This window comes from Tyto alba, unplaced genomic scaffold (assembly GCF_018691265.1).
Source record: "Tyto alba isolate M040663 unplaced genomic scaffold, T.alba_DEE_v4.0 Super-Scaffold_9, whole genome shotgun sequence".
NCBI lineage: Eukaryota > Metazoa > Chordata > Aves > Strigiformes > Tytonidae > Tyto > Tyto alba.
In genome coordinates, this window is record NW_024881330.1 from 9,784,221 (window position 1) to 10,063,970 (window position 279,750).

Here is a 279,750-nt window from a genome sequence, read left to right on the forward strand (position 1 = left end):
CAAAATGATCCTGTTTTCCTTGGAGGATAATGGAGAAACTTTAATCTTTCTGCCCCAAATCCAGAATATCTTGGTGATTAGAGCATCCTCCCAAGTAGTAGAAATTCAGGGCTCAACAAAGGGATCATGCTTGTCACTCCCGAAGTGAGAACATTGACCTGTTACTGCTGGAACCTGTTATGAAAAATTCATAATGCCTCACCACCAATAGCCATTTTTTTTGAGCTGACAACATCATCAGTATGTCTGAAATAGACCTCAGATGCCTCCTGGAAGGTCCTACATGGCAGATAGGCAGTTAGCGCAGGCAAAGCCTGGAGGTTTGGGATTTGCCTCTACATTTAAGCAGACTAAGTAGAATGTTATTTAAATTGTTCTCTTGAATGGATAAATCCCATTTAAATTTACTTTTAAGCACGTTGGTGCTATTTTGGATATCATCTTTGAAATATACTTCTGCAGAGTATTCCAATGGCTTCTTAAGTCCACTCCCATCCAGCAGAAACATTTTGAACTTTAAAATATTTTAAACATTGTTACATACAAGCACTATCCAAAATATGACTACATATAAAAGTGATTTTTTGACTTAGCATAGATGATAGAATATGTGTTTTCCATCATAAATTTATTCTATTTTGTTGTCTAGATTTTACAGCTTTACTTGTTGATATTATTGGAAACTCCACCAGTTATCTCACAGAAATATTCAAATCTTCTTCTATTCTTTCAGGTTTGCATTTCCTTTTAACATTTATTATTGTCTTATTTATCTGATTTACTCCTGGTATGGAATCAAGTATAAAAATATGTATAAAAGCCTATTACTCTCACTCAGCAGCATTTTTCTTGCAAAGCATGGACTGCAGGTGTAAACAGTCTCCTTAGAGAAACAAGAAACAGATAATATGTATATATATAATATAGAGACATATACGTTTCTATGAGCAGTTATGTTTTGTTTGAAAGTTTGGTGAATTATTATTAAATACTGGTATCTTGGGGAATAATGATTCCCAAAGAATAATTATGGGCTATAATATCTGAAGAATTTTTTTGCATGTAAAAATACTTGTAATTTAGAATTTTAATTAGATAGAAACATTTTCCCTGGAAATATTAGTATTTGGATTTGATGCTGGTTCAAGTTCTTTGTCAATAATCAGATCAGGAAAATATTTGGCCAGCTGCAGTAGCTACATGACATTCTGTGTTTGTGTTTTCAACTGTTTAAGATAATATCATATAATGAAAACTGGTAACAATGAGCTGGTTTACATTTTTTTGCCTTTCAGTTCGTCAGAGCAATGATTCAGATTGTATCTACATCTGTGTGATGACAGGGCAGACAGGTAAAAGTTAAAACTATTCCACCTCAAAATATTGCCCTATTTATTCTCAGTGATGACTTATACTAGAAACAAGCCTTTCTTGATATTTGTAAGCATTTCTATGTGCAGGGAGAAATGTCTCTGACTTTTGGGAAACGCTAGAGAAGTCTCCTGTTATTAATTACACATTTTCCAGTAACACATCTTCTGACCAGGGTAAGTACATCCTGAAGAATAAAAGGAAACAGCAACAACAACGAAACCACATCCAGGTAGCACTTGCAATGAATATTTAATCTTCATAGTGTAAAAATATTTTAAAGTATTATTTGATATTTCTATTAATATATATGTACATATTATATAATTTATTCTTATTAATCTGGAATAATATTTGATAGTATTTTGTGTATTATAATTTTTATATTATAAATATTAGTAAAATTTACAAACTTAAAGTTAACTTCCAGTGGAGGAATGAACAAAACTTCTTAGGATGAGAGCTTTTACAGAGTTCAGCAATGGACTGGGGAGACTCCCTGATGCTCTTAATCCAAATGGGTACCTTCCTTAGCTCTCAGCACAAATTATCTCCTACTTTTATGTGAGTTGCCCTCAGAAAGGAGCTGAATATGTTCATTCAGTGTGCTACATGGCTCCTCCACCCAAAACTGTTTTGCCAGGTTGAGCTGCACTTCACGTGCTCACCTCTCACTGCTGCCCATGACTATTTCTCATTTTCAATGCTTGATTAAACAGGGAGATAGTGAAATCAGTGGCAAGTTTACCTGTGCTGAAAGCTGTAGGATGCTTTGCTCCTGTTCAAAAATAAAAGAACCGAACCCAAAAAACAAAGACACTTTGCCAAAGTTTAGTTTAATTAAAAAAAGGCAACATGCTTTCTGTTACACCAGAGCCTGATTTCTTCCCTTTTTATCACACAATACACGATGCATGGTGAGCATTCTAACCCTATCTTCTCATACCTCAAAGACCTAGATTTGATTTTTTCAAGTTTCATGAATTTACAAGAAGACCCAAACAAAACAGTGGATCCATCAGCAGAACAAGTGTGGACATTTAAAAGTGAGCAAATATTGTCAGACCTAAATTTATATTATCCTTTATTAACGTCTTGATGAGTGATCATGTATGTTTGTTGCACAGAGCTATGACGTTGAACTGCAATTACAGAGTAAGATAAAAGTTTGTCCAAAACAACAGAAGATCAGAACAGTAATGCACTGAATAGCTGGGGGATAGAAAAAGGATAGAAAAAGATAGAAAAGCCGCTTTATTAGAAAAAATAGTTTTCTAAAAAGGCAGAGAAGTAAAGAAAAAATAGTTGTTGGTTTAAACTAAAAAAAACCCCAAAAGATTGTTTAAACGGTTTCCTCTCCTTTTTTATTGCATTTTTTTTTTCTGTATTTTTCTCTGTCTTTGACTTTGCATGACGATAGTTGCAAATAACTGAGCATTTCATAAACTTCATTGCATTTAGCTTCACCACAGGGCTACAAGATAGAAAAATGTTAGTCTGCTTCATTTTGAAAGTCAAAGCAAGACTTCACACTTGCTTGCATGTAGTAGAAGCCAAGAGAAATTCAGACCTTGACTTCATACCTCTTCGTCACTGCTGCTGCATCTCTCTACAATATTATAGTTTCTTTTTTTATTTATGAAAACTTGCACATTAAAATTTCCTCATTAAAAGTTCCAAACATTATTGACACTCCTCATGTTTCCATATTTAAAATGAAATGGAGATGTGGCCGCTCACCTGCCAGGGGATCACTCAAAGAGTAGATGGGATTTTCTGGGTGTGTTTTAGATATTATTGTGCCCCAGTGTGTTACATTCGTTGCCGCCATGGGGCACCAGCATCCACAGCACGCTGCTGGTGCCCTCCATCTGTCTCCATCTCTCCTGCTTCTCCAGATACCAGGAGCCCTCTTGCCCTGAAAGGGGAGGAAACCCCCACCACGAGGTTCCCACCATGGCTAAAGACGGTTGGAGTGAAAGGATCAGAGTTTCCACCACCGCACGTGGACACTGCCAGACCACGAGGCACAGCCAGACCCCCTCTGACTTCTGAGGGGAGCTTGGCCCCATCACCAGCCCTGCAGCCCAGCCCTGGTGAGTATGGAGAGGAGGACTGACACCCATTTTACCCCACTAGCAGTGGGGTTTGGCCAAAAGATGAAACCACATGTCTGAGGTTGAGGTTGGGACACCCTTTGGGGAGACACACTCTAGGTCACTAATGAGTAGACCTTTTTGCTGTAGAAGTGCTCAATTCAGTTATAGAGTCCATCTGTAGTTTTGTACCCTTTGGGGAAAAACTAAGCCTTGCTCCTCACAGACACCGCATCCACCCAGGTCTTCACTCACATTTTGCTCCAAATATAATGAGCAGACTTGTGAGAAAGCAATATAGAGACACTTCTCTTGGTCTTCACTAAACAGACCTTCTTTAAATCCTACCTTTCCTTAACACATGGACTGTACAAGATCTAGCAAAGAATAGCTTTTGTCCTTCCTTTTTCATCCTGACATTTTTATATGCCACTGGAAGTACTGAGTGAGGGACTCTGGCTGTTGAGCTGTCTCATGGATAGCAGTCCTCAGTAGGTAGATAACAAATATCCAGAACGACACAAAGCATGTGTCTTTCTCTTCCAATAGCTGACATGCATACGTTTTGGATGCAGATGGCATCTCCTCATGTAACCAGCAAACTGATGTGAACAGAGCCAGGTGAGATTGATCTGGGATAATAAGAAAGTGTGTCAGATGGCACATTTATGAAATATAAAATAATACATGTAGAAACAGGTAACTGTGAATGTATTTATACATCAATGTCTATGTAAGTATGCATACGTTTTGGATGCAGATGGCATCTCCTCATGTAACCAGCAAACTGATGTGAACAGAGCCAGGTGAGATTGATCTGGGATAATAAGAAAGTGTGTCAGATGGCACATTTATGAAATATAAAATAATACATGTAGAAACAGGTAACTGTGAATGTATTTATACATCAATGTCTATGTAAGTGTTTATTAGTGGTCTGTGACTTCAGGGGTTTTTTTCTTTTCTGTTATTCTTTCAACCAACCTTCCTTTTTTTTTTTTTTTTTCAAGATGTCAAGGCAAGTTATATTCTTTTCCCTCCAGATTTGCCTTCTTCACTACTGTCTACGCCGCCCTACAGGCCTGGTGTGGCATTGAAAATTTACTCTGCTACCAGTAAGTAGCTGCACCTCATGCAGCAAAACCAGTACTATGTTTGAAAGTATATATATATGCAAATTTTCGCATGCAGAAATAACATACATGTTTACTTTACATGATATCCTATGTATATAAAACATCCAAAATGTCTAAAGGACTGATTCCATATTGGTTTGTGAATCATACACAATCACACATTCAAAATATAAATTTTACTGTGGTGATAAAATTAGCATATGTACCCCATGTGTCAATTTTAACACGGAATGGTTGTTGGAGAATCTTAAAATTCATTCATTCCAAAAGAAAGTGTCATGCTTTAAATCTCTCTATTGGTACAAATAAAATCATTAAGTCAATCCATGTCACATGATATCTCCAGAATTGCCCTGAATTTACAATACTGAAAACTTCTTCTACAGCTAAAGAAGGATCATTATTGACTAGATTTTCAAGAAACCTCAGTTCTTTCTTTTAAGCACCAAAATAAAGAAGCAGAAATTAAGAGTTAATGGAAGATAGTATGCTACTCCACTTATAAGTATCGTATACTCATGTTGGCAATAAAATTTTATTTACAGACAAGTATTTAGTAAGGGATTACATGATTTGAAATACTGGACCTGATTCAATGCCAGGAGGGGAGTCTGAACTCTGGGAGAGTCCAGCATCTTCTCTGGATACTGAGCACGTGTGTGTGTGCCTGAGTCCAGGCCATGTGCACTTAAATTTGCAAAATAGGAGCAGAGCTCAGGAGTACAACAGGAATACATCTCAGCCACAAACCCCAGTCTTGGAGACTGAAGACGACTAGTTCAGTTCTAGGTACCAGCATCATGGACACATAAAACTAGGTAAAACACACCCCATCCTGTAGACATCTTTAGTACCCCTGAGGTCCTTCCAGTCCCCATCTGGTGTCCTTGCTTCCAGTGGTCACACTGGAAAAGAAGGCACCTGTCCAGTTGAGCAGCAGACAAGGTACAGCTGAAGTTGCATGTATGTCACAGTTCTTGATGATACGCTGGTCATTAACCTGGTAGTTAAGGAAGTAAATTTGAGGGATATGTTGGTGTGTATGTTCCAGAATTGATACTAATAAGGAAAGCATGTCAGTAATACTATAATTTCATATTGCTGTTGTATTTGAAGGGAAGATCCAGACTGCCTGTTCAGGCATCCAGACAAAATTTATGTGCCTACAGTCCGGACTCTGATTATGATTATCTCCTGTTCAGTGAGGCATAATCTTTTTAGGGAGAGAAGATAAATTTGGTAGCTACCACTGAGGTCAGTGTGAAAACTCCTGAAGTGCCTGAAGCTGGGGCAATGCTTCAGTCAGTGGGGCAACTCTGATCCAGTGCTCAGCTCAAGACTAGAAAGGAAAAATATGGTCCGCACTTTTCCAGAATAAGCAGATGGTTCAATTCCAGGGTTTCCCAGCACTAGGGCTGGGTCCTGACAGTTTGACTGCTTCAAGCTGTGATGGAGCTTTTGGCTCATGGGACGCTCTGGGAAGAGGTTGTCCTTGGTCCCCCCATTGAAGTTGACTCTGCTGCTACCACAAATGAGTGGGAACATGAATCCTGATGGATGGTGAGGACTGCTAGAGGGAATTTTAGAAATCTGTACCTCAACTGCTTGTGTTTCTGTGTAGCAACTGTCTAAGAGAAGCATAGACACTGGATAGTGGACTAAATTGCAGGGGTCTTCAGTATCATTTGGACTTGATATTATAGATAAAACCAGAAGAGTTCAAAGAACTAAAATTCCAGTCAAATAATATTTTTTCAAAGGTCTGTTTGGACATGTAGGAAATAGAACAACAACAACAACAAAAAGATAATATGAGCAAATAAAGGCCTGCAAATTCTGAAGGATGGTAGGTGAAGAGAGCAAAGAGAAATGCTGGTTATATGGCTTGTAATTGATTAGTAGGAAACTGAATCATTCTGGTATTTTCAAAGGAAATCATAGGTCTCTGGTATGGATTCTTAGTAAATCTTACTGAGAAAAAGATGCTGCTGATAGTCAGCCTGTTAAAACAGGAGAGGCAAAATGAAAAACTAAGAATCAACAACCGGTTTTTGGACAAAGGGAAACTGCAGCCTTGTGGTCCTTTGCACAGAGCAGCTTCCTAGCTTCATACAGGCAACCCTCAGGTCTCCATTTTGGGATTATTTTGAGACTTAAAATCCAAGTTCTAGTCTGGACTCCTTGCTAATCTCACCATTTCTAATGGCATTTGAAATACTGACTTCTCTCGGCTCACTGCTGAATTCCAACACAAAGTTACTTGTCTATAAAGGGTTTTTTGGCATGGATAAACATATTTGAGTAAGATATAAAGGTTTTTTTCACAGATCTTCAAGTTTTCTGTCACTAGGAATAATCACATAGTAGATGTCATTTACATTTTGCTTTGGTTTTGTTATTGCTGACTATTGCAACAATCCAATACCAGGATCCAGTGCTGTTACATTTTGTAACTTTTGCTGATCCTGATCAGGGTTTTCATAGTTCTCAGTCCTGTTCTTGTTGGCAGAGTTTATCAGCATATGTTGTGTTGCTTGCCTTCTTTCTTTCCTTCCTTTTTATTTTTTTTTCCCTACTCATATTATTAGAAAATAAAGTATTTGATAGTATACAACTCAGTAGGGCATATGTTTTCAGAAGTAAATAGTTATCAGAGTTAAAAATACTGACCATGAAAAACAAAGCCTGACAGTATCATCAAGTGATCATACTAACACAAGTCCTATAGAAAGGCTGTGTCAGGGAAGAGGGGGAGGAAGATACTGCCTGGGAGACCTGAGAAAACTGCAGTAGAACACTATCTGCTGAGACATATTTCCAAGGAGAAGACTCATTGGTCCTGAGTCAAGGAGCAGTTCATGATGCTAGAGGCTTTTAAACCATGGGGATAGGAAGCCAAATATATATATTTTTTGATCTTTCTCTTATTTTACTTCTGTTTAAAGATCTCAAAATACCAGAGTCCTCATCTTACCCTGCCATGATGTACATTGTTACGTTGTCTGCATGAAGAAAATGAGTCCTATCATATCACATGAATATAGTTTTCTAGAATTTATGATGAACAAGGTCTTGGATCTTGTCTTGACTGGGAGCAGAGGAATATGCTAATGTAATTCTAAACCATCAAAAAATCTGCACAAAAACAAAGTTCTCTGCATGTCTTGTTTGCTTTGGGTGAATTTGACTTTAGGATTAAATAGCAGCCAGTCAACTGGAAGTTGCTGGAGTGTGTGACTGGACTTCTGGTGTGCACAGTCCTGAGTTTGTTCATGTGCCAATTGTTGTCTGGTGGGCAGTGCTATAGACCCTGGAGAACATAGGACTGGGAATGAGCCCATTTTGAAGAAACATGGATTTCAATGAGATCGAGAGAATCACTAAATACCTCTCTATCAGAAACCACGATGACAGAAGCTACCTGTATATATCAATCATGCATTTGGGGAAATAAATTGAACAGTGGGATCACAAAGCAATGAAGGACATCCACAATGTTCTGAAGACTGAGATATTATTCCAAGAACTCATTTCTTAAATCACAAATGTGGATGACAACTAGCAAAATATGCAAGTGTGCATATTAGAATATGCAGGGAGGGATGTGGTAAATCTGAATTATTCACAGTAGCCATAACATTGCTTTTCACTGGCAGCAAAATTTAATCTCAGAGTCAGAGAGATGTGATACTGAGTTAATATTGGAAAGGTCTGTTTACTACAGCAAGAATTGGTCAATTATCTGCTTGTGACAGTAACATGATAATTTCAAATAGACAAGAACAAAGCTCTGCACAGGGAACTGTGGTTCCTTCATTTTCTGACTTCTTTTGACTGACTTAATTTCTTAGGAAAGAAAATTATTAGAAAAGAAAGTTCTGAAATAAATTCCTATCTTTTTTTTTTTTTTTAAATTTCAATCCAAATCAGTAAGAATTTATGAATTTAATGCAAAACCCACATTTCACAGTAGAAATTTATTACAGAAGAGATATAAAACATTACTACTAAGCTCTGAAAACTTTAAGTACAATATGTTGTGAGTATACTGTCCAATCTAAGTCAATTTAAATACAACATTAATTGAAAGAGAATTTCAGCATTACATAAATATAGTATTATATAAATTCAGCATTAATTTAAAATTAAGTGATTGTCAAAAATAAAAACAAAAGCAATTTAACTTTCAGCTTTTTTATTTGACTTCTCCTTCCCACATAAATGTATCCAAATTGAAATTGCAGTCATTTAATTTACATTTAATTAAAGCTGAATTTCTGCTCTCAAAACACATAGTTTGAGTAAGGCATTTAACACCTGTTAGAGGGATAGCAAGTAGCCACTTCTGTGGAGATGGAGATTTGTTGGAAGGTGGCTTGTAGCAAGTTTTAATTATTCACAGCAACTCTAACATTACTTTTCATGGACACTTTATATTAAAACTTCATTGCCTCATGATCTGATATTTTATCACTAACACGAAGAGTATTTATTAAAGCAATAAATATTTAATTTTTAATTGACATTGAATGGAAAAAAAATAAAGGTATTTCAAATGCTCTTAAGTGGACAAAGCCCTCTTGCTCATCCCTAACTAATTATACCTGTTATTTGTGTAGTGCCTTTGACACACAACTGTTTTTCAGAGAGGCCCATGAGTTTGGGAGCTGCAGGTGTCTGGCCATTACTCCTACATGACTCCTGCTACCTTGGGCAAGCCCTGGCAGAAGAGAAATAGTTTCATAACGATCTCTTTCAGGTTGGCAAAGCCTTTATTTCCCTTCTGCCCATGAATGCCATTTTATATTAAACTTCTTGTCAGCACTAGACGACTCAAGATTATTTCAACAGAACTTCATTAGTCCAATTTTAACCTCTGTAATCTCTCCTATCACATAACATAAGATGGCCCAAAGCTATAAAGCATATGAGACGTGAACCTGGAAATGCAATTACACTGTCTAAGGGGATTATACTCTGCAGGTAAGGCAGTTTATCTACACACGACCAAAGCCTGATGCTAGTTACACAAATGGAAAAAAACAGTTGACAACCACACTGCAGCTGCCTTCACTCTGCACATTCGGGCTCTTCCACCCCAATGGGTCCATGTGAGGGGGACACCCACATCATGAAAAATGTACCCTCTCACTGCTTGGTCCCTGGTTATCTTTTCAGAGCCCCAGCATGGCATTTTCAGGGATGTCTCTTTAATTTTCAGAGTGTTAGTGTAGGGGACACATCTCTTTGGAAGGCTGGCTGTGTGCAGGGGACAACACGATGTGTGTGCAGGCAGATCCCCACGGTCAGACGTGAGGGCTTGCAGGGCAGGCAGACTCATTGCAGCAACCCAAAGTGTGTCCTCACACACAGCATCTCCTCTTCAGAGTATGGTTATTAAGGAAAGGTGGTTACACACCTATTTTAGCCATGCTCTAGTAGACTTTTAGTATATTGTAAATGCTGTGGCTTTTTTTCCTAGCTTTTTCTTTGATTCTGACGCATCGTAATATAACTGTTACCTAAGGTGCAAGATGATATGTGACAGTTAATGGCTTGAAGAAGACAAGTCTATGATAAATGTTAGGTTCTTCTCTTAATAGGATGAAGAAAAGCCCTGAAAAACTGAAAATGGCTTCAATTTTGCCTTACAGTTTCTCATTTTCCCCCATTTTCACCTTGCCTTCTTTTCTCTTTTCTATAACAGAAAGTCTAAAGAGAGATTGTATTTGACACTGAAAAACCACATAGCAATTCAGGATTTTGTTATAATCTGCCATCACCTATTCAATAGTATTGCTTTCTCTGCAGTCTGGCACAGCTGCAATTGCTGGCAGGATTAAATGTTTGGTGTGCAAATGTTTATCTCTTGTTGCTGACTGCAGAAGATTCAATGAATAGAGTAAACTAGATATTTTCCCTTTTAGTTGGCCAAGAGAGTGGAAGAGGGAGTCCCTCCCCAGGCACACCATTTCCCTGCATTTTTCTTAAGTTAAAATAATATAATGGTGTTCACTTGCAGGAAAAAACACTGATTAACCAGCTGCCTCCTGGCAAACAAATAGTAAAATGGAGAAATTATTCCTACATTCCTCTCAGTGCAGGGAAAAATTGACCTTTTCTCCTCCAGTTACTTTTCAGTTTTGATGAAACCTGTATTTTTGCAGAGGATCTGTACCAGTAACAAAAAAAATGGGCTGAAATTAGCTGATTATTCAAGTCACTAAGAGCAAGAAGAGGAAAACCAATGGTGGACAGAGAGATGGACAGAGAGAAAGCCATGACCTCTGCATAAATCATATTTTTTTTGTTAACGAGGCTAAAAAAAATGTTGGCGAAAGCAATGACAGTCTGTTTGTTTGTTATATCAGTCATATTTAATCTTGGATTCAGATTTCAAGGGTGAGTGTAGGGAAGCATATAGAACTAGAAGTGAATTTTTCATTAAAGTAGCATATGCATATAAAAAATATTAAATATAGTAACTGTACAGTGCTGTTCTTTGTCTTGCTGTTTTGCAATGTGGAAAACTGATGCTTCAGTGGCAACTGAGCCTCCACCTAAGCAGGTAACAATAAATAAATTCCATCTTTACAGTTATTCCTTATATTTGTGATAAATAAAAGCAACATGGTTTTAAGTAACTAACCAATTATTACAAATAATAAAAAAAATAACAGATTATTTGTGCTTTCACTCAAGTAACTGTCAGGCTATGGGTTATTTTCTTTTCAATTATCTGCCTCACTCAGATTTCATTTTAAGATACCTGCCTGATCTTATTAATCTACATGTTTCTCATAGCCCAGATAAAACACTGGAAGAAATGTAATGGGACAAGTCTTTGAATTAGTTCAGAGTTGTATTTTTTCCTAGGGTGTCCACAGGCAATCCTCAAAGAGTCTCGTGCGACCTCATATCCTGTCACTCTTATAGTACAAAAGATCAATCCCTGTGTGATGGAGCTGTGTAGGTTTTTTCAGCTGTGCCTCTGTGTCGGTCAGAGAAGATATTCAAGAACAGAAGCCATGAGGTAAAACCTGGCACTAGTTTCTCCCTCTCTGCTTAAAATACCCCACTGGGATTATTTCAAATGACAACTTTCAATCACCATTGTTTATTTTTGAGAGTCTGTGGCTACTGTATGAGACCCAAACGGGTCCTCAGTGCACCGATCAATACCTGATCTGGTTTTCAGTATTCAAACTATGTGAATAAAGCTCAACCGAATTTTTCCAAATGTCTAATGACATCACTGAGCTCAGAATCTAACTTTTATTTCCATACTCAATATTAGCAGTATGATATGCATAGAGCTGTGCTTATGAAAGATAACAAGCCACTACTCTCCTAACTTTTAACTACATTTTTAGGTACTGTGTTGAGTACTATTCCTGGTTCTTGAAAAGTGCAAGTTATGTCTGTGAAAAAGTCAAAAGAGTTTCTTACTCACACAGTAAGTATATTTTCTCTTTATATCTCTACATACCTTATTATGAAGGTATAAAAAAAAGTTTTAGATATCCAAAGTATTTTCTGTCTGTCATCAGATAGCTATTTTTTCTGATAATTATTTTTTTAAGAGACTAAAAAAAATATTATTTGACCTTCATGTATGTTTTTAATATTTTCCTCATAAAACCTCTTTTGATGACAGTTTTCTTGTGTTCTTCCAGCATTAAAACAAAAATGCCTTAAAAACATCTGTACATCAGTCTAAAGCACTGAGGAATTTTACTGCAGACTGGAAGACTGGTGGCAGCTTTAGTTGTCTCTTTCATTTCTCAGTGTAAAAATCAGGATGCAACATGTTATTTGCAAATATTTGTAACAAGGCAAGATATTAACCAGATGTAAACCTAGAAATGTGTCTTCCTCTAAGGCATTGCAAAAATAATGTGTAAAACCAGATGTATTTTATACAAGTTATGTAACTGCAATAAAAACATTGAAAGGCTTTTTAAAATTGTATTTTATAAAGGATATTTATATGGTTGGCTAATGAATGCAAATAGTTTATTCTAGTTTTATTTACAATTAAGATAAAGCAATAAAAATGAACAAATACAAAATAATTTAAAAGCAACCTGAAATACTGAAGACAAGAAGGATTTTTCCTGATGTTAAAGACATGCAGATTATTCATTATTCCAAAAAAAAGTCTCTCCTTCCTTCTGCAACTCCTCTAGTGCAGAGCTTGACCAAGGAAATATTCACACCTCTTCTATTCTTGTTCTGTAATATATTTGTGTGAGCTCACCAGGATTCATCTCCTTCCTTATATACACCGCTGGTGAACTAAAAGCCATTTCTAAAAAAGGAAAGACAAATTACACAATCTTGTATTCTGTTACACTGCAGTAATACGATGCTACAATTAACCCAAAATATATCATCAAGACATTAATATTTCAAAAAAAGATTATTTGCACCACAGCTGTTTGCACATTGATGTTTCACTGAAGAGATATGTGTTCAAAGTAGTATAAAGCCAAAGAGAAAGGTGGTACTGTAAGGAATGTTGCCTCCAGGGAGCAGTGGGACTGAGCAGCCCCCTTCCAAAATACATTTCACTGTTGTGCCTAATAGCATGATGGAGACAGAAGCATTTCTGTCATATCAAAGATCAGGATAGATTAGAACAGTATCAATTACAGTTGATATTGAAAGTTAGGCCAGTGGAAGAAATAGGAATGTCAATACAATGAATGTTTAAATTGGAAATATTAACATGGCCATGGTACCGCAATGCTGTGAAGAGACCTCACTCTGTAGCACTTCTCCTCACCCAAGACAGGACCAGTTCTGCTGTGAAGAGCTGGGTAAATTACACCTTTGTGCAATTGTTGCTTTTAAATCTCAGGAAAACGTCCTAAAGCCTAAATATGTGATCTACAAAAAAAAAAAAAAATCTATATTTTTTCTTACATTTTTATCATTAAGTTGTCTGCAGCTCAGGAAGAAGGGCATGAGAACAAGAACATAAGGGGAGAAAACAATGGTTAAAGTCAGTTTGGCTTTCTGAGGTTGTTTAGTTTTGAATAAAAAGACAATATCAAAATAAAAATATTTTTGGAAAAGTATTCCCTTTTAAAATATTGTTTTATTATTATTTTAATGAATTTAATCAGCTCTGAGTTGTAGCCCTGATCTCCATGCTAAAGGACACTTTTATGTTTATAAGAAATCATTCTGTGTTTTTCCTTAAGGAATACAAGTCCTTCGGCAGAGTGATAACCTCTCTATAGTGCAATGAGAGGTGCCTGAGCCCTGTCTGGCACTGGAGGGGTCACAGCCATCTCTGCTCTAAGACCATGGAAAGGGATGAGAGCTACTGCTCGAGTATTTTCATGGGAAGAGAATTAGAAGATATCACATAGTTATGGGTAACTTCTGAAAGGTGCTGAGAAAGGACTAATGGTACCTGTCCTGAATGACAAACTTCTGGTTACAGTTGTTAAAGACTTACTGTTTAGATTTCCCAGGAAAATAATGAAAATTAATGAGAAAAACTACAAAATAAGAGGAATGAAAAAGCAAAGCCCCATGAAAAAAAGTGAACACATTGGCTGCCCTCAAAAAAAACCACAACTTTTTCCATATTCCAGTTTTTTCAGTCCTGCAAAGACTCTGTGCGTGTTTGGCAGAAGTACAGAAATGATGGTGGCATATGGGCAAATCAGTATCTCAGAGGACTCATGTTTATTACTATGCCTGGCCAAGGCTACTCTGATTTTCCAGGCTGAAAATGTTTGTCAAAGCACTAAAAATGCACTTAGGGCAATTCCTCGAGACTCCAACTAGAAGCACCAAAACTCACATGAAAATGAACTTTCATATCATTAAGGCATAACTTCTGCTATGTTTCACTCTTCTGTAATGTTCCTTGATAAGGCTGGTCAAAGAAATGATATGACTGAACCCTGTCCTTTTTCTGGCAACCTGTCAGTACCAAATTGATCTAGAATCACAAAATCACAAAATGGTTGAGGTTAGAAGGGATCTCTAGAGGTCATCTGGCCCATCCCACTGCTGAAGCAGGGTCACCTAGAGCCAAGTGCCCAGGACCATGTCCAGATGGCTTTGGAATATCTCTAAAAGAAGGAACGGGAGGGACACTCCGTAATCTCTCTGAGAATCCTATGCCAGTGCTCGGTCATCCTCACAGTAAAAAAGTATTTCCTGAAGTTCAGAGGGAACCTCCTGTGTTTCAGAATGTGCCTACTGCCTCTTGTCATGTCACTGGACAACACTGAAAAGAGTCTGACTCTGTCCTCTTTGCACCCTCCCTTCAGGTATTAATAAGCACTGACGAGATCCCCCGAGCCTTCTCTAGGTTGAAGAGTCCCAGCTCTCTCAGCCCCTCTTCATATGAGAGTTGCTCTGGATCCTTAATTATCTTTGTGGCCCCTCCTTGGACTGTCTCAAGTTTGTCCATGTCAACAACCCAAAACTGAACACAATACTCCATGTGTGGCCTTATCAATGCTGAGTAGAGGGGAAGAATCCACTCCCTCAATCTGCTGTCAATCCTTTGCTTAATGCAGCTGAGGATGCCCTTAGCCTTCTTTGCTGCAAGGGCACACTTCTTATTCAATTTCAACTTGGCATTCACCAGGACCCCAGGTCCTTTTCTGCCAAGCTGCTTTCCAGCTGGGTCGCTCCCAGGATATATTGGTGCACAGAGTTGTACTCCAGGTGCATAAGACTTTGCACTTCTTGTTGAACTTCATGAAGCTCCTGGTGGCCCATTTCTCCAATCTATCAAAGTCCTTCTGGATGGCAGCATGACCCTCTGGTGTATCAGTCACTCCTCCCAGCTTAGTGTCATCTGCAAACTTGTTGACGGTACGCTCTGCCCCAGAATCCAGATCATTGATGAAGGTGTTAAGCAAGATCGAACCCAGTATTGACTGCTGGTGTACACTGCTAGTCACTGACCCCCAACTAGACTTTGTGCCTCTGACCACCACCCTCTGGGCCCCACCATTCAGTCAGTTTTCAACACACCTCACTGGGGTCATTCAGCCCATATATCAACAGTTTCTCTATGAGGATCTTATGGGAGAGAGTGTAAAAGGCCTACGTGAAGACAATGTAGTTCACAGGACCTTGGAGGAGCCAAGCCTTTTGTTCAAGTATGTATTTTTACAATTATCAATTTGTTAGACTTCTCACTTCTCCACGTTAAAACTCAGTGGACAATTTGCCTTTGTTGATGGCATCTTTGAAGGGTAGCTGTGTCTGACCCTGGCAGTAAACACACCTTCCCAATGAGGAGAAGCCTACCCAAAGCTCATTGACTCAACCTTCTCCTGGATTTCACTCAGCTTTGGATCAGAGCCACCGTGGATAGACATGAGCAGACTTCTGAACGCTGAGGAATGCCAGTGTTTAAAGCTGTATAAATTTTCACTCATCTTTCATCACTGAACACTATCTCTTGCTAAGCTATTAAAGCCATATTCACATGCTCCAGAGATTTTGTGAGTGATTAGTAACAATGAGATGATTGTTGTTTAATTACAGCCAAGAGTATTAGGGAAAGTTACTATACAGTGAATGCACCTGCAGAACAGACTTCTCAGTATAGATCCTTTACATGGATGGAGCTATATTACTAAGATAGACTGTGGGCATAATGACTCTAAGGAATCTCATGGAAGAATTAATTAATAAATGTTGAAGTGGGTTTGATAAAGGCAGTGATCACATGGGTGGGGTATATATCCAGGTGGGTATAAATAACTTAGTACTGACTTTGTTGAAATCCATTTGTCCTCCATCCAACAGCTTTTGAATAATATCCCTCAAGGTAAGACTTTCTAGACGTACTCTCTAATACGGGAATCAGAAAGAAAACAATGTAGAATAAGCCATCTGGGACTGTGGTGTTGTAGACTAAAGTATAGGTAAGAGATCTGGAACAGTAAACTATAAATATTTAGACCTGTTAGATTTACAACCTTACTTCCTGATGAAATATTACAAGATTTTTTAATAGAAATGAATGCAATATTTGACCTTAGGGGAGCAGGTAAACAACAGTAGATACATATTTGAAAACTGATAAATAAATGCTTATTTATTTGGCTGAAAAAACTCTGACTTAGAAAATCATTCTAAATTCATGGTTAACTCTGATTGAAGTTCAAAATCTATCTATTATCTGTCATTTAATGAACACTAGTGTAAGGCTTTTAGCTTCAGAAGAATTCTTTACAAACATTTCTCTAAGGACATGCACATTCAGAACTTGAAGCTCTCCAAACAACATAGAGTTTATCATTAGGAAAATTTATGATACATTAGATCAGTCTCAACACAGATTAGAGTAAATATTTGACTAGAAGTGGGAGAGATTTTTGTGATGTGAAGCAAACTAAGATAATGGATTGAATTTTAACTGGGTTCAACAGAAGTTATCCCAGAACAACTCTTCATTTACACAGTGTTTCACAATATCTGCATTTAAACATAATGTGAAGAACCATTTAAACATTCTGTTGGATCAAGTAAGATGTGAAAACTGTTTGCAAAACAAAAGAAACGTAAAATACACTATTTTATTGCTAAATCGACTTTCCCTGTCTATGGCACTTTGACAGAGTCTGTTGACTCACCTAAAGCAATACCAAAATAAATATTTTTAGTCAGGTTTATAGAGAACATTGGTGAAATTTGGAGGATACATAAGGCTCATCATTGCTGTAGTATGTGCATTTACCATGATAAAGGCGAAAATTGAATTGTGTCAAACAGAAATACAACCAGGCTACAAAAGAATGATTTTCTAAGCTGGCGTCTTCCTACTCCCAGACTCAAGAGATAACATTCTGCTTAATATTTTACTTAACTCACCAGGCACACCAGTCCACTGTGTGACTTTTTCTTGTCTTTGGATTAAGCAAAAAATGATTGTAACTCTGCTGGTGTCTATGTCAATGGTGTTGTACAGTGGTAAGTAGCAATTTATTTTTATGAATTTTTGCCATTTATGCCTAAATGATATTTTAAGTACATGCATTTGGAAGCAATCCTCTGGAAGCATACTTTTTGTCCCCTCAAACCTAGTTGTCTGACACCCAAATGCACTAAGTTTATCCATGGAATTCTTATAAAATATAGTTTTCTCAGGACTTGTAGTGAAGCAAAAAACATTTTGTGGACTTAAAAATATGACCCAAAAATTACAACTTCTCTTCTGCCAACATTTCATCATTATTTAAGTCCTTTAGACTCCAAAAATGTTACAAGTTACATATAAAAAGCTTCTATTCATTAAATACATGTATATTGTCTAGAACCTCCAAACCATTCAGTGCATCCTGAAATATAACTCATGTTCAGCTAGAGCTCCTCCTTTAAATTTTACTATGAATAAGTTTTTTTCCTTCATGTAACTGTTTTGGTTTTATTGCCATGGGTGAATGAGCTTCCCAGTGATAGGAATGGGCAAACATTCAACTTTCTGCAGTCCCTACACTGCGTAGGAATGTCATTAAGAGTAGCAGTGTGCAGGAGAAGAGAAGGACTCTTAGAAGGCCTAATACCATTCCTGGTCACTCCATGGAGTTATTTCTAGAGGGAAAAGAAAGCTCAGCACCTTGGCATAGACAAATATCTGCACTGACCTACTTCAACTTCACCAGCTGCCTCTCTTTTAAGGGGCTGCATTCATTAGAAGTCAGTAAAGAAACAGATCTAACACAAAATGGGCTAAAATAAGTTGACGTAGCTGAATCTTAAGACTCCTACTATACAAATAGCTATTAGTAAGAATATTAGCATTTCCCACTTCAGTGATAGAGAATGGCAAAACACCTACACTGTTTATTCATAAAAAAATAAAGGGGTATTTAATCTCCATGTAAAGGGGACTATATATATTGATAATATCTAGTGCAGTTAGGAATATCTGGACACTCCGAAGTTTTTCTGACATAACATTTGAAAAAGATTTCACCCCAAACCTCAAAAGGCTGTGCCACAGTTTTTAGATTTTTTTTTCCCCAGTTAAGCACAATCTGAACACAAAGATTTAAAATGCTAACATTTTTATCTTTGGAGAGGATTACCAATTTATATTTATGTGGCATCTATTCTGTTGATCTCTGCTTTGAGACTGAAGCAAATGTCTGTGCATGAACTAGCATCTTTGTGAGGAGCTAATGTGATGTAACTTGAATAAATCAAATAGGTTGGGTTTGCAGCACCCTGACTTTTCCTGGCACAATCAAGGTTTCTGCTCCCCGAGGATTATAATGACTGTGTCCATGCCTTATATTATGACATTTTAATTAGCCATGATTGCAAAAAAAACCAACTGGAGGTGCACTGATGGGGTTTTTTGTAAGTTTTTTTTCAGATAACACCTCAGGAAAGCATTGTCAGAGTAAAAACATCACAGACACGGTCCAAAAACATTTTTACATGTATCTGAATGTTGAAAGAAAATCTGTAGATAAAGTATACAACTGGAAAGCCCAAGACCTGATATATCATACAGGTCTCCTCAGGACATGTGCCAAGTCATTTAGCAGGTTTTGAGAAAGGCGAGAGAAATTGACCTCTCTGGGGTCTTCTAAGGTTTGAAGGATTGACTTCTGTAGTGCAATCTTTCACTGGCTATACAGGACATTATGTGGGACCAACAGCCCCAAAAGACATGACTGCAAAAGAAGAAAATAGAATAATTCATCCATAAAGTATTTTCTTGTTGTCCCTCCCTCCACAATTTAAACAAATTTAAGAAATCTTGTTAGTAAACATTGGTTCACTGATCTTCACTTAGTGACAATTAGAAATATCATTCTTCATAACAAAAGGATTAGAATAACTAAAGGTTTACCAAGCTTCTGTCCCTGTGGTAGAGATTTTTCTTCAGGGGAACCTCAAACATTTATATGTTAATTAGGTGTGTGCAAAATAAATTTTCTAAGAAAAACTAAGTGCAAGTGAAGGATGATGGAACAATCATAACTTCCAGCAGTTCTGTAACATGGCTTTATCAATTCTCTCCTCTGTCTCATTTCAACTCAATAGGATTTGCATATTTTCCAAAATTTTGCTGAAAGGACTAAATGATCAATGGCTATTTATCCACAGACACTGAGTTTGAGCCATGGTGTTACGCAGTGTGTCAAAACCTAGCTTTAGATGCACTTGTTAGAACACGGCTTGGGGGAAGGTTGTTTGTAGAGGAAATACATGTTTTAAACCAGGTAATAAGGCGGAGTATTTCTTCAGTGAGCATGTGTACAAATGTTATTTATTTTGCAAGACACACCATTATTTCACTTGAAACCGAATTCCTCATTGCTCTCAAGCTTTCAACAGACTTCTTCCAGTCCTGTGAAAAGGTCAGCCTTTATCGAGAGACCTTTTCTGGTTTGTGAAAAGCTGTCAATTCCCCTCGGACCTGTTGCCGAGGGGCAATTGACAGCTTTTCAATTCAATGAAGGACAATGAAAGATGGATTGCTGTTCACCTATAAGCTTTTTGATATGACCAAGACTTTTAGGAAAAGAATAAGTGGAAGCAGAAAGGAAAAAGAGGAAACACCTCTTCCTACCTGCCTCAATCTCATATCCATATTCTGCCACCTAACTTGAGAAATTAATTGCTGAGGGCATATGACTGTTACCACGAACATGTTGTTCAAAAGAGTTGAAGACATCTTGAGAGGGCCTTTATATACAATAAAAAAAAAGTCCCATTTTTCCCTAATCCTTTGATGAACATAGAGTTAAGCCTTATATCTAACCTGCCCATTATTCCACTTTATTCTCTTTCACGTATATTTATTGCAGGACAGTGCAACAGATTAGCAAAACAATAGACAGTTCTTTCCCAGAATCTTTCGTAGAGAAAATGGACAGTTTTACTAATGCCAGTTATTCTGAGATATAAGCTATGCTATGAAATTAACCTTAGGTTCTTTCTTCAGTTTTTAGATCACTGAGCCAATAAATATCCTTGATTTTTTACCTCTTAAAAAAAATCAAGTTTAAATAAATCCAAAGTAACATATTCTCTTCTAAAATCATGCAGAAGATAAGAACAAGGGAAAAAAATGGGAAGGAAGAGAACAAATATTAGATTTCACCCTAATACAGGACATGGAAAACAGAAAAAAAAAATAAAAGTGTGGAAAATATACCACAGCACCTTCAAAACAAAAAAGAGATAATTAAGTTAAGAATGAAATAGTGAATAGAAGAGAGGCACTAATGCAACTGTCAATAAGAACTCAGAAAAAAACCAATCTCTTGACTTCAGATAACCCTGCTTCAAATAAGAGCACAGGGTTACAGAGTAGAAACATTGGGGACAATGAAAGTAGTTGGGCAACTAAAACAATTTTATACAGTTCTACTTATTTATTCCAGTAAATGCTACTGTTCAGAAGAGTACAGGAATACAAGGGTTAGCACATCTTCACTAGCAATACCTCAGTTTAACAGAGGACTGATTTTTAAGTTCAAGTCAATGTGACTTACAAGTATGCTTCTGGGCTTTCCTGGGTGCAGATGGAGCTAATCAAGTCTTTCATGGCTTTGATAAAACAGCTTGCTGGTGTAGGAAGGTATTCAAAAATGCCTGCAGAGTATGTGTCATAATGAACTATATGTTGTTGGTTTGGCTTTTTTGTTTCTTGTTTTTAAATCTTTTTCTTCTCAAATTTGTTTGCTGAGGTAGGTGGCCAAGAATTGGAGCCACCAGCATTCCTGCCAGAGCTTCTTAACACACCTGAAAGAATCTTGAGTAAGAATGGTTTAAGTTTTACTTTCTACAATGTTGCATGACAGTAGGGAATCACTCGTACTCCAGAAGCATTGCAGACAAGTGTGCTGTTAGCTAAGAACTCATCTCAAAATAGTTTAACAACTGAAGAAAGACCAGGGGCAGTCTGGGGACAGTACTTGACATTTATTTTTTAAAAAAGAAGTGTGATTTGTTTGTTTTTTCATTTAGGCAATGCCACATTCTTCAATGGAGTCTTTCAAAATGTGGAAAGTGTTGCAATATTTTTTGGTAAGTATGTGTTCCAGTTGTACTCAAGCACTGAATAGAAATCCCATGGAGTTTGATTTTGTTTATATTGAAAAGGAACAGGGATTGTTGAGGCTGTATTTTTCCCCAAAGACTAATATAATACTAAATACTGCTGAGTGCCAAGCATTGTTCAATGTCCCTGCGTTAGTGACTTGTTTAGGCTCTGCGTTCATCACCCATGTGTGACCTACACCTAGCTCACCTCCACTTACCATGCATTTTGTGTCTGCTCTCTTTCCAGACTGCCTGGGTTCTCACTTCACCTGGTTACAGTCCATCTTCACTAACTTCCCTGCCCTGCTCAAGTTTGTGAACAAAATGAAGTGTGCTACTGGTTTTTGTCCCAGGGATTTTGAAGATTATGGTTGTTCTTGCCGGTTTGAGATGGAAGGACTGCCGGTGGATGAAGCTGATGAGTAAGTCTTATCCATGATATCTCCTCTTCTGCCCCGACTGTCTGTCAGTGCCTTTGTGCTGTTGACCCAAAGCATAACACTTAACTAAATGATTTAAGGACAGTTATAAAAAAATAGAAGAACTACCCAGAGGTTAAGTCAGTCCCACACCATCCAGCTCTGTTTTATCTAGTCATCACTCACTTACAACCTAAATATCTGATATGACCTACAAAAGATAACTTTCACTCTGGTTTATCAGTACTTTCCTGTGTTATTCCTTCCTGCTAGTGAGCACTATCTTTTTGATAGGACAGTTTGCTGTATCAGTTGCCTTACAGCGTGGCTTGGAAACAGATGAAGTCAAGGCAGTCATAATCTACAGTATGTGATGATCCACTTGCTTCTTTTTTCTCATAGCTTGAAGTCTTCATTTCCCCAAACTGTGATGTGCAGAAATACTCCCATCCTACAGATAAAAACAGAGCGCCCTACACCTGCATATAATTCCACCAGTGCAACTCTGGTGGCACAGCTGGTTTAAACTGGTTGCAAACAGTGGTTATTAATGCCATAGACCAACTAGACACTATACCCAGCTCGTTGACATATCCTACCCAGAGGTCTCTCAATTCTGAATTGGCCTTCATGAACAAAACCATATTCATTTCTTTGTACTGGCGAATTCTGTCTTACACTTAAGTCAGTGCCAAACTGGAGGGCCTGTTAATAAGGTGAGTGGGAGAGCATTAATTTGAGCAGTTTAGTGGGTTTCCAATCTTACCAAACTGTCAGTATTGTGAGCTGTGTAATGCACCAGCAATATAAGCTTATCATGGACTATAATGAAAATGTTGGTATCTGAGGGGGGATTTAAGCATTGACAGAATCAGTTTACAGCTGAGTATGACTTTAAGTGGCAGTTAGGAGGTTAGGTAGATCTTGCCCTGAATACCTGTGTATATCCTGAGGTTGTAAGACACTGGAGCATCCAGGCACAGAGAAGAACAATGTAGCTCAATGGCTCTTCCCAGTACCATGCACTAGGAACAAAACCATCCAAACTCCACCTTGTGCTTTGGAAGGAAATTGCCCCAGACACTGACTGGGATAGTGAGAAAAAAACGTAATCCTGGGCCAGAACAATCAAATGATTGTTCACTTATACCAGCAGGAGGTGTGAAAATAAAATAAAATAGACTCAAGATCCATCCATGTCTAAATAGAAAAAAGTTTTCCCAACAATATAATGTAATGTAGTCATTCCCTGAGTGAAGGCAGCAATGGCTCAGAAAGGGCTAGTGCCCGTAGCTAGATGGAAATTAATTTATTCATTTTCCAGCATTTTTTTTTTTTTCTTGCTACTGGAAAAAAGCCATGGGACTTCTTAGGAAAATTTTTATGAACAATCACGATGATATGCTGAAACGAGAGCTCAATTCAGTTCAATGGATTGATATCCAAAAAGCTGAGCACCTGGGATTTCACTTCACTCAGCTTCATTTTAATGCAGAACAGCATAAATACAGAAACAGCAGAATGATCTCTCAGATGTCTCATCCTGAGAAAGGTCCAGAGAGTCACTTTGTGTTTACAAATTGGTTAGCAGTCCTGCAGTGAGCTTTCCTTAGCAGCATGGCAACCCCACTGCAGTTTGCAGCAAATGGAGACTGATTATTGTTTCACCACTGACACAGGTATGCCGTTGGCTCAAGAGAGCCTCCAAACAGGTGGCTGCTATGTGTCTTTCTCAGACACAGTTCCCACAGTATTGCATTTTTTTTTCATTATCTTTATTTCATAGAAACTAGTTTTGCAAACCTTAGGTTTCATCACTGCAATTTCTGTTCCATAAAAAAGGGATTAACATTTCACTGTAGGTTTCTGAGGCACTGGAAAATGCTTGTGCTCATAAGGCCAACCTTTTCCCATTTCCAGAGTAGCTAATTGTCATATCTGAATTAGGAGCCTAGCCTACCTTCAAAGTCCATAGGGAAAGAGAAACATGTCCAGAGGACAATCCATATCATACAATCCCCTGCTCCCAAAGAGAAGGTAAGTAAATTTTCTGACTGTTGCCGTAAGTGTTGATGTAACTATGATGCACTAAACAAAAACTGCAGGGAGTTTGTATCAGACTAATTATGCAGTTAGAGGAGCATTCAGGTGCTGACTCCTCACTAGACCTCAGGCAGAGACAGAAGTGAGTCTTGAGACATTTTATCAGCTGGATGTTTAAAGCCCTGTTCCTGATGGAGCTGATAAACTTCAGCCTCGTTTCTGAAACTGCACAGTAGCATTTGTGATGCTGAGGAACCATCAGGGCCTCTCTGCTGAATGTTCTATGCCCTCACCTTTATTCAATACATTCCTGCAGTCTCCTAGACCAGGTTAAAGCAGAGAGCAAAAACATTAACAGGCAGCACAGACACTGGAGTACAAGAAACTGGGCTTTGAAATTTCATCCGCTGGGATAATGTTATTCATGAGCTCTGATCTGCTGCTGGCAATCTGAGCAAACCTCATCACTGATGTCTTTCACCAAGCCAAAAGTCTGATCACAGTTAGGACTTGGACTGCTTCCCTGGTTGTGAGGACATATGAAACATTGTAATTTTTTTTTTTTTATTAATATAGTAAATGATTAAATATTAAATGCTTCCTAAATATAGGAAGTGAGAAAGTGAACGTGTAGCCTGGAACAACTTGCAAGGGGCAGGTGTTTGTTCCCTGCTTTGATCAGTGCAGGAGTGTTTCTGTCCACCAGTGAGTTCAGTACATATGCAGGGCTGCAGGTGATGTGTAATAACATAGTCACTACATCTTTAACAAAAATCCCACATGAGCTTAAATAAAGTTAACTCCTTACATTATGATCACAAGTTTACCCTTCCTGGCAGCAGATGCTGATTTTGAGTGTTAATGTCTTTGGATTTGGCATGGTCTAGACCAATGGCAATTCAGTAACAGACCCCTGGTCTGAGTTCATTTATCTGAAATGAGGATTTTTGAATCTAAATCTAACACTAATCCCTGCTTAAGCTATGTAACAATTTTATATAGGTTAAATGATGACTGAATGTTTTACTAGTGTTTCATTTATAGCTGATGTCAGTGCACACAGATGTTGCTATAATATAGAAGTAAATGACATGCCTGTTCAAAAACAGCTGAAGAGAAAAGAGGATTGATGAAGAGCTTGTTTTAGTTGACTTTTCGTCTCTATTCAGAGCTGAAGTGGTCATGCAGGCATTTGAGGTTTGCTTGACAGCAGGGTTGTAGGAGAATGCAAGGTTTCTAACTGCTTTTGTTGTGTGCTGGTAGGAGAAAGCTGTTTTAATTCAGTGTGAGAAAAATATTTCATGGTCCCATCCCATGGCTAAATGGTGCATTTTAATTCTGATTTTTGCATAGAAGAGAAAGTACAAGAAACAGGATAAGACTGCATGTATTTATATAGTCTCAATGAGACACAGGGATTCACAAGGCATTGCAGAGACATTATCACTCCATGAGTGACAGGTTCTGTGTAGTTCTACAAATCTGCAGTGAGAAAGGTTGTGGCAGGTCTGGAGCCAAGATCTCTGGAGTCGAGCTGTGGGGCACTCTTCAGCAGTGAGCTGACAGTGTTGTGGATCGATATTTGGGCACTGATAGTGGATTTCTCATTTAAACTAACTGCAGAGTCCTTGTAAGAACTCAGGTACTACAGCAGGACAGATATATAAGTGTGGTCTCCCACAGCATGCAGACCTGCTCCCACCACTGAGTTTTGCATCCAGCTGTACTTATCCCACTAGACTGTTCAGGGAAAAGCAGTACTCATCCTTTCTTGTGTTTAGGAACCACACAGAGGATCCCTTTTTCTCCTTTGGCAACTTTTGCATTCTTGTGTAAGAGCAACATGAAAACATTGCAGTCTGATGTTGAACTGAAACCAAATTGTGTGAACATTGTGTTATTTCATTCTTTAAGATGTTGTTTCCAGCACCGCAAATGCTACGAAGAAGCAATGGAGATGGAGTGCACGTGGGACCCATCAAAGATTTCTACAGATGTCAGCTGCTCTATTGAAAACCTGAACTGTGGTAAGTTTAACCTATCACAATAGGTTAATACTGGAGTCTCACCATGACTAAGCCATTCATACTGGTCTATCTACAAAAAGTCATATATAAATAAAGTAGAAACTCCTCCATGTGTGGATTTTTATGGGATTAAGTGTTCTGCTCAAGGGTGAATGGAAATAGGAATGCACAGAGGCAGCAAACCCCAACTAGACAGGAAAATTTAAGTCCAATAACTAGAAACTTGCCAGGGCTTATCTAACAGGCAGCCTCTTGCTGAGGATTCCCTGACTTTGCAGGACCCTTAAGCATTGCTTGAGATATCTCCACACATCAGAAATGCAGTGGATACTGGGAAAAGATCTGAAAAACAGTTACCTTCTGAAGCTTCAAGGCCTGATTTTTATATACTTTGAGAGAAATTCTCTGTTTACAAGGTCATATGTACTTCTCAGTTACAACAGCATCATCAACAAGTGTAGAGACCATGCCGCTATAACAGGAGCTACTCCATGCGGTACTGGTACAGTCCTGACAAATGTGGAGTGGGGATCTTTAATGCTTAATCATTTTTAATATAATTTTTCAGTAAGTATTGGCTCTCAGAAAACACTGTATGCTAGGACATGATTTGTTGATACCAACAAAGAGGAGCAGAATCCCTAAATCAATACCCTTACGGCTTGTTTAAGCCACATTCTGATCCAATTTCCTTTTCTTGTTTTAAATTAAGACAATTTTTGCTATCTAGACCAATCTATAAAGGTCCGAGTAGATTTAAACCTGCATAGTGATTTTGTAGTTCTTTCCATACTTAATGATCAGAAAACTTTCTGTTCAAATAAAAGAAATAAAAGGAAGAAAAAAAAGAATAGTCCCAATGGAAAATGGGAAATATAAGTGTGACAGCTCTAAAATGTCAATGTTTTTTTTGAAACCCTGAAAGGTATAAAGTTTTGAAGTGGGAAAACAGTATTTCCTGGGAAACTGTTTCATATCCTTTATAAGGAGCAAAACACACCTTGCATGGAAGGATTGACTTGTAGACTATGATTTCTTGAGGTCTGGAGGATATTTTAATGAAGTATGTGAAATGTCAAACTCGGTATCACCTGGGTTAAGTTTTCCATGTAAAAACTAGAAGCAGAAAAGTACTGGTCTTTAGTCCTGACTACTCTGCAGAAAAAAACATCACAGGCAAGAAGTCTATTCCCAGCTGTGCCAGGCTACATTGGATGGCATTTCAGAAAAACAAAACAAAACAAAACAAAACTGTGTTGGACTGTGAAACTTTACTGTGTTTAATGTGAAGAAGCACAGTATAAGTAGGTTTGCACTAATGAATATAGACACAAAACTTAGAGTGGAAAAAACAGGAGACGGAAAAGATATTTCAATAGTACCTTGTTTGGATTTTTATTTTATTCCCAGAGTCTGGGGATCCCTGTGAACAGTTCCTCTGCAACTGTGACAAAGATGCCATTGAATGCTTTGTGAACACGCATATTAACTCTTCCTTGAACGGGCTGGATATCTCCTCCTGTCCATCTCTGGTTACAGGTAATAAAAAGGATCTGATCAACTGCCTCCTCCTGCTATTTTTTTCACTGGCATCAAATTTGACCCAGCAAGAATGAATCAGTAGCTGGGTGCTTTCCTGTACTAAATCTGGCAGTCTGTCATATTCTCCATTTCACGTGTCCTTTCCATTTACTGCTACTCAAATGAATACCAAGAGAGAAGAAGGTGTACTAATTGCCACCGTGGAGCAAGTCCAGGAGAGGTTACCGAACTGGTGAGGGGCCTGGAGCACATGAGAAAGAGAAGGAGGCTCAGGGGAGATTTTTTTTCTGTCCTCAATACCTAGTGGGGTGTGTAGAGAAGCTGGAGCCAGACTCTTTCTGGGGGTGCACAGGGACAGGACAAGAAGCAAGAAACACAGCCGTAACAGGAAAATTCCAGTTAGACATAAAGAATTTTTTTTTTTTTTTCAGGAGGCTCCTGCCAACCCTGTGAGACTCTTGCCAACATGAATGAATGGGTGATACTTGGCTTGATTAGTGACCCACTGAGGTCACTAGCAGGAATGCCAAACTGAAAATATTGCTAGTTCAAATTTCCCCTTAAATTGTGCAAAAATTACCTGGAAAGACAAAAATAGACCCACTCTGCTCTGTTACTTCGTTTCCTTCTTGGAAGGAAAAATCCTCTCTAAAAATGAAGGGGATATTTATCTCCATTGTCATACACGGATCTGTGCCCTGTAGCTGAAATTACAGCCTTGTAAAACTGAATACCTGTCCTGTGGGAACAGGGCTGGATTAAAAACTTAATTCATATGGATTGCAATCAGAGCGTGGCATGGAGAAGACCTTTGAACTCCCAAGCTGAGACAGACGTGAAAAAGCAGTGCTTGTTTCTCTAATTCTTTGGCTCATATTTACACACACCAGTGCTAAGGACAGATATACATGTCTATATCATGCTCTGGATGCATGCACCCCCTCATGAATATGTCAAGGGAGAAGAAAATGCCACATGAAATTTTGCATCAAAGCTAGAAAACTTTCGTGTAAGCCAGTAAACTTTTACTGGGATCAGATGGCTCTAATATAAAGAATGGCAGTTCTAACACATTACAGATAAAGGGAAAATTGTTAGGTGCTAACAGAAAATTCATGCTGGTTATGCCACTGCTGACAAAGATAGATTCAATTTTATCTCACCAAATACCTCCACTAATTGTAGGATCCTGATTAAATTTATTAATGGAAAAAAAAACATCCGTTTAATTAAGTATTTTTATTTAGTGTTCACTAATGTTATTATCTTTCCGTGTAGCTGTTCTGTCCAGTTCATGTTTTGAAAAAAACATAATAATCTTATCCAACACATTTATTGGAAAAGGATTTTCATAGATTCTTTACTACAGAGAAAAAAAATAATGAAATGGGGATCTATTTGCCTAAATCTTTGCTTTAATAGGAATAAATTTAATGAACTCCTAATTTGTACTATTCAGACTAAAGAGTGACAAACCCCCTTCTCACACTTTAGTCTAAGAGAAAGCTTTCTTTTTTTCAGAAACAACCAGCAAGAGAGAGCTAACAACACTTCACACAGAGGGTATGCCATTATCTCTAATTCTTTGACTGAAGTACATAAAATTGACACAAATTTATACTCAGAAAAATAACCTGAGTATTTTAGAAGCTATGAATTCCTTTCTGAGAAAAGACAAGCTTTAGCAAGAGGTCAAAATATGAAAGGAAAAGAAAAAGACTAATAAACAAAAAAAACATATTTGTGCCAAGCTTTTACAAAGGTGCACAGGAAGATTTCAGCCAAATGACTCCTTCTTCTCTGAAGGAATTCAGAAGAGAACCCTGAATCTCATTTAGAAATAATGTAAGAAGAAACACACTAAAAGCAACTTCAAAATATTTTCAGATGGATCCCTTTCTATTTGCATGCACATCTAAGGCCCTGCTTCAATAAGGTTCCTAGCCAAGGTCCTGGGTTTAAACATTTAAATATTGCGTTTAAATGTGCAATTCTTACCTTCATACCTTCACTACAGGCCACATATTTAAGTACCTGCTGAAATGGGAATTTAAAGAATGCTGGTTACTAGCCAATTCCTCTTGTTTAAGTTGAAACTATGATAGAGTCTGAGGGATTTTTTTCTTTTTTATTATACTGTATGTTGTTGAGTAGAATTTAGTATTAGCAGCGAATAAATATTAAGGCAGGATTTTAATACTGTTACCGTAATTATCAATAACTAGGTTTGTATTTGTTATATTTATATCATATAATAACTGAATAAAAACACAACAGTAGTAATATTTAGAAATAAGTTTCATTCTGATGACTCTGATCCTGTTATGTCAAGATCCTGTCTAAGAAGTATCCTAAGTCATGACTCTCTGGAGTAAGAATGCTTTTATTTTTGCAGAATTCCTTCATCATGGGAGTGACAGAACACAGGCTGCAACTGCATCCATGGAAGAAGGTTTGCAACTTACAGTTCAGAAAGCAGTGTTTTCAGCTCCCCAAAGCTGAAATAATAAAATACAAGAATAAGCAACTTGTTTTCTGTCTGCCCTTCTAAAAGGACTGATATAAAATTAGATGTAAAGTTTTGGTGATCAAATGAGAAGGTGCAATTTTTAAATTTGTGCGTGTGATGTGCTTAATAAGTGTTTACAGTAAGTTTCCCAGGGGCTGAGAATGAGTGCTCTACCACAAAACCTATTTTCATCCAAACAGACCTTTTTTTCCCTGGGAACATGGGTTGCAGCAGGTGAGCTGTTTGGCAGAGATGTGCTGTGTGGGTGCCAACCACTGGACCCACTTCCAGGGGCATATTTGTTGTCTTTAAAGAGACATTTAATTATACAAGATCAAGAAGTAACATGAGAAAAAGTTGAGCATGGTTAGTTGCAAATAAGCCAGCGGTTTAGTGGTTTATTTATTGCAATGTAGAGATCCGGGCTGAAGTGCCTCTCACTCTGGTGCCTCTTGAGTGAGTTCCTAAACCAAGAGACCAAGTGGTTCTTCTGACAATCTTCATTTTTTTTTTTTTGCTACAATTAATAGCTATTTTATTCAGGGATGAATGCTTGTAATAATCCATGACTGTGGTATGAGAAAACTATTCTCTTCCTACCTGCATGGAGTGCACTACAATACAAGAGGCCGTGGACAGAAAACATCCAAAGTCCTGGGTGGCTCTGGGAAGACACAACTAGTGAGGGCCAAGTCATATGGTAGTGAAATAGAGAAGGAGACCAGTCTTGGACCATCCATTATCCAATTTAGAGAGGTAGAAATTTGCACTTTTTGAGAACTTGAAAACCTGGTTACAAGTTGTAATGTGCTTTTCTGTGTCTCCCATAGTAAGCCATTGCTCTAAGTGTGAATCTGGAATAATGAAAAACAATATGGAATTATGTTATTCTTGTTTGTGTTTTTTTTTTTTTTCCTCTTCTTTTTTATTGGTTCATGTTTTTCTACCTGCTTCTGAGAGGTTTGGTAATAGAAAACTGAGAACTCCTTAAAGAGTGCACCTGTATTTGCACATTTGTAGCAATCTCTTACTTCCTGAAAAAATGGTTACTTGTGCTCTCTAAAGAGTCATAGTCCATCATAAGGCTCAAAATACTGCCAAGGGATGAAAACCTCTATTAGGAATTTTAGAAAGCTGAAAACAAACCACTTAAAACATACCACAGAAAACATATCTAGTCATACTTTGAAGGAAACATCTGGAGAACCACTAGTTTTGCCCCCATTTAAGCCCAAAGGAGTTTCACCATGGACAGCTGTGGGAACTGCATTAAACTAAATCTAAGTACTACACAGATACCCATTCAAAGGCAAAGACATTCTTCACATAACAACATCCTAACAACACATCAAAAAATGCAGAGATTATTTTTTTGATCATTTGGTAGATATGTTTATAATTTATCAAAATGTAGCTGAGAAACAAAAATCATTTTATCAGGTAAAGAAATAAATTGGAGATTAGGGAAGTATTTGGCCTTGTAGTTGCCCATCCATATTTGACTTTCAATGCAGGCAAACACAAGGTATTCTCGAAAACTGTGGCACACTTCTGTGTGCAACTGTGAGATTTTAGAACTAATCCTCTTCAGTATATTTGTTTGTCAAATGGATTTAATATTGAATTTTCTACTTCAGTCATATTTATGCTGCTTCTTTGTTAGTATAAAGCACATTATTTGAATACAACAATGAGATTATTTTATCAGTATCACTTTGTCTACAACAATCAATGCACCACTGAGAAAAACAGGCAAATCTTTATACATGGAACACCAGGGTCTTCCTGTTTTGCTGAAAAAGCTCTTGTCAGCAGGTTAACTTTTCATAAGTGTCTGTGCTGGCAACTTTTTTTCTGAGTTCACATTTTCTGTCTTCAGCAGTGATTTCTTTTGAGCCCAATGAGATGGTCCTGGGGACTTCCAAAGCCAGAGGTAAGAGTCTGATTATACTTTTGTTGATGAATCAGGCACTCTTACTCCAGGTGAAAAAGGATTTTGGCTTATGAAGTTCCGTGGTGTCACAGTCAAAGATCTGCAGCACAGGATATTTGGATAATACCTCTAGTTCTTCTGCTGATTTACAGAAGTCAGTAAATCACTTCATTTCTCCTAATTACTCTCTTTATAAAACAAGGCTAACAGTGATGTTTTGTTGAGCTTTATGATGTTTTCAGTAAAAGTCACTTCAGAAATGCACTGCAGAAGTACATCAGGTAGTTCGCTACCACGATGCCTCTGTTTTTTTGTACAGCTATCACAAGGGACCACAGGGGTACAACTCCCGCTTCCCCAGTCCTTTCGATAAAAGGTCAGTGATTCTCAGCTTTGCTTTTTTGACTGACATAGCAATACTTCATCTGAAAGCATCACAGTTAAAAATCCATGCATGGTAATGAAAGGGCTGCCAGAGAATCAAATTTAGATCAAGGTCAGATAGCAGATGCACAAACAATAAAACCAGACAGAGAAGTATTAGCTGTTCGTTGCCTCCAGCCACTCATTTGCACTCCTCATCCAAGCATTTCTGAAAACCTCTTCACATAAGGTTTTATGATATAATGGTTGGTCCTTTAAATTATATTCATAACATCTGCTGCCAGAAGGGTTCATTTTGATTTTCCCTCCTCCTATTTCAGCTTTTGCAGTTGTTACTGATTTGAGAACAGCCACACCATTAGCTACAGATAGAAGTGGAGCACCTTGGTAGACTTGGAAGATTTCAGTGGCCCCTTTTTCATAGAAAGGATCATTCAGGAAGACTGAAATGCACCAGAAAAAATGTCAAGGAACACTGAATATGGAGAGTAGAACTTAGTAATTTTTTAACTCTGTTTAATTGTCTGAACAGTACCCATGTCTCCCAGCCCAGTACAGAAATTTAGTATTGCTGTACTAAGCATTGGTCGAAATCACTAAATATTCTTCTCTGTTAACTTGAATGTATCAGAAAATCTGTGTGTTGTGTTGAAGATCTGCATGGCTCCCTGAAGATAATTTCTAATATCTATTCTTAGCTAAGTGCAGAATTTTCCAAATTAATTTTATTTTCTACATCTAGCAAGAGTCACTTTCATTTGAACACAACACTGTCAAATAAACTGGCATAAAATGTGCACCTTGCTGAGGTATTAAGACCAGCGTGTTGCTATTGATCCCTTTTTGCAACCTTTCATGGGCTTTCTTGTGTTCTTAGCACTACTTTCATTTTTTAAATCTATACACTTATCCCATGACAGGTTATTTTCAATACATGCTAAAACAAAAACATCAGAAGAAAAAATTTAATGAATCTGAGTTTAATCCAATTAATAAATTCAGTCAAGGACTGCAAAAGGAAAGGCTTTACAAATGTGGAAACACATGTTCACTAGTATTTTCAAAGTATTTTTTTTTTGTGAAATGCCACATTCTTCATATTCACATTTTTAAAAATCCATTTGTTTTCCATTTAAGTGTTTTCATTTACATGTTAGCTTATATAAAAATGGTTAAAAAAGAAAGAAAAAAGATTTTAAGTAATCTCCAAATTAGACAAAACATTCCTCCTCAGCAATAAAGCTTCAGGTAATCTGAAAATAAATATCAATTTAATTTTTAGGATAAAGAATCTCTGTAAAATTATATTTCTATTCAACTTCATCTTATTTTCCCCTTGATATTTCTTTGTGGTTACAACATAGTAAATCTCTCAGTTGCCCAGCTCTGCATCAAATAATTTTCTGCCCTCCGTAATGTTACTCTTAGTTTTGGTACCCTCATGTGAACTGACACTTCTTTTAAGCAAGTTACTCAGAAAATGACATTTCACGACATCTCACCTGCACTTCATCTCTCAGTATGGCTGACTAACCACCAACCTATATTATTTTCAGCAACTGCCACACCTCTTTACCTCAGTAGGCAACATATAAAATTAAAAAAAATAATCAGCAGTTATACTGATCATATTTAACCAGTGTCTTTTCTTCTGAAAGGCAAGATCTGTAAAGAAATGACCAGTGTGGATACTCTTTGCTTTTACAATTTTCATGTTGCATGTTTTTCCTGTATCACCATTAACTCACACCAGTTCTGCCCGAGGATGTTACTCTGACCGGCTATCTAAAATTAAAAACTTACTGTTTATTTTCCACGTCTTCTGCTTTCCTCTTTATGCTTATTCAGAAGAGGATGGATTTGTGGAAGCTGTGGTCCCAATGGAAGAGATAATCACCTCCCCAGCCTCATTCCCAGGAGATATTAACTCAATCCAAGTCAAAGTTGTCCCCACTGAGAAGGATCCTGCTGGCATATCTGCAAGCACAAAAGAAAAAGGCAAGTAAAGACTGAATTACATCTATTCTAATTTAAAGCACTCCCCCTGTGCTATAAATTCAAGATTCAGTATTTCTCCTAGATATGTGGAATAACACTATTTTGTCCCTAAATCTAGTTAAGTTACATAGAATATGGGGTGACTGGAAAGGGCAGTTTTCTGTCAAGAACTGATTAGGAAAGCTTAACTAACCGTTAATGAACAGTCATCCAGCTATGAATTAAACAAAACTTAGAAGACTGACAATTTATTATGGTTCAGAATATTCAGTTTTGGACACATTACTGAGAATTTACTCTACCTTTGCAAGTCTAACATGTGCACATGTCATCTCCAGAGACAAGCCGTGCAAGGGGTGGCCTGAGCACAGCTTCCTCTGGCATAGCTCTGGAACTGGTACTGTCTGACAGGGGACCCAATGAACCTGCAGGAAAAGGTAAATTAAGTTTGGGGTATTTTTTTTGGTTTTTTTTTTTTTTGTTTTTTTTTTTCCCCAGTTATATCTAATGATATACTCAGCTACCTCTATCTTAAAAAAATAGGCATATATTACATATAAAGATTATAGTTATTCTAAACCAGTTATACAAGCACATATATATTGCTATTTACAAGAACAGGAGATGCAGTCATCTGTAAAATCTTCCAACAGTTTAACCTCTTCTCCCAATGTTCTATCATTAATACCTGCAAACTTATTTATTATTAGATTATAAGTGCATTTTTTCATACAGTACAAGGTCTAAAATGAGATCAGTGAATGTTTCCCCTTGGTTTTAGTCAGTAATTTAATCACATCTTTGAGTTACTTTATTTTAGAAGCAGCAGAAGTAATAAAAGGAACTTGCCCTGCTCCTCACCCTGACCTCTTGCAAGATTCAGCCTTTTTCTCACCATTTCTGATTTTGCTCCAACTCCTACTCAGTTAGCATAGATCCCAAGACATTTCAGACCTGTCACTGCTGTAAATCCACACTCATTGACTGTCCCATCCATCTTGTTAGGTTTCCCAATGGGGAAAAGCAGTCCCAGAACTGGAAAAGAGCAGACATGAAGAATCAACCCAGCCTTCTATCAAATTGGAAAATTTGATTGTAAAATACCAGATTTTAAGAGTGTGCATGTTAGTGCATGAACCTGGGGTTCGTTCTTGAATTAACATGAGTGAGCAAAGACCCAAGCAGGAACATGGGCAGAATTTCCTACTGGGGGAAGTAAGCCAGGTTTGTCCCTGAAAGAAGCAGAGAGAGTCAGTCTAGAGCTGCAGAAGGAAAGATGAGATTACTCATGGGAGAAAGGAGGATGCACAGGGAACAGAAGCCCTCTCTCTCTCTCCTCCAATCCAACCATTAGCCCCTTCAAATCCTTCCTCTGGCAAAGTCCCAAAAGAGGCCCCCTTGGCATCTTTTTTCCTGGTATGGAACACAGTCTGCTCTCAAATCCTAGGGATAATTCACACCATATCAATTTTTCCTGAGTGGGGGAAGCCACAGAGGCATTAGAGTCGGGACATGGAGATGCCAAAACATTGGCAGCACAGTAACTGTCATGATGTTCTTGCATTTGGGCTATGGCATCATTGATTAAATTGAACTATATTTCAAATGAAAAAAAAAGGAGTTATTGTTTCCTCCACCACAACATAGTCATCGCTCAGCTATCACTGTGCAATCACAAGAGATTAGGACTCTATTTTCTGAATTAGGCAAGACAGAAGCTACTGAATACTCAACTAGGTTTGAATATTCTCAAAGAAAAATTAAACTATGAAGGATTACAAAGGATTGCAAAGTACTCTCATTGCAATCCAATTTGATTTATAATTTATATCTTCATAGGAATCTCTCTCTCCTTTAAATATTCCCCCCCTACTTCTGCCGTCTTTCTCAGTAGTGTTCTAAGACCCTTAATTCATGGACTGGAGCAATAATATAGAAATAGTAATATGTTGTCTTCAAAAGTTTCTGATAGCTCTGAAAATACTTCTATCGTCACAAGAGATGCCCCAACCAGTGAAAACATCATGTGTCAAATAACATTTTTTGCTTTACAGTATGTGAGCGATTAACTTTTCTGCAAGACAGAGGAAATGGAAGAGTGAAGAAGGAGCTGCCCCAACTAGGAGAAATGCTGTTCTGTTTAACTGAGCGATGCCCAGAGGAATTTGAGTCTTACGGTTGCTACTGTGGACAAGAAGGAAGAGGTTATCCTACTGATGCACTGGACAGGTGTGGGCTCTTCTACAATGTGCCATTAACTGTGGGTATTATTGGCGTGGTTATGGACCAACAAAGATCAATCACTAAACCTTTTGTTGGGCCTTGTTTACCTACATATCAGTAGTCAAGCCACATTAAAAAAAAAAAAAAATAAAATAAATACACTTAAATACATAAACCATGCAATACTCTAACATCACTAGAGTAATGTCACTAGAATGTCCAAGGCACATTCTATTATTGCATCCATGTTTTAGACAGTAGTTACTAAGTCAATTAATATAAGACAGAATGATGGGAGGAAGTAGAACAGAAGAAGAGTATATCAAAAGAGATGAGGAAAAGGGTTGCCATGAAGTTTTCCTAAGGGTTGGTCTGGAAAGTGATTTATGAAGAGAAGAGTTAACATAGACCCGTGTCACAGTGTCCTTCAGGAAAGAGTAGAGCTCAAGTGAAGTATTGCCTGAGCTGCAGTGAGGAGAGCTGCCATGGCGGACTGCGTGCTGTCACAGCATAGCTGACAAAGAGGAGAAATTCTAGAGTAAGGAAGAGAATTCAACCAAAGTAAAGAAATATCCTCTGAGAGCGTTGCATATACAACTAAAAATCTCTCCCTGTGTGGAAGTTCATAACAGTTGGGGCCACATCAGGTCTAAGTATCACACTTAGTATCCAGTACGCACAATTTTTCTATACCTGCACAAAAATAAGATTGCCTGTGCATGGCAAAGTAGATTCAATGAAGTCTGGTCAAGGCTCTGGCTATCATGATGCAGTTTTCAGATTTTCAGCCAACAATATTTGAACTCTTGAAGACACTTCTCACAGTGGATTAGGTCACAGTTATAATTGCAATTATATATCTTAAAATTAAAACAACCCCTCCTAAAAAAACTACAGGAGTGTTAAACATATTATATCAAAGGATTTAGGAAGTAAGTAGTAAAAGTACAAAGAGGTATAGGACGAGAGTAGGAACAGTTTAGGTTGTTTTCACTCTTCTTTATGGAGAAGATTTTTTTCATGATATGAAAACTAAAATGTCTTAGTTTTAATGGGCATTGAAAATAGAGATAAAACAACTGTGAGTACTCTGTGATGCAGAAAGAGTAAGCATATTACATTTACATCTACTGTTCTTTTCAGATGCTGCTTCTCTCATCACTGTTGTATTGAACAAGTTAAGAAACTTGGATGTCATGTGGAAAAAAATTCAAGATCTGAAGTTGTATGTCTTGATCATAAGCCAAAATGTAAGTTTGGGTGAGAGGAAATTTCTCATGTCCTGATAACAGTGTATCAAAACATTACAGACTGGATGCTACCATGCCTTTGAGCTGTTAGAGCTGAGTATGGAGACAGAAAAATTTGGCTTACGAAATGTTAGCAATGTTTACTATAAACCTGAGCTTTTTACCTAGTTGAGATAGAGGTTATTACACCACTGTGTATGATGTGATCAGGTCAAGCTGAGAAAATTACATTCAGGCATTTTATGATTGGAGACAGAAGTCAGCTGTTGGTGTCTTTACATTCATACATTCACCTAAAGCCAGTTGGACCTTCAGCTGCCCCACACCTTGGTGTCAGGCTTATATTTAGATGATTAAAGGTGAATTTAGACTGAAATTTGAGGCAGATTTAAAAATTGTATTTTCAAAAGTTCATCTACCCATAGCAAATCACACATTGACTAATTGTAACTGCTTTCAAACATTAATTCTGAAACGTCTTTTTAAGGTATTGGTTGGAGCATGTGTGAGAAACTACTATGTGCATGTGATAAGACAGCAGCCGAGTGCATGGCTTCTGCCTTCTTCAATGAAAGCCTTAAATTTCCACATGGGCAAGAGTGCCAGGAGGAGAAAATCTTATGCCAAGGAGACCCTTATGAAAGGCCTTCAATCGGCACAGAAGCAGGCACCAGGATTTCTAGCTCTGAGGAGAGCAGTGAGGAGGAAGGTCCACTGTGGAGTGTATTAAGGAGAGCAAAGAGAGAGGCACACCATCTCGTTGGAAACTCCAGAACTGTGCAACATGAAGGCAGATAACCAACCACCACCACACGCTTGAGAAACAGCATGGGGGCTTTCACAGTCAGCCATTGCATACCTTACTCTTTCTTATCACTCTACATTCTACCTTATACTTTCCAGCACACAAATGACATAATAATAGACTAGGTATTAAATGTTAGGCTGTAAAACTCCTTACCGTAGTGAAATCAGCACTATGGACCATCTATCTAGGTCAGATATTACCTTAAATAATTGTTTGACAGTATTCTGTATAATTTCATTCTATTTCTACGTAAAAACGGTTCTGATCAAAGACTGATTTTTATTAGTTGTGTAGCTGGTTCAGACTGGATCTTGCTGATGATGGCTAAGTATTTCAGGTTTTTAATTAAACCAATCTGCAACTACTCCAACTCTTTTTGCAGACATTGTTCCTTTACTGAGTTTAGCACAAAACATCCAAAAGAAAAGCTAAGGTAATTACATGAAAATGAGTTCTTTCTTCCCTTCCTATCTAATAACAATTTTCAGCCTGCAGTTTCTGCTGGTCAGTCAGATAATGACAGTAAAAGGCACATTCCTTGCCCCAAATCTGTGATTATCTCCAGTTTTGTTTTATGCATGGTAATCTCCAGTTTTGAGAAACTTTGGGATGCTAAAGGGAATAAATGTAAAGGTTCTTCTTCCTGGAATCAACAAAAGCTAATGTACTCAGAAGTATGCAATGTAAAGCTGGGATAACACTTTCTGATTTTTACTGAACCCAAGTTTTTTTGCTTTCATCTTTTTTCCAAATTTACCACTCATAATGTTCACCATTTGTCAGACAACAGCAGAATAAAGGATATGTACATCCTTTTATTTGATATGATGCTAATTTAGATTATGCTTTGGTCATAAAATATTACCACAGAAATAAAATTGATGAAACATGACTACTAATAACAAAGCTAAACAGCAAAAAAAAAAAAAAAAAAAACAAAAACAAAAACAAAAAAACGAACAAAACCAAAAAAAACAGCTATGGTCAAAATCACCAGCAAATCATTATTTTGATATGAAAGATGCACACGAAGGTATAACCTTAATGTCTTTCCCATTAGATTTCAGTTGCATAGCAAACAACAGTGCAAATACACAGCTTAAACCCAGAAGGTGACCTGCCTGAAATGGCATATAACATTTTATTCAATGGGATTACTGATATTTCCATACTTCCGCTAAGCATGTATTTGCAAAATCAAACCCATACTAATAAGAGACTTCCCCTGTAAGCACATCTAATTGTAAAAATGAAGGTTTGACTTCTTGATCAAAAGCAATCATATCATTTTAACTTGATTGACTACTCCTCTGTTGACCTGCCATAACTGACTTTGTGCTGTGTTTGCATCACTCATGAGATCTTTTAAAGGTTAGATTGGTGATTCCCGCTCTTACTCAGTCAAATCATATTGGTGTTCATCTTATTCTCTTCAACTGCATCCTTGATCCCTAGTGCATATTTCAGTCCCTTGGACACTGTAAGAGCACCTCACTCGCACAAGCAGCATCCCCAGTGCTGAGTACCAGGAGAAACAAAGACCAACAACCCCTCCCACCACCACCCTTGAGGTCAGAGTTTGGGTTCAGTTCTGAACTATGTCTCAGCACAACTTCCCAGGCATCTCAGAAACTAGAACCAGAAATCAAAACAAGGTAGTTTTACCTCCCACTTTAAGTGTCTTCAGATGTTAACCATGACAGACTGCAAAAGCTCAGGCACCACATTACCTGAGATGCTTGGATTCTGAGTTCTACAATTCTAAGCCTGCAAACTTATACTAGGATGAAAAAACCCCAACACTGGTGTCAAAGTTTACCTACTTTGCATACTGTTCTTCATAAGTTCAGCTTCAAGTGATGTGCCAATGATTCAGGTTTGCTTGTATGATCCTGAACATCCAGAAAAAAATTAATAATTGATTTGAGGATCAAGTCATACCTGTCTCACTTTGTCTGGGAACTAGAAAGGTCTCTAAGAATCCTCATACATAATGCTTCAGTTTGCTTAACAAAGGCATACTTTTATTTGTTACTATTAACACACAAAAAAAATATGAAAAAGCAATATAATAATTTTACAGAATATTTTTGTAAAAATTACTCAAAATTTCCCTCACTTTTTAACTCTCTCTTGGAAAGAAATATTTAAATGCTGTGTAGCTGAAGGTAGCAGTCAGTCTCTGAGGTGAGTTGCTCTGGAGCTGGCCTGGCCTGCAGTAGAGTGGTGGATCTCGCCGCACAGTGAGGTCCATGAGTCAAGGAAATGCCAGGGCCACAGAGAGACCCACCAGGAGCCGCCAGCTCTGGTGAGAGATGACCTGGGTGCCTGAAGTCCCCCAGCAGGACAAGAGCCTGTGAGGATGATGCCTCCTGTAGCTGGAGTAAAAAAGCTTTGTCAATAAGCTCCCCTTGATCTTGCATTGGTGACCATCACGTCCAGTATCGCATCCCCTCCTGTAGGGCTGTCTACTACCTGTCTTAAGAAGTTATCCTCAATGCATCCCAGGACTCTACTGGGTTGGCTACAGCTCACTGTGCTACTTTTCCAGCAGATGTTGGGGTGGCTGAAGTCCCCCAGCAGGATGAGAGCCTGTGAACATGATGCTTCATGCCTGTGTGCACGATCCCCTTGATCGGGCGGCCTGTAGTAGACACCAACCACAAGGTTCCCTTTGTTGCCTTGGTGTCTGGTTCCTACCCATAAGCTTTCAAACTGTTCTTCAGAGACGGCTCTTCATGGCTGCAGGTTTTCGTGTGAGTTTTGTCTGGGCTGCCACATCAGCTCTGGTGAGTGCAGAGGACGTGGCTTTCTGCCAGGTGGATAACACAGCTAAGCTCCTTCTGGGAGGGTGATGACCACTGACTGAACTGACCTTCTGAGCTGGTAGGTTGATGATGCCCTTCCTGCACACCCTTCTATGCAAACTGCTGCACTGGTTGATGGGCCATGCACTGCGTGCCCGCTCTGTTGGCAGCGCTCCTAGCTGCTTGAGCTACCCAGAATGCTTTTTATAGGTGTGGGAGTGGCTGGGGCTGCCCTGGCAATATCAGGGCCTCATCAGCATCTCTTGCAACAGCTGCCAGCTCCTGGTGGGTGTATCTGCTGCCCTAGCATTTCACCACCTCAGGAAACCCCCGTCTGCCAAGATCTGCTGCTCTGCTGCAGACCAGGCTAGCTCTCTAAATTGGAGATAAACTGATTTAGCGGGTGGACTGTTCAGTGGATGAGGAATTAGTTGGATGGTGGCATCTAGAGGGTAGTGGTCAACGGCTTAATGTCCAGATGGAGATCAGTGAAGAGTGATTTCCCTCAGGGCTCTGTACTGGGACCAGTACTGTCTAATGCATGCATCAGTGACACAGACAGTGGAATTGATTGCACCCTCAGCAAATTTTGATGACACCAACCTGAGTGGTGTGGTTGACACACCTGGGGGACAGAGGATGCCATCCAGAGGGACCTGAACAAGAAGCAGGTGCATGTGAGCCTCATGAGGTTCAACAAGGCCAAGTGTAGGGTCTCGCACATGGCTCGGGGCAACCCCCGGTATCAATACAGACTGGGAGATGAAGGGATTGAGATCAGCCCTGCAGAGAGGGACTTGGGGGATAGTGGTGGGTGAAAAGCTGGACATGAGCCAGCAATGTACACTTGCAGCACAGAAAGCCAACTGTCTCCTGGGCTGCATCAAGAGAAGTGTGGCCAGCAGGTTGAGGGAGGGGATTCTCCTGCTCTGCTCTGGTGAGACCCTACCTGGAGTCCTGTGTCCAGCTCTGGGGTCCTCAGCACAGGAAAGATATGGACCTGTTGGAGCAGGTCCAGAGGAGGCCACAAAAACTATCAGAGGAATGGAACACCTCCCCTATGAGGACAGGCTGAGAGAGTTGGGGCTGCTGAGCCTGGAAAGGGGTCAGGGGAGACGTCATATGGCTTTCCAGTACCTAAAGAGGACTTATAAGAAAGTTGGGGATAGACTTTTTAATAGGACCTGTAGTGATAGGACAAGGAGTAATGGTTTTAAACTAAAAGATGGTAGATATAAGGAAGAAATTTTTTACTGTGAAGGTGGTGAGGCACTGGAACGGGTTGCCCAAAGAGGCTGTAGATGCCCCCTCCCTGTAAATGTTCAAGGCCAGGCTGGATGGGGCTTTGAGCAACCTGACGTAGTTGAAGATGTCCCTGCTCATTGCAGGGGGGTTGGACTAGATGAGCGTTAAAGGTCCCTTCCAGCCCAAACAGTGCTGATTCACTAACATGTCTTAGAACAAAATGCGTTGCCACAAACTTCCTAGTGGTGCACCTGCTGAAGTGAAAGGTCTCTACAGGGTTGAATTTTGTCACCAAAGTATACCTTACAAATCAATGACTGTATCCTAATGCTAGATACAGAAATGTTACTTGTGTTCTTCCAGATCATGGAGCAGTTAACTAAAACATATCATTATCTCCTTGTGCAAAGTGAACGTCGTGAGAACAACAGGTAGAAATGCCAGTGAACATTCTTGGATGAGTGGTTAATATTCTATAAACCTCTGGCTGGTGCTACTCCACCTTCAGTATTTTTCCTGCATTAAAACTTAAAGGGATTAAAACAGTGCAGAAAAAAAAAAAAAAAAAAAAAACCAACAAAACAAAAAACCCCAAAAAACACACCACCAAAAGACATCAAATCAAAAACAAACCCAGAAGGTATTTCAGTCCCATGAATCCCACTGCCTACAGTGGTTACACCACTAGCACTAGAAAAAAAAAAAATACAGGCGATCATGAAGACTCTCTTTAAGGGAAGGTTGAGAGGAGAGCTAAGTGATGTGAGACATTCTATCTGCAGACAAGATTTTAATTAACTTTGATTCCACCCCCTTCCCCCCTCTCCATTATTCTGTATAGAAAGAGGGCATTTCAGTACTCAAGCAAAATGCTACAAATCTGCAAAATGCCCGTTTTTGTCCAGTGCTGAGGATGAGATCTGCAGTACTCTGATATGTTTACTTGTTTCAGAACTGAAACTTTTATCAGACTTCCACCATAGTGATGAAAAACTGTTCTATATTTCACTGCATTTATAAACAAAAATGGCAAGGTCAGATAGCTAATAAGCTGAAATGGGAAAAACGGGCCTTTAAACTAGTGAATTAAGTGCATCACTGCTTAATAACAACAAAAGCTCATTCCTCTGATTGATGACAGCAGTGCTGCTGCTCGCAAGCCTGCATTTAAAATACATGCTTAAGACAAAAACCCATCCCTTTCTGCTAATTATTAGAAACTAGTATTACATTCATGGTTATGCAAATAACACACGCATATATTCACTCAGAGATGTGCTGAACTTCCTGATTGCAGAGATAGAGATGGATTGTTTGAATCGACCAAGTAACAGAGAAATTACAATATAAATAAGCCGTTATTCAGGCAATGCTGTCATTAATTCCTTCAGGCTTTTTCCAGTATCTCTTATTTCAGGATGAATCTAACAACGTTGTTCTGTACAGTAATTACTACCACATGAATTCTGTTGATAGAGAAGTCTTAAATAATCTATCTATGATATAGCTATATTTATTACGTCTCAGAGATTAGAGCTAAAATAATAAAAAATTATAAACAGAAAAAGATGAGACATTTAGCACAGCTTTATTCTTTCTTCTTTCATTCTCACAGTAGCTTTACACTATCTTTTTCAAAGATTTGGGGCATAGGTGTCCAAACCCTAGATATTTCCCCAAAGTGAACAACTGATCTATTAATTACTAATCTAAAAAGATCTCCTACTTCATTAGATACTGATTTACTTATTTTAACTTTCTAAGCACTTATTCTTTGCCTGCAAACTGATGAAGTATTAAAGATCTGAGAATGTGATTTGAAAAACAACTTGATAAAATTTAGGAAGACAAACTCTGAAAACCAGCACTACTTACGGGTACTGGTCGTCTCGATCACAGTGTTGACAAAACTAGGAGCAACGAACGAGTTAAGCCTTTCAAATAAAGGCAACACAGAAAGCAAAAACTTTCAGACAGAAACTCCCCCAGTACCCATGAAGCTCTTAACATGTCACCTTCGTTTTGTCTTACAACTGCAGTGGCTGCCACTTTTGTTCCTTTTTCTCTGGCCTCATGTGGTGGGGTGACTGAATCTCTTATTCACTTCTACACCTTCTCTTTTGATATGATTTAAAAGAATTCCTGAAGTGTGGCTACTATTTTCTCCTCAGACAGTTTTGAGGTATCCATCATCAAATCCTGCTCAGACCAGTGTGAGCAACAAAAAATGCTGATGACCACATATCTTAATAGCAGGTTCTGAGATGCAGGATAAGACACAGATTATAGAAAGACACTGCCTATCCTCTAAAACTTCTTAAACATACACAAAATTTTAGTTAACATCTACAGAAATTAGGAACAGAGGACCAAGGGAAAAAACAGACAACATTATCCTCTCTATATTAGGATATTTCTCACATGAGCTAGAGGAGGTCCCAACTTCCTCAAAATACAAAAAAATAATTGTTCTTCCCGCTTCTCCCATGGTCCACTATTAAAACGAATGCTAATAAAAAAGAGTAACAAACAATAGCATAATACTCAGTCCCATTAGATGGCATCACTGTTTGAAAAATGCTAGCTGTGGGTGAGCTGTATACAGATCTTCACAGGCACTGACAGCTTTATTCCTTGAAATTGATACTACAAACCCCATACGTATTTTAACCACCGAGGCAGGCCTGAAAAGCATAGCTTGTTTATCTTCTTGAAGCTTATTAGCTATTAGGAAATTAATTTTGTACTGCTGCATTCACAAATTTTGGTGGTCTTAGTCATAGTAATGGTTTAATCATAAATAAAAGTAGCAGTTTAATAATGTTGCAATGCTATAACATAAAGAAAAGGTTTACAAAATGAGGTCTATTTTAGATGCTAAAAAAATTATGTCATTGACATTGTAATTGTGAGCAATAAAAATTAACTGACACCTTAGAAAAGATTAATTTTAAATTTTGGTTTATTTTATTGCTTAAATATAGATTGCACAGTGTGTTCGTACATTTATTGAAACTGGTTCTTTACGTACAGTACAGAATACATGACCATCAGAACAAGAGACAAATTAGCCCTATGCTGATTTTGGACAACAGGCTATTTCTATCTTCTGAAATTAACAAGGATTTAATTTACTTTAAAGTGACCCACTACCAAAAGCTTTAATTTTTCAAAATGACATAATGGGAAAGAGAACCCAAAGCAAAAGCTGGAATACATTTAAACAGCTGGATGCCAATTTATAAACATTGTGACAGCACTCAATGTGTTGCAGATAACACAGGGCCAGTATGCATATGGTGCTTTTAAGTTCTGCAATGTGTCTTGAGAACATAAAGAGATAAGCGAAACACAGCAGCTTTATACTGTACAACAGCATTCTTAATTCATTTGGTTTCATTTATTAGCTACATGTAACAATACCTACCAAAACAATACATTTTACAGTCACTCCCATCGCCCTGCTGGCTAGAAAGGCCAGAGCGAACCAATCATCGACTTACAAAACTCCCTGAATTTCCAGAAAGTGAACATACAGAGTGTTACAAGCTCTTCATTCCCTGCACAGTACCTGCACAACACCTGCATTTCCCAAACAAAGCTCATTGGAACATTGAAAACATGGTAACCTTCCATTAGCATAAATGAAAAATACTTTATAAACAGAACAGAAAATGAAATGCTGAATCTAGTTATTTTCACATGCAGCATTCATGCAACAGAACTGAGTCACAGAAACAATCCTGCATTTACAGCACAGTCTCCATACTGCAAGAGTGCAAACAGAAGTACATTCTTTATTTCTTACTCCTCATTTTCTTTTTGTACAAAAGTGCACAGTGTTATTCTTAAAAAATGACAGAGTGGATAAGTGTTTTACATTGTACCCCTACGTTAGATTTACTATTTAAAAAATTACACTCTTTATATAGGCCAAAAAACTATTATGTCTTACCTTAAAAAAAAAAAACCAAAAGTGAAAACTAAAAGCTAGAGTCTTATTTATGTGTAGACTGTGGTCTGATCAGGCCGATACGTTGCAGCAGTAAAAATCACAACGGAATGCTGTAGATAAGGGGGTGTTTCGTCATCCACTAACAGCTGTGATTGCACTGTTAAACTGAAAAGAAGGTCTCAATTACCTTTTGAGTTTTGCGAATGTTTTCTGAAAGTCTCAGCATGTTATCTCATAGGTTTAAGTAGCTGATATTTCCCTGACGTTCTGTCACATCAGGCTTTTAAAAGTAGTCCAATGGAATACTGTACTACAATTCAAAAAACTTAAAATCGTTTTTACAGTGGGTTTGCAAATGCTCCAGTCAGAAAATTAGTTGGCTTGATAACCATTCAGATCTTAGAATTACACAATCATAGATTAATTTAGGTTGGGACTTCTGAAGGTCATCTAAACCAAGCTCCTGCTCAAAGCAAGGCTAACTGAAGTTAGATCACATTGTTCATGGCCTGATCACTGGTTATCTAGACTGCTGAATAACTGAAATGTCTTACATTTATTATAGATATCTGAGAACATTCATTTATGTTTGTGCTGCTTCGGTCAGATTCAGACAGATTAAGTGACTTAAAACTTACTATTCATGGCATCAGTGAAAGCTGTTTTTTCTTTTTGCCTGCAGAATTTACTGAGTCACAAAGATGGCCTTGTCAATTATCATCAAAAGGTCAGTGATTTACTGTATCAGTTTTACTTTATATACATCTGAATAGCATACTCAGATACATAAACCTATGAACGTTACTATATTTTCCTTATTTCTAGAAAGGTTTGAGAAATGAAACAAAAACAAACACAGAGATGCATCTCTAAAAATGCTTTTGCTTGAAAACATATTCAATAAAGTCTTGGTCTTTAAACGGTTTCATCCAGTTTTCTTTCAATTTCTAAAATATAATTAAAAAGCTGTAATAAACTACAGAGAAATACCTCAGAATATATTTGTAATTTCTGTATTTATGATTTAAAATGCCCTCAGTTTATTTTCTGCTATACTAAATATCTCTCTCATGTATTTATACTAAAGCAGACAGTAAAATACTACTGCATCTTCAAAAGTACAGTCCATAAAACATACACCTTAAGACATGAAAAATATTGCACAATTCAGTGCTTCAGGAGGAGATTTCTTCTCTCTTCTGCAAAGCAGTTAACTTTTAGCAAGAAACACAGGACATACTGGGCAAATATATCTAAAAAGCATGTTATGTGATGCATCAAAAAAAAAAATACTTAACAAGTGTCCATTAATTCATTCACTGTACTTGAACAGATGTAAGGTATTGTTTTTTTCCATATATTCCAAAATAAACAAGTTGACTAGCTATGACAGCATGTACACAAAAGGGAGTTAAGGTAGTGCTCCACTGGTTACATTTAACAAGATGAAGCAAGACAAAGGCATTCTATTTAGACATATAATGGAGGTGGAGAGGAGAAAAAAAACCCAACCAAAGAAAAAAGCTTTAGCAGGTTCTTCAGTTACAATGCCTCAAATTAAAGGAATTTACAGAAATACAAATTCCTAGAGTAACTGAAATATTCACCTATATGGCAAGACAAGTTTTAAATCTGATTTTTATGTGTACTTATATATGAAAATGAAGAAAGAGGATATATGAAAAATCTAACTTCAAATATATTACAGAAAACAACTCAAGACAGTTTCATGAGTTTGGCTAGAGCAATCTGTATTTCGCTCATGTCCATCATTGTTTTAAAGTTAGTTTAGATGAAATAAACAATAAAATTTGAAAACTCATCTTGTTCTTTCTATTGTACTCTAATCTAAATAATGTCCAGCAGACTTCAGAAGACACTTAATACACACAAAGATCTGGAAACTTCATCTCATAGACTGGAACAGACTGGTAATGAGCATGTCCAGCAGTAATGGTCATCGTTCCTGAGGGGCTAGGTGGAGGACTGTGTGAGAAGAACAACCAATATATACAATTTATAATTATATGGATTGCTTTTTTTATAACTTTATACACTAATAGCTGAGAAACAAGAGTAAACTACTCCAGACCCCACCCCGATCATCAGTATTTAATCCTATTCCTGAAATTCTAATGAAATTACCATACCTTGTTTTTTTTTTTTCATACTCTGGTCTAAATCAACTTCACTGAGCAGAACTATGAAAATGCATTTTATTACTAACAAATGCTATTTATACTGCCCAACGGATGTGCACAACTCTATAATAATGTCACATACTATTCTGGGTGTTCAATATCTAATTACTTTCTCAAACAGATACAGCAATGGGAAAACAGCAGCATTCTTCAATAATACTGATATATAGAGAAATATTGTAAGAATATAAGTATATTATGACATGGTTTCTGGATACAGTTCACTATCCAAAAGATTCAAAATAATAACAAGAAAAAGTGACTGTTTTAGATGATGACTACTCTTTTACAGTGCACTGGTTTTGGCTGGAACAGAGTAATTTTCTATACAGTAGCTTATATGGTGCTATGTTTTGAATTTGTGACCAAAACAGTGTTGACAACACAGGGATGTTCTAATTATTGCTGAGCAGAGCTTGCACACAGTCAAGGCCTTTCTGCTTCTCACGCTGCCCTGCCAGTGTGTAGGCTGGGGGTGGGCGAGAAGCTGGGAGGAGACACAGCTGGGACAGCTGACACCAGCTGCCCAAAGGGATGTTCTGTACCATATGATGTCATGCTCAGCAATAATAGCTTTAAGGGAAGAAGTAGGAAGCGGAGGGACATTTGCAGTGATGTTGTTTGTCTTCCCAAGTAACCGTTACATGCGATGGAGCCCTGCTGTCCTGGAAGTGGCTAAACACCTGCCTGAAAGGGAGGTCGTGTATTAATTTCTTATTTTGCTTTGCTTGCATGCACAGCTTTTGCTTTACCTATTAAACTGTGCTTATCTCAACCCATGGGTTTCTCACTTTTACCCTTCCAGTTCTCTTCCCCATCCCACTGAGGTGGAGTAAGCCAGCAGCTAAGTGGGGCTGAAATGCCTACCAGGGTCAAACCACAACATTCAGTTAAGTCAATTATTTTCTGTCTATTACATGTGTTTAAGAACACTATGACATGACCATCTGAAAGCAGTCACAATTGCTTTATAGCCCGTTTTTCATTCATCATATTCTTCTTGCATAAAGCCTTACCGAATGGTGAGTTCCAGTATCTGTGCAAGTCTATCATGAAGCAAGTTTGCCTATGAAAAAAAAATAGAATTATTAGCTACTATATATTGAACCGAGCTAAAATGAATGTGCCAGGCCATACTCAGTGAGTGTGTTCCACGTCATCACATGGCAAATCTAGGCAACATTTTCTCTCTTGATTTCTTTTCTCACTGCTGCAAGGATTCTGAGCCCTGAAGCAGCATGTGAAAATGAGCGAGTCTGTCATGGAGTGCAAGGAATTATACAGCACACTTTGCTGTTGCAGGTAAGAGTTTAACAAACCTGAAATATATTTAGTTACTCAAAATACATAATGGGGTAAATACTGCTCCAGTTATCCCAGGATGAAATAGGAATGGACTATGAATCTAAATTTTAAAGACAGCAAGGAAAACATTAAGATGAAGAGTGTATGAGATTTTCATTCCTTTTCAAATGGTCTAAGAACAATCAAAAGCACACTCTAAATAACTGGAATGTGCTGATATTGGTAATAGTGGAAACAATAAATGAAGACAAAGAACTGAACTTCTGTAGAAGTAACAGCAGCAGCAACATGATAACATAAAGGATCTTTAGCCAGCTCATCCCCACTAATGCTTATACTAATATCTTCAATGCTGTATAACATTTTTCAGAAACTTACTTTGGTTTCACATTGTGCTGCGATTTCTTCAAATGGCGCTTTTTGGAACTTCTCAATCACAAGACGCCTTTTTTCTTTTTCCTGTTCTTCAAGTCCATTGTTATCTTAAAAAAAAAATAAAAAAAGAAAAGACAAACGTAATATTTGCCTATCAAGAGTAAGTGATATAAACCCTCAAATGTGCACTGCAAAAGCAAGCAAGCACTGTGAAGCGATGCAACCATACTTAAGCGAGCTGTTATCTGTCAATGCTTCTAAAGCAAAATGAAGATACAATTTCAGGGAGCTGGTTTGAAGACCTTGGTTTTGCTCCTTTCTTACTATGTGCCTTAATTACGAGTACATCCAGGCTTCCTTTTGCTTTATTTTCTGGATTCAGGACTGCATTTCTCACTCACCACACACAAGTTTGGCTTCAAGAGAAAAGAAGGGATAACATCCCTCCCAGTATTATGCAGACAGGTGGGCAGAATTTTCTATTAGAATTTTGGAAAAGTGAGTTCAACCTCCATATGCTGAGTGAACCTACAACCAGAAGGAACTTTCCAGCATTGAATGAATTTAGGTACCTCAGTGATTAGCAAGGTTTGGAAAACAGTCGGATTGAATTATTCTTTAAAATGTCAATGACTATTGTTTAAAACATCAATGTCTAATCCATATTGTGGACAGGATTTTAGTGGACTGGGCAGCATTAATTATTAATTACTTATAGTATATGAAATAAGGAAACTGGATAATTCAGAGTCCTGGTAGCTGGGCCATTTGTGAGAAAAATATTATTTTTAAAAATTGAGTGGTTTTGAAGTCCACAACATATCCCTTACAATCTATTTTCTGAAAGCACCAAAGACCTGAAAATCTTAATGTGTAAAAAATATTTAAGTTGTTTTATAAGTAATCAATCAATGGAACTTGTAAATCTCACTTTATTTATAACTTGGTCTATAAGGGCAAATTTAACAGATGACAGGTGTTTCCAGATGCTTTTCATTCAGTCACATTAGCTTCAGAAAAGAAATTCACTAAAATTATCAAGACTTAATTTCAGAAATTTAGAAATAACTGAAGTTTTAAATAATTTATTAGCTGAAGAGAAACAAGTGAATATATTCAATTATGTTATTCTGTCTGCATCATCTTCTCTAGAAATTCCACAGCAACTTAGAACTATGATGCATAAATACAGTTTTAATAAATCTTACCAATTGCTTTCTTCAAAGCTTCAAAGGTAATTTCTTCAGCATTATCAATCTAAACACAAAGAAACAAAACCCCTTAAACCTCACATATACCATACAGGATACTAAAAAATAAGGAATGTGATAAATACAGAAGGCTAGAATGGCCACAGAGCTTTTCTACTTTACAAGTCTCTAATAGCTTTATCTGGAGTTTCTGTGACAGCCAACAAATCACTAATTCACATTTTTAAGCTGCTGCAATTAGTAGGGAAATTTCAAATCAAATGAGATCAAGGAAAAAATTCCAAATTCTAGTCAAGATGCTCTATGGCAATAAGACTTTGGAAAAGGACATTAATTTTGGCAGAACACTTTTGGGTCAGGAATATGCTGTGGTGTTTCTATACTGTTATGCTTCAGTACTGGTTCTTAAACAGCTGTTGAGAATCATAGCAACTGCTTCCTGAGAACAGTTGAGTTACCAGCGATCTGATGCTAAAATAAGAGATGGTAATGGAGGGTACAGTGGAAAACGGTCATTGCTTTAGGCTAACTTCATACCAGTACTGGCTCCAAATAACTTGGTGCTTATGTCATAAACATTGGAGCTAAAGTGCTCTTCATAACAAGCTATGTCTGATGCACTGAGAAAAATTGTTCATTTAGCAATATGAATATCTATTTGCTGCTGCAGATGTACTGCATTAGGAATTGCTTGGGGCTGCAAAATTTCCAAAGATGCATGAACGTTTCTCTGAAGAGCTCCAGCTCATGGATCTTTGTATTTCAACTCTTTATAGACCTAAAGTTTCTGTATCAGTAAGCACATCTACAGTGAAACCACCGTGGTAGTATTAGGGGAGAATGCTTAGATGGCAGAACAGTGTCCACCTGAATATAAGATAGTTTCTTGCCTTGGACTGCCTTATTTTAAACCTTCAAAACTAACTAAATGTAAACAGGCAGAACTTTTATCTTTCCTTATTAACACTAATTGCTTAGAGTGGTCTAATACGATTTATCTGTAAGGTACCAAAAGTTATTTCACCCAATTCAGAAGACCCTGAATTCTTCTGATTTTTTTTCATTCATTTACTTGACCTACTGTAAATGGAAAAGCCAGAAGTAGCTGTTTCCTTTTTCAATCAGTGTTATGTCAGGAGATGGAGCTGTAAATGATACTTTTCTTACAGGTTTTACTACATTAGCATTGTATTCTCTACCTCTGAATATATAAAAGCCAAATAAATAAATAGCAAAATACCATTTATGTCAAATATTTGTGGATATGGCTAGAGATAGAGAGTATTTGTATTTTTAAATAATCACATTTTGAACAATTCATATTTGGTAAATATTACTTGTTCATGGAAGCCTTTCAAATTTCTAATTAACATCTGTAGTAGTTGCTGATATTAGCCAGCATTATATTTGGTTATTAATATCACAGAAGCACTAGCTACTTTTACAAGTGATTTCATCTTAAAAATGAAGGTAACTATGGAATAAACCAACCAGTATTTAGTAATGCACTTGCCACATCAAGAAACCACATCAAATATTAGGAGCATTTACTTTCTTCAGAAAGGTAATGATTGTGACAATCTGGCTTATTTTTCAAACATTTTTTTCTTCTTCCTCCTAAACCTTCAGCCAGTTTATCTATATCCTTGCCAAAGCACAATATCAAGAAGCAAACAAAATATCATCTGAATTATCATTAGCACAAAGCAGTAAGGAATAATAATAATGATGCAAAACATAAATCACCTCTGTCACTAAGTTCTAAAATGAAGCCTTCTCCTTTGTTATAGCTTAATATTGCATTTTTAACTAACATTCAGTTTGACTATGTCCACACATTCTGTTTCATGTCCCTAGTTGGTTTGTGCTTGAAGATGCTAAAGGTAGGATTCATTTGCAGGTACAAACACCTCAATTTCAACAGCTAATCTCCATTGCAGCCAGCAGAAATCTGGTTCATAAAAATCTGCAGAACCTTGAAATGATTCAGTAAAAATAGAAATTTATTTTAAGAAATACTTCAAATGAAGTGTCAAAAGATGTGGGATCATTTTAATTATAATGCAGTCTTCCTAAGGGGTAACTGGCATCAGCTCCTGTACCATACATATGAACTTTTTGTTGCTACCTTATCCTTCCTGTGACTTTAAAGAACTGTGCTAAACTGTTCTGGAAGGGAAAAGCAATACTGTAACGTTGCAGTGTATGTTGCCTGCCTAGTCTTTACCTGCCCCTCTCAAAGACAGCAGTCCCCTACTAGTCTTGTATCTGTCAGACTCATGCTGATGAACATGGCTCAGATACTTCAAATGATGAAGGGATAACAGATGCAGGAATTTATTTGATCCCTCAAAATGCAAAGAAAATATTTCAGAATATTTACTCATAAAATATTAGTTTTAAAATATTAGTTATGTTCTGCAGTACTATCTGTAAAAACTATAGTGACAAAATAATTTACATTTTTACAGCACATTATCTGTGTCAGTGTCTTTGACAACACATTTCTACAAATGCAGGAGATAAAAAAAAAAAATCAAAACCCCAAAGCATTTAACACTGCTAGAACAATTAGATACTAGACTTTCTGGGAAAGCTTTATTTGCATTCCCTCCCCCACAAAGATGCTGCTTTAAAATATCCTGTGATTTTCATACCTTATCATCTGTGTTGTTGCCAGGCAGAATATCCACCTGAATAGATACTGTGTCCACAATGCTCTTCCTCCTGGAGAGCCTGTCCTCATCTAGAAGAAAAAGAACTTACTGTACTTTCTGTATAACAGTTGAAACACGATCAATCAAATTTCTACACATCAGATGTAGATTTGTTTCTGTATGCCTATTTAACCCTATTTTATCATTTGGATTGTTGAGAACACCATCAGTTATTGCTCTGAATTAGTAAATATAAAGGAAAAGAACCTTTTTTTTGTCCCTTCCCCCTCCTGTCCCAGACCTTGTTGACTTCCCCTTGAAAGCTCAAAATTTAATAAACTGAGATGAGATCTTATTCAAATGCATAATAAGTAACATAGCACATGATGATACATTGTTGCAAAGTAATTTACAAAAGCCTGAACTTATTTTTTTGGTTGTGAAATTGAAATATTAAGGTTCTGATATGAAGGTATTCTGAAACAGAAAAGGGCTTCTTGGAAGATGACTCACTGACTGAAGAAATAAAAGTTTCTGTATGGAAATGAACAAGAATCCTTCCTTATTCTTGTTGCTACAAGTACCACATTCAGTGAGTCTAAAAACCTACTTGGTGAAAAAAAATTCTCTCCAATTCTAACTTCCTACAAACATTTCAAGGAGTCCAGCTGGCCTAAATAGTTGTCATAAGGCCAACTGTGCTGATACTAAAAGGAGCACAACATTTTAATTAATGCATAAGCAGGTTATGATCAAATGATCCATCAGTTGATAGATTTTCCTTTTGTGACTGCATTCTTGAGACAATCAACCAATAATATTTGCTCATTTTTGAAATGTAGTATGTTAAAATAAGATTAAAAAAACCCCTAACAGTAAAAATACATTTACAGATGTCTCATGAGCAACCTCTGAGAAATGGAGACTTCAGTGGCCTGACTTGAATGTATCTCAGTTACAAACCCATGAATTGCAATGTCATATTTTAGATTTTAGCCAAGATCAATCCGTTTGGACCTGGCCATTATTATTTGATGACTTGCACTGCACATATTTAAAAGCATCTACAGGCACTTGATGCTAAGAGAGGGAGAAAGACTATAAAACTCCCCCCCCACAAGGTAATTTATTCTGGTTCTTCCATAACCTTTGTTTAAACCACTTCTAGCAAAGCGCTTTGGCAGTGCAAATATTGAGCACAAACAAACAGAATTCATTCCAGCAGACCTGAACATGCTCAGCTTTTAAAAATCAAGAAATAACTTTCAGAGGTCATATAAATGAAATAACATTTTTAGATCAAGAGGCAGTGAAAGAATAAGATTAGTGAAAACCACCTGAATTCTAGCTATCTTTGCCAGGGACCCTGAACATTTGAAGTGGCATTTTGAAGGATTTACTTGATTTTTAAATCCCTGATGGCTCATTGTTACATGACACAATACATACAGAGTCTGAGGAAAGCATCTTAGCCCTCAAGGGTAAACACAAGACAAAACTACATCTTTGCTGCCATCTTGCTGTTCTCTCTATAATTGACATGCAAACACTAGACATTTTTGGAACTACTTTGGATAAAGTTCATTTTTGTAATGGATGCCTCACTATACTTCCCTAATAAAAATGCCCATTTGTCTCTAATTTCAATATATTAAGTAGGTAAAAAATTGTGAAAATTGTAATTTTTTTTCTGTCACATGGTATAAAGCTTGTCTCCACACACACGAAGGAGCCCAGAGGCACAAGGGCAGAGGTGGAGCCCCAGTACCCATTGCTCTGGCCCCTGCCAGGGCTGTCACAGGAGCCTTGGCCCCATGGCCCGGGGGTGGCACCCACCCTATGGGGCAAGTGGAGCAGCTCTCTGGGTCACCTCACTGACCAAGGCGGGATCAGCGACTGGGATACGGGGGATGCAGGGGAATAGCATCTTGGATTGCACCAGGCTTAATATGGGATGCTTAGGAAAAGAAGCAAGGGTGGAGAAAATGAAGATTGAGATGGTTTGAGAAGGAGAAAGCAAGGAAAAGAGAGGGGATAAGGGGATGAAGGCGTCAGTTGCATGCAAACCAGTTGCTGATAAGTATTTGCATCTGGCCATGCCCTGAGCCTCATTAGTGCAGCCTGTCCCATGTTCTGATTAAATCCCATTTCTGTTTTCCCGGTTCAGGGACTCCATTCTTTGTGCAGTTGTGTGCAGGGGGGGTCTAAGCACAGCAACTGGAGTCAGACCACAGGTCAGAAGGTCTGTGTGCCTCGGGGGAGCGAAGGTGCACAGCACCAGTGTGTGATCACAAGGGAGTACCAAGCTGGGCCAGCAGGTGAGTAGGTCAAGTGGCCTGGGAGCAGGGTGTGTCTGTGCATCTCAGAGGGAGGCACTTGGAGGGACCTGGAGGCCCAGGCCAACTGTCAGAAAGACCATGGAGCCTGGGGGAGGTTGGCTGAGACCCGCGTGTACATGGATATGTGCGTTCCTGTGCACAAGGGGATTCTGTACCAGCAGCTGTTCTGGGGCTGTGGGCCTTGGGGACTCACGTGCTCAGGTGCCAGTGACTGGGGAGACTGGGAACCAGGACACAGCTGGTGGGTAGACAGTGTCTAAGCTCAGCTACTGGTGGGATGAACACAGAATGTATGCACGTATACGTGTCCCACCAGTGGCCTTTCATCCTGAACACCCAGTGTGTAAGACAAATCATCATTCTGTGAACAGCTGAGAGCTTCTTCCAACTTCCTACCCAGTTCTTGTAATGTCACTCAAAGAGGTATTTAGTACTAATCACTCAGTACTTTTCCTGCTCAGGAAAAGAAAATAAGCTACCACCATATTTTAGAGTTCCAAATCAAGAGTAAACACAAAGACAAATCTTTCAGCAGCTAACATTGCTACAGGTATATCAAGGAGATTAAAAAAAAAATGGAAGGAAACACTAAGTAAAAGACAGTTTCTGGCCTAAAGGTCTAAAGGCCTTCTAAAAGCGCGGGGTTTTTTTGTGCACATCATATACAGACACACCACAGCTAGTAGGAGAGCAGGCTGACCTACAGCTCAGTTTTACCTTTTGACTTGTGTCTGCACTTATGAGGCTTTTTGCCTGATGGAAATAGAGCTGAATTTAAGAAAAAAATATATATGTATAGACAAAAAAAAATATTACATGTACATTTAAATTATCAGCTTCTCCCCTCCCCCAAATAAGCAAGAGAACAAGGTACAAAAAGTTGCAAATATGAATGTCTTTCAAACTGATAAGTAGTACAAGAACTTGAAGCAAAAACAAGATGAGGATTTTATAAGTCATTGTTAAGCATTACATCACTGATATTCAGAAATACTAGAAATAATTAGGATAAAATCTTCACTGGATTTTTGGGTTCAACCATAACATTCACAGGAATATACAAAAGATGGATCCATCTTTTATTAAAATTAACGATATATTTTGAAACACTACATTCTAGCTTTGTAATATAATTGTAGAAATGAAGCATTTCATTGAAGTAAAAAATTAAAAGTTTCAGAATTCCAAAATATTCACTTCAGTCGTGATTTAGTTAAATGAAAACTTTGGAAGATCAATATCCCACAGGATCAGAGGTTAATGATCCTAATTAGATATGATAACAGACATGGAATCAGGTTTGGCTACTTCTTTTTACAAAGAGATTACTTGAAAAACCCCAAACTCATCTGATTCGTATATGCTAAAATTTAGCAATATGACCATTTTTCATCACCTGAAGAGGCAGTTAATCACATACTTGTAGCTAAACTCACTTAACCTTGACGTCAGAACTTACATATCTACCCATGTAGGAATGCATTTTTATCAAAGCGTCCAAGAAAAGCCTAGCAAGGTCATTTGGGTACAAATACATCTCAATTTCTAGAAGACGCTTAACATAAATTTCAAACAAGGCTATCTTTTCCTTCCATTCTCATTCACTTAGTCAGTTAAAAATTTGAAAATGTAACACTTCCTTACTTGCTACCTACCTCTTCTGCTAATACTAAAATATTATGTTAACTGTTTTCTTTGGATGCTAGAAGAAATAATCTGTCAATTATAGCAATGGTTTCCTTGTTAGAAGAAGACAACCAGCAACAGAAAACACAAACATTGCAGCTGTGTCAGAATGTATCACTAGTTTGCCTGCTGGCACTTAGGACAAAATCACATCTGTTGTTCTGGAGAACTCACTCCCTGCCATCGCAGCAATCCAAAAAAGCTTATTCAAGAGTAGGCAGCAACGTACTATGTTTCTTTCTATACATAAGCTATAAACCATGGGAATCACATTTTCCTGCTACGTACTTTTATTTCTCAAAAAGGTCATGCTTGAGATTGGGATGTCCCATAGTCTATTACAATAGCAACCAGTTCTGTACAGCCACAAAACACACATGGTTAATGAAACAAAATCTTCAAACAATTTTTTTCAGTGACTTGCTTAATTGGCTGTTGAAAAATATATTAAAAGCTGAAAACACACGTCATACACTAGCTAGTCATTCACATGCACCATTCATGCATCCTCAGTAGCCCAAACTCGCAAATCTTCCTCAGGCATACTTTATTTTCATTGTGTTACCTGACACTAAGCTAGCATAACCACCTAATGGAGGAAAACATAACATTCTTGATTAAATTAACATCTGCTCACTGTGAATTTGATGAAGGCCAATAACTCAAGTCAGCACAAGGATATAGGGCAAATAATACATTCCATCCAGTGTTTACATAAAAAGGGTAAAGTATGCTGACTAGTATAATCCTTCCTCAACTGCTAACTCAAGTTAATACAAAAAACCAGTAATAATCACTACAATCATCTCAGGTATTCTTTTGAAAGCAAAGACTTCATTAAAAAGAGTTGAAGTGAGCTCAAGAACTTTCTGCCCCACCTCCTCGATTTACAGAAAAAAATAATCTTAAAAGGACATAAAGTTGAAACTTTTTAGCAATAAAACAGTGACTAATGATAAAAAAAAAAAAAAAAAAGAAGATCTTGAGGAAACAAAGTTATACTATGATTAAGTTTTGTTGCCAAGTAGTCACATTACATTTCATTGACACACAACACATTAGGAAAGCATTCTTAGTGACTGGTACTTAATAGTTTTGACGCTAATCACCGCTTACCTGTTACCTGGGGTACATACGGAACTGACAATCTTTCCACACTGTATCCACTGCCTCCTAATGATTCTGCAATCTTGTTCGTCAGGAAAAATAAATTTTTTTCATGCTTCTCTAAGGATTTTGGAAGACTGTCAAAATACATATTTGAAGTTATTATCTACCGATAGAGATTTGTTCATTAAGTAAAATATTTTTCTGATGTCTGCAAGCAACCAAAAAGCGTCAGTATCAATGATCTATATATAATGAAATAAAACTTGCTCAGTTTTTTAGGAATGAATATACAGCCCAAAATTAGTGCTTTGAATACCACTGCAATATTTTAAATTACCTTAACACTTCTTGGTTATCTGAAATATGTTCCTCACTTATTCTGCTACATCTTGAGAGAATATAGTCTCTGTTAAACAGAAAAAATTACAGAGTAATGGTATTTGTCATGTGTCAGCAATATGCCCTTGTGGCAATAAAGGCTAAAGGTATCCTGGGCTGTATTAGGAGCATTGCCAGCAGGTCGATGGAGGAGATCCTTCCCCTCTACTCAGCACTGGTAAGGTCATAACTGGAGTGCTGTGTCAGGACAGGAGAGACATGGACTTAATTTAGAGACTCCAACAAAGGACCACTAAGGTGGATTAAGGGACTGATGCATGTCTCCATTGAAAAAAGACAGAGAGCTAGGATGGTTCATCATGGAGAAAAAGGTGGATCTTACCAATGTGTATAACTACTTTAAGGGAGGGAGGGTGGAAAGACAATAGAGCCAGGCTCTTTTCATTAGTGACCAGTGACAGGACCAGAAGCAACGGGCACAGACTGAAACACAGAACATTCTGACTGAACATCAGGAAACATTGTTTTACTGTGAGGATAACCAAGCACTGGCACAGGTTGTCCACAGAGGCTGTGGAGTCTCCATCCTTAGAGATATTCCAAAGCTACCTGGATGTGGTCGTGGACAGCCTGCTCTAGGTGAGCCTGCTTGAGCAAGGGTTGGGATCAGATCATCACTATTCCTGGAGGTATTTAAAAGATGTGTAGATGTGGTGCTTAGGGACATGGTTTAGTGGTAGACTTGGCAGTGTTAGTTTAATGGTTGAACTTTATGATCTTAAAGGTCTTTTCTAACCTAAATGATTCTATGATTTTGAGAGGGCTCTTCCAACCTCACACATTCTGTGATTCAGTGTAAATGCATTTTGTTGTGTTGACATATAGACCAAACATCATATTCTGGAGAAGTGCCTCTGACAACATTAAAAAAGGCAGAAACCCACATTTTTTTCATATATGCATATATGCTTTTAAAGCCTGGTTTTGTTCTGCCTATCCTATATATCATTAAACCTCTAAATCATTTTTCACATATGCAACATATTTCAGTGATGTGCAACTTTTTAATAGAAAAATAGGTACTTCACTGTTCATTAATTCACATTCTGTATCTACTTACTTGCATTTGTCTTTGAAAATTGTTTCTGGTAGAAAATAAGATGCTTCCAGACTTCTAGTTTCGATGACCTGAAAAAACCCAAGACAAATAGTACAAATGGAATAGTTCCATAGCTATTTTCTCCACTGATTAAGTTGCTTAAAGAGGTTCTACTGTAGCAGATTACCAATCCTTTGCTAACATCTACCTCAGCACAAATGAGGCCTTTAGTATTTCTATTAACCAGAGAAAGATATTGTGGTACTCATCCTTTAGACGAAAAATCTAGTTCTCATGGTCTTGTGCATGGTCTGTACTGTTTCACCAAAGCCAGTGAGATTGTAAAGTCTTATACCAGATGGGGATTTAGCCCATCTGGGCTAAATCTAGCCCATTTAGTAACGTGTTTATGGAACCATAAACAAAATGAAAATGTTATACCTTGCAAGAAGAATATTCTGTGTATAATTTTAAGAGTCAGCAAGTATTGTCATCAGAGACTGAAGACAAAGAGCCATGTTGGTGGACACAAATACAGGATATCAACAACACAAGCTATTACTTGACAGGTTATTTACCCTTTTTACAGTAGAATATGTACTGTTCTAAATAACTTTAATTACTTATGTGTTACCTTGGTGACATGCTGACAAAAGGCAGGAACTGCAATCATCTGGCTCAGAAAGTTTAGATAAGCTGCAACCAATGCCATGACACCACAACGATTAAACATTGGCAGATTATCCTCATTGATGATGGCAATGTCCTGAAATATATAGGATAGCATTATACTTTCCAAAGTATACAGGCTGGCTCAAGTATACGGAAGTCAAAAATTATTATTAATAATGCTAGCTGACATATGATGACTATCTGGTATTACTTAGCATTTAATACCTCTCATCTTAAAATCATAGTCTTTTAGCTCACTCCCGAATTAGGTATATATTGATCTGAAGTTAGAGATCTTGAAGGATTCAACCCTTATGAAGAGAAACACATCTACTCAGCTCAAACTTCTGTTTCTAAGAAAAAAGAGTACAGGTTAATGACTGGTAGTATCTTGTCCTTGCCACCTGCTGATAACTTTTTTCAGGAAAATTAGAAACAGTAGTTTAATAATAAAAATCACTCTTGTGAGTCATAGATAGAGTACCATAAAGGGAATTATTTAATGCTTATCAGCATTTCTATGTTTGGTTTGACAAGTATTTCCAACCAATCAATCAACCAAAAGCTTTCTTCTAAGGTGAGGACAGTCCATATATTTATATGGAACACAGATGCAAGACCACGGGTTTTAAGAATACCTTGTCAATCTGCTAATGAATATACCCGCAGTTCTAGGGAATGTTTCAACAAATTTCCATATCTACTATATTCCCTGAAAAGAACATGCCGCAGAAGTTTGTAACAAATCTGATTAGTTGAAACTTCCCTATTAATAAGTGGTACATACAAAGCCCAATTCCTCCATGGACTGATCAAATTAGGAGTGAAAGATGTGATTTTCAATTTGAAGATCAATATGCAAACAAAAAAAAGTTATCCACATCTCCAATTACAAATCTAAATTGTCAATCAGTGAACCCAACACTGATTCAGACTCATACCTGCAAAGCAATAGCTAATCGAATGAGGTCAATAACCACTTCTTCATTGGCTAGTTCAATTGTGGTAAGAGCTAGAGATGTAAACAGTAGTTCAAAGTTTTTTTGGACATTGTCTTCTTCTTTACAGCCTAAGTAGATGTGCCTGTACAACTGCTGACCATGCTATAAAAGACAAAAAGGGAAAAATTAGTATTAAAGTCACAGAGTAATTTAGGTTAGAAAGAATATTTAAAAGGTCCTCTAGTCCAACTCCCTGCTCCAAGCAGGGTCAACTTTGATGTTAGATCATTTTAGATAGAGAATTATCAAAATAAAAAAGGGTAAAATACATAAATACACATACATACACAATCAAGTACATGATTTATCAAGACGACCAGTAGTTTACACCAACAACTTCTTTATAAATACAGTACTGTTCTATTTTATGTAGAAGTGTACAGACAGGGAAGATGATACATAGAAATGTACATGAATACTGCACTGTGTGTCAGACACTGGCACTCATTTCCTACTGAAAAATTCAGAAAAAATAATTATCCATTTATGAAAAGGAGAAAACAAAAAGTAGATCTTGAAGCATTCTCAAGAACATTCAAGTAACTGAGAAGCTTCAAGGGCTATCCTTGTAAAGACATCAAATTTGCTCATTAAGCAGAGGGTTTTTCAGAAGGTGAGTAGGGCTCATTTAATAGTATGAATAAAGATGCTCCAGCTCTAGTGAAGTACAGAGGCTATCTAATGAAAGATCCTCAAGTTCAAAAGTGACTTTCCTCATAACCCTGTGCTTAACCAAATCTTTGAAAAGTAACTACTATCTCAACACAAAAAAGAAATGAAAACACAGAAAGGCAGGATAAGAAGCACGTTTTGCATGAAACACACAACTCAGAACCAGACCAGGATTCTTAATCTGTAGAGGGATATAGGTCTGTATCAGTTAACACAGTTAATTTTCATGATCTAAAGACTGATGCTTTGTCTCTGGAAGTACTAGTTCAGCTTTAGGAGGGATAAAGAAAACATCTGTTCTTTAGGAAGGACATACTCACTTAAGAAATAATAAAGATGTTGGCTTTATTATTACTTCTAAAGCCAAATATATAGTTGTGCAAATATATGTTTTATTTAGAAAACAGGGAAACTGAGATATTAGCAATGCACAGAAGCTACTATGAAAGAAGCACAGCAAAGGTTAGCTGTTTAAAGTCACAGTATGTTTGGAAAAGAAAAGTAATGAAATGATTCACCCCACTGATAAAGAATTGCACTTAGATAAGAAAATAAATTATTATGTGGATTTTTCCTGACATGTACTATTTTTCCAGAAGATTGCAAAATGGAGGAAGTTCAGTATTTCCTTTTAAAGGATAGAAATAAACCTCCTGGCTTTGAGAAAGTGGACTGAGATGGAAGGAGTTATGTGTCTATAACTGGTTTAATTGCATCTACTTTAGGTACTGAAACTCCTAGGAATGATATCGAATTGCCTCAGGACCCTCATGTAACTTCAAACAAGCATAGATGGTCATTCAGATCTTAATGGACTTCTGGAGATGCTTCACCCCTTCTCCTTAGATTATGCAAGGAATGTAGGAGAAGTAGGCTGCCAGCATACACATCTATACTAGGTGAGTAATATCACGTTTATGATATGCACCTAGAACAGTATCACACAGATAATTATTGAATGACAATATCCCACGGTTAATACATTTTTATAGAAGACACTATAATCTTCTTTTCTTGACCTGGTAAGAGTCTCTTTTCCTCTCCTGCCCTCTTTCTCAGGTGAGTGTTAACAATTCAAATATTTAGTTTGACAATTTAAATTTTCATTTAGCAAAATTAGAAAATACAACTTATCCAAAGTAGTTTAAATCCTAGATGTTAAACTGATGAATTAAAATTTAATTTGCTTTTTACAAAGATACATTACTATTAATTGCCAGTATTGGTGTATTCTTTATATTTGTGTTATTCCAGTATTAACCAAAACAGGTGTCAATATACCACAAGGAATATCAACTGTACTAATTTAGCAAGAACATTTATCTTGCAATGTTACTTGAAAACCACACAACTCTAGTTTGCATATAATTGCATATGCAGTATTTTTGCCTCTGGACAAGTTAAACTGCAAGCAATTCTTCTGATTTTTATAATTAGAGTATTAAATTAAGTTAGCACTCTGAAGACACACATTTTTAGTTTCACAGCTAATAGGAAACTAAAACAAAGCAGCATGGGATAGCTGTGAGAAATTAATACACTTTCTCAGGAAGATAACAATGATAAACATTCTAAAACCCACCTGAGATGACTTCAGTAATTTGTATTTTCTTTGTTTACAGGCATAACTACACAGATAAACCAGTCAAGAATGACAGAGCACACAACAACTATATGTATTTTTTCCACACAGAAAATAAGGTGTTTATTGTAAAGAAGTAATTTCAGCTCCAGCTAAAAAAAATATCTGTTTTTCTTTAGATCTAAACATACTCAGAAGTCAACTGGCACAATGTCCTGTAAAAACAGTCTTGTAAGGAGGTGTATTTTTTCTTCAGAGTTAACTTCCTTTGACATCTTTATCTAAAACACAAGTCCCTGTACCATGGTTTTTAAAAAAGATTTTTAAATAAAAAATTATCTCAAAATATAACCAAATAAAAGCCATAGAAATGAAAAACTACTACCGAGCATAAATGAAATGCTGCATAGGAATCTAACTATAGGGAGGTCTTTTCAGAATCATGGTTTAGATATATACTGTTCTAATGTAATGCATGCAAGGGTTTTCACTGAAGACATAAATAACAGAACCACCTCTCCAGTATCTAGAGCATCTCAATACTGAAATCACTGTAATTTGATTCGGAATCCCTTGATACTGATCTTTGCAGCTTGGTTCCAAAGGTTGTAGAAGAAAAGCAAAGCAATGGTTCAGTTAACTTTTCTATCTAGACAATGAACTTTTTCATTCTATTACCTTCTTCATGAAGCTCACGTCTTGCCTTGAAATTTTGTCTCGTTTTATCTTTAGATCTGAAACATCTGGTATTATTCTACAAAGGAAACAAAAATGTCATTTTAGCAAAAAGATATTGAAAGGGAAAAGGATGTGAAATATATGAACTGTTCAAGCAAATCTTGAAGCAATTTCCATTTTAAATATATCCATGTTTTACAATGTCATTCAAATTTCAGTTGAAGAGGGAGAACCATAAATGGATTTATGACAAACATTTTTTTCACTCTACATAAAATACCACATTCTGACTTCCTCAGTTAAACCAACAGGTATTTGGAATGGTCACTTAAGGTATCATGCACTGAGGATCACCTGTGAAACTCCTGCCATCAATAAATGACACTGAGCACTGTGCATTTATCAAAACAGTACATTAACATTTCATATTATGAAAAATACTTAAAAATCAACAGTACTTGTCATTCAGATATTAAACTAGAATTTCAAGTAGTCCAAAGCAAACAAAAAGAACTACCGTATCCCTCTGAGCTTTGCTCTGTTGTCATGTCGATCAATGAGATTATGCAGTATTTCCAAAACCAGCTGCCTTAGCTCAGAGTCTTCCATAAGTGAAGGAGACAATAATGGGTCCAGAAACGGAGGAGGAAGTGCATTGGTTACAGTTGTTGCTTTGTATCCTGAAGTCACCTGTTCATTATTGGAAGTAAAACAAATGTGTGTCATTATGGAATTGTAAGAATTACTTGCAGCTGTCACTCATTTTTTGGTGGGCTTGCTTCGGCATCTGAAAGGTCGATTCGAATTGAAGTACTAGTTTTGAAAATTTATAACCTCACTACAAATTTGGAAACACTTTGAATATTCATGTTCAAATGAACTCCTTCACCTGTTTTAAAGTGCTATTTCTCAGGATACTTCCTCTACCAACACAACCAAAAGAAAAAATAAAGGTCTCATTTATGAAATTTTTTTTTTTTTTAATGGCCTATGAAGAACTGAAGGGCATAAAATTAAGACGGCAATAATTCCAATAGAGATTTTTACATTTCAGGTTCTGAGCTGCTCATAGATGGTACTGAATATGCTCACGTAAAGAAAAAAAGACAGAACTCGAGGTCAAGATGTATATCTTAAACATTTATGGGTACTATTTTATTGCAAAAAAGAAAGCAAGCAGCAACCATCACTTTCTTAGAAATCTGCTACCATGGTGTTGTTTTTTCTTTTTTTCTAAACTAATACCACCTCTCTCTTGCCTCATTCGATTACGTTTATTTAAAGCAAGCTCTGTAGGAAAAGTTAACTTCTAGCTAGCAATTTAAATGTTAATCAGCTGAACATTTAGAGCAGTCAGAAATGTTTAAAGATTAATTTAAAATGTTTAAAACCAAAACAGGATTCAGAAACTGACATGCATAAGCTGTTGAGGATGAAGAGAGCAAAATTATCCAAAATTTAATTATAATAAAAGCAATCATATTTTTATCTAAGACTTTAAAAAATAATTATACATTTGTTACACATATTCCATACTATCACAGCTTTTACATGTGAACTATGTTGTACTGGTTTTAGCTGTGTTAATTTTCTTCACAGTAGCATGTATGCTGCTGTGTTCTGGATTTGTGACCAAAACAGTGTTGATAATTTAGGGATGTTTTTATTCTTGTTGAGCAGTGCTTACACAGTCAAAGCTTTCTCTGCTTCTCACCCCACCCCACCAGTGAGTAGGCTGGGGGTGCACAAGAAGTTGGGAGGGGACACAGCTGGGACAGCTGACCCCAACTGACCAAAGGGATATCCTAGACCATATGATGTCATGACCAGCAGCAAAATGGGGCAGTATGCAAGGGCTGACATTGCTGGGGGACTGGCTGGGTATCAGTTGACTAGTGGTGAGAAATTGGGTTTTGGGTGGGTTTTTTTGTGGTTTGTTTGGATGGGGTGGTTTGTTTGTTTTTTGGTTTATTTTTCACCACTTATTTTTCTTTTTTCTTGGGTTTGTTTTTGTTTCCTTTTCTTGGTTGGTTGTTTGTTTTTGTTATTTTTTTTTAACTTACTATACTGTCTTCATCTTAACCCACTTTCCTCACTTGCACCCTTCCAATTCTCTCCCCCTCTCACTGGGGAAGAGTGAGCAAGTGACTGGGTGGTGCTTTGCTGCCTGGTGCGGTCAAGTCACAAGACGTGAGCAAGCACTATTCCTACAGCAGAACTGAACAGGTTGAAAGGAAAAATTCTAATATTACAAGTAAGGCTGCAACTAAAAGTGCATACTTTTAATGAAGTGCCAGATTTTAACTGACTATACAACATTAAGTTGTCTGTCTGTGTGTAAGCACAACAACAGACTAATGTTATGAAGTATTATTATGTAGTAAAGAATACATGATGTACAATGCTCAGTTCAGCACACAGGCAAGGTTCAGTAGTTTCTAGTTCTTTATTATGTGTACAGACTAAACCTTATATACCACAATAAAAGCTCTGAACATAAATTCCTTCCCACATTTTTTTCCACAATATTTATCAATGTTTGAGTAATGGAATTTTACTTCCATATTCTAAAAGAGGATTGAAAATAAAATTCAGTGACAAGAATGTTAAATTCCTTCCACATGCACAATTTGAATATCTTAAAACATACTTACAGTCTATGCAGCACTCCAAATAATTAGAACAATTCTTACTGACTTCAGTGGAAATTTTTAAGGCTGGTGAGATGAATGTTGTCAGGAACAGTTTAGGCATAGCTGAGTCTATCTTTAACAAAGACAATGTGCATAATGACCCTGTGGTCTTTTCTAACATATTTTCTACCTTTAAATTGCAACTATGAAATGCTCAGGTCTTCTGCAAGCCAGAATCTAGGATTTCATACTCTGACAAGCAAAGAATGATTTAACTGATTTGCCTAACACTATACAGGAATTTCATGTCAAAGCAGGGACAGAAACTAATTTTCCAGGAAGGCATTTTTCTGCTTTAATCATGAAATCATTCTCTATGCTATTTTCCTTTACGTCAGTCACTAGTTTTCAGCTTCTGCAACAAAATAAGCCAGAATTCTACAGGCAAAAGCCTCCTTTACTACCCATTTCTGAATCTTACCATCAAGAAATATTTCCAGAAATACTCTTCAAAGCTTTATAATTGAAAAATGTATTTGTGATAAAACAATTAACCATACATTACAAGAAAATTTGGAAGTACTTGGAAAGAAAGAACAATGGTGCCTGAGGCTGTAAGGGCTTGGAGATAGGCATCCATTCCTACAGTTTTAAAAATATTAGCTATTCTACTAATTACAGCTTTTCTAGTATCAGAGACGGAAGTGATTTCACTTTGATGTTGCCAGCATTGCTGGCAGAACTAGGCAACTCAACCTACTTTATGATGTTCATTTGGATCTGCAGATCCTATTATAACTGATATTCACTAAGGTGTTCTTAGATACTGATATTCACTTAGTGCTCTAAGAGATCGTGGAATATTTCTTGAGCTGCTTGTAATGTAATTTGGGAAAATGCTGTCACAATTTTACCCAGTAGAACTACAGATCTATGTAATATGAAGGTATGTTTAATTTCATAATCCAGAGTGCTTATAATATACTGAACACAGAAGGCTTACCATAAGTAAAGATCTCAGTAACATGATTTGAATCCTTCTAGTTCCCAAATCTCTACAATTGAAAACAAGTTGAAAATTAGTTTTTTTTGCCTATCTTCAAAATATTATTCTACTCCAGACATCATTCTAACAACTGCATTTTTGACAAGTGAATACAGCAGTCTTGGAAGGGATGCTGGACGACCACAAATAAGGGGCAAATATCTCTAAATGAGGTGCAATAACTAAATGTTTTTGAAAGGGACATTTATAAGAAGGCTTAAAAAATGAAGCACATACAGTTGAAAAAACAGTAAGGTATATGTGAAGCAGATCTAAATCTTCAGGTTTCTTTCAGAAATCTCTTTGTATCTGAAATGTTCAACTGCTACACACTTGACAATTTTCACAAGCATCAGCACTCAGAATTTCTTCTGAATTAAAACATAATTGAGTCCTTTCAGAAGACAGGACACTTTTTGTTTAAGTCAGATCCCAAAATGTTGAGACTGAAAAAAAATAATCTGCAAAATCATCAAGAAAAACTGTCAGAACCCTAGTTTTCAAATCACAGGAAAGTACACAGACCACCACTTAAACTGTTCTTCATCTGTTCTCATTCTTCATGTTCTGGTACTAAAAGAAGATAAATACCTATTGGTATATAGTCACATATGCACTGTTCTTGCAAGATCTTACAATAAAAGTGCACTTGAAATAGATTGCTCAGTTCAGAGACTCTTTCTTGAAAGTAAAAAAGGTAGAAATCTTTTTGTCTGCCAAATAGTGTAAGGGAAGAGCAAACCTCTTCATAAAAGTTGGCCCCTACATACCAGTGGAAACTTTCACCTTCATGGGCTATAATCCTGGCTATATCCAGCTCGCAGCGTCATTCAAATGTCTTGTGTAGCAGAGACCAAATTTTCAGGTAAGTAATGCAAGACTGTATCAGCAGCCAGAAAGCCTGCTTTATTGAGAATGACATATGTGCATCATAGTAACATACTACTCAGTCCCATGTTTACACAGAATCCCATGAAGGAAAACTGTATAGTTAAAAAACAAACAGAAAAACCTCCATGCCAACTCATAATCCAAGTATAGAATAGATTCTTATTTCAAATACATTCTTAATGAGTGTCAACTGCCTGGCACAGACAGATTTCTATTTTCGATGGAATAATGTCCCATACTGCAGGGACACAATACTACATGAAAAGCAATCAAGAAGCCACGAGAAAGACAATGACTTCCTACATAACCTAGGAGAGGATCAGACATATGTGGTACAAAGTATCCATGCATATCTGGAAATAATAGCTGAAACTTTTTCAGTGACTTTCTCCATACTGAGGAAAAGCCATCTTTAAACATATTCATGTTAAAGGGAAAAATATTACTTCAGCATATGGTGGCTTTTTAATTATGGGTTTATTACAGCAGTCTGCCCACCTATAGCTTTTCCTATTTCTAAATAAATAGGGAAAATCTAAACAAAACCATGTTCACTGGAATTTTTGCAGTTTCTTAATCTGAAGTCAGTTTGCACAGAATAATCAAAAGCAAAACCCATTTGTAAATTATGCAGCTATTTGAAAAAAAATGTAGTCATAGTTCAATTTGCCTCATTCACAAAACACACATATAAGCAGTTATGGAATTCATCACAATTAAGTAGATAATTTCAGACACATTTGTACGGATATGGAGAGAAGAAATGTTTTGGTGCATTTTTATCAGGTATTTTCTATCAGTACTATGTTTGGAGATTGATTTCATACTGCTGACGCTGTGCTTGTCTTGATTCTACACAATATTAAATATAGCCCCTAATGAGTGAGAATTTACATTTCACTTTTCTTAATGTTAATCGCTTCTTAATTTATCAGGATTCTAAAATCTAAGTTTTTAATTAGAAGTTAAAAAAAGTAGGCTATACAAACCCAAGGTGACTAGTATCCAGTGATTGTGAAGTTGTCCCCAAAACAGGTACTTTTCCCATAATGAACATCATAATCTCTGATCTCTGGTAATCTGGGAGATTGCTTCCAAAAAACCCTAAATAAAAACGAAATGAAATCACAGAAGAAAACAGATAGAGGGCCCTTCTCTTTATAAGAAGGGCCTTATAAATACAAGGAATATACTTACAAGGTCAAAATAGATGAAGAATAAAACTATGATTTGTTTTGGAGCATAATACTCACATGTTCAATTCTGCTGAATGGCTTTACAGAGTCTCTTAATGACACTCACTTTCTTCTTTTTATCCTAAAAATGTCTAATTTTATCCTCCTTTAAATATATAATTTAAAAGTTAAGTATGTGACGTTAATTTTTAACTAGTGAGGCACTGGAAGTGTTTCTCATGGAACACAGTGTTGTTACTTTTGTCTGTTCTTAAGTCATCATTAAATATCACAGGTGTGCGAACAGAAATCTCAAAGATATACAAGTATTATATGACTATTATTTGCTTAGAAACTGCTGAGGTGAGGAGCTCCATGCTAGAGCAGAAGAATGCTCTGGCATGGTGCACAGGGGGCTTTCCTGAACTGGAGGAACCTGAGGGGAGCAGAAAGACCCACCAGGAGCCCACAGGAGACCTGGTGGTGCCAGCAGCAACGGCAGCCAAGCCCCCACAGCAACAGAAGCAGCCCCTGGGGGGCACCACAACCAGGGCAGGCAAGCAGAGCGTGGCACGGCAGTCTGCGCAGAAGGGCGTGTAGCTCTGCCAGCTCAACCAGGGAGCAATGGTGTCCACCCAGCAGAAGGCCCTGTCCTCTCTAAGCGCTGCACCCACCACAGCTGGTGCAGCTTCGCCGACCGAGCTCCAGCGGGAACACGCTGCCAGCCCGGTGCCAGGCTGCAGGGTGGGCCCTGCCCTCACGGCCGCCCCGGCCGGCAGCAGGGAGCACACCCGCGGGAGGTGCCCAGGGAGAGGAGCTCCTCCGCGTCGGGGCAGAGCTCCGGGAGGGCGTGAGGGGGCTGAGGGGTGTCAGGGAGTGCGAGAGGGAGACAGACTGCTGGAGCCGCACCCTGCCTCCCCTGGGACAGGCCTGCCAGGCCCGCAGGACACATACATGGAGGGTTCCCCATCCTCTCCCCACCCAGCAGAATGCAGTGACTTAAGGGATAGGGGAATATGGTGACACATCACTGCCCTGCGCAGCAGGTGTGTCTCCTCCATGACTGCCCCACCTTCCCAGGTGCCCTCGTACGATAGGTACAAGGCTCTGCACGTGGAACTGAACAGTGATGGCTATGATAGTTCATCTGGGTTGGAGGTGTTGCCAAGGTCAGGTCAGCCTACGCCTGGCATCAAACCCAGTTCCATAAAGAAAAAAAGATGGGCCACTGTCACAGGAGACTCTCTTCCGAGAGGAACAGAAGGTTCAATATGCTGACTGGACCCACTTAGGGAAGTCTGCTCCTACCTGGGGCCCAGGTTAAAGATCTGAAGAGAAAACTTCCTATCCCAGAACAGCCCTGAGAAATTTATCCATTATTAACTTTTCATGTAGGCAGCAATGAAATTGCAATAAGAAGTCTGAGGACAATCAAGAGATACTTCAGGGCCTTGAGACGACTGGTTAAGGGATCAGGAGCACATGTAGTGTTCTCCTGTACTCTTCTCATTGCAGGGAATGATGAGGGAAGAAACAGGAAGAGCCAGCAGATCAATACCTGGCTCTGAGTCTGGTTTAGTTTTAGATAATCCTGCAAGGAGCAGGGCGTTAGACTCAGTGATCCTCATAGGTCTCTTCTAATTTGAGATATTCCACTCTATTCTATTGCTGTGCAATAATAAAAATATGATTTTGATAGAAAGAAATTTTACTTCAAAAAGTTGGGTTGTAGGGTTTTTTTGATTTTTGGGGGTTGGGAAGTTGGGGGGTTGGTTAACGTTTTAGCTCGGAGTTTTACTGTAATAGTGAGAAATAAATCTACATATTTGCTATTGGCCTAGAAAGCTTCAAGGCATAAGCAAAGGTACAGATTAGTCAACATTAAAGAGTAAGGGGGAAGGTAGCTTAAAGTAAAGAAATACGCATCATAAATGCACTGCAATATGTAATATCACCAATCATAAAGAGAAAATATATAAAAAAGAGGGGAGGCTATTTTAATGAAATAGTTTACAGAAATTGTTGCTCATTTTCAGTATTGTGCATTAAAGTACTTCAGTTAAGTCATGGTAGCACAACCGGCCATTAGGTGTCATTGTTGCCACTATGTTTAACATTGGTTTCTACAAATTTTCAAGTAGCAACTACTAAAATAAATTACTGCATATGATTGCTTGCAGTATGTTTTTCATAAAAGGACTAATATTAGTTCTGTACCAAAGGTACAGAATGTTGTTTATATTTCAAAGGCCATATAATAATATAACGAACAAATGGATTGTAAGTCCACCAGCATTTATAATTTTCATTGAGCTTCTTGGCTATCTACTCAGTTAATAATAAAAAGAACAGTCTTTCAGAAGTCAAATACATAAATTAAGCCTGAGATTTAGAGGCAAGCACAATCAGAGATATCACACTTGCCATTATTCCTTTTTGATTCAAGCTGTTTCAAAACCATCTTATTGAGGAAGGGGGAGAAGGGGAGGAATTTTAAGCGAGCCTATGTTACTGTCATTACTCACCAATTGTTTGAATAATAGCATTCTGAACAATCCTCTCATCACTCTCCTTGGAGTTTGTGCTGAAAGTGGCACTTCCTGCTGAACTGCGCCTATCACCCAGCTCAAAGTCAACACTGATGCGCAAGTGCTTCAATAAGGTATTAAAAACCTCCAGAACTGTTGGGCCTGGAAACAACACATAACAATGATTGCACCTGTCAAGGGAAAGATGACTTAAGAAAATTAAAACTAACCTTTTCAATCCCTTTTCAGGAGAAATCAGATTAAGCTGAAAAGAACAAGTGAAATTCACTGTTTGAGGAATACAGCCCAGGGATAAGCTTTTGAAGTGTGCTTACACCTTGGTATTTCAGCAGTTAATTTGGAATCAGGAAATGCAACCAGGTATATGTGTGTCATCCATTACTATCAAGTTGTACTGGGTCTCGCTGGGATGGAGTTAACTTTCCTCCTAGCAGCCTTGGTGGTGCTGTGCCTTGGATTTGTGACTAAAACAGTGTTGACAACTCACCAGTGTTTTGGCTGTTGCTAAACAGTGCTAGCAAGCATCCAGGCTTTTTCTTTTTCCCACTTTGTCTCTACAGAGAGAAGGTTGCAGTGTGCAAGAAACTGGGAAGAGACACAAACTGGGCCAGCTGACCCAAACTCACCAAAGGGTTATTCCATACCATATGTCATGCTCAGCAATAAAAGCTCAAGGAAAGGAGGATGAAGAGGGGGGACATTTGTTTGTATGACATTTGTCTTCCCAAGTAACCACTGTGCATGCTGAGACCCTGCTTTCCAGGAAGCGGCTAAATATCTGCCTGTCAATGGGAAGTACTGAATAATTTGCTTTGTTTGTGCATGCAGCTTTTGCTTCAACCATTAAATTGTCTTTAACTTGACCCATGATACTTCTCACCTTCTTTCTACATTCTCCCTGTCCTGTGTGAAAGGGGAGTGAGCAAACTGAGTCTTGGCCAGAGTCAACCCACAGCACAAGTTTTACATAAAAAACGAGTGGTTACTGAACTTAAGCATCAACACTGGGGTTAAACTGCAGGTACTTGCACCTGAATTTCAGTTATTGCAAAACCTGCTACTAAAATCCAGTTGTATATATTGAATCAAATAATGAATTCTTTTCATAATATGGTAAAAAGACTTCACAAACCTGTGCATGCAAGTGGGTCTTGTATGAAGAGAAAGGACAGGCTTAGACTCAAGCTAATGAAGCAAAGCAATTAAGTTTCAGCAGGAGACGAAAGAAAAACAACATCAGAGCATGTATGTGTACATCTTCAAAACTACTCTTATATGAAGAAACTATGCTACTTTAAATGACTTAATACACCTTATTTCAGCTGCTTCACATTTACTAAGATAAAATTTCTCAAAGATCATTCTACTCTTGCCTCCCATATGACCACTCATCTCACAGCAGCTCTATCAGAAAAAGACAGTACTCTTGATGTTTTGTAGTCACACATAGCGCTCTCAAAATTTGTGACTTCTTACCAGACAGGAATTCCTGCTTTTCACAAGACTGTAAAAATACATCTACTCATGTTTTCAATGCAAAGGATTATAAAACGGTCAAATGACCAAGTAAGTATGAGTGATTGTAAACCAAGTAAGATTTCAAACATTTTATCAGCACAATGAAGAAACAATATAAAACCTTCTCAAAATATATGCTTTCATTTTGTCTAAAAACAAAGCAAAACGTGAGCACAACCCTTCAAATCTATCCTTTAACCTGATGTCTTAAATTAAAGATGATTTACCTATTGATCCTTTAGCTGCTATTGCAACTGCTTCCAAAAGAACCTGAATAATGCCAGCACGAACTCGTGGTGAGTCCCTTTTGCGAACATCAAGGTGTCCAAGAATTTCTTGTATTACATGATGGGAATATTGTGCCTATTAAAAAAGAAACAAAGAGAAAGAAAAGCTTCATCTGTGACTAATAAGAATAAACTCATACACCATTCATCTATAGCCAGGAACATGTTACTATTCTTTAACACTCTTATTCATAAATTTATCTACGTTTCAATCAATTCATGATTAAATATGGATAAAAAAAAACTACCATGGCAGATGAAGCCACACAGGTCTATCCAGCCCAGTATAAAAAAGCTCACAGTATTAAAATATCCAGGAACATCTGTAAGAACAGAGGAAGCGTGTAGTAGTATTTCATTCAGCTAACTGCAGTTCAAGGACTTCAGCTGGTCTTACAAAAAAGCACCACTGATACAAATGTTGTGAAAACTCAGCTTTCCTCCACAAGGAATTTTATGACTTTATCTTTTGGGTGTCTGTTCTTGATGCAACCCAAGAATCAAACTTTGATCATGTTTACAAGAGACAATAGAGGTTGCCCCCTATTAGAAATCAATTAGCACAGAATAGTTCCATGTGAAGTTGTTTTTTTGGGTTGTAAAAGCAGTACAGCTGTATTGGCACAGATAAATGACCAACTTAATGGGGATTTATTTATCAAGCACAATGTCAGGTCAGTATGACTATCTTGCTCCTTGTTCTGGAGCTTGCTGAAGGACCTCTGCACTACCTTTCACTCAGAATGCCTTCATATCTTTTTGCCTTCTACAAGTATACAGTAGTTGAAAGTAAATCAGGTAACTCCTCATCACAAACCACAATTAGGCTATAATTTTAAAAGTTTAAAGAGTAAGGCTAAGGAGTTATGGAAAGGGATCTTTTGGATTCTTTGATTTCATCTACTGTCTATCACTATCATGGCGAGGTGAGCATTTAAACCTGTCATGTGCTCAAAACACGTATGCGAGAAAAAAAAAAACACCCTGGAGTAAATCCTACCTGTATAGAATACATGATGATTTTGAAGCAGGAAACAGCAAATTCATTGGGGTCCCATAGTCTGTGATGGTCTAAATGCCTGTAACCAAAAATTAAGGGACCTGAAATAATGGCATTTGATAGATACAATAAATGGCATCTTACAGTTTTCTGAGAACGCACCTTAAAGGGATTATTTCCTTACATAAAGCTTCTAAACAATGAGTTAGTAACTAGGTGAGAAAACGAGAACTTCAGACAAGCACTTATTTTCAAGGTTTAGCAAATGATCACGAAACATTTGGCTGTAACAGAAATTCCTGATCTTATAGTTTTAGGAATTTTAGGAACCTAGTTATACTAAGAATATCCAGTTAAAAATACACTGTTTCCATATAAAATGCATGCATAAAAATGGCTGTGGCATTATATGCTTATTTACATGAAAGAGATACACTGAAGAGGAGGGTTGTAATACCTTAACAAATGTCTACTCTAAATAAGGTAAATAACTTGTTTTCAGTCAGGAGCTACAAAATAATTATGGCTGAATGTTACATCCAGAATAGAGACTCTAAGAACTATTTTCATTTTCACAGTGGTTTCATGAATAATATATAAGGAAAAAAGAGTTACTCTTTTTGCATATATTCCTTTATCACTCTGAAGCATTTCAACACTTTCTGCAAAAAATATCAAAACAGAGTCAGAATGATAAATGCAACAATTTCTCTTTTAATGGGATGGGAACCACTGATGAAAAACTTTGTCAGAGTTTCAAGCAAAGACAAGAAATTCTGCTTAAGCACTATGCTGAAAGCTATGAATAGGGCACATATCAAATCTTCCAAAAAGGAGATCTGAGTATCTGGAAAAGCGTGACAAAAATAAATGCATTTTTAAATCCAGAAGACTGAAAAAAGTAATTTCAAATGCCTTTTAATTGGTATGATTTAGGGTAAAAAAGCAAACCAAAACCAAGCCCACCAACAAACAAAAAACTCAAAACCTATAAAAAACTTTCTTACAGAAACTTAGTTTAGGTAAATTTTCTAAATAGGTATCTCAGCTACAGAATCACAGTTGGTCTGCCCTTTTCCAAAGAACACAGTAAATGTAGAAGGATGCCTCAAATAACAAACTTGAAAGTATACAGGTGAAAAAAGTCAGTACTGTGATGACAGGAGGACTGACCAGATGCTTGAACTTACTTTGACTAGAATCTGGAGGTTTTGATTAACTCAGTGCCCAGCTGCTACCAGCCCAGTGACCTAAGTTGAGTACACTGGTCTCCTTCAAGGTTGATTAAACCAGCTGGCATAAAGCTCCCCTCTCTCCCATGCTCTAAATTTATCTGGCAGTCCACTGCAGAGCTTCGAAAAACCATACTGCCATTTTGACACATTACGTACCTTTAATAGAAATCACTACAGGAAAATATTCCAGGAATTTTAAAGGTGTTTGTCTGCCAAGATAATAGCATATTTGCATTACTAGATATTAAACTGGACTACCTGTTGGGCATAGTTGCCTTTCTTGTGCACATTCCAAACATGCAGGTATATTTAAACTTGCCTTGGGGTAGAAAGACAAACAAAATAATTTCTTTAAATCCTTCAAGGCTTAGCAGCTCACTATATATTTATTCGTGTCATCTTTCTCCCTAATATCATTCCAGCACAGTCCATCAAGTACAAAATCATACTCTCCACTGTCCTCTCCCAATTGGAACTGATCCTTTAATCTTTCAGGGTAGCATGCGCTCTCTGTTACGCTTGACAGTTCCTCTTTACCTGCCCCAAAGATCCATTCAGGAAGATTACGGTCAGGTACATCTTATATCAAGTTTTTTTAAAAAACCTTTCCTCTCAAAACAAAACATACAGTTTTATTTTTCCAGAAAGGCAAAGCATTAGCTGCTTCAGGTAGCTGAACTGATGGTAAGACAGCAGGGGGAAGGTGACAGCCTAGGTTTCTGTTTTGTGTAATAGCTCAATGGGCAGCATACTTCGTATACTGGAATTTTCCTCCTAAAAACAGGAGTATTAGATTATTATAGCTGATATATTTTATGTGTCATAATGCAGGCAGTGTATTCAAGGTAGTTTTGTTTTTGTTAAAGATGGTAAATCATATTTTCAGTATGTTGCACTTAGTTTAGTTAAAATCAAGTCATATCTTGCCTATTTTTTTCCTAATTATATTTCTTTTAATAAAGAATATCTAAGTAAGATTGCAAAATATTTTATTTCTAGATTAACAAATGTCAAACTTTGCTTTCCATTGAGATCTGCTGTATATATGTAGCAAATGTACACAATTAGGTTTCTCAAATTAAGATGAACAGCAGAACCGATGGTGGAAATTACTACTTTATGGAGTGAGAGCCACTAAAAGTCCCAGAATTCATTCACGTCACACATGCAAGCAATCCTTACAGTACAGAAATGATAAATTGATATGGACGATTAGAAAGCAGAACTGAGGCATGTATGGGAATATATAAAATAATCTTCTCAAGCATCATGTTTGCTGAAAGAATACTAAACACCAGTTTTCTGATATTCAAAACCCTTGCACAGATGAAGTGATAACTCACAATGGAAATACAGTGAAATGAATAGGGTGTAACTTGTTATACTTGGGAAGTTGCTTATATTCACTAGATTTATGTATCCCTCTGAATCTGCCTAATCTATTCAGCTTTGCAAATTCATGCTAAATATGTTTAAATAGCTTGCAACTGTTGACACAAAATACAAAATTTTTTCATAACATTAATAGAAGATTTTTGACTTTCATTAAGCAGTTTGCCAGATTGATCTGTCAGACTTCATTAAAAATGAGAATTTAAGAGTTTCTAGCTACTACATGTAGACACTTGCAACCATGAGGATTTTCTGCCAAAGGCAAGGAGAATTAAGGTCAATCCAAACCCATACCAGGAGACTGACTTCAGATTTCAACTATCTTCATTATATTTAAATCCCTCTATCGTTGAATGTCCTTAGCCTCAGGATGCAAGAAGCACTATTCTCTCAGTTTTGCAGGGAAATGACACCACATTGACTGGTATTCCAGTGCCACATGAAGCAAGTCTTCAAGTGGGGAACTGAACCTACATCTTCAGTGTTAGCATTGTCATAAATGGCCTTATCTTTATTTCCAGAGCTTTCCTAAATGCTGTGAAATTGCTGAAAACTGTTAGGAAAAAGTACTTTCTAATCAACTATACATAAACTAACTCAGGTTTTTCACAGATATAATGGCTTGAGTTGAAAGAGACCTTCAAGATCATCTAGTCCAACCCTCCTACCATGGGCAGGGACACCTTCCACTAGATCAGGTTGCTCTAACCCCCGTCCAACCTGGCCCTGAACACTTCCAGGGAGGGGGCAGCCACAGCCTCTCTGGGCAACCTGTTCCAGTGCCTCACCACCCTCAAAGTACAAAATTTCTTCCTTACATCTAACTGTTAGCCCTCATCCTATCACTACACTCCCTGATAAAGAGACCTCCCCATCTTTCCTGTAGGCCTTCTTTAAGTACTGGAAAGATAATCAGATTAATCAGATTTAAATTGTCAATCAGATAAAGTGCAACGGACTCACTATCTCAAACTTTCATTCTATCAGTTCTGCTCATTCACAAAGTGAAGCTGATTAAACAGAGCACTCCATTTTTGTTTAGGAAAAGCAGCTTTAGAATTGCATTTTCCACATCTCTTGTTCTTCAAAAATACTAAACCTTTTTATTTATAAAAAAATAAATTTGGCAATTCTTTCTCAAAATGGAACACAAAAACGGTGACCACAAAGACTTTCTATTCATAGAAGAGATAATATATTCCAGGTAACTAATAATTATCTACTGATTTCAGCATATAAATGCAGTGCGCAGCACATAGAGGTGCACAAGACTACATGGTTCCTTAGGATCATAGTGAGTAAGAAATTAAGCTGGAAAGAACATTCTGAATAAATAAAGCTTTCCATCTGCCACAGGAAATGCAGGTATGATACCTTCCCAAAACCCAAACCAAGCACTAACTCCATTCTAGGGAATCAGGAATTATTTGTGGGAAACTTCCACGATACTGAAGTGATTCAAAAACAGAAGTAACTGCACACGCTGATAAAGTTTTGCAATAAGCCCATAAAATGAACTTAAAAGTGGCAAGAAAGCAGCTGAAACATAGTTCCAAATAGTTCATCCAACCTGTACAGTACTTAAACATTCACTCTAGTTGCAGGTATTTTGTAGGAATGCAAATTTTAAATGTAGAAAAGGATGAAAATTTTTTAACAACACACTCTACTTTGCAACAGTTAAACTCTTATCAGATTGGTATAATAGGTACATATGGGAAAGTAAGATAATAGCACAGTTCTTTGCATTTAATGCTTTTGGGTGAAAAAAAGGGGGCTACAAAAGTTTTCAGCCCTCAATATGTAACCTATCTTCTTTTTGAATTTCTGTTCTTAACAGTAATAAATTGAAAATGGCTTTTAGTAGCTTGGAAGTCTTTTACTGTATGAATGGAGTATTTAGTCTCTGCAGGAAGAACTAGGCCATCTAAGAGAAGATATTCCCATAACAGGTAGATATCTTGAAAATCTCCATGGAGCAAGCAGCTCTCTTCATCACGAGGAAAAGCCAGGTTTGAAAATATTATCAGAGTCTAGAGTTTCCTGCAAAGATTTTTCCTGAGAACATGTCTACTTTGTAGACCCTAGTAGGGGTGAAAGAAAAAGATTTAAGTTCTCAATGCTTGTAGCTTTTTTCACAGCATATTTTTTAAGGAAGCAAGTGGGGCAATGCAGAGAACTGAAAAATGCTGGACTTGATAGTTAATACATCAGTTATAATTTGTACTGTGTACATTTGTACATAATACATATACTTTGTGTACATCGGTCATTCACTACTAAATGATGTTTAACTATGTTAAAGATATTCTTCACTGAATATCAAAATAGGTCATGGAAGAAAACTGCAAGAAAATAGAAATCTTAACTTTATGAATTAATTTGGGCACAGTATTCCTTTGTGCTACTTGTATTTTACTTGGCTTGTCTTTTCACTGGCTGCAACAGTCATCTATGGGACATTAATATCTTGAATAATTAGTTTTACATTCAAAAGATAGGCCAGCTGAGGCAACAACCCACCCAAATTATTATATTGCACTTCTGAGATCAGTAAAATGGGACAAACATTTCTCCACAACTATCTTCAAGTTAACAGATAGGCAACATGAAGAGGTGAGATTAAGAGGGGCAATTTTTTGAAGAAACATGAGTAGAATCCCTTGGGTTGAAAGGGAGGAAGAAATTTAATGCAACATAATTAGAGGATGAAATTTTTTAAAAAAATCTCTTAAGATAAGACCTTTAAATTTTCAACTTACGCGAAAACTGGTCGGACAGCATTATTCATGTTTCCATAGGTTGCTCGTCCGAGCAGTTCCCTGAAACAGTTCTCGGCCAGCAGAGCAGGATTTTCCTCTTTCTCTCCTCCTGTAGGAGAGGATGGAGGACCTATTCTGCTGAAATAAGACAAAAATACATTGATTTTACTACTCATTAATATTCAACTTCCTTGCTGTACTCACCCTTAGTTCTAAAACATTCATGACTCATGTTTTTGATTTAGGCAAGAATTGTACCTCAAATATGCATCAAACCAGAATTCTGAACAAAACATTTTATTCTCTTATAGCAGGACTATAGACCATCATCTCTTCACTCAGTACTGACCACTGTACTAGTAAGTATTTATATGGCAAAAACAATGGCTGTTAATACTGGTTTAACTTGTTACCCACTGCATTTTGACAAAATATCACCCATTGCTAACAATGAATGAAGGCCATGAAACCATGACAAAAAGTTAGGCAGAATCTTAGCCATTTTGTTCAGACTAATGATCTCATTCACCTGCCCACTACTGAATCCACACTGTGTGGGTGAGTGTTAAATAAAACTCCAATGCTTCTGAAGGAACAGATGGCTTGTGATTTGGATTTAATTAATTAGAACATTATCACCCACACAGTTACCTCTAACTAGATAGTGTACAAGTTAGTCACCTTCTAACTATCGCCGAACATTACTATGGAGATACTTGCACAAGGTGTCCTTGCCCAGGCACTGGCCACCACCGGCTTGACGGGTGGTCTGTGTGGGGAGAGGCCGGGGCTGCCCCGGGCCGGACACAGCCGGTCCCAGCCGGTCCCAGCCGGTCCCAGGCGGCTCCAACGGCCCCAGCGCAGGACACAGCTGAGCCCCTCAGCCAAGCTGGGGGCGCCGGGGGGAAAACAGGTTTCAGCAAGGGCCAAAGGCGGCCCAGGCAGAGGAGGAGGAAGAAGCCAAGGAGGGAGCAGCAGCAGAGGGACCCCGAGGCCGGAGGAGGAGGAGGGCAGGAGGGGCTGCAGGCCCGGAGCAGGGATCCCCTGCAGCCCTGGAGAGACCCCGCTGGAGCAGAGACCCACCCTGCAGCCCGGGGAGGGCCCCACGCCACAGCGCAGCGGGGGGATATTTCCTGCAGGAGCTGCGGCCGTGGAGAGCCCAGGCGGGAGCAGGTTGTCCCTGAAGGACTGCGGCCCGGGGAAGGGCCCGCGCTGGAGCAGGGAGCCGGGGGGGGAGGGAGGAGCGGCCCAGAGGGGCTGGGATGGGCTGGCCGCGACCCCCGGCCCCTGCGCCCCGCGGGGCAGAGGAGTCGGGAGTGAAGGCATCAAGCTGGGAATGGAGAGAGGGAGGAGTGGTAGAAAGGTGTCATTTTAATGTTTGGCTTTTTTTCTCACTACCCAAATCTATTTTGATTGGTAATAAAATAAATTATCCCCATGTCAAGTCTGTTTTGCCTGTGACAGTAACTGGTGAGTGATCTCCCTTGTCTGTACACCTCAACCCATGAGCTGTTTCATCCTATTTTTTCAGTCCCGTTAGGGGACAGGGAGGCACTGAATGAAAAAACAGCTGGGTGGGAGTTTGGCTTTTAGCCAGGGCTAACCCACCACAAGGACTAAAAGATTAAGTCTAATATCTGTCTGCATCAGTGCACACAAACCTCTAATATTTAACCATATTGAAATATAATACTTTATCAAGTTGGTTTTTGGCCATATTTATCACACAATATGTAATTAATAACTTGGAGGGGGGAAAAAGAACCAACAAACCCAAACATGTTTCACATTTGGAAACATATTTAAGACACAGATATTGATGTTACTTTCCCCATGTTATATTTACAAAGATGGCCCTTGTTGAAGGAAGATTCTCCTTTCCGTAAAAACACTACTCTGAAAAGTAAATGTAGCAACTGATTCCTTCAGTCAGAGAATAAGAACAAAAAAATATAAACTGTCAAACTTCGCATCAGATAAATACACCATGAAGAGTGTTAAACTGTGTATGTTTTACAAAATTAAAGTTATTTCAATCACAGATGTACTACCGATAGTAAAGAATAAAATATCATGACACAATAGGAGGGAGAAGAAAAAAAGGAATGGGCAGGGGAAGAATTTATTACTAGCACAGCTTCCATTTCTTAATGTGCTAATATACCCCAATTTAAACTAAAATAAAAGTTCTTCTAAATTAAGACAGAATTAAGATCAGCATTTAAATGTTAACTTATTTTCGTATGGAAATTTCAACTTATGAGTTTAATAAGTCTTGCAGTGCAAAGCAAAGCTTTTATGTTTTATACAAATGTTAGCAGCAATGACCAAATTTTTGTAACGTTCAAATACTGTAATTTTCAATTATTTCTTTTCTCTCTGTCAGTGGGAATTAGGCTGACTATTACAAAAAGAGAGTAAGAGCACCAAATGAAAGACTGAATCCAGACACAAGAGAAGCACAACAACAGAAATTCCACAGTATTTAGGACAAACTAAAACTTACTGAGGGCTGAAGTCTAGCACTAAGTTTTGAACAGAACAGCTTGTCCTTACCTTGGAATAACTAAAATCAGTAGCCAGATTGTAAACAGAGAAAAGTAGAACCTTTACAGAAGAGTTTCCAGTTTCCTACTTCTCATTTCTGATGCAAACCCTGGTAAAGTTTTTTGGTTCGTTTTTTGGTCTCTGTTTTTTTTTTGTTTGTTTGTTTGCTTTTTTTTTTGTTGTTTGTTTTTGTTTTTTGTTTTTTGTTTGTTTCTTTGGGGTTTTTTTGGTTCTTTTTTTCTTTGCCCAGAGTTGCTTCCTTTTCAGTACAGACAACTGAATTACTAGAGCAAATTAAAGGCATTTGAAATGTGTTCCTGAATTTAAGTGCTTCCCACATCACACCATTATGTTACTAATACTTCATTTAAATTGAGCAGCTGAGAGGTGGGAGACTAAGGAAGAACAAAAGAAAACAAGTACTTATCAAGAAGTACTGTACCTACTGGTAGCAAGTATTTTTTTGCACGAAACACATGATAGAAACTTAACTGAGGATTCATTTATCTACACGAACATTAGGTATCTATGCATTAGGAGATTTTAGACTAAAGAAATCAGTACACCAAAACCTTAAACACACTTTCAGTTCTGCAGTGAAGTTTGTGCATTAAGTATGTTTAACAGTCCTCACTAAGAGCATCAGCTTTAATTAATGTTCAATCTTCAGCATCATAAAACCGTAGTTTTACAGCCTTATAAACAGTTGAATACTGAAATGCCACTAGTCAACACATTAACATCACAGTTGTAGTAACTTCTCACAGCAAAAGATCTTACAGTTTCAAGATTACTGCAATCTAAAAGTTGCAATATAGGAATCCTTTTTCCTCTGGTAACATCACTGTTTCAGAAGTTACCATAACATTGCTAGCTTGTCAGATTTTAATAATAAACAAGCCCCAGGCACCCTGTTAGATAAGTAAGGAGAAACAGTTTTACAAATGCACAATGATTAGAATTTTAAAAGGCGTGACAATTTGTATATAATCCACCATGAGTACCACTAAACAGCTTTATTCAACTGCTGTGCCCCTCAAACTCCCTGTTCTGTTTGGGTTTTTTTTTTTTTTTGGTTGTGGTTTTTTGGGTTTTTTTTGTTTTTTTTTTCCCTGTACTGCCTAGACTCTGATCTAGATAGATGGGCATCCATCTCGGCTCAGAGAAGGTACAAATGACAGTGACAGACTGTCATTCCCATTGCTGTTTTGACACAGATTCCCTAGAATGCAGCAACATTATGAGGGTGGGTGGGTGGGGAAAAAGCAAACAGGCTGCGGATCATGCAGAGCTAGTCTATCTTAAAGAATTCTAGTTAAAATGCAGTAAAAATAAATTATCTTTAAGTGTTTGTATATGCAATCCTACAGAATGTGACTTCTCAGCATTGCTTGAAGTCTTATTTTAGAATAGGTTAAAGGAAGAAATTGCAATCCAGTCCTCCTAGTCTAAAACATTAGTCTTAGACTGCAGCAGAATATTGAAAATTATCTTCTGTTGTCTGTAGAAATCTAATTTTTATTTTGAACTTTAACAGAACCTATCTCTACATATTTCTCACTAGGTCTTCCTTAGATTTATTAGATGAAAGACAATGAATATAAAACTACTCTTTTCACTTTTTGGCTTTGTACAGCCTCTCAAGTTTCTAAATTCAAATGAGCAAATACTCTTTTTGTTTCACTGACTTGCTTTTTAAACAAAGATCAGAAAACCTTCGACAAATCCAACTGCAACACTAAAAAAATTACTGCTGTTCCTCTGCATCCAGACTTCTGTACTACCACAGGTCCAGAGAAGTGAAATGCATTTTGAAATGAAATGGGCAAGACCTACTCCCTTCAACTGTTCTACCAGCTTTCTTGTGGGTAATCACTATCAGAAAAGATGGCAACAAGAAACTGGAAGGAAGGATCTTTTGAAGTACAGCAGTTTCCATAGCAAACATCTAATCACTGGCTTAAACTGGCTCAGAGCAACTCAGCATCTCAAAAATGAGACTTCTTTAATACCACAAAACCAGGACTGGCTGAATATATGATGGGACACGTGAAGTAAAACTGAACCACTACTTTTAAGTAGAGTGGCTACAAGAATGTTTGACTATGATTCACTCACTCTGAGAAAGAAATACATTCCAATCTACCCCTAAAACAGAATTTATGTTAACATTATAGATATATTAGGAGGAATTAAAGTAAAATCTACAAGTGCTAGTGTGTTCATCTGCCTTAGATAAGGCTGGCACGTTTAGCTTTGCAGTTGTCATGAAGAATGTTATCAACTAAGTGAATTTCCAATTTCATACATCCCTTCCCCATTTTACAGATGCACATAAATTGACATACATGACTGACTTCTGATTTTTCTTCTAGAAAACCTGAAGGAGGGAGCGAGAGAGTCTTTCAGGCAACATAATATATTGAAGGATGCATGGCAATTCTTTTGTAATACAGAATCATAATGAAGTACAACTAAGAAAAAACCCCATTTGATTTTAAGAATATGTTACACTTTACATTTTTTTTTGATAGTGAAGTAACTAGAATGTGTATTCAGTTACATGGACAAATAACTACATCTACAAATACAATTATCTTTTTTAAATGTTGTGTAAATATTAGAATCTTAACTCCAAGAAGTGTCTCATCTGACGTACTCAGAAGAATCTTGAACTAAGCTATTAAGGTTCCACAAGTAAAAGTTACACTGATCTTTCAGGTAAGCTTTACATATGTGTACCTCAACTTTAACCACAAATGGTTATTTTCTACAGACATAAGCTGAGAGTATTTTCTGGAATTTCTGCTCTTTCTCAAATAATGCTTTGATTCCATCTGTCAGAACAATATGCTGCTTACTCCTACTCTTCGAGATGCCTCTGTTTGTGGCCCACAAATATGAAGTCACATATAAAACAATATAAGAAATTCTCTGTAACATCATTTAAGGCCAGCAGATCAACAATTTACAAACATTGTTTTCAGCTTTTCTGTCATATGTGCATCATACAAGGCCCCTACTTGCCACGTGGAAAATCATTAGTCTTTTTCTTCTGTTGAATGTGCATTACAGAAAAAGTTTCAAGCAATTAGTTCAGATAGTTAATTAACAGTTGCTTTTTGACAGATTTGTTTTTCTACCACCACTACTGCATTGCTCAACAAATGATAAAAATTAGTCCTTCTGATTTGCTTTAAATGGTTGATCCAAATCCTATTTCAGTCAGTTTTTCCATCAGGAGTTAGTTTAATATTGCCATATAAAGATAACTAAATGCTTGACAGCACTGCAATGAGTAACAAAGTAAAGGGCCCACCTGCATGTAGAAGCCCTGTAAGAGCAATCAAAGGCTAACTAGGCTCTCCTTGTTCAACAGCAGTCTCAGAAACCTTTGTTTCTTATTCAGATGACTTCATATGTAAAAATCCAAGTGGATATTTCTGTAAATACTGTGTGGGCCCTCAGTTCTAGTCAGTAAATAGATAAAATATGGACAGATAAACAACTACTGATTTTAGTCATTTAGTCTGTAATTTTGCTTTAGAAACAGGTACTGACAGTTAAAAATAAGAGAAGAAAATAAGCCTGAGGAATGAAAAAAGGGTAGAAAAAAAAAAAAGAACAAAACAACCAACCAAACCAAAATAGCACCAAAACCCAACAAACCAAGAAACAGAAAGCTGACAGATTTGCCAAGGTGAGTGTCATGTGAAAGCATGAAAAGCATGTTATTGTAGGAAGGCTGCTGAGCCTAATTACCAAGCAAGTTTTGAAGCGGCTAGGGTTGGACATGAAACAAACAGCTGTACAAACAATCTTAAATGAAGTTTGTTTTATGGAAATTTCCCAGTGCTAGTAATAAACAAACAAGTATCAAATCCTCTCTTTAAGTACTGTTGCAGACAGGAGAGACAATTGTTACTAATGTCTAAATGGGCATTAAGCCCTCAATTTTTAATAACTAGAAAATCATTTGAGTCACCTAAAAGCCTGTGCTTATTAATCTCTGAATCTGACGTTACAAAACACAGAGTTTACAATTTTTGAGAAGTATGAACACGGTTATACAATTTCTAAAGCAATTTTTAGGCCAACAGAATCTAGAACAAAAATGAAGGCAGTTGAAAAGACTGTAAGACAAAAAATATTAAGAGCAGTTCATCTGAGCTCTATCAGTTTCAAGAAGACTCAGCTAATAAATGACAGTAGTTACTTCCACTAAAAAAAAAATAGGTATCTATCATAAAAACTAAGCCCAAAGATTAGTTTAAAAAATGCCAGTGACCAGGAATAAAAATACCTGTCAATATCTTCTATTTTCTGCATATTAAACAGCAATGATGGTACTATCTTGTCCATGTGCTGAGGTTCCCATATAGTTGCTCGAAGTTCATCATTAACTGTTTTTCGAACCACTCCCTGAATACCTCTGATTCCAGCAATTCGGATTCTAAGGAAGGAAAAAAGGAATTACTGATAAGGAGAAACACAGCACCTTCCAGTATGGCTGTTTACCTGTGAGGCAGTAGTAGTGAAGTAGTGTTAGAAATTTGGTCAAATCATTAAGCTCGCCCATATTGCCTTTAAACACCTTAATTGTTTTGTCAGCTTCCCTTAAGCCAACAACTGAACAGCAGATGATCCTTATGGATAATGCTGACACTGATCAATGAATACTCAAACTGGGTATACCACCTCCAAAAGAAGGTCATATGGGTAAACCCCACCAACTCTACACAATTTACTACCCATCAGTTGAGACTGCACAATCTCAAGCTATTCTAGTGCTGAAGAAAAATACTATGAAGTTATCACAGCAAAGTTGAAGCAATAGCTGACAAAGTCATGTGATCATGTCCTTAGAAGTTGTAATTAAGGCTGTGGATTAATCATAACAAATCTTTAAAAATTTGTGCAAAATTACAAGATGGAAAGCAAAGGATAATTCTGTCAACTTAAGCCTGACGCCCTAAAATCATCTGAACCAAGTTGAGAACTGATCAACAATAACAAAACAATAAAAAGGAAAAAAAATGCAGGAGAGTCTGTACAATGAAATCAATGGAAAAATACTGTTTTTTGAAGTGGTAACAGCAAATTATCCATTATAACAAATAGAAGGAATAAATTTTACTTATTGAAAACAAGTAGAAGAAAGGGTGATACAGCAATCATAGGAAATAAGCACAAGCTTTGCTAAAATTTGAAATTATTTCTATTAAAATCCATCCCTCATTTTTTAAATCTTAATTTCAGTATGGACAACACAACTAACCTTTGTTCAGTCAAATTCAATGCACTAAAACATTTGTTAGATGAATTACAGAGCTAACTGAACTCTATAATTAGGATTTTTTTTGTTTAGATTTCCATTTGTAAATACTTAAATCTGTAGTCCCCTGTTTTTCAGCTATTTCTGAGCAAAGACATGTGCACCCAGTATGGATCTGATATCATTCTAGACTGTTCAAGACATACAAAACAAGGAAGAAGAGGGATGCCTAAACAGCTAGAAAAAGCACTTCCTATTGCTGTACTACAGCTACAGTGCAGTATCCAATACTAAGTTTTCAATAGGAAGGATTTAAGGTTGACTTTTAAGACACAGAGCTTCCAAAATTCCACCACTGAAGCTTTTTTTTTTTTCCTCTTTAATTATACATTCTTAAGGTAATCAAGTTTTGCTGATACTGTGGCTTTAGATACATTAAATACTAGCACTAACCTCCCCTGCTAAAAGGGACATCTCACTTACCAGGTGAGATACAGTTTCAGGCTCAGAAGCCTACATGATCTGACTACGTATGTAGATGATGAGCAAGACAGACAGGTCAGTGAAACCTCAAGCTATGCAGGTGAACAGCAACTCCAGATGTCTGTTTTAGGATGAGCTGAATTATTCCCTAGCCCTGATCGATGGTATCAAACTGCTTGTGATACTTGCATTTAAATTTGTCATCTGTAGTCATAGCTCATCTGTTTTGTTGAATTACCTCAGTACCTACAGCAAATCTGGTATACCAAGTCCAAGAATGATTGCTGTTCATACAGATCTCTTTCAAAAGAGATACATTCAAACTGTCCAGGTTGATGTGGAAAAAGTCATATTGCTATACATTTTGTTAACTTGATTAAAAAAAACACAAAACCAAAAATCAATTCACATGGGGAAAGAAGGCTGTGCTTTTGTGTATTGAAATGCCACTAGCACTAATTTCACGTTCTTACTGTTGTACAGGAGGTAGAAAAATGGGGTTTGAATTACTGAGGAAGGTGCAGCATCAAATTTCACCACATACAGGAAAGGTTTCATTTTCCTAAAGAAGGATCAGATAGCCATTAAAGTGGAATTACATTTAAATCAAGGTCACACACAGTCTTACATCACTAGAATGAAATTCCTCCCTGTCTAAGGATACATCAACATTGCAAACTGAAGCACAGATAACAGTGCAGGCTGACAGTTTGGAGCGCAAAAGATTAGCACCGTTCTTTTACTCCTACAGCAACCACAGCTTTAAGGTATTTTACTTTGGGGTATCCTTACAAGTGGTAGACTTGATAGATGAATCAGGGATGACTAGTCTCTTAATGCATTCCACGTTCTAGTTCATTACTAATATTACCTGTCATTTGCACGGGGCAATGAAGGTTAAAGTAGTACTAAAAATCCTGAGCTGAGCTTCATATCCTAACCTCTTAGGAAATGTTTTAGAGCAAGTAGTTTGACATTTCTGGTTTAGTTGCCTAAAAAGGCAAAATCTCAAGAAGCTCATTAAAGCATTTATGAATACTATTTGCAACCATCAGTTTCAGGTAAATATAATGTACCTGACTGAAGCCTAAGTTATGAGGTAGTTGTATGATATACTGGCTTCACTAGTGACACCTGCTGAAGAAGTTTCCACTCCCTTTGATCTTTGGTCCCTGAGTACAGTCCACTTCTTCCCCAAAAAATTCAGAGGGTCATCCTGTAAAACTATTCACTGGAATAATTTTCCTAAAGAGAAAGGGGGTGGAGGCAGGGAAAAAACTACAAGAGAAGCAGGCAGATTTAATCCTAACCCTTTTAGAGATAAAGTTTACAGCAGAATCCTACACATAGCAATAGGGCAACAAATAAGATGGCAGCAAATTACAAAAAATAAGGAGCAATGAACCAGATGACTAAAGGAGGAATTAATTATTTTTTTTTTCTCCTAAGCGAGGTACAGAGTATTCATTCTTTTTGAAAATACAGGTCACAGATCTTTGAAACTGCAAACTTTAAGAAAAATCCTTATGCATTACAGATAACATAACAACAGTAGACTCAAAGGGTTGAATAAATGCTCATCACATGGATTTTTCATAGTTGGCTAAACAGTTTCATGCATGGAAATAGAAAAGATTAGTACAACAAAGATGTAAATATAAACTGAAAAGCCTTAAGTTTTCTAAAATGCTCAGGAGTTAAATACTGATTAACAATCCATATAAAGAACTCATCACTAGGGGGAGCTGAAGTAAAAAAATTGTGATGCTTACATAATAATATAAAAGTCTGTAATACTAATTCATGAAGGCATTTCAGTTACGCACAGTATTGTACTGCAGACATCTAGGAAAATTCAATTTTAATGAGTAATTCTCAAATAGCAAACTCAAAATATGATTTTGCTATTCAAATTAGTAGCTCTATTAATTTCTCAAATGAGTTACACAACTCGCACACATTTACATTAATAAGTAGTGCCATTCTGGAAAGAATCCATGCAATCTGGCAAGCAGTATTCAGGTAAAATTCCACTTAAATATTGTAGGAGTTCTATCCACCTAAGATTTACAATATTCAGTGCTACTTAGAAGTCAGATTTTCATTTTCCTCCTGGGGAATAACTATTCCACTAAATATCACAATAAAAGCTGTATTACAGACTATATTAACATGTTAAGACAGTTTTCTCTAATACATACAGAATGGCACTTACTCGGTTTGTGTTTCTGGATCATGGTCACATGAATGACACATGGCACTGAATCGAGACACAAAGAAGTCATAGCGTCTGTGATATGATGGTGTGTCTTCCTCAATGTTGGCAAATTTGACGAACTGGAAAATGAAATATGTTAAAAAAAGCTTTTGATACCGATTTCCCAAAAGAGAATAATGAATACTAAGCTTCATTTAAGAAGCAACGTAAAACATTATATTATTAAAGAACCCAGATTTGACAGTAATTAAATATTTAACTTCAGAGATGAAAAAGTTAAATTGGAGATTTTTCTTTTTAAAGCTTTTTCACGAGAACTTCATTTAGATCATTACAGAAGGATGTAACTGCACGAAATACAATATACTATGCAATATGGAAATATCTAACACTCGAATAGTGGCATCAATTCATAGAATCACAGAATCATTTTAATTGTAAAAGTTAAGATCATCAAGTCCCAACCATTAACCTAGCACTGCCAAGTCCACCACTAAAACCATGTCCCTAAGCATCATGTCTATGTGTCTTTTAACTACCTCCAGGGATGGTGACTCAACCACTTCCCTGGGTAGCCTGTTCCAGTGCTTGATAACCCTTTCAGGGAATACATTTTTCTTAATATCCAATCTAAACTTCCCCTGGTGCAACTTGAGGCCATTTTCTCTTGTCCTATCACTTGTTAGTTTGGAAAAGAGACTGACACCAACAGTGCTACATCCTCCTTTCAGGTAATTGTCCAGGCAATCAAATGGTACACTGTCACTGGCAGGTTAACTAGCAACATTCTGAGCTACCAAAATTCAAGGAAAATGAACTTAGAGGCATCCTGTAAATTCTATCTATACCAAAGGGAAAAAGGAGTAGTCAGGGATTTATAACCCAGTCAACTTTAATTCCATTCACAGAAAGACACTCTAAAAAAAAAAAAAATCCAACTTGCAAACATCTACAAAGTAGCAAAGGGGTAAGTAAGTAAGAGTCAGCGTGGATTTGTCAAGAACAAATCACATCAACCCGGCCTAAATTATTCCTATGACAAGGAAATAGATTTTGTCAATCTGAATGAAGCAGCATCTGTCATATCTTAATTTCAGTGATGCTGTTGACAAAAAAATACACAAAATTCTCAAAGGGAAGCTAGAAAACCACTATCCAAGAATACTCCCTGTAAGATAGATGCAAAAGGGTTTGGAAAAATGTACTGAGTGAATTCTTGAAAGAGCCTGTCTGGAATACAGTAGTATTTGAGTTTCACTAGAGACCTAGATGACAGAGTGGGCTCACGAGTTTTGCAAAGAACACTAAGCTGGCCAGAGCTGTAGGCACACTTGATGCCTGGTTCTTGACAAACTGCAAGTAGAACCTGAAAAATCAAGGAAGCAATTTAGGAATGACAAATGCAAAATACCACTTTAAGATAGCTATACAAATACAAGCCAAACACAGCTGAATGCAGAAAAGAAACTTGGGGTTATAATAAATTCCACATTCAACAGAAGTCAATGCCGTTATACTGGCATGAAAAAGAAAGCAATATACTGTGATACATCTGTATTACCTGTGACACCTATCAAGAAATTTTTGCCATCTAAATGGAACTAATAAGCCCTTAGATGAAGTACTGCATCCAGCTGAAGCATAACAGCTGAAGATGGTGATTAACTGATACAGTCCTTCAATTATTCAAGGAATGAACAAAGCTTTAGATAAACACCTGTTAAAAAGACTGAAAGACATTAAATTATCTAGTCTAGAGCTGCCTAAAAGATAGTAGTCTTACAATGTACAGAAGACAGCTATAAAAATAAAAGAAATAAATGGTTTTCTTTGTCCCAATGGTAATAGGAAAAGCAGTAATGAGCTTATACTGAAGCAAAGGCTACCCAAGTTAGACATTAAAAAAAAAAAAACAAAAACCTTTCTAAAGAGAGCAGACTGCCTAAAGAATTTTTGGATTCTCCTTCACTGGTAGTTTTAAGAACAGACTGCGGAGAGAATTAAAAAGGGAAAGGAAAGGCTGTCAGGAGAGGTTTAACACAGTGCTGGTTCTGCCCTGAAGCAGAGAGATGTCCCATTAAGATCCCTCTGCTTTTTCCCACCCCACTATTCCTCATACCAATTGTTGACCACAGGCTGAGGCATTTCTTGTATACTTTTTGAGAGGTAGAACCTGCTTTTATCAGCACGTTACCCACATACATCTAGACAAGCCTGAAGTACTTTAGCGTAATCTACAGCTTACTGATCTGTGGCGGTTTTGAGGTAGTTTTCAAGCCAAAAGTGAAAGCTGTGTATTTCAGAAAACCACCACTTTTTCTATTATTTTTTTTTAGTCTTTTTTTCTGTTTTATCTAGAACACTTATCCTTTTCAACTGCACTACCAGTTCACTCACTGAAAGCTACAGGCATAGCTGAAAGTGATACAGTTTGTAAAACTATATTCTTAGCCATTACTGAAAACAGAGCAATACAGTATAATAATAGTTTATTTTACATGACCTTCTGTGAAGAATATCCTGTATAGCCAGGTGATAAGAAAGTGACATACAGTCAAAAAATAACTCTGTATAGTCTCCTGCCAGTTTCAAAGACAATCCACACACAGCAACCATACTTTTTTTTTTTTTTTTTTTCAATACACTGAGTTATAAAAATGATCATCTCTTTCCTAATAGACCCTGGAAAATGCTTTAAATCACAGAATCAGAGTGGCTTAGGTTGGAAGGGACCATTAAAGGTCATCTAGTCCAACTCCCCTGCAATGAGCAGGGTCATCTTCAACTGGATCAGGTTGCTCAGAGCCCTGTCCAACCTGATCTTGAATGTTTACAGGGAGGGAGCATCTACCACCTCTCTGGGCAACGTGTTCCAGTGTTTCACCACTCTCACTGTAAAAGATTTATTCCTTACATCTAATCTAAATCTACCTTCTTTCAGTTTAAAACCATTACCCCTTATCACAACAGACCCTACTAAAAAGTCTGTCCCCATCTTTCTTATAAGCACCCTTCCAGTACTGGAAGGGCACTATAAGGTGACCAGGAACTTTACCTGACTGCCATGACTTTTCAAAAATCACGGAGAGTGGCTTGTAAACTACATCAGCCAATTCTCTCAGGGCTCTGGGATACATCTCGCCAGGTCTTATAAAACTTATGTATATTCAGGTTCCTCAGGTGGTCACAATCTGGTTTTCTCTTGGAGTGGGAGGGCCTTTGTTCCCCCAGCCCCTATCTTGCAGTCCATCTGCTTGAGAGGTGAGAGAAGAGAGGTTGCCAGTGAAGACTGAGGCAAAAAAAGTTGTGTACCTCAGCCTTCTCCTTGTCCGTTGTTACCAGCTTGCCAGTCCTGCTCATTGGAGGGGTACACTATCTTTGATCTTCCTTTTCTGGCTGATGTACCTGTAGAAGCCCTTCTATTTTTTTTATTCTTTGCATCCCTTGCCTAGTTCAGCTCCATACACACCTCAGCCTTCCTAGCCCCATCCCTACACAAACAGAGCAGCGTCCCTACCCTCTTCCCAGGATACCTGTCCCTCCTTCCACTGCCTGTGCATTTCCTTCTTGCCCTTTAGTTTGACCAGCAAATCTCAACTCAGCCATGCTGCTCTTGCCTTCTCTGCCCCATTTCTTACACCTGGGGATCAAGAGCTCTTGTACTCTATGGAAGGTGTCCTTAAAGATCTGACAGTTCTGTTCCCTCTTGTCCCTGAGGACAGTTTCCCAGGGGGTCCTATTGACTAAGTGCTTGAACAGCTGGAAGTTTGCTTTCCTAAAATTCAGGGTCCTGACTTTACTCTTCACCTGACCCATATCCCTCCAGACTGAAAATTCCAGTGCATGATCACTGCAGCCCAGGCTTCCACCAATCCTAACATCGATTAGTTCTCTTGCATTGGTGACCATCACGTCCAGTATCGCATCCCCTCCTGTAGGGCTGTCTACTACCTGTCTTAAGAAGTTATCCTCAATGCATCCCAGGAGCCTACTGGGTTGGCTACAGCTCACTGTGCTACTTTTCCAGCAGATGTTGGGGTGGCTGAAGTCCCCCAGCAGGATGAGAGCCTGTGAACATGATGCTTCATGCCTGTGTGCACGATCCCCTTGATCGGGCGGCCTGTAGTAGACACCAACCACAAGGTTCCCTTTGTTGCCTTGGTCTCTGGTTCCTACCCATACATAAGCTTTCAACCCGCTCGCAGCTATTCTTCAGACACAGCTCTTCACATTCTATTCATTTCTTGATGCAGAGGCCAATACCTCCAACCCTTCCTTCCTCGATAGCCATATTCCAATCATGGAATTTCTACCACCAAGTTTCACTAATAGCAACTAGGTCGTAGCTTTCTAGCAGCACAGTGACTTCCAACTCCTCCTGTTTGTTGCCCATGCTGTGTGCATTGGTGTGGAATCACTTCAGTTGGACTGTCAGCCATGTCACCTTTTTAGAGAAACACCCCTTAACTCCTTTGAGGTACTTCACTGGTGTTTCCCTGTTGGCTCCTATTACCTCAGGAGCCTGTGGCTCGTCTCCATAAGATTTCAAGTGTGCTGCAGTGCAGGCAGCATGTCTCAGAAGAACTAGTTGGCTGAGGGACTTTGCTAGCACCCTGTCCCTCTAACAGCTTCTCACGGGAAGCCTGATATCATCCCCTTCCCCCTTTAAGTCTAGTTTAAAGCTCTGTCAATGAGCCCAGCTAGCTCATAAGCAAAGACCCTCTTCCCCATTGAGAAAGGTGAATCTTATCTAATGCCAGCAGGCCTGGTGCTGTGTAGACCATCCTGTTATCAAAAAATCCAAAACTGTGGCAGTGACACCAGCCACAGAGCCATGTATTAGACTGGGTCCGCCTGTTTCTTCCCATGCTGCTGCCCGCAACTGGCAGTAGAAAATAACCTGTGCTCCAGATTCCCTTACCATTCATCCCAAGGTCCTGAAGTCTCTTTTGATCACCCTTGGACTACGTGCTGCGGCTTCATCGCCACCCACATGGAGGAACGCTCTTACATCTTACTGGTTTGTTTCGTGACATAGTTAATTACAAAACAGATATAGATTTTCTAAATTGTTTTGAAGTCAGGAACCTAATTAGTCCTTACAATTTAATAAAGCATAAAGGTCAGGGGAAGAAAACCCAAACAAACAACAATAAAACCAAACAAAAAACAAAACCAAAACAAACCAACCAACCAGAAAAAAAAAAAAAAAAGAAAAAAAAAATAATCACACAAAAAACCACCAATATGATCTTATTATTTTCCAGGCATTCAAGTGTTCAAGTCTACAATTGATTCACCCAGCAAATATCCATAAAAGCATGTAAAAGAATGGAAGCAAAAAGTTTAACCACAAAACTCTATGGGAGTGGCCCTGAGAATATTATCTCATCTAGCATTTAATGTTAGCATATTAACATTATCTAAAATACCAAATTATTTGATTGACAGGATCTTCCAACAGGAAAACTTAATATAACGCTAATAACTGTTTTGCTAGAAGAAAGATTTATTGTACCAAGAAATTGCTTTGTAAGAATAAATGACAAAATTTAGGCCAAGAAAGTGTTAGTGACTTTCTTGCTCTGCACATTTCTCCTACATAATGATGTAGCTTTGCATCAAGGAAGAAAGTACCCAGAAGTTATACCTCCCAAAATGGCACAGTAAAATGTCCAGAAAGGGCAAAATCTTGTTTATTTCCTCATGTGTATAACAAAACAATTTCACTCACTGAACATAAAGCACTTCTGAAGCATATTCTGGGATTAGTATTCAGATGACTGAACATTTAGGCCACAGGAAAGCTAACTGTGACAACACTGTTTTGAGTTGCACTGTCATTCAGTAAAGTATGCAATTCCACTTCATTACAGAAATTTTAAGTTTTTACAGTACACATTATTCTATACTTTCTCCTTGCTAGGGAGTGGTGCTCTCATGCCGTTGTTGTTAAAGAACATTATAATCCTAAGCACCTAAGATATTTTCAAGCATACTTCAAATATAAAAATCATTCAACTTAAAGGACAAAACTATTATGGAAGTCCAAGAACTTGCCTAGGATATACTTACAAAGCTTTTATAGCTGCAAACATATCATTTAGTCATAGTAAATTCTTTCAGTCACCCACTAGTAATTTATGGAAGTTTTACCAGTAGAAGCACCTTCTATATTTGTGCAATACAGAAGGTACAGAAAGGAACTTACATTGGTATAATCTTACTTTCATTAATTTCAAAACCAATAAAATTCAGATCAGTATAAAACTGGGTAAAACTACCACGAAATCAAGAAGGAACATATTATCTCTTCAGAAGATGTTTGTTCTAGACTGAGTCAAGAAAGTTGGTTTGTATTACCAAGGAGAGAGAGATTGTGCAAGTCCTGTTAAATAAATCATGCAAGTTCACAAATTACATTCCTAATGACATAATTTCTTATATATATTATCACTCTTATGTATCCAGTACAGTAGGAGAAAAAGCATAACTTTTAATGCACCCTCGATGTCTTTGAAGAGGGTCATTTTTTGCAGCAATTCAAGAACAGACAACCAGCATGCATCATATTTATGTTTGAGTTATGTTATTTAAAGTATCTCCCTGTAAAAACCGTAGGCTGGATCTGAGCAGTGTTTTGTTTATATTTGAGCTTCCCAGTTGATCTTCTACAGCCTGCAACTTTCTCATGTTTTAGATAGGGGAAAAGGGGTGCTGATACAAATGTTACCACATTTGACAGACAAAGCTACTGCATTTCATTATTAGGAAACTATCACATAGAAAGACATGGTATCCTATAAACATGAGACTCTTATAAACTACACAGTACAGCATTAATGAGAAGCATGTGAATGGATGTATACACTTCAAACAAATGCAAAAAGGACAAACACTTCAACTTTTTCTAAATAGAAAAGTTTCGAACACTGGATTAATGCATTAACTTCACAGCCTCAGTATTAAAATGATCACAATAAATAATAACAAGATCAAGTTCCCAGCAACAGAAATTGGTGATTTAATTTAGTTATTAATAGTTAAGATCACATGACACTTCTCATTTTGAGTTTTATCGGAATGGGACGGATAGCTTCACATTCTATTTTACTTCATGCTTGGATGAAAATTATCCTGAATGCTACATGTGCAGTTGTGTAGCAAAATCAGTACTGGTATGTTGGCTTACAGGGCCACATTACTGTGTGCTTTCTGGTCTTGCATTTTTGTAGCCAAGCACAAGGTGCGGGAAGCAATACTTAACTGTGAATGATCTTAAAAAGATTGCCTAAAATGATTTATCTAGCATCACTCAAATTCTAGAAGATGCAGACGTAGAATTTAGTAAATAATTTAATAACCTACAGGAGTAATGCTGTCTCTCTGTACCTTTGACTCCTATAAAAAAAGGATATAGCACGGATTCTAGAGATTAAATACTTCATTGTGTATTAAGTCACTACTAGCACATAATGAAAGAAGTATCTTGCAACAAAGATAAGCTTCTATCACATACTTCCAGATTTGCATGTTGGGGAAAAGCAAGACAAACAATATTGGGAATATTAATTTTGACATTCCTTAACTCCAGTCTTGACATTTTCTACTATTTTTACATATACATGCACTTTAATTCTGACAAAAAAACAACTTCTTTTATAAACCAGCACTAATAACTATAAAAATCTTGTTATAGCAGGCACTGACCGTTCACTTTTCCATTTGTGATACTGCTCGTCTTTTTTAAAATATCATATGATGACAACTAGCAATAACAGTCGCCTTCGCATGCACAGGAAGCCCAAAGCTGTCACTGATGGTATAATTATTTCACTGCTCCTAAGAAGAAACTGCCCTGCTAAAATTAAATGCCCTATCAATCAGAGAGACTTTGCGGTAAATAATTTTAAATACGGTAATGTTGGGTTCTACATATATCTGCTATTTTTCAGAAGAAAAAACCTGTTTTACTATTAAAATACAGAGAATTCACTCTGTCAACATTTCAGTTTAGCTTAAAATGCTTGTGTTCAACCAAGTTTTGTCAACATATTTTAAGATGAAAATTTTACTAAATTACACTGGTTTTGACCAGCTGTTCACTAAAGTAATTTTCTGGGCCCTCTAAAAAAAAAATGACAGAAAATTTAAAATATTTTTAAAAATCTGTCTTGTCCAAAAAAATTTTGACAAGTTCTAAGATTTTAAAACTGTTCACCCCTAGGCAGGAAGAACTGGCGTAACTGGTATTGAGTGCACCCTCAGCAAGTTTGCCAGCAACACCAAGCTGTTTGGTACAGGCAACACTCTGGAGGGAAGGGATGCCATCCTCAGGGACCTTGACAGGCTTGAGAGGTGGGCCCATGCAAACCTCATGAAGTTCAAGAAGGTCAAGTGCAAGGTCCTGTGGATGGGTCAGGGCAATCCCAAGAACAAATCCAGGCTGGGCAATGAGTGGATTGAGAGCAGCCCTGTGGAGAAGGACTTGGGGGTGTCAGCGAATGGAAAACTGACAATGAGCCAGCAATGTGCTCTTGCAGCCCAGAAAGCCAACCGTGTCCTGGGCTGCATCAAGACAAGTCTGGCCAGCAGGTCAAGGGAGGGGATTCTTCCCCTCTATTCCACTCTCATCAGGCCCCACCTGGAGCACTGTGCCCAGCTCTGGGGCCCCCAACATAAGAAGGACATGGCCCTGGTTGACCAAGTCCAGAGAAGGCCATGAGAATGATCAGGGGGCAGAAGAACCTCCCTTATGAGCACAGGCTGAGAGAGTTGGGGTTGTTCAGCCTGGAGAAGAGAAGGCTCCAGGGAGACTTTCTAGTGGCCTTCTGGTACTTAAAGGAAAGGTAGGGAGGGACTCTCTATCTCGGAGTGTAGTGATAGAATGAGGGGTAACAGTTTTAAATTGACAGAGGGTAAATTTAGATTAGGTGCAAGGAAGAAATTCTTTCCTGTGAGGGTAGTGAGGCACTGGAACAGGTTGCCCAGAGAAGCTGTGGCTGCCCCCTCCCTGGAAGGGTTCAAGGCCAGGTTGGACGGGACTTTGAGCAACCTGGTCTGGGGGAAGGTGTCTCTGCCATGGCAGGGGGTTTGGAACTAGATGATCTTTAAGGTCCCTTCCAACCCAAATCATTCTATGATTCTATAAATTATTTAATTCTATCTTGGTATTAATATCACTATGGATCTAAGCACTACATTTAATTATTTGTACATGAGAATGAGAGATGTTTTACATGATATTCAATCATTGAAATTCTGCAAAGTGGTTAGAGAAAGTTAGCATTGCCATAAGTTTCTAAATGAAAGCTTATTGCAATCAGCCTTCAGATACTGAAATACTTAAGCCAAAGACATCTCACTTTTTCCCACCACATTTTTTCAGTTTCCTCACCAACATATGCTAGTTTAGCACATGGTTAATAAAAATATCTTCCATGATAGAAAAAGACATTTCAAACTTCATAGACACTGACAATTTGAAATCTGGTCTACTTCAAAAAAAGCCCGCAACAATTCAACATATCCAGTATTAAAATTCACCTCTTTTCAAGTATCTGCCTACATAAATAGATTTACAATTAAGTTATAAAAAAAAAAAATCATCGCTGCTATAGGAAGTAAGCTAGAGTGATTTACAAATACAACATATAAGAAGTCATGGGAATTAATTATATGTAACAGGAAGATCAGGCATAAAAGTACATAAATGAAAAAACAGGAACTGTTTTTATAAAACAGTAATCTTCAGGTTTGTTTTTTAGAAATAAATCAATGTAAAAAGTTAAGTTTAAATTAAAAAAAGAATTTAAGATGTCAAACAGCTGAATGAAACTTTCTGGCCAAAACCAGATACTTGGAAGTCAGGGAAAAAAACCTTGGCAGACAGTGAGAGCTTCCAGATCTTTCCAGGACTTTAAATACGTAGAGTCATTCAGTACACAGATTTGTTTCATTTGAAACCCTGACTTCTGAGCAATCACAAGAGTCTGTACAGCTGAAGCAAAATCTGTTTGTGAGACCGAGAAAAAACTACAGCTCAAGAAAGACAGTTCAATCTTACTTGAAAAACTTCACTGCCTTTGTATCCCAGTGAAGCTTTGAAAGTCAGCCTTGCGATGGAAAATAATCAAGCTACAATCATACTCTGTATCTTTTTAAGTGTAAGCAGACTATAAATTTGTATCGGCCTGAAACTGAGTTTAACCTAAAAATGTTACAGAAACTCCTCCACAGGTTGTCTCGATTTTTCACAAGTTTAAAGACATTTAATTCATATACAATTTATTCTTCTCTTCCAGACAATACAAGTCCCCACTCCAAAGTGGTACATCAGAGTAACTAAAGCACATGAAAGATTATTCAGTCACTCTACCATCTCTACTATTTTGGCTGGGTTTTTTTTGTTTTACTGTTTATTTATTTACTGCCTTCCTTCAGGAAGGATAAAACTAGAAAAGTCCAAATGCAATGGTAAATTTTCTCCACGTCTGCCAAATTTATTTAAGAACACTGTAGGTCAGTGTTTTGGTAACAGACAAGCTGTCAGTGCCAAGACACTTCGCCCCTCTTGATTCAACACAAAAAGATTCATCTTTTCTCTCCACTGAATACAGAAGGCACATAGGGAAATTAGCATAATTAGGCTAAAATTAGCCTTTGGAATACTTCTGAAGAGCCATATAGATCCGCTCTCTTCACAGAATTCAGCATCTTACTTAGGGAAATGTAATTATTTTTGGCTACTGAGTTTTAAAAGAGACAAACACAAATTATCTCCTGATTTAGGAAGTCCATTAACCTGCTTTACTTATAAAAGACTTCATTAGGAACTGCCAAGGATATCAAACAGATTACCATAAGGTGGGGCTCTATTCAATAACATTAGTTTGGAAGCGATGCGTGTCTTGTACACTGAAGTGGAGGTTGGCAGTAACTGTTTGCCACCAAGGATTTTAAACAACTGGAAAGTGATGTACATCTTGACATTTGGCAGCCCAGGAAATAAGTTCCAAAGCTATTTCCCTAGGAGGTTTCGCCCAGGCGTTATTATACAAACAAATCAAAAGAAGCAGGCTAGTCTGGCTCAAAGATATTAAAATAAGTAAGTAAGTATATAAATTTGTCTTATTACCCTCAGTAAAGCTGTCCTGTTAGTTTGGGACACAAGGTGACACGCCCCTACATCAGAGCAAGAACTCTGTGTTCCACCATAAGAAGAAATTCCACTCCAGAGTATCATCATTCTACTACACCCTACTGTCTCCCTAAACTGCAACTCCATTTAATTCCATCGACTGGGAATCATACCCAAAGGAGAGCCCAACAGTTTTACAGAATTCACAAAGAACTCCCACACTGCTAACAATGGCAATGTACACGAAATGCAAGCATTATTTTACTCATGCAAAAGTAATCACTCTAAATGAAAACAGTCCACATCACAATCCTGGAATTTATGAGATTCCTATTGTACCAGCTGGGAAATAATAATTGTTAGAAGGGAAGTATGACAGAACTATAATACTGACTGCACCCATCACTATATTTGGAAAGCTAGATCTCCAAATCTTCATTCTGACACTTTTAGTTATGCCTTTCAAGCCTGGATCTGAATCCTGAAATACTTAAGCTAATAAACTGGTGAGGTGTAATACTGAAAGCTTTTGTCTTTTGGCTACTTTTCAGTTCATAGGAATCTTTCTGTGCGGTGTCAATGCTGTGAAGAATGTTTTCTCCTCCTCACACCATCGCTTTTATTGCTGGAGAGCCAGAAAACACTGGCTTACCTATACAAAGGTTCCAGGAGGTCTCTTTAGAGATTCAAAATATTAATTCACAGAACAGCTTTCCCGTTCCTTCCATAAGTAGTTACTTCTGCAGGGTATGAGCCTAACCATCAGAAAAATTTTAGAGACTAAAGTAGAGTTTTTCTGCCTCCAGTTGGTATCTGCTCTGTGTTTACACCCAAATGGTATACCCTGCCACATACAGAATCTTCTCAATTCATGTTAACTGGCAGATACTTTGTGACTTCTGAAATGACTTTCCCATAGCAAATAAGCAATTCTGACTTCATTTATGATCAGAGTTTACTCACAGAATTAGTTCCAAGAACTTGAAGCTTTGGTTCGCCTGATTCCAGAAGCTTGGCCACCATATGAAGGAAACTTTCCACAAATGGTTTTATGCTTTGAGAATGGCAAGCCATTAGAAGTTGGTCCAACGCCTCCATGGCAATTAAAACATACCTGAAAATTAGAGACACTCACATAAACACATGCTACATTTATCTTTATCTCAGTTATTTCAATTTAGGTATTTATTAATACAAAAACTAGAAGACAAAGGGTTGAAGGCATATATTTTTGCATTATCTAAAAATAGAAGTTATTGATATTTTCTACACTCTTTTTTTTTTTTTCTTTCTTTTTTTTGAGAGAGGGGTAAGAGAGGAACATGGGGAATAGAGTATTTTTAGAAGATATGTCCTAATACTTTGTAAAGGAGTAAATATAGTCCGGGGTCTTTTCTAGCACACTTTTTTTCCAACTATAAATCCCAGCTTTCTAATCTACAGCTCCTCTGTCTATCCAAAACCCAATACAGAAAGCCAACAACTTATTCACGCTTCTGCACAGTCAGGCAACATGCTGAGTAAATGAAACAGTAAAGAAAAGCAGCAAACAACATCAATTACTCTAAAGAATGGTCATTTATCCATTCTACAGAGTTATAAAAATCGCTTCTGACATCATGAAGGCCAGTAATGATGGCCTGTGATGGATATTGCTACTATTCCTAGATTCAGTATTTTCCTACTCCATTTCCACATTCTTTAAAGATTTCTTCCTCTTCTGACTCTACATTCTTTCAATTTCCTAGCTCAAATAGGAGTTCAAAGTATGACAGAGTTTTAAATACAATTTAACCAAAAGGGCTGAAGAGATATCCACACCTCCCAATATCCTGAATGACATTCAAGGGTGTACTGGGTTTACATGGCAAGGTTTTAGTAGCAGGGGGGCTGCAGTGGGGGATTCTGTGAGAAGATACCAGGAGCTACTCCCATGTCTGACACTGCTCCAAGACGGACTCACTGCTGCCCAAAGCTGAGTCTATCAGCCACGTTGGTAGCACCTCTATGATAACATATTTAAGAATCAGTAAAAAATGTTGCACAGCAGCTGTGACAAAGGAGTAAGAAAAATATGAGAAACAGCCCTGAAGACACCAAGGTCAGTGAAGATGGAGGGAAGAGGTGCTCCAGGCAGGGGAATCTGCTCCACTGGATACACCCTAAAGGAAGCTGCAGTCCATGGAAAGGCCACGCTGGAGCAGGCTCCTGGCAGGAACTGTGACCCATGGAAAGAAGACCACACCAGAGCAGGTCTTCTGACAGGACTTGTGACCCGTGGTGACCCATGCTGGAACAGTCTGTTCCTGAAGGACTGCACCCTGTGGAAAGGACACACACTGGTGCAGTTTTTGAAGAACTGCAACCCGTAGGAAGTATCCATTTGGAGAAGTTCATGAAAGACTATATCCTGTGGGAGGGACCCCACACTGGAGCAGAGGAAAGAGCATGAGGAGAAAGGAGCGGCAGAGAAAGTGTTACCCCCATTCCCTATACCCCCTCCATGCTGCTCAGTGGGGAAAAGGTAGAGGAGTCAGGAGTGAAACTGAGCCTCGGAAGAAGGCAGGGGTGAGAGGAAGGAGGGTTTAGCTTTGTTTTTATTTCTCACTGTCCTATGCTGTTATTAATTGGTAATAAATTAAATTAATCCTCCTCAAGTTGAGTCTGTTTTGTGGTAATTGGTGAATGATCTCCCTGTTCTTATCCCAACCCATGAGCTTTTCCATCTTATTTTCTCATCCTGTTATGCCAAGGAGGGGGAGTGAAGGAGTGGCTGGGTGGGCACCTGGCAGCCAGCCAAGGTTAAGTCACCAGAAAGGGTCTGTCTTATCTCCTGAACTCAACCAGAATAAATATGATGAAATTCAGCTACTTGTTAGCATCTATTTTTAATGCTGTGACTTATTTCTTTACCCATAGCGATGTCTGACAACATCTCTGCTCAGTCTCTCTGCTAGGTATGCACCAATTCGATCCAGCTTTTCTGGTGCAGAAACCGCATAGAAAGTCAGCTTCTCCATATCAGCTTTAACCAGACCATCCTAAAAACAGACATACAAAATACAAAGAAGTTCAAAGAATATATAAAGCTTTTGAAGTGTTTTTGTATACTCAACATTTAGAGGTCTGAGCCATAAATATGGGAATAAGGTATCATAAAACAAACAAAACAAAAACAACTTTTAAACAAAATTGACAATAGCTTAGCTGTAAAAATCAGCAACATAACATAATTAAGTATTTTTTTTTTTAAGAAATGAAGCAATTATCTTCCTCTATCTTTTTTTCAGGGGGGAACAGATATACCAAAAGAAGGTATTTAGTGAGCAATGTTAGCAGTTCTGAGGTACGCTTTTTCCCTACTGGTATGATGTAATTTCTTTCTTTTCCCATTCCCCCCCAAAAGGTATACTGAATACATAATTCTGTCATTATATACAAGTGAGATTGTAGTTTAAATATTGTAGATTGTAATTTAAATATTTTCTTTCTTCAGTGTCACATCTTGGACAAGCCTTGAAGGCTCAATTGTTAGAACGAGATCAAAGATTAACATATTAATTCCAATTTAAACTGTGATATGGATCTCCTCAGGTGAGGTTATAACTATCAGCTAAGAAGGATAAGACTTTTTGTCCTTTTCCCACCCCCCACCCCCAGTTTACAAAGACTTTTTTTTTTTTTTTGCAAATAAATGACTTTGAAGTTATTAACACACTCATTATTAATTAATGCTTTTTATCAAGCAAGTCTTCTCATAGTTTAGGAAAGGCCTGTAACTCAGTGAAACATCATGGACTGGCTTGTGTCTGCACTGAGCCAATGGATATTAAGAAAAGCAGAGACAAAAGAGTGCAAGTTCAGAGCTACTGAGGGAGCAGTATCAATACATTTTAAAGAAAAGTTATTCGGCTTGCTTCTACTATAACACAAGATAACAAAATCTGGTAACACATTTTAAAAAATACAGCAGCAAAAACAAGCTCTTGGCCAGTCCGAACCATCATGGGATTATGTATAGATATAGGCATTACTAAACCATAACACAGAAATTATTTATTTTCACGCAGAGTAAGAACTAGGCTTTAATATAGCTCCAAGACTGTTCCAGTTAAATGAAAAACTGCGTATGAATAACTGGGGAAATTAAAAAACAACAACAAAAAAAAAAACTTTTGGATCACAGCAGTTTACCAGAACTATAAAAACTTACACAGTCAATACGTTAAGAGTTAGAAAATTAAAATCTTGTAGAAAACCAGAAAATGTTCACACCTGCAACCATAGAAAAACAAGTGTTTGTGGTTCTAAGTAATTATGAACTTAAATACTACCTCTGCTGCAGAATACCCTGTTTAATTAAATCTCTATTTCTCTGAACAAAATATACTAATTTTATTCTTCAATATGCACAGCCCTGATTTGAAAAGGGAAGTAGACCAGATGATCTGTAGAGGTCCCTTTCCAGCTAAATTATTCTGCTAACCTCTATTAAAGCTATGAAGTGCTAAAGCAGAATTTACTGTAAAATGTTAAAATAGAAAATAAAAAAAATAAAAATCTGAAGTATTAGCTACTAACCACAAATTTTCAAATGCCAATCCCTTAAAATTTTAAGTCATCACTCACTTTTGGATCTTCAGGAAATATGTTATCTACCAGACGCTTGTAGCGAGGTCGCAAAGCAGCACAGCAACAGCACACTCCTGCAGAGAGATTTACCCAACAGAATTTAGAACTAAGCTTTAGGAACTCCAGTATTTTCATTTGAAGTGACTGGATGAGAAACAAGGAGGAAAAAAGATACAGTGAATTCAGCTGTTTGTTATTATCAGCAATAAAGCAAAATCAAGGTAATTGAAAATGACTGAAAAGTCAAATAAGCAAAACTATTATTATAATGTAGCATATGAGAAAATATTCAAGCATCTTGAATACCTGTACCTGTCATCCAGTCATACTTAAAAATGTGCAGAAAAATCAAGAAATTTCAAAAGCTAGTAATATTAAAACCAAGATTACTTCATTTGTTGTTTTATCTTAATTCTGAATGATCATTTCAAAATGTACGTAAACATGCATTATATTCACTCTTTTGTAAAAGTCAACTACAAAAGCTTCTGTTTTCAGTCAACCATCTAAAGCAATATAAAGCACAATATACAAAACTATCTCTCCATTATCCCACTGTTTTACTGGGCATTGGACAAAAGACAAATACTTGAAGAAAGGTATTTTTCTGATCTTATTTCTACTCTGCTACTAGTACTGTACTCACATAAAGATAATACAAACAATACATTAACTTGCAATTTTAATAATTTAAAAGGAGTTATACTGCCTTATCTAACAAGATAGAAACCTACAAAGTATGATCTGGTTTTTCTAGCATTCAGGACTACTAGAACTTTGGAATAATTGCAGTTTACTTAAAGTAAAAACTTAGCACAAAAAATAAAATGGAAAACTGTTAAACTGTTTCTATGTATCTCTCCAATTGTTTTATCAGTGCAGATTTATTCCCAAGGAATTTAAATGTTTTGACAAATCAGGTTTTAAATGTTTCAGTGGACATATCAAATTAACTCACAGGTCAAGCCTCAGACTAACATTAAAGTAGCTCTGATGCATAAGAGCTACTAGACTGGAAATAATACACTAAATAATAATACAGCAATTATCCATGCAGATCAGTGGCTGTCTGGTCTTTCAAGTCTCAGTACCTAGAGCATTCAGAGTCACTAACTACCTTACAAATACCTTAAAGGTATTTATTTATGTACTCCAAAAAAAATCATAAAACACTTTGCTAAAAATAGTAAAAGCTGCAAAAGTTTTTACTGCAAATCAAAATAGGGAAAAGAAAAAGGAATATTTAGGCAGTAACTTTGATGATTATAATTTATCTGCAAATTTTTCAGAATGTGAATAAGTATTAGACAAATACATCAGGATTTTAATTTCTTTACTTAAATTATCCAAGTAACCTTAGTTGTTTTTAACCATATTTATCAGAACACCTGTGAGGTTTATGATGAGGACTTCCTCTGCTGTACTCGTTTTTATTACAGGACTCTACGTGAGTAGATACTGTGCCTTCTTTTCCACCTTTTTTCTGATACTAGTCTTTTAGATAAAAAACTGAATTGTGCTCATAGTCTGACAACTTAATTCTTGCAACTTATTTAATCAGAAACAATTATTAAATATAGATCTATAATTTTAATAGCACACATAAAAGACTGCTGAGGAGAACTTAAACTCAATTCATCAATTAGAGAGTCATGTATCACCAGTAAGAGGAACACAGACCTACAACTTTAACATGTAACTATGAAAACAAAAAACACGCAAGGAATAAACAACTGGAATATTGAGAATTTTTTACGTAAAATAGTATTTTGTTACTACTGTTAAGTTCTTCGTGTGACTCCTTCTGTTGACATCTCTTACTCACAAAAGTCTAATAAATGTAAAAATCTACATTTACATAAAAGCTGCAGGTCCTAAGCAGAAAAAAATCAAAGCTATTTCATATGCCACTGGAAAATATAGGTATCAGAAGAGGTTGAAAACCTACTGGAATTAAACCCAAAGTAATTCAGGTAGTTGTACAAATATATTACATCGACAGCAATCTTGTGTAGCATTTTAAAAGTAAGTAGAATCATAATAAGAAAGCAGTACCTCATTAATGTCTAATATAACACTCAGTATTCAGAAATTCAAGTAACACCATCAAAATCCACCAAAACAAGACCTAATATTGTTAAATGTTTCCTGAGTTATGCATGCAGCTCTGCACCAGGCCCACTCTTCGTACCTGTTTTTTCCTACTTGATTTTCTACCCTATGGACCACTAACAGTGGTCCAGAGTAAACAGTATGTTTGATTACTGCTAAGTATAACAAAATACTCTTGCAATAACTGTAGTAAATATTTTTCTACAGCTATCTAAAACATGGAAAGAGCAGAATATATGGGAAAAGATTGTATGCGAGACAGAGGAAAAAATTCTTCTAGAGTTAGTTTCTCTGTCTTTAAGTGACAGGAGAGAAAAATCCTTGCAAAGAACTGCAATTTAAGATTTCAAACAGTGTTTTAGAACTGTGGTAATTACATAAATTGGACATAGGACTTGGAGAGAATCACTCCTTTGAGAGGACAAAATATCAGATAACAGGAACATCTCATTCTGATAGCCTTACCAGATGGTTTCAGTTAATGGAAATTCAATAGTGTTCAAATACTGCTCTTCAAATTAATGGCACACAGTGAATTCTGACATTAAAAAAAAAGGTCTAACAGTAAGTATATTACATAAGATTTGAAAGTTTTCTCTTCTCCTCATCCTGGATTTTTAGTGGTCTATTTACATTGCTATATATTTAGTTATAGTATAGTTTACATGAAAATAAACCACATCTTTTCAAACAATTCTCTATTATCAAAATACAAAATGAAAATTAATACCAATTTTAAAGTAATTAAAAGAATTTTCTAAATTAAATAAAACATTCAAGTATTACAAAGCTAATCTACCAAAGCTTTCAGCTTCCAAAGATATTTGAAATTAAGAAATTTAAGCAGAATACTATCAGAAAAAATTAAGTGACAAAGAACACAAGAAAAAAGAAAACCAAAAGCAAAACCCAAGACAATTAACAGTCGTGAGACACTTTGTGGAAAAATTATTTATCATTGCTCAATGTTCTGATATAACCAAGATTAATAAAAACATGGGAATAGGTTTTTAAGAAAAGGTGTGCATATTAAACAAAAAAACACATAAAAATCAAGCTTTAACAACATACATTAAAAAAAGATTGAACTTAAAACAATAAAACACAGTCTAGGAACACTTCACTCTGTAGACCATAAAATATGAATGTTTTAAAAGGTAGGGAGAAGCTGAGCAATTGAAAACAGGTTCTGTACTTCTTGGATACAAATTTAACCCAGATAGACATTGAACCAAATAAACAGATTCATTTCACACAAATAAGCTGTTTTGTAGGTCTATACTACGCAGTCACTTAGCCAGGTAAAAAGAACCTGCTCCATTTTATGCAGGTTTATCTCTGAAAAATGCTATGATAATTCCTTTTCAGTGTCAGACAAAATTTGCATTTTAATGGTCTCCCCCTTGAAGACATCCTTATGTCATTTTATACAAGTAAATATTAAAATGGCATCTACAGAGAAGTTCATACTGTTACATGATCATCAACATAAAAGGTTTAAGCAATACTTATTATTTACTTCTGCAATAGTGAAATTTTCCAAATTTAAACATTCATGTTCTCTTTTGCTAAAGGAATCCTGTAATCTGCATTTTACATGTTAAGACTGTACATATTTCCCAGCTGTGCAGATACTTCTTTTTACATTTATTCTACACAACAGCAGTAAGAAGAAACAGTCCACATTATCAGAAAATGGTAATTTCACCTACCCAAACACATACATGGTCTCGGTTCAAAAGCAGAATTATAATCATAGGCATTTTCTTGCTCAACAGTTGGAACTTGAACATACTGCCTCATCCTGGATATGATTTCACTCCCTGAATACTCTCTCCTTTTACAGAAATTTGCTCTCTCACTCTAGCACAGCAGCAGTTACTTCACAGGAGGGCTCTGCAATACTGTGAGCTTATCTGACTAGCCCTGTGACATCTACATAAAGCCACCAAACACGTGAAAAACTTCAGTATCAAATTCTGTTAACAAGGCCAGGCACAAGAGAAAAGAATAAAAGTAAAGATAGATCATCAATGTGTGATTCACAGCTCATGGAATTAGAGTGGACAGAGCCAGTTTTATTACTTCAGCTTCCCTGGAACACACAGTTCATTATTTCTGTGACTAGAAGCAAAAAATAGTAGAGTTTCAGAAAAATACGTGTTCGGTCAGCAGCCACGTATCACTGTGGAGTGATAAATATTTTAGCAAAACATACTTGCTTGATCTTCATGAAGAATGGTCAGAAAAAAACTTATTTAGGGCAGACGGCTGACAAAAATAGCTTTTTATATAGAAGGGGTTAATTTTTAAAGTGCTTCTCTAATCTTAATAGGTTAATAAAATTAACATTATGTCTAATAATACCTTAGAATTTAAGCAGCAAATATTACAGAATTTAAATCCTTAACATCCTTACTCACAAAGATTGTGATACATCAGGTAGTAAAACAATTTTGAGTTAAGCAATTCTGAAGTTACTTTCTGGCTTCCCATTACTTCTCATCATTTTATCATTTTACTTCCTACATTACATTCACTTGGTAACACAAATACAAGATTTTCATACAGATATATTTATAAACTCTGGAAATAAGGTACTGTTTTTATTAAAATCACAACTAATTTCCACTAAATAACAATTCCATACCAATTCTAGACTTAAGAGACTAGTGCTAATAAACTGGTGTTTAATGCAAATAAATTCAGAGAAAACATGGAGCTACACAAAAACTGTCAGCACACAGCTTACTAAAGAAACCCTATGGTGTGAATTAGAAAAATACACATTACAATAAAGTTTTACTTCAACTGAGTTTGTCTGAATATTCACTGCTACGTCTTACTCATACAAAAGTACAGAAAAACCAAAACCTTTAAGCTAGCTTTAATCATAAAACACCAATCTTTGCCCATCAAGTTTAAAACTGCCATATTACTTTCCTCTTTATCAAAATCTAGCAAACCATAAAATATAAGCATTGTATTATTTATCTAATGCTAGAACTTCTTACAAAATTTTGTAATGCTGTCTAAGATTGTTGTCAAATGTTTGCAGAATATTAACAACCTGAACCAAGATTTCATGTTCACTCACTGAATAATTTTCTTATGTCCCAAGCTTGGATCTAGTTATCCTTTTTGTCTATCTTACAAGATTTAAAAACAAACAAAAAAATTCTAAACAACAACAAAAAAATCTTATTCTATAAAAAATAGTGTAATTAACATAAAAGCTTTAATCTACAGATAAATGCATGTTTTGCTAACATCAAGAAACTGAGCAATATTAAAATTACATTTAAATATAACTATGTAAAAATATAACTATGTACTTCACCTTCATACATTGAACTTTCATTCTACTTGTTTTTCTATATCCAATATAAGAAATATAAAGAAAAGGAAATTTGTTTCAAATATCCACAGGAAAGTGCATAAAATAACACTTCTACCACTACATATACCTGGTTAGTTTTGAACTGTTAATATCAGTTGATGCATTTAATTCAGAACTAAAACTATTTTCAAGGGCATTCCCCTTCCACTATTAAAAACAGATCCAATATTTTAGAACAAGGAAATTATTCTGACTATATAAGGGAGTTAATTAAAAATGTTCTTCTACCTGCTATAAAAAGAATATCTGCTGTAAGGACACACTCATCAGCCATTGCAAAGTCCCTGCAACACACTCCCAGAGAGCACAGAGGACTCATCATTCAGGCAGTATGAAGTCCCATCGCCCAGATAAGCCTCTTCTCCGCTTCCCACCCTAATGCTATTTGACTTCTAAACAGCTGTTTTCTAGTCTGTCTCCATCAAAACTCAATGAAAATGGCCAACATACAGATAAAATTTTTGTCATGAGAACATGATGTTCATCTTCATGTCAACTTCTGACTCTGACAGCAAAATCTCAGTAACAACCACTGTGACGAATTCCATCTACTACCTAGGCTTGGCAATTTTACATTTAATTTTTAAACTATTTTGATGCTCAGTTAATTTGAAATAGATGAAAAAACTTCAACCTTCTCCCAAACATTTATTCCTGCAGTAAAGCTTTAAAGCTAATTAAAGCTAATTATAAAGCTAGTTCTGGTGTGATACGACTTCAAGGTGCATTCTTCTATACCTTAATCAACATGGATATACAGCATGATACAGTGAAAAGCATGCAAAAATAATTTCAATATAAGCTTTTTGTGAAAACAAGAAATGACAATGCATGTCAAGCTACCAGTAAGAAGTAGGGGAAAAAAAAAAAAATATAAAACCACCTAGTCAAATAAGGCTTACCACTATGCTTCTTTAACGAAGTATTCTTTTCAGAACCATTAGCAATTAAATCCCCAGGGAAGATATTATCTTTGGGACAGTGCCTTTCAAAGGCTCCTAATGCATTAAAGGGAAGTTTTCCATTACATCGAGTTCTCCACTTGCTTTCTTTTTCACAAGTTCCGCCGCCTGCAGTGTTTCCATACTGTCTCTTCTCTCTCCCACCTTTGTTGTTTTCACACAGTAACTTTGTTTTACTTGCTCATTTCTGTTCTGTTCAACACCGCCTCTTCCTTTCCTACTCTGAGATAGTACAAGCACTCTATTTTTAAGCATTAAGAATATCTAAAATTAATCTGGTTCCAGTGAAGGAAGCTCTATGGATTATTATAAGGTTTGCTTCTTACTTGCTGTCATTACTTATCTTCCTATTAAGCTGGCCATTACAAGGTCATTTACTTCTCATCACTGAAGCAATACAAAAAGGAAATTTTGTCACTTCAACTTCAGAAGACACCTGTAGATAAATCTCCTTGACCCCTCTCCATCACAGCTAGCGCTGATAACCTGTTCACAGTTAAAAAAAAAAAAAAAAAAATGGGTAAAGTCCAACTTTCATTCCTGCTTTCAACATTAGGTTTACAGTCAGGAAATGGGTTTTAAGTGATAAACTCAGACGAGGACCAAAAAAAAAAAAAAAAAAAAAATCTGTATCATGATGCTCCTATTTCTAAGGAAATACCAGTTTCATTGCATGGTATTTCATAAATCAGTGAAAAATGGGGACATAAGCAAACTACTTGATTAAAGGAGAAGGGGGGGGGGGGGGGGGGGGAAAGGAGGCTCATAGTGCTTTGTGGAATCTCTGAAGCACATGAACTGGCATTACTATCCCTCCATCCAGACAAGCCGTAGAGCATGGAACAGATTTCATGACAGATCATGACAAAATATCCATTGTACTCAAAGGCCACACCCTGTACCACACTGAGCCATCAAGATATCCTTTACTTAATATTTAATTCAGAATAAAAAAATAAAGGAGGATTGACATTATCAGAGCAGCCTCCTCATACTCTCACTACTTAACACAAATACTTTGATATATCTCTCTTGTCCAAACGTCTTGCTCCTCCCAAGTAGAGTGGACACAGGTGAACAGTCTCCCCAGCAGAGTGATGACCCCAGCATAGAAGTAAGCTCCCAATACAAGACAGACTATCCCGTTCAAAGCCTGACTTCACCTTGACCCTAACCTATTCTTTAACCCAGATGAGTAATTTTCAGAATATTGCATCTGTGAACACTTCACAGCTGCAGAAGATAGCTGCAGGTGACAGAAAAGCATGCTGTAACCTTTGCAGGCTCTCAAAGGCCAACAAACTTACTCTGTGCTCCTCCATGGGTTCCACTGAGGAGGGGGGGCTGCAACACCTCCACTTCTCCTACCACCTTGTTCCCACTTTGTTGCAGCTAGGAAGCAACATATAACACATAACACCATTCTACAGAAGATGCTGCAGCACCTCAGGATTGAGATGGACAATGTGTCTGAAGGAGAAGAAAGGTGACAGCACAAGCAGCAACACTTTGCTATCTCCAGGATGGCCAGAGGTCAGTAAGAATCAGTTCTTGAGGGGTACCAGGGGCAAACTTATTCAAAAGGGTCACTGTCTCCCTCTGCAGCCTTCAAACCCTACCTCTAATCAGCAGGTTGATCAACCACAGGTAAAAATATATATACTTGGCTAAATGCTTCATTAAGCTTTGGTGACTGCTACTTATACCCAGACACTCAGGCTGGTCATACCATTTCATCCCAGTCCCAGCTCCAGGCAGCAAGGCAGACAGCCAACAGGAACATTCTCCATGCCACTCCCCCCACATTCAGTCCTAGTTTTAAAACCAGTTCTAAACTAGGTATTCCACATTCCCTGTCCCATTGCATTTCCTCATTGATTACTAGACACAACCCTCTTTCCCAGCAAGGAAGAAAGTTATTTCGTTGGTTTAACACTTGCTCACTTCTGTTTTGCTACAGGAATTCACAGGGGTTAAGCCACTACCTTTAAAGCAACACCCCTCATATATGTGTGTATTTTGAAGATGAAAGGGGAGGGGAAGAAGAATGCATCAACAGGCAACCGGGACAAGCGTGTGTGTCTGGATACAATGCTAGGCAGAGCACTAGGACATGGTATGTCCACAGTCCATTAAGTAGGGGCTAAAGCAAAGCCAACCATCTCGCAGTGATATTGTAAGTTACACAATTTCCCATTGTAAATGTGGTACATGTTACAATTAACAGTACATTTAAAGTCTTAAGCTTATGGCAGTAGCACATACGGATTATTTAGCATCTCTTAGCACACAAATGGTCACCCAAACACCATGAACAGTTTTGTCTCTCAGCAGATGTCTTGATTCCAAGATTAGTCACAAAAGAAATTAGAATGACTCCTGACATATGGGAAAGCTGCCAAAACATCTGAAGATCTACACCTTGTTGGTCAACTGAAGTCTGCATTACATTGTAGACTCTTCTGATTTTGAAGCCGTGGCTTCCCTACAACAAGCAACAGATGGAACAGCGTCAAACACTCTCTACTTTTGGATGGTCATGAAGATTCTGTCAATACTACACATTTGCACTATTTGAAGAAAGCTTGAAGGATAGCACTGGTAAACTTTGACCATCAGCTGCCCTAAAGCAGACAAGCTCACTTCAAACCAATGAGTAACTGGTCAGCAAGTGCCCAGGGTTGGTCACTTTCTCAGGGTGATAAACACATGAAAGTTTGTGCATTGAAAAATCTGAATGTAGAGAAGCATAGAGAAGTTTCCTGACTACTGTTACTTTTTCCATTTTCTTAATATGATGCAGCTTATTTTCCTGATCCAATCCATGGCAGAGAAACACAGCTACAGCGGTAAGAACTCACAGAATCTTACGCTGCTACCTTTCTTTTTCCTCAGAGGAAAGGATGCTCAAAACAGTTGTGTCACTTCTTTATCACAGGTATCGTATGACTGCGATATCTAGGCTGGGAGGATTAAATTCTCCACTCCTGCCCAATAGTCCCTTGCAGCACATGCTGCCCAAATGCACAGTGATAAAGTAGATCAGGGAGTAGGTACCACACGGTCACTTGAATTGCATGAAGAAAAATAAAGGCATGAGAAGCTTTCTGTGAGTGAAAACAGCCTGTGCATCATGATTAAAAGTTCTGATGAAGAGGAAGCAAAGGTTAACAGGCCTTTGAGGCTTCCAGAAAGAAGCTAATGCAGCAGGAAGGTTTATCTCAGGGAACTAGATTTTGACTAGTTCAGCATAAACCAATGAACTATATAGAGGATACATGAAAGTACGCTGTTCTATATATCTTTTTTTTTTTCTATTAAAACACCCCAAATGCCAACATAAGCATGGCTAGAGCTTCAAAAACAAGTTTTAGCCCCATTTCAGCATACTCAGCTATAGACTTCAGTGCATATACATAAATTTCAAAAAACATTTCTTAAATAAAAAATTTCTGCACACAAGTAGTTCAATACATTACATAAATTTGATTTCACACACACACACTGTACAAAGAAAGCAACATAAGAGAATGAATGAAAACTTCTGCCAATCTAGAACCATGTTGTGGTATCTACATTGAGAAAATAGTGCAGCAATCCTTTTGAGGCACATACACAGCACTCAAAACATGACAAAACATCAGTTCGTGTTCAGTTAAAGTATTAAAATTGTATTGACATTATTGAAAAATAAAATGATAAAAAAAATGTTGTTACTTTGAAAAGAGTCACAGAAGTTACGTAAGCTTAAGAACTCAAATTATTATTCAAGTCTCACCAATCATCAAGTATCCTGTTTGCACCCACCAATTTAATTTTCCCATAAAATATTTATGAAATGGGATATTGCAGTTTGGACATGTGAACATACATATAGAAGAATATAACGATAATTTGGAATCAAAAATTTAAAAAAAAAGGCTTTACATATTATCAAGAACACATCCTCAGAGCTGCCCATACACTCCATTTAACACACTTTCTTTTCTCTGCAAACAGCTTTATGTATTCACCCTACCCTCATAGAAAGGAAACTTTGTGCTACAACAAAACAAACATACAGAAATTTTCACAACAACTTTTCCATATAAGCAGTTTTAAACACAGACATGAAAGTCAGAAGTTACACTAAAAAAGCCTCCTCCTGGTTATTCTTAACTACAAAATATCCTCATGGTTGTTATCGTTCCCATTAGTTCTGAAAAGTGCTCCAGCTTAGATTCAGGCTTCCCAGAATAACTGAAAAGCAGCTGTTGCAAGGTTCCCAGTTGTCTTCTCTCCAAAACTGTAAAATTTAAGGACAGAATATATGCCTATATATAACCTCGTATCTCCCCCCTCCAAAAAAAAAACCCTACAACAGCAGTTTTCCCTCTTCTGTAATTTCCAATCAACTACAGATTATGCAAGGAACGTACATGCCACTGACTGCTTTTCTGTGCATCTTCAATACCTGAAGGTTATGTCCCTTTGCTGCCACCATTTTGTTTCCCACCAAACTAAACTGTTTGCCTAGAAGATGGTCAGTCTAGGAGACAGACAGCTTTATATTTATAGACAAAGTAGTTATATATACACATATTGTTAACCAGCAAGTCTTAGGTGTCTCGGCTTTCTGTAGAAACCAGTCAGGACATCTGTGGGCACACAGGCCCATTGGTTTCTACAGCAATCCCAACATTCTTCACTACAACCAGCACATCAACATCACATTCAAGTTACAAAATAATGATCTGTCAGTTCTGAAAAAAATTTAACCTCATGTCTAAACTGATGTCAATAACAGATCATGGACTCATTTTTAAAACAAACCACAAACAGAGAAAAAAAGTCTTGGATTCAGATTGCACTGCATTTAATCCAAGACAAGAGAACTCTGCTAGCTCAATCATATCAGACACAGATCAATTATAATTTAATAACTACTCATATTTTATTACCAATGAAGTTCAAAAGTAGGGTATCAGCTCTTTAAAGTCCTTTTCTAATCATTAAACAGTTATTTTTTAATTTAGTGAAAATGGAAGAATCTGTTTTAATTGCATAAATTATTCTGTATTTCTCAGAACTACACCAACAAAATATCTGTGAAGACTTCCTTATGTACTAACACCTTTACAAACAATTTGGGAAGAAACACAGATTTAGTATACTGATACAGCTAAGTGTTAGGTTGAAATTCCTTATTCATTCTCTAAGGAATACGTAAGCATTCTCAAGCCACAATTAAAGACTCAGGGTGCCCATTTCAAGTTAAAGTACAGAACATAATCAGCAAAATACTGTAACATGACCAAGTACAATTTAAAATCACAATTGTCCTCTTCCTGAAAAACAAAAGGACTGAGACCTTTAACAGATCTCAAGTTGGACATGAAAAGGAATGTTGAAATACACTGGCACTAACTATTTTTTAAAATCTTGGGGTCTAGAATTCTACTCAGACTTTACATGGTATAAATGTGTTTTTTAAAAAGCCACTGGATTTAAAAACAACTAAGAACATTATTATTTTTAAATCAAATATTTACCTTTTCTCACATAATTGTTGGGGATTTTGCACATCTATAATCTAGAAGATTAATTCTTATTGACATGTTTCTAATTTAGAAAAACAATTCAATATTTGAAAGAAGCCAAAGTTCTTAAACACAAAATATCAGTACTTCAGTAGCATTAATTTCATTACCTCAGTTATTTGCACATGTCAATTAGCAAAGGCTAGACAGTCCTTTACCTACAATGAAACCTTTTTTGCTCTGAATTAAAAGCATGCAAGTCTGACTACTGCAATATTCACTCTACACAAATATATCTACTGATTTAAACTTTTGTTCAGGAAAACAGCAAGTACTTCATAAATAGATTTAACTAATTTGCTTTTTATATCTTGTACTTATGCAAATTAAGAAGTTTCCTAGATTTCAAATGACTTGTTACACTTGCTAGTCTTAAGATTCTTAAATATACCTGTGCAAGACAAGGATTCTTTAACTGTTTTAACTTTTGAAATGTAAACAATTACAACACATCCCTTATGTTAAAAAAATTTCATACTGATGTCTACATGGATACCAAATGGCTTGTACTGTTTGAGCCAGCTGGGTTACCAGTAAGAGTCACAGGTCATTCCCTTGACGACATCAGCTACAAACAGCATTTGCTAGTATACTTCATAGACACAAACTCCAGCATACGGAGTCAAGCAGAACTTCGTTCAGCTGAGCAATTTAAACAGCAAAATCTGGAACTGTTCACCTTTGGACATGATCATTGGCTGAAATCTCCAAGTTGGTAGATACGGAAGAATCTTACTCATCTCTCTATACCACCTTTCTACTCATTCCTGTTTAATTCCTTCATTAATTAATCTTGAATGATGTAACTTTCTAGAAATGAAGTAGCCCTCTCTGAAAGCCAAGAGTCATGTGCAGAGCTAATGTCCATCTTCAGCAATTCACAAGGTACCTGATTCTCTAGAGAGCCACTGGGGATCCTAGTGGTAGATGATGGGAAAGAAAGTCCATATACTACGTAAAGGGAAGGCCAAAATATTTTTAAAAGCAGTTTACCATTGTCCTTCCACAGAGACATGCATTTAATCACGTAGTAGAAAATTTACCCCCCTCCCAAAAATCAATTTTTCTTTGTTGACATGCATAAAAATAGGACACTTGCATGCATAATCAGCATGAACCTTCTTACCCTTTCGTCCCATGATTGAGAAATCAATAGCAAACAATGTTGCACATGAAGGTTAATCGACTGATAGGAAAACCAGTTGCAAAGCGATTTCTGTAAATAACAACGATAGCCATATTTTAATAAAACCTGAAAAATCTACACGTTAACATTTGGTGAACTGTCCATGTATAGTTTAAAAGTTTATTTGCAGTGTGTTAATACAAGTGATTTTCACTTTCTATGGAATTGCTCATAAACATTAACTTTCCCAAATGGGGTTAGGATGATGCTTACATAAAGAGAATTAACAGCTAATAGAAAACAGGAAAATGAACACTTGTTCAAAATTAACAAGTCTCGAGGAAATCTATGCAGATTCATTAAAGAATACGGAAGCAACCACCCTACTCGCATACCAAGTTGCCTGGGGTATCATGAGTGAAATAAGCAGATGAGAAAAGAGCTACAGTTTTCCAGCTACAAGTTCCTGGGTTTTTTTCCGTAGCTTAATCAAAGGATACATTCGGAGAAGTTACTACTTTTTCTTTTCAGTGTAGAAAAGACAATCACCTAAAAATCAGCTGAAAAAAATCTGTATCTAAGCGTTTACATATTGAAAGCATTTCTTGTATATTATTATGTAAAGAATCCATTATATATTTTATGACCATAGTATTATAATAGTTACAGATAGTATGAAGTATAGTTATTTTCCTTTATTGCCCTAGGTCTAGCAAATGACAAACTGTTGAAGGAAGCTCAAACCATGACATACCCTCGGCTGCTGTTTTTCAAGTTCCTGTTTTGGTTAGGTTAGGAGTTGAAGGATGGACTTGATACAGGACTGCTTGTGTTTCTCAACCTCTAAGGTACTAGAATCAAGCAGCAATGATTTCAGATACTGCTCCATGTAACTCTTCTGTAATAGCCAAAATACTAAAACAATGTATTTATTTTAACGCTATTCTAAGTAGTTAACAATACCGTCAGAAAACCAATTGGTCTTCTACTGCCTATAAAATAATGAAGCATTTTTCATAACTGCTTTAATTTAAGTGGAAGATCCCATATAGCATTCTAAAATATCAAGGGTACATGGAGAAACATACTCCAGATGAGGAAAAAAGTATGTTAGAAAGAGTGGAGAAAGTTATTAATTAGAACTATGGTTTAATTTTCACTAAAAAAATTAGAATGCTTAGACCATGAAATATTTATATAGGCAGATTTAGGAATACATCTCCAGCCACCACAGGTATTTTAGAACTGTACTACACAAGGAAATAAATCTTCCCTTCTCATTAACAATCTTGTTATTGCTTCCTTATATACAGAATAAAAACTAGAATTCCAAAAGACAAATAAATTAATTTCCCAAAATTGTTGTGAGGGAAGAAACCCCACATTAGGAGATTATCTGCCTCTTAAAGTGTGTTAGGAACTTTAAGTAGAAGTTAAGAATTCACTCATTTCAAATTCCAAGTGCTGTTTTCCTTCCTACGCTTGTCAAGGAAGCTCTATTTAAAAAGAAAATTATAATTTTAAAGGTTTGTTGGGTTTTTTTGGTTTGGGGGGGGACAGGTGGGTTTTTTGTTTAGAGACCTTGAAGCAACTTAACTGAAAGCATTAACATCCAAGAACAAAGAAAGAAGACCATCACTATTCAATTGTTCCATCTTATATTTATTTTCATCTCACAAACTAGGGAAGCCATCAGTACACACCAACTGCAAGATAGAGGTCTTTGCAAAGACAACTGGCAAAAAGCCACATGGTGTTTGGAAAGCTGAGGAAACAAAATGTTACGTAGTTTAATGAGAAGAAATCAATGCACTGAGCATACTTGGAGAAGCATTCTGAAGTTGCCAAAACAGTCACTTCACTGTAACCAAGAACAGGACAAATCATGGAAGATTTTCCACATAACTGATACATGTATCTCAAATCAGTGGCCTCTTTCTAACTAGCAAATATTTGAAAGAATACCATAGGAGATGTTCATATTACTAAATTTCACAGCAGCAATTCAAGGTAAGAATGTGGGGAAACTACATTTGTTAAAATCCTTATTTTTATTTATTTGCTCTCTTAATTTGCATGTCACAGTCAGCAGCTAAAATCTGTTTAATGTAAAAAACATTATTATGAAAACCTTGAAAAGCAAAGATATAATTATGATAATTGCATAAGAACAAGAGAAAAGAATAAGACAGAAAAAAAAAAAAAAAATCACATACATAGTTACTACAAGTAAAATACATTCTTATAGTCAGCAGGTGCTCTTACCTGTAGCCACATAATTTTTCTAGTCCAAGCAATTTCACTTTAGTATAAAATCTGCCTTTAAATTAAATATTTAATTGAAGTCAGGGAACACAGCCAGTAAGTAGGTTAGTTGTTTCTGAAAAAACTCATTATCTACCAAACTGTGTTTCAAGCATCTGATTAATTGTGACTATCTGGAACATAATGTCCAAAAGGAAAAGAGTCTTAAACAAATGCTTTGATACATGATTTAGCTATGTTTTTTTCCTTAACAGAAGCATTTGTAACATTTCAATTCAAATGCAGCCAAACCAACCTACCAAAACCACACATGTTCCATAACAGAAGTATGTTAAATGAAATTATCTGCACAAATTATTAAAGAGAGAAATCAAAAGTACACTTGTGACAAAGGAAAAATACATACTGTCTGTACAGCAAAGGCTATCTGGTTACAAGTTCTTTGGTATTGTTTTTAAATAAAAGGACTAATTAATCTTTTAATTCATGGTTTCTTTGTGATAAGGTACAGATAGATCAGTTAACAAAATAACTGTGTCTCAAATCAATCTACTCCTACTGTATCATAATAGCAATGACAAAACACATTCGCTTTTTCAATGTTTCAGAACTTGCATTTCAGCCTCAGATGAAGACATCATGTTTGCAAGCATACCCTCCATCAATGCCCATGTTACTTGCACAAGAAGAGCTACATATAAATCTATAGCTGTAAACAATATAGCTACACTTTAGCAAGGTTGCTAAAAGTGCTGCAGCAATTACATACCATTACACTTCCACTATAGACTAGATGTCAACACAAATACCATGCTATGGCTAGTCAAAACCAAGCACTTTACATCTTATGATTAAGAAAACAGATCAAAAATTTTATATTGATGGGCTAGTACTGTATTGAGACTAAAACCTTAACTTTATTACTTCAATCCCTGAGCAAGTTATGGAACGAAGCCTCCTGGGGGCTCCCACAAATCAAATGAAGCACATGATTGGGAAAATGGATTCACCAAGGGCAAATCACGTTTGACAAACCTGATCACTTATGACAAAGTAACCTGCTCTGTTGATGCAGAGCGAGCGATGGACATTGTCTACTTGGATTTCTCCAAGGCTTTCAATGTAGTTCCCCACAGCCTCCTCCGAGAGAAACTGGAGTAGACAAGGGGTCTGTGCAGTGGGTGGGGAACTGGCTGACAGGCTGCACCCAGAGGGTGGGGGAAATAGCTCTTTTTCAAACTGGCAAATTGTCACAAGTGGGGTCCCCCATGGATCAATATTGGGCCCAAAACTGTTTAGTATCTTCATAAATGATCTGGATGATGGAATCAAGTGTACCTTGATAAAATTTGCTGAGGATACCAAACTGACTGGACACTCCAGAAGCGAGAGGTACCCTGCAAGAATACCCGGATAGGCTGGAAGAGTGGGCTAACATGAAGCTTATGAAGTTCAACAAGGACAAATATAAGGTCTTGCACCTGGGAAAACAATCCAGGAGTGCAGTAAAGGCTGGAATCTGCTCAGCTGGGGAGAAGCTCTGTGGAAAGGGACGTGGGGGTCCTGGTAGACAAGCAGCTCAGTATGAGTGAACAGTGGTGTGCTGCAGTGGCAAGGAAAGCCAACAGGACACTGGGCTGCATCAACAAGAGCATCACCTGCAGGTATACAGGAGTCATTACCCCACTCTACTCAGCACTCATCAGGACCCACCTGGAATACTGTGTTCAGTTTTGGTCTCTGCTATACAGAAAAAGATGTGCACAGGCTGGAGAAGGTCCAGGAGGGCCACAAAGATGATCAAGGGACTGGGAAGCCTGCCATGTGAGGAAAGGCTGAGAGAGTTGGGTTTGTTCAGCCTTGGGAAGAGAAAGATTAGGGGATACCTCATCACTATGTTCCAGTATTTAAAGGGTGGTTGCAAAGAAGATAGAGATTCCCGTTTTACAAGGAGTCACATGGAAAAGATGAGAGGTAGGGGGTAGAAGTTACTCCTGAGGAGATTCCAATCATGAAAAGTTTCCCGCGTGTCCAGTGAGAACAATGAGCCACTGGAATAATCTCCCCAGGGAAGTGGTGGATTCCCCAACATTGGACACTTTTAAGATTCAGCTGGACAGGGTGCTGGGCCATCTTGTCTAAACCATGCTTTTGCCAAGAAAGGTTGGACCAGATGGTCCTCGAGGCCCCTTCCAATCTTGTATTCTATGACTCTGACTTCATCAAGGACTCAATGCAACACTATATCCCCATATTCTTGAATGGGATCACTGAACTGCAACATCAATAGAAAATTTGATAAACCAATATGTAACGAACAACTAGTGTAGAGACCAGCACACATGACAGATGAGGTTAAATGAGAAGAACACTACCTTTGCTTAACTGTCTATGTTCAACTCTCTTCCTCTCCACACTGTATCCCAGCTCTGACCATATGCCTAGTTTTTTGACAGTTAATATTGAGGAAGATACAATGTATATTGTCCTGTACAGTAACTTCAATACTGACTTCTAAAGTGTCTCTAGTACAGCAGAAGTACCCAGAAAGACTAAGTATCCTCTTCCAGTCTTTCCATAATGCCAGCCTCTTTGCATCTCCTGTCCTTCCAAACCACCACATTTAGACCTAGGCATTCCCTAACTGCAATTTAGGGACTGCAAGAAGAGGTAAAAATATTACCAGGAACTGATACAGAGAGTGAGGAAAGCAGGAAAACACTGCAAGAGGGAGTTGGTCAGTATGACCTGAGAACTCTATCAAACTTTCTTTTTAACAATTATTCTACTTCATTTATAAAGAACTCCTTCTAGCATGACAGAAAACATTTTTGAAAAGATTTCACTCTAACAGCCTTTTCCATATTTTATTCCACAAAATGCTTAACGCACTTCTTGATTTGTAAGATGAGAGAATTCCGGGGGGGGGGGGGGGAGGGAACAAAACAAAACAAACAAACACACACAACAAAACCCAGCCTTAAACAACTGAGTTTTTCAGATTTCAAGGACAAATACTTTAAGATTTCAAAGTAACACTAAATCATAGCAATCTGTTTTGTCAATATGCTCTGAAAATAATCCTGTGGAATCTCCAGAGAAACCTAAATTAGCAGGCAGAAGTTTTCCCTTTCACGTGCAACAAAGCTGAAGTCTTGAAGGCTGTCTCTATGCACATTGATAAAAAGTACAACTGGCCTCAATGCAATGCTTGCAAAAAAATCTAATCATACTTCATCACCACAATTTTTGGAAGGAAAATATAAAGAAAGTACTGTTATTTCATAGGCATTGCGATACACACATATTTGTTTGGTTACCTTCCCTTCACACTAACGCTCAAAAAAACTCATTAATATACACAGAAGATAAATAAATGGTTGCATAGGTCTGAACGTCTCACTACAGATAAAAATTGCAAGCAGTTGTTTTGGTCTCCCTTAAGTTTCATCAGACTCTGTGGTAATACAGACTCTACATGCATTAGGGTAAACAGTGTTAATAATGCCCCTGAACATAAGCATACTTGGTTTAGAAAAAAAAAAAATAAGATCTTACTTTTCCAGTTTACCTGTTTAAAAAAAAAAAACACATAGTGCATCACAGCAAAAGTGAGTGCCATGATAGAGGCCTTAATACTACTAAACACTGCAACTGAAACGCAGCAGCAGTTCATTGTATCACAAATTTGAACCATAGTACATTTGGAACAATTTACAACAGCTGCTTCTGATGTAAATACAGAATATAATACGTACCTATTTGTCACTATTTCATTACAGAATCTCACATCTATATAGAGGAATAATTTCAACTATTTACCACAAAAGCAGAAAACACCTAAATGCTTACAGTAAGGTATTTTACATGACAGTAGTTCAAACAACACAGCACAGAATTAGTGTAAGACATTAAGTACCCCACACTCACAGGTTATTACAGATTTTACGTCACCACCAAAAAAAAATGCTCAAACAACTCATCATGAAATTAAACACTTGAGAAATTCATTACAAACACATAATTAAAGTATACTCAATATGACTGATACTGTAACTTTTTGAAGACCTTTATCCTCTGGATAAAGCAGACTGCTTTATCCAAAGACTAATGTTAGTCACTTCGTTAGAGACCATGCAGGATTTTTCTAAATAAAAAAATAGAAAAATAAAAAAAAATTTAGTTGAAATTAATATTATAACACCACATTTCATAACTTGATCCTTTGTGTTACAGAAATTGGTACTCTTCAAGGTAAATAATAATTTCATTCTTAGAAACATCTGACTCAAAAATCTCATTTAACTTTGAATGTTAAAAATTAAGCCTTATCACTTTATATCCTAAATACTAATTCTATCTTCTATAAACAATATCTGTAATTTTCCAAATCTAGGATTATATCTATATCAGAAAATCTTTTTACTTTCTGAATGCAACTATTTCAGAACATACTTTAAATCACAAAATTCCTCAAACTGTAAACTTCTTATTGAAAAGGAAAATGCTGAGCCCAATCTAGGCTCCTTTGAAAATCATACAGAAATTTACAAAGGCAGAGGCTTGATAATATTGAGATCCTAAATATCTTAGAAATGACAGCAAGTGTCACAATTTGTTTGGTTTTTGGTTGTTTTTTTTTTTTTTTTTCCTCCCCATTTTAATTTTGGTAGAATTTTTAATCCCTCCAAAAAATAACAATACTTACTGCCAGGCATTGTTAATCAGGAATCTGTCTTCTATTTTTCAAAGATATAACAGTCTATAAAGAAAAAGAAAAAAATAAGTCAATACAATATCTTTAGACAATTTACATCCAAATATACATAGAAACTTATGCAGAATGAGCCCAAGTCACATTCTTCAGCTCCAGTATCAGAAGCTGTTACCACAGAAACCCAGATATCATTTTATCTGACCAGACTATATCTAGGTTTTTCCAGTTCTTGAGATTTAGTCATTCTGTTCTTGCATTTGATTCCTGAGTAAACATTTTTCTCTGTATTTATTAGGATGACCTTTTGAACTGCCACTGTTTAAGATGCCAAATGGTATATAGCCTTACAGGATACTTCCACTTCAAATGTAAATCACAGCACTTCTCCTTTAAAAGGACTGTGAAAGGTTTCTGTTCTATACAAAGAAAAAGGATGCTGAAAAATCTGTGTGTGGCACTTCTAGGACATTTTTCTACTAATATCAAAAAAATACAGATTTTATATCAGAGACCAAACTACTACAGACAAAAGCTGCTCAAAGGATTTTTGATGCAATTAGATATTTTCATTCTATTAACTCAACAGAAGTTACAATAATTTATTTTGGGGATAAAAACAGCCTAATCTACCATCTAATTAATTAGTATTAAAATGCAAATCATTCAAAGATTTTTCTATACTAAAACAGCGCATTGGAGCTTTAAGTGCCAAATGCAACCTCCATGTAAATGGAAAAAATCTCAGTTAAATAGATTGTTGTTGTTTTCAAAGATAAAATTAAAAAATATAAATTAAAAGCATTCACCTAATACTTATTTATATATATACACCAAAAAAAAATATATATTCCAGACACTGATAATGTGAGAATAAATATTTTATTTGGTCACAAAATACATTTTAATGATTGCACACTAAAGCAATGTTCATAGTTCCTAAAATAAATTTTATTCTCATGGTATATGTATTTCAGTCAAAGGTTCCAATTTGCTAATAGCAACCGTGATTAAAAATACTGCTTCAAAGTAATTTATTTAAAATATCCTATCCTATTAGACAGCTGTATGTCCCTCTCAAAGGACAGAGTTAGAAGCAGCATAATTTTATAAAAGGAAACATGTGCTGTGGATCACAATATTCAACAGACACACAGAAACCTCTAATTCAGAGAGTAGTTAAGAACTTAGATGAGAGATTACAGAAGATGGATTTACTGACATATTAGAACATAAAAACGCAAAGAGCCTGATGAGAGGTTCAAGGGACTCAAGTGTCAGAGACTCAGAGCATTTTACTGACCAACACCAGCAATCAGGAATTCAGTAGATTTTGCTAGAACATTATCACTGTTGCTGTGAGCGAAGTTAATTAACTTTAGATGATATTAATGTAGCAGTTACTAGAAAAGTTGTATAAGCAATTAAGACAGGTGTTCAAATTAAAGATTTCTGGGTTTGCTTTTAAATAGTTCACTAGATTTCTAATCATTTCATGATCTGTAACAGGACCAAAAATTCAATATGGATGTGGTCTGGATTCTACGTGCAGAACAGACTACAGAATTTCCTCTCCATAAAGTGTTCAATCACTGGCTTGATAGGCCTAGGGCAACTTTGGTCCACAGATGCTGATATCTGTTACAGTAGAACAGAACTAAAATAAGAAGCTTCCCATCATGAGTCTGCTCTGCTGTTTTTCACTGAATTAAATTTTACATATCAAGAGAGAGGAAAAGAAAAATCCAGAATCTGAAGTAGAACTTGGCTACAATTAAAAAAAAAAGAATTATGGAAAACCATGATATAATTCAGTTTTCCTAAACAGTCTAACATTTACAATTTAACATATTCCATGTCATTATGTGATATTTGACAGTTCACCAGAAGCAAGTTGAGGATGTTCCATACCTATACAATGTCTCCTGACATTGTACAATGTCTTCAAAGAAACTGACTTCCAGATTTTAAAGAGGTAAAAAATTTAAAAGTCATGTCTATTTTTCTGTGGAGGACTAAAAGTTGTTTTGTTTTCCTAAGGATATAAGAGTAATTCTAAGCACAATTAGAATCAAAAGGACAATGGTAGTGATTGTACCTTATAAAGTAGATCAACACTTGCGTGACAAAGATCATTTTGCTAATAAAAACTTTCAGTTTAGTTTTAAGGAGTTTCTACACAATCTGGCTAGGATAAGAAAATCCAGGGTCAATTTATTGTTTTATCAGATTCAAACAGCACTAACATAGGAATGAAAATACACTTTGTTCTATTTACTGATTCTGATCATCTTTTTCCTCCAGTTATACACTTACATGTGATAATTTTTTTGTCATTAAATAACCTGGGATCTGATATTAAAGGGTAGTTTATAAATAGAAACTATTTCTTATTATCACAAGATTCCATAAATAGCACTGAAAGTCCATCAGGAGAGTAGACATCTCTGTTCTGAATGCCCTAAAACAACAGATTTCTGTATTCTATTATGTTATTCTGTTATTCTATTATGTAACACTATAAATAATTAACTTGATTTTGAGCATTCAAAATTAAATTTCTAGCTGGACATCTATCCATTCCTCCAAATTAAGTCAAAGAAGAGTACAAGTTTAAGCACCTCTGACAGTCAGGCAACACAGACTAGGGAGACATGAGCTAAAAAATTAAAAATACACTGCACATTAAGTTTTTACATTACTTGGTTCCCCACTCATACTTTCTACTTGAAAAATTAATCAGTGCCTTTAGTTTTGAAGGTAGGCAAATGGCCAGTGTAATGCAAGATTAATGTCACACACTCATTCCTAAATATAGACAGTTAGGCTCCAACTACAATTCCCAGAATCTAAAAAATAAGATGGAATTACATAGCACAGTGCAATTCTGTAGAAGTACCTGACTTCATTTTGAATTAGCTTGCAAAGGTAAAGAAGCAATAACACACCTGAGCCTGGCTGTATTAAAGAGGCTACCCTGTTCTCTCACCCATGAAATTTTACCTAAACAGGCACATCTGAAAGGACATTTGTTTGGCCTCACCTTAGAGAATTCAGTCTTGAGCAGATGGTTTTAGGACAAGAAGAACTCTACACATTAAGTAAGTGTTCCTTAGCAACCCTTCCCACCATCTCAAAGTCTAGTTTAACCCAATATCCATTGCATTGGAGAAATTAAAAGTAACATTCCTATGACTAGGTACACAGGTTGCCAGTGGTGAGTTAAAAATCCACATAAATACTTTTTGCTCTATTCTAACTACAGAAAACATTATTTACTTTTTTAAAAATAATAATTAAAAAATAATCACACAGTAATTTTACAATAATAACTCCATTACAGTTAAACTGGGCACCTAAAAGTCATTGACCACAACCAAAGCACATTTTACATTTTAGATTTCATGATTAGAAGCATAATCCTCTTTCATTATACTTTAAGTTCCGCTACCATGTCTGATTAGTATTCTAATGTTTCTTTCCCCTTGAGTCTAATATAAAATTTGCTTATTCTTTTCTCTTGAACAAGTTTGGATCAGAAGTACAGAGAAGTTAATGTTTATTAACTGCAAGCATTTTCATAACACAATTCCAAACTTAAGTATCTAATTTGTAAATGGTTGCTTAATTGCAAACTATATTCTAATTCCCATTTTTATGTGTTTTTCCTGAATCAGAAATTAATACCATTCTAGAAGCATTTTTCAGACAAATATTAAAAGTATTAAGTTTTTTAAAAAAAAACAAAACAAAAAAAAAAAAAAAACAACAAACAACTTTGTGCGTAAGTCTTTACATATACCAGAGCACTACAGTCAAGATTTAAACTCCAAAACTCCAAATTCTCAGGGAAATTTTACCATGTTTAAGAGCATCCATATACTGACTCTCTGAGCCAGATGCCCTGAATACTAAATTTACTCAAGGAAACAGTTTAAATTATTCTGAATGCATTACAGAGGCTTCAGGAAGTAGAAGATTACCTGTATCTTCCCAAAACCTTATCTGTTATTCTGATTTTAGCTTACCTATTCAATTTGCACAGTAAACATATGATATAGCTTTATGAAGTTTAACATCTAGCCTAGTGACCTTGATTTTGATAGAGGAATTAAAACTCTGGTTCTAAATAACAGGCTTTTCCACAAGTTTTCCAATAGAGCACTGAGATCTCGGCCCATGCCAGGATCTCTTCTTAGTATCTCAGCTCAGAGTACCATAGGATACATCTCTAGATGTATTCAGCTTAATGAAAAAGAAGTTATACTATAATTAGTTCTCAGTAACAGAAGTAGTGAACCTACACCTCAATTACCTGAAGCATGGCTCTGTGCTGCACAATTAACTTTAAAGTAAAAGATGAAGCTATTTTAAAAAGCTCACAGTGTAGTCCTTTTGTAAATTTGCATTGTGCTCAGTTAATGCTTAGCAATACCTCGCTGTTATCGTTCACTTGAAGAAACCCAGTTTAGGGAAATCCCAAAGCCACAATCCTGCACCGACTCGCTGCTTTCTGACTGATGCCACAGGGACGTCTGACCAGGTCAGACACAACCGACTGACAACAAGGTTTTGACTTATGATCGCCTCACGGAAAGCCTCCACCTCCGGAGGAGGCACCGCTGACGGGTGGCAGGCCCCCCCCAAGGCCTCTCTCGGGAAAGGGAAGGGGGGTCCCGCCGAGCTACCGCAGCCCTCCCGGGCCAGCTCTGGCCGCGCACAGCCCGCCTGCCGGAACAGCGCCCACAGAGGCTCCCCGAGCCGGCCGCCCCGCAGATAGGGGGCGGGGAGCCGGGGTACGAGCCAGGACGATCTCCTGTGGCTACTTCTCCCGCCGCCCTGAGGGGCCCGAGGCTCCCGCGGCCACCCCTCAAGCGCCCGCCCCTCCGGCGCGTCATCCGAGCTCCCAAATGAGGAGAGCGGGAAAAGGAGATAACTGCGAAGGAGCAAACAAGTAAAGGGGCTGCTCCCCAGCTGCCCCAGACTCACCTCTCCGACTCAGTTTAGCAGCTGCCATCTTCCTCCCATGCCCCCACGCCTTAAATTGGCCTGGGCGCAATGCACGCCGGGAGCTGTAGTTCTGCGAGGAGCGGTGCCACGTCCTTTCTCCGCCCATCCCTCCCCACGCACAAGCAAGGGCAGGGGGTCACGGAGGAAGAAGGAGCGCCCGTGACGCGGTGGGGAGTCCCTGGGGCCAAGGGCTGCCCGGGGAGCGCGGCTGTGGGGAGCGAAGGGCACCGCGGGTGTACACAACTCCCAGCAGCCTTCGCGCCGCAGGCTCGCCGGCACCCGGGGGCAGAGGGGCAGGGGCAGCTTGGCCCCGCCCCCACGGCCCCGCCCCGGCCCGGCGGGCCCCGTCCCGCTCTCTCTGGGTCACGTGCTCGGCGGTGCTCCGTGCTGCGGGGGCGGGCGGCCATGGTGGCGGGCGGGAGGACCGGGCACCCCCCTCTGGTTGCCCGGGTGAGCTGAAGCCTTGATGGGGAGGTTCTGTCTGAGGGAGAGTCGGCTGTGCTGGCGCTAAAACGTCCGTGTTCCTGTGGTGACGGCGGCGGCCCTGGCGAGTGGTGTGTGTGAGGGAAGGTGGTAGTAGCCCTGTGAAGGAGGGCAGCATGCCCGAGGGTTGGAAGGCGTTGCTTACTTTAAACAATGCGAAGTCAAAGGTTGGACCCCGGAGCAGTGCGTTGGCAGAAGATCCTTGGCCCGGCAGTGTTTTTAGTGAGCACCGGGCAGCAGGAGGAAGCGGTGGCTAGCCCTGACTCTGGTCACCCAGGGACTGAGGGAAGCGGCCCGGCCGCACGGGCTGGGCTCCGGGCTCGGCTGAGACCGGTGGTCAGGCGCATCTACACAGACATTGATGAATAACCCAAATAGAAATCACGTGAAACAGCTCCTGATCCAAGGCACCATAATCTCTTAATCCGTTCTCAGTGAAATAATACTACCAGCGCCAAAATCTGGTATGTTTGGTAGTCTAGACAGGTGAGGGGAAATCTGAAAAGTTCGTTTTCTATTGTACCTATTTCCTTTATGAAGGAAGAAGTGCCAGTCCAACTATCGAGTCAGACAGATGAGTCCAAGGTTTACACATTTAATTAGCAGCTAAAACCTTATTAAGAGTTTACATGTTTCACTCTGGGGTCTGTTTATGTTACCTCTGGTGAAAAACTAGCATTTCATCTCCTTACACTGAATCTATTTAACTTACTTTCACAGTAGGATAAGCAGGATCAGTGTTTCTGACTTGTGTTACTTTGAAAATAATCCCTAAAAATGTGAAACTGGGGAGGTAAAATGTCTCTAGTGGTTCTCAGCAGTCTCCAAAGCATATGTCAATTTGGGAAAATTGAGAAGGCTATCACATGTGGGTGCAACTGGGGGAGTTAGAAGACTAAAGTCCTTATTTGTTTATATGATTTCTGAAATACAGATTATATTTTTAAACTCTGGGGGCCAAACATAAAGTAATAATAAAAAGGGAACAGCCTGCCTTCCATAGATATGCATATTGAGTCACTGCCTATAAAGCATAACCTGTTGGTATTAGAGTTCAATTTATTAATGTTTCAGCCAACAGTGATCAGCACTGGAAAATGCCATACAGCTCCATTGGTCCTTTGTCCTTTAAATATAGCTGATGATAATAGTTCTTCCCTGAAATGTAGAAGAAAGCTTTAATAAGTTTTTCATCAGCCCAAAATACAAATGAATTATCATGGTTTCAACTCATCATGCAGGTGCAGCTTCAAGTTCAAAGATCATTCTTCTGACAATCAGCTAAAGACAGCCTGCTCTCTTTAGATGTGTTTCATTCAAGCTATTTGTCTCATTTTTCTATTAGCTGTGCATAAGCGAACGCAGGCTCCAGCGTACTTGTCATACCATATGGTTTCAGGAAAATGCTGACAAATAGTGCAGTCACTAGTTCTTACTAGTTGTCTGAATGAAACAAGCAGCAAAGCAGGTTGGTATTCATTCAGCCACCACTCACAGATTTAAATGTAACACTCTGAATAACATATCCTGATTACTCTATTTTTCTTTTGGTTTAAGAAAACTAAAACAGTTTAAAACCAAAGGTTCTGTTGTCCAACACTACAGCTCCTGCATCTGTGATGAATACCTCTTATTATCTGAGGGGTTTTAAAATGTTTTCTTTCATTTTTATTGTGTCACGGACATCTGTGAATATGGAATAGATTTACAAATCTCAAATCATAGAATAAATTCAGTGTTGGGATTGAGGTTTGTTTGAAGAGAGCTGGTTATGTTGTAAAGCAGGCCTCTTTTATGACATTATTACATAAACCATGTGGTATCTAATATTCAGTAAAAGTCAGTAAATCTCTTAGCATAATTGTAGTGCTGTTGTTTAAAACAACTGTTTCCCTAATTCAATTTCAAAACAGAGCAAACAGCTGTAGTCTATGAATATGTATGTGTTGATATCTTTGTGCTTCCTTATGTGTTATGCAATGGGTAGCAAATTTAGTTGTAGAATACAAGAATTTTTCATTTTATTGAGGACATCAGAAGAGTATCCAGCCACCTTTCTGTCCAACACCAATTTTTCATTTACTGTTAACGAAAGATGGACCTGATCCTTTGACCCCATCTAGGGTGACAGCTAAAGAACCCAGTAATTACACATACGTGAAATTGCTGCATGGCTCATTTGCAGCCAAACTCTCCGGTTTTACTTCCCCTCATTTGAAGCTCATCTAAACGGACGGGCCAGTTTTGCTTGAACATCTCCTAAATCTTCTGGAGCAGCAGTTCATACATGTGTTGATCCACACATGCACAAAACTCTTGTGTCTCATGTGACCTGCCTTTAATTTTTTTTTTAAAGTGCTAATTATAGCAGGCACAGCTTTTAGAGCTTTCACTCTAGAAATATCTGAGGTGTGAGACAGAAATGTCCTGTTCTGTGGCTAATAATGTGAATTGCATTAGTAATTTGGCAGTATCAGTTTTATGTTTTCTAATTAGATTACTAATTCACATAAAAGTACAATCAAATGGTCAGTGTCTGCAGCAAGCAGCAAAAAGTACCTTAGTTTGAAATGCTAGTGGGGGTTCAAAAGGGTAACAGGAATGATTAGTTAGCTTTAGATGGTCTGAGAGTATGAGCTCTTTTCAAGGAGTTTTAATGGAAAAAAAAAAAAAAAAGTAAAAAATCCCAAAGGAATGAATATACCCCAACAACAGTGTAATGCAGGAATGACAGAAAGTTAATGTTACTTTTTTACTTGTGTAGAAAATACAGTTAAGATAAAAATGTTGTAGACAGAAAAATAAATAAGGAAGTGTACAGTACTCATCAACAGAAATGAGTAAATGCTGGACTGATGAGTGGTTTACAGATGCTCACCACTGCATTATAAAAATCCATTATAGCAAATAATTTTGGCTTTCAATGAGAAGACAGTAGTTTTCATAGCAAAGACTCCACAGCTTGCCCAGCCGCAAGTAAAGAACACTATTCACAAGGATTTAATTGAGATATTTTTTATCTATATAATCTCTTGCCAATTAAATAATCATTTTATTAATACTTGGCGTATTTTTCCAACCTCATATTTTTATGGTGGATTCTATAAATTGGTAGTAATTAGAATATTTTATGACCATCCAATGTAGTTGATGATAGAAGATGTTTCTACCAAGCATAGTTAGACTGCAGAGGTCAGATCCTCAGGGCCTGTGTTAAGACGCTTATTCTCTCATCATTCATTTTGGCAGGAGGCATAGTGGATGCAAACTGACGATATTAACCAGCCCTGAGAGCAGAGCAGAGAGTTCGTGCCAATTCCATCCCCCAAACCATCCAGTAGCTGCTGGTAGATACCTTTTTTTTTCCCAGTCTCTTCTCAAGCAAGAGCTCTCAGTGACAGCTATGCTTGCTAGGAAGACAGCTGTCAGGGGGACAGCAAAAATAGATTGGAATGATTACATTTTTTAGAAATTCTCTGAAAGTGCTGAGCAGCTGCTGTCAGAAAAGTTAGTGTCTTGCAGATGTCTCAGAGCAGGAATCTTAAAATTGCATCCAAAATCCTTTTCAGTCCAAATACTTTTCAAAACTATGGCCACATACATAGAGAATAAATTCCACATCAAAATTAAAGCTGTCAATATTACAGAATCCTCAAGTGTGTAAGAAAAGTTCTCATACGATGTATATATACACACATGTATGTATTTGATAACAATAGTTTATGATTCACAGATGCTTTATTCTTACATTACTAATCGTCCTAAAGTTAAAAAGGCTTTACAACAAGTTTCTTCAAACAGGGGAGACATTCCATTGGATTACATACTTTTCATCCTTTCCTCAGACATCAGGAGTGTCTACAGTTAGAATTTTTCTGTCAGATTGGAGCAATTTTGACAGATACTATTTTTAGGATTGGTAGGGTTTCTATAAAGTAAATGGGTTTATAATACCGTATTTAAATGAGGTCTGTGTTATTAAAATTTAACTTCCTTGTCCAACTGGGGGCAGAAGTGGAGTGAAATACAGAACTTTCACCAATACAGAGTGGGTGGCAATGCGATGTCTGAAATACTGCATGTGAAACTCAGATTTCCTGAAGTGTTACCTGTGAAGAGAGCTGGCTGTGTGTATCGGTCCCAGTTGATCACATTATAGCTTTTCATACTCCAAATCACTGACATTATGTATCAGTCAAGTTCCCAATCCATTCCTCTGAGCTGCTGATACACCTCAGCGTATTCTGTAAATCTGCATTGAAGCATTCTCTTCCCTCTGCTATATAATAGGCAAGTAATGTCAAAAATTTTTATTACCATAACATCCAAAAATAGAATCTAATTATTCCTTTTCATTTTCAGTCTCAGCTAGATATTTTTGAGAATTGATTAAAACCCTCTAGAAAAGAATTAATGTGTTTCAGTTTTGCTGCAAAGAATATTTATTCTGTGTCATTTAAAGTACTGTTAACAAATAATGCACATTATGCTCCATACAATTAATTTTTGTTTCTTTCTCCTTGGTTTATAAGGCTTTTGGAATCATACTGGTCAGTCCCTAATAACTTGGGAACCAACAGGCCAGTTTCAGCCACAGGTAGACACAAATAGAAGTCTCACAAGTTAAACAGTTTTGGAGGTTTTATGAAAATCCGTAAAAGGTTAGGCAAAAGCAAATTGAATTAGTGACGTCACTAAGAGAAAAAAGCATCACATGAACTCAGCTGTTTTTATGTTGCTTGGCCTGGTCTGCTCAGGCATGCTGTGCATACAAGCTACAGATACAACCAACAGTACAGATACACCAGCCAGGCCTGACATGTGCTTTTTTCCAAATGGCAGGTAGGGAATGGGGAGGGGCTTCTAAAAGTATTAGGGGATGAATGAGGTCTTGATGAAAATAAGAGAGGAATTGGGATTATTACAGTGGAGGTACAGGTATGTGGGATGCAAACTCATGGGAAATCAGGTTTCACTAGTCCCACTGAGCACAGAAAAAAAATATTTATGTTTTTCTCGTTAATACCTTTTGGAGAAAGACATGTCACATCCGTTAAAATAACCAAATAAATTTCTAAAAGGCCTGTGGCTGAGGGCCTCTGCTGAGAAAAAAAAAGACTTAATTTCCTACCACAGTGGGCCAGATTCTCAGCTTGTGTGAACTGGCAGGATTAATTGAGTTGTGCTGACTTAACGCCAATTGGCCTACTGTTTTAGAATGTTAAAAATACTTCCAAGCAAATACAGAAAACAAACAAAAAAATCAGGCAGAAATTTGTTTACGGAAAATGGGCATAAAATTACAATATGAAAAGCTATTACGTTGTAATAGGAAATGGTAGGGAGGTAAAATATTAACTATTTTAAGATCTAGTATCAAAACTAAGTAGGAGATTCATCCCTTTCTACCCCAAAACATTTGTCAGTTTTATTTACCCTGTTACAGGAAGCAGTATCAGTTTGGCAAGAAGACCTGGGCTGGAATAGCAGCCTGAAGCATGGATACAAGGAGGAGGCGGGGACTGTGAGGAGGAGTCAGTGGCACAGTGAAACATCAAGTGTCATTAGGAGGCAAGAGCTGGGAACGGACTAAGGCACAGGAATCGCAGCACCGCTCTGCTGCTAGCTGTGCTTTGCAAGAAGCGCTGGTTAACTGGAAATACTGGGCTTAGAGGTAGCTAACAGATGACCTGGATCAACTCACATAATTTTATTTCCTTTAAAAAATCAATTCCTGCCCCACCCCCAACTGCATAGTAGTCCAGAACTTTTCATTCAGATGGTATATAATGTTTTAACCCCTTCTGTCTTTTTTAGGTCAGTTTTGAAATAATGCTGTATGGAGCAAAACTTGCAGTAGCCTTGATTTTGAAAATAACAATATAGATGCAACATCTTTTTCTATTTTTTTTTCCAGTCGTAATTATTTAGCACATATTCAGCACAATTATTTAGCACAATTTGCATTTTTCTGCAAAATTACAATGTGGGAAATACAAAAATCACCAAGCTGTATTTAAGAAATGCCAGGAGGTGGCGTGTGCCTACTTAATTTGCTCCCTCAAATTCAAGCACAGAGTTCTGCACTTCAGGTACCCGATCATACACATTTGCTTCCATTTGGAATTCTGCCACATTTTAGGTATATACCAATTAGTATTTACCAAATGAGAAACTATTCTCTAATTTGTTTGCTTATTACTATTCAATATGTGTCCCAGTGGAGCATTTATTACCTCTTCAGATTTTGCATTTGAAACTTAATTTTCTTGTGGACTTTCACATTCATGCTCATCGATACTTATCTGAGTTCCTCACAAAATGTAGCATGTTAATTTGCTTTATGCAGTACCTTTTCAAGATGAGTAGATAAGACACTTTTACCTCATTTGCACTGAGGCACAAAGAGATTAAGATTTGCGATATATAGTTAACAATGCAGAGAATTTGGTTCTTTTCTGGTGTGCTTGTCTAGAAGCACAATTGCTGCTGCTATATGAAATGGCCCCTTGCAGAAGCAGTCACAGCCAATACTAACCCACTCACTTCCAGTGTCTCCAGTGGTTTTCCACTCCAGTCCTGTCTCCTAGGTCTGAACTCCATCTTTCCCTCTCTTAATCCCTCTGCAGCAAAATATGTGAAGAGGAGTGGATGTTGTTGATCCTTTCCTGGAAGATGCAAAAAAATGTAAGTAGTTGCTAAGGGCAAGATAGGGTTTGTGGGTGAGGTGGGCAGTCCTGTAGTTCAGGGGAACTAAAGCAAGAGGAGGGAGACTAAATATGGGAGATGGTGGGAGAGAAGAAGGGTAGGTGGAGGTAAAGACCCTCTGCCCTTCTCTATCTCAGAATCTTTCCAGAGCCACGCTGGCATCACTCAGTATCACCAAAAGCCCACCCAAATTCATCTCCTTGCCTCACAGCTCCTTGGTCTTCCCAGTCCCTGCATGTATTTCTCATGTTTTTCTTCAGTCATCTCTTGCCACATTTCCTCTTACCCGTTTGCCACCGACATTGCCACGGCCACCAAGCTGAATTTTGCCTATAGAGCTGAAAAGCTGAATAAAAGCCACCATAACTAAAGTCATACATTAGAGACTATTTCACAACTTTAGCATAATTTTTCTTTTCCCTTCCCTTCCCTTCCCTTCCCTTCCCTTCCCTTCCCTTCCCTTCCCTTCCCTTCCCTTCCCTTCCCTTCCCTTCCCTTCCCTTCCCTTCCCTTCCCTTCCTTCTTTTTCATGCATTTAGTTATGGCAATATTTCAAGTTCGTAAATAGAAAACTGGGGTAAAGGTGTTGATTTATCTAGTTTGTGTTGGATTCAGCAGCCTGGGAAGAGGTCATGCCCTGACATGACATCTGTGGCTCTCAAAATCTGCAACTAGTTTCAGATTTGCTCTCCAGTGAGCCAGCTGCTCCTGCATGCTTACAACCTGATTCTGTAAACCATGTGTCCTTCATTAAGGATTCACATGAGGTGTCACACTGAAGACAAAATTCCTTAGGGCCAAAACTGATCAAAAAGGTGGCAACCATTAAGGCCAGCATTTCCAAAGTGAGGTTACTGCTGTCAGTAAAGTAGCCAGATGATGTCTATCATTCATATTCTTTAGGTACTGGAATTTATTCATTTTGCCCGAAGTGATCTTGAATTTGCACAGCCATGTCATGTCCTGCCATGTACTTCTTAATCCCCTGAACCTTATCTCTGCTCTCTGGGAGCAGGTGGCATTCTCAAATTCATCTGACTTATCCAAGCTAATCAGGTTGCCCAATAAGAGAGTCAAGGAGCAAGCATGTGTTTAAATAGTATGTAATCTGACTAAAAAAAAAAACCAAAACACATAGAAAATGTAGAAAACACAGTGTTAAAATGCAGCTTTTTGATATTGCTGACTTCTAAAACCACTTCAAGAAATGCTATTCAGAAAATCACTGACAGGTTTGATTTCTGATGCCACCTTGCCTTATGGAAGTTCACCGAAGTAAGCAAGATTGTATACATGTGAATGAACAAAATTGAGCTCAGAGTTGTTCATCTACTGTGACAGCTACGTAGAAAATACTATCTATTGCTTGACCATATTCTGTCCTTTATATTGGTATGATTTTGACAGAAGAACAGATACGACATTTATACTGTGTTTAGCACATCTGAGGGAACTCTTTAAAGTTTTAAATAGAAAAATATCTTAGCCCTTTCTAACCAATCCTGTCTCTACTGAATAGGTAATTACTGAGATTAAACAAGCATCTCTAAATTGCTTATGTATTCCAATTGCTTCTATTTTCTGCTGGCTTTATGAATGTCCTTCTAAAGAAAGCATGAAAGAGATATTTGCTTTATTATTTTTTTAAATAGCCTGCAGAAGAAATGACTTTCATTTCAGGAATAACAAGAAGTTGTTTCCGAAGAATAAAAATTTTATTTTACAATATTTGAACTGTTTTCAACTTCAAAGTTTCTGAAGCAAGAGAGCTTGCATGTATTTTTAATCTTCTAAATTCAAATCCTCATAGTATTGAAGAAAACAAAACAAACGAACAATTCTAGTTGAGTTAAAATAAAAATGTGACTCCTTTCTCCCAGCAAAAAGTCGTTGAAAGGAATTGCTGTGCCAGATCCTCAAACCTACTTCCCAACTCCTGCAGCAATAACAGCAGTTAATTTTTAAAATCCTTGATACTGTACTGTTGGAGTTGCTCTTCCCATAATCTAAGACTGTAAATAGGAAGAAATGATCCTGCTGAAAGATATTCCTTTGACTTTAGCAGAACAACAATTTCATTCCCAAGTTGCTGCGGTGCAAATGTGAACAGGAGTAAGCACAGGCCTTAGGTTTGCTACTTTCTGTTTCTTGTTGAGCTTTCCAAGAAGAAATCATTAATTTTCTTCATGGCCTTTCATTCACGAACCACAAAAAAGATGCAGAAATGCTACATGGTATTGGTAATACTCATGCATAAATTGCGAGCACCACATCTCATGCTTTTTATCCAAAGTAACTGGACAGATTTTACAAATACAGACAGCAAGAATCTCTTCCCAATGACTTGTCCTCAGATCATTCCCAGGGTGCCTTGCACATGGTTATATAGTTATTTAAATTGTAAATGGGTCAGTGAATAAAAGTTAGTTGCATCATGCTCTTAAAATATCTGAATCTTTTGTTGCCTTGTTTAGAAGTTATCATGATGGTTTCACATGGAGGACAAAAAAAGGTGAACAATTCACTGCTTCCTTCACAGTGTGTTGTTTACACCCTGCTGGTATATGGAGAGGAAAGCAAATAGGTGTGGCAGTTGGAAGCACTACTCCTTGTTTGTCATATGAATGGATTTTGAATGTAGATTATTTTTTTAATAAGTAAAAACTTAATATGTAATGTATTGAATCTTCAGAAGAATGGAACCAAGTAAGTGAAAATCTTTACTTTTATGTCAAAGGACTCCTAGAAGCAGTATATCCTGTTGTAACTATTGCAATATCACGTAGTTTTCTTACTTTTAGCTTATGGAAGGATAACTGAGTTATTCTAATAGCAGTCATCTATTTCCTCCCACTAAAATGGTTTTATTGTTCAGATAATTAAGTAGAACTAGTTGACAAAAGTGGTGTCTAACTGGGAAATCTTTTACTGTGTGCTGTGTTTTTACTACAGGTGTGCAATGTTTTGTATGCATCATTTAAATATACGGTTCCAAGACAAAATAGACTTTAATACCAAACATATGATGTGGCAAAATTATGTGAAGAAAAGTGCAGGTCACCTGGAGCTAAAGGTTCTTCTTCAGGACCTTATTAAAATCTTTCACAATGTTGCAAAATGTCCTCTTTAAAATGCCTCTGTGGTATCAAGATGCAAGAGTGGGATTCTAATTTACCACATAATCACACCCTTGGTGATTGTGCATAGTAAAGCCAAAGTGAGATGCATCTGATTTTTTGTTTGTTTATTTGTTTTACAAATATTAATCAAATCTTCAGAAATTCAAATCAGTTCTGTAGACAGATCCGTAAGATTCACCTCTTTCCCTCCCTCCCTCCATCCTTCCTTCCCTCATTCCCTTTTCTGTGTAACACAATGGGTTCTCTGGAAGCTGTGATGACATTCACTCTGCAGTGGGAAATAATTCCATCATATGTTGCATCAATATGACTGATCATGGATGACAGTACTATCTCGTTAGGGTTTTTAAAAAGACAAAAGCTGATTTCATAAGGAGTAAGACTTGACAGAATGGAAGTTCTGTCTTTCACTCATCTGGCCTTTCATGTTATGGCTAATGGATCCTGTTATCTGCATTCTAGTGTAAAAGGAGAAAATTGCTAATAAGAAATGTTTCTCACTTAGGCCTAATACTAAAATTTATTTTGCTTATAATAAGCTGAATTTGAGAAAAAAAACAACTGTTGTTTGACAATTATCTTGACTTCATCCTTAATTTTATTTCTTAAAGAAGACTGAGAAACTGAATGACTCCATCAGCCTCTCACCTTCAGCTTCTCAGGGTTGAAGTTTCAAAATGGCTCTCCAAAGCAGATGGAAATGGTAGGTTTTTGTTGTTTCTTCATATGAGGTTGCTTTTATTCTCCCAAATCATTCATTAGGAACGGATTTATGTGATCCAATTTGAGTTTGAAATATTTGCCCAGAACTCTCCTTCCCTTTAAAATGCTCAACAGATAAAATTTCTGATCAGAATAACTTAACAAGATGCTTTCTTTAATTCTGAGAATAGATTGCCATGGTATCATTAACTAAACTGTAGCTGGGTACAGTTATGGCAGGGACAAGGTAAGGACAGGAGACTAGCTAAAGGTTGGTGGAGAACTTCAGGACTAGAAACAGTTTCTCAGTGGTGATCTCTCAGTGTTATCTCAGTCCCAGCATCTCCTTCCAGCTATGTGCCCAGCTGTGGTGGCTGTCTGGAAAGGTAACCTACTTACATTCCCATCCCACCCCTTGCTTGGGAAGAACACCCTACAGATCAGGAGACTCCCATAAGAAATTAAAATCTCAGCTGAACAATCACGCACATTAACTGTTGTGATGGTCGATTTCTTAAGTGGTGATGAGTCTGGTGAGGAAAGAACCAAGGTTCAAATTCAAAATGATGAAAAGCTCAAAAAGGCCACCTATCGCATAGCTTTTCTCCTAATGCATGAAGTCCTCTTAAGTTTCAAGCTGATTCAGCATAGTGAGGGATGTGCTAACAAATCTTATATTATAGAATTGTACGTTTATAAAATGAATTGTTATAGACCCATAGTTACATTTGCTGAAGTGAATGGGACAAGTGAATATAGACGATAAGCAGCACACGATTCCTCATTTGTAATACAGTAACTCACAGTTCAGTGTTACATGAAGTGTTCTAGCACTGCAGCAGATTTCCTTACCATGAAAACTTCTGTCTCTGGAGACAACTCAAGTAAGATGAAGCTGGGGAGAGAGGAACATAAAGGATGAAGGGAATGTTAGTACTGTTCTTTTATCACCTACTTCTACTGATTCTGCAAAAGCCTCTCTTTATCTCCATGAGCAGGTTTCAGGCACCAACAAGTCTGCAGGGCCGTTCTCCACAGTACTTCTTCCACCATTCCAAGACTGCCATTTGATGAGAGTAAGGGAAGCACAGGAAGGAACAGACAGGAGACTGTGCCCGCAAGCTGTGAGGTACAGTTAGAACTGGGAGACAAAAAGTAAGAAAGAGTCACTGGTCTTCGAATACTTGCATTTCACTGAATGAATCCTTAGTGTTTTGCCCACAAGGAAAAAACCTGAAATTGCAGCAGTGATTAAGGCTTACCACTAGCCCTCTCCCTGACACAGATTCTGCCTTTGCTAGGTCTGACCCAGTTCTGTTCTTCCTTTAGTAAGACAGTATCTTACTAGAATAACAATTTGTTTCAGTTCATACACCACATCACTTGCCATTGCTAAGATTCAGAATATAATTCAGTTAAAAATATAGCTATTAATTTCAGGATCTCTAGGGATATGCTGAGACACTGATGCCTACCTAGCTCCTATGTTACTTTACAGTGTATCTTTTCTTACACAGTCAGATTGCAGAAACATTTTTATACATTATCCAGTTCTGATTAACAAATATGTCTGCAGGAAATAAAGTTTATATAAGAACGTTTTGTTGCAGATTTGTGTCTTGGGTTTGAGTGAGTGGTGGAGTTTTTTTGGTAGCAGGGGAGGGGGCTATAGGGGTGACCCCTGTGAGAAGCTTCTCGAAGCTCCCCCAGCTCCAAGTCAACGCCTCCTCTGCATGAAAACTGAGCCAATCAGCTGCGCCTCTGCGATAACATTAAGAAGGGACATGGTGAGGAGGAGTTGAACTTGTGAGGAGGAGCTGTGGCAGCTGCGTGAACACCAAGGTCAGTGGAGGAACGGAGGAAGAAAGGAGGGGGGAGGTGTGCCGGAGCAGAGACCCCCCTGTATCCTGTGGTGAGACAGCAGGGCGGCCCCCCCTGCCACCCATGGAGATCTACGGTGGAGCAGACATTGACTTATGGCCTGTGGCTTCTGCCTGCTCAATCAAGGTGCTGTGCCTGAAGAAGGCCGGGGTCTTGTGGTAAAAGGCAGCCCCCGCTGTTGTAATTCAGCGCTGGGAGGATTGCAGCATGCGGGGGTGTCCCACGCTGGAGCAGCTCGGGAAGGGCTGCAGCCGTGGGAGGGACTCTAGTCAGAGAAAGTTGGTGAAAAACTGTCTCCTGTGAGAGAGGGACCACAATGGAGCAGGGGGAAGAAGTTCCAGAGGCTCCCCCACCGAAGATGGAAGCAGCAGCAGCATGACTGCACCCCCCATTCCCTGCCCCTGTGCCGCTCAGGGGAGGAGGTAGAGATATCGGGAGCAGAGCTGAGCCCGGGAAGAAGGGAAGGGTGGGGGGAAGGTGTTCTCGAGATGTGGCAATGCTTCTCACTGTCCTACTCTGTTAAGTGTTGTTGTTAGTGTCTGTAATAAATGTTCTTTTTTTCTTCCCCTAACGAGTCTGCCTTTTGCTCATGACCTTAATGGGTGATCTGCCCCTCCTGGTCCTATCTCGAACCCCAAGCCTGGCTCAACTTTCCCTCCTCATTGCCGGAAGAGAAGGGGGAGAGAGTGCCTGCGTGGTGTTTGGCTGCCGACCAGGCTTGAACCATGACATTTGCCTTTCCTGTTAAACTGGTTGGCTGACTGAAAAATATACTTTGTGTAAACTGCTCTTGGCATAAATAAATGCATTCTCCATGAGCAGGGACTCAGGACTTAGTCTCTGCCTTTGCCCTACTATGTACTTAGGGGCAAGACACTTCATCTGCTCTCCTGTTCCCCATATTTGAAATGGGATCGGTAATTGTTACATCCTCTATAAAGAACACTTATTTCCACTGATGCAAAGCACTTTTACTGGAGCGAGATGTTCTGATAATATTGCAAACTGGCCATCCTCCCACCTACTATCTTGGCCTGTCACAGCACACATAGTATCAACAAACCAAGCATTAAAAATGAATTAATCTTTTGTAGTAGAAGAACTACCTATAACAATTAGCTGAGCCAAGATGCTTATGAAATATCATTTCAATAGCAGGGGTTCAATTTTTCCATGACTGATAGTGAAAATATCTGCCACTAAAGGTGTAGATCACTTCAAGAGAAAAGAAGGGTTCAGAGGTCCCTTTGAATTTATAACCACAACTGATGTGGAGTACAAGTGAAAATCAGCTGATGCACACTTGATGCTCCACAAATCTCTCTGTGAGAGTGGATATAAATTCTGTGGGCAGCAGCAGGCAAAAAGTATTGTAATGCTTTTGTAAAGAAGTCAGTGGGTTGGTTCAAACCACCATGTTGTAGATGGAGAGCACTTGCTTTCCACCCCTCTTTCCTAACCAGCACTGAGCAGTAGATAAAACTTAACTCTAAAATGAACACAGAGCACCACCTCTTGATGTGACTGCTTTCTGCAGTATGATTGCTGCAAAGTTCATCTCCTCCCTCCTCCCTGCCCCACTGATAAATGTAATGGAAATTTGGGACAAGTAGCAGTATTCTGCTATTATGAATCTGTAAAAGTACAATTCTGCCATCCCCACAGGCTGCTGGATGAATCTGCCCACACAAGCCCTGTTAAATGTTGCCATTTACAACCCTCAGGTTGGACTTATCCACTCTGGGCAAGCTGCCTGCTGGAGACCTCCACATGTTGACATCCCAGCAGTACTCCAGATATGCCAGGATATTTGTTGTGCTTTAACCCCAGCCAGCAACTAAGCCCCACACAGCCACTCTCTCTCTCCCCCCCCGCAGTGGGATGTGGGGAGAGAGTTAGAAGGGTAAAACTGAGAAGACTTACGATTTGAGATAAAGACAGTTCAATAGGTAAAGCTAAAGCTGCATGCACAATCAAAGCAAAATAAGGAATTCATTCCCCACTTTCCATCGGCAGGCAGGTGCTCAGCCATCTCCAGGGCAGCAGGGCTCCATCACATGGAACGGGTACTTGGGAAGACAAACACCATCACTCCAAACAAACCCCCCCCTTCCTCCTTCTTCCTCACAGCTTTTATTGCTAGGGGGGGGAATTGTTATAGGGCATGAGATGTCTCTTTGGTCAGTTGGGATCAGCTGTCCTGGCTTTGTCCCCTTCCAACTTCTTGCCCATCCCCAGTGGTGTGAGAAGCAGGGAAGGTCTTGATGCTGTGTAAGCACTGTTCAGCAATAGCTAAAACACCTCTGTGTTATCAACACTTTTGCTCACAAATCCAAAACATAGCACCATACGAGCTGTAACTTTTATCCCAGCCAAAATGAGTACAGCATCTTAAATGAAACTAGGATTGGACAACCGAGACAGTTCCTCTATTGAGAGGTAGGAACCCATGTTTAGGTGCTTTAACAAGGAACCAGATGTAGCAGGGATAGGAAGCTCTTAAATTTGTTCTTCTACCACCAAAAAAGTAGTATTGGTGGCAGCCTTATATGGAACTGTATTTTTTACATAATTCAGTCATTCTGATGATGTTAACCCACTTTATATGATTTTTTTCTTCTTGAATTTCACTACTTTGGTATAAAAATTGATCCTTGTTTTGGGCTGGACTTTTCCTCAGCAGATATTAAAGGAGTAAAAACTCCACTCAGTAAGTAGGAGGCTTTGTTAGAGAATCCTTAAAGTCTGTTAGCATGAAAAAAAATTAAAAACTCAACACGGATCCATGATAATTCAGGCACCTACAAATATAAATAACCAAAAAAGCCTAGCAAAATTCAGCAGTTTATAGACACTATGTGAGAATGTCTTGTAACTGTTGCCTATTTCTGTATAATTTTGACAAGGTCCAGTTCTCTTTTAGCAGCCAAGGTCGACAGGTATCATCACAGACTAACTGGCATAAATAGGTATTTTCAGGTAATTTACTGCTCTCATACAGTTTCAAATTAGTTAGCCATCTTGGACAAAATAAAAAAGAAAAAAAAAAATGATGAAGCAGTATCTATAAATAAACCAAAATGTTCAGATTCAGAAGAAAAACTGATTCGTGTATGGCTCATATAAATAATCCAAAATGTGCAGATTCAGAAGAAAATTGATTCATGTATGGTTCATTTAATACACAAAGAAACATGAGCTCAGAACTTTGAGGACCTGATGGTTAAACTAATCAACCTGCTGACTGACTAGATCCTCATAATATTATTTTTCTGAGAAAGTCCTAGTGGCAACAGATTTTTTGGAGTACTGAAATCTGTGCTGACTTTCATTTAAGGAACAAAATAAAACAATATTTTCTGTCAGTACAAAGTGTGCTGTGGGGAAAACATAAGTGCATCCTTTTAGTTAGCATGAAATCTATGGTATAATCATAATTTTATTCTGTTACCAAAACATATGACACTGCAGGATTTCAAAATTCTTTGCATGTTATCCATCACATTACAGTCTCGTGCAGGTAACATAATAAAGTGTCACAGGCTGATTTATGCTTTAAAGCTAAACAGTGGTTTAGAGTATATGTACCAAATTTTCAGTCATTGTCTCAGAAAAATAAATCACTTTGTCATATTTATTTTGTAGGCTATTAAAAAATGTGACAGCTAATTAGAATGAAAATATGTAGCTTTGTTATTCATTGAATTGAGTTGCATAACAATGCACCACCAAAAGGATCTGGAGAAGAAAAGATGCATTAAATTAGTAACACTAAACTTGAAAGTTTCTAAAAAGTACACATAAATCATTAATCTCAAAGAGGAATACAAAAAATTAAAAGAAACTCAAATCTTGTGAACATTGCATTCCTTATGCAATCAGAACTCCCACAGACACAAGAAGTTTGTCTATGAAAGAAGATAAGGCTTCAGGGTTTAGGAGATGAGATCAGCTGAAGGAAGAGTGAGTGTTTTATGAAAAATGATTCAATCTGAAAAACTATTTATTGAATAGAAGCAGTAGTCTAATCCTTCCTAATAGATATGATTATTTTCGAATCCTGATTTTTCCAGTTTATCCTTTGAAATAAATACAAGAACAGTGATTTATAAAGGAAGATGAAGCCATAAGATCTTACTAGTTTTACTCCTGTAAGTTTGCTTGACTCTTTTAAAATGGATCCATGCCCATAACTTTAATCTTTGGTTTGTCTGCATAAAGCAAAGAGGTAGAATGGAAGTAAGAACTATTTATGGACTTTTCTTCCTCTGCCCACTTCAGGGAATAGATAAATGCACAACTGTCCAAAGGTGATGGGCTAAGGCAGTGCTCACTGTGAGTGTTTTGCAGGGCAGCTGACTGCAAGCAGCTTATGTGCTCAAGAGACAACCCAGACCCCATGGTGGTTTAACCTGGCAGGCAGCTGAACACCACACAGCTGCTCACTCCCTCCCCATCCCCAGTAGGATGGTGGAGAGAACTGGAGAGAAAGAAAAAAAAAAAAAAAGTCCTGGGTTGAGATAACGACAGTTTAGTAGGCCAGAAAAGGAAGGTAAAATAATAATAAGTATGGTAATATAAAATAATTAGAATATACAAAACAAGTGATGCACAAAGCAATTGCTCACCACCTGCTGACTGATGCCCAGCCAGTTTCCAAGCAGTAGCCCCCAACTTTCCCCCAAGTCTATACACTGAGCATGACGTCATATGGTATAGAATATCTCTTTGGCCAGTTTGGGTCAGCTATCCTGGCTGTGTCTCCTCCCAGCATCTCATTGGGAGCCTACTCGCTGGCAGGGCAGTATAAGAAGCTGAAGAGTCCTAGACCACTGCTATCTGCTTAGCAATAACTAAGCCATCAGTGTGTTATCAACATTATTCTCATCCTAAATCCTAAACACAGCGCTGTACCAGCTACTAGGAAGAAAATTAACTCTATCCCAGCCAAAACCAGGACATACTCCTACTACTCATTCACTACTAGCTGTTCTCCCTTTCTGTTCTAGTATATATTTCTACACGTAAATTACATCCATCTTACATTTACCCAGAACAGCTCCAGCAAGTCCAGCAGAAGACAAAAGTCAGCTGAAGGAAAAAAGCTTAAAGTGCTGAAGATAAACCTAAGTAGCAGAGAGTAAGGACTACAAGACCTGCGATGCTCTCCATCAATATCAGCTTGCACCTGGGCTTGAAACAGAAATCTATCAACAGTTGCTATGCAAACTTCCTAGATCTGTTGAAGTCTTCAGTTCCTCTTGAATCCCCTGCCACTGCTGCACTCTACACCAGTCTCAGAGAAAAAACAAACAAACAAACAAACAGTGTTTTTTCTGCTTATTTATGGACTTGAAAATTTCCTAGTGGCCCTTTTACTGAAAGGCCCATACCATGAGGGATTCTGTCAGCTCTGCTCTGTCCCTTGTTCTCCCTCAGGTAAGGAAAGTACCATCCTTTGGATAAAACAGGTCCAAATCAGTCACTAGAAAACACGGAAATAAATGAATGAATTTAAAAAAAAAAAAAAAAAAAAAAAATCACTCTCATAAATACATAGGACTGTATTAATAGAAAGTATAGTTTTTAATTGTGTTATACATGCTCATTACCTTAGCAAAAAAAAATTCCTGATCATGTCTAGTTGTTGCAGACCTATGCGCTGACCTTTACTGACAGTTTGCTGAGATGAGCAGGAAGATGGAATGTAACTGATGTGTAACAAGTTCATGCTCAGATGTGTACACAGGAGAAACAATTCTTACTCACTCCAGTAGCCACATTTTAATTAGGCTCCTGTGCCCCTCTTATTTCTCCTGGACCTTCTTCAGCTTGCTTTCCATTTGTTTGCTGTGGGGCTAGGTGAGCACGTGCTCACTGACTCTTCAGAAATCCGCCATATCTAATTTACTGAAGGCAGGAGCAATTGGATATGCAAAAGAAACCTGTGTCAAGTTGAGTTCAAGTAAAAATTATTTGTTTTTTAAAAAGCATTTTTAAAGAGGAATACTAAAATTATTTCCCTATATTGTTTTGGGCAATAAGATAGAAATCTATATGGCCTTAAATATCAGTAGAATAGCCACCTAGTTATCATCTCATAAAACATGCTATATTCTTCATTAGTGCTTGAGTTTTTAGAAAACCTGTAAAGAGTTTTGTGTTTGGAAGTGCAAAATAAGCTGAATTATATAGAGTGTTAGCAGTCTTAGGCAAAATGAAGCTTTCAGGGAGCCATAATGGCAGAGAAAATAATGGTATTTAAACTACTGGGCCATAAAGGATGGAACTATCAACAAGTGAACAAAAAACATAACCCATGAAGAAAACTCCCAGAGCAAAGTAGTTATATCATGCCACGAAGGGATTCAACTTCTTTTCTAATTTTTGAAACAGATGGTATGACAAGATTGGCAATGCTCTACAGCATGAGCATAATCTAACTCATTCAAAGCTGAGCTGAAAATAGCAAAATGAAACTCAGCATGGAAAAAGACTCAAGCTAACACATGCGTGGGGAAAGAAATTCAAAACAAAGAGATGAAAACAGAACAGGAAACCTGGAAAGCGAGTGTACTAAAGGAGGCCAAGAAAGGGGTGGCACACAGATGATGTCCGCTTAACTAGGAGAGGGGTTTCAGCTACACAGAACTGGATTATCGAAACTGGAATATGCCTGGGATGTTGGGACTTGCACTTCTACATTCAGCTAATAGATCAGTGATCGCATGGCTTTTAATGATGAGAAGTCTCTATGCCTTTCCTAAAATTTTCCATACCTTCCTGACTTTCTTCATGGCAATTATGATGAACCATGTTTTATGGTTCAGAAAATTTCTAAATCTTGTTGTCAGAGTTCCAGATTGCTCTTTTTTCCTCAGCCCCCCAGGGGAAATCTGATTCAGCTCCACAGTGCCACCTTCTGAAACACCAGCACTGAGTGCTGTGTATTTGGATATTTGTCATGAACAAATAAATATTCACCAGGTCCGGCTGTGTGCAGTGGGATCAGACAAAGTGACAGAACCACCCTTCACTGACCAAAGTATTTGGGGAGGTCTGTGTCTTTCCTAATTCCCTTTTTTTTTTTTTTAATTTATAGCAATACTTAAGCAATTATCATACATTGCATTTCCACAAAACTTTCTTTTATAGCTGGTCACATATAATAGTTCAACATATCCTTTATTTATTTTCATGTGGGTGAAAAATGAAATTAATTATAACTCATTCAGAGGTTTGATGACTGTGAGCAATTCCAATTCATAAGACTTGGGGTTTTTGTCCTTTCATCGTTTGCTTTTGTAACACCTTCAATACTTTTCGTAATGGTCTCTTTTTTGTGACTACTAATGCATAGATTCAAAAAACATCCTGGGTTTAATTATGTCTCAGAGAATCGGAGTGACACTTCATGTAATGTTTAATTTTCCCTTGACATGTTGATTTTTTCTTTTGAATCAACAGTCTTTTGCTCTACTAGCTTAAATTTAACAAGGATTATATGGAAATAAAGACCAAACCTGTCCAGTTCTTCAGCAAAATAAATTTACTGAAACAATCTCAGAAACATTGGTAAATGCTTCAGTGTGCAGAATGGTTTCCTGAGAAATTAGGAAGGAATCCTGACTCCCATTCCCCTTCACAACCACTTTGTACACAGTTAACTCAAGTGCTTTCTGACTTACTTTTGTAACATGTATTGTCTTATTTGATCTGTGCAAAATGTTTATAATGAAAATTTTAAAAAACAGGACTTTTTCCAAGTTGGTTTTAATTTCACCAAATGGTGGTGCCTGGCCCATTACCCAAAGAGAAAACTACAGCCATTTTGTGAAATTTTGTGCTTTTTTTCCTTACAGACTGGCTATATGCCTAGCTCCGGGCACCTTCAGTGTTGGCCAGCAAAATTACAGGTGGAAGGATAAACAAATAGTAGAGTATAGTCATAATGGATTTCTGTATCATCCTGTTTCATGCATTTAACTCTTATTTCCTTAAGGTAAGAAGCTTCTTTCATTAGGGTTGCTAGAGGAGATTTGGGGAGACCCAGTTACATCCAAAATAGTGCCTCACATCATGTAGAATACAGAAAGTTTTTATCTGACTTTTTCTTTGGGAAAGGCTCCTCCAGCTTACTGATTACCCCTCTCTCCTACCTCAGCCTAGAGAACATTCCTATTGTAAAAAACATGTTCCCTGGTCTCAGTAACTGCCTACTGGGATATCTCTCAGTAAGGTAGGTGGTTATTTTATTTCCTTCTCCTCAGTCCTTCTTATGGTTCATTCTTTTGTTCTTCTGCACATCTTTTCCTGCCAGCTTGGCTTTTCCTCTTGCAGTCTTTTGAAAGCTGAGCAGTCCATATGCTCACTTTGTAAAAGTCATATAACTCAAAAAAAAAATTTTATAATAACTTAATTAATGACATTCATTCTGTCCTGAGCTTCATACTGAGACCAGACACAGTATAACCAATGATTTAATGAAGGAAAGGTGCTTAAGCCAAGTAGCACCAGCCCATGGGCACTGTCAGTTTTCAGGAGGGTTGTTCTTGACATTTAGTAATTTAAATTTTGCTTATTTTGAAGGAAACATTCTGTTGTCCTTCGAGCCTACTCAGCAGCTAAACCCCACGCATTCGCTCACCCACCCTCCCCCCACTTGGGAATGGGGAGGGAATCAGAGGGGCAAAGGGAAACTCGGGAGTTGAGATAAAAACAGTTTAATAACAGTAACAGAATAATACACCGACAGCAGTATCAGCAGGTAATGTACAATACAGCTGCTCGCCGACCGACACCTACCTGCTCCCAGCCAGCAATCCCAAACACAAAGGCCCCACAGCAACACTCCCAGAAGCAGCAGCCTCTCCTGGCCCACTCCTGCCTTTATATAGTGAGCACAATGTCACATGACATGGACTATCGGCCAATCGGGGCCCAGCCCTCCAGCTGTGCTCCCCCCGCCCCCGCACACAGGTGAGGGCACTGGGCCCTGGGGAGCCCCTGGGGTCTCAGGGGGCTGCAGCTCCTCCCGCTGCCAGACCAACAGGACCTCTAGGCCAGCCCCAACCAGGACAGATTCTAAACATACTTGCTAAAGAATCTGAGTGAAAATTATTTCCCTTGTAATTCAAAATATAGGAATAACAATTATTTTATTGGTCCAAGGTTTACATTTTCTGTTAACACAGCAGTTACCAAGGAAAAGGTTTACATTATGTTTGTAAAAAATCATTACGTGAACAACAGATATTTGATCTTTCCTGAATAATAGCTCACATTCCCAATTAAAAGAGGCATTTTACAGAAAGTATCTTTTTCTGATTGAAGTCATTACAGTGACTCATTAAAATATATTGTTTCTGAGAACTCCCTAAGGCAGCAAGTGAAATGTCATACAGACAGATCATCATCTGTAAGGCACTGCTTTGCAATTACAAATTTTATAACACAACTCTCTTTTTCTTAACTGACAATGTGTCCTGAACGTTTTTTTTTTACAGTATTATGGGCAGCTTTGAAGTACTGGGAATCACTTTGTGTATGTACAGAGAAGGATAATCATGGGGATACACTCTGTCATTGCCTCTCAGTATGTAAATACTGCATGTCTGCACTTGTAAGTGCAAAGATTCACCATGGGACTTTGTGTATACAAATGTAAGAAAATATTTGCAAGCCCTCATGGTGAATTTAATGTAACTGTTGCATAGGTACCACACTGGCTGACTGCACAGATCCTTGATGGGATTATCTTGCGATATATAGCCTGGGAAGGGCCTGGGCAAAGACATCAGAAGGGTGTAGTGGTGTAAGCACTAGCAATAGGGAGTGGAAAGAAAGGTGAGTTTCAGTTTTACCCAGCATCTGTAGGAACTTCAGTCCAGCTGTATCCCACTCAGTAATATGTCCTTCTACCTGCTTAGAAAGGCCTTCAATTCTCTCCTGTTCATGCTTTTAAATACTCAGTATATCCCTGGACATAGATCTCAGTTAGTGTTCTGACCATATGTCCTGGGTTGAGTGAGTGGTGGAGTTTTTTTGATGGCAGGGGAGGGGGCTATAGGGGGTGAGGCCTGTGAGAAGCTTCCCGAAGCTCCCCCAGCTCCAAATCAGCTCCACCTCTGCATGAAAACTGAGCCAATCAGATGCGCCCCTCTGCTATAAGGTATTTAAGAAGGGACGTGGTGAGGAGGAGCTGAACTTGTGAGGAGGAGCTGAACTTGTGAGGAGGAGCTGTGTGAACACCAAGGTCAGTGGAGGAGTGGAGGAGTGGAGGAATGGAGGAAGAAAGGAGAGGGGAGGTGTGCCGGAGCAGAGACCCCCCTGTATCCTGTGGTGAGACGGCAGGGCGGCCACCCCCTGCCACCCATGGAGATCTACGGTGGAGCAGACATTGATTTATGGCCTGGGGCTTCTGCCTGCTCGATCAAGGTACTGTGCCTGAAGAAGGTCAGGTCTTGTGGTAAAAGGCAGCCCCCACTGTTGCAATTCTAGTGCTGGGAGGATTGCAGCATGTGGGGGTGTCCCACGCCGGAGCAGCTCGGGAAGGGCTGCAGCCGTGGGAGAGAATCCAGTCGGAGGAAGTTGGTGAAAAACTGTCTCCTGTGAGAGAGGGACCACAATGGAGCAGGGGGAAGAAGTTCCAGAAACTCCCCCACCGAAGATGGAAGAAGTGGCAGCACTCACTGCACCCTCCCAATTCCCTGCCCCTGTGCCGCTCAGGGGAGGAGGCAGAGATATCGGGAGCAGAGCTGAGCCCAGGAAGAAGGGAGGGGTGGGGGGAAGGTGTTCTCAAGATGTGGCAATGCTTCTCACTGTCCTACTCTGTTAAGTGTTGTTGTTAGTGTCTGTAATAAATATATGTTCTTTTTTTCTTCCCCTAACGAGTCTGCCTTTTGCTCGTGCCCATAAAGGGTGATTTTTTTCCCCATCCCAGTCCTATCTCGAACCCCAAGCCTGGCTCTCTGTCCCTTCTTATTGCTGGAAGAGAAGGGGGAGAGAGTGGCTGCGTGGTGTTTGGCTGCCAACCAGGCTTGAACCACGACACCATACTCAAGGGGAATTATTTCATAAGTGCAAAGTATAAAAAGGTCAAACTGAAATCCTGCTAAATGAGAATATTAGGAGTATTTACTACAGCCAAACAGAGCATTTTCCTGAAAAATCCAAAACTCTTCAAAACCCTATCATGCAGATCGTTTTATTAAGAAGAAGATGTGGGTTTGGTTTTCCAAATTGACATGTATTCCTGATCTATTTATTTAGTGAATAAACTGCAATATCAAATGGGGAATTCATCAAGGATGAATCCAGCAGTCAGTGCTGAGGATGGGACCTCCAGATGCTCTGAACTGCCCTTTGGGAATGTCATTCTCCTCCCTGCCTCTGTACCCAGCCTGGGGAAATCCGCCTGCTGGTACAGGGCTCAAAGCCGGCAGGGTAGCAGGCTGCACACAGCCTTCCCTTGGTACAGGTTCATGCCCTGGTGGGGCTGGGATCCCTAAGGAACTAAATCATGCATCTAACTATGGAAATAATAGATTGAAGCTTTGGTCAGGTACATATAATCTCCTCTCACATTAATAGCTGGGCTGTCTGAAGCAGTGCTAGCACTATTACTACTCTGCTTGCAGAGGTGGCTTGTTTCTGGCAGGTGTGCTTGGCTGACTGGGAAGTTAGTTGCTTGAATGTTTTACCCCTGCTGCTTTGAAAAGCTGTATTTTGTGACATCATCACCAAGCAGTGATGCAATACCTTCAGTAAACACCATGCTGTCAGGACAGAAGGGATTTCACATCATGGTGCCTGGATTGAAGGAGTCCACTTTCCCCTTCTCGCTAACTGCCTGGCTGCTTTCTTCCTCCTCCTCCTTCCCTCTCCCTCTCCCATTCTCTTTCCTTCCCTCCTTTCCCATATGAAAGGATAAATGTTCCCTCTCCAATTCTTTTTTAAACTAATGGGAGGTATTGCATCTCCCAGTTTCATTTAGTTCTTTGGCTCTAATCTAACTAAAACACACCCAAGGAGGGTTTTATCATGCTTTGGAGATCTTTATGTGACTCTAGGGGCTAATAATGAATATTCAGCAGCTTGGTTACATACTGTGGAAACAAGGACGGATAACCCAGGGGAAAAAGAAATAAAAGGCCTAATCAAAGGAAAGAGATAACTTGAAGATAAAATGTGATGGATCCATGAACCAGAGAAATACAAAAGGCTCTTCCAGTTTCAGAGATTGTGGAGGAGAAAGCTTCTCCCTGCAAAAAATAAAACACTGTGTGAAGAGTCACTGAGGTCAGGAAAAAAATACTACTGCTGTCATGGTTATGGCCCTCAGATGAAATGATACATTTACTCAACATTTGTCCCATTAAGACGGAGACGTCCAGCTGCTGACCTACTGTCTAGATCTGGCTTATCCATGCAACCCAGAGTGGCTATTTAGGCAGCAAGAAATACCCTAACCCTGAGCGCTTCCTTTCAAGTCCAGGTACAGGTTGGACGGGGCTCTGAGCAACCTGATCTAGTTGAAGATGTCCCTTCCCATGGCAGGGGAGTTGGACTAAATGACCTTTAAAAGTCCCTTCCAACCCAAACTGTTCTATGTTTCTATGGTTTTATGATTCCCTGTACATTCCCAGGATGTCCCCGTACAGAGCATGTTATGAGCTGCTCCTGCATTTGCTGCCTAGAGAGGGTGAAACAAGGAGCAGACATCTGCTTGCACAAACAGTTGAGCCTCGTCTAGCTACAATAGCTGGTTCTGTCATATCCATGTAACCTGTAAGGAAAAGCAATATGCCATCCCCCCCAAATCTGCCCCCATAAATAACCTATTGGACCCACTTTTTAAAGCTGTTGAGCTAGATTAAATGGATTGTCCATAACAAAAACAGCAACGAGTAAAATGCCTTCCCAGATGAAAAACAGGTCTGTTAATTCCCTTTCAGTGCTCTTTGATGTTCCGTAAGATGTCTGATTTTAATTCTATTTCCCTAACACATTAATAACAGGACACAGCCCCAGGTAATTACTCTTTGCTGCTGAAAATTAAACTGGAAGCATTTGAGCCTCCTGTGCCTGTGAAGGGTTTACTTGTTGGGTCATGGGGGACTGCACTGAAATTACTTTACAGGGTTTTCTTCCTTGGTTTTGAATTTGTGAATGATCAGCAAGTGGTTTTTGCCATCAATCAGGATGTACTTTATCTGAGTTATTTAGATGAGAGACCCAAATTCTGGTCTCGATTTCTCTTAAGCAAAAAGTATAAAGGTAAAAGCTACTTTCAGAATGAAATATGATGTTTCATGGTTGGGACCCAACCTGAGGGGCCTTACAACATATGTTCCTCAATCAGCTATACACCTGGGGAGCATGCCCCATACAGCCTCTTTGAATTTAGGAATTAAAAAACAGAATCCATTTACTCAAGTCCCCAAGCAAAACAATTTGGACTTCTTGTAGCATCTTTTGGCTGATTTATGCTATGATTTACATTTTTGTTGCTGATGATGCATTATGCATGCAATATCTGATGAAGTAAGATCACAGTAAAGTCTAAAAATAGAGTTATTCAAGTATCCTTAAAAGAAAACCTGACATGAATACTAGCTTACACATCAATGAAACTCAGCTGCAAAGCCACACTCATCCGCACTTCATGCAGAATTTAAAGCATAGACAGATCTCTGTTGTGCACATTTCTACCATCTAGACCTCAGAGGTGATTTGATTTAATTTAGTTTAATTTAATGAGACAAAGAGACTGGCAAGGTATACACTGAGTTTTTCCATACAGAAAAGGTTGATAGTTTTGACCGTTTTGCCCTACCCAGTTAATGTGTTGCAGTTGGCTGATCGTGACTGCTCCTCAGCAGACTGGTGGGTGCCACTGCAAGTCAGGGGTAGAATTTCAAAACAACTTTTATTTTCTCTCAAATAAAAGAACGAAACAACTCAACCTTATCAACATCAACAGAGGAAAACATCTTTCTCTGTTTCAAACTAAGCAGCCACAGCCTAAACATCTGCTCTCTGCCTGAATCATTTATTCTCTCCTTGATTTGAAAATGTGCTCAGGAGGGTTCAGGGTTTAAGGCTGATTCCCATGACCTGCTTATTGGTGTCCTAGTAGAAGGACTGGCTGTCTTCTTGAGTCACTGGGGACCCTTAACCCTGTTGCTGTGACCCCTTCCTTTGGAATGGACGCCTCTAAGGGCGGGAACATCATTCAGCCTCCTCCAGGGTGATGAAGAAGGTAATGAGTGAGTGTTTGATCAGCTAAACAGAACAATGCGCATGTTTTAATCAGTATATTCACTGAATGAATGTGTCTCTGTGGATGAAATAAAGTTTTCCAGAACATGAGAGGGGATCCACATCCTTGGGCAGCACATCACTTCAGTTTTGCCCCTTCATGCAGCTTGAAAGGGGAGGAACCAGGTAGAGATTCTAAAAAATTATAGTATGGGGTTCTTCCAGTGTAGGCATGGGAGAATACAATGAAAGGTGCAGAAAACATGAATGACAACTAGAGAAATGGGGATTGTTTGCAAAGAGAAGAGTGATGGCAAAAGCAGTGTGACTTCTGGACTCTTCCTCTCCCAGAGCCCAAGTGATCTTCAAAGTTTCTCCAGCGTGTATTTTAATGTTTGCCTCCATGCTGACAACAGTTTCCTCTCCTCTGGAGTTAACCCTGAAGAATATGGGTCTCTCTTTGAAGAATGTTTGGTGCAATTTATTATTTTGGTTTTGGTGTGATAGTAACTGCTGTCAGCATATGGGAATTGACAGCGGGCTTTGGTTTTGAGCACAGCAGTTATAAACAGACCTGCCTGTAGAGAGCATGGAGTTGACCTTGCAAACATTGTGCACAGAATTGACGTCGGCTTGCTCCTAGTGAAGGGATTTATTTGTTTTACCTTTGTATCTTCAGCAGTGGAAAGCTTTGGCAGATTATCAATGCAATGGGCTATTTCTCAGGCATTTCAAGACAACCTTCCCCTGAAATAGAGATTTCATCACTTTGAGACTTGAGAAAAGAGCATTTTTTTCTGCTTTCCCCGCTGCAGCACGTAGTGTTTCTAGCTGGATTATTTGAGTCACATTTGCAGTATTTGAGTAAGCTTTCACTACTTCACACACAAAAACGATACAGGCTTTTGGTAAGTGTATGTAGCACAATTAGTCTCATAACATTCAGCAAAAGAGAGATTACTTTAATTATTTCATTTGCTGTTGCTAGTTCTAGTCTGTTTTGTTTTGAATAACACAGCTATGGTAGTTAATGACTAGCATGGCTGGAGAAATCAACAGTGAGGTAGATGTGCTTGCAAGCAAAGCTACGTGCAACTGTCTTCATGCCATGCTTGATTCTCACCCTTTAAAATTAATCAAATGAGGGCTCTACATTGTCTGCTAGCAGCTCCATATTCAATATTATATACAGTGTTTAATGCATGCAGATTTGCCCTCCCTGTGGCGAGTAACAGTGACTATAGCAGCCTGTTACTTAATAGTATGTGACAGAATTGCTGCTTTTGCTCAAATTGTGTGGATTTGTACTTTCAGAGCCGAAATCTCCAGGTTTATTCCCAGTTAATAACAGTAGCACTAGTGACTGCACACATGCATTATTTACATAGAAACAAAATTAAAACTTTGACAGAGGAGAATATTTTAAGTAGATTGTTTCTGCTTTCATGAAACAGTGGGAAGCAGTAATGCCATAACTGAGAGAATAACACAGATAAATCCATCTTTGATACACCCAGAAGTGACAACGCAATTTTGCCATGGGTCAAAGTATTAGACCTATTTCTAACTAATGAGCTAGTGATCCATCTCCTCATCAAATAAGGTACTTTCACACCATGAAATTTTGAAAATTACATGAAATCCATACAACATAACTGCATTCTGAGAATTCTTTAAAAATATTCAAATCTATAAGAAAGATAAATCCATCAGCCAGAATGTCATTTATTTTTCTGTGAATGTGACAATTTAAATAGTATGCAGTTGAGATTGCAGTAAGTTGGCTTGTTTTCTGGTTTTGTCCTAAATTTATAAAAGTCCAATGAAAGCTCCTTTCTATCCACAAGAAAAAAAAAAGCCGTTCTTCCCCTGATCTGCATTCTTAAATGCTGGAGAAAAATATTTCATTTAAACCAGCAAAGACAAGAATATCAAATGTCTATTGGGAAAATAAATGTTTTGGTTCCTGCAATGTTAATATAAATATGATTCCCTCTAGTATCAAGCTCATATAAAATTTCCAATAGTTTTAGAAGTAAAATTTATGAACACACTTACTGAAAAGTCTAGTCTATTACTGTGAAGGTAAAAAAATATATTTTATTCACCCATGCTCACACACTCTGCAGATTTGTTTTTATATTTAGACTCAGTTCTTAAAGCATAGCTGTTTGCGAAGGTTTAAGGTGAAACTCTATTTCTGCTCCACTTCCTTACCCCTCTCCCAGAAAATGGATTTTTCAAAACAAATATTTTTTAAAACTATCTTTCTTAGGAAAGATGGCATTTCCGCTCACTTCCATGAGACCAGTTTTGCAGCAGTCCTCAAGGATATGACAACATAAAGATTATTCTTAAGAACATTTTATTCTCACTACTGCCCTATGTTCTGAATTGTTTCTCCCCTTTCTTCATTCTTTGGAAAAAAACTTGGCTTTATTATGATATAAGTTAATACAGTTCTTCAATTTCTAAAGTTTAATATTTTGAGCCTGTTTTGATTTTACAGATTAAATCCTGAACTACTAAGGTCAGCCAGAATTTTGCTCTACTTTTAAAATACATACTACAGCTCAGTAACCTAATGGCAGACATAAAATGGATGTTAATTTCCAGCTCCATTTAAGGTGTTGTTTGTTCTCCCAGCCTCATTCCACTTAAATGATCCTTGTCATGAATACTCCACCAATTTTGATTATCAGAGGAAAAAAAAAAAAAAAAAAAAGGAGAGGCATAATTTTCTGTTAAAAAGCAAAATATTTGGGCTATTGGAGTCACACCTGGTGAGTGGATTCTGATGCCAGCCAGTCCCCAAGGGAGGGCGGTGTCCTCTTTGCCTCCTTCCATAGGAGCCCAGCATCTGCACCCCTGAGGATCCCACCTTCAGCAGGAGGACACAGGGGAAGATAATCCTCTTAGACAGTGGTTTTCAGTGCATTGGGGGTTTAAACATCAAATCCAACACTTCATACCCCAGCCTGCAAATCCCTGACAGTCAGATCACAGAACCGTGGCTTGGTATGGTCCTGGTTAAACCTTTTACCAAGCCTTTGGTTTTTGAAGTAGCTCTAACATGTGAGATGCACAGAGAAAGAGAGTGGAAAACACTATCCTGCATTAGGACCTGAAAGACATAACCAAGACCAGTCTGAAATTAGCCTCGGCCTGTGAGGTGTTTTAGCACTGCAGAAACACAGTTCTGCTAGAATAGAATGGAAGGAAACATTTGCATAGCTGATCTGGCTAAAAAGGTGAAGATCACTTGGGTATGGACATAATTAGCTATTTCCAGCTCAGGAAAGCACCTGTGTGTGTGATTACACAATACCAGGTGCTTGAGCACTGCCCTAAATAGGAACAATGCTGCAAATCTAAGGTCTCTATGGGCAACCAGGCTCCGACACAATGCTTAGCTCAGTGTTTATGAACAAAAAAGCAATCAGATATGACAAAGAGTAACAAATTATGTTTATCATGAAAAAGGAGATAAATTTACCTTTTTTCAAACCATGATTCAGTTTTAGCAGGTGCTCAGCACAAGGGAGAATTACGCTGGAGGGCAGAAGTCTGCTGCTGGATCAACAAAGCCTCTCTAAGTTTGATAGCTGAATAATTAAGAAAGACAGTGCTTCCGTCAATCCCCTCTTAACCATGGATTGCTTCAGTACTATATTTACAGCTGTTATATAATCTTAAAGGTTGGTTATGATATAATGAAGAAAGCCAATATGTTTCCAGCTTAAATAATATTTCATGTGTGTGTTAAAATGAGTTGTTACAGTCCTGGGACTTGGGCAATCTTCATTTTGGTTTATTTACAGTATTATAATAAATTTTCTTCAGTATGGAGCTAAATTATTTTTTAAATAATGATGCAGATTGGATTATTACTCAAAAGTAGAACCAAAAATCAACAGATGTAACGGATATATTTAAACTAATTACCAACACATCACAGCAGAAACAGGCACATGGCGCGTGGATTCATTTTCCTGTACCAGCCATCTGATCCATGCCTGTGATCATTAATTTAGCACACGCTGAATTGTATTTTCAAATACAACTCAAAAAAAAACATGAACAAGTTCTTCAGTTTTCAGATTCCAATCATTCTACTGTGGACACCTTTCATTTAAAAGCTATCTGGACCTTGACAGCCAGCAACATTATTTATCACTGAAACGTCTAATGGCCCAGTTCTGCAGATGTTGAAATTATTATGTGCCAGTTGCCTGTTGACAGCAATTACTGAATATACAGAGTGAAATTTATCAGCTGCCACAAATTGAACTGAAACTAAAGTTTTATAGTAAGATGCTGATGTGGGGGCAAAGAAGGGAAGGAAGGTCAGAGCACACTCTTGCCAATGGGTTTGGTGAGCAGTAGATAATGAGTTGTCCTTGAATCTCCTACCAGCTGGACTTCTAGGAATTCCCCAGTAAAATTAAAACAGATACAGATTGAACTGGGACTTGCACAGCTAAAAGCCATGCTAGAACTTCAGTTTAAAATGTGTAATTTTGAAGAACTAGACAATAACAACACCTAAACAGTGTGGAACAGAACAAGTAAAATACGAACAAATGTAATTCCATGAGCTGTCCCCTTCATATTAGCTATATGGCTCTCAGGAGTCAAGTTATTTGCATTAACAAGATGCTGCAGTTTGCACCTTTTGTTACAAAAGAAAACTGTCTTTCTTTCACATGCAGAAATTGCATATATTTAGTTATTCAAGGTCCTTGCAGAGGAGGTTTCTGAGTCATGCAGCTTTTTATTTCATCAGCAACAATATTACCACAATGAGTGAAATTAAACCCATGTGAAGAACAGCACAAATACTTGAAACGTTAGCATTGGCAGAAAGGATAGCAAACTGATTGCTGCCCACTGCTTGGTGCCTGTTCTAGAGCCTGAAATGTAGACTGCGTATCTGTTGCAGAGGCAGATTCTGACATTTATATAGAGGGAGGTTAGTAGTTACTGTTGGGGGGGAAAGATGGAGCTTTCTAGCCATAGTAGATGCTATCCTGTCTCTAATGCTTCTCTGAGGCTCTAAACTTGGATATCCAATGGAACCCAGCTCTTCATTATGTTTCTTTCTTTATCCGCCACTCAGCCTCTGAGATGGTGGCATATGAATGGGACAGAGCCTGGTATCATGGAGACCAGTGAGAGTTTCTAAGGGTTACTAATGCACCTGTAGTCAGTGGCATCATTGATACCTGAAAGTCAAAGTAAAATCTATATAACCCAAATCCATCTGGTTTCTAATACCTATAGGACTGTAGTACTATAGACCCCAGCAACTTAAACAAGCTGGCCTTCATAAGGAAGGAAGGAAAGAAGAAATAGATATTCCTGCTTTATATATGGAAAATGGAGATATATAAAGATAACACAAACAAACACCACTTGAGGCAAACAACAAACACCACCTTCACATGCCTAGGCTACAAACATGATTATATGTTAGTGTATCCATCTTCAAAATTCTGTGATACCTGGTAGCATAAAGGCTACCATCCCCTCACCTGTAGACTGCTAGAATGTGACAGCTAAGAACTGTACAGTTTTTCAGTGCCAGAGTCCACAACTTTCCACTAATACCCCTAAACTTAAAAACCCCTTCCCTTTCCTTGTATACCATGCAGAATGACTGTTGGCCAGGTCTCATCCGTCTGCACAGTGGACTTTAGCTCCAGGCACCAATAACTTGGATCATTTTTTCAGAGAAATTATAACAGGAGAAGGAAATGAATAACAAGCAGTAGTGGAAAGGTCTGGGGTAACGAGACTAATGGGAAGCATTAACATAATTTGACTGGGCTCTTAATTCCCAGTCAACAGGTTTGGTGGCAATGCACCAGCAGTTCAGCTGGTTTCTCATAGCAACTGCTGCTTTAAGCCAAAGTGGGTTTTGAGGTAAGGCTGAGGTGCAGACATGTTGGCAGGCTTAAAACTTTAAAAATTATATTTATTTCACACAAAAAAGATGGCAGAAAGGAACTTGGGGCAGGGAGGAGGATTTAAATCAATGATACAGCCACCTAAAGAGCAAAGGAAGGAGCAAACCTAGGTGCTAACTGATAAGAAGGATAGGTAGGAGAGAAGTAACTGGAGACCTTTGAAGATTAGGAGGATAAACTGGGATTTGCGTTAGGAAAGGAGGATGTGAGAAGACCTGGCAGACTTGGAGTAGCAAAGCAGGATGGTGACTGAAGAAGTAATTATACTTAAGGAAATACTGGAGATATCACAAGATCTGGACAAAAAGTAGCAGGTCCACAGCAAATCGTCAGCCAAGCACGGCTCCCCACTTGCTGTTACCACTCACACAGCTCTTCATATTGCTGCCACCAGTGCTGCAACCAGAGTTGACAATATCCTGCTCATGCACTTAGACCCAGTACAGTGTTTGCACTAACTGCATCTGCTGCTGAAAGCTCATTCTGAATGAAGCAAACCATATCAAAATGCCAAGACAGAAGTGAGTCTCTGAGTCCATTAATTTCTTCTTCCTGCACTTGTGGTTTGACACAAGGCTGTGTTTTTAGAAGCAGGCTGCAGACAGCTACCGACCACATGCTGCTAAGGTAAGAAGGTAAGTGCTGTGACTAAAGTAAGAGTAAATAATTTAATAAAGCTTCTTTTCAGAACTTACATAAAAAAAGCTCTATGTAATTGTTAGTTTAGCACTTAAGGGACTTTTTCTCCACATACGCCCCCCAGCCTCTTCTCTTAACAGTCTCTGATACCCTCATTTATTATTAGAGAATTAAATTCTGACTTCATTGTGTATTTTGGGGTTATTTTTTTGGTTGCGTTATTTATTTATTTATTTATTTATTTTCCCTCCTGGTGAGGACAGAGAGCAGTATGTTCTGTATAAAAGACAGGAAAAACAATGAACTTCTTAACTATACAGGAGAAAGGAGGACCTCTCTCCTGCAACACTCTCTTGCTAAGTGAGTAGATAGCTGATTCTGGGAGGTAATACTGCTGATTCATTTTCAGGGTTGTTTTACTTGTGTGGGAGTTATACAGAAAGAATAAACTAAAAAATGCTGGTTTTGCTGTTTACTCTTGGAGGCTTTGCACATCGTGCTGGTTTTTTTTGCTTATGTGGACTGTGATTCTACCATCTTCTCCCCATTTTAAAAAGTAAACTCTTTAAAGGTGCTCTGTTTAACGTGTTAAGTAACACTTTGTTTCAGGCATGTGTCTTTGAGTCTACCTACTTACTACTGCGTTTACTGAGAAAAGACTAATAGCCCCTTTCAGACCTTGAAACTACATAATTTTAGTAGTGTAACTTAATGGCTTATTCGGTGGAAACGATATAGTCGTTCTGGGAATGAGTAAAGGTCCCTCAGCCCATCAAGGTTTGTCCAGCCTTCATATTCCACTTCCCCTAGGGCAGCCTTTAATCTGTTTTCAATGATCCCAATATTTTTTTCCTCAACTACTTTGCTTTGGAAGCAATGTGCGCATTTATGGATCTGTTTACCAGCCTCAGACTGGAGCTTGTTTTTCTTTGTTTTATTTGCCTTTCTCTTAGAAAAAAAAATCCCAGGGCAAAACCTTTTCTACAAAGCACACCCTGAGTTCTGAGGGCGATCTTTGTCTTTCCTTTTACTGGCAATTTTTTTATCTCATGCAGAGTCATCAGATACCTTTCTTGCCTCCTTTTTTCAGAAAAAAAAAAAAAAATAAAAAAGGGAAACAAGTTGCATGTTTCTTCTCTTTTCTTTCTCTTGTATCACTATATGATATTCTCTTGTACTGAAGATCTGATGGCACTGAGACCTAAGCTGGTACCCAAGGTCAGAACTGGGTGTTGGACATGTGCCACAACAGGGTAGAATTTAAAAAAAATACTAGCACTGAGGTCTGAAGGAGTAAAATGCATTTTTTTTTCTGGGATTTGTTATTGACTGAAATAAGTAATTTTACACTGAGCTTTTTTGGTTAGATACTCTTTTCTTATTTACCAGATGGCTTCTTTCAGGGGGCAGATTTTCCTAGAAAGACTTACAAAACAAATAGAAACCAAAGTCTCATATTCTTGAATATGTCAGGTCGACAGAACATAGTCTGATAAAACCCAGACTTTGTACAAGATGTGTGCCCTATTAGTCTCTGTCTCCCAGAGACTTCAATAAAGTCTCTGATTGTCTCTTGCACCAAAGCACATCCAATTTCATCTCCCTCAGGCCAAACAACCATACAGGGGTCCAGGTTTTTTCAGATTAAAAATACTGACCTGAGAAACTTCCTTCAGTTTAAAAACTGTTAAAAGCTCTTCTCCCACGACACAGCATAATCTACAGTTAAGAAACAAACAGAGTGTATGGGGAAAACAAACAAAAAACCTGATCATATTTAGGATCAGGAATCTCCAGTTATATCCGAAGTGTGGTTTGTTTTTTTGTCTATTTGTTTGGGTTTTTTAATACTGATTAAAAAAGCAGAATGAAAGAAGCAGTGAAAAGAAAGATTTTTTTGGATACCATACAAATGTTATTGAGAAAATTATCCTTATTTAACAGAACCATTCAGTGATGGAGTTGTACTGTTTACCTTATCTTGACCCACGCTTAAGTACTTTTAGCATTATTGCTAAAGGAAAATAAAAAAAAAAAAGTTAGTTTCACATTCTTTGAATGTTATACTGCAATGTACAAGGGAAGTACATAAGCAATTTCTCAGGCTAGAAGCATCCAAAACATTTTAACATTTTAAAAGTACTTAATTTGGGAAGGATGAGGGCTTAGCTCCATAGCAGTGTGTCCTTTCCGTAATGTGGTGCAGAGCGTGTGCCCCAGGTGATGTGAATGGGAAAGGCTACAACATCCTTACACACTTCTGTCAACCCATTCTCTTTACGGTTTCATAGGTTAGACTAAATGAAACTTCACTTAGAAACTGAACGCAGCCCATGTGCACCACAGAAAGCCACTGTCAGATACTTACATTCAGGCACAACATACCTGGCTGCCATGTTTAGCATAAATTCAAACCTTTTTCCTGTTGTGAAGCTCTCACTGAGGCGCAGAAAAGTTGTGCTCAGACCTGCTGACCAAGCTGTTCAAATACAACAAACTTTTCACTATTTTTTCCTGTACCCATTTTTAAGGTTTCTTTATAGACTTTCACTTCTGCTGGTAGCCATTCATGAACAATCCCTGAACACTGCTGTTCTGTCCTGCGTCCAATCACACCCTTAGCCCTTGAGCTGTAGTAATTAGGAATGGTACTTTGTAGAGCATTGCTCTTTTCACCTTTAGTTTTGGGATTACTTGGAGGGAAGATAATGCACTAAAACTGGCTATATAAAACTAGCAGTATTTGTACAAACAGCTGTTTATACAAAAATGAGAGCAGCAGAAATGTTTTCATTAGTAAAAGGAAAAGGTGGTAAATCATATTTTCCAAATTTGGACCACATTTGCATTGGATGTGTCTCCATAAAAAAGCATTGGACTTACCTCAAGAAAGTTTAATTGTACCTTTACCATGGCCCACTATGTTTCTCTCTCATCCTTTCCTGATTACTCCCTTGTTCAACATGATTGCTAGTTTTCATTATGCAGCACCCCAGTTGAGCTATTTGCATTCATTAACCTTTCAACCTGCATTCTGGAATTCAGTTTGACTTTTCAGCTGTGGTTTTACTCTTTCTTTGCTCTTTCTCTGCTAGACTCCTTCCCTTACCCCCTACCCTTCTTCATGAACTAAAGAGAGTCAGAGACACACTTTGGCTAAAAGGAGCAAAAGTTTTTAAAAGTAATTCTCTGTGAAATGAGCCCAGATAAACCTACTAGTGTTTTTTAGTTCATTTATTTCTTGGATGTTGTCAAACAAATCTTTCCATGATTGCACCCTCCTTCAGGTCTTCCCCTCACAATGCTCCCATAGTTTTATTTTCCCACTCATCCCATATTTGACTACCTGCTGCAGAAGAATAGACTGATTTTTATACCGCTGCAGGGTTCTTCAGACCAATACAAAATGATGCCTCTAATTGTAGCTTGGACCTGATGTTTCAGTCTTGTTTCCTCCTCCAATAGTTGCTATCAGCTCCATCTGCTCACCTCACAAAAGTTTTTGCTGGCTAGTCAAATGGCTCACATCAGTCACAGCTGCAGAGACACAATTGTCCTTGCCATCCTGTTTGACTTTGAATGCATCATTGGCAATCAGGAAAATCCACTAAGATTGCATTTGGACTTCATGTAGGCATTTGATGTCCATGATTTTGGTCCTCCCAGTCATACTCCTCTTCCCATTCACACATAAGTATTTTCTTCCCTCGGAAGTGATCGTAACTTCTTATGTTCAGATGAAGTCTCAATCATCTTTGTTGTACCTGCTCTTCTGATGAAGGACTTGATGCAAATCTCAGCTCAGCAGAGGGGTCCTGACTCATGCATTTAGACACTCTCTGTCTTAGAGCTGATAACAGGTAACACATGAGGCAGCTACACTATTTCTGGCAACTAAGCTAGCTCAAGGCATCTCTCCCCTAAAAGGCAGTGTGCCATGAGGAAGTGCCATGGGCTGACCCCAGATGAGTAACTCCATCGAGCAAATTACCTCAGTCCTCAAAAAAATTCCCTTGAATGTCTGAGGTTTCTCCTTCTGTTTTGCATTGTTTTCATGTGTCCCCTGATGTACAAGGTTGAGGTGTTGAGACTGGATATCGACTCCTCTGATGACTTCTCTCTGGGTTGTTCCTCATAGAAGAGGAGAGTTTTTCTGGGCAAGGAAGAAGAATAAGATTGGTCATGAAAGGATATCTCTTAAAATCTAGTTGTCACTTTGGGAAAAAAAACCACAGAAAACAAAAATCTACAAAGAACCTTTGGAAATCTGAAGGAGGAGATGTGAAGATGAAGAAGTGTTGACTGATTGCAAGTTTTCAATCTGTAGAAATACTTTCATACTCCATTTGTCATTTCTGCACTGAAATTTCCCTCTATTCCTGTTTGGCCTACAGTGGTTTAAGCTACCTTGCAGAAGGCCTGTCTTGATCCTCCTGAGCTCACATTTCTCTTTTTCTTCCCCTCTAACGAGTCATGTCTTTTCCACAAAAAACAATGGTCTTTTTCCTGCTGTCCTGTACCAGTCTACTTATCACATCTTCTGTGCCCTTTGCTGTTGAAGTCTGCATTTGCTGTACTGCATTATGTCATTCACAAGTCAATGGTAGATACTTACATGGCACCTTGACACTTACTCCTTTGAGCAAGATGTGACCCTTGAAGTAAAATTCCAAGCCAGAGCAAGTGTTAAGAGATATATATTAAACGGGGATAGAAAAAATGGTTACTCTGGGTTATGTTTTCATAAAAAGAACTTTTCCACGTTGTCTTCAGTGGTGGTAACATGAGAGGTTATGACCCTAGCTTCAGTGCACGTGGATTACTGGTTTAATTCCCGTTGCACACAGGATCACAGGGAAACTGAAAACTTTTTGGTGTACAGCAACAGGTAGTTCCCTTATCTGGAAAATCACCTCTGCCAGAAAAAGACATAGAACAGGAAACCTGTATCAGATCTGAACAATGTCCCCGTTGTTTCCTTTTAGCAGTAAAGAACATGGAAATGAGGATGATGAAGGTTCACACAAGCCTCAGAAGTGCAAAATTTCTCACCCTGGAAGAAGAAAAACAATTCAAGAGAATGAGACTGGAATAAATAGATTTGTGGTGTTTTGTTTGTTTGTGGGTTTTTTTGTCCCTCTTTTTTATTTTTTAATTTTGCGAATTAAGAAACTTATTTTTAAACAAGTACCTAAATTGTCCCTAATCACACAGAGCTGGCACTTTAGGAAGAAATATTTAAGTATCAGGAGGCTGAGGATAGGACTCTGGGTGTCATCACCATGATATGGTCAGATTGTTGTAGTGCTCAGCGCTGGAAACAGAATTACAAGAACAGAGTAGCCCTATCACTACTGTTTGAACATGGAGCCATCCTGCCTGTTTGCTTCTTGGTTTTCTCTTACTCCTGGAGAAGATGGCACCTGGGTCTCCTGAGCTCTTCCCACCTTAAAAGTATTTACTGTCTACTGAGAGAAGAAGTAAAACTCTGGATAACCAAGTATTAAGAGGCAAATAAATCATATCTCAGACTTCTGTTATAGATTGCTCAGAACAGGATCTGTGGCCTGTTATACACAGCCCTGAGCACAGGATATTACAGATGAGATACTTTTGTAACTGAGTTGGGTAAAATGAGCAAACTATTCCTCCTGAGTTACTTTGGATGAGGGGTTTGGTTTGGTTTTCTTTTTGTTTGTTTTTTTTTGTTTTTTTTGTTTGTTTGTTTGTTTTTATTTGGGGGGGGGGGGTGTTTGTGTTTGTTTGGTTGGTTTTTTTTTGTTTGTTTGTTTGTTTGTTTTGTTTTGTTTTGTTTTTTTTTTTGAGAGAGAAGCACACTTTTTTTAAAGTAAAAGAAAATTTGCCTTTCTGCCTGAGGGTGTCAGCAGATATTTGGAATTCTGGAAAAAAATGAGGCGATGAGTCTGTCTTAAAAACAATCTATGCTTTCTGTAGTCTCTTGAAGGAAAGAACATTTTTGCACCAGCAAGTGTTTATCAGTTTCTTTAAAATATTTGGCTGGGAGACCTAACGGAACATAAGATTTCCTGAAGGCTTGTACCATATTGACCTGCATTTTCTGACTACCAGTAGTCCCCACTTGACTTAAAATCCTTGCACAGTGACTCTACTGATAGTTTGCACATGATTTTTGCCATCAGTGATAGTCTCTAGCAGCCCAAGCTGTATTTGAAATTTGAACTTTGTGGATTATCTGTCTTTGGATGTCTTTGGCCTTGGAAAGGTTCTGTTCTGAAAAATGATGTGATGGCAGTGGCCATACAGATCAGGAGCTGAGCTTTTCAGGCTCACTGATCTCACACCAGGAATTTGTAATATGTCCTTCCATTCTTACCATATTTTCTTGATGATAACTGTTCCTGGTCACAGCTGATGTAACTTCATGATCAGTATGTAGCATTTATGAAATCTGTGACTACTATGGGACTTCTGACTGTTGATAAAGTAAAAAGGCCAGCACGTATCCTTGTTTCCCGTGTGATGTGAATGACGATTGTGATTTCAAGAGTGAAACTCCCACATCGAAGTATAACTGAGAGCAAAGGCTTTAGTTTCCAAATGAGGTAGTAATCCCAAGAAGTTTAGTTAGGTAGCTCCTCTTGTAATTGGTCAGAGAATTACAAAACCTGATTGGCGGCATATTTTAGCATATGGATTACTCATCCTGAGGCTCCGTTAAGTCTCTGCCATGAGTCTTGCACAAAGGCAGGTGTACCTGAGTGGGGACCTGCTGGATGCACTCCCTTACTCAGGAAAAAATACCTTATCCTGGAGATAGTGTTGCTCAAAGAGCTGCTTGGATCTCCTCACTCTGACAGTAGGCAGCTCATTGACAATACAGAGCAGAAGGGTGCAAGACAGTGTCACTCACTGGGACTGCTGCAGTAAGCAGGGAGTCTTGCCTTTCTCCCAGGTCTGTACTGCAGCACTTGGTGTTGATCCTCTCAGCTTTGCATGAGAGTGAGTGAGTCGCCACTTGCCCTGAACGAATGTGTTTTGAACAGAATTGGCCTCTTTGGTCCGCTCATTCTTACCAGTACACACTGGAAGAAGGAAAATCACCGATGTTAGCTGATACATATGTCCACGTAGTTTTCCCCACATTTATTTCATATTCTGAGTAGGATGTTACTGCTAGATCCATTGTTGAGGACACTTGCTGTATGGCTTACAGTATTTAGTAATGAACAGCTAGATACACATAGCAATTTCTCCCTTGCACTCATTTTTCTCTTAGTAATCCACTGTTAGCTTTCAAATCTGTGTTAATTCTTTCAAGGCATCACCCAAACAACTAAAAATTTCATCTGCATCCTGAAGCCATTTCAGTTAGATATGCCTTGAAAATTTAGGAAGAAGTATTGACAAAATGTCTAATTTCACTGCCATTTCTGAAGAAAATCTGAAATACCTTGTGTGCATATGCTCTGATTCACAGCACTTAACACTGTGAGAAATTGAGCTTCCTGAATCTCATAATAGATTTTTTGCCACTCTTCTGCTTTCATTTATTTTGTAATGGCAGTAACTGACCCATTTTTATATGAGTGTAATTTATATCATTTTAATCTGAAATTTTCTACATTTCTAACGGTATTTAATATCCTTCTTCTAAACTAATATTTTTGTTTATTATCCCACAAAGTGTTACATTCTTTCCCAGAAATGCAGTATTTTACTACATACAGGAGTAATTTCCACTTACATCAAGGTTCAAACTGATTCATTGTGTTAAAGTCATGATATCCAATATTATGTATTTATTCTACAGATGAAAGCTTAAATTAATGTAAAATTTTTCATAAGATGCTCTTTCTCATCTTTTTTCCAGTCAAATGCATAAGGAAAATGGAAATAGTGCATTAGGTATATGGTCATAGTTTATTTTTCATGTTCAATTACTGAGATTGGTTCCCAGAATATAGCTTGGCTGCTTTCAGAAGTAGTTCTTTAAAATCAGACTGGAGCCCAAATCCCAAAGTGAAATCTGAGAGATGCTAAATGAAATGAGACCAAAAAGAGGTTTTCACATACCTCTGTGAATCTAGCATTTCAGGCAACTATCATTGATATTTTCCCCTACGTTTCCATATCTTATTTATATTCAATATACATAGTTTTGCTTTTTGCTAAACAGTTTAATTCACTGTGAAGAAATTCAGCTGGATATTAAAGAGAATTTCCTCTCTCCTTCCTCCCTGAAAAACATTAATTTGGGGATAGCAGGGTAAATTTCTATTCTGAACCTATATTGAGCTGTTGAGCTCCTCTCTAAACAATTATAAACAGTCACATATTTAAAATGTGAAGCCCCTCAGACAGAAAATCCTACATATTATTTTGATAAGTACTGCAGCTGCTGCACTGTAGCATAGCACATTATGGTGCTAGTCTGGGCTTTCTGTTGAGGAGCACTCCAGAGGTAGAAAAGCAGGAAGAGCAAAAGTATTAAAAAACTCTTGCTGGAAGTTTCTGGGTGGTGTTGGTGGTCTTGATCACCTTTAGCCATTTGTGCCTCCTTCTGCACAGTCATTCCCAGTCTTTCCCAGTCACCTGTGCTCCTTGAAAGTAGTACATGTGGAGAATACCAGTATGGAGATAGAGCTGTACCAATAAAATGAAAGGACACAAAAGGGCAAGGAGATCTTTTGGAGTGTGCCAACAGGGCAATGAAGGCAGGACCTTGTACAAAATGGAATGCCTTACTGTGTTAAAAAAACACTTCAGGTGAATCACTATCAGCTTTAAATATTGGTAGTATCCTTATTGCAATTTCTGTATCTGTGAATATAGCATTACTTTAACAATGAGTATATATTTGATATTATCCTGGTGCTACAACTTTCCGTAACAACAAGCAGGAAAAGTTGACAGGCTTGTCACAGCAGGTGAAATCATTTGCCTCCTCAGTTTGTAGGGACAGAAGAGTGGCTTGTGTTTGTCCATCACTATTGGGGCATCTAACGTACAGCAGTTCCATCCAAAAAACTTGGAGGCAGGAGAGAAAGTCAACATGTGAAGCATGAAACATAAATAGCTGGATGTGCAATAAATGTTCATCGGTGTTGCTAAGCAATATGCCAGGCGTGGGCAAGACTGATGCCATCCTGGGAGTGCTCCAAGTTGCCAGCCCTTAATGGAATATTCTTCTGCCCAAGATGCCCAAAACGTGAAATGCACTTGACAACTAGGGGAAGTGCAATGGGGAGCACATTAGGAAACTACTGAGGAGAAGTAACAGCTTTTGAAATGCACATCCATTAACAAAACATGTGACATACGCTTGAAAGGCCTGGTGGAGCCATTTACAAAGGCACCAGTGAAGTGTATTGGCTCATTTCTTAGCTTAGAAATGCCTCTGTGTCTCCTGTGCTTCAGACAATTTCCTATTCAATTCCAAAACATGGCACAGAAACCACTGCATCTGGTGGCCTGAGCCTTGAAAACATGGAGCAAGATTCCCCAATGCTCTGAAATCCCACAAGAAGCTGCCGTCAGGAAGAACTCCATCATGTTCTTTGCACACTTTTTCAGCATTTATTTGGTATCTTCTGGAAGAAGATCTTGGATCCCTCTGCTGCTGCTCCCTCCTTGGCTTCTTCCTCCTCCTCTGCCTGGGCCGCCTTTGGCCCTTGCTGAAACCTGTTTTCCCCCCGGCGCCCCCAGCTTGGCTGAGGGGCTCAGCTGTGTCCTGCGCTGGGGCCGTTGGAGCCGCCTGGGACCGGCTGGGACCGGCTGGGACCGGCTGTGTCCGGCCCGGGGCAGCCCCGGACTCTCCCCACACAGACCGCCCGGCAGCCCCCTGACAGCGCCCGGGCATGGAGACCAGATACAGATTCCATCTTCCTATGGGAAGGGATTCTGAAAAACAAGTCCAAAGAAAGCCAGAGAACAATTTTGATGGTGTCCTTGAGCTGGACAGTTGGGGCCAGGACTCAGAGCGCTGCATGGAGCCCATCTCCAGTGCGTCAGTGGCCGTTCCAGAGCGCAGGTGTTCTGAAGGTGTGTTGGTTACCCACAGCTAGTGAAGAAAGAGATAGAGCATGTACACATATGATCGTGGACACTCACAGGGGCGATTCAGCTGCCGGACAAACCTCCTAAATAGAGCATGCCTGCAGTAATATACACCACTACTGGGAACCCTAAATTGTGAAAAATCTGCACATATTCTCATGGGCTCAGTCTGATTTTCAAAGGTCCTTTTGAAAGCGTGCTGGGAATTAGGTGCCTGGAGGCCCACCTGAGCCCACAGTTCTTGCTGGAGATGAGCAGCAAGCTTCTTTTTACTGTGAAATAGCTGAAAGTCCATGCAATAATCACGTACCTGCTTTTCTGCATAATCAGAAATTCCAAATTGTTTCCCTCTTCCTTTAGTGAGAAAGTGTTTTATCAGTAAGATAAAACCTGTAAAGGAATCTGACACCCAAAATGTTAAACAAGCAGAAAGAGGTTGTAGGATTTACTTCTGAGCATCAGCAAAAGTTTATGTACAAACAGGCCATTCCTGTTAGCTTTTATCATGAAACTAACTGTGCAAGAACAGAGTAACATCAATGATTTCCCCAGTCTCATTTGTTAGCATGTTTCCTCTGTTGAAAGGGCTTTTCTTCCACAAAGAAAGGTTATTTTCAGGAGGCTGCAGATAGGCAGATACCTGGGTACTAGATAAAACAGCAAATCCCAGTACTGAATGCTCCCCTAAGTACCAATCTCTTACTTCAGTTATAATTTGACTTCACCATGAGAATGCTGATGCACATTAATTCAGTAGGACTGTGTGCATTCAGATTTTTGTTTCCATTGTCAGTCTGACAGGTAAAAAAAAAATGCCTTGGGTGTTTTAAGATTGTGTACTATACAGAAAGTGATAATTTAAAAAAAAAAAAAAAAAAGGACACAGTGAAAGGGAGGCTGGAATTATTCATTCCTAGCTACCAGGAACTTTATACACATTTTACATTAGTTGCGTGTTTAAAAAAATTTCAAAAAATGAAACAGTTGCCCACATAAACACAGACCAGAGCTCTAGGATTTCCTTTATTACAACAAAATAGTCTGCATATTATCCTATTGACAAAAGCTTCTGTCTGGGCTTTCTATTTCTTGTTCAATAAATCCTGCAGTCATTACGGATGAGGAGGTGGTTTAATCAGGATGATCAGGTACTCTCCAGCAACAACCCATTGTGCTGGGTTGTGTGGTGGGGTTTTTTGGTAGCAGGGGAGGGGACTGCAGAGGTGGCCCCCTGTGAGAAGTATCTCAAGGATCCCCCAGCTCTAAGTTGGACCCACCTCTGGCCAGAGCCAAGCCAATTAGTAACAGTGGCTGCGCCTCTGTGATAACATACTTAAGAAGGGGAACGTGAGAGGGAAGGGGGGGACTTGTGAGGAGGAGTTACATAAAGAACACCTATGCGAACAAGGTCAGTGGAAGGAAGCGGGGGACATGAACCGAAGCAGAGCCCCCCTATGTCCCATGGTGAGACAGCAGGGCTGCCCCTACCACCACCCATGGAGGTCCACGGTGGAGCAAAGGCCAACCTGTGGCCTGTGGAAGATCCCACACCAGGGCAGGTGTCTGTGATTCAAGGAGGCCAGGACTATGAGGGGAGAAGAAGCCCCTGCTGTTGTAGTTCAGTGCTGGGAGGACTGCAACACATGGGGATGACCCACGCCGGATCAGCCTGAGAACAGCTGCAGCCCACATGAAGGACTCATGCTGGAGAAAGTTCATGGAGGAATGTCTCCCGTGATGGGGGAGACATGTGGAGCAGAGGAAGAATGTATGACATTCCCCACCCCCCACGCCGAGGAGGAAGAAGAAGCAAATTGACTGTAAATCTGATTCCCTGCCCCTGCACCGCTGGCGGCATGGAGGTAGAAAGATTGGGAGCAGAGCTGAGTCCCAGAAGAAAGGACAGGTGTGAGGAAGGTGTTTTTTGAATGTGGTGGTTCTTCTCACTGTCCCATCTTGTCTGTTAAGTGTTGGCTTTGTTAGTATTTGAATTAAAGTGATGTTCTTCTTTCTTCCCCTAATAATTCTGTCTTTTACCCATGACCATAATGGGTGAGCCATCCCTTCCTGTCCTTATCTTGATTCCAGAGCCTTTTGCTTAATTTTGTCCTTCCCAGGGTCGGGCAGAAAGAGTGAGTGAATGGCTACATGGTGCTCAGTAGCCCTCTGGGTTCAAACCATGACACTATTCACCTTATAGTTTACTCACATATTCGCAGGGAACATAGGTTTGACTCCCCTGAGGTTGAGAAGAGGACTTATTAATGCTTGGGTTTCCCATTTTCCCATATGAGTATGCTAAACCCTGGGCTAGCCTTAGCTCTATGGGTAGAAGGAGGCATTTCTCAGAAGTGCGGATAAAACTCAGGAGAGGAAACCAAAGTCAGGGCATGCTCCTCTTGAGTAGCTCAGGAGCTTGGATCCACAGAGGGTTGTCATGGCCCTCAGCACACAAGGGCTCAGCAGCCTCTTCCCCCCTGCCCAGGATTTTGGCTGGTGGTTCTCAAGGCCAGCTCTGACATCATAAGCTTGGATCAGACTGCAGTGGAAAGGGTCTCCCGACCCTTCTTCAGGAGCTCCAGCTCTGGATTTTGCATCCTATTCTGAGGGACAAGTGCTTAAAATGAAAGTGTTACCGTATCTAGCGCAGAGGAGTCTCAGCCAAGGTTTCTATATGACAACTGGAATGAAGTATCTGCTGCTGCGAATTTAATGTGTTCTTGTTGATTTTAAGAGCAATCAAAGGAGATTATTCTGTATGACTGTAACTCTATTAGACTTGCATTTGTTTCTCTGAAATACAAGATTTTTTCATAAGTGGAAGTACTCAAAGAATTCTTGGGGAAACCTTAAGGGAATTTTTCATAAATTAGAAACTATGACTTAAAGGCTGTCTAAGCTAGATGGAGTTGTACAATATATAAGGAAATTAATTTATGTCCACAGACTCCTACATATTCATTTTCTTAAAAAAAAAAAAAAAAAATCTGTATGTATATATCTTAACAGCTAAGTTTACTTGTATGCTTTTGGTCCTGTAGAGATTTATCGCCTCTTCAAATATAAAATGGGACCACATGCTTTTCTTCTCCAGAGAGAACTGGAACCAAGTCTATGCCTCCACCAGGTTGTGGAAGTATCTAAAGTTTGTGATGTCTTTTGATAGTTGATCCTCAGTAAGGGATTCGGTTAAGTTTGTTTCTTGCTTTCTTTTGTGAGGGAGAAACCAGACCACTGTGAGGCTGGAAAGCATAATAAAGCATAGTTTATTTTCTGTTTGGAGTGTCCTCAACCTTTTAGTCCCTCTTACCTTCAGGAGTCAGGACTCTGCAGCAGAAAAGTCACCCTAGGTCTATAATCTGGATACTAAGCATAGCTAAAGGACATAAATATAAAGTAAAGGACAGTTTTGCTCCCAGATCAGATTCATCTCTTTGTAGTTATTTTTATTACAGACTAGTACAAGGTATAGACTACTGGCTTTTAATGTGCCAAGGTCATTTGGGTGAGACCTTTTAAGTGTGGAATGGCTCATTGATCTCATATTTATTCTGGGTCTGTGGTTACCTCTGCTTGTCTTTCTATTTATGCTCTTTTATTATATAATCTAAGAATATGGCAAAGCAGATTAGCTCTTTGGTACTGGCACAAACTGTCTTTTTCCAGTTCAGGCTGTCAAAAGCTATTCTATTCATTTGTCTTGTTGCCAAAGTTGCCTCAATTTACCTTCTAGTCTCTTCTTCATGTTGACCCAAGTTCTTTGATCCATAGATGTTTATGTGATAACCATAGCAGGAGGTTAAGTGACTGTATTTTGTTCTTCTCAGAAGAAGAATAAAAAATGGAAAGAGGAGGGTGAAGTTTCACAGTGGTGACCAAATTTAGCTTAATTTTTAGACGGCTAAATTCCTGTGATGTGGAAAAAAATTTGGCTACTGAGGTGTGATCTCTAAAAACTCCTGGTGTTAATATGAATGCAGAAGTTCTGCTCTGAATTCTAAGCAGTCACAGCCAATCCTGCTTCTCTGCATGAGCTCTGTAGCAATTTTTTCCTTCTTCCCTACCTCCTACAGATGATTTATCACAGATATTAAACTATCCCTGGCCCCAACAAAATACTTCACTTTTTTTTGCTAAGAAGCAGATGCTTGCCAGCTCACATTTGTTATATAGTAATGACATTCTGGAGTGAACTGAAAATGACATTCTGCAAAATTGGAGTTTTTTGTATTTCATCCCCATTTTCTCTTTCAGTAAGAATGATCATGGAGAAACTCCACTTTGTTTTGCCATCATGCCATCCCATGCATGACAGCTGTGTTGGATTTATTCATCAAGGCATGCAAAATGTAGTAATAAAAGTGTCAGTCAGAGTATTTTCTCACTCAACAGAACACATGATAAAAGGTGGATTTTTAGGTCTTGGACACTGGTGTAAATCAGGGCTTATGTTGACATGGGACTATTGAAACCCAGATCAGAACTAAGCCTCTGGAAAAAGGGAACAATATTTACAAAGTTGAATGTTGTGACAGTTCACAGACGTCTGTGAGCTCTTGGCTTCACATGGTCATCCTGATCTGGGCAATGGCAAGTCACCTTCTGCTCCAAAACCTGAAGGGCCACTGTGCTGTCTGAAGGCTCTGGGCTCTTGGCTTAAAAAAACCTCAGCACACAGGTACTGGGGGCTGCAGCTATGTCTATAAATAATGTGGCACAATGAAGGTGGGTCAGTAAGCTGAAGTGATTTGTGTTGAATCTTTACCATTTTTTTTACAAGTAGTTCAAGGAAATGTCTATGAGTTAGTTTAAGCCTAGTCGCTTGCACTAAATGTTATCACTGAACATGTGGTGTGAAACTTTCTGAAGGGAAATTAACCCACAAACCTTCGCTTCCTTGGTCATAGGCTCCTCTACAAATGAACCCGCTGCTTCCTGCAGATGGCAAAGGCTTGTCAGAGCAGGTCAAACACCCCTGTCACCATCAATCGTAGAGAAAAGATATATTGTAATTCCTCCCCTGGTTTACAAGTGACACTTCGGTACCCATTTCCTTCTCTGTCTCCCCACCTGGTGTTTTGATAACATGTGCTACAAGATGCCATATGGGAGTAATGGAAAACTGAATCCTGTGTCTGCAGCGACAAGACACACTCATTCATGAATGATTAATGAAAGAAGTCCCCCTTGCCCAAGACCTCCTTGTCTCTGAGAAGGAGGATAGGCAGAATGGCTCCCTGGGAGTCCTTGCCATCACAACTGCTTTGCCCATCATCAGTCTGATGATCTGGAAGTTGGAACTGAGCGTGGGGGGACTGCACTATCCTCTGGATGTCGGATGACAAACAGTGGGTGAAAAAGTTTTAGCAGAGGAGAGGCAGCATCTCAGGCTCTCTGCTGTGAGCTGCTCCAAGCTTCTAATCCTTGTGTAATGTTCTGATCCCACTGCTGTGGTTGAACATCTGGCTATATCACCTCATGGTATCTCACAGTCCCAAACTCCTACCAGCCGTTAGCTAGTTAGTGATATAGTCACATGGACATGTGTGGGGCTCATGCTCCCACCCTTCACCTTCATGCAGTGCATAGAACTGATTAACCATCCAGAATTTTAGTCTCTCTGGGTTCCTGAGCTGTGAGGGCACTGCTGACAGGGTTCATATTCCCATCTGGTGTCCTGTTCTTACTGGCTATAGCTGTATAAGCAGCAAGAGTCACAATCCACTGGGGGGTCATACAGATTTTATGTCCTTCATTTCAAGACAAAAATCAAAAATCAGCAATAAGAATCTAGAATGCACTTAGGGGCACAATAAATCTATCCTCATAATTAATATTTCCAAGAACTGAGTAAGACATTCAGAACTAAATAAGACGAGTCCAATTGTTATTTTGCATTGTGTATAAAGCTTTCAGAATAGCACAGTCACAGAGATTAGCTTTCCCATACTCAGATGAATTTCAACCATGGTGTTTATTTGCAGCCTTCCCTGGCAGAAGAAGGCAGTGTTTTCCCTGTGAAGCCATTTGGTTCAAATCCAAATGACAGCATTTCTCAGAACAAAGCACGAAGCCATTTACTTTCTTGAGGCCACACAGGCCATGCTCGTTTCTACAGTATCTTCCTGACAATCGAGCAGTACCTAAACAAACCTTTTAGTGAGGACTGTGAATAAAATTAAAGTAAGCAAACTGGTTACTTTCCTACAGCCGTAGTTTGAAAACAATGCAGTTCTTGGTTATGTTGTTTTATTTTTATTTGCTGTGAAATGCCTCACAAAACCCCTTGAAAGCTAAAAATGTCCGATGTTTCCGGACTTACGGGAAAAGTTAATGAAACATTCCCTGTCAACCAAGATGTCCAGGACAACAGTTAGTGCCAAGATTAAAGAGAATATTTATACCTGAGAATATAAATATGTATGAATGGGTGTATCCTTAACTAGTGCATATCAATGAATGCCAGACAGAAAAAAGATGTAGGTAACTCCTCTGTGCTCTCTATCGTACTGCTATATTTATGGCTGAATTGCAGGCAGTCATGTTGTAATCAGTAAATGGTACAATTTCAGTGTTTTGTTTCAGTTCATCCAGACAGCCTTAAAACCACCAGAAACCTCACCAATTTAGGTGTTATATAACACATAGCAAAGTGCATTGCCTCACCTCGGTTGTATTTAAATACAAAGGATCAGAATTTCAGGGTCTGAAGTAGCAAATTCTCCTGTGATTGATGCTGGAGAAGGTGAGCAGGAAATCTGAGAAGAGTGCAGGTCTCCCACGTGGCTGTTATGTTCTTTATTCCTCAATTACAGTAACACTGAACTTCAGTTCCCTTGTTAGACAAAACTACCTCTATCTTCTGCTAGAGTTAACCACAACATACTGTACCATACCATACTAGAGACCAAACTATTTTTTTAACTTACTTCATAATGAGTATTTGTTCCTAGAAAGAGAAAATGAATGATGATGACTGCTGCAGGGGAAAAAGACTCAATTCATGTGGTTTATTTCAAATCAGGTTCAAGGCTGTTTATAGATATATTAATGACATGTAATTAAAAGGCAATCAGTCAACTGTACATTCAAGATCAGTATTAGCAATACAATAGATAAATCCCGATACTAGGCAATTGCAAAATGTTTAAAGATCTGAACTAAACACCCTACTATAAAGAGTCAAAGGGCTACTTTTGGCAGTACCAAATCAGGGTCTGCCTGCAGGTGTGTTAACCTCATTTCTCCCTCCACTGCTACACATTTTCATACTATTTTGCTATATCACACAGGTGTTGTTCAAGGATTTACTGATGTGGGGTTTGTACTTGTGAAAATGGGGCAAAGTAGTACATAATATAGCAAAATCAAAGTCGGTTTTCTCAAAGCCTAAAAGACTTCCTCAATTTTAATATTGTACACAGGCTCCCTAGTCAAGGGATATATATTTCCAACTCACCTCATGATTAGTTAGTATTTATATATCAAAGTGACAAATATTATGTGCCTTCTATTTGTGAATTCTGCAGATGAATTGATAGTTGCTGCAGAAGAGAATTCAGTAAATAAAGTACACAGTGTCAGTTGTTATACTTTGTGGAGACTCATGAGTGCTCAGGGGAGAGAAAGGATTATGGATGTGGAAAAAGATGTTTATTTCAGCCCTGACTTTCTGTTTCTTTTTGAAGCCAACATGTCAGAAATTTGTTTATTCTTATGGATTTGAGAAATCAAAAGCTAAGAATAGCACAGGATTTATAGATAAATTATCTGGTTCTTTTTTCTTCTCATGCTCAATCCACATATTCCCCTTTGACAAAAGAAGAGAAGAAAACCCCCAAATCCTAGCATAATAGCAGATTCCTGTCCCCAGCAGACAGCGGGGTCTCAGAAACAGCAGAAAATACCACAGGTTGTCCAAAATAATTTCCAGTGCACAGAAAAACATAAAATTATGTAAGCTTAACACTGTAGTAATCTGGACTGCAGAGAAGAAAGTACTGGAAACCAGGTACCTCTGGTATTTGGCATATAGCCATGGAGTAACTGTTATTTGATAAGAACGAAGATGACAAATATCAGTGTTTTCATAAGGAGGCTTAATTGTACCAGGACACAAAAATACTGGAAAAGCTAGTGATCAAGTTCACGTCGAAATGCAAAGTATAAGAGGAAAAGACTCAGAGATACTCATTCTGACAAGTAGAACAATGAAAATACAGACAAAAATACAGTATTTTTGAATTTAGCCAAGGGTCATTACGAACTCAACTAGTTTCTGTGGGAAATGTTAGAACACAGTATTCTGATTTTGTCTGCATTTCATTCTACACATTTACACATTTGCATGTGTGAAAAAACATCTTTGCAGAAAACACATCATTTCTTATATACAGACACCCTTTCATCTTTGATGACGGCAACATTAAGTTACTACAGACCTTTGCTGGACATATCTCTGAAAGATATGCTGAAAAGAATGTCCCTGGACTATTCAATTTTTCCCACAGTGGTTTTTACTGTTGTTAGAGTTTGTACCATTGTCCCTGGAGAAATGTTCTGGAAAGGAAAAGTTAATGAGTATGAAACAGCTGCTATAGACAGTGACTATGTTATAAGCTCTGTAACTCTTGGGCAATTTATGATCTTTCCTGGTGGTCAAAAGATAGGAACAACCACAGGTAGAAAATGGAACTAGACAATTTTACCTTTAATCTTTCTGACTTTGTAAAGGAAAAAGTGAGACTTTAAAAATGCCTTTTCTTTGCTCATTTTCTTCTGTCATTGGTAAAAAATAGGTTTTGTCAGCAAAAGAATGGCACCATTTAGAAAGGCAGCAGAGAAACAAAGAAATACAAATGGTGACAAGAAAGATAAAAGTATTAGAGAAAAAATTATAAGTGGAGACATGAAGGGAGCTGAATTTATATCTTTTATTACAGTGAAGATTCAGGAAGGATGTGATCATAGTTTATATATAGCTTCAGAGTAACAATAAATATAAAGAAGATAATTCTCAGAGGATAATATAGTGAGAAGCAATGGCCTAAAACTATGAAGAGAAAACTTTAAGACAGATATTAAGAGAGATTTCTTAATGAGAAGGAATATTAAGGAGAGTGGCTGGAACAGCATCCTTATGGAGAATCTCACCTAGGGAAGGTGAGATCTTGTCCTTAACTATCTTCTTATAGATTTGAAATACCAGACCAATAATAAATTGACTGTTATTGAATTAAGTCCAAGAGTCCAGCATTTCCACTTTTCTTGAGAGAAGTAATGAATGTCTTCCTTTCTAGAAGGGTCTTCAGATCACTAAGGCTTATTATAAATTCCCTGATTTTCTGATGAGATGTAACAAGAATCTAAATGTTGTAGATAAAGTTCCTGATACAGGGAAATTCATCAAGTAAATCATGTATTATTTTTTTATTATTTGCATTTCTTTTTGCCTCTGAGTGGAACTTTTTTCGAGACTCACAGACAGCATTGCCAGTTCCCAGCTTCCATGACCCATTGGTGTCTCAGGCATTGTTATAAAGCACATAAAAGTAGTGAAGAAATTCCCTTGCTGTGTGTCAAAATTAATTAAAATTGTTCATATCACACAATGCACTGTTTCTTCAAAAGCTTAATCCTGCAGTAAGAAAATGAATATGATCACCGTCTTGTTATTGCTACCAAAACAGCACCTGAAAATACCTGAGTCAGAAGAGTGAGAGATACAAAAATGCAGAGGTAGAGATGAAGATGGTGATTAGCATCAGGTGGAAGAGAGCACTTTCCAATTGATACTGTGGCATCACAGCATTTAAAGCACCTTGTCACTGAAATTTATAAGAGAGTAATCGTAGGCTCTTAGATAGAATAAAAGGAAATCTTCAACAGAACATTTTAGATCTTGAAAACCACGTTCACTCCCTAGGTGCCTTGTACCAGGCTGTGGGTGGATGTGCTGGGCAGGGCTTGGAAGAATGCATGAGTAATTCTTCAAAGCAAAAAAAAATGAGGCAATACTCTGTCAACTCCAGGCATACCCTGTGTTTCATGTATCACAATATCAATGCCATATGTAACACTTCGTATTATTTTGAACCCCAAAAGTATATGCTTCCTCCAAGTTTTCTCTGGGAATGACTTTCCTCACTGAGGCTGTTAAGGAGTATAAAGCAGTGAGAACTAACTCCAGCACCAATTTACCATCTACCAATGGTTTCACCGAGAAAGGACAAACCCCCTAAGTTGTTTTACACACAGGCTTTAATCCAGTCTTTGCACTTTATAAGAACACCAGCAGATCTTTCTGGGATCCTTGCTATTTGGGAGAACTAAAAGATGGAAGAGACCTCTATATTTTTCTATTTTTCAATGAACTGAGATTTTTCTCTGTTATCCTCATAAATGTTAGACCATGAAAGTGTTAAAATATATGTTCAGTGATATCAGAAGAGGAAAACTACTATGAATCAATTTTGAAAGGAACATTTAGATTCCTGAATGATGAATACCTTGACTTTTCACACCCCTTCATCTCCTCACAGACCTCAATCACAGAGCATTTCTGAAGGTGGAGTTAAGGCTCTCCCCAGGAGGGAAGCTGAGTTTCAAAAATCATAAAACCCCTCATAAAAGATGATTTTTTGACCATTGTTGAAACTTAATCATCTTCCCTCTCCTCCCTTGCATGTCCCAGGACTACAGTGAGCTCCAGTGACCTCTGTGCATGGTGCTGGCACAGCGGTGCCTGCAGCCCGAGGTTATTGGCACATGCAGACAATGCAGAGGACCAGGTTTTCCAAAGCAGACAATAATTTTGCACAGGCACACACAAAAAGATTGAAAACTACCATCTATTATTAACCATAGGTCCCAATAATAAAATAACTGTGACTAATAACCTGACCTGCAGGCACAGGAATCTGAACTAGATCTGCTGTTATCAGTTGCAAGTCAGAGATGAATCTGCATTATCAAACATGTTTTAGATCCATTCAGGCCCTTGGCAGCACATGCTCAGAAGGATTTGATTTTATCTGTATGAGCTAAGTCATAGAGACACTCTGCAAAGTGAAGATGACCAAGAGACAGGCCCATATGAGCACTGCTGTCAGGTAGGGGATGGTGAGTTGCTGTTATACTACTGCTTCAGACATGTTAAAGAAACTGAAGCCAATAAATTACACTCTAAGGAAAAACTTGGAAATTGGTTAAAGGCATGCAGGTTTTTTTGGGATTTGAGGAGGTTTTTTGGTAACTTTTCTCACTTAGGCTATCAGCAAAATTTTATTTTTGGCTTGTAAAACTCCAAGATCTTGCACTTGAGCTAAAGAACTAGGTTTATCCACTGGAGTTTATATTGAACTAATTCATCTTTCATGTGTACAAGCCTCCAGAGGGAAAATAAAACATGTATACACTTTTTCTCTGATAAAAATGACAATGCTCAGAACTGATTTTATTGATTATTTCTCATCCCTAGTAGATTGTAGGCTATTTTTTTTTTAAGATCTGATATATGCTTGTTAGAAGAAAGTTGTTCTGTCTTTTGTAGTTTGAAACACTGTGGAGTGAAAAGCAAAGAAGTAGCACAGTCCCATACTGTGGAAGGTGGATGTTTGGAACTTCATTGACAAAATTTTCTGTTTACAAATCTGGGATAGGAGTCTCCAAATGAATATAGAAATGGCTTGACTTAAATGGTGGAAAACTATTATAGAGTGCCAGTTTAGTGGGTAAATTTAGGAACACACCACTGGGATGCTGTTGGTTATTATTTTTTTTTTTTTTTTAATTTAAATTTGAAACAGACACACCTAATATTGATACTGTCTGCTTGCAATTTGTAGTGTTTTAATAGATCAGGAATGATCTAGGACAGTGACAAAAGGATCACTCCTTAGTAACCTGGAAGCTGAGCCTTTCCAAAAATGTGGAATGAAGGCTTCATGTCAAAGCAGTGTGAATATTGTGCTTAGTGTTACACAGACATTTATGGTTATACAGCTTGCCTTTAAAAGAAAGCATATGGTGGAACTGCATTAGCAGGGCATTAGCTAGGACACTTGTTTATGTGTTGCAAATGCCAAATTTATAGTAAGTTACATAATTTTCTGAAGATCAACAATTTCCACTGAGGACTGCCAAAATTTTGAACATGATAGGAGAGATAAGCCAAGCAGCAAGGATAGGAATTAGTGTGTCTTGTGGCATATGGTGTCTACCTGCGTGGAATTTCCTGAATGATCCATCAATTACCCATACCTGTCAAGCAGTCAGCAAAGAAGCTTGTTTCATGAAGGTGAATAGCTAAAGGATTTTTAACCACTGGAAAAATCACCTGTTATTATTTCATACAGTGTTTTTTATCTGAAGAGGAAATAGTTTGCTAAATCATAAAAAAATATTGGCTGTGGTGTGATCTGTAACACCTTTGTTAAAAGTTAGCGGTGAAAGTTTCCTTTATTTATTTTCTATTCTTTGGATACTGTTATAATTTTGCATCAAATCTGTAAATTTTAGTTTATTTTTTTTCCAAATATTTCTAAAGCTTACAAAAACTATTACAAATAGGATCCAAAGTGTGTCAAATCTCCTGCAGTTTATTCTGATAGTTGGATGGATAGATTTCAGCCACTACGATGTTTTCTCTCACAATGAGCTATTCTGGGTGTCCTATTGCTTTTAGTTTACATACTTCTGCTGGGATGACTCATTTCACAATCTAACTTGTGTTTCCATTTTTACTCTGGTGATACTCATCCTAATTTTTTTCTGTACTCCTAATCAAAGAACGACTTCATATAATCATGCAGACTAGCCTGCAAGAGAATTTCTTGCAGCTAAATTTAACTAAGCTGCAAACTTCTGCAGGGTATGAGAAAAGTGAGTGGGCTTGGAAAACTGATTTAGTTGGAGTATGGTGCTAGTCTTTTAAGTCGGATAACAAGCAATTTTGACCTTCTGGTTCAGCCATGCTTTGATAGATGTTTTACCTTTTATCTTCTTTCCTTCAGATTATAAAAGGGGATATTTAAGCTCAAGTACTGTAAATCATTTCACTGATCTAAAAGTGCTGTATATCAGTAAAATATGATGTGTCATTCCTGGCTAGACCTGAAGGTCTTGCCAGCTACCTCTAAGCAAGTACATTAATCAGAGACTAGGATTAGGTGAAGTAATGGCCAGAAGTTGTTCATGTTATTTGGTCATTAGCACAGACTGGGGCACTGTTCCATCTAACCCTCTTACGAGCACTGCCGAGGCATGGCTCTGTCATGTCCCCATCAAGGACCCATGTCACTTGACACTTTACATGAAGCCACCCTCCTTCTGGTGGTGATGGGGAATTTATCCACATGGATGACAAGCAGTGCTGTGCTACTTGGCCTTAGGGTCAAAGAATGAGCACTGGCCTGTTCTGTTTACTACTACATATGTAGAAACTGGGATCTGCTTTGTGCATAGCTAGATTAGAAAGGGAGAAAGTCCACAAATAGGTTATACTACTTCTTCTGAATAATGGTACTATAAAAGCAGTATTTCACTACCCACTCCTTTCTGCTGGACAAGTCCATGAAGACCATGGAAACCAGCTTTGAGGCTGCTCTGAACCATTAAAGATGTAAAAATAAGAATTTTAGGATCACTTGTAGATAAACACAGAACTGTGAAAGAAACCTCAAGAAATTACTCAGCATTTCTTGTGATTTCCATAAAACCTCCCGCCAGCTCTTAAGTGAAGATACCTACACTATCACCTGCACTATTATAGCACAAAAATTGTCTGATAGCAGCATCACATCCTTGGTTCATTGCTTCAGCCTGGGAAAGAGACCCACAAGTCTCCCAAAACTCAGATATGCAATTCCCACACCTCATGTGATGTTGATAGGGTCTATCCTACAAAGCAGATATGTCTAACAGTAGAGCAGGGAGAAATAGACAGGAGCAAGAAGATGTATAGCTAATGGCACAGATTAACTGCTGAGATGTATAAGGAGGAACAAACACCAAGATAAGATTTCCTCAAGAGATGCTGGGGGAGAACCCAGAAGAAGAGATACACTCTGTACACTCAACCGTTTTTGAAGACTAATGTTAGAGAGAGGGAAATTATGGAAGTGTCTGTGAAACATATGAAAACATCTAGGTGTTCCAGCTTCAGTGAGAAAGTGAATAAATTGCCAGGGGATGGACAAGAAAGACCATCCTAAAGTACAGTAAGAGATGCTTAGATCAATCTTTGGGAGAAATATTAAGAATAGGATAGTTAAAATCACCAAAATGTTTTAGGATGGACAACAAATCTCTTCTGTCACAAATTATGTCAGCATGATGAGACTGTCAGCTATGTGGCAGGGTACTAGATGACTTCAGGTTGCTTCTAGACCATTTGTTCAGTGATTTTCCTGTGTATGGAGGTGGCAGTGACAAATTTAGTTCAACCCTCATCCTGGAGTTAATGCAGTGATGGCCACCATACTGCTTTACAAAACTAGAATCAAGAACAGTTAGGTTTATACAAAAAGCAGTGCCATTATTGTGAGGTCAAAACAGGAATTCAAGCAACTGTAGCTGCATGGAAGGCAGAATGGTTGGGAAAGGCAGAAGGATGTTAAAGCAAAATGTCTTAAACTTTTACTTATAACCACCTCTAATACTAATATACAGCATTGTCTTCCTTTGATCATTTATTTTAAGGCTTGCTGCTTACGGAAATCAAAGAAACATGATTGTCACAGACGTATTAATCAATAACAGAGAGTAGAAAAATGTCAGAGAGCAGCTGGTAATGCGGCAAAACAAACTTTGGATCAAGCTGCTCAAGGGATGTAAAGGCCATCGAGTAGAATGGATGCTAGCTGCAAAAAGCAGCTTAGAGACATTGCTCTTTTAACAGCCTTAGAAGCTTCTTAGCAAGATGGCCCTTCATACACATCTGAATCTGGACTGAGGTCAGTGCAGAATGACAGGTGTCATTATCAGAGGCCTACAAGATGCAAGGATGCGCTGCAGCAACACAAAGAGAATAATTAATTGTGATCCATCTCAAGAACACTCAGAAAGGAGATCTTACTGAAGAAGGCTGTGGCTTACCATGCAAGAGGTAAAGGTCCAGAAAGGCAACGGTTTACAGGAAGGCTTACACCTGAAATCTTGGTGGTTCTGGACACATAAGTATAGGATTGGACAAAACAAGAGTGGTCAGTATATTATATGGCTCTCTCTGAATGCTTCTCCTTGATGAGTCTATGAAAAAGTACAAAATGTTAAGTAGTCCCTGTGGAAAAGCTGGTTCTTTTGATTGGTCTGTTTACCTAGGCAATGGACTGATTCAGTCAAAAAATAGAGACTACTCACAGAGTTTGATAATATCATATTTTGGAATGAAAGTAAATCCCATAAGAGAAGATACAGAGACAACAACATTAAATAAACTATAACTAATAAATGATTTGTTACCAAACTTGCAAACAGAGAGAGATCACCTTCCAACTAGTTCATTGCCATAATGCCGTGAATCTATCGGGATGTCCAACAGACACATCTAGTGAGCTGTTCTCCTTTGAGTCTTCAGTTAGCCACCTCAAATGACTTACATGGAAAGTAGCTCTGTTCATTCTGTCTGAGCAAGTCAGGGGAAACACTATGAGCACAGACCTGAAGCCTGGGAGGGGAGGGCAGGCTCTTCCATATGAAAAGATGTGTCCATAGAATTAGCTCCAAATGTAGATGGTCCCTAGGCTAGACAGGTTGAACATTGGAAGTCTATCAGTTGGATGATCCTAGTTATTTCATCCTCATTCTAGAGCAATGAAAAATCTGAAATAATGTCTGAAAATTACCATCTGATCAGATGAGTATTTCCAATGAGTCGTATATCTACCTTACAAAGCCCCTTTAACAAACCACAGAGTTGGGTGGCAGGTGTGTTTAAAAACTACCACTTGGTTCCAGAGTGTTGATGGAATCTATTGTCATATCTTGGCAAAGCCCATAGGGCTTGCTGAGCTCTGTGAGCCGTGCTGGGTATTTTTCAAGTTGGAAGTGAAGGCACAAATGGGACAAAAAAAGAGTGTGTTTTTTGGGTCTACATTGTGTGTAGCACATGTCGAGGCACACAGGGTAGATAACTGCGGCTAGATGGGATCTATCTTGCCTGGAGTAGTTACACAGTGCCTTGCTTATGGTGAAGGAGAGGAGTGGAGAAATAGTTAAACCCTAGTTGACTTTATCAGAAAGCTTCCAGTCTACTTTTTATTGCCTGAACCATACAAAGCTGCCAGAGAGAAGAATCCAGTATACAGGGCATCTCTTTTCAGGATCAAGTAGTGACGTCCAGCACTCCAGCAATGTTAATACGAGTTGGGGCTGCTGCAAGAAAATGAGCTGATATGGGATTCAGAAAATTGTAACTATCAGGATGCCTTCTTAGATGCTATACAAGGAGCTGCATCCAATAAATATTGTGCATATCATCTTCCAGCAGTTTGCCACTGTCAGAGATGGAAATGCTCCATTGTGCTGCCCCTCCTGTGAAACACTGGCAGGACCAGTCGTGGCCCTGGTGCCCAAAGGTCCCAGCCCCTGCCGAGGGGGTGCCAGCATGATGACATGCTCTTCCTGAGAACTATTTTGACAAAGGAACTGGTGGTACTCCGGACAGCTGTTTCCATGCTGGCATGACTCACTCTTAGTTAAAACATTATGATTCATGGAGAACTTTTAGTTCCATGATTCATTCAGGTCCGCTTTTCACTACTGCCCAAAAATTTGTAATCAGTAGGTGACTTGCCCTAGCCAAGAAAAACTAAAAATGAACCAAAGTTAACAGTTCTTCTGAGAGAAAATTAAGGCCCTTCTTTTTCAGAGGTACACATCCAGCACCAGGGCAAGATTAGACACATCAAAGCTTGGGATATTTGCAAAACAAAAGCATTCCATCCTGAGCAATATAGCAGGTTCATGAACAAATGGTTTTATTCTTGATGTACATTAAACGGGCATGAGTTGCCAATTCGCCCTGATCTCCTGCAAGTAACGTTCCTGGTGTCCAAGACGCCTGGATTTTCCACCGCTTTCCTTCTTATAAATGTGTAGGATAACAGTTATTATGTCTGTAATATTAAATATAACAGTTCTAGGAGTAGCCAAGGGAATGGGTTCCTGGTCTTTCAGTCTCTTCCTGAAGGTTTCCACACTCTCAGTTGTTCTGAATGCTGAGTCAATTCTTTGCATGCTTCTATTGAGAGGGCAAAAAACATGAGCATGAAGGAGAGAACAATATGAGGCAGAGGGAGGCAGAAATATTTTGAAATGGTGAAAAAAAAAAGAAAACACAATTCATCTGCACAGACATTAGCTATTGTGAGCTATAATACTTCCCTAGGAAAAGGACAGGGATAACCATATTAATTCCATCATAGATATGTCATGTATTGTGAGAACTGCTGGCAATTCTACAGAGCTGGTTTCTATGCTTAGTGTTAAAGAAGTGCCAAAGCACTGGCTGCATATGAAGAAATATATTGTGTACTTCAGATAGTGTACATTTGAACAGGGCAGAAATTTGAGCATCAACATACGTGAGTAGACCCATTCTTTGATTTCTGGAGATGCAAGTAACATCATTGCCTTTTGGTGTAAAGCATTAACCTCTAGCAAACAATTAGGGCCAAACCCATTACTGAATCGCATCTGCTTGACCACAAGGATTTCACTAAGAGTAAATTCAACCTTTTGGTTTGGTAATAAAGAAATCATAATCATATGGGATTTGAGCGATCACCAAGGGGATGAATTTGTGTCCAGTCAATAGCTTGTAATGAACTGATTTGTGTGCGTGACCAAATAACCTCACTAATGCCTCCCTAATGCTTTGCAGCCACGGGCTTATTATGCAGAAATCCCTCAGCTCCAGGTCTCTGGGTACTTGTGGAGGAAAGGGTCACTGTGATGGTTGAGATTTGCAGAGGTTCATTTGTGGTTCGGCACAACATGGCTTAGTTCCAAGCCAGGGGCCTTGGCTCCTGGCGCTGAGGAAGCTGTCTCTTTCAGCTCCCAGTACAGTTACACTCACTGCAGCCTCAGCAGGGACCTCCTGCCTGTGTGTATGCCTGGAGTGAACCCTAAATCAAATCCAGATATGCGTTTGATAATTTCAGTGGGTTAGAGCTCCAGGAAAAGAAACGAGGTGCTTGAAACCACTGAATGTAACATGCACTCCCAATTTTCATTTGGGGCAGGAGCAGTCATGGTCAATCAGCTAAATAGAAATTAAAAGTCAGTTAGAGGTCCTTTTCCGGTAGAAGTAATGAGGATAAACTTCCTTTTATACAAAATTTGTAAAAGTGAACCACAAAACAAGGGGACTTGCTGACGCATCTTTCTGGAAAGAACAGTGTGCAACAACAATAACATCTCTCCTTATATTAGTTGAGCTTGGCTGGCAGCCAGGTGGAGAAGTGTAGAGATGTATTTAAAGCTAATTCAGCTATGGTCAGAGATGGGCCTGGGCTCATCTGGGGCTGGGCAAGTTAGGAAAGAAGAGGCTTCAAATTGGTGGCAAAAAACAGTTAAATGTTGCCCAGTATTGTATGTGGTATTAATTTGAATGTTCTGACCCTTACAAAACTTGTATACATAAGTGTCTGTCATAAAACAGAATTAATTTCCTCCAAGGCACTTGAAAAACAAGCTAAAAATACAATATACTTTAATTTTCTGATACAGACAATTGTGATCTTCCAAGAAATCAACTAGATGCACAGATCACGCAGTCAGGTCTCTGTCCATAAGGGTATCTGTGTCAGTCCAGGGTACCACACTTATATAGTGTAGATTAATGTTTTGAACCTTCTATTTTCATGTTTCATGAAACTGTAATATGGTGGTTGATGCTAGCACAATGTGATAAATAGCTCTGTTAAGTTCTTATCTTTCTTAGCACTTAATTTAGTTTATTTCATGAACATGTAAATTTGTGAAAATTAATTAAAAAAAGTATGATGCAAAATTCAACTTTAGGGAAAAAAATTGATGTAATAGATTTAAAATAATCCTTAAATGTCACAGGTACTGGTATATTATAACATCCACATCAGGAAAAGCATCAAGCTTCCCAGTTTGTGATATCCCTACTGTATTCGAGTCTGACAGTTGATGAACAAGGTTGTTGACTTTCTCACAGGCAGGTATATTAAGAGCTGTGCATATGCCTGGCACCTACATCCCATTAAGAAAAAGATATTTCTGACATACTTGTGAGGCAGCACAGGATGGAAGTGTCTGCTGTTTTCCTCTTTCCTCTGCTACAAGAAGGCTGGAGCAAAGCCAGAGAAAAAGCAGTGGTGCCCTATGTGCTCAAACCCTCATTTTATTTAGCTGTACACCTGGGGTCAAATGCCACTGCAATAGCCAGTTCCCACTTCCAAGGGTTCAATTGTTTTATAACTCTGAGGAGATAAGCCTTAGTTTTTCCCTGTACTGGCCAGATGATAGTCATGTTGAATTTTCTCATTTGATTAAAACCCAATCAAAACCATAAAAAAAAAAAATAATGCTCGTAAATCATCACTGCTGATGTCAGTCACTGAGGAGACCTTGGGGTAGGAATTTCCAAAACCTGCTGAAAAGTTGCTACAAATGACAGGTCTCAAACTGTAGTATGGAGACAGTAATCGGAAACTACATGAGAGGAATGAGTATGTTCCCTGTGGGTGTCCACATCCAATTCAGCCAGGATGTGAGACTGAGCTCTGCTCTAACTCTCACAGATGCTGGTATAAATCCAACAGGACACTTTTTTTTTTTTTTTTTTTTTTTTGTATCCAGAGGTGGAGATAGTGATTATGCTGAGCTCAAGTTACTACAAATTTGGTGTAGTAAATTGTCTTATTTACCCATTACTTGACATTTGCATCTCTTCAGTTTCTAAACTACAAAAAAAACTGAACACTGAAAGTTGAGCAAACTTCATCACAAAGCCTGGAATATAAATATTGAATCATGAGCATGGGGCCGTTAAAAACTTCCCCATCAATATAACCTGTTAGCATGTTAGTTTAGTTCTGATTAGTTGCACTGATCACCAGGAAGACTGCAGAGCACAGAGCTGCCCATATGGAGAGAAAAGCAAACTTGGGAGCAATAGATGGTCTGCCTGAGGCTGGATGGAAGGAGCCAAGCTCTCTGAGGAGCCGTTTGGTAGATACTTGGGTTTCCTAATAGCCTGCACTGATACTGCGTTGTAACTTTTAGCCTGCCTTTTAAGGAAACCCACCTTAAAATGATTAAAAGCCGATCAGGTTATCAAACCACCACCAGGTATTTTCAGTGCTCAGTGATCTTTATTTTTGTAGTAATCTAATCAGATTGTCCTGGAGTCTTACCTCTTTTAACTGTGGCTGTTATCATCTCTCAGTTTTTTCCTTTTCACTTTCCCTCAAATTGCATTGAGTACACTAAAGAAAACAGACCAATGTTCAGTTGTTCCTCTCCTTAAGCTGATTTCTGTTATCAGTGTAATGAGACAATTTTCCCAGTGCCATGACAGAATTGATTTCCCTCATTCAAGTGGCAGCACATATCTGGGCTTTCTAACATACGAATGGTGTGATGGTAGGTTCCTCAAAGACCACCTGATAGCTGTAAGATCACCAGGGGTAGGGATATGCAGTGTCACCCACTGGGACGCTGCACAGGGATGTGTAGTAAAGACACTTAAAAGGTGAGGAGAGAAGCTGTTTTAGTAAAATAACCCTGCTTCATTCCCATGTTTGATGCTGCAGTTACAGGCTCTTGATGGATTCATGTTTTATTTCAACTATAACCAAGGTGACAGGTACTGTGACAATAGAAACAATGAAATAGATGTACACAAAAGGGGCTTTTTGTGCTCAGAAATACATGTAACTGATGCATTGCTTTGCCCCTGGTTCTCTGTTTTCATTAGGTATTCTGTGGTTTTGGGAATGCTTCTTATGCACATTAAGGCAAAGGTGTGCATCTGTGAATTCAATTAGATGAGGGTATTCAGAACTGATAACTGAATATGCAAGTGACATTTACAGGATCTGACACCCAATTTAGCAAATAAATGCACAAGTTAAATTTGCAATCCTATACTTATATGATACTATAATTGTGTCTTTTAAATCCAGGTGTTTGTTGAAGTTGTTTATAGATTCATCTACTTTTTTTTTTTTCTTTAGGCGAAACAGTATTTTCCTACTCCTCTAATCCAGCTGGAAAATGGCTCAAGCAAATTTTGTTTAACTTAAAGAAATAATGAAATAACCAGCTGGTTGTAATCAATCATAAAACACTCATCCTGTAGGTGAACTTTGCTTTATTTTCAAGTTCTGTGCAAACATAACAGAGATGTAGATTCACATTAGTGGCTTCACTGTGAATTGTGCATGCCTAATTCCATGGAATTATTTGTAGGGCAAAGATATGAGAATCCATAGATATGGAATTAAATTTGTAACATTAACTATGCCTATAACTATTGCAGTTCCCTGTAGAATCACCATGACAACCCATGGATGCCACAAAGCTACAAACCCTACTATTTCAGTTACAATTGTGAGAGCTATTGTTTCTCTTTTATTTTATCTGTGTATGTTTCAGTCAATCTTTGGAGCTAAGTAGGTCAAACCATGCTCCACATGATCACAGCTACCCAATCATTGAGCTCTGGGTGAAAGAAAGACAGAGAAGGAGGCACTTGCCAGGATTTTTTGCTTATTGCATTCTGGGCCAGATTTTTACACATAATTGGGTACCAGAGATGACAATAACTGTGTTGTTGCATATTCAAATGTCCACATTTTCATCTAGAGTATCTTGGTGTTTCTTAAATTTCACTAGGATCATCATTCTTAAATACCCAGTTCTCATAGAAATCTGCCAGTGAAAGCGCTTAAATAAATTACATAACAACTGTGCCCATTCCTAGCCATTAATCTTACTACTATACAAAATTTTGCATTTGTCTTCTAAATTTATATTCATAGAGGCAAACAAAGCCTATTTATGCCATACTTTGAAGATAAGGGTAAGTTACTGATTTGTCTGGTAATGGATTGCAGTTTCTGCTCCAAGGTACACTGATGGGATAACCCATCCTAAACCAGAAAGAATTAATTGTCCCCCCAGGGTCCTCTCCATCATTGCTAGGAGAAGCCTAAACAAGGAATAACACTGGTTGCTTGACTTGTAAAGGATTAAAGTAAGGTGAGCTACACCTCACTTCTAGGCCTGATAGTATAACCTAGATTAGGCTCACATGATCCAGACTGAAATGCAACTCCATGGTTTATATCACCAGGAATCCCAAAGGCAGAGGTTCTGTGATCAGAAAGCGCAGCTTTCTGACATAATTTTCTGCCTGTTCCTGCTGCTAGAGGCGTCATGGATCTTTGCTTCATATGCTGTCTACTGGGTGCAAAATATCTGTCTGTGGGGATGCCTTCATGCTATTCCAGCTCTGATGAACACTGATACGATTGAAAAAAAGTGTCAGCGACGGAGCTGAATGCTTTCAGGCTTGTAATAACCTTAACAGTTTGGCTTCCTACAAGCTAGTTACATAATCTATTATAGTGAGAAGTATTTGACCAAATATTTATTTAAAGGACTACTTAAACTCTTTGATTTATTTTCATGTGTAATTAAACAGACACACTGGGTGCTTCACATATATTTTTCCTTGGTAGAGCAGTTAATCTGAGTTTCAGCACAGATCCAAAAGGTAGCTGTCTGATTGTCCTCCCTTCTCCAGCAAGCCCTGAGTAACTCTCAGAGGAGTAACAATTATCCAGTGCGTGATAGTGGATGGATAATTGGGGCAGCACGTTTTACACTTCCTGCTGGCATTTTTGTTATCTTGCTGAAGCAGACTATGCAATGGATTTGGTAACCAGAGGACATGAATCTGTCTTGTCAGCAGGGAATAAATATGTGGCAATGACAGCTTTTTGTGATGATGATTAAGGATGTCTGGTTGTCATGGTGCATTTGCATTTGTTGGATGTGACTACACAGGTCCAGAAAAGAGTGTAGCATCTCTTTTTGTCCTTAGAGGCAGTTCAATTGAAGTGCTACTGGGCCAGTTCAGTAAAACATGCATTTCAGTTTATTCTTGTATTTTATGGATCACTAAGAAGCTTTTCTTTGTAATGGCTTTGTCAGGGAGGAAATGAAATTTAGGTCTGTAAAATTACTCCTGTCCTGTGTCAGGTCACAAAGCTTGCTTCTTGCCAACATCATGCCTTGTCCAACATGAGTGCTTTTCTTCCTTCAAAAGAATTTGTAATCAGAAGTACTGAGAGCCATTTCTCTTTCTCTGCAACATACTGAACTAGCTCAGCAATGTCGTATGTGGGAAAGAAATGCCTTCCAGTCTCTAGCCCTCCCCAACATTCACCCTTAAGCATTTTTGCTTCCCTGGAGGTAGCACCAGGCCACTTGTAATGTCTACTGTTTCTGCTTCCATCACTGGAGACTGCAAATGGGCAATATCTCATGTGTCTCTAAGACTAACTGAAGAGAACTGTGCACATGGTACCAGGACTTTTTTCTCTAGAGTCCAGTTAGAAATTTGGGAAGGGCTTCATCTCATGACTAATGAATTTTGATGCCTAAATTCACATGTCCATGCCAGTGAGACATTTCAGGTCCCATTACAGTCAGTAGAAACCTAAGGCTTTATTCAGCTATCTAAACCACTGCATGTCAGGTAACCACATGATCGACTTGTGCTCTTCTGGACTGGCAGCTGGAGTCCAGGTGGGATCTCCTGGGGCATCTCAAATGGTCCTAGCCTCTGCTGAAGCCACTGAATCACGCCTCTAGATGTGAACACCTAAATTAAGATGTGTATGTGTTGGAGATGAATCCCTATACCCAGAACATTAATGACCACATTTCACACTGGGTGCTAGAAGCAAACTGGAAACTTCTCAGGTTTGTGCCAAAGTTTTCAGACATTGATGCAGATTCATTAATGGCTTTTTGAACATATCCTTAAAGAAAAGTTGTGCCTTAAGGTGTGACTCATGGAAACATCTCTAGCTCTTTTTTTTTTTTCCACATTATCAAATGTACCTACTTTACAGGAGAGAAAAACTAATGATGTTTCTTTTAATTACCGGAGATATCAACTGACTCCGGGAATCATGCTTTGTTCTTTCCTTCCCACCTTATCACATTTTTCCACTAGATACAGCACATCCAAATGAGTACACAATGTTGGGTTGTTTTTTTTTTTTTTTTTTTTTCTTTACTAAAATTAGATTGATGTGGTGGAAGTGACTAAAAGAAAAACAGCACAGATTTTTATATTGAAATGGAACAATAAAGCCATCCAGTCTGACCTCAAACATATCAAAGTTCTGAGAATTTTACTAATGATGCCTTCAGGGAAGAAAATGGTCTCTCTTTGGGAAAGGATTCCCCAGCTGATCAGTAACAGTGAGCAGGTAACTCAAAGCCATGTCTGCTTGTGGCAGGTGAATGGATATACATTTATAATGACTCAAGAATTGGAATCAGATGCTGAATTTTACTATCAATTATAATTTCTCTTTTTTCTCCTAAACAGAAAATGATTACTGTTTAATGAAATAAGCACTTCAAAGAAAAAAGAAATTAATGACTGCAGCTATGGGTAAAAAAATATCTACATCCATTGTATCTCTTTATCATCCCCACATTTCTCTATAAAAAGCAATGAACAAGTCACTATGATTTTCCTTCTACATCTTTTCTTGATCCCATGTACAGAGGTTGGCATCTAGGCCATTCTGCAGATGAAGCTAATCTTTTCATGGCTGTATCAGGAATGCTAGTTTAAAATTTATTTTTGGTTGGGATTTTTTAAATAACTTGGTAAGAGTTTTTTGAAACATCATTGAATTGCTCACTGAAAATTCACCTTGACGTTTCAGAGCAGACTACCCCAAAACTGTCACTGAACTTTAAAATGTCACAGTACCAGAATTATATGCTCTAAAAATAGAGAAAAGTCTTAAAGAGGAATTAAACTGATTTAGACAAGTTTAATTAATGACTGTGCTTTGGAAAAATGTAACATGCTTTTCTATTGAAGTAGAGAGACAGTTCAGACTGAGATTGTGTTGTGCAGAGGCATTACCAGAATCATCAGTGTACTAAGAAAGAGCGAGCCCTGTTCTTTTCAGTTCCTGATTTTGGAAAGCACGACAGAAGCCATTTCAATACAGCCCATGTGATCTCAGCCTACTAGTTTGCAGTGCTGGGGCAACATTCAAATCCACTGGCAGCAAACATCTCCTTGGATCAGTGGACTGAATCCACACTAGCATGATCTCAGCATGTTCATACTCATACCTTCAACTGTATGACCAAAGGGAAGAGGAGAAGAGGTGACTTGGGACAGGAAGGAAAAGAAAAGAAGGTCCCTGGTCATTTTATTATGTATTAGTTGGTTAGAAGGTGAGACTGGTGATATTCATGGGGCAGAAGGGAACAAGAGACAAAGTAGTTTGTCACCAGCCCCATCTCCTGCTATTCCTGACTGGTCTCTGATGGACCCTGAATATGAATCATCTCATCTTCTCTGGGGCTGTCAGTAGAGCTGGACGTTGTCACTAGCCCAGCCCCAGTCCAATGCTGTGAGACTGTGCCCTGCTGCTGAGGGCATGGCCTCTGTCTGTGCATGGTCTTCTGGTTGGTGTCCCTCCTGGAGCAGCCCCACTCACGTTGCTCTCTGACATTAGGTAATGTCAGCACGTCTCTCATTTAGCATCACGGATACTTGAGGAGTCAAGATCTCACCCACCCACTGTCCTCAGTGTTGGAAAGAAGATGTTTTTTTGGAGTTGGTTCACAGCTGCCTTCTTTCAAGGAGGCATCAATGAGTTTCATGAGTCCCTTCCTTGGTCAGGTCCCCAGCAGCCACTCAGATGTAAAGGGCTCTGCTTAGATATGCCTCATTTTAGGCCCATTTGGGGTACACAGGCTTTTAGCATCATGTAGGTGAACCCCAAAAGCACCAAGAACCATTTTTTTTTCCTCCTAAACTAATTGCATCTCACCTGAAAAATTAAACGCAGTGGTGAAATGCATGCAAGTGGCTCAGCTACACTGTGAATACCACAATGTTTTACTAACTCATCCTCTGCAAAAGGACTATTAATATCAGCATATTTTTTTTCCAAAGAAGAAATAAACGGTATGCTCAACCCCTATCTTTCCCATATAAATAAAGACAGTGAGGCACAATGAAACTGCTTCTGCAGCAGGGGTGCCTCAGCTGGACACTTTCCCCATTTGATCAACAGGTCCTCACCCTGCGTAATTCCCTCAGCCCTTCATGGATGTTGCTAGCCAGTGCCAGGAACAGGTTCAGGTCCCTCTGTAGTCTACCAGATGATACAGCCATACTCTTAAGCACTCCAGCTGCCCAAGCACTTGGACAAGGTTGTCTATATAACCTGTGTGCAACAAGGATTTGCACAAGATCTTTGCCGGGCCAATGCTAGCAGCCTAAGCACAATCCCATCCTCCACTTCCTAAAATCATGCAGGAGTATGTTCTTCTAGCTGATCCACAATCCTCTGAAAAACAGAATTTCTAATGGCAAAACTGATAACCTCTCAAGTCAGGCAATGCTGTTGAGTGCTACTGTAATAAGGTATTGTATATTCAATGTAAGGATAATGGATAATGTGGGATTTATAACAAAGCCATAACTCAATAGAGGGGGTTCAAATGATATCATGCATTGCAGCTATGAAGTATGATTGATCAATGAGATCGTTCGAAAGCTGAGACTGAATTACAGGTTCGGTAATTATCACTTTACAACCTCAGCATTTTTTATATTTGAGGAACACTTAGAAATTTCCCTGCACTGTTTTTATCAGATCCCTAATTATAAATAAGGTGCCTGCAAATGCTTTTAAATCAGTGGGCAGTCTAGTGCCACTGTCTTTCACTGTAATCAGAGTTTCAGGCATACAGTGAAGTTCCCTTTTGAATTATTTAAGACATAGATCATTGCAGAATTACAGCATAGCTTTTTCTTTTTCAGTGTTCTACACAGCAGTGGAAAATTCCACTGTAGTAAGACTGGAAGGTAGATTTCTTTCATAGTTAACATTTTATTGTGCTAATTAAGAAGCAAAACAGAAAAAGATTCTATGTTCTATGTAAATGTTAATGGTATTTCATATTAATTAATAAAAATACACCAGCTAGACTTAGACATGACATTTTTCAACACTTTCTTTCAGCTGGTTTAGTAGATAATACTTGCATTTCTGTGTATGATACCTTGCCCATCACTTGGGTATATTTTGTATATAGATACAAGCTGTCTGGAGCCATTGCAGTTACATAAAGTAACAAGGCATTTGCTTTCTAGAGAATGAAAATTAACAGCCGTAGTCAGACCTGAAAAATGAATGGATTCTAGTTCATTTTCCAGCTCTGACAGCTAGTAGCCCAGAGCATTATACAGTAAAATGTCCAGCATGGCTAGCATCTTTGAAAGCATTCTCCACAGTGTGTAGGAATGGTAAGGAACTTGTGAATCGACCTGGGTGATACTTCTGGATGTGACTTTAAGAAAATGAAAAACAAAGATGCCACTTACACTTCATCCCTAATCAGTTTGACACTCTTGACACTATAACGGCTGGAGGACAGTGATGGTCTGTCTTGCCTCTTCCTTGCTACTTCCCACATGTCTTGCTGCCCTGAGTCTCTATCCAGTGCTGACGCATATATGATTTTCACTCCCTCACTTTCAGCATTATGGCTTCTGTGAAGCACAATCTGTGTGCATGCATTTCCCATGCTTGTGACCCACCAGCTTTCTCGATTCTTTCAAGAGGTTTGAGAGTGCTCAAGTTGTTGCAGGTCTCTCCCTTCCACTGATGTTTTGAACCCTTGTGATGATCTTTTTCACGTAGCAGGAGAGTGATGTGATTCCCTTGGGCTTCCCTCTTGTGCAGATGCAAAAGAAGTAAATTATCTTCTTTTTATTGTTGTAGTTTTTTTGTTTGGATGGTTGGTTGTTGTTTTTTTTTTTTTTTTTTTTTTTTAATTTCCCTGGTGCTGTCTGGCAGAACTGGTAGACAAGCAGCATTCTCAGTTCTTGGGGAATTTCATCTAAGAAATGTATTCTGTCCGAATTAGGCTGCAGTGGACAGGAATATTCAGAATGTTCTGTGCATTAGGAATTCCAAGGAAAATCTCATGTCTGACATACCAGATTATTGTGTTTATAGAACAAAAGGTCCTCCTTGAAACTGCAGTGAAAAATGGACATTATTCACAGTTCACCTCCCTGTGCAGCCTCAAAGAGTTTCATGGGAATGGTAATGTCAGGATGCTCAGGACCTGTGATTCAGTCACACCCTTCCCTGTGCTGCTCATCTGAGTATGTCCAGGTTACAAATGCTCACCTCCCCAGTAGGGACTCTACAGTCTTCAAATACTTGGATACCTTTGAGAGTTAAAAGTTTTCCCTTGTCCTGCTGAAGAACCAGGTGATAATTGCTTACTTGGAGCTCTGAAACTTTTTTTTATATTCTCTCACTGCATGGCAAAAACATGAGCCACATCAGAGGCTTCTGCCTACAAGCCAACAAATCCTTGCAAATTTACTTCCAGAGATGCCATCTTGTACCTTATGTGGTCAGCAGTTTTGTACATATTCATTTCTCCCATGATGTAAAACTCATCTCTCAGCCAGAATCTTGTGAAAATTATTATTCTGTTCTGTCACTGACATAAATTGGCATCATCAATACGCCAGTTTCAAGTTGGGCTGGGCTGTGTTGATGTCCACTATGGTTACATTACTGTAGTACCTTATATGTTTTTCATTAGCATATCAGTTATTTTAATATTCTGCATCAGTCATATTCTTAAATGTCTGGTGTTAGCGTTGTGGAACAAATATCAGTCAAAACCTGCCCTACTTAGCTGTCTTTGGAATATTTCTGTAGCTCTTTGTCTAGATTACATAAGCATTTCACAAATATTAATGACTTTTAGTTTTCATAAACCTTTCTGAGATATTAAGACAATTCCCTCTGACACTGAAAAAGCAGAGAGAATTACAGGTGGAGAAACACAGGCTAGTTTTGGGATACCCAGAGTGATACAGCTGATGTTTGCATTTTCAGTGCTTGTGCCTTTGCCTGTCTCTCTGTCTCTCAGCAGCACAGTTCCTGCTGACACAAAATACAGCCCTGAGTTTTCAGGTAAGTTGCAAGTCATCCACTGCCTCCCAAAGCACTGCCTAGGTGGAATACTTACCCCTCCTAGGCCACTGTAAAGACATGGAGGTCAAATCCAGCTCTCTGGGGAAGTTTTAAGCTTCCTCACCATCCTTCCCTTGTCTGCAAATCTGCAATCACTTCTCCTCATCCTGCCTTCCATCAAAGAAGGGGATGCTGACAAGAAATCACTCCAGCTCACTCTGTTTATGAGACCAGGGTCCTGCCGAGAGGTGATTCCTGCATTAAGTGTGTTACAGCACCTGTGCCAGCAGGGTAGGGATTGATTTACAATTGCATGGGGCAGCTTCCCTTCTGTTTTGTTTTGTTTTGTTTTGTTTTGTTTTGTTTTGTTTTTTTTGTTTGTTTGTTTTTTTTTTTTGTTTGTTTTTTTGTTTTTTTGTTTTTTTTTTTCCCAGCCTTTTACACATAGGTCTCGGTAACATTAATGTTCTGTTTGTACATGAATGAGTTAGGGAGAGACCTGGCACTGCTGAGCAGATGGTGATGCTGTCCCCTGGTGAGACAAGGGCCATACCTGCCCAAGGAGTGCCAAGCGACTTTTCTCTTTCAGAAGCCGTTTTTCTGTTGCATTCTATTTATGTGATGATGAAATGAACCATATGATACCGAACCTCACCCGAAATAGAAAAGCAAATGAGAAGCCGCTGTAAAACACGCCTCGTTTATCCCAAGAAGGTGGTGGCAGGGACTGTTTTTCAAGTTTGGGGTTAAATTATTTGTTACACTCTATTCCCATCTCAAAGCTGCAGAGATTTAGATAGTACTTATGTTACAGGCAGGGTTTTACAAGGCAGCTGCTGGGAGAGTTTCAGTGTATGTGAATACAGCTCCTGTGATCCGTGATGTTGACAGCTGGGTTAACAGAGGGCTGTGTCCACACCTGTGCTATGTTAGCACAGTGACGTCCCACTAACACCAAAGCCTTATTGTCCTTGACCCTCCACAGAGAGAGACAGAGAACCTTCCTTTCCTAAGTTAATTTCTTACTTTAAAAAGGCAGGTAAAGGTGAGACTGGATATCCAGGCTGAGCTGAGAAATCAAGTTTTTTTGTTTTCCGATAGCTCACCCTGCCTTTTCATTGAAGGTGAGGTGTTTGTAGACTAAGTTGATCACTGGATTCTGATCACAGCTCCTTAAAGTAGCTCCCACAAAGAGTGAGACCTCTCCAGTGCCCTCTCCATGGTAGATAAACAGGCCAGAAAGGAGACTGCAATAACCTTGACATGGCTCCATCCCACCAATGCCCAGAGGATTGCTATAATTGATTTTTTTTTTTTTTTTTCAACTACAGTTATAATTTCCCTGGGAAATACAAGACCAAATCTCACATGATCATTACTTACCAGCACAGAAACCTCTGTGCTGCTTACCAGGTTGTTCCAGTGATTAATCACCCTAGTTGTTGAAATGCCTGGAAGGTCTGATTTCCTAAGCACAAATGGATGTTAGCATCCCTCCCATCAGCCCCCACAACATGTTTAAAGACTCTCCAGATTATCAGTGTTCAAGATCTTCCTATACAGGAAACACTTCTCTTTATAATTTGTCTAGAGCTCATTTCAGAAGTTTTGAGGAAAATGTCATTTTCAGTATTCTTTACTTCACAACCAAAATTCCTCAATATTCAGATCTCTATAAATACCTCTGTCTGAATAGAAGGTAATAACTTTAAAAAATTATTCTGAATTTTTAACACTTTTTATTTTAGAGTGAGGTTTATAATAGCAACCTAATGGAGCTTGCAGGTTTTTTTGGTTTTGTTTGTTTTGTTTTTTTTTTTCCACACAAATAAGCCTACCCTGTAATAAAAGTGTTTGGTATAATTACTTCTTGTCTGTACTTCTTTTGCTGCTCTGTTTCAAGACCTGTCTGCAGCTTTGGGCATGTCTAATAAGGATTTAGTATAGTTTCTTTCTTGAAGTATTATAGTGTCCTCCCAAAGTGGAAAAGCTGCAAATACAAATGCATTTGTGGGAGCATAAATGAGAATGCTGTAGGAAGAGAGATTCAGTTTTAGATGTTATGTCATATCAGATCATGTGGTGTGATTTTGAAGCACACATCTTTCTCACAGTGATTTACAAATTTCAGAGGAATTCAGAGAATTTAGGGACAGGGAAAAAACAGTAGCTTTTCTTCACTAATTAATTAGATTACATTATTAAAATCCAAGAATATCATGCTGTTAAAAAACAAAACAAAACAAAAAGTCCCCCCAAGAACCTCCACCAACCAAAAAAACCAACAAAGTATTGTGCTGATACTGTGCTAGACACTTGAAATTAATTACGTGGGCCACATCTTCTGAAGTTCAAGGTCCAGGTTTCAGCTCACAGCTCAAGAAAGAAATAGACTAACTTAGACTAGATGATGATAACCGAGATATGATCAGACAGCTAGAAACCATGACTTAAAAAGAATAATTGAATGAGTAAAAGTTGCTTGGTCTTGAAAGGGGAAGTCTGAGTGGACACACTATAACACTTTTCAAATGTATAAAATGCCACCATGAAGAATCAGTGACAATCTTTTTGCTGACATGACTGGGATTAACTGAAGACCTATCAGATTTAAATGTCAAACAAAGGAAATTTCCACTAATTTAGAAGAGACATTAGTTAAAACTTAATAATGGTGCAATAAGTGAATCACAAAGTAGAAAACAGGTTGTCTAAAGAGTTCTGGTGTCTCAATCACTGGATGTTTTTAGGGAAAAAAATGACAAATGTCTCTTGATTTATATGTAATTACATATAATTAACCCTAGTTTGAAGCAAGACGATGAGTAAATTACCTCTTTCTTCATTTAATCTTTTAGGATTCAGATCAGAAGCAAGAGATTAATACCATTCAGGTTTTCATGGGCTTTTTAATGCTGGGTTTTTAGGCATGAGGTGGGAAGGAGACACTTTCTGAATCATTCTGACAAGCAGAATATTGCAAGTACAAAGGAGATAAGCAAACTGAGCAAACAGTTGACACAGAAAGGAACTTCAGCCAGTTTGGATATCAACAGAAGCAATTTACCATTAGAAAATGTCTCTGTGTTGAAGTATTTTGAAGAAATATATTTTTGTGGAAAAATTTCCTGTCTCCAGATGAATGTATTTTCATAACTTTTAATGTTCTGTCCCAATGCTTTCAGAATAGAATAGTTCTTTATTTATCCACCTTAAAATAACTGATTTCAGATGTATATCTATAGTTAATTAAAACAGAATAAATAATGTTTTGGGAAAAGTATTTTGAAGTAAACATTTTTATTAGTTCTAAATAAAACATTTAAAAGAAGCAGCTTTGGGTTCTGTCTCAGAAGAAAAACAAATGTCAGAATCATTCAATGGGCCTTCTACTTTCCTTCAAACTTCAATAAAAATGCTCCTAATTTTTTAGTAAAATTAGACATTGTTTAAATATACATTTGGGGAATTCCTCTGGGTTTTGGAAAATAAATATACATAAAAATAACTGAATGGTGTCTGTGTCTCCATGTTTAGTCTATAATTACAACATTTCTGTTTTGTTTCCTTTTTATTATGATTCAGGTTACCTTCAGTTTTCTGAAGGTGAATTATAGGCTTTATAATAATTTCACTCAAATGACAAAACTTACAGTGAGACATAGGAATGGTGAGTGCTCTCTGTCTCCCAAAAAGTGTAAAATATTTGAGCAAAGGCAATTGTATTTGAAGTACTAAAGCACTGAGAATATTTAATTTATTTTTAGAGAGTTAGCTCATAAAATATTAATGTTTTCTTCTTCCCACTCAAAGATGAATTTTTTAAGTAATAATGAGATATAATTTGAAACTCATTACTTCTTTCTTTTTCAGAAACTCCTGTCTTAATTTTTTTGCTAAGCATGCATTTATTAGTCTTTCTTAAATTTTATCTGAATTTTACAAAAATAGCATCACTGTTATATTATTTGACTGTCCAGTTTGACCTGGAAGAATTAGGTAAAAGAGGCCATTTACATTCTCTTTATTTAAAACTCTTTGGCATAAATTCCTTTTTTATTTTGTGTTAGCAGTAAAATAAGTTTTGAAAGAAAAAATGCCTAGGATTAAATTTGGATAAAAATTATCAGAGACATTTCCATCTACAGCAATTTAAAGAAATAATCTGCCAACACAAACTTGAACTAGTCAGTTTTATGAAAACTGGCAAATTTAAAGGCTTGAAATTTAGGAACATTTTTGAAAAATCGAGGGAATATGTATGCTTTACTTTGTCCTGTTGGCTGGATTTGGCCAAGGATAGTGCATTGTTGTGAATTCACCAACTTCATCACTGAATTAAGTGAAGATGGAGGGCTCACATGCTCCTCCTCACCCTCTCAACCCACATCCTTTAATTACTCTAATTTCCACTTTTAGTCTCACTTGCTACACAATCATTGTGAACAAGAATGGGTATCAGAACACTGAGAAATAACAAAAGTAATGCAGTGGTTGGATTGTATGCCAGTGCAGCAGGCTAGAGTGATGTCCATACTATATACCATGGAGTGGAAAATACAAACATTTTTGGGGGGAGATGCAAAGACTGTCAATATGAGTTAATCTCCTTGCTGTAGGGCATCCCCATGACAGCTAAATCCAAACTTCTAATTCAGAGATCCCTTATCAAAATGCTATGTCTTTAATTTCTTCCAAATAGCCTGAACTGAGACCTTTCATCATCCTCAAAATGAGCTCTTGGTAGATGGCTCAGAATTGAACATTCACAATTATTCAGTGTTAGAACAAGAACACTACTGCTAGGTCCCCGGGTCTGGCATCATTGCCAAAGTGGCAAAAACTCCTTTACTAGAGCAAGGATACAGATACAACATCCATTACCAGTCTGTTCTGTTTTCAATGGTCTTACAATTTCTGCTTGAGAAGCAACTGAGATTTAAGTTTTCAAAAAGATGTGTTGACTTGTTTAAAGTTTCTGGGCTGTGCAAGCTTCTTGACAGTAAGTTGTGGTGACTAATGCAGAGACCAAAGTCTGTACAACCTCTGGTGGACTATAGGACATTCTGTAAATGGATCTGTTGTCTGAGGGAAGAGGCATGCTGTGCTCTGTTGCTTGTCAGCTCTGTGACTTTTTCATTTTACAGAATCACAGAATGGTTGGGCTTGGAAGGGACCTTTTAAGATAATCTAGTCCAATGCCCCTGCTCAAGCAGGGTCAGCTAGACCAGATTCCTCAGGACCATGCCTATCTGGTCCCAGTCCCTGAGACTACTCTAGGCTGAACAGTCACCGCTGTCTCAACTTTTCCTCATAGGAGACACGCTCCTGTCCCTTCATCGTATTTATGGGTCTTCACTGGACTTACTCCCGTAAGTCCATATCTTCTCTATACTGATGAGCTCAGTACTGGACATGAAACTATTGATGTATCTCACTAGTGTTGAGCAGAGGGGAAGGCTGACCTTCCTCGACCTGCTGGCTATATTCTGCCTCATGCTTCCCAGGCACCTGCTGTCCATTTTGCTGCAAAGACACATTGCTAGTTTATGGCTAGCTTGTTGTCCACTAGGACCATCGGATGCTTCACTGTAGAGCTGTTTACCAGCTGATCAGTCCCCAACCATAGGGTTATTCCTCCCTAGGTATAGGACTTTGCCCTTCCCATTGTTGAACTTAAAGAGATTCCCCTCTGGCCAAAACTGCACACTTGTTGAGGGTACACCCTATCCTATCATCCTTGGATATTAGAAAAAATTTATTCACTGAAAGGGTTATCAAGCACTGGAATAGGCTGTCCAGGGAAGTGGTTGAGTCACCATCCCTGGAGGTAGTTAAAAGAGGTGTAGATGTGGTGTTTGAGGACATGGTTTAGTGGTGGACTTGTCAGTGTTAGGCTTATGGTTGGACTTGATGATCTTAAGGGTCTTTCCCACCTAAGTGATTCTATGATTCTATGGTTCTTTCTGATGGAATGGCAACATAGCAGGTCATGAGCAGTCCAGAAGGTTTCTGGAGTGCACTGATGACAACTTCCTAACATAGGTGATGAAGGAACTGATGAGGGGAGATGCTCTGCTGAACCTAATACTAACAAACAAGACAGAATTGGTCAGGGATTTGCAGGCTGGTGGCAGCTTTGGTTGCAGCAACCATGAGATAGACCTGAATGGATGAATAAAAAGCTCATGACTAAACTAAAAGGAAAGCATACAAAAAGTGGAAGTAGAGGTGGTTGATCCAGGAGGGATATAGATATTGTTTGGGAGTTCAGGGATGGGGTTAGGAAAGATGTATAACTGGATTTGGACAAGGGACATGAAGATCACAAGAAAAGCTTTTACGAGTATGTTAGCAGTGAAATGAAGAATAGGGAGAAATCAGAGAATCATAGAATGGTTGGAAGAGACCTTAAAGATCATCTAGTTCCAAACCCCCTGCTACGGGCAGGGACACCTTCCACCAGACCAGGTTGCTCAGAGCCTCATACAACCTGGCCTTAAACCCTTCTAGGTACAGTACATCCACAACCTCTCTGGGCTATCTGTTCCACTGTTTTACCAACCTCACAGTAAAATATTTCTTCCTTATATCTAATCTAAATCTTCCCTCTTTCAGTTTAAAATTGTTACCCTTTGTTCTATCACTACACTCCCAGATAAAGAGTCCCTCCCCACTTTTTCTCTAGGCCCCCTTTAAGTACTGGAAGGCTGCTAGAAGGTTTCCCCAGAACCTTCTCTTCTCAAGGCTGAATAATCCCAAATCTCTCAGCCTATGCTCACAGGGGAGGTGCACCAGGCCCTTGATCATCTCTGTGGCCCTCCTGTGGACCTGCTTGAGCAGGTTCATATCTTTCTTATGCTGGAGGGCCTAGAGCTGAACATAGGTGGGGTCCCACAAGAGCAGAGTAGATGGGGAGAAGTGGAGAATCCCCACTCTTGATCTGCTGGCTACAATTCTCTGAATGCAGCCCAGGACACGGTTGACTTTCTGGGCTGTGAGTGCACATTGCTGGCTCATATTCAGTTTTTCACTCACCAACACCCCCAAGTCCTCTGCAGGGCTGCTCTCAATTCACTCATCTCCCAGCCTGTATTTATGCATGGGATTGCCTCCACCAATGTGCAGGACCTTGCACTTGGCCTTGTTGAACTTTATGAATTTTGCACAGTCCCACCTCTTGAGCTTGTCAAGGTGACTCTGGACGGCATCCCTTCCCTCCAGCATGTCAACCGCACCACAGAGCTTGGTATCGTTGGCAAACTTGTGAGTGCACTCAGTCCCACTGTCCATGTTGTTGACGTGGGCCTGCTGCTGAATGTGGTTGGGGTCCTTGTGACCAAGGACATGGAAAGGCCAAGATATTCCATGCCTTCTTCACCTCAGCCTTTATTAGTAAGACTGGCCTTCAGGACTCCCAGGGCCCTGAGACCAGAGAGGAAGTCTGGATCAAGGAAGACCTAACCTCAACATAGGAGGGTCAGGTTAGGGAACATATAAACAAACAACATGCACAAATCCATGTGACCTGATGGGATGCATCTATGAGTGCTGAAGGAGCTGGCTGATGTCTTTGAAAGGCCACTTGATTACCACCAAATATTTTATCTGCCTCTTCACCATGGCTGGGTGGTCTATAACAGACTCACACCATGATATTTGCCTCATTGGCCTTTCCCCAGACTCTTACCTGTAAACACCTGACCCTTTCATCACCATCATCAAGCTCTACACAGTCAAAACACTCCCTAACATAAAGGGCTACCTCACTGCCTCTCCTTCCTTGCCCATCCCTTTTGAAGAGTTTATACTAATCCACTCCAGTTGTGTGAGTCATCCCACCACGTATCATAGTTTTCCATCTGCACAATGGCTTCCAAGTCCTGTTTGTTGCCCATGATGTGTGCATTGATGTAGATGCACTTCAGTTGAGCTATTGATCTTGCCACCTTTTTTGGGAGAGAAGCCCTAATTCCTATGTGACTGTTGTCACGTGCTTCCGTGGTTTCTAACACATCGACAAGACATCTTTGTTGCCGTGTGGCTCTCTTATCCCCTACCTCCACTAAGATGGCTGTGTGCATTAGTAGAGAGACATTTCAAATGTGCTGCAGTGGATTTGGCACAGTGTGGAGCAGACTGTGCTCACTGCTGCCGGCCGGGGCGGCCGTGAGGGCAGGGCCCACCCTGCAGCCTGGCACCGGGCTGGCAGCGTGTTCCCGCCGGAGCTCGGTCGGCAAAGCTGCACCAGCTGTGGTGGGTGCAGCGCTTAGAGAGGACAGGGCCTTCTGCTGGGTGGACACCATTGCTCCCTGGTTGAGCTGGCAGAGCTACACACCCTTCTGTGCAGACTGCCGTGCCACGCTCTGCTTGTGTGTCCTGGTTGTGGTGCCCCCCAGGGGCTGCTTCTGTTGGGGGGGTTGGCCACCATTGCTCCTGGCACCACCCAGGTCTCCTCAGCTGCTCTGGTGTGAACTGTGGGCTTCTGGTGGGTGTCTTCACTCCTCTCAGGTTCCCCCAGTTCAGGAAGCCCCCCTTGTGCACCACGCTAGAGTGCTCTGCTGCTAATTGTGCTAACACCATTGCTGCTCACCAATATCATCAACTGATATTGGGGTCACTGAAGTCCCCTGTGAATACTAAGGCCTGTGACCTTTTTATTTCTTCCTGTTGTCTGGAGGCATCTTCTACTTCTTCCTGATCAGGCAATGTGTAGTGGAAACACACCAAACATTGCATCCTACCCAGCACAACAGACTTCACAGTTTTGCAAAATAAGCAAAAAAAAAAAAAAAATATGCTATCAGTTTCTAAAAGTAATTTATGTGCTACCTGCATTACACCTCCATTTCCTTGAAGGGTTCTTATTACAAACATGTTGTTTTACTGAGCCATCGAAAAGACATGTAGTCCTCAGAATCAAATACGAAATCTGTTACATAGATGTTGGCTTTATGAACTTTGTAAGAACTGAAAAAGAGGCAAAGACTCTTTTTTCTTGATCAGGTTGCTTATAAAAATAAATCCAAGCTTAACCTTTCTTATTGTAATTGGTAAAATGAAAATGGATTTGGGAGGATCAGAAGTTTCCAGATAAACATGCAAAAGAAGTATTGATTAGCTAAATAGCACAAATCAATGCTGCTCAGCCTTGTTTAGTGAATGACTCTAGTCTGAAATAAAAGTGGTTACTGCTCTCAACAATATTTAATACAAAACAAAGCTGGGACACTGTAATGGTAGACTGTGTATGTGTGCTTATGTGTCCTTGGGAGAGTGGCAGAAACACTTTGTTTTCTAAAGATGTCAGTGGAGCAATATTTTTTCCTTAAACCATTAAAAAACCCCTGAGTGCCCAGAAAAGTTATAATCACTACCTTAAATCATTTTTAGTGTTTATTTGTAAATAGGCATTCTAGAGCTCTACCTTATGGAGACAGAGCACTCCACTTTTATTACAAACCAGCTGCATCTTCTAAGTTAGCCCTGATCCCTAGATAAAAGCATTTAGGAGAGAACATGCTGCACTGCTTTTAACCAATGACAGCTGTGCACAACCTGCTGTTGGACTGTCTACACAGTTGAGATTTGAAGCAATTTTATCCTACCCTAAGCAATCACCAGAAGCTGGATGCCAGAAAACCCAAGAAATATGAATGCTATGTGATTAAGAGGGGGATTGACTCTGATAAAGACAGTTTGTCTAACATTTGTTTTTCCTTGGAAAGCTTCGTATTTTTCTTGCCCAGCCACCATTATGAAAATGGCCTTGTAGGGCTCTGACAGAAGTTATTATTTCAGATGCATGTGCCAGTAATTAAAATAAAAACAATAATTTGATGATTGCTGAATCCTAATCCATGGGTTTATCTTCATGATACTGAGCCCAGTTCAACAAATGCCTGGTCTTTATGAGTCTCTGTCTAAAAAGATAGATGCATATAGGTGTTTAAAGATGTTTATGTGCTCATGTGTTTGTTTTCTATGTGGACTCTACTTCCTAAGGTTGTAGGATAAACAAATAAAACATTTTCTTGGTTTGGTCATGTTGTGACTTCAAAGTTGAACAGGTCTATTCAGGGAAGAGAGAAAGGGATGTAGCAAACAGCTGAAAAAAGCTTATTTCTTAAGCCATGACAACAGCTGGTGGGAGAAGAGACATTTTCTGAGGCTCTTCCCATGCTCTGATCCAGAGCTTTGCTAACAGGAGTAGATTGAACTGGTGCAAGACCCCTCAATCTGGACTTATTTATTCAGCTGATAAAGTTTTTCAAGCCCTTTATAAGAAAAGGAATTTATGGAATCTGGAAAAAAGTTCCGAGATAGGCCTCAATAATTGATTATAGTGTCTTATCTTTCATCCCAGAGCCCTTTATAAGTTATATACAGGAATAATTTCACCCACTACCAAACCAAAATACCTGTCTTGCTGGCATGAGCACATTGGCTGTTAACATAGAACAGGCCACTGAACAGTAGGCCTTGTGCAGGAGGTGAGGAGGAGTATGAACTCCAGGTGACGTGTGGGACAGAAGCAGTGATTGCTTAAGCTGGAAGGGTAAAGGAAACCAGTACTAACATAATTAGTACAGTAGAGTTGTATAAGTGGTGTGCAGTGCAACGTTTGTACTCTGTGAGTTCATCTTTGACTGTGTCTAAGATAATGAGTTTGGCCTGATGCCCAGAGCCAACAACTCTTCTGACTGTAAATCTCCCAGCCTCATCTCCTGGGGCCCATCAAGCTCAACCCTGCAAGTTCTGATGAATTCCCAAGTCTGAGTCTGGCTCTATTCAGGTCTAATTTTTTCTGTGTCATCTGTGAACTTCAGAGGTGCTACAGGCACCAAGCATGGATAGTTTGCCAATAACAATTTTACAATTCCCTCCTGTAGAGCTGGCTTTTCTACCCACAAATAGAGACAGTCCAGAAGCAGGGAGAAATATTTAAACTTCTGTCTAGGAGGTTCCCATTGATAACTGTGATAAGAACATTAAGGTATGACAGACACATGGAAGAGTGGTTTCAGGATGAATGCACACAACACTGTCCATATTTTTATAAAAGGTGGTAAAATCAGGTAGAGGTCCCTGGGATAACCTTACCCGTCGAATGAAGAACTGTCCTATAAGCATGGAGCCAGACATCCCTGCTGTAGCAGCTCAGAAACAGAATAGCTGTCATGGTTCTTGTGTCCATAGCAATGTGTTACTGCCATCTTCCAGGTAATCCTCTCTCACCCTACCAACCCAAAAGCAGAAAAACTCTAAAAAAGGCAGTGCAGTAAGATCCCAAAGAATACTTGATTTGTAGGAAAACACTGAAGTATTGGTTTCAGTACACTCTGTGTTCAACACAGAGGTGAGCTGAGTACTCATTGTAATCTTAACTCCTAAGAAAGGCTTGGCTGATCTCATTGGGAAGTTTCTAGCATGCAACTCTCAGGGATTCAGACCCTGAGCAAAGACATTGATCATCAGGATGTAGAAAAGTGGTGGTGGGGAGACAGTCAACAGCTGTCCAATGTGAAGTGCATAAACAGTCCGTGAAACAGGGACATGACCCTAACACCCACTCAGCTGAGTAACCTACCTCTTGTGGTCTGGCCACAGTGACCCAGCTTCAACTGAGGAATGGCAGTATTTTTATCCACTTGATATATCCTCATGGTTAAATATGTGGGGAATATGGCAGTGAATCCTCTTTGTTAAGGAAGGACTTCAGTCTAGGAAGTTGCTGGGTGAATGCTGTAAGCACCACCCTGTGTTCAGAAGATGGATGATGGCAACAGCAGTGCAAGTCCTGCTCAGTAATGTGTGCTCAGGAGAAAAGTAAACATATAAGCTCTGTGAAGGGTCCAGGTTCAGTTTTCCCTGTTAAGTGTTGCCCTGTGATAAGCTGTGTTTCCTTTCAGCCATTTCTACATTGCTCCTTGATCACTCTTTGAGGTCTGTGCTAGCTGACTAAAGTACCTGACTCCATTGTGCTGCTTCATTTGGCTGAGATAAAGCAGCTGCTCTTTAGATATCACATCAAGTAAATTGGTTCCCAGCATAGGAAGTTCAAGATTTGGTTATCATTAAATATTCTTGAATCTGTTACTGACACAGTCCTCGACAAATCATTTAACTTCTTTATGTCTGTATTTCCTGCCCATTCTTGGATATTCTTCTCAGTGTCTTGTTAAGGATGGGAGATCCCCTTCTCTCTGGGCTGACTAGGATGCAAATAATTTTATAAGGGAGAACAGAAAAGTAGGTAAGAAAAGAAACAGGTCCAGGAAAGACTATGAAGGAAAAGATGTCTGTTTCAAGGGAGGGAGTCCTTTCTTCCTTTCTGTTCACAAATATTAGGGAATGGGAGAAAATGTCCTTAAAAGAAAAAGTAGATAATACTCCAGTATTCTATCCTATGTTTAATTCATCCCCACCCACTCAATATTCACCTCGAAGAGTCAGTACTAGCAACTCTTATGAGAAGAACATAGGCAATAGCTTACCATATTAATGGGCCATTTTGGTTCAGTCTGGCACAGATCAGGATCCTATGGGAAAAAGAGCCCCTAAATTAAAAAGCTGCTGAATTACAAGAGTTTCAACAGAAGACTGTAAGGAAGAAACAGTGAATAAGTAAAAGCTGGCAAGGTCTTCACTTGGCTCAGTAATTTCTCCACTGTTTTTATTCCTGTGTGTGAGTATGGAGTTTAGAAGACCTCTCTAATGGTTTACATTTGGAGAGCCCTTTGTTCTGAAGAGGTGTCACTTTGAGTGCTCATTCCATTTTTCTTCTTTCACTTTTTAATTAAAAAAAAATTGCAAATGCAAAATGCAGCTGGGTGATCTACGATGAAAAAGACTTCATTTGAAAAGGGATTGGTAATGCGGGCTTGGAAGATACATTTGGTAGTTAAACATCAATGCACTTTTTTTCATCTATCCTGACCAATTTTATTTCCTAAATGCAAAACCTCTGTAGACTCATGAGTCATCTGTTATAATTATTTTTAATCACTGCATTGTTTTTCATTCATGGGAAGTTTGCAGCTTACTTTTTACCAAAGGAGGAAAAAATCATTTGTACTTAAATATTTATCAAACTACAAATTTAGAAGCAGAAAATGGGGGAAAGCATCTCTAAAATCAGTCTTTCTGTTGGCATTTAATCTGTGATGGAAGTCTTAGCTATTCTGGAAAAAATAAAGTCTGGCTGCAGGCATCAGAAGAGGCAGCTGCCTGCTTAAGGAGATTGCTGGGAGCAATTAACCAGCCCCACTAATAATTGTGGCCCCAGTTTTGGCTGAACCAGTCCTGCTTGTTGCCTTGACCCTTCCTCTCCACTTCTGGTCAGTATGGGAGTGCAAGAAAGATGAATTTTCTCCTTTCTGCTGGAGGAAGAAGGAACCTACTCCTGGTGAGGGTTGGCAGGAGGACAAATGCGTTGACAGATTTTGGCAGCCTGTTTTAGGAAACAGGTCTGTTGTCCTTGGGAAACAAGAAGTCAATTGTCTCACAGCCAGAAGAGATGTGTGGGTGAACCAATGATGAATGTGGATTGTGTGTAAACAGACACAGAATAAGATGACGGGCACTCTGGTTTTCAAAAGACAGGTTATTGGTCATCTGGAATCTGTTTTCTTTTCTTTAGAGTTGCAGTTTATTTGAAGTCTGAGCTGCTAGATGACAATGGGAAGGAAAAGAACTTCTCGGACTGTGACAACAAGCTTTTTGGTGAGGGAGCCCATGGAAGCAGGGAACAGGGACCTTCCTGTCTCAGGATGATGCTGTGGGTGCTAAAAGTTTAAATACAGTGACCGGGCAACTTCACAGAGTCCAGATCTACTGGAGGCTGTTAAAAGCAAAGATAACTCTCCAAGAAGTTGGTGAGTCATAAATGATTTGGAGGCTGGCAGAGCACCCTGGAGAGGATTCACTGCATACCTGCCTTTTTCCTATCCTTCTTCCTTTGTATCCGCTTGCTGATCCTTGTTGGAGACAGGATACATTGCTAGATAATATGACCCCAAATAGCCTGGTCTAATTCGAGCAGCAGCCTGTCTCATACTGTGAGTGATGATCCCAATTGTGCAATAACGTAATGTCCTTAGCACACAGTAACCACCAAAATCCATAATTACTAGCCTCGGCATGTTGTCACATGCAGGGGTGTCTCTTACCTCACTGATAGCAGGGCTCATCCCCACTAGAACTTTATAAGCCTCACAAAAATCTTTCCTTATTTTCTGCCTTAACAGTGGCAAGCAGAGTGCCAAAGCACAGCAAAGGTTTGGGAAAACAGTTTTGTACAAACAGAAACATTATATGATATTCATTGTTAAGAAAATACTAACAAGTTGAGAATATTCAGTTATGGCTTGGGGTTAAAAAAAATGAGTCCACTACATTGTAAAGGACTTTGCAACTCCATCCTACACACTCTTTCTCAAGCGCAGTCTGTTGCTACATTCCCATTTTCTGTGAGTTTGGACAGTGTCAGCAAAATCCCCAAGTGAAGACATACAACAACTTGTTACAACGTGTGACAAATTCATACTGCTATATCTTTAATAAAGGCTTTAACATGTTGCAGAGTTAGTGGGCATCTGTGTGCCAGCACATGAACCCTCACAGAGAGGATTTTGCCAGCTATCCTGAGGCGTACATAGATGGACTGGGCACAAAAGGGGTTTTCAGGAGGAAGTTATAAGGATCATTATAGGTAATGGCCATATTCTCAGCTTTCCAATCTGTAAGAAATAAATATTATTGTCTTAGTTGTATCTTGCCAATCTATAACTTTTACTGTTCTTGCTTTGTACAGTATCATTCTCTTAGGCCTACATTGTGTTATACACATGCACACAGACTCATGTCGACTACATTATTTTGTTGAAATCCCCACCAACTAAAAAGCATCAGAACTGTCAGTCACATGGATGTTGTAAACAGGTTTCAGGGCTGAGCCAGTACCTTGCCCTACAGTACTGTATAGTGCAGACATGTCAGCTGGGACAGCATGAAGTGAGGTATCACTTCATCATTCATCATGTGACTGTGAAAAAGTTGTGTGTTTTGACCTAATTCTGTCATCATATAATTATTAATATAATTGTATTGCCATTACTACGTTGCTCATAAGGACAGCATAACCTTTGTGCATCTCTTGCTTGTATTTATCTAGTAATCCCTTCATATCTTGCCTCCTCCTTTTCACAGATGGGTTACAATGTGCCTTTTCAGAGCAAAAAAGCAGAGACTAGTGAAATTTAGAATACAATGGAGAAATCTTTGTTCTGTCTGAAATGCTTCTCATTGGAATATAAAATGCAGCTTACACATTGTGTCAAAATGTAAAAATTTCTATTGGGGTCATGCCTAAGGCAGAGGAAAGATTTTTTGTTGCTGTTTGTCTTAACATTTAGAAAAAAAAAAAAGAGGGGGAGAAAGTAATTTTAGATGAGGTGGGGGTTTTTTTGTTTGTTTGTTTGGTTTTTTTTTTCTGGAGAAAGGAAAAAAATGAAAAATATTTGGGTTTGGAGTTGACAGTATTTTATTTGAGAAACTTTTTGTATCACAAAGAAAAGAGTAATCACAAAGATAATGTATCATTTTGATTTGTGTTTAGTTAGACTTTTCAAGTTACTTATTCACTTTTGAAACAAAAAGTAATTTTAAGAAATAAAAGCATCAGTGTGTAAATGTGTCATCTCCACCAAAGGATCCCCTCTTTCTTTGATCAAACTGTATCCTGAATTTGTGAATAGGGTCAGTCCTCACAGCTGTATTGCTCAGAGATGACAAACTCTTTGCCAGAACATTTTTCCAAGTTCTATTTACAGCGTGTTTATCAACATCTTTAACATTGTCCTGATTTATTATTTGTAAACTTCATTGTTTATCTACAACCTCATATACAGAATTATTTGTGAAAGCAGGAAATGTGTCTTATTACCTCCTAATCACTTGAGATATAAACTCTCTGGATGTTTTTCAGCTAATATATCCAATTATCCCACTCTCTGAAAGGGTCCTACCAAAATATGGGTGAACCTAATAGTAGATAATTAATTATATTAATCACAGCTAACAATTTCAGATGGCTGTCTGAATCTGACACATACTAATGCCTTAGTTAAAAAGATGCTAAGTCCCCATGCTGGGATCTAATTGGAGATAGGTCATCTACAATATCACTTACACTTCTGGGTATAAATTATGTAGGTCAGTAATTTCTTAATGACAAAATTGTAATGATGTTCCCCAGACAATAATATCCTTCTAGAACTACTTAGAACTACTTTACTTTATATCTTTTTTTTTTTTTTCTTTTTTTTTTTTCTTTCTTTCTTTTTTTTTAAGTATGCATGAGTAAACTACTGTTCAGGGAATTCAGTATTCAGCAAGGCAAAGGAAATTCAAAGGAACTGCCAAACCACATAACTTCATGAAAACAGGTGAGATGAGCAGAGGAGGTGACATATGGAAGTGGCTCACATGTAACTTGCGCATAACTCCTGCATAGCCCTTGTCAAACCATAGTGCCTGTCTCTCCTAAGTCCAAGAAATTGTGATATTGGATGTGATCTGACTTGACCCTCTCAGAAATTCCAGTGCACTTTACATGAATTCTTATCTGAAAGCAAATTTCTCTCCCAAACTCTCTGTGCCTTTAAAAATGTCATTAAAGTGCTGTCCCAAGTAGAGTGGAGTAACAACAGCCCATAAAATGTAATCTGCCACCTCTTTCTGCACTCAAGGAAGTGGAATCTGAAACCATGTAATCATTCCCCCAAGAGCATGTTATTTATTCATAGTCATTAGACCCTCCTGCATATAAAAGACATGTAAAGAGGTCAGCAGTTAGATCTGAAGTGTACATGAATATGTTAATTTAGCCATTTTTTCTGTTTTTAGAATATTTAAAAACGGATTCTCACTTTCTGAAGTGAACTTGCTATGAGAACTTAATTAATGACTATTTTTACCAATATTTAGCTTAACAGACTGATTTGGTATATTCAGAGTCTGAGTTGTGCTGCTGACTGAGGTAACTCACATCTCTTTCTCAAGCTGCTCCTTAATGGACACAATCATTGCCAGCATAAATACTGTCATGTACAAACTACATCTCTAAATTCACTTTCCATGGACAGTAAAAAACAATTACTTGTATATTTGCAGAAAGGAGAATGAAACTTGCATAAGCACAAATGAAATGAGTTAATTTCAAACTCATATGGAATATATATTGATAATTTCTTCCGTTATTCACTGTCATCTTCATGCAAAACAGAAACATGAATCATCTAGCAATGTTTTGCTATCGCTTTTCATATATGCATGTTAAATGAAGACAGTCCTGATTATAAATAAACATCCTCAGAGTATTAACAGCTATCTGCAAGCAGTCTAACTACTTAACAAGTCAAATACTTATTTTAGAGAATGCATGTTATACAGCAGGTGGAACAGTGTATGAAAATAAATATCAAAAGTTACTGTGATTTGGCAGGTGATTGAGAAGTCATTAAGTTGCTGTAACACAATTACTTGTGATCCCCTGGCCCTTCCCTAATTCTCAGCCTCCTCAATAGAATGTTACCCTAGGAGCAATCATTTTTTCATTTTCTCAGCTCCAGGCCATGAAAAATTGTCGATATGTTGTTTTTCTTTTTTTTTTTTTTTTTTAATATAAACCTGCAAATTTTAGGCTCACTTGAGAATTCATAGGAATAGTAAGATTAATAATGTGTCTTAAAGTAATGCTCGGTATTAGAGAAATCTAGGCTGTAGAGTACTCTACCCTATTCATAGCTGAAGAGAAGGTCTCAGATGAGAACATTTCCAGTACAGGTGAGGACAGAAAGGGGAAGGTGGAGAAAATGGAAGAATGAGTGGGGATGACAGGTAATCAGCTAGAGGTAAGTTTAGTGGAAAAATAAGGTTATCGGCTTTTTATTTTCCCCAAATTAAAGCAGAAACGATTGCATTGTTTGTTTTGGATATACAAACTGTGCAAAATGCCAAATCAGCCTGCCTACCTAGTGAAGCAATTGCTTTTTTTTTTTTTTTATCAGGGTTTTTCCTGTGTGTGTTTGGCTGCTTACTGCCTGGACATTAATACATTCTCCAGTTAGCCTGGACAAGACGAATGGTGTCTGATGAGCTCTGGGTTTCTGTGAGATATAAGTGCTCTATGTGCCCTGTGCGCTCTGTGCCCAGCTCCATCACTTTAACTGTACATTGCTCACTGCTGACCCAGTGCAGACGGCAATACCATCTGCCATCTGTCACATCACAGGAGCAGATGACTTCAGTCAGTCACTCACTGGCAATGGGAGACGAGTAACTGGGGATGAGCAGAGGGAACACAACTGTGGCAGAGTTTATCGCCAGGAGACTGTAAAGGCCTCTGACAAGGCTTGGTGCAGAGGACTTGTCCTCATAATCTGGCATTAGACCATATTGGTATGGTAAGAGATGTTTCTCGACAAACAGATCTTTATCCAGGTCATGGAAACACGAGGCAAAAGATAAAATGGCATGTATGAAGAGAGCAGACAATTTTCTAAAGGTTTCATCTTTCAGTAGGTACTCAGCTGCTTTGTCTGTGGACAACTGAAGTCAACAAGACATTTTTCCTTTCTCTTCTCTGCAGAAAGCAGTTCCCTTTTGTTTCCTGCCTCAGAACACCTTAACTTCTGCCTCACCCCTTCCATATAATTTAATGGAAGAACTTTGGACAGCTACGACAAGCAGTTGTCAGTGCATGCAGCTGCTCTGTGATAAAACACCTGGTTATGACTGAAAGGCTGTCTTCCTATTCAGCACTTGTATTTATTATTTACCTAATTATTATCTACCTAATAACTTGTTTTATCATTTTAATCATAATTTACTGAAATACATAGAAAGTTTCCTGTTTGATTCAACAGGCTACAGGTTACAGTGTGGTAATTTGATTTTATTTAAGCCAGGTTTTCACCTCCAGGGTCTGAAATACTTTGGAGTCACTCTTCTGATTTCCCCATGAGTGCTTTTGCTCTTGAGATAAGTAGTTTGCTCAGGCAGTGTTATTTATTTACTTTATGCTTGTATATCTCCAACCAGGAGAGAAGATTGTGTTAGTGTGTGCTATTGCAGGATGTGTAATTAGGCAATGCGGCGGTGCTCGTTAGAGATGTTCTGCTCCTTGTAAGGTCTTCATGTAACAACACACTGAAAGAAGAAACACTGTTCCAGGAATGTGCATCTGATCTGGCAGCTGCTCATGATTATGTTAGGAGAAATGCTCACAGTCTCTCTTGATTAGGGCAATCATTCTTTTCATCTTAATTAAAGGACCTTTTAAAGGTTTCTGTCCGAGATCTGCAACAGTCTTGCCACTGAGTTCATGTAATAAGGTCTAGCTTGGTGATTAAAAATTACAGAGCCATTCAAAATTGCAACTTCAAGTCACAAAACCACTGAGTAACTTTGAACAGCTCTCTTGCTCAGTCTATTTAACGATATTCGTTGCTTTAGGCGAAGGGGAAGCTTAATTATTTAGAGTGTGAAACACTCTGAATTCCTCCGCTAGGAATGAAAACTAAAATTACAAAGCTGCTGCACTTCAACAGAAGACAGAAACTGCCTTCAACAGAAAAAAGCAATAAATACTTCATAAAATAAGTATCTGGGTCTGATAGGGATATGATACCACATACATGCAGTAGGTAAGTCGATTTGAAGGAGTTTGTTGAGCTGACCATTTGAGACCTGTCAGTATGGCAATCTGTTCTTCAGCTATTTGAGAGCCACAAAATTACTGAACTTTGGAAGAAATGTATCAAAAATGGACTTTGATGCCTCTTTTTATTAATAAAATTAGTATTCCACAGTCTCTTACACTGTGTATTTGCACACATCCTTCCAAAATATATCTCCAGCTTCCTCAAGGAGCTACCACTGAACACAGTAGTATTTTTTACTATCTTCTCCTAAGGAAATGTGGCAGGATTTTACTCTATCTAGTCTGTTTTTTCCTTTTTCAAATTCATGTATAGCTCTGTGGGGTGCAATGGTGTTTTTTTTTTTTTTTGCATTTTGAAGGGTCTTTTCCTCAATAAAGGTATGTTCTGTTTCAGGGGAAAGCATACTAAAAAGGAAATTTGGCTTGCATTTCTTTATACACTGTAAGGTTTAATAGAATTAATTTAAATCCTCAGATATAGTATACCAGGAAATACATGGAAAGGGATTTTATTAATGGTTTTAGGTAGAGGGTAGTATGGGTGGAAAGTTGGAAGCAGCCTTCTATAGGGATGAGGGAGATAGAGGTACTGGATTTGATTCCCTGTGTTCTCCTGTCCAAGTAACCAGACCAACAACTGGTTTGTCCTCGTGCATCTACCTCACACAAAATAAAATATTGTGTCCAAAAAGAAGCAGCACAAAACTCAGCATAAATATTGCAAGATTAACAAATACTTTTAACAGGAAAGCAAATGTAGAGACTGACCTTCTTCTGACCAGAGGCTTGAAAGCAAAATAACTTCTGAGCAACACTGAACTTAATGAACATGTAGCTAAATAAATACCCTTAAGAGCCTCACACTTTTCCTAAAAGAAGCATCATTTCACACTCCTGCGTTGTCCAAGTGAGGTTTTTGTAACTGCTGACATACCCAAATAGCCTGTAGCTGAATCACACTTGCTTTTCCTCAATGCCATTCAAATCCAGCAGGATGCCATGCACAATTAGCCACTTCCACATCCCTGGTTTCTGGAGGCTGGAAGACAGCGAGAGAAGGGTAGCTATGTTTTATGATTGTTTGGGATTAAAGGCAGTGAAGTGGCCTGAAAGAGAAGTGGACCAAGGAAGGGGTGAGCAGGAATGGGCTCTGGTGAGGAGGGTGCTGCACCAGGCAGGGGAATCCGTTAACAGGTGGCAACTTGCTGAAGGCTCTGAGGAGATTCCAGGAGGCAAATATGGGCTCTAAGGCAGAGCAGAATGCTTGTAGGGGAACCTGGTGCTGAGGTAATAGCTGAGGATATATCTTCTCCAGCAGCCTTTGAGTAAAACAAGATAAATATATTCCCATGACAAATCACCAAGTTCCACTGGAAATTAATGTCAACTGGGTGTCAAATTTACACTAATGTCTATGAAAACGTGCCTTTACAAAAATGTCTGAATGAACAAACTTCTTCAGTTAATTACTCCTACTTAACAGACAGAATGCATTCACAATATTTTCTTGTTCTCTGTGATGTAGGAAAAGCCTCTGGATGGCAATTAGAGGATGCTCCAAACCTGGGCTAACAACAGACTCTCTTTGTTAGTGCCTTTCACATGATAATGTTATCTTTGATAACTTCCATATTAACTCCCCTATGAACAGGACAATAAGAATGCTTTGAAAATGGTCCACTTGTACAGCTCCGATAATCTGTGTAGGATCTAGTTACAGCTTCTTAAGAGCAGACCCTGTCTGTTAGCCCTTGCCATCTCTCATCTCTCCACACAAAACTATGAGAATATATTTGGGGAACAGAACTGTAGCCATCTGGGTCCTTGAGTGATTGTTTAGACAATCTCTTTGTTTAGATATGCTGACCTTGTCTGATCTGTTTTTAGAGCTATCCAGTGAATGAGATTCTGCAGCATACTTTGTCACTCAATGTCATCATCTTCATACATGACATTTTTTAGTTGAAGTCATCTTTAATACAAATTACTACAGATTTCCTCTTGTTATTTTCACAGAGAACATGCAATATAAAATATTTGCGTATTTGAAGGCTGTTGTCATACTTTCCCCTAATCTCACTTCTTTCTGACTCTTTCGTAGGTCATGCTTACCATACTGCTTACTCTCCTGTTTTTTTTACCTTTTGCATTCTCTAAAATTTTTCAGAAACTGAAATTTTTCACTGTCTCATCATCCTCATAATAATAAATTTCTTCCTTATGTCCAACCTAAACCTACCCTCTTTCTGTTTAAAACTGTTTCTCCTTGTCCTGTCACTACAGGCCTCAGTAAAAGTCTCTCTCAATCTTTCTTATAAACCCCCTCTGCATAATGAAAGGACACAATCAGGTCACCCTGGAGCCTTGTCTCCTCCTCCTCCAGGCTAAGCAACCCCAACTCTCTCAGCCTTTCTTTTATTCGGAGAGGTATTCCAGAACTCTAAACAATTTTGTAGCCCTCCTCTGGGCCACTCCAACAGGTCCATGTCTTTTCTATGCTGAGGACCCCAGAGCTGGACACAGTACTCCAGGTGGGGCCTTACTGGAGCAGAGGGTCAGAAGTCCCTCCATCGACCTCCTGGCCACACTTCATTTTATGCAGCCCAGGATACAGCTGGCTTTCTGAGCTGCAAGTGTACATTGCCAGCTCATATCCAGCTTTTCATCCACCACTACCTCCAAGCCCTTCTCCTCAAGGCTGATCACAATCCATTCATCCTCCAGTCTGTACTGATGTCGGGGATTGCCTTGACCCATGTGCAGGACTGTGCACTTGGCCTTGTTGACACTCATGAGGTTCACATGGTCCTGCTCCCCAAGCCTTGTCAAGATCTCTCTGATGGCGTCTCTTCCCTCTAGCAAGGCAATGGCACCACTCATCTTGGTGGTCTGTAAACATGCTGAGGATTTTTTACTTTTTTTTATTTTATTTTTTTTTTTACTCCTGATGTGTTTGTACAATCTATCCTGATTGCCTTTCTTTATTCCATGACAGCTGTATGTAGTTGTGTAGTTTAGCCTTTCTGACTGTAATTTTCATTATTACTCTAGGGAGGAGAAGGGCAAATCAGGCTATTACTGAACAGATTAAGTCTATGTGGCTGGTGTTACTCTCCTAAGAGGTTTATCCTGTCTAGTCATCTTTTATATATATGGCTATAATGAAAAGTTTTATCATTTGACTTTATCACCTCAGAGATTATCTCATGTCTACAGTATCTCACCCCACCTTTAAGGACATGGCAATCTATCTGATGTTGAAAATTTTGTCAGGGAGAATAACTGAACAATTTTAGTGGCTTGATACCACAAATTTCAACTGTTACCTTAGACACTGATTTATCGTATTGAGTTGCCTTGATGAAATACTATAGCCAAGATTTGTTTTAAAATGTTTGTATAATATATAGATGATAGCAATAATTCTGTACTGAGCCATGCTTTTAACAACTGTAATCAATTATTCCTTCTGACACAGGAAAGCCATAAAACATCAGCTGAAGACTGATGAGTTATGAAACACCCCGACTCATTAGATACATGAACACTACAGAAATTTTGGAACAAATTACCTGAATTTCAATGATAATTAATAATATTTATCTAGCTCTTTTCATCCTGAAAGTTTCAAAGGCATTTCTTAGACATTCAGTAACCAACACAGAAAATGAGACATAAACATCAGCTGTATTCCCTCAGGAGTAAACGAGGGAACCACAGGTTGCTGAAGACAGTTACATTATAGCTAACAATTAGCAATTGTCACAGGAGCTACACACAAAAATTCACTATCCCAGCTCAGCTTCTAACCTTCTGCTTTACTCTAGGCAAGTTTTACCAACATATCTGCCCCAACATTTCTATTTACAAACTACCTAATGTTGAAAGCCATGTAGACACCCTGAAGCGCTGCTAGCATAAGAGTTTATGGCTCTCTTACTGTCTATGTGTACACAGTATGTCTTCATCAGTATGGGTTAAGACTATATTGTTAAGGCACAATTTGTTGGATTTCATATTACCTTAGCATTATAAACGTGAACTCATTATATTCATTTCTTGCAAACTGAGTGGCTGATTGTATGATCTCTCTTTCACAAGCCAAGAAACTAAGGTGGGAGGCAAAGCTAGTTAAGCTACCATATGAGTCAATGTAAGGTGGCATCAGCATCTTTATAAGTTGCTCTTGGGTTTCTAGATAATCAATGAAGCATAGGGTGTGATTCATGTCACCCTAAAGTAGATACCTACATTTGGTTAAATGACTCACCCTATGCTTCATTGATTTTGTGGACTTGTTTTCTATTAACTATAATAGGAACACAAGAAACTTGCACAGATGTCAATGATTACATTGCTGGGTACCAAATTTAGTTAGAGAAGATTTGGGAAGCTAGGAAATACAGACCCTGCCCTAAAAACCTCAAGGGAATACAAGGAACACAAACTTTCAGATCCCCATTAAGCACTCTAAAACCAGACCGCTCTAACCCTTTTGTCAGAATCAAACTAGTATCAGTAAAACCTGGATAAAGTCGCCTTCCTCTCTGCCATGACAAGATAACCCTTCTCTCTAAGAATGACCTGTAGTGACAAACCACAGAAATAATCCCTCTACCATGGCTGTCACCTTTCTACTTTGAGTACATGTGAGAAAGTACAGTGAGTACAGTGACAAGACCAAGGGCCAAATCCAGAAACCTGATACCTAAGGCTGCTAGATGGGAGCTGACCATGAGTGGTAGAAAGGCATAACTAGGGTGGCATATATAGTGATTTACTACAAATCCCAGATTTCAGGGATGCAACTGTTTTCTTAATTGACTGCACAGAGAGTCAGTGAGTGACAGTCTGCATCCTGCATCACTTTCATAAACAGCTAAGAGGTGTCTTAGGAGTCTTAAGTGTCCTAGGAGATTGAACAGTGGAAGTGACTCCAACAATTATTTGGTCATACTGATAATTCTTCTAGCATTTGGATTAAAAAAAGAAAAAAATGCATACCATAACCACAGCTTTAAAGACTGTGAAGCCTAGAGACAAGTAAACAGGTGAACTGATGGCTCTTCATTAGCAAGCAGTTGGGGAAGAAGAAATTTAGGAGGGAAACTAGTTCAGTTTTTTTTTCATGGGACATATTTCCTTTTTACAAAGAAAAAGTGTTAATGTTTTAAAAATCTTTCTACTTCTAATGTGCATTGTAGATGCATTTTGGGGAACCATGTGAATGTCCTTGTGCTTTCAATGTTTCCTTGGGAGCATATAGTTAATTAAAACCCAGACTCAACAAATGATGACACAAACAGAATACCAGTGGCATGAACTTACCCCATCTATCAGACACGTGCTGGAGCATAAGCATGGGGATATATTAGCGGTTATTGATGCCTTCTAGTCTTTTTCCTATTCTGATTGTTTATCAGTTTCTGCATTTTAACTCAGCCATGTTGCAGGGAATTGATAGTTAGAAGTAATATCCATCCAAACACAGCAAACTTAAACAGTTAATGATGCGTAAAATGCATGAGAGAAATGAGGTTGGAACTTTTGAATCTCAGCTCATAAACAAAAGGTAACAGCAATCACAACAGCAACAAACAACACATCTGTCGATTTAAGCACTGAAGTTTTTCCACCTAGGAAAAAAAAAATTACCATCTAGAGATTGGAAACAGTATAAACCACCATGACCCAGAAGCACATTTAAGAGGAAGGGAAAATTATTCAAGCTTTCATCTCTTCCAAGCTTTCTGAAGGAGCAGTGGAGATGTACAGACATTATTTGCTGAGGGCTGAACAGTCAGAAGCTGTACACAGCAAGTACATCTGTAACACAGGCTGCATGATGTGTGCAAGGCATAGACATTTTTACTGTGTGTTGACAGGGCTTGTTTGTAACATGTTGAACTTGTAAACGAATGCACGCTTTTTGTGCCCAATATACCTTCTTTCATGTATGACTCTAAGCATATTGTTACACTAAACCTGGGGAAGAAATGTAGGATACAGTTATCTCTGCCTGAGGAATATTTTTTAAAGTTAAAAAGAAGAAAGTTCTATGGTATTTCAGGATGACAATATTTTTTTCCCATTTAAAGAACAATATGAAACTAAAACCATAAAGAATCCAACTAACTGCTCAGCTACAGCAACCAACAGTGACAGCCCTTCAGGACAGTCTCCAGTCAGTGGCTAAGTGCAAGAACCTGTGATATGAAAATCTGCACTCATATTTAATATCTTATCCAGACTGCCTTAGGCTTTCCTCTTACAGCTGTTGTATCCTTCATAAGTATTGGAAAATTAATTGAAGTAGGTATTTGGCCTGATTTCCTGTATCTTATGGCACTTTGAAACTCTGGGACACTGGTTAGTTGTTGTTTCAAGCTCTGGTTTTGAGTAGAAGTTCCATCTTGGATCTGAAGAATTTCTTCTGGCCAAAGTTTCAGCAAAACTCTTGTAGTAGTATGAAAAGTTGCAACAAATGGTAATTACCCAACAAAAAATTTTTTGTCAGAACATTTCCACACAGATGCGTGAACACTTCTGCACTGATGTGGACAGGATAGAACTTGGGAACCCTGCATCATCTCTGTTAGATTTCCTGAGTGATCTTGTATGAGTCAATCTTCTGTGCTCTGCTTTTATCCCCTCTCTCATATAGAATTTCTGTTGTTCTTTCTCAGTTGTAAGGCAAATGGTAGAATCATTTTGGGAGGGCAGTGGGTGATGATATTTACTGTAGTTAAAGAGTGTGAAAGAAAAGCTTTCTCTCTTTCTAACTGCTCTGTAAACTTTGTTTGCTCTGAAAATTTTGATGCTTCTGTTGCTCTCCATCAGCTTATCACAAGTTAGCTGAATCACGTCCAAAGAATTTATCTTTTCCTTATTTTCTCATTCTTTCATCAGATATTTCTTCCTAAATGATACAGCAGCAGAATGAAAAAAACAAGAGAAAACAAAACACCTGCTGTTCCTGTCTATGTTCTGCAGCTAGAGAAAATGAGTCATTAGTGCAGTGACAGTTTCCCACTTACAAAATCTGTGAACATTAATCTTACATTTGCCACCCTATTGTGTTTTAGGAAAATGTCCAGACACAGAGAGCCCTCTGGTAAGATAAGTTCACAGATTTCATTAAAGGGAGTAGCTTAGGCTTGTTTCTGCTGTAAGTAAAGGTGAGGGTGTTTACAGATCATGTTATCACTTATTTTTCACTCATATAACCCTGAAAGTGTTTCAGTGCAGACCTCTACATAGGGAATTTGATCCAAATGACAATAAACTTGCTTTTCTCAGTTATTTTGTATGGAGTTTGTGAAAGCATGTCATGGGCTGTTGTGTCTCCAGTCCCCTTATAACAAGGGCTTGGGGACCACACAATTATAGTCACTGGTGCCAAAGAAGATTAGTAAGGAAGAGAGACTTTTCCTTGTGAACATAAAGGCTGTGGACAGAGGGCTTCCTGCATACTTACCATCTCCTTGCTGGTCTAGCTGGAATGGTCCTGAGTGCAGCTGTATAACCCTGGGATTCCCCAGTGCCCAATTATATCACATCTGCACAGGGGTTATCAGGCAGATCAGGGTAATTGAATGCTTAGTACAAGTCTCTTTACAAGCAAAAACTCTGGGATGAATACCCTGGAGACTTTCTACATCCCCAGTGGCTAAATTATCATTCTTAGTAAGTGAAGTATTAATGTTTTTGGTCTTGTTATCAGCTGAGCGATCTATGTATCAGATTTTTCTCTTTCAGCGTCTTTTCTTGTTTTTTTTTTTTTTTGTTTTTTTTTTTTTTTTTGTTTTGGTTTGGTTTGGTTTTTGGTTTTTTTTTTTTTTTTTTTTTTTTTTTCTGAAGAAAGACCAAGCATTACCTGAACAGAAATCCTGACCTAGGTCTGAAAGCAGACACTGGGCACTACAGCCAATGCTGTACCTGACATGGAGCTAAAAAGCTGGACCAAAACTTGATAAATACAATAAAACTTTGCAGCAGTTTGCTTCAAGCCTTGAGTAAAAAATGACCCAGGGAGACAGGCAAAAGTGGGAAATTATGTATATTCAAAGCACAAAATGGAGGAGGAGAAGCAAAAATACTAATTTCCACTTAACCATTTCATAGTATGTCATTACATTGTGAAATCCAACACAACAATGTGGCAGCACCAAAACAATAGACTGTCACCCTCTTTCCCAAAATTTAAGAAGGGCACAGTACACCTGTTTACCAGGGAGGAAAGCTGTAATTAGTGCTGAGTGACTGTTTCTGCAACTGAGTGGATGAAGAAGATCCCAGCGCTTGCTCATCACAGTGAGTAAATGTCTGTATCATTCACAAACTGCAGATTTGTTCACACTTAATGTTCTTTTCACATCACTCCACTGAGAGTTTGGCTGTAACAGCAAAAATACTTTGCAGTTTTAAAACATGTCTCCCCACAGTGCTTCAGAGTCCTCCACAGACACAAATTAATTCAGCTTCACAGAGCTGCTGGTTTAAGACCTTATTCCACTAGTCAAATGGAGGGAAAAATGTTGTCTGTTAAATAAAAAAACAAACAAACAAACCAAAACCGAACAGGTTTGGGACCCTGGAGACTCAGGGATATAGGACAATATGATACTTCAAACAGTAAAAATTGCAGGAGCCATCTGTAACACAAAACACAGATTGAGTTCCTTTTCTGCCCATGTCTATGTCTGTTGGGAATCACTCAGCTGCTCCTCACACAGACTGGATTCTTGTTTACAAAAAAATCAGGTGGGAAAATGTCTATAAGGATGCTTTTTCAACTACTTCATTTGTTTCTCAGTTATCTCTGCTTGTTTTCTGTTAGTATTAGCACTATATAGCCCATTCAGCTGTGGGAAGATTAAGAGAATTTGATCCTTCTCCATTTATTTGGCCAAATGTTTTAATCCATCTTCATAAACTACATTGGGGTCCTTATTCTCACTGAATGAAATGACTCCGGTAAACAGCCACCAGCTTTTTTTAGAAGAATGGTCTGGTAAAATTAATTAAGAATTTCTGGATCTGTCCTATAGCCGCAAAATTTTCAGCTAAGGTCAAGGCGTGGTGTATTACAATTGATCATCAGCTGAGATGTGAATTCCTAATGGGATATGCATATATTCTACAGCAGTAGGTCAGAATTTTGTTATAAATCACCCCTGTGAGAGACTGAGGCAAAGCCATATCATAGAATAGCCCAGATTGGAAGAGACCTTGAAAGATCTTCTGGTGCAACCTTTCATGGAAAAGGGAGCCTAAATGAGATTATGTAGCACCCTCTACAATCACATCTTGAAACCCTCTTCTCCAGGGTAAAAAGACCTAACTCCGTCAGTCTTTCCTCATAGGACAGGTTCTTCAGCTCTTTGATCATTGTCATGGGTTGCCTTTGGGCCTTCTACAGTCTGTTCAAGTCTTTTTTGAATTGTGGGGACAACGACTGGACATAATACTCAAGGCTGAACAAGTACTGAGTGGGATGATCACATCTCTGTCTCTGCTAACAATTCAACTGTGGATGCAGCCCAGGATTCAGTTTGCTTTCATTGCTGCAGCAGTGCACTGCTGACCTCTCTTAGCTTGTTGTCCATCAGGACCCAAGGGTCCCTTTCATCAAGGCTGCTCTGCAGCCACACAAAGCCTTGTCTGTACTGGGCTTTCAGGTTATGACATCCCAGGTGCAGGACTTTGCACTTGTCTTTGTTAAACTTCATACGGTTTTTGCTAGCCAACTCTTTCAGACTGTCCAGGTCTCTCTGTAAAATGGGTCTCCCTTCTGACATGTCCACGTCACCACCCAATGTTGTGTCACCAGAAAATTTGGTGAGAGTGCTTTTAATCCTGTCATCCAGATCATTTGTGAAGATATTGAACAGTGTGGAGCACAGTATTGATCCCTGGCTGGCCCCACTTGTGATAGACTGTCAACCTGAGTAAAAAACATTGATCACCACCCTCTGAGTGCAGACTGTTAGGCAGTTTCCTACCCATCTCACAGACCACACATCCAGTCTGTATCTTGTCAGTTTGTCTAGGAGAAGGCTGTGGAAGATAGTGTCAAACGCTGTGCTGAAGTCCAGGTAAACAATAGACACTGCTCTCCCCATGTCAACAGAAGGTAAAATTTATTGTGGAATGTGACCAGGTTAGTCTGGCATGATCTGCCTTTGGTAAATCTGTGATGCCTAACCATACTATAAGGCACTAGAAGCATGAAGGCAGCCATAGCAGAATTCATCTCACATGACTTAAAGTGTTCTTGAAGTTAGAACAAAATTGTTTGTATCACCAAAGATTTTCCCTCCATGTGATCCCATGTGGACAGTTATTTTCATCCTTCTTTAGGTGGATGGCCATAAAAAGTTTATTTTCACCTTCACAGGGATAACTGAACTAGTAGATAGGCAAGTGGAAGATGGAGTGGGAATGGTATCTTCTTATTAGATGAGAATTGCAAGAATATGGTTTCTTCCATAATTTATTGGATGAGGTTTTTAAGCAAAAATTCTAATATTATTTAGAAAATAATAAAATAACGTCCTTTGGGTTAGAGTACTAAAGGCTATGAAATTCAGTGGACAGAATAATCTCTCATTATTCAGACAGTGTAAAGGAAACACGTATTCTTAAATCTACTCATATCTGTAACTGTTTAATAAGGATGAATAAAAGGTGACACATTATCATAGTTTCAATAAACGGAGACAGCTGGACAAATCCAGATAGAAAATGACTTGTGATTATGTCAGTGACAAGTTAAAAAACAGGACACAGATTCATTATATTTCTCTTATATACTCACAAGAAATATGGAAATCCTAGTGCTTCCACCAAACTTTTTATCTTTTGTCTGAACCTAAATGCTGATGATTTTTTATGAACTCCCAAAGCAAGTCAATACAACAGCTGAACTAGAGCACAACTTCCAGAATCCTGGTTTAATTGTTCAGCTGTGAATGCAAAGAGTGACCAAATGAGTTATTAGTTTAATAACAAAACCCTGTTAATGGAACTGGGATATTTTTAATTTTTGATAATATAAACAACATTTTCCTTTTCCCTATCCCAGAACATCTCTAGTCACCATCTAGTTCTTCCTGATCAAAATATGTCAATTCATATTACTTTACAAAATTGCAGAGGACTTTCAAGAAGCACAAGAGGAAGTGTGATCTTAAGAGAATATCAACAAATGTTTCTCAAGTGTTGTACTGGTATCTTGGTCTCTCTAAGATGGAGTGTGTAACACGTACTGTTCAGATCAGCACTTCTTCCTTCAGAGGATGCTATGGTTTAAGTGCTAACTGCCAGTCAAGTGAGACAGAAAGGTACTTAGTCAATAAAATTTGTCATGTATGTTTATTTCACTATGAAACAAGGATAGAATAAATCAGTGAAAGCTGTAAGAGCAAAATGTTAACAAGTCAAGAAATACAAATGGGGGGAAATTAATTCATGACTAGAATTCTGTTGTCAATGGCTGAGTCATGAAGTGGAGGTATTGTGCTTTATAGATGTTGTTGATATTTTCTTATGCTGTGTTGTGCATGAAGTAAAATCTATATTGATTTTCTGTTTGCACAATTGGAACAATAATAATTAAAAGAAATGTACTCCTGAGAGAGTTTAAAGTTGGAATCCCTCATCAATTAGACAGGTCCCTCTCATCAAGCCTTTCACTCCCAGGATTCAATATTGGTCTCCATGTGAAGGCTAGTACTGTACTACATCCAGAAAAAACACAGGAAACTTAAACAGCTGAAATGTTGTAGCTAAAGTGGCTACTATCTAAACCTACACTCTAGCAGTATCTCCATGTAAAAATCTATGTCCCTCATTCTGCTCATCTCAGCAGCCAGTGTTCAGGCTTCTCTCCCTGACTAATGTATTTTGCTTGGACTCTTAGGCAATACAGGTTCATATGTAATGAATTTTAAAAAGCACTAAACCATGTTTTTAGTGGTATGGGGCTAGTTCATCCCAAAGGGACCTTCAGAAGGTACTGTGTGTTAGAAGACATGATTCACTAGCCAAGTGTCTGGCGCAAAAGATTAACACCTCTCCGGGGTTTCTCAGGGTCACTGGTTTGTTTTGCAAGAAGGAGCAAAGAAGCAGATAAAATAGAATCATAGAACAGTTTGGGCTGGAAGGGACCTTAAAGATCATCTAGTTCCAACCTCCCTGCCACAGTCAGGGACACCTTCTACTAGACCAGGTTGCTCAAATTCCCGTCCAACCTGACCTTGAACACTGCTGGGGAGGGGGCAGCCACAGCTTCTCTGGGCAACCTGTGCCAGTGTCTCACCACCCTCACAGGAAGGAATTTCTTCCTTGTATCTAATTTAAATATACCCTCTTTCGGTTTCAGAAAAAGTCGCTTAACCCGAAACAGATTCTGAACAACATTCAGGAACACTACAGCTTCCAGAAACAAGACAACAACATTAATATGAGCATTCCATGGATATTCAGAGTTCTCAGCATTCTCAAGTATACTTGCAAGTAGCTTGGAGAAGGGGAAGATGGAAAAAGGTATCTCCCCCTTGGATGGGCTTTCCGAGGAGAAAAGGTGAAGTGTATAATTACTAACCCACTCCAGTAGGTGCCCCATAACTCCCAGGACCGAAGATTTTATCGTACCATAAATTAGAGTTATATAATACAGCAAGGCAAAAATCTTAATCCAATTCCCACAGGTAATAAGCAACAACATGGGGACAACATATGGTAAGTAACGTGATGTATAACACAACTGCAGCAACAAAAACCACGATTTTAGGAGCCAAGCAAATGACATTATAACAGGATGGGCAGTCAGCATTATAACAAACTTGATAGTACCCACAGATCAAATCTGTTATTATCTCAACCCTTTGTGCCCCACGTTGGGCACCAAAAAGGACTGTTGTGGTTTGAGCCTACTCAGCAGCTAAATGCCACACAGCTGCTCACCCACCCTCCCCCCACTTGGGAATGGGGAGGGAATCAGAGGGGCAAAGGGAGACTCACGGGTTGAGATAAAAACAGTTTAATAACAGTAACAGAACAATACTGTGACAGCAGTATCAACAAGTAATGTACTATACAGCTGCTCACCCCCCACCGACCAACACCCACCTGCTCCCAGCCAGTGATCCTCAGCACAAAGGCCCCACAGCAACACTCCCAGAAGTGGCAGCCCCTCCCAGCCCTCTCCTGCCTTTATATAGTGAGCACAATGTCACATGACATGGACTATCGGCCAATCCGGGCCCAGCCCTCCAGCTGTGCTCCCCCCGCCCCCACACACAGGTGAGGGCACTGGGACCTGGGGAGCCCCTGGGGTCTCAGGGGGCTGCAGCTCCTCCCGCTGCTAGACCAACGGGAGCTCTAGGCCAGCCCCAACCAGGATAAGTTTAAAATAATGAATTTCTTGTCTCTCCATTTTACAGGGTGTACTGTGTCTTTTCATATGTTTGCACTGAGTTGTCCTTATATTCTTAAATAAACAAGACAACTGCCTATTGTACTTGGATGTTCCTGAAAAAGTGTATAGGAAGTCTACTCTCCTCTTACTCAGCAGCCATGTAAGGGCACCTGCAACAAACTTAAGTTTATCACCTGGGCAATTACAAAATATTTAAAAGAATATAATTCAATATTGCCATAAATGCATTTGAAAATATAGTTCCACTGTATCAACTTGCTTATTTTTGCCCACAAGACATATAACCTAGTGTATACACTTATAAAACCCTGCCCTTAAATACTATAGGTTTTCTGACAGGTTTATCTGGAGTTGAATTTTACTGTTGGAGAACTTTTACCACAGAAAGACAAAGCTACCTTATGCTGGCACAAGTGGTCTCTCCTGGATTCTTCCATCTGTTCAGGTTTCAGGGAGTAGATGCCAGGATGAATTTCAGACCTGGAAAGTGCAGCTGAGTGAAAGAATGGCTTGTGGCAGCATCAAATTCCAACTTAACAAGAAATCTCTTTTAAAAAGAAGAGAAAAATAACCCTTAAACTTAGATTCTTTAAAGTGCACTGGAAACAGAATGATGGACAGCTAATTAATCTGTAAAAAATCTCTTGCAAAGGCGAAGGAAGAGGATATTACCAGACGGTGGAAAGACATCTCTCCTGATAATGACTTGTGGTTACTTTGGAGAAATTAACATATTGAAAGGAAACATTTTAAAAATTAAAAAAATACTCAAAGCAGACCTGAATTTTAGATTTAAAGCTTTTCTTTTTAGTTATAAAATCATTGCTAGCTTAAAATGTTGAGAGCCAATTAAGGGTTGGAAATATTTTGATAACAATTCTCACAGGCTTAAAATAGCAGGTTGTTTCTTCCTCTAATAAGCCAGCTCTGTGTATTACACATGAGATCTTCAGGCAATGAAGCTTCCAGGCTGGAAATACTTTAAAAGTAACCACTTTTTAAAATATCATCCTGCTCTTCCATCAAATTTTTAAGCAGATTCCTCTAAGGGTAATAAATCATCTATTTTTAGCCTGTAGTATTAGTCCCAGAGGATCTTGTTTCACAACCTGTAGCAGTAAGGTTTGTCTGAAAACTCACAGAGGTCAATGAATTATTTCCTCACACTTCAAATCAAGATCTGTGATTTTTTTTTTTTTTTCAAGTCTTGAAATAATAATGAAATCATGCAGTAATATTATAATGACAACTTCTCTGGATTTAAATTTATAATCAGCAAATGTAATTAGGTACTTTTTAACATTGTTATTTACTTAACATAGCATAGTTACTCAATTACATTAAAATATGAGCTTTTTGAATAATTTGATTCAAATATTTTTTTATTCTTTTTAATTTCATTAATGAGTTCATGGGTGATTTTTTTTCCTTAAACATTTCTAACATTCAGCATTATCAGTGTATTAAATGTGTTAAAAGGGAAGACCAGAAAATGTAGATTATAACATAGAAATTATAAATTGTTTCAGAGAAAGCACAACTGAAGCATTAAAAAGTCGTGCATTCTTGATTCTCTGGTTATAACAAATATTTGACTGTCTTCATGGAATAGATTAATTCCACAGTGTTAAGAGATCTTCCACATGTGGCATCATGGACCATTGACTATATAATATGAATGTCAGAGTGTTTTATTACTTGAACATTGTGGACTTGATCCATAGTTAACTGAAACTTGTTGAAAGACTTTTATTGACTTCTGTGAGCTTTAAGTTGAACTCAATATTTACACAATTATTTTTTTTTAACTCCTCTTAATGAGGCTCCAAGTCAGTAGGAGCCAGTGAAATGCTCATCTGCCAGGAAGAACAGTTTTCCCAATGGACAGAAGTGATTTTGCTGTCACTGGTTTGAAGAGGGAAAAACACAGTAAGGAAGAGGACAGAACAGTTGTAGGATATCTATAGGCTCCAAGGAACTGAATTCAAATCTCTGCTTTGCCTCAGTCTTATTGTGTAACCTGAAGAAAGTCATTTACTGTCATATAAACAGATCACTTATTACTTCTTTTAAACTTCTAACAACATGAAACCAAGGCAGGAAAACCTTATCAAACCTGCTTAGGTGCCAGGTTGCCAAAAATGTCCAAGGTTACCCCCGTTTGGAGTTAGCAGCTATATTCTCTATATTCAAGAACAAGAGAGAGAGCATTGTCTAAATCCCAGTATCTAGATTAAATGGTATCTTATTATCTTTTGAATGGGTACAGTGAGAAGGATTACACTGTAACTCTGTGAGGGGAGTGTCTGGGAGCCTCATTACACCTGCTGGAGATACAGTGAGTACAGTTGGTGAAGTAAAGGATGTGATTTCTTTGACCAACTGTATGCATCTTCTTTAAGATGAAAAGTCTACCCTATAATGACTTTAAATGTCATTTTAGAGAGATTTGGTCAGGTATAGATGCCTGCACTAGAAACATCTATGTTTAATCAGAGGAACTAAATTTCTAAGATGCCTTAATGTTATGTTGCAACAGGTAGTTGGAAAGGGTCTTTTGCTGGGCTTATCTGGGTCTCTGTTCCACAACCAGAAAATGGGAGTCTCAATGCCTCAGATGCTCAGGAGTGCCAGCTTTTGGTACCCATAACTCTCACAGATTGCATTTCATTCATTTAAAAGCAGGTGGTGATTATACTGTACCTGTTTTTCTTACCTTCATAATGCTCAGCAGAAAAGCACAGAAAACAAGGATTTAACAAATAAAGCACTACAGGTCAGGTAGGATGAATAGAAACTGTTTCAATGTGATTGCCATGTAGGTCCCATGCCTGTGATGTGTGAGAAACAACAAGAAGACAACCTGGAGCTCAGATCTCTACTCTAGTGGCACTCATCTGTGAAACAAATAAATATTACCTGATTTGACTCAAAGAAAATTCATGTAACTTCATGCACGTGCATATATCCATGCTGGTAAAGTTGAGAAGGTTAACTATTCTCAGTTTTTTCTTCACATAAATCCAAATTCCAAAAGCATATGACTGACAACGGATGAGTGAGGAATATTCACCTCAGTATTTTTGCTGTGTACAGTACTAACTTCAAATTATTTATTAGTGTTATATTCTTAAGGTGTCCTTCTGAAGAGAACAAGGAAGATTTCAGCTGAAGCCTTAGGGTCAATGTTATCTAGGACTGAGGATTGTTTTCACTGAGGAGTGTTGTGCTATTCAGTACCACAGAATAACTCAATAAACTTCTATTGAGCTCAAAGAACACAAAATCAGACCTTTTGTGAGTGACTGAACCTCAGGAGTGGGACATTGCTGGGGTTTTTTATTGATCACTCAAGAGAGTTTTGCTCATGACATTCTGCTTGTCAGGAAACATTGTACTAGCTCATGTGCACTGGTGTCTGAATCACAGGGCTGAGGATAGAAAATGTTAGCTCTGTTGCTGGGCCATGGTGTTGGCCATGAAGCCTGAAGTCACTGACACCCTCGTCTGTAGAGTATTTAGAGAACATCTCCTCAGTCAGGGACCTTGTTCCTTGGTGATAGGGGAGCATGAACATTAACAGATTAAATCCAGTGCTGAAAGACAATAACTGGAAAGGTTGATTTTTCAAACTGACTTCTGTACCCAGGTTATGCTGGGTAGTTCACGTATGTAAAATTGTGTAAGTACAGGCAAAATTATGTACACTATGCTTTACAGGAAACAATACAGCAAACAGATCAGGACTGCAAGTGCTTTAAAGGGAACGGGGGACACAGTTATTAGATCTGCTATGGAAATTTGTTTCTGGATATTAAGTAATAGAGTGTTTTGTTATATATCATGTGTACAGGTCATCTTTTCTCCTTCCTTTGACCCTTCTGATAGTTAGCAGCCACAGAGTTGGCCATTATAGTCTTACTTTTAAAATGCCATCCATCATTTTCTCTGGACCTGCAAGGAGAAAATCTCTCCTCCAGCCCAGCTGAACTACAGCAGGGCAGCAGCATTCTTTAACTCATTGACAATATAATCACACTAAGCCCTGTCAAGGTTTATTTATTGCTGATTATTATTCTGTCTTCTCCTCTAATTTCACCTCACATGCCATTCACTCCTGGTTACCATGGAGATGTTACACAGTATTAGTCTAACTTTAGATTAGCCTTGTAACCTTGCATACTTTAAAAATCTTTATGTTTCTTAGCAACTTGACTGAATATCTAGCTCTTTCAGCTACTCTACTAGACACTGAAAGAATGAGTTTACCCTCCCTGAACATACTCAGTGCCTGTTATTTTGTGACAAGCGAAGATGATGCCTTGCCTATATGTGGTAATCCATACCTTTTCTCATAGATCTGCTGATGTTTACTGAAGTCACCTGAACATGAAGAGAGTTCTTATATAAATAAGTCTTTCCAGGCTGACGTCCTGCAAGAATTTGCATTGCAGCAGACTTTTTTTTGCAGCAGAAACAAAAGCAGAATCTGGGGAAAAGAAGAATAAATAAATCTAAGAATTTTGCGAAGAAAATTTTAAAAAATTGAGATTTGACAAGAAGATAACATGGATATCCATTCCTATGTCAAACTAGCATTGTAGGACTGAACCTCTAAGAAGCTTACAGCTATTAATTATCTAGCCAAGAAACCTGAAAAAGTTGTTAGATAAGACACTGACTGTAACCTATCCTTGATATAACTCCATAGTAGTCAACAAAACAATCAATTGTAATGATTAAATATCACAATAGAAGTTCCCCATGCAAAGGAGGAAAAGGAGGGAAAATGTCTAGGCGGCAGCATTCATCTATTCATCTCTATCTGATATAAACCCCTGCACTCCTGAGTGTTAAAAAAGACATTTGGAATAGACAGAACTGCAGCAGGAAAGTCTGAGTAAGTTCCCCAAAGAAGATATGCTTACAACAGTGATCCTGGTGACCAACAATCTTGCTCTGTTTTCTAACTACCTGTGCTGATTTTGGCTGGGATAGAGTTAACTTTCTTCATAGTAGCCAGTATGGGGCTATGTTTTTTGATTTGTGCTGAAAACAGTGTTGATAATTCAGAGATGTTTTAATTATTTCTAAGCAGTGCTTGCACAGTCAAGGCCTTTTCTGCATCAGTGTGTAGGCTGGGTGTGCACAAGAAGTTGGGAGGAGACACAGCCAGGACAGCTGACCCTGACTGACCCAAGGAATATCCTATACCATATGATGTCATGCTCAGCATATAAAGCTGGGGGAAGAAGGAGGGGGGGAGGGACATTCACAGTGATGGCATTTGTCTTCCCAAGTAATCATTACATGTGATGGAGCCTGACTGTCCTGGAGATGGCTGAGCACCTGTCTGCCGATGGGAAGTGGTGAATGAATTCTTTGCTTTGTCTTGCTGGCCTATGTGGTTTTTGCTTTACCTATTCAACTGTCTTTGTCCCAGTCCACAAATTTTCTTTTACTCTTCTGGTTATCTCCCCAGTCCCACGGAGGGGGAGTAAACGAGCAGTTATGTGGGGCTTAGCTGGCATCTGGGGGTAAACCATGACACTACCCATTTATAGGAGATGGCAATAAGCCTATGTGCATTTAGTTCAGCCTCTTTAGAGCCATATGAAACCTCAGATATTTACAGAGATAGTTGGAAGTCACAGGACACTGGACATTTAAAATTGAAACCATAACTAGGAAGTTTTACCTATTTTAACTTTTTACATTGTGCAGACCTTCCTAAGGCAGACTCAATATAGTATAAGCAGCTCTGGGAAATATCAGTTTTTAAAACAATACTGACAAAGTATTTTTAAAGAGAACCAGTTGGGGATAACTGTGCATTTACATCTAATGCATGCCCTATCTGTCATGTCTCATTGAGCTTTTTATTAGTCCTGTACTTTTCCTCTCTTCTCTAACCTGTGCTCTGTTTCGTAGTGTGAAAAAAGGCAACAAAATGCTGACAGAACAACTGCCTTGGTTGGCACTTCAGACTTCTTTCTGATAGCAGCTACCATGCTGAAGGATGCCTCAGGCAATAGAAGCAGGTAGCAGTTCTGGCTGCTCCCTTCCTCCATGTTTGAGAAATACTTGGGACAATTTATTTGGTACCTCTTCTATAGTCAACTCACTGTGAATTTACCTGGGTTTCACATATATCACAGGGATGGAATCAGGCCAGTTTTAGCTTCTCCTTATAGGCTGTCATATTGCAGTAGATGGGAAGAAACTAATTAAACAGAGATTGAAAAACACAGTCCTAAACTTCAGAGTATGCTTTTCACCCTTTTTTTGGATAATTACTGTCATGTAACTCCAACATCTGTCTTTGGAATACAGCAAGTTACTTACATCTACCTACCTGTTCTCCCCTACCAAAACGTCAACCCTCAGTATTCTGGCAATCATCTAACTGGTAAATGTCATCAGGAATGTTGAAATTCAGAGACACATTTTCTCTGACTAAAAGAAAGTCCAGAAAAAGCAAGTTATGACCAGAGCAACTGTCAGGAACTCAGATGAGTTACACCACATATGGGACTGCTCTATATTTTTTTTGAGGAATATGTGTTCTTTTATCAGAATCAGAGTTTGGTAGAGAAAACTGCTATACTGTTTTAGTGTCTCAGTTATCAGACAGCATGGCCTAGGAAAGCAAATGCAAAGCAAAGGGATTCTAAGTGGGATGAATTTATTAACAGATTAGGATTACATTAAATTTCAGTTAGGATTACATTAAATTTCAGTGAACTGTATGTAATGTGAAGAGAGTTAGCTCATTTCTAAAATTATAACTAATTTTTACACCTGCACTGAAATACTCTTAATGAAGCCAACAGGAGTTTTAGTTGAAACTCTAGATTAATGAAGAGGATGAAATATGAAAAATATAGAAGTGGATAAAATTGCTGATTAAGTATCCAGACTTTCCATACCTTGTTCTTACTGTGGTCTAAATTTCTCTGTTATCAGTAAAGAACACTCATTTGGTTTTAGTCATATTACACATCATGTAAAAAACCTTAGCTTTGTTCAATTAATACCACTCAAGCAAAATTGTTATTCTTAAAAGAGATGTTCCAGAAAAATGTGCAACTAAAGTAATAAAGTATTAACCTAAAATCCTATTTAATTTCCATAGATGAGCTTCCTAATGCAACCTCCTCTTGTAAACAAGATCCAATTTACTGTTTTAGTTGAGTAATTGCACCACATTCATACTTACTGAAAGTTTCTGAAATTCCCCTGAGCTGGATGAGATTGTAATTGCTAATACCAAATCTGAATACTGAGCAATATATCCATACAGAAAGATAGACAGAAGACAAAATTATTCTTCTCATTTCACTGATTTCCACAGAGTGAATCTCAGGGCTAATTTACCTTCAAGTTATGTTACTGGAAAGCAGGCAAAAAGAGACAAAGCAAAGGGTGTATTAACTAAGAAGGAACTGCGTTTCTATAATTAACTGAGAATCCATTTGAGATGTGTGAGATAATTATACTTCAGAATAGCAAAATTTCATTTGTTTTTCTTATAAATCAAAGCTCAGAGGAATGATTATCAATAGGTTGACACAAGTGCAATACTATTAATTCACAGTTGAAACAAATTTGAATACTACCAGACAAGTCTTTGAGCTTATCTAAACCCTTTTGCAACTGAAAATGCTGTTAGTACAACCCCATATGTCTTAAGTTCGATTTTGTTTGATGGTAGTGTCAGCATATAAGAGGCTGAGAACATCCACATATTCAGTTTGTGTTGATCTGTAAAACCTTAGAAAAGCAGAGGAAGTATAAAAAATCCAAGACAGAATTGTTTAATATCTGGGCTATTTAATATTCATTACTGAGCCTCTAATGCTACAGGGATGATGACCATTAGAACTGATGAAAATAAAGAGCAAGCCCACAGAAATCACTACAAATAGATGCACTGCATCATGAGAAGTGAATCAGGTCCTACTTGTTTTGAAACTGTGTAGGGCTAAGTTCTGCACTGCAAATGAATATCATCTGGACCATTGTCCATTTTAGAATTTTATTTCCAAATGGATTAGACCAAGGTAGTTAGACATCACTTCAGAAAACAGCTTTCCATTGTAATACTTCCCCTTTGTTATAAGTGAAATAAATGAAAGTACCATTCTCTGAACTATATTCCTACTGCCGGGGACAAAACTGGCTATTTATCTTCCCAGGAGACCACCTCCTTTTTACTGACTGCCGTTCTATTTATATAGAGTCTGCTTGGTAAATGAAAGATTTATTAATTTCTCAGGAAAGGGTAAGCACTTCTCCTAGGCACAAATTTCATCTGCTGTCAGATCCATTATATCACCTAATATTTAAAGACAGATGGGGGATGATTTTCTTCAGGAAACCAAGTCTGTCTCACTATAGAAAAAAAAAGCAAAACCAAAAACAAACAAAACCCAAAAAACTTATTGTTTATTAACGTCCAGGAGAATTAACAGCTTGTTTCAGATCTTTCTTGAAGGGAGCTAATTCCTAAGAGGGATTTGTCTTGTAATATTTTTAGCTTGGAATGTATTCCAGGTTTTGATCCAAGACCTGCAAGTCGTGACTTTTGGGAATATGACAGGAGTCCTTGGCTATTTACATCAGGTACTACTGGAGGCGTGTAGCAGTTTGGATTTCTTTACAGACTGAAAATACATCCAAGAACATGGGTAAACACCACAGCCCTTCTCTGCCAGCATCTTAATAGAGCCCTAAGTGCTCTGCTGTCAGGTCTTAAATTTGAGGTCAACCCAAGTAATCTGTCTTTATGCCACAGTGACAACTGCCATAGCATAGATGTGCTCAGGTGCTGCTGCCTGACTCCCCGAGCTGCTGGTGGTGAACTGAAGCTCAAGTCATCCCAGCTGATGTGCTGGGATGGCAATGGGATGCAGCACCACAAATACAAACACCAGTTTCATCCATCTATTTCACTGGCTGTAAATCTAATCTCTTTGTGAGACTTCCTGTTATATTCCACTGTGAATGCCCTTGCTTGAGCTAGTTAACCTCGAGTGGAGTCACTAGAGTCAATGTCTTCTCCATGCGGTGGAAAATGGTGCAGAGATGCCAGCACTATCTTTAGGCCAGGAAGTTCTTTAAAATAATCAGCCTGCTTCTGTGTCTGAAATAATTAGTTCTGATGAAGGGCAGGACCCGCTATTTTGTCTGTATCACCATGCTGCGCTGAACTGCTCTTAGACCTGAACCAGTGTTTCTTGTGCTGCTTTTATTTACCTTAGTCTTCCAGGATAATACCTTTTATTAGCAGCCACTGTGATGACAAACCTTATTCCTGACTTTAAGCTGAGCTGTAACAAATGGCTGTTGAACTGCATCTGCTTCTCTGCAGTTGCAGTAATTTAGAGCAAGGATTCACATTGGACTTGGTCCTGAGTGGCACCAGCTTTAAGCAGCCTAGAGCAAGAGGAGAGAGAATTTAAGATTTCATCAGGCACAGTCTTAGTCAGAGGCACGTATGCACACACACAAACAAATGTGCCACACTCATATGAACACAGAGACGACTCCTTTCTGACAGAGTGGCTGTACTCCAGTGCTGTCACCTTCTAAAGTTCCTATTAAAATCCTGCATTAATTAATCTCAATCAAACTTACAGTGCATTTCTTATCAGGATGCCATTATATTTATCTCATGTTGTTTTGGATGTTACATCCATTGCAGTCTTCACTGTGCTCTGTAAACACTTCCTCTGTCCTTGAAGACACACCAGGACCCCTTTACTGAGTACAGTTTTCAGCCATTCATTCACATTTCCTTGAAATCCTTCCATTTAGCTTAGTAACAAATTCCATGTATGCCTTCTTGAAATATTAATGCTGAAAAAGTAGTGTAAAGCTTCTTACCTTTGTAAACATCTTCATGTTTTATCCATTTTAGTCCATCAAATTGTTGCTATCTATCTTCACATCACAAAGCTTAACTTCAATTTTGTTCTTAATAATGCTGATTTTTTCCTTTGTTTTGATGATGTTGATTTAAAATACACCACTTCACATTTAATTGCTGGTTTCTACACACAGTCATGACGATGCTAGCAGAAAATGCCTGATCTGTGATGTCAGCCTGTCCTGGGTTGACTGAGTGGTGGGGTTTTTTGTTTGGTGGTGGGGGAGGGGGCTATAGGGGTGACCCCTGTGAGAAGCTTCTCAAAGCTCCCCCAGCTCCAAGTCAACTCCTCCTCTGCATGAAAACTGAGCCAATCAGCTGCACCTCTGCGATAACATATTTAAGAAGGGACATGGTGAGGAGGAGTTGAACTTGTGAGGAGGAGCTGTGGCAGCTGCGTGAACACCAAGGTCAGTGGAGGAACGGAGGAAGAAAGGAGGGGGGAGGTGTGCCGGAGCAGAGACCCCCCTGTATCCTGTGGTGAGACGGCAGGGCAGCCCCCCCCTGCCACCCATGGAGATCTACGGTGGAGCAGATGTTGATTTTTGCCCTGTGTTTTCACCTTGCTGAGCAAAGTGCTGTGCCTGAAGAAGGCCGGGGTCTTGTGGGAAAAAGTAGACCCCACTGCTGCAATTCAGCGCTGGGAGTATTGCAGCGTGAGGGGGTGCTCATGCCAGAGCATCTCGGGAGAGGTTGTAGCTGTGGGAGAGAGACTCCTGTGGAGGACTGTCTTCTGGGAGAGGGGGACCACGACAGAGCAGGGGGAGCAAGTTCCAGAAGCTTCCCCCCACACACACACCGAAGATAGAAGAAAGTGGCAGCACTCACTGCACCCCCCATTCCCTGCCCCTCTGCTGCTGGGGGGAGGAGGTAGAGATATCGGGAGCAGAGCTGAGCCCGGGAAGAAGGGAGGGTTGGGGGGAAGGTGTTCTCAAGATGTGGCAATGCTTCTCACTGTCCTACTTTGTTATGTGTTGTTAATGTCTGTAAAAAATGTATGGTTTTTGTTCTTCCCCTGATGAGTCTGCCTTTTGCTCATGACCATCTGTGGTGGTTGGCTGCTAACCCGTCTCTAACCACTACACAGCTTGTGTTCTGGGGTTGGTGTTTTGGTTTCGGGTAGAATTTTTGCCAGCTGAAGGGTCCTACAGAACTTGTATTGTTATACAAGGTAGATTGTTTTTGAACCATGGCTGGTCATTGGAGTGTGATCCAGTGTGACCTTGAAACTGTATTTCAAAGCTTTATGGTATGTACAGATAAGTTATTTCAGTAAGACATGTTGAGGCTGCCAATGGTTAGACAGTATCTTTTTCTTGTGATGGATACATTAAAAATAGACACAAAACTTCATAATTAATCTATGAATATAAACACTTGATCTGCCTCTTTCACACATTGTGCTTTTTTTGGTACTAACAGTAGCTAGCAGACAGATAGCAGCTGAAGTTCTTGGTGATCTTTTTTGCTTTAGTTGCTAGTTCAGATATATATATAATGCATATTTTATAAAAAAGTCAAAATTAAATCTCTAATGCCAATAGTATAACCAAAGTTACTGGATCAGACATTTTAAAAGTTAGTAAAAATGGTTTTTACAACTTCCTTTACTTCCATTTCCACATCCAAATCACAGATGCATTAATAAGAAACATGGAGATTGTTTGGAAATGTTTATACAACACATAATCACTTAATGGAGTGAGTCAATAGGGATAGAATAAGTGAAACAACAGAAGGAAAGAGTGTAAGCTTCACTATAAAATAAAAGACAAAAAAAACCCAAACTGTCCAGGACATAAATGAGAGATTGTCACCATTTAATTTTTTATTTTTCCTTTATGTTTCTTTTTTCCAGAGTAAAGCTAGAACATTTAATTTCTACAAGTCAGGACAACAATGAATGACAATTGTGAGAATTGTTACTAGTTTCCAAATAGGATATAAACCAGCTAAATAAGTTTAAGGCCTCAAGGCTAACATCTACCTCCTCAGCTATGTAATATAAGAAAACATCATAAAACTTTCTAAAGATTAATAATTGAACTTCTGTCTCATCTTCTTCAGCTGAGTCTGAGAAGGATTCTTATTGCCCCTTATAAATTAGGAAATGAAAAAGTAGAAATTAAAACTGCTTGACTGAATTCTTAAAGGAGATCTGTAATACACCTGGGAACAACACGTCTTCTCTTGTTCCAACTGCAACATCTCATTGTAGGTGATCATATAGAGAGGTTCAAATGAGTTGTTTAAATATGGGCTTCTTGTGTCCTTTGGGATTCTGTAGGATGTTCCAGCTCCAAGAAATCATGAGTCACCTATAGGTCTTAGGGAAGGTCTAATTCTCATGTGGATGTCTTGGCTCTCTGAGAGTGTTTTAGCTGTCACTCAGTGGTTATTGTTTGGCAAAAAAAAAAAAAAAAAAAAAAAAAAAAAAAAAAAAAAAAAGTGAGCTGTATGTGCCTGTCTGTGTTTTAGGCTCCAGTGGCGATTCAGTCCCTAAAGCTGGTGGAGCCTAGAAAGCTGTTCAGGTCACCTTCAGGTAGACATTTGGTGAAGAGTCTACCTACCTTGGCATGTGTCTGCTGAAAACTGGAATTACTGAGGGTGCCAGGCACACCCATAGGGAGATGGCAAATATGATACTGGGTCTATAAGACATCTGTGCTCTTCTGAAGCAACAGCTGGAGGCCAGACATCACAGCCTACAACATCTCCAAGGGCACTGAATATTTATGCTCTGACACTGAACCCTTCATCTCCACTGACCACACTCAAGCTGGTACCTAAAGTCATTTATGTTAATCTCAAACCAAATCCCATCCTTTGTGTCAGATGCAGACAGTGGACAATCATGACTCTGGCTCAGGTGTAGTCTGGAATTGACAGAGGCCCAATACTAATCTTGTTGAAAGAAAAATAAATTAAATCTGGAAACAATTTCCTCAACATGTATATGAGTCTTGGATGACAGTGTTCCTTGATGCTGTGTTTGTTTTGTGGAGTAGGGTTGTCTTCCAAGGATAGCATGTGTAATGACTTGTTCTGAGATGGACCTGCAGAGCCTGAGTCTTTCCCAGCCTCTGTTTCTATAAGCTAATACCTCAGGTTTAGTATTTATGCACTGAATTATGTGGCACAGCTCCAAATCTCATAGCCCGTAGCAGAAAAAAACAACTCAAATCAGAGATTTCACTTCAGAGCACTTGTATTCTTTCTATTCTTGAACAGCTTTTGTTGTATCAAGTGTGTACTCTGTAACTAAAATCTTATTTAACAGAAGGGAGAATATATCATTTAGACTTTACTTTGCCTTTTATTGGGCCTAGATATACAATCTCCTACTTTTCTTTGTCTACATTTTTGTTCTCAAAGAAAATCAAAACTGTTTTAAAAAGACCAATCTGCTAAAACCAGGCCAATTTTATCCTCAATAATGTTAATTAAATGTCACCATAGTTCAGTTCTGCTTGCTGCACTGAGTTCTGCCCAGAATTTCTGAGTAACTTTGTGCCAGTCCTTGCACTCTGCAGGTTGCTCAGACATTGGATGTTGGGATGTCTGGTCCATCGTCCATCCTCTCCACAGTATCCCTCACTCTGTGTTAAGGAAAGCACCTCGAGTGCCCCTGACTGAGGAAATAAGGCAGACACATATGGTATAGGCAGAGCAGAGCTTTATTTCCCATCTCCACTGCAGGGATCAGATGCCACACTGCTCAACAGGGACTCCTCAAACAACTATGACCACGCCATTTGCTCTGCCTTATATTCTGTTCTACTCTCCTTTTCCCCTCCCAAATGAATAGCCCACTCCTGCATTACTCTTTTCCTATGGGCCTTGGCTCTGTTGTTTTAATGCTCTTATATGATAATCAGCCTTCGCAAGTGACTGCTGGTAAGCCAGTACTCTCATTTTAGTAGCTTTTGATATTTTTCAATCACTGGTGTTCCTAATACTCATTTCATATCTTTTATCTCCTAGGTTCTCCATTATTGTTTTATTAGTTTAAGTCCAGCTTAAAACTGACCATCTGCTTTTCCCCTTCCATCCTTTGCAGCTGTAAACAATTTCTCACACTTTTACCCTGAAGATTTAACATTAGGCCAGGTCTGGTCATTTGCATGCATGCTTTATCTTTATTTTTATATGTGCTGCAATTTCTTTCTTTAGAAATAATTAGGGAGAAAATAAGTAAGGCAGAGGGAAATTATGCTTTGTTTAACTGAGAAATCTACTGGCTTGTAAAAAGAATTGATAATAGCACAAATTCACAGATTTAATTGGCAGAATGAATCAGAAGTTTCTGCTTCTAGTTACCTTAAGAATGCTTTTTTCTCCTGTGTGAACCATTGAAACTTGAACTTTGCAGCTCCTGTGACAATACAGGTGTTTCCTTTTCCTTCTGCCATCAGATAGATACTTTGCACTGAGTAACTCACATTGAGACCATGGATACTGGTCACCATGAGGCTTCTTGGTCCGACTTCAGTTTGGTTTGCCACCACTGAGACTACACCCACTTTGATGCTAAGGTGGTGGGCGAGGAAGCTGTAAATCCAGCTCAGCTTGTTTATATGTACCATGTTGCCTTCTGTTGGATGTTAAGAATTTAGGATGCTTACTGGTCATGTTTGCACTGGTCTCCGTGACCAAGCCTTTAAAGAAGGCATTACAAAGACTGATAGGAAACTTGGAGTTGGCCAGGACATGCCCACAAGAGGCAATGAAGACAGAAAACCTGGTCCCTCTTAGCCCTGGTTGAGGTGCAAGTTTGAAACAGTACACAGAAGGCCTAGAGCTGTACACATGTTCTTTGTAATCTGTCACTGAAGATACCCTATAGCAATGTTCACACTTACAGCTGAATGTGCCTGGGAACATTCCTACAGAATGAAGCCAACTGGAATGTGTTTTAATAAACTCTCTTAGCCTCTAAAGCAGAGTGGCTCCACACACACTGCATCTTGGGAATAGTCCCTGGACTACTCTAACTTGCAGACAGTGCTCCGGAGCTTTTGGGAGACTGCTAATATTGCGGCAGGGACTGCTCAAACACTTTCATAGTACAGCCTGTCACATTTCCATGACCAACAACATTCCCCAGCTCTATCTAATTTACTCGTATAATCACTGCCTATAAAGCTTGCGCAGTAAAGTTGGCCTCCTGTAGTACAGAGCACCCTAAGCATATGTGTATGCCTGTGCCAAGGCAATGCTGGAGATGGATCCATGAAAGCCACATCGTGAGAGGTGCAACATGGACATTGAACATGCTTGGATTCAGGCGAGAGTCTGATTTCATGTTTGATGTGTAATGCAGGCATTGCTCTCATAGATTGGAAATAGGGAGTGAAAACTTTACCCTCTATACTGAGCAAAGTAAACACTGTCATTAGTTGTAAATCTGGGACACATTCTCATCATTATGTAGAAATTGGGAGATATCTGTCAGCATTATGGAACACTTAAAATGTATCAGGCTGTCATGTTACTGCATATATTTTTAAAAACTTAGGTTCAAACTAACAGGGAGAACTCTAGCAGGTTAGTGGTGAAGAAATATGCTTGAAAAGTTGCACATGCTATTAAATAAATGAAGTATCTGGGTATTATATTGTCAGTGAATCTTAATCTGTTCAAAATATTGTAACTTCTGTGACTTGTGAATCCCAACAGCTCTATTTTGAGTTATGAAAATAATATATTCATCCAGGTCTGTGGGAGTTAAAATGACATCAAAAGCAGTAAAGACATGTAACTCAACTTTATTTGTGTAAGGGGGAACAGACTTGCAATTGAGAGGAGATCTCCTGCAGAAAGGGTTAAATGGCTTCCACAAATCCCACAAGCTTCTCATTCAATGGATTTAAATAGTATACAAGAAGAAGCAATAACAGGTGCTGTCGAGCTCAGTGACCTGTTAACAGTAGATATTTAACATGAAATTCCCTGTTACCAACAGAGAGTAGCTTGTGAAAATACAGTTCACTCTTCAATTTAATGTGTCCATCTTCTTTTTCTGGCCATACAGCCCCCAGGCTAAATCTTTGCTGACAACAGTAAGTCCTCAAAAAAGCAAACCTTCAGACTCTCCTTGCCCTGCTGCCACCCACATAGCAACCTGCTGCATTCTGGTGAAAACACTGAAACTTTGATTATAGTCATTGCTCAATTTATACTACAATGATATCAACAACATGCAGGAATTGAAAGCAGGTCTACAACAGAGAAATCATCAGAGAACTGGTCTCTCAAAAATATGAAAGTCATCAAAGACATGCTGGAATTTTATGATCAAGCAAATTTTTGTTTTTTTCAGGTATTTTGTGCTTCATAGAAAAGACAACAGAATATTAAAGTTTCTGAAATGCTCTATGAGAAGTCTGTTTGCAATCATGTTAAGAAAACATCATGATAAAGATATCAAAATATCTGACTGCCATCCTTAAGGAGGAAGAATAGTTACAACAAACACAACTACTAGAAGAAGGAAATAAATTGTTTTAACAACACTATCATAATTTCAGTTATAGGAGCATGAATGTGTCCTTATTAAATAAAATAAGCATAGGGTCATAAAGATACCTAGGTATAAAAAGAGTTAGAACAGATTCCATGTTTCTCCCTTCACATGTCTATTTTGTCATTGCTGTTTGTTTGCTTTTGTCTTGGATTATGTGACTGAGTTTAGGCACCTAACTCTGCTCTGAAATAGAAATACAAGAGCTGGTAGTCCTCATCCAGGACCCATGAGCCTGTTTCTCAAATGCTAAATCACCAGTGAAATCAGTAGGAGCTGAATGTCTGTAAAAGTCTGCCAACAGCCTGTGCAACAGGGCTGTTTCTTAGAGCCCATGAGGGTACCTGGTCACTTCTGGACACCGCTGAGATACAAAAACGTTCATAATATCTATTTTAAGTGGAAGTAAAGTGTATTTTTGTGAGCTTTAGGTTCAGGGTAACTGCATTACCAGGTCATAGATCCACTATTTCTCTCTTATCTAAGTTTAGCACTCATATAATGACATAGAGAACTCCAGCAAAGGACAATGACTCTGCAATTATCATGCTTCTCTTTCCAGAAATTTGTATCCTCAGATCATAGACCAGCTCCTGCATGGATGGGTAAAGCAGATGTCCCAGAAGATGACATTTTAGCTATTGCTATTACTAATACCATCCAGCACTGACAGCCACAGAAGTGTGCTCAGCAGAACAAAGGACAGTCACACTGGGAGACACAGGACCAGGATGGAGCAGTCCTGGATCCCATCCAGCTCTGCCACAAACTTTCCATCAGAGCATGGGAAAATCGCTTAAGTCTGTGATGCTTGTAAATACTCACAACTTTCTATTTATTGCCTTATGTCATGACTCTTGGTTCTCTGGGATAGGACTCTCAACCTGCAGCTTGTAGTGGGATCAGCTTAGAGGGTCACTGCGCTAAAGCTGATCACCAGCAAACTAAGACAGGTGAAACAATCCCAGTTGAGGAGCCCATGGACCTGGAAGAGAACTTCTGCATTTCTCCTCCTGTTTCTTTCTCAACAAGGGTCATGCTTTCATATGTGCACATTTCTCAGAGGCATCTGAGAAGTTCTAGATGCCAAGGAGCACCCAGAACAATTGTGATTAGCCAGTGGCACTAAAATGCTGTTCCTGACAGAAAACTCTAGCTTCCACCAGTCACTGAATGAAAGGGACACAATTTTCAGGGACTGACTGATCTCATTCTTCATGCCGTGTTGGAAAGGCACGTGGAGGGGACCTCTAATACCAGGTCTCCCGTCTCAGAGAGGTCCTGTTAGATGCTACAAGTATGTGCTGAATCATTCTGCATTAGTCTTTCCTTCCTATGCCTACAGCTATCAGTCCTTCTTTACATACCAATTTATGTGACAAAATGCAATATCACAATAGCAGCATGCACAGCTTTGTCCAAGTTGTGAAATAGCAGCTCACAAGGTGAATGGGCAGTCAATCTGCACAATGGCTGACAGGCAGAACAAGAGGTGCAAAGAAATGTTTTGTGATTTCATCCTAGCTGGAAGCCTAACTCTTCTGCTGCTGCCCTTGTACTTCATGGACTGTGCTGTGTTATAACTCGAATTGTATACAAAGGAATAGAGGCAACACAAAGGAGACACAAAGCCCAATCAACATAGCCATGGACTGCACAGAATGGCCAGACAGGGCTTCCTTTTGGCTTTGATTTATAATGAGCAGAAAAGCAATGACCCGACCAATTATCCAGCTCTTTGACTGTGCTGTGCTCTTTCTGCCACAGAGATTTTTTTGCTAGAAGACACATAGTTATTTTTACATTGTCTTTTTTATATAGTCAGTCTTGCAGTGTCTGTTGTGTTGGGTTAAGCAGACAGCTGTGCCTTCCAGTGAAGCTGGCAACTATGACTTGCAAATATTTCTATCTATGCAGTCAAACTGCACTCTTCAAGGCTGAGAAATGCAAATTTCTTGTGTTTCTTTCTATGGTTCCTACTGGGATTTGAGGGAATTCAAGTCATCAGAGATAACCAGGGCAGAAATGAAGAGGACTGTGTTTTTTTAAGATACACCTAGATATCTTAGGGTATTCATAGACTGGAGAGCTGCTTGTTCTATCTGTAGCACAGGACTCCTAATAGATAAATGTTCTTCCTGTCTTTGCAGGAATCTGAAAAAAAAAAAAAAAAAAAAAAAAGCAGCATCAGTAACCAAGCTGGCTTGGTTATGAATGTACAACCATTTATTCTAGACACTGTAGGCACTAGACAGACAAACCCAAGGTTAATGCTTGATAATATTCTAAGCACACTTGTGTGCCACTGAGAAGTGCTTGCATACATGGGAAATGCAAATCCCATCATCCAATTAAGCCATGCACTATGTTAGGTCTCACCTCATTGATGTCAATAGTAATTATGCTCATTCATACCCGGCTGAATTGGGTCTAGAAAATTGTAAGGTAAAAACCAGATGCCCTTACACAAACAAGACTCCCACAGACAATAGCATGGCATTTACTCTAAAAGATATCAATGTTTGGTCTGTAGAAAAAGAAAAGGGTTATGTGGTCCCTCACTCTTGAAATATGGGGTGTTTTTTCACAGTTCCATGGTTTCATCCATTCCTCTTTTCACCAGGTTTTGCGATGAAACTTCCCCTATTCCCTTATTGTTTATCCACAGCTTCCTACTCACCTTTACTGATAGGGAGACTTCCCTGGTAGTCAGCTTAATTTTTCTTTTGCTTCTATTCCTTACATCACTTCCAGCCAACTTTAACATCTTACTAATGCAGCTTTGTAAAAAGATTAGATACCAAAAGGGGTTTTGAAAGACAGTAATATGAAAATAGAATCCCAAATATAAATAAGTAGACTTGAAAGTTTTTTATTTCAAACAATTAATATTGATAAACATTGATTAAAAAAATCTCAGTTCTCAAAGAAAATTTTCCCAAAATTTTCAGATTTCATCAGGAAGAAGTAGCTAATTGTCATAGCCCATAACTCTGTTTAACTGCTAGTGAGCCTGTTCCTGTCAGAACTTCTCTGTGCCATTCTCTGTGCAAGCAGCAAATGTAGAAATCTTGCTTCTAAAAGTTGATGTGATGATGTAGAGGATTACGGCAACTTTCAGTCTTTAGCTAAAAGATGTTCTGAAAGAATTCAGGTTGCCCCAGAAGGCTGTGTCTATCAATTATAACTTCTTTGCATATTTTTTGACACTTCCCCAGGAGTTTATACAAGATCCTTTCCATTTTTTCAGCATTACAAGTATTTGTCATCTTATTCAGATAGCAGCTGATGTCACACTAAAATCTGAAGATTAAGCTGATTTCAACAAAATTGATGTTCATTTCTCAACTGTATACCAGTTGTATACAAAACAAACAAGTAAAAAATGTGGTTGGATGTTTGCATGGAGATGACTGCTTCCAAGTACTTTCACTTTTTCACAAAAATTGTTCTGGCTCATTTATTTTCTTGATGGGACACAGTACGACACATTAGGAGGACCTTGATTTCTTTATGTTCCTGCCTGACTCCACTTCATAATCAAAAAAGCTTAAAGTAATTGCATTAAGGTGGCCAAGAAAAGAAGCTATTTGGTCTGTTTTCCTTGAAATAACACACCTCTGCCAAAAAAGAGAAAAGGAAAAAATAGCTATTCCCCCCATGCTAAGTGGATGACATCAAAAAATTAAATGAAAAGAGATATATGTACAAAGAGTAGTTTCTCTGATTCTAAGGAAAAGCAGAAACCAGCATCCTCAAAACATAGATTAATGGAATTAATGAGTAACTTTGGTACAGTTTTAAAAAAACCTTTGCCATGTCTAGATAAAGTGTGATTGTTTTACTTATACAAATAGTTAATAAGCTTTCGAAAAATGAGGTGGTGAAGTATACTAATACAAACTGTTAATGTAGACATTTTGCTTTGATCACCAGAAAATACAGACCAAGTTTCACTCTGGACTGCAAAAATGTACCAGAGCATAAAGAAACACACTAAGTAATTTGATGAAGAAGGAACTCAGAAACCTAGCATTACACATGCTACTTGTGCCTGTAATGTCTATGAATATTGAACATCCACTCACGTTTTTTTCTCTAAACTTTGGGGCAAGAATGAAATGGTTTTCATACAGTCATCTTGGGTAAATGAATGCATTTTGCCTTACTTAAGACAATAGAGACAAACCCTGAAAACTGCCTCCTAGAATGACAAGGATGATGTGGCCACTGATGACTGATTCTGGAAGAAAGAACTTGAGTTACTCACAGATAAATACTCTTGCAATCACTTAGGTATTTCACAGATTTATTTAGAACGCTGATTATTGAAATATACATAAGACTAAGGAAAGGCTTTAATTTTATTTCTTTGCAAGCATGAAAATTGAATCTCGGTGTAATTAACTGCCTAATGTCCTAATTCTAAAGTCTAAATAACTACTCCAGTGTTTGTTTTGTTTTGTTTTTTTAAATGAATGATTAAATGCAATTTTACTTCTGAATTATAATTTCTGCTACATATTGATTGAAAAACAGTTCCTTCTGAGAATGTTTTTATCACTTTTGCTTAAAATTTTGCAAATGTATATAAAATTTACAAAAATATAAGAAATGAGCATTATATTGATAAATATTAACCTATAGTGACAGTAAAATAGTGTACCTAAATATATATTTATTTTATCATTGGATTGCAGTAAGAATTACTGTTGAATTCAACTAGTCTGAAGATATGGCAAGAATAATTATATAAAGCTGTTAGATTATATAAATATGTTATTCTATTTGTTTTACTATCCTCTTCATTCCTGCTCACAAATCCTTTCTGTTAACACAATTTGGATTCACCTGGTGAGTAAAAACTTGCTTAATTCAGGGCTGTATCTGAACTTTAGGCTTTGACGATATTCCGGTCCAACATTGGTTTGAATGTCACTACTTGCTGTTGAAAAGAAATTTCTGGTAATAGAATTAATGCAAAGCATATTTGACTCATTAGGTGAAAGCATGAATAATAGATCTGGTATCACTTAACTGGTTTAATGAACTACTCCATATGTCAAGGAACGGAAGAGTTTTCTATATCTGCATCTATATATCTCTATATCTACATACACATCTAGAGTCAGGGTCCAGAGTATTTTTAAGTTAGCCTTTTCTCTTCCCTTCAGCCAACCTTTCAGAAATTCTACATTTTTGAATTAAAAATAGAGTAAATTTTTTTTAGAATGCCAAAGGGCATGGAGAGGTATGTTTTAAATGCTGTGAAAGAAGTTAATTTTCATTGGGAGCCTGAGGCCTTGAAAAAATGGCAGCAATTTCTGAAGACATAAGAATCATTGACAAAGATTTAAAATACTGTTTTAATTCTAGGACATTTATGTTTAACAAATGAGGAAATGAGATACTAAGAGGCTGAGGCCATGAAGTCTACTGAAATTAAAGAAATTCAGTAAAGGATTAACTGTTTTGTGGAGAAATGGTTTCAGAATGTGAAAACTGAATGATTTTAATAATAAAATTAAAATTGGGAAAACTATGTATAGCTTCAATTCATCATTGCAAAACAACTACATTTAGGAGGCATCGTCTCAAATATCTCCTTTAGGTGGCAGAATACTTTCACAAAATATATCAGAGCCAAAACAACACATTGCATGGATCTGGGGTAGCAGGTCAGAATATGCAGTAGAATTGACTTTGTTGGTATAGTGTGCACAAGCAATGTTGTAGTGATGAAGGACATAATAAATGTGTAAAGAAAGCACAGTTTTCTGCTGTTGTAATAGACATCACATCTTTTAAACTTCATTCATAGATTTGATATCTACTCAAATACATTTTATTAGTTATTTTTTAATAAAATGAGATTGAGAGGAAACCTTATTTCTTTCTACAGCTACCTAATGGGTTTTTAACACTGAAGATGGAGCCATACTCTTAGAAGTGCACAGTGATGGGCACAAGGGGCAATGCACAGAAATTGCATTTTTCATTAGGTATAAGGAAAATAATCTTCATAAAGAGAGTGCTCTGGTACAGTGCTGGTCAGAGGCTGAGGAACTTCCATCTATGGCAGCTTCGGGTCCGTGTAGACTGCCTAAAAATACAGTTTTCTTTTTCATCTTTTGTGGACTTCCCAAAAGCAGTCAGTGGATTTCCAGGGAAATTAATATTTCAGATTGAAAACAACTGGAATAGACTGAAAGAGACTGGCCTTTCTGTTCTATACCGTAGCTTGTTCAACACTAGCTGCTTTTCACTAGATAACACAGCTATAAAAGGATGATTTTTTCTGAAATATTATATTTAATTTACTGTGAAATATTTAGGAAACCAGTCCCTAAAGAGGATGTAGAAATTATCTTTTCTACCATTAATAATGCATGAATTTTACAGAGGCATACTCAGAGGGAAGTTATTCACAGCTTTATCTTTATTACTCCATAAAGAAAGTGTTAAACTTTCCAGAGGTGGCACATGGCTTCATAGAGTCTGATTCAAAAATGCCTCCCTTGCTCTGCTCACCCTTTAATGATGAATATTTTAAGGAGAGAAAGTGCTTTCCAGCAGTGTATTCATGTATACATAGGGTGTTCATGTGCTGGATGTTTAAAAATGCTCATGGGAACTTGCTTATCCCGTTTGACCAGATTTATGCAAGTTAGACAAAATAAAGTGCGAGCTGACAAATTTTGCCACTTACTTTTCTCAAGTACGATCAAGATCCTGTGGAAATCCCTTCTCTTCAGTTGAACATACCCATCAGTCTGACACTTCTGTTTACTTCTTAGCTTATTGCCGGTGCCTCCCTCCCTCCCTGCTCTTCCTCACCATCATTGGCCAAGAACTGCACCACTTAGAGCAAATCTGGCAATCAGTGTGATCACTGTTACCTGAATAGAAGCATAAAGCCTTTTTGGTACATGACTGAAAGCTGGTACTAGCAAAGAAACCACTGATGTTTTTTTGAACATGAAGTTTATTGTCATGTTTGAGGGTGAATTTCTTTTGGTAGACAACCTGATTAAAAAGGAGGTGTCCTCTATTCTGTTGTGAATAAACCACTTTTTTGCCAGTACAGTTCTTTGTAAGTCAAGAGCTGATCTAGCATATTAAAGATTAAGATGGATGATGACATATCTTGATTAAAAAATCTTCATATGCATCAGTACAGTCTTCCCCGTTCTGCTCAAGAGAGTAAAAATGATGAGTCAATCAGCTGCCAAGTGGAAGCATCATCAAGCTGTGGAGGTCAAATCCACCTCTGAATATATTTGAAATATGCTTCAGAAAACAACTTCGGGCAACCTTACTGAAAGTCATAAGTCTTTCATAAAGCTCCAGCTAAAGCATGTCCTTTCTCTGCCCTTTTGTTTGACTGATAGACTTAACTCAGTGTGATCTGAATGTTTAGTAGGTCTTCTATCTAACACTATCTAACAAAATAATTTGAAGGCTTTCTTGGTTTCATAGTATTCTATGATTTAAAATGTGTGACATACAATGAAATAGATATTGGAGATCTAGATACTAGACAAAATGTCAACCATTTTCATGTTGAGTCTGCTGCTACAAAAAATACATATGAGGTTTTTTTTTCCTCCTTGGTAATTTTCTGCTAATCTTGTTTAGCTCATAGCTACAGATTTAATAGTCCTGAATTACCTGATCTTGCATTTGTTACTATCGAACTTGATCCAATTTCTATTGCACTATTACTCTAGATCATCTCATTTTATGAAATTCGCAACTTCACTGTGCTGACAATGGCATCTCAGCTTGACCTCCTCAGCAAATTTCATTACCTACTCTCTTCTATTTACTAAATTATAAATGAAGATGTTGTGGAGGTACTCCACAGTGCTGTTGATTCTGTGTTTGGACTCCCTTTACCCTATTGCTTCAATATGATTCATTATCACCTTCCTTTAAGAGATCTAACATTTAGATTCCCTTCTTTTCCAGCTTAGCTAATTCTTCTTGTGATACCCCATTAAATGCTTTTTTTACAGAAGTTGCAGCTACCTCACATATTACACACAATTTTATGGATATTTAAGATTTCCTGTGTAAATTCTCCAGCAATTCTAAAATGGGTCTGGTTTTTGTGTTTTTTTTGTTTTTGTTTTTGGTTTTGGTTTGGTTTGGTTTGGTTTTTTGTTTTTTTTTTTTTTTTTTTTTTTACAAGTGCAGAAAACCTCACCTATCTTAAGATGCTGGGATCTCCCTATAGTCAATAGATTGTTAGTGAATATGAATCAAATTACCAAATCCTACTTCAGGACTAAACAAATAGATCTCTGCTTCTGTCAAGGGAACCTGTGTTGATTTATATGCCCACTGTTAGAGATTCACATTTACTCTGATGAATCCCATCACAGCTTCCCAAAGAATAAACTTTAAAATTTATTCAGTATTTCCTATTTTAGAAGTAATCTAGTTTTAGATGTTATTGGCACTCATTGCCAAAAGAAAACCAACCCACATCCCACCAGCCCACAACCTATACATTTTATAGACCACTTATTACAATGTTTTTTCCCTTTTTTGTTCAGTCACTAATGGTTTAGTCTGTAGGGGTATTAGATTGCAACAATTTATCTTTAAACATGGGATGGATTCAGAGAAGGAACAGTGATTGGTTTGATTCTGTTAGCAGCATTTGGTGTTAGGTATTTTGTGTGTTGTAGAGAGGTTAGTTGCATAAATCAGAGTGGTAATACTGCAACAGTATATAAGCAGTTACAGTTTTTGTTGTTTTGCTGTTTTGTTTTTTGGTTTTGGTTGTCTTTTGTTTTGTTTTGTTTTGTTTTTCCCCAGAGATCAACAGACAGATATAATCTTCATAACATCTGTGCCTGCCAGTGGATTTCCTAAAATAGGGTTAACAGTACTTACAGAGTCCAGTCTGAGAGAGAGAGAGAGAGACTGAGTGATGAACGCCCCAAGGAAATGCGAGCAAAGAGAGTTTATGACTCAGGATGATGTTGAATGCCTGTATACAAATTTTATCTAGTTAAAAGATTTGTACTTGGGAGTGTTGTGGGGGCTTTATCATTCAGAAGGAACCATTTCAGACCCCTCTGTGTTCAAAAAAATGAGGTGTTCTCTCCCCTTTAGCATCTTAACAGAATAGGATGAGCCATTTGGGTAGATGATAATGAAAAAGAGGGTCAGAAAAAGACCCAGCATGAGTTTCTGTACCCAGAAACTGTTTTTCTAATGCTTATGTAGCCAACAAGATGACTATGGGTATAGATCCTCTGGACTGTGCCAGGCAATGTAAGTTGTGGAAAAGGCGCTTTGTGGGTAGAGAAACCCCTAACCTGATGGTCTTCCTCCAGCAGCACCTTTTCTCTCTGTTATTTCCTGAGACTTAACAAGTGTCTTTTCCTGCCTGTGGGATGTAGTTCCACTCCCTTGTGAACCTTGTTTAAAGCCCCATCAGTGGGTTAGCAATGTCAGTCATGAAGATGTGATTCCCTTTCTTGATCAGATGGATTCCACCTCTTCCCTGCAGTGAAGTGCTTATTTCACTGTCCTTAAAGAAGTGAAACTCCTCTTCTCCCCCAAATGAATGTCTGATGTCCCCAGATATGCAAAGTACTGGAAGTTCTGTAACCTTGACTGTGACAAGGTACTTGGATCTAAAGTTGTTAGAAGGGGCCACGTTCTTTGCCTTTGGTGTCTCTGCTCTGTCTAAGAAGCAGAAAGGTCCTAGAAGTGGCACTTATATTTGAGGAGGGTTTCCAGCAGAGATAGCTCCTATTTTATCCCAGTGCTCTTGGCCTTGGTGAAAACAGGACATCTGAGAAGGAACAGACTGGAAGGAGGCAGGAATGTGCCAAGCACCAGTTGGATTTTCTCCATAAGAAAGTCAGAGAGGCAGGAGAGTTGCCACTTGTGTAGTGTCCCTCTGGGCATCTTGAAATAAGGAGCTGGAGCCAGTCCACAGGCACCTGTAAGTAAGGGAGAAATTGCCATTGTTTGAAAAATAAAACTAATAGGAACTGTAGAAAAGTGAGGGGATGCACACTGAAAAGAAAATGTTCTTTGCATAACACGTGTACCTCACCTGCTTTCTGCTGTCTGTGCAGAAATCTGACAGCCAGATATTTTGCTAAACTGAGAAGGACGTGTTAGTTTTGGGCTGAAGTTTAGGACTATCCATTTTATTGTAACTGCTATTTCATAAGGATTTTGTACCTGATTGATAGTATTTCCAGGCTTGGAGTCTGCAAATCCCCTAAGACACAATTAATTAATTGTCATGTGATTAAAAAGTTTGTGGTAGTCAAAAGCCTCTCCCGAGCAAGTCTGAGTGTCTCAGTTCTGACATATGATCACTTTGTAGGCTGAAAATTATTTAATGTTAATTCTTTATTAATAAAGCGGTTCTTCCTGAATAATACAGGTCTCCAATTTGCATAAGACTCAAACCCACAGCATATTACCCAACATTCATTTGTTTCTCACAACTACATTGAATGATGTGATTTCGACATGAAGTACTGCTTTTTTATGATGCTGATTTGCAATAAATAATCTCAAAGTGCTTCCCAATCCCAAGGTTGAAAGCTTCTCTCTTACAAAACATGAATTCCACTTCACTTGCCCCATTTCTTCAAGGAACTGTACACCAGTGCGAAAAATTAACACGTGAGACATTTGAACAATTTATACACAGAGCAAAACTTGTTGGATTAATCCTGTCAATGATTTCAGTGGAGGACAGAAGCTTTGTTTTTTGGTCTCAAATATTTATTAAAATTTTTAAATTTCTTTTGTCTGCCATCTGAAAAGTGAAGGAAATATTGTTGGTTGTCTTTTGTTTCTGGTGTATGTAACTGTAACTGTCTGTCCCAGCAGTACCATTTTTCATGTTTAAGAAGAACATGGCAGTCTGTATTTGGGACCAGGAAAGTACTGCATGGGATAAGCAACTCAAAGCAATTCTTGATCTTTTGGTCTTTGTTCAACAAGACATTTGAAAATGTTCAGAACCCATTCACTTCAAATGGCATTCTGAATCAGGATCCAAGTCAGTTACTAGTATCTTTGGTTTTATGTACAAGCATATGTAACGTTACAGTTGGGCTAGAAGCACACTAGATAAAATGCTAGCTGTGTCACTGCAATTACACAGGTGATGAATCTCACTTTAATGTAGAGATTATCTAGCCAAATGTAAAGTTTAGGACTTCCATTTTACATCAAGGGTTATGAAAACCTTTCATTTAGAATTATTTAGTAAGAACATAGAACATCTCATAGATGACACAAAATTGATAGGTTAGTAAAATACAGAGGTGATTGAAAGAAATTTTAGAAAAATCCAAATAAACTGTGTTAGCAATCAAGAAAATGCTGAATACAACGTTGATAAATGCAAGAAGTACATAATATAGCAATAAAATTGAGCCAGTTATGTACTAAATTGACATGAAAATTCTGTAGAGATCCTTGTTTTACTTTCAATCTCAGATCAATGAACATCAAACAAAATGAAAGATACAAATGAAAACAGAAAAAGAGAATATCATAACTTCTCTACGTAATGAGTGACCTTGTCTTGAATGGACTATGTTGTTCCTCAGCTCATCTTAAGGAGGATATTGTAGCACAACTAGGGGACATCAGAAGTGCCAAAAAGTTCCAATAACCTGGAATAACTATCAAACTTGTGAAGAAGTGAAAACAACAGGATTGTTTAATATGGAAGAGAAATAAGTAAATTAAGTCATAAGAAAAAAATGTATGTATATTGAATAATCTGGAAAAGGTCAGACAAGAAATTTTGTTCTCAATGTTTGATAACAAATGAATGTGGGGATGTTAAATGAAGCTAAAATGTGTTGAACTGAAAATTGCAAAGAGGGAATAAGTGCACTTTCCTAATGTAATTACCTGATAGAACCCTTTGCTTCAGGAAACAATTGTAGGCTGGAAGTGAACCGGATTTAGAAACGGACTGGTAACAATTCTGGCTATGAAAATCATAATTCATTACAATTACAGAAAAGATTGAGAGAAATGTAAATCTCTCACTTCCACCCTTGAGCTAAGCTTTGAGTTGTATTAAGATCTTTAGGTTACTATGCTATACATTCGGCTACTACAGGTTTCTTATAACCTCCCAAACTCATGCTGTTGGAAACAAGATATCAGAGCAATGCAATCTAACTGCAATTCAGTATGAAATTTCTGGTACTTTGAATACCAATAATGTCTAGTGAACCTGAAAACTGAATCTAGGAAATAAGTAGACATTGCAATTCTCAGCAAAGCAAATTTTCTACACCAAGTTTATAACTATTTAGATGCTATACTATCCTAGTGTCCTTATCTAATTCCTGAAGTGTTCGATCTGTTTTAGAAAAGACAAAATCACATTTTAGGAACATGATAGATTTTTGGTTGTTTAGTTCAGCAGTTCCCATTTTGTTATTGCCATGAGACAAACACCAGAGTCTTTCTAACAGAGCTGGAGGTTACACCCAGACTTTTCAATTTTAATCCAGAGGAGAACTCTGGGAGTAGCTCCCAAGCAGGAGATAACAAGGCCTCCCTACGGGTCCTAGGCACTGCTGGGAAACAAAACTGAGGTGGACTTGCATTCAGATGGTACAGGATCCTAGATGTTACAGCAGTGTCAGCTTCATCAGGTCCTCCTGGCTCACTTCTGCACACACTCGAGTATCTGCAAATGCTAACTCTTATATGTCCTCATTGTCTGAAATGGAGAGTTGCACTTTAAATACTAAAAAGATTATACATCTCTAACAGCAGCCATATTACTTCCTATTAGGAGTTCTGTGTCAATGTTGCTATTTTCATTTAAACTCCAGTTTACATCTTCTACATCCGATCTGCAGCTGTTCAGTCGTTCAAAAACAAAACTCTGCTGTATAGATCAGGGTGTGTAGTGAATTCTGTTACAAGCCATAAAAATATATTACTTGTTCCTTGAGCACATTTAATTTTAACACAGTGAAAGCCAATATAAGTAGAATCACATATATAATGAGAATGCTATTCTAGGTAGGTTTGACAGGCTGTGCTGTTTCAACAGTTAAGTGTTTGGCAAATCATTTTTCAGTCCCTTCCTAACAATAAAATACTCCCCACATTAAAGGTTTTCTTATAGTATGAAACTAATTAGAATCTAGATCTTTGTCATATTAATGTCTTATAAAACTAACAGATCAGATGTTTTGGTCACCATTATCTTCGATGAACACAATCTCCTCTGAGACAATCTTTGCTTGTGAAGTACTTCAAGTACTTGCTATAATACTTCATAGGCATCCCATAACTATGGTGAATTATAGAAAATGTAATTTGCCCATTGTTTAGATTTCATAGAAGATAAAGGGATCATGAAAGGGAAATCAGCATCATGGTGCTGCAACACAATTTCTACCCCTTTCTTAGCTTTCAAATTTATGTGAAGCTGTGAAGAAAGTCATGTTAAAAAAAAATGGAACACATACGTATGGAGAAAGTAGTAATATTTCTGGCTGAAAGTACTGGAATTCAGGCTTTTAATCCACAGTGTTACTCTCATTACAAAAAATTGTGTCATAAATGCATTATGTTATTTCTGATTGCCCGTTCGCTTGTGGAGGGAGGGAACCAGAAAAATATACATGAATTTGTTCCATATACCAAAAGCTTGTAACCTGGAGCAGGTAAGCTCGACAGTAACAAATGACTAGGAAAAACCATGATGAAAAATGTTAATATTCAGTGACTTGGTGCTTTTATGTGTTTTGTAGAAAGCTGAATTCTACATACTGGATAATGGCTATCAGGAACATATGTCCTCTTTTTAACCATGTGCAAGGCTGAAGTTGATCTTTTTCAAGGTCTATTCATAGACACCAAGATTTTGTGCCCTTTGGAAATTTTGTACAAGTTTTATTGTTCTACTTTGTATTATAGGTCAGTCCTTCTGCATGGAATATCATGCAGGCATTTGTGTACACTTGAGATGCTGCAATGTCTTTGCTTTCAGCTGTCCTCTCTAAAACACCTTGCAAGTGAGTATTAGCTGATAACCCACCCTCCAGCCTCAGACGCTTTCCTCCTCAGATGACAAAAGTTGCAAATTAAATTAAGATATCTGAGCAATACTGCAACCAAACACATTTCCAGGAAGTGGTGGCTATGTTAAACTAGTTTGGCTTTCTATGGTTGCGGAGGCAGCCACTCAAACAAGCACCCATCTGGACTACACCTTTTCTCTAGATATTTTGGAGTGATCAGTGATCAGTGTTCCACCATGCAGACAGTGTCAAACACAAATGTGTATGTGCCTACATTTCTCTTGAGGCAGATTTACTATACTATAAGTATGATCCTGATCACCTCTGGTATATAAGTGAGATCTTTGCTCGGCTTTTGGTGTTGCAAAGGATGACAGTGAATAGTTCATTTCACATCAAGAATTTTTGAGCACACAGGTCTATCTCAACACCTCTTATTTTAGGCAACACTTCAGCTCAGGGGCTTTTGCAGTGCATTTTCAGCTTTTAAGACCTGAATAGCATCTCACTGATATTTTACCTCCGAGTGTCTGCTGAACAGCCTATAAAATGAAAACATAAAATGCTGTGTCTGAATTTCTGAATTGGTGGTCAATCAGCAGTGCACTCTTGTGTTCTGCCTCTCAGATCCAAGTCAGCAGATGGACTGAAGTCCCTCCAAGCCTGTGCACTGCAAGGGCCTGGACTGAATATCTGCAGTCAGCATCTTCAGTCAACTCTTCATTTGCTTATGAAATAATTAAAGAACAATTCTTTTGTCATTCTGTTCAGTTCAGTCTTTCAATTTGCTTGTTTGTTTTTAAACAATTGAAAATTATGTTTGCCTTATGTTTTGGAAAATCCATATTTATCCACCAGCCCAGGGAATTAGCAGCCTTACTTCAATTGGAGCACAGGTGAATTAGACAATCATTGATCCAGATGGTTGATTTACAATGGAAATTAATAGGAACATTTCCCCAAATCAAATTATTTCCTGATAAGACTGCTCAGTCAATAAGTGACTCTTGCAATATCATTCTGTAATGACATAAACATAGTATTCTTTTTTCCTTAATCCCCTACATGTCAGCCCATAACAGACACATTGAAATATCTTACATAGTGATAAGTGTAATTTGTTTCACTGTAGGATTTAAAATGCTGTTTCTTTGAAGTGGAGGTCTAGTCTGACAAGTCAACTTGCAAAAGTGACAACATAGGTTTTAATGAGATGACTCAGTGAGTTCCAGATTGTGTTCATTACACCACTAACTGAACGAGTTTTCCCCATGAAAATGGGATGCATTGCAGTTCGCACAATGGTGCTTTATGCAGTGTTGCAGCCGGACATGGCCAGCTCGTTGTGGGAGTTTTCTTATACAGGAGGGATTCTTGTTATGGTTCAAGAGCATAAATATGAACTTTTCTTCTGACTCCTACTGAAGACTATCCTTCCAGGACCTTGTTATAAATTTTCCCTGTCATCCGCTCCTTCACTGTTGGTTAGAAAATGTGATATGACTTAAACAAATGCACCCATAGGCTGTCTGTATTCAGGTGACCTCTGATTCTTTTACAATATTAGACTCCTTAAAGCAGAGATAATCTTGCTGTTACAGGAGGTCTTGTCATCAAATCAAAGTAATCCTAAATTACATTAATGATAATAGAATCTGCACCTGAAATGACATTCAGAAAATAAAGGACGACTCTGTTTTTTTTTGTTGTTTTTTTTTTTTTTTAATTTTGGGTTAAACACCATTGGCCTATAAATGTAAGTGTAGTAAGATCTAGGCAATTTGTCTTTTTTTTTTTTAATTATAGAAATCACAGAAATTCACTCACTTTTTCAACTAGTTTTGGGTCCATAATGATACAGATTATCTAGATGGAAGTAAATAATTGTTTCTATGACAACTGAGCCAGAAAACACTCTAATTCATTCTTTTAGAGCTGTAGCGGTACCAAATTCAAGACGATCGAAACCCACTTGTTTTAATAAAGTAAGATGATACAATTTTAAATGCACACTAGAAATGGATTTGTGAGCAGCATTTCTAGCCTGCTTTGTTACTTTTTGCCATGTTTAAGATCTGTTTCCTTAAATGCTGTGTAACTACATCATAGAGACTCTGTCTGCTCTCTGCCTGAAGTAAATCTCCTTCATTTATGCTGTGTATTTTCTGTTGCTTCATTTTAACATTTCCATTCATATTCTAGAAACTGTTCTTTATATTTAATTTTCCTTGCACATAGTCCAAATCCCTTATTATGTATTTGTGGACCAATTTATTGCTTAGTGAAACTCAAGTCTTCATGATTTCACTCTAATACATCACTGTTTATTGATCCTGCATTTTAAAGTGCTGACAGTTCGGATTCTACAGCTGGTACTCATTGCAGGAGTGTTGCTTAAACCACAGTACTGAAGCTTTTTGAATGCTAGTCAGCTATGCTAGTGCATCCTCCATCAAAATATAAATTATGAATACCTGAAAAATACAGCCTTGCTAACATTCACATAATACTTTGTCTTCTATAAGATAACTTTTTGCTGAATTAGAAGGAGGACATCTTGTTCTTTAATGTTAAAGAGATAATGTGGAGTCCTGAAAAGAGTAGCTAATGGTTATAAAGAACATGGAAAGGGCATATGCAAGATATTGAAATTATTTAACTTTAAAGAAAAACAGCAATTTAAGTAAGGGAATCAAACATATTATTGTTTATTAAAACAAGATAAATTTTACAACTTAATTCGAGATTCCTTTTGAGGGAAAAATAATGAGCCCATTGTTTATCCAAGATTTCTTCATTATATAAGAGAATACTTAGTCAAATGAGGGTCCTATGCCTTGTAGGACAAAGAAAACAGATTTATGACATTTGAATGCAAGATAAAACTCCATTGATTTAAGATGTTGGAAAGAGAAGTTCTATCACCAAAACCACCTGGAGAATGTAATAAAAATTATAATACTTTTATAGTAAATATTCTGTGTTGTGCACTTAGAGAAGATCTGTATTATCTGAATTTTGAAATGCTATGAGCTGACAACTGCAACCTGTTGCAAAGCTGTCCCAACCTGGAAAAGTCCGGTCAGGGGAGATTTGTTGTTATTCCCAGAGTGAGATTAAGACCAAACAAGGTCAAATGCCATAAGGAAAAGAAGTTCATTAGTTACATCAATATTCGTGTAGATGCAAGAAAGAGAGAGAGAGAGAGAGAAGGAAGAGGGAAAAAAAAAAGAATGTAAAGATGCAATAGCTAGCACCATGGAGCTGCGGTGTCCCATCAGTCCGAATTGACTTCACGTCATGTGGGGAATTCCATTTGATGCTGGTGGTCACGGCTCTTATATTGAGGTATCATCACTCCTCCCGAGGATTGATTGGCATATCCTAAAAACTGTCTTGTTCACCCTCACCCATCACTCAGCGGTGGTGCACATCCCAATTCCATCTCTATGGGGTGGGGGTTTCAGGGTCTTTTTTCTGTCCCCGGGTCTGGGCGCATGTGCGAGGGTAAGGATATCCATATGCACAGGTTTTCCGGGAAAGGTTTGAGGATTTCCAAGAAATCATTTACATGCTCTATCAAATGTGGTGGTGGTGGTCGCAGGGTGTCCTTTGGTGGTCGACTGATGAAGGCTCAGTGTCTTCCTCCTGATTGAATGTTTGACTTTAATCAGATTTTCATACTTAAGTGGTTCAAACTAGTCTAACAGGATTGATGCAAACTCAGAGTCTCTCTATGTTATCTCCAAGGTTGTCCTATTTCCTTTATCTTCAAAGATGTATTGTTCTTTGTAGTGTTACATGGATGTCTGGGCTTATGGGGGTGTAGCAGCTTCTTTGACTATGTTTGCTAAAGCATTACAAACTTAGTAGGAGGTGGGGTGTTCCAACAGTGCTGAGGCAGACATCCATTGGTGGTTTCGACACAGTCCAGCAATGTTGAGACAGACATTCATTGGTATAAACATCTTTTAGACACAGTCCTTTACAAAAAACAAGAGCATGATGAGATGAAATTAGGAAGAATGTTCATTTCTTAACAGAATTCGAGCAAAATAAGTTGGTATCTGCAAAGATTTATGTATTTTTGCAGATATTTTTTGTAGTGAAAGGAAAAGCCATTCTTGTCTCCAGAATACAAAAATAACTGCCATAACAAATTGGGAGTATATAGTTTCTTTGTGAATTTGCTGAAAAAAATCTTTTATCCACATATTTCTAACTCATACGTTTTTCCAAACTCTGATTATTTTATTCATAGCCGTCTTATAAGAAGGTGTTAAAAACTGAATCAGAGAAAGAGAAGCTTTCACCTACTTGCTTTGGTTATTGTCTTCCTTGGACACATCAGTGTTTATATTGTGCTGCAATGTGGAAAAGTGCTTCCTGAATAGACTGCAGAACAAGCAGAGATGAAAACAGAGTTTTGGACTTAAAAACTTCAGACAAGCATGACTTAGGGAACTGATGTATTTCCCCAATTCGTGATTTATTGAAGATACACAGGCTTCTCATACTAGGACAAAGATTTTTTTAGTTGATAGGTTAAGATTACAGCTTACAAGGTAAAACAAGCTCTCTCTGATTCTTTAATACTTAGATTGAAAGAGGAAGAATATGAAGAAAAACTAACTGATTTTTGCAGTAACCTTTTTGAGTTTTATGAGTTTTATTCTGACATTTCTTTTTTAGCTTTGAAGGCTAACACAAGGGAGATCAGTCATCCTTTTCCTAGACACAGAAGGTCACTTTTGGAACCTTGACACTGAAAAATTACTTTAATCCAGACATTTTATTTGGGTAAGACATAGCTTGGAGAACTGAAACCAACTGCTGCCTCTACAGATACCCTGTAAAGAAGAGGAAACAAGTAGCAACTACATGTAAATCAGTTCTGTACTTGTCCAAAGACATTGTAAAAATTATGCTTGAAACTCACAGATGATCATGAGAACATTCAATATCTCAACACAAAATATATTTGAGCATTTCATTCCAAGCCTCTCCAGTCAATACAGAGAGCTTGTAAAATTAAGAAGGGAACTTCAGAACACAGTTTCCTTATCATAAAGTACGTACTATTTACTTAAATTTCATGTGATGAAACACACCTGAAATGCCATTAATTCCATTTATTCGTTCTGTGTTTACTACAAAAGAAGCCTAAACAGATATGACAGACAATGATATCAGCACTGGAGATACATTAAGTAAGATGAAATTAATTCCTTTTTTAATGCAATATCGTAGATGACTGCTGTGGTTTGTACTTAAAACTGCAAATGTAATAATAATCATAGAGAAAACAACCACAATATAAAGAACAATATTAATGATGAATATTAGACAGGCTAAATATCTATTGAATCAAGTTATCTAACCATTTTGCTCATACAGGAGACATCTTTAGATTCTGCTTAGTTTTTTTTTTTTATTATGGCAGTGGTGATTTCATAATGTCCCTTAAGATATTAGCTCAGGATTTAGTAATTTCCTTGCTATGATTTCTGATGGATGTTAGAATGGGTGTAAATGTCAGAATCTAGCTCCAATCTGTAATAAACTGAATCTTATGCATACCTGTGGCTATCATATACATTGAATTTCATCATCAGCACTTTAGTTCTTTATCTCTGCATTTTCTGTTTTTGGTAGGGTTTTTAAGGGTTGGGGTTTATTTGTTTGCTTTATTCTTTTGTTGTTGTTGTTGTTGTTCTGCCCTTAATAATTATAGAATAGACACTGAAAGAAGCACTTTTTAGACAAGAATCAGTTTATTGAAAAATTACCCGAGTGACTGCTTACTTTTTTTGTTGTTGTTGTTTTGTTTTGTTTTGTTTTGTTTGGGTTTTTTTGTTTTGTTTTTTTTTTTTTTTTGGTTGTTGTTTTGTTTGGTTTTGTTTTTTTTTTTTTTTTTTTTTTTTCATGTTGTGAAATGTATTAGTCAACATCTTATGTCATAAAAACGCTACACTTCAAAGCTGACTTCCACATCTGCAAGGGAATAAAATCAATAGGGGAATCTACAGAGAAAAACCTGAATGCATATTTTTCCTTTCAATGTCTTCAGTCTCACAACAAACTTTACATTTCAGCTAACATATCTGAGGTTTGCCAATTATTATCAAAAAGGAGAGGAAGAGTGAGTGGTGACAGCATTCAAAATAATGAAATCACAAGTGATTTACATGATTAATGCTAATAGGATAACTACTAAATTTGCAAGGTGTCAATGGTGTATCAGACTATGCTGGGGAAACTAATGTTCCTTAAATCTTTTTACTTTCATTAACTGTTGTAGTGGGTTGACTTAGGCCAGCTGCCCACCCAGTTGTTCCCTCACTTCCCCTCCTCAGCACGACAGGGGAGAAAATAGGATGGAAAAGCTCATGGATTGACATGAAGACAGGGACACCATTTACCAATTACCATAACAGGCTAAACAGATGACTTGTGGTCAAGTAATTTAACTTATTGTCACTTGGGTAGTGAGAAACAAAGAGAAAAAACTAAATATCTTTCTCTCTGCCTCCCACCCCTTTTTCTCATTCTGAGCCTCACCCCTTCGCTCCCGACTCCTCTGCCCCGCGGGCCGCAGGGGCCGGGGGTCGCGGCCAGCCCATCCCAGCCCCTCTGGGCCGCTCCTCCCTCCCCCCCCGGCTCCCTGCTCCAGCGCGGGCCCTTCCCCGGGCCGCAGTCCTTCAGGGACAACCTGCTCCCGCCTGGGCTCTCCACGGCCGCAGCTCCTGCAGGAAATATCCCCCCGCTGCGCTGTGGCGTGGGGCCCTCCCCGGGCTGCAGGGTGGGTCTCTGCTCCAGCGGGGTCTCTCCAGGGCTGCAGGGGATCCCTGCTCCGGGCCTGCAGCCCCTCCTGCCCTCCTCCTCCTCCGGCCTCGGGGTCCCTCTGCTGCTGCTCCCTCCTTGGCTTCTTCCTCCTCCTCTGCCTGGGCCGCCTTTGGCCCTTGCTGAAACCTGTTTTCCCCCCGGCGCCCCCAGCTTGGCTGAGGGGCTCAGCTGTGTCCTGCGCTGGGGCCGTTGGAGCCGCCTGGGACCGGCTGGGACCGGCTGGGACCGGCTGTGTCCGGCCCGGGGCAGACCCGGACTCTCCCCACACAGACCGCCCGGCAGTGCCCTGACAGCGCCCGGGCATGGAGACCAGATACAACCATCCTGAGAACAAACAGCACAAGTTCCTCATTTCCTGTGAAGTCACCAGTTCATTGGTGCCGTTTCTGGATTCTGTGGGTTGTACAACATCCCCTGGCTGTACTGTTGCAAGAGAAATGGGCCTCTAGGACATGGCAGTGCCTGCAGGACAGACAGAGGTTCTCAAAAAAACCCCAAATCTGTGTCCTTTGTTAGCTGGGAGAAAGAAGGTGCTGGACAGAATGAATCAGGGTGTCTGTCTGAGACTGCATGCAAAGTAAACATTCATAATATATTTAATGTCATCTTAATAACTTAATGGACTCAAATAAATAAATAAATTATTAATGAAGAAGGGATGATAATAAAGGGAATCGGCTGATTGGAGTGGTTTTCTTTGTTTTGTTTTGATTTGGGTTTTTTTGCATGTATGATATTCTTTTATATAAGAAAGGAAATGCAAGCTTCCAATAAAGCCACCAGGAACATTTTGCAAATCCATCTTTGTTTCTTTATTCCCACATGGGTTTTAAACCTCAAACGTGGATCAAAATAGTCTTTCACATAAAATAATCTCCTATCTATTGCATGTGACTGCAAGCATAGGTTTACGGCAGCATCTATTTCTGTGACTATGTAACACTAAATATTGTGTGGGTTTTTAACTAAGGTTGGCCAGTTAGCACTGGAAAGCCTCTCTGCCCATTCCTCTGCTCTACCTGTGATTTTTCTTGTATCTTTTCTGAAACCATATATCTTTGATGGCCAGTGCTACACTCCACAGCTGGCTGAAATCAAACTGCAGCCTTAGTAGTGCTGCATAAAGAGGAAACATTTTACGTATTTCCTAAGTAAACCTGAGCTTGGGGCACAAGGTTTTTGAGACTGCATGAGACATCTTGAGGTTTCTTCTAGGGCTGCGCTTGGACACCTGCCATCTGAACAACAATCTTGTCTCTGAACAAATCTCAAAAGTAACTGAAAACTATCTTTTTAGCCCAGTCGTCAGCCTGCCTAACCACCATGGCCTATTACTGCAGATCATATTTCCTATAGCCTGTTGCACTGAGATTTCTTAGCTTTCCAACCTTCTCTTTCTTGCTTTGAGACTATTTTTCTTGATTTTTGTTTATTTCAGTAATCTTTCAGGAATTTCTTTTTATTCTTTATGTTTGTAGCATCTTCTAGTTTGTCAAAACCTTCAAAATGCAATTTTATGTCCTTTTCATTTTCCATCAAATCAAATAAACTTAGTCTTATCCAAACTAATATTGACTAATGTGACTAATAATATCTGCTGTGACACTTTATGAGGACTACATTAATTGCTAGTGTTCACTTTAAGGATCACAGTCTACACCCATTTGTACTCAATTTGTGAAGATATTCTTGATCTTCCTTGAAATGTTCAACTTCTGTTACACTGCATCAAATCACTTCAAATTATCTATGACGGTGATGAGATGTGTTATATTAGCAAAGACGCAATAAGTACTTTCAGTTAATATTCATTTTTTTGTGATATAGATAGATTTGGAATAGGTTGGAATCTTTATTTCCAAATAGTTTACTGAGTATAGCTTGCTGTGAAACTAATGAATTCAAGCAAGATGTAATATAAAAAAGTGAAATGACATAAATAAAACATCAGCAGTGGAGAAATCCAGAAAGAAATTTCCATTTAATATCTACACAGCTGTCCTGTATTCAGAGAGAAAGGGGGAGGAGAGGAAGAACTGTTAAAGTCAGGTGCATTTTGAAATAAGTGGTTCTCCTCTGTTTACTACAAATGCCACTAATAGTAACTGAAGTATGTAAAAACACCTATAGTCTGTTTTTGATTTTATTTCATCTACCTGTGATTCTGACTAAGAGAGCTCTAAGTTAGCTGTTTGTTTCATCAGTGGAAATCACAGCCTGAATTTATAGATGCAAATATTTATTGTTTCTTTGTAAATACCTCATATTTCAAACAACAAATGCATTCAAGATCACAGTCTACTCAGAGCTATTCAGTCAACAGGAGAGAAATACCATGTTCACCCTTTGTCACATTCTTTGTTGATTTTTATTGAGGATGGTACTTGAACTACTCCTACACCCATGTTAAGAGGTATTCTCTCCAGAAGCCTTCTCAGACCTTCTTGGTATTTACAAAGCCACCAGCT

The 279,750-nt window shown here is 38.4% G+C and overlaps 2 protein-coding genes across 10 annotated transcripts; one reads left to right on the forward strand and one right to left on the reverse strand.

Annotated features, from left to right (window-relative positions):
- The first annotated feature begins 1,307 nt into the window (after positions 1–1,307).
- On the forward strand, positions 1,308–38,810 carry LOC104368698 (otoconin-90). The gene is made up of 22 exons (XM_033011761.2): positions 1,308–1,352; positions 1,461–1,547; positions 2,325–2,417; positions 3,270–3,467; positions 4,511–4,582; positions 11,480–11,636; positions 11,977–12,059; positions 17,468–17,563; positions 21,305–21,370; positions 21,581–21,640; positions 21,903–22,077; positions 26,032–26,144; positions 27,555–27,683; positions 29,208–29,249; positions 30,082–30,138; positions 32,075–32,128; positions 32,448–32,504; positions 34,361–34,510; positions 34,849–34,947; positions 36,565–36,739; positions 37,877–37,983; positions 38,471–38,810. The coding sequence occupies exons 1-22, from the start codon at positions 1,337–1,339 to the stop codon at positions 38,779–38,781; spliced, it is 2,397 nt and encodes a 798-aa protein (XP_032867652.2). The 5' UTR covers positions 1,308–1,336; the 3' UTR covers positions 38,782–38,810.
- Positions 38,811–45,787: 6,977 nt separating this feature from the next.
- On the reverse strand, positions 45,788–133,943 carry EFR3A (EFR3 homolog A). Of its 9 annotated transcripts, none has more exons than XM_042786038.1 (26): positions 133,655–133,943; positions 128,660–128,713; positions 121,687–121,776; positions 108,505–108,581; positions 106,789–106,916; positions 104,839–104,989; positions 92,733–92,854; positions 89,063–89,212; positions 82,213–82,350; positions 76,824–76,902; positions 75,764–75,899; positions 73,995–74,159; positions 71,284–71,398; positions 69,362–69,413; positions 66,243–66,415; positions 65,726–65,801; positions 62,734–62,895; positions 61,755–61,886; positions 61,142–61,209; positions 59,689–59,816; positions 57,604–57,654; positions 54,548–54,636; positions 51,888–51,936; positions 50,683–50,786; positions 50,016–50,065; positions 45,788–48,784 (listed from the first exon to the last, which is right to left on the reverse strand). In XM_042786038.1, exons 3-26 carry the CDS (start codon positions 121,697–121,699, stop codon positions 48,679–48,681), a joined length of 2,514 nt encoding a protein of 837 aa, XP_042641972.1. In that variant the 5' UTR covers positions 121,700–121,776; positions 128,660–128,713; positions 133,655–133,943; the 3' UTR covers positions 45,788–48,678. The 9 variants fall into 9 exon arrangements, with proteins under 9 accessions (XP_042641972.1, XP_032867667.1, XP_042641973.1 ...); XM_033011776.2 differs by lacking the exon at positions 133,655–133,943 and adding an exon at positions 133,101–133,209; XM_042786039.1 differs by lacking the exon at positions 121,687–121,776.
- Positions 133,944–279,750: the final 145,807 nt, after the last annotated feature.

Excerpts from the sequence above, each read along its gene's own strand:
- LOC104368698 (XM_033011761.2), top strand. Across the intron at positions 1,548-2,324 it reads TAACACATCTTCTGACCAGG|ACCTAGATTTGATTTTTTCA; the intron begins GTAAGTACATCC and ends CATACCTCAAAG. Across the intron at positions 22,078-26,031 it reads CCGGTGGATGAAGCTGATGA|ATGTTGTTTCCAGCACCGCA; the intron begins GTAAGTCTTATC and ends TCATTCTTTAAG.
- EFR3A (XM_033011771.2), bottom strand. The coding sequence starts at position 112,422 with ATGAGGCAGTATGTTCAAGTTCCAACTGTTGAGCAAGAAAATGCCTAT. Across the intron at positions 61,887-62,733 it reads GATTAGCTATTGCTTTGCAG|GACATTGCCATCATCAATGA; the intron begins GTATGAGTCTGA and ends TATATATTTCAG. Across the intron at positions 48,785-50,015 it reads ATACTGGAACTCACCATTCG|TCCTCCACCTAGCCCCTCAG; the intron begins GTAAGGCTTTAT and ends CTTCTCACACAG.